The sequence below is a fragment of the Prinia subflava genome, chromosome 3 (genome assembly GCF_021018805.1).
Source record: "Prinia subflava isolate CZ2003 ecotype Zambia chromosome 3, Cam_Psub_1.2, whole genome shotgun sequence".
NCBI lineage: Eukaryota > Metazoa > Chordata > Aves > Passeriformes > Cisticolidae > Prinia > Prinia subflava.
This window is the reverse complement of record NC_086249.1, coordinates 1,928,090-2,216,447: the sequence shown is the minus strand read 5'-3', so window position 1 is coordinate 2,216,447 and position 288,358 is coordinate 1,928,090. Positions and strand designations below refer to the sequence as shown.

The window sequence follows — 288,358 nt, the reverse complement described above, 5'->3', positions numbered from 1 at the left end:
GTACTTGGTATTTTCCAGTCTGTATTAGCCAGGGCACTGAGTAAAGGACAGAGAGGCAGTCAGTTCCATGTCATCACTTGCAAGACAGAGCAGTGCCACTTTGTTGCTTGTTTTTTGATAATGAAGGCATTCAGTCATCAGCTGAGCTGAAATCACTCCTTCTCAATTCTCTTTGCCAGTTTTCCATACTCTGAGGTTTATGATTTGATTTTAAACAAATATTCACAACTATTGTCTTCCAGACAGTGGTGTGCTGTCTCTTACCTCCAGTCTCTCAGCACTTTAGGCTGCCAATGAAGCCTGGAGAGGGCTTAGTGGCTGCTGCAAGCTCCCTTCTAAGCAGGAGCACACAGCTCAGCAGGCTGTTCCACTGAAAGCACCCGTCCTCCTGGAAAAGCAGATGTTGACTTGTACCATGTGGGAGTGGTATAATGTCCCTCATCGTCGTGCTCAATTTAGTACATTTGCATCCCTCTGCTTCTTGCCACTGTGAATGTCTTAGCTGGTATTTAATTGTTTGTGTTATGTAAATTGGATCCAAACCTTATTTACCTAGATCTATTAGAATTTCTGTTCCGTTTCCTCACTTATTCAGAGGTATTGTTCTCCCTCCTTGTTTAGGTCAGTCTGGTTTTGTTTTTCCTTAAAGACTCCATCTTCCCCCAAGACCACATACACGTGAACTTCTTTTCCTCTTGATAAGCTCAGGAGTGCAATTGTGCTCCCTCGCCCTGCAGTCTTGCCACCCAATTGATCAGCATGCCCAATCTCTCTGCTTCCCCCCAGCAGAACCTTGTTCAGCAACAATGCTCCTGTGTGCAAAGCTGCAATCTCTGGAGGACCCTATTGTGACAGGCATTGCATCACCTCTCTGCCTTCATATGCACTAGTATTTTTAAAGGACAAACTAGAAAAGGCCAGTTGTGAGGTCAGGGAAAAGTCAGAAACAAAATGCCTTGTTATTTTGAAATGGGCTTGAATGGTACAGCTACATCTTTTCTTACTTGGCCACATAATGGTAGATTTCACCCTCAGATAAAAACAAACTGAAAGAAATGGAAAACAATCTACAATTTCTCTATCTCAGCAAACATGCTACACTACCCAAAACACACAAAGCTAATGAAATTTATAAGGTGAGGAACTGACTAAGAGGGAGGGCTTATAAGAAGCTAATGAGGATTTCAATAAAATAAATAACTGCCTCTCTACACACCCTCAGCCAAAGTTACTTATAAATATTAAATTTGAACAACCACACTTCTACCCTTCGTTATGTGTGCACTTCTGTGTGTGTATATATATATATATTTATTTTTTTTTTTCTTAGAGAGATAGCCCATGAAGGCTGAAAAGCTGGATAGAGAGCATCTCTGGTTGCCAGCCAGAATCAAATACACAGTCCTAGCTGAGGTCAGACCTATTGGTAAGGGACTGGGCAACACACAGCTGTTCCCACTGGAATAGGCATGAATCCTCTGGAAAATGGCTGTGGATTCTTTTGAGAGACAACCTTTCCCATTCAGGAATCCACTTACAGCAACAAACCCCATCCTGCCAGGGGAACCTGCAAAATAAAAAGCATAGGGAAGCCCTGCTGGGTCAGACTTTCCAGCCCAGTACTCTGGATTAGCAGAGAGAGAAGCAGTTACTTAACTATTTATCATCCTAATACTCCTGCAGGTTCCACAACTCCTGGGCTGAAGCCTTTTTGGTGTACATCCCTGGTTATTCCATTACCTGCATTTTATGGAGGTAAATAAATGTCCATTAATTTGTGTATATCCCTTTTGGCCCCACTGATGCAATCTGCCTTCACAGCCTCCTGATTCAAGAGATTCAGATACTCTCTGTGATGTAAAAAGTACTTCTTTGTGTCTGTTTCAAACCAATTTGTGCTAGTTTTAATGCATATTTCTTGTTCTAGCCTTGCACTAGAAAAAGTCTGTTCTAGGTTAACAAATCAGGAGACCCAGATCTCAGACTGGCCACCCTAGGTGTGGCCCTGGATTTGTGCTACCTCACCTGCCAATCAATGATGGCATGAGCTACCATATTCCCCTTAGCCTCCACTCCATCCTGAGAAATCACAGCCTTACTTGATTTTCTTCATAAGGAAATTTTTTCACCCTCCTAGTTGGTTGTCCTTTCCATTATCTTTTTTATATCCACTGTGTCCTTTTTATATTGTGAACTTCTGAATCACGCAAAGTGACCCACTCAAAAAGTTCATCCAAGTTTTAGATAAGAGCAAAATAGTGTTTTCTGCTTTGCTCTCAGTACATTGATAGTGATACTTCACATTGTGCTTTTTGGCTGGTGTGACATCAAAGCAGTGATTTTAGAGGATTGTCAAGAACAACTCCAAGATCTCTTCCCTGAAGTGCAACTGCTATCTAAATGCTCAGGATAGCAGAAGCACAATTTAGGTTATTTCTCTCTAATTCTTCACTTTTTTTGTCTGCTGGGTTTTGTGGACAACATTTTCTGTAGTTACTCACTATCAGCACAGTACTTGACTAACCAGAAAACATTCTTAATATCATCTGCAGGTTTGGAGATGTCACTGGTCATGCTCGTGTCAGTCAGCTGAGGTCTGACCAGCCACATTTGCCTTTCCTATACTTTTTGGAGATGCACTGGGGGTTGTATTACTCCCATACCTGTGGCATCCTTCCCACATTCTGGTTTAAATATTCTTCTGTGCTTTTAATTAACAGAGACAGCTGTCCAGCAACCATTGAAGGGCCTCCTCCACAGTGTCACAGTGTCACAGATTGAAGCTTACATTGGTTTAGCTTCTCCCTTCACTGGGCAATCAGGTAATTTCCCTTATGACACGTAACAACAAAGTAAGACCTGCCCTACCTGAGGTCTAGATCAGCCTAACTCACTTTCCAGGGACAAATTCCACTTTTCTCCCCACCTTTCTTGGACAAACTGCCATGAAAATTGTCTTACTTGTGGTCCTCTGTTCACTACACTTCTGTGTATGCAATCCTTAATTCTATGGGTTGTTTTCTTTGGGCAAGAATTCCTAGTAAACACCAGCATCTGCTAAGACAAATGTATAAAGGGTTTGAACCAGAAGTGCACTACTGTAATCTGAAACTTCTTGTTCGCCTAGCAATACTTTGTAACTAATCTACCAAGTAGGATAATGTAAGACAAATTATGAGAAAGTGTAGTGCCTGTATTTAGCTGGAGAGCAGGCGTGTGGATAACCATAGTCCTTGAATTTTGACTTCAGTGGTGTAAAGCTTCAGAACAGCTTTTAAGGAAAAAGATAATTAAAGACATAGAGGTCAAATGAAAATGACATAAAATACAGCATGGGCTTAACAAAAGTAGATTGTAGCAGATTAACCTCATACATTTCTTTGACAAGATAACCTACACTCTAGACAAAGGACGTGATTGATCCCATCTGTCTTAACTTGAGCAAAGCCTATGATAACAAACTGGGAATTAATAGTAAAACAGGAAGAGATGGGGATTAGCAGAGAACTTGTAAGGATGAGAAGCTGTCTGAAGTCAGACATAGAGTGTGCTTTTTGAGAGGGAAGGCTTATGGCTAAAAGGAAATTAGGAAACGAGGTTCCTCAAGAATCAGCTTTGACCTCACTATATGTAATTTCATAAAAGTCACTAACAATCAGGGAAGAAGCACTAATAAAAAAAAATAACTCACAAATGGATTTTTTTTTTTCACTGAAGAGAAGAACTGGGCTACAGTACACAAAGAAACTGATAGTATTGAAGACTAGGTTAATAAAATGGAAAGGAATCCTAAAGTGCAAACTGAAAGATAACAATCTTTGTGACTGATAGGAAAAAATACTCCTGTAGGCTGAATGCTCCACCACTGGAAATGGATAAGAAAAAGAAGGATTTATTTCCTGCATGTTGATTTATAGGAGGACTGTAGGACACTAATATGAGGAAGAGCAAACATGAAAAAAGCAAATCCAAGCACACATAAACAAGAGCTGTTTCTGTAGAGGTGGGGAAGGGTATTTGCTATTAGGACAAAAAAAAAATTTGAAATGGAAGAGGTACAAAGAAGATTCATAGTGATAATCATAGGACTGAAGAACCTATTTTTGGTGAAAAGTCAAGAAGAAAGTTGAGACAGATAGATGGAAAGGAACATGATTGTTATGCACTAGATTATTTAGGCTAAAATTAGAGTTCACCCAAGAAAAAATGAGTATAAGCTTTAAATTGGATTTCTTGAGCTTGAAAAATATGGACTCAAGAATTAGATTAGATTTTTGAAGGGAAGAAGAGGGACAAAAAGCCTGTCTTTAATGCACAGTCTTACAGTAAAGGAGATGTAATACAGTGCTTGCACTAGCCAGGGATGGCACTCAATTAATTCTGAGGTCTCCTTCCCATTCCTGTATGTTACCTTTAACAGAAGCAGTAATCCAGCTCTGTCGCTTAAATGGAGCAGTTAGAGGAGGAAATCCTGCAGAGCAGAGGCTTCTCTGGAAGTTTGAGGACTTTTTAGCAAAAAAAATAAATTTAACCTGGCAATCATGGCTTTCTCTTTGCAGAGGTCACCCCTGGCACAAGCCGGGCAAAGGAGGGGCCCTGCAGATGTCTGTGACCTGTTGCTGTCACCCACCTTGGCACAGAAACCCTTGAACCCACAAGGAAGCAAAGAGTCTCCGAGTGCAGCAGTGGGGGTGGACGTGCATTTGACTCTGGTAAGAGGTTTCCTTCTGTTTTACATTCACAGCATCTCTATGCAGCTGACAAAAGCAGGCTTGAAGTGCTGGCTAGGAACGTGTCCCATGGTAGATTCAGCCCGGTGTAATTCGCAGGAAGTGAGAAGCTGTGGCAGCACGGACTCCAGTGGGACTGCTGCAATCCTGCCAGGGACTGGGGTATGTGTGCTCCAGTTTAATCAACACCAGCAAAATGTGCTTCCCACGCTGCCATTTTTTATGTAGACATATCCTCCAAAGCTAATAATCTTTACTATCCAGAGGATTCCACATCTAGAAATATATCGCAGTTTAATTTGTATTTGATGCTGTATGAAAACAAGTGGGGAGGTGAGACATAACCCCTGTGGGGTTCTGTATCCTAATATAGACACATTTCATTACTTTTGTCCAGTTTATTGGGGTCTTGCTCAGCCCACTGATGGTGTGCAGGTACATAAAAGCAATAGGAGCAATATATTAGCCAAATGCTGTTTATAATACAGTGAGAGGAGATTGCCCAGTTGAGGCAGTGCTCAAGTGCTTCCCAGTCAAAGCATCACTGTAACTGTAGATGCAGAAAGAGTGAGGGGTTTTCCCACCTCTTTTTTAATCCTCTCTCAATTCTTTAATGACCCAACCAGTTATATAAACACAGAAAAGTGTTTCAACAAATATACTTTAGGGAGATTTAACAGATTTGGAAAGTATTGTTCCACAGATGTCATTACTGATTTTGATGCAGGCAGCACTAAATCAGCTGTGATTTAAAATTTAACAAAACCCACGTAAAATAGAAGGGCCATAAATGAAAACGGTTAAGCTTCTAGTATCAGCTTTTAATATTAGAACTAATAGAGCACCATTTCTTTTGCAGCATTAAACAATTTTGTGAGGGATGGTTTGTGGTTTGACAAGGGATCAGACTCATACAGGATGACAACATTCAATGACTTTCTGACCTCGTACTGTGAAGTTCCTCATATATAACCAAAAGAATCTATTCTTGCCTAACCCATGCATTTTACTTCAAAATAACTTAGCAGATGCTTTCTGTAGGGAAAAGTCGAAACACAGGAAAGCAAGCTGCAGATAAGAGACATCTGCTACCTGGTTTTTAAACAACGTGTGAGAGCCCAGCTTTCCCCCAGGTAGCCCCATTCTCATCAAGAAGAGTTAGCCCCAATCCACAGAGCATTGCAGCTGCTTTGCACCACATTAGCAGCACAAAGCTTCACACAGGGTTTATCACACAAGAAACAAATGTAGCCTGCAGTTTTCATAGGCAAAAAATGAAGATCACAGTCAGAAATATTTCCTTTGGTTTATGGCACAAGTGTCACAAGAACAACTTAAACTCATCAGCCTGGAACTGGAATCATGGAATTACTTTCACCCCAAAACCAAGCTCTAAGCACTAGCCTACAGTCACTATGGATCAGTACAGTGTAATTTTGGTCTCTCACTCATGTAAGAAGACAGCCTGGCTGCCACTTGGAGGCAAATTATCCACCAGGGCCTTCTTTGTTAATTAATATAAATTTAAAGGCCAACTTGAATGCATGGCTCTTTGCAAATTTTTTTCAGCTGAAGCCTGAGTTTTCCTTTTCTATACCATGGCAAATGGGGAACATATTTTGTTTCCTAATGCTAATATCCAAAAAAACCAAGGTTATAGACTCAGTCGTCAATGGCAACAGCAATATCATTGTTTAGCCTCTAATTAATAGCATGGAGTGAGTACAATTATCAGCAAGTTTATGTTTCTACAAATAGTAATTCTGTTTCGTTTGTGCAGAAATATTACACATCACATAACCCTTATCCAACTGTCCAGAATGGTGCTTACTTGTGAAGGTTGTAGCAGATGACTCCAAACTTTAAAGTTCAAGACCCTTCCTAAAGCTAAATAACAAAGAATTCCACACTCTGAAACTATTTTCAGTTGGATTTCATCAAAGTAGTAGATTTCCAAATGGTAAATTTTTAGGCTTTTTGTCTGTTCCCTATTATATTCCCAGCCTGGCTAGGTAGTCCCACAGGGCTATTTTTATAGAAATGAAAGTTTGAGTTATGTCCTTGCTGTGAACTGTCTCTGGAGTAGCTTTTCTTTCCATTCATGAAAGAAAAACCCCTCCACTCTGCTACTTGCACTAGATAACTCAAGTTGACCAACTGAAATATCCTGCTGACTGCTATGTAGCTCCTTTTGTTCACTGCGTTATATTTTTCCTATAGGTCTTGAGAAGCCTAAGTTCCCATGCAAAAATCCAAGTTATCTGAGCTGATTCAACAGCAAATAACATCCTCACTTTTTTGCACTTGGGAGCAGATAACTACTTGCACTTTAATATTAAGCTTAACTGCATCTACATTTGTCCACCCTTTGCACAGCCTTCCTTTCCTATTTCCCTGACAACAGAAGCAAGGAGTTTTAGGATCACAGAAATGAATGCTCTAGCAAAAAAAAAAAAAAAAACCTGTACTGGTGTGTAAATTAAACTTCACTAAAACTTCTGTATCCCACTTACAGGAAGTTATATTTTTTTTCCTTGCAGGATATTTATGGATAAATGATGCAAAGAGATACTATCCTTGGATATAAGGTACAAGTCAGTTAAAGAAAGGATGAAGATTTTTTTCTTTGGGGAAGCACAACCAGATCACACTATGTCTCTGCTTTCCTTCAGAGGAATAAAAATATCAGGCTGTGACCATCCTGTGAGGGGTGAGACCTTCTGAAGGACATCTGATTGTAGCCAAAGATTTCTCTGCTCAGCCCAGTGAGCAATGGAAAGAGTTTCCCAAAATTTCAGTTTGCCTCTGCACAAACAACCACAGCATAAGACTAAGACTTGAAATCTTGCATCTTGAAAGCAGGAAAGATTTTGGCTTGTGACTCTGTCTTGAAGGCTACTGCATCTCTCTAACAGAAACCTTCCTGTTTCCAGCCTATTCATGGCCCTCTTACATCTGTTTCTTCTTGTACCAGCATTGTCCTCTACCTTAAATCTCTTTTTCTTGGTAGAGCTTACCTCCATAATGCATTTATAGATAGCAATCATATCCCATTCTCAGCCTTCTCTCTCTTCATCGAAATGACACTAAGCATTTATAGAGCATTTTTATGTCTCAAGTTCTGCACAGACATTATGGGTTTCTCCTCACCAAGAAGATGGGCAGATAAGCAATATGAGAGTTTTCATGTTTTCATTTTTTGACTCTTAGTGCATGTTTGTGATGAGATCATTCAGGCAGAAAGCTGAAGCTGTCACACATTACAGCCAGAAGGAGAGTCAGAATTCACAAACACCAAACAGCATTCCAAGAACAGCCTGGATCAAGGTGTATTTCATCTTGGTTTTGCTTTATATAAACTTTCCTCTCCTCCTAAACATCAGTGTTCCATAATAGTCTATAATTTGACCTATTGAAGAAGCAACATTTTAGTACAAGCAATGTTATCAAATTTTCTAGTGACACAGAAAAGACAATAAAATATATAATTTTTTTACAACATTTCAATGTTTTGGCTGCACCAGTCCAAAGGTCACAGCTGTGAATGCTTTGTTCTAAAAACTTTGGAACCATTCACATCTAGAAATTTGTTAATGGAATGATAATGGCCTCATATCTGCAAAAGCAGAGGAATATCTCTGGAGATACTGAAAGAATATATATCAAAATGTAATGAAAAAATGTGATATCTCTGATTGCTTCCAAAAAAGTCTTGCAAGCAGCACAAAGCCTACATGAAAATCTAGCAGGATCTCTAACTAGTTTTCAGATATATAGAGGGTACATGTAAATCTTTAATGCTCAAAGAGCTGAAAAAGAAAGCAAGGAGTCAGATCTTATATACACAAAAGACAAAAGCTGAGCTTTCATTTTCCAAAGTTATCCAATTCATGTAAATACAACCCAGCAAGTTTTCATTCAGTAAGAGTCCAAGCAAAAATCAAAGTGCTAGACTTCAATTCCTCAGTAAAAGATGGCTTCAGATATCTGGGTAACCTAATATCTGATTAAAAAAAAAAGAAGACAAATTAACTCAATGGATAAGTGTGTCTCTTGTTATAAAGTCCTATTTCACATTCAGAATTATTTTCCACAGGCAAGTTTTACTGCCTCCTTGTGACATCTGCAAAGCTGCACAAAAAGTTGGCTATGTCATTGAGAATGCTGATCATCATTACCTGTTCGTACAGTGACAACACTTAATGGGAGAGGAGTGAGAAATGTTCTAATTTGAAAAAGATGCAATATTTCTGATATAAATTATAGCCCAATTCAAAAAGCAAAGAAGTCCTAACAGATACCTGTCTTGCTTGAGATTTGCATCTCTTCCTGAGCCCTGCCAAGACGGAAACTCCAGCATTTAAAGGTGAGCCCAAGGTGACTGCTTAATACCAAAATAATCATTGCTTTTAGATATATTTGGGGTTCAAGAGCAAACACATGACTAAAAAGAGGGTCTCAATCCCTGCCTTATTCCTCAATCCCTCAGCACACCCAAGTCAGATTGTGAAGCCAGACCTAAGCATCCTCAGGATTTGCTTGCACCCAGGCACAACAAAAAGTAACCTGAATACCAAACCAAGGACATTTCTGTTTCCACTGGGGAATGTCAGAGACAGTGCTACAAAACAGGAATTAGCTAAATATGTTGTGGCAGCAGAGTCTTATGCAAACTAAACTGAGAAAGTCCCCCAAACAGGCCAAAACCTGCTTCAGAAAAAGGACCTAGGCCCTCTAGGCTGGTAGCAGAAAAATTCCTCATTGATCAATCATAAAGCCAACAAAAAACAATGCAATATGTTAAATGTAGCAACTTAAATGATAAGGACATTATCAAATAACAAATAGTAGAAAAGGAGTTTATAATTCAAATAAACTTGTGTTAAAGGTGGACAATCCCGGCTCATGATTAGAGTCTTTTTATTTTGAGCAGGTTAGCTTCAAGACCTGCTTATTGAAGTCAATTAAGCCAAAGATCTCAGAGACCTAAATGAGAAGGCATAAAAACCCCTTTTAAGTCAAATGGGTAAATCAAATCTGATATGTGCATTCTAAGTATGGAGAAAGGAAAAACTTCATAGAGCATGTTGGATGGAAATCCACATTAAAAATTATAGTGAAGATGGCTACAAGAAAGAGATGAAGACTGACAAGTAGTTAAAACAACATCTTAACTTTACCCTGAGACAACAGCACTCAACACCCTGCTATAAAAATGAAAGAACGTACTTACTGCAGTCCTGCAACTTTGTTCCCAGTCCAAGACCATTCAATATTATCATTAATGATGGGGTGATGGGGTGCTGCATATGCTCCTGAAATTTGCAATAACTAAACCTGTGAGAACAAAGGAGAACAGGACTGAAATTCAAATTGCACTGACAAATTGGATAAATAACTTGCAAAAGCGAGATTCAGTACAAGTGGGAGGACAAACATGGGGAGCAACTCTCAGGCAGGAATAATCAGTTTGCACAAATACAAGATAGGGAACAACTGGTTAAGTAGCAATTCAGCATAAAAGGGTGTGAGGATTATAGGGGATTACAAAATACGTGCAATTCAGCAATGTGGGGCTAATACAAATGACATAAAGGCATAAAACCACAATACAAAAGCAGGAAAATAGCCTGTGAAATATATGAACTATTAATTACTCACTCAGCATTGTGTAAAGTCTTTTCTTTAGTATTGTGTCTACTTTGAATTCTTTAGACCAGAATTGAAGAGCAAGAGCTGGAATGGGAGAGACTTAAAATATCTGATACACTCAGAAAGAGTGAATGAACAACAACAAAAAGAAAAAGAGGTGGACAGATGACATGATGACACTTGTTGGAGGGTTATATAAAGGATAAAGCAGGAATTGTCATAACACAAGGGGAAAGTGTTCAAAGGAAAAGTAAATGCACAGTAAACCCTTTCTTACCTTGATACATTAATAGTAAAAAGCAAGGACATGATACACTGAAGATGGGATCAATAAAAACATAATCTTCCTATACCCATAAGCTAAAGAAGCACCTTAGCAAAGGTTCACTCACTTCAGCACAGTTTCATTAAAGGTGACAGTACAGAACACTCATCTATGTAGAACAAAGACAGAAAAGTAGGATCACTATAAAACAGGGGATAAAATGAAGTGGAACAAAAAGTCAAAGTATTTATGCAGTTGAAGTATCCAAATGATATCTATCCAAAAATGTCCAGGACAATTACCATATGGAAATATACTGTGATAGAAATAGCAAAAATACTACCTGCACATCAAAAATACCAGTCACAAATTCCAGGGACATGTCCAAATCAATTTGCGAAGAAGCAATAATAAAAGTTACAGAAATAAGGGGACATGGTAAAATAAAACTTACAATAGTTTAATCCGAAATAGGCTGGCCTAATCCAACTTTGTTTTTACAGTGTATTTGGACTTGAGAAGAACATCTGTGACATATAAACCTAGACAATGCGACTTCACAGGAGCAGCTACTTAACAAGGCACTGAAAGGAGGTGAAAATGGGTGTTCTCAAAGACTGACTTCATAGCCAGTCCTATTCAGCAATATTTGTTTTAGTGGACTCAGCAAAAAGAATTCGAAGGCAGTTAAGTAATGTGCTGATAAGACAAAGCTTGTGAGTGTTGCTGAACAATAAAACATAATTAAAAGGAGTTTGGAGAAAAGGGATGAAATACTGCAGGGGAGGACAGCAGTAGTAAGGGATGGATGGGAAATTCAGGTAGAAGACGGGAGGGCATTGGTTTGACGAGAAGGAAGATGTGAGTGAGCTATTTTATCACAAGTGATACTGAGCAAAGGTAACTACACAAGACACTGCACATGGAAATACTGAAATGTCTTGTGGAGCCCTGTGGGCACTCTGGTGATCCACATTCCCCAAAAATGATGAATTTAAGCTGTTTCAACTGGAGCAGGTGCACAGAACAGTTTCCAGAATGATCAGGGAAATGGAAACCTTTGCTAAAAAGAGAAACTGTTTAACAAATGAAGGCTGAGAGGGAATATAATTGTTCTCTATAAACATATCAAAGAGGTAAATGCCAGGGAAGGAGAAGAGCTATTTAAGCTTAAGGCCAGTATTGGCACAAGAACAAAAAGGTAGAAGCTGGACATAAATAAGGTTAGGCTGGGAGCATGATTTCTAACCATCAGAGGAAGGGAATTCTGGAGAAGCATTAAGGAGAGGAAAATTCAGGTATTTTACAGAGGAGCTTTATTGGTTTGGGGAGGCAACATGGCAAGGTGACTGCCTGAGACTGCAGGAGGATTTAATTCAATGAGACAAAGAAATCCTTTCAATCCTGTACCTCATAAAAAATAGAGAGGTCTTGCCTGAGCAGGCTGAACATGCAGGTATAGATCAGCTGTGCTCATCACAGAAGTATCTCTTCTATCATGCACAGTGTGGGGCACAACCATCCTGATGGGTCCTTCAGGACAACATGTAGTAGGACCTTGCCATTCCTATTCCATGGCTACTACCAAAAAATCCTTCAAAATTCTTTCTTGCATTGCGTGGCCTTTATATTAACAAGTACTTCCAGAAGAAGTCACAGTATACCCAGACATACTTTACAGCAGTTGGAATTGATCAAATCTAAAACTCAAACCCATTAGAAAATGATTCTACAGTTTTGTATTACTCTTAGGATGTGAAATTCCCCCCTTTTTGTTTCTCAGACTGATGCCTTAGGTTTTAGCTTTCACATTTTCCAGATTTTGTACTGCCTTAGTGTGTGACTCTGAGCTTCATATTAAGTGTAAGCAAATTCTCTTCACAGTTTTGTTGGACAAAACAATCCTTTTCCAGCCCAAGAACCAAGGACACCTTTGCAGCTTCAGACCCAAAACATATAAACAACAGGGAATTGGGAAGAACAATCTGGGAGGATGGAACTGCATAACCTGAAGCTGTAATTGGACAGTTGACCCCAAAATGTAAATGGACCAAAGCTTATACAAGTGTGAAACCTCATGACCATCATCCATCTTGGTGTAGCCACGGCCGGGTTCTGGTACTGCCCAAGGTTTATTCTTTGAAGGCCTTTTAATAAATACCTACTTTAATCCTTTAACTCTGTCTAGCCTCTGTTCCAGATCAGCCTTTCAAGGCATCAAAAATACTTCATGGAAGTATTTGCTTAAAAGGAAATTAAATATTATGAAAATTTCTGACTAAATATCTATTAAATGCTGTAAGAATTTTCAATTTTTACAAAAAACTTATCAACTGTTTTTATTTAAATAATAATAATTTTGAAAAATTTTGATGAAATATTCCATTAAATTTGCAGTGAAATCCTTCAAATACAATAATAAATTTTCTAAGAGTTAATAGTTTATTAGGTGTCAGATGATTTTTTTTTTTGACAAAAAATATATATTTTTGTGAGAACTTAGAAATACCTGACACACATTTTATACCCAGCAGTTTTCCAAGGAAAGTAACTTTGAGTCCTGTACTACATCACAAATGGGAACATGGTGAAAGAAAAATATTTTGATCAAAGGGAAAACAATGCATTAATAAAGCATGAGACCTTAAGCATCCAGACTCCAAATCCCATCTCTTTTTACCAAATAATTTATTTCTGAAAGTACTCATGCAAATATATGAAAAACAGTAAAATATTTTTTCTATCTAAGAAAATAAGTGCTATTTACAATATACTTTGCAAAACTGTATAGATCTTGAAAGGTCCCATCGCTGTGAACAAGCTTCATTTTCCAAAAACTGACAGGCCTGGTTATGATGATGATAAATGCTGAGAAATTACATTTCACTTTGAGACAGACCTTAAATAAACCCCCCTAGTTCTCAATGAAAATCATGACTGCACAGCAGATCTCTACAGGGGCTAAGGAATTACGAGAATCCTGGTCAAGTCTTGCACTAAGAGGCAAAATTTACTGCAGGTCAGAAGGGTGATGCAAGGTCAATTATCACTTAATTTCTCAAAATACAACCTAAGCAGGACTTAAGTGGGAAGGGATCTTTCCTGTGCCTGCCTGCCATGGGGAGGAGAAATCTCCCTGTGAAGGTTTGTACAATTCACCCCTTGTGCTGCTGTGGGGGCTCGCCAGGCTGGGGTGAGGGTACACGACATCCAGCCAAATCTTGCCTGGATTCAGAAAGGAGTCAGCAGACAGAAAGCAGCTTTCTGCTGAAATTAGCTCAGGTGAGTTTGAGACCTCCTTCTGGGCTACTATAATGTCCCAAAGTATCAGGAAGCCTCGTTTGAATTTGTGGCTTATAATTAACCTTAAATCCACAGCAGTTGAAAGCCCTAATATTTTTTTTAGTGTAGTTTCTTTATTGCCACTCACATGGAAAAAAAACAAAAACAAAAACAAACCCAATCTTGACAGGATAGTGGTAGGACTCTGGATTTAAGGGAGTTTTAATGTTACAGCACTTGTCAACAGCATGTTGTTTCCTTTGAATGCTATCATAAAAAAAAAAGAGAGAAGCAAATTAAGCTATCAAACTATCATCCTCCAATGTGTTAACAGCAAGCACACAAGGAAAGGAAACCTGAAACCTTTTATTTACAGGACTGAGGCAGGAGTCTGGAGCATGTCTCTAATAGGGGGGATCAGGTGCAATCAGTTCCTGTCCCCCTACCAGCCAGAAGGGAGCTGCCTTCATTGCACCCACGGGAGCTCCACTCACACCATGACAGGCCCACCTCTAAAAGCCGTGGAAGGGATAACAAGGGTCTGTGGTTTTCTGTGTTTTCCAACCACCAGGGTAACATTAAAAGCCAACAAGGTGGATGTTACCTGAATGAGCTGCCTTACGACTCTTAGAGAGGTTTTTTCCATTAGCAAACTTCCCTGAGATCCTGGTTTCCCATGTAATCTTGATTAAAAAGCAAGTAATTTCTCCAATGCCTCAAAAAATCTTTTCCAACAGTAATAAATAATGTATATTTGATATACTCAGAATGCAGACAGAGACAGCAAGTTTCATAGCACTGATTTCCAGGTGCAAATGGAACTCTGTTTGGTTTGGATATTTTGCTCCAAGAATTTGTTCTGTGTGCTGTTTGATCTCAAAAACTTTAAACTGAGACCTAGAGAAAATACAAAACTTGTTAAATTCTAGTAAGAAAGGCCAACACTGATCAGCTTCCTTGGGTATTCTTGATCACAGAAAGTGTTCAGAAGCTCCTGTTATGAGAAGCATTTCGGTGTCAGAGAACAGCTTGGGTTTTCACCTGGATGTGCATCCAGACATAGGCATAAGAGAGAAAGTTAAGCAAAGCATTTCAATTTCAGTCAGACTTTTCTTGCTTTGGTGAATTTCAATCATAGAATTAACATCGTTTGTGGTAGCTTTTGTGGATTTCAATAGTCCAAGGGTTTAAGCCACTAGAAGTAGTCATATATACACAAAAACTTTCAAATCAAGGACTCGATAGACAAAAAAAAAATCCAACTTAGTTCAAAATGTTAATATCTCTCCATAATTAACTTTGTTGTCCTTTGTAAAACCCTGCCCCTAATGGAGCCGTAGGAAGGTGTGTACATGCATTGCAGCATAATGGACTTTGAGAAATTAAGTCATTTAACAAACAGAAACTACAGACAAATAGTTTACATTAGGCATTTAGGACTTGGTTTGCTAATTAAAACAGATAATAAATGTGTTCACTAGAAAGGCATCCCATATGATTTCTTGTCTCAACTCAATGGTTTCTATTATTTCAGTGCTCTAAAGCAAAATCATATTTATCATAACTAATTATCCAGATAATTCCTTGAAATGGTTCTTTCATTTAATTATCCTGTAATTCAGGGTCCTCTGTAACTAACAACAAGAAGCAAGCTCAAGAAACAGACAATAACTTGCAATCCATACTATCAAAGCTGCTGATATCCAAGTCTTTGATAAGGAAACATTAATAACTGGCTGCCTCAAGAAAAGGCCCACTGTGCAAGCATTTTAAAGCTGTCATTTCCAGTAGCCTGTGTTTGTTTGAATATTTCTTTATCACTGACTTAACAGGCAGTTGCCTTCTTCTATTTGATGCTGTATTCTCTGCTTGTCCTGACCCACAAATTTTCCATATAGATCAGACAGATTTATGGACCTTACATACTGTGTAAGACATAGAACGTTACACAGAAAACATTTCAGGCTGATTAATGGGTTTGTGCACCACATTAAAAACGTCTTGTTTTTCTCCTGCTTCTTTTACCTTAGTCCCTTTAGGTAAGTTAATCTTGCCCTTCATATCATATTTGTCTCGAGGTGCCTATTTTCTTCATTTATCCTCTTTTCCCTGCTTCACTGCTCGCCTGCCTTTCTCTCAGAGTGCACTGGGAGGTCTGTGCTGCAGGGGTTTATTCTGCTCCCTCTGTGCTGCCGCCAGGGAACGCAGACACAACCTGCTCAAAACCTGGGGAGAAGCCACTCTCAGGACAAGGCTCTGTGTGGAGCAGCACACATAAACCAGCAGGAAACTCACAGGGCTTCTCAGCTGCACCCTGACTCCGGGCAGGTGGGAGAGGGTGGGATGGACATCACAGCAGAGGAGTCTGGAGCAAACAGAGGTGCACACAAACCCCCAAGGCACTGCTAGAGCAGGGCCAGCTGCAGCACAGCCAAAAGAAACTACAGGCTGCTCATGAGGCACATAAAACCTGGCACAGACAAGTCCCAGGTCTCACAGGAACCCATAACAAAGTTGTAAAATTTTACCTGTTACTATTCACCCAGTACTCCAAAACAGCAGTTTGGCCCCTGTCTTTTATTCCTTCCCCAATGTCTGAACTGTAACACAAAGGTAAATCTTTCAGGCACAGGAGATATTCTAGATTTGTACAAGCACAGAGAGGAAAGTTTTACCCTTCCTAATGAAAAGTAACATATCAAGTGTTTTTATCAGCCTAGAACTTTCTAATTGTAACCTGAAGCTCACCTGTTTATTTAAAAGTCTCCTGGGATACTGCTGGCTCAAATATCATTGATCACAAATACACATATGTGCATCCATATTACTCTTTGATATTACTCTTTGCTTGCAAGAGATCAAGACCAACCAGAGTGTAAATTAACTCTGTCAATGCTGTTCCAATATCCTGTATGCTCTGCCATCCTCTTACACTTAAAATCGATGGCACAAAAGGCTGCCACCAGCTGGTATGCCCCAGGGGTTCTGCTGTGAAAATCCAACACTAGTCAATGAAATCCTGTTAGTTCACTGCTTCAGTTTACAGCAAGAGAGCTACTGATGCCAAAAAGAAGTAGCCACGTTGCTTTTTGCTCTACAGTAAAGTGCAATGGCCAGGGTGAGAGCTGATAACCTGATGGAAATAGGAAAACATCGTACAGAACACAAAAGTTACTGACAAATTCCTAAGAGCAGAAGCAGCAATAGAGAGGATGTTTTTGCCCATGTTGCATTAAAGAATGGGTACTTTGATTGCCTTCTGCTTTTCATAGGTTGCGTTAAATTTCCCAGAGTGCTAGGGAAGAGAGTTGTTTGCAAAGCAAGTCTAATGCTTAGATCAGCGATATCACAGTGATTTGTTGGGATTGATGTGTTTTGTACTGGACCTGTCTTCTGGTGAATATTCCCAAGTAGAGAGTGTCATTGTGTCAAGAAGCATTTTGCTGTTAGACTGTGCTCCTGCTCAATGCAAGAGCCTTTGTGGGCCCACCAGCCACATTCCCTTGCTCTTCCTACGAGAACACCCCGTAGCAAAGGGGAATGAAATGTGTGGTGAGACATATCTCAGGGAAAGACAAGTATTTTTTCCATCTACGTACTCCTAGCAAATATGTCAGGACAGGAAAAAAATGGAGGCCCATTATCAAATTAACAGAAGATCTTGATCCACACCATGCCAGGCTGGTGCTAGCTCTAAAAGAGGCAGAAACCACCTGTATCTCAAGCTACCAGGGGCAGCCTGACCTCTATCTTCTCCTGCTTGGCATGAAGGACACTTGAGCCAACACAAGAGCCATGACCACTATCAGCACTGAATTGCTATCCTCTCCTCTTTGGCCACAAAGCAGAAAGAAGCAGATTGCTAACAAGACAGCCCATGTCAAGTGGAGATCCTAAGGAGCCAGGAGCCAAGTGCCAATGTGCTGGGAAAGGTGCCTTCACCTCTCCCCTTCCAGGTAAGACACAGCTGAGATATCTGAAAAGCTGGAGCTCATCTCCTCTCTTCAGGAATAAATGGCCCAAAAAGAGACAGAGGGTTGGCCCAAGTCTGCCTGCATTTGGAAAATAGATCCTTTAACAGGGAGAAGTGAAAATCAGGGGAGAAAACTCAAAAGCCCAGCTGGTGGCCCAAACCTTCATCCCCACCACCATGAGGCACTTGACCACCAGGGCTAAGGAAGACTGCAGAGAGATGGTTGAATTGGTGCCTCAACTTCCCTGCTGGCCATTGGGGAGTCCCAAAGAGCTGAGCCAAGAGGTGCAGCTTCAGCCTCACCTGCAGTGCCTGCTGCTGGCTCCAGGCACTGCCTGTGCTCTCCCAGAGCTGCCCCTTCCACGGACAGGGCTGTGCCTCTCCCAGGGTGGCACCAAACCCCCCCTACACTGGTGCCTCAGAGTCACTTTGACCAGAAAAACCTCCACCTGCCTCGCAGCTCAGGGGTTTCATTCCTGAGCACCAGCACTGCCCCAGTCTGCACAGGGTTAAGCTCTGGTGAATCTGTTGTTTCCCTCTGATCCCACTGTACCATGCACAAAGTTCAGACACTTTTTCTCCCCCAGCTTGGTGAGTTATTGCAGAAGCTCCTCCAACTCCACCAACAGCTCCTCTTCACCAGCTTTCTTTCAGCTCAGTAGCATTAACAGGCAGCTCTCAGTCAGCTGCACTGTGGACCCTTCTAAGTCCTGCTTAGCACAATAAGCACTACTTCAGATATGTGGCCACCACACACAAGCAGGTACATCAGACCTCCACAAATATCCACCAGCACCAAAACATCTATTAGCCAATCCCACTGCAAATGTCAAAAGATGTTGTGTCTTTCTGCAGCTATTAAGTGATGCTACCTTCTGATTTAGAGAATTGTAGCAACAGGACCATAATTCTGCTTAACCCACTCTCCAGTAAGGTTGCAAATTGGAACTCAAGTCAGACTATGAACAGTCCTTGCTTGTTGTCTTTGAATAATTCAATGACAAACCATTTTGCACTGAAGTCAATTCAAACTAAAAGGTATGATTATTTCACGTTTAAATCAAGGTTTTCAAAAATCTTTTGTCTATTCTACTGTATCTGTATTTTCCACTCACCTGGATACCCTTGCAAAAACATGGACTAAAACAATATTTCATGGGACAATACCCTGCTAAATTTCATATTCAGATCTAAAAAATTTAATTCTTGACCTGCAGTGGGTCAATATAACTCCTTGCTCCAAGGAACTCTGTATCTACAGACAAGAAAATTAATCTCTAGTATTTTATAATATAAGTGATTTCTGCTCCTGTACTATTAAAACCCATTTTCTCCTAAAATTGACTACATATTAGTCTCTAACAGTCCTAATCAGCCAATCTCAAAATTTTTTTGACTTTGTGATTCTTCTAAAGCAAATCAGTGAAGTCACCTCTTTGTCAATTCATTAATAAAAATGCAGCCATTAGAAGTGACCATATGTTCCTGCAGTAGCCAGTATTATTAATTCCCAGGAGGGGATGTTTTTCTCTCCCTAAAAAAAAACAACCACCAACTGCAAAGACCTTTTAGCCAAAGCAAGATCTTCCTCACTGTATAGAAACAGCCAAAGTTTCTCTAAGGTTTCTCCAAAAGGAACAAAGGAAAATTGCAGAAAACGAACCATGTACCAAAAGCATCTTTTTGTTATATTTCAGCTGTTTACAGAGCTGACTAGAAGAGCCTCCACCAGTATCCTTGCCCACTTGTGCCACCTCATTCCTTCAGTACAGCGTCAGGATGGAGGTCCAGTGGCCCCTTTGTTGTGCTTAGCAGAGCTTGGCAGTCTGGCAGGGGGTTATTATTACACACAGTGCCTTCAGCAGTGGGGCTGTAGTAGAGCCCACGTGCAGCAACAATTCCAGACAGCTCCGGGGCTCTGGCAGGTGCAGCCTGCTCTCCCCTCCCGGGAGGCAGGAGCTGTGGAGAGCCTACGACCTCAGCCCTCCAAAATCTTCATTAGCTCTCTATTCATCTCAGCAGCCAGCTCAGGATGTAGACACAGTGCTACAAAGCTCTCCAACGTGTGCACGTGAGCTCTCCTTTGTACCAGGGACAGGCATCAGGCTTGAGAGCCTGGAAGTTTCCCGTGGGGGTGGAAAGAACTCGGATTTGAGTTTTCTCTTGGATCACTTCCAGCTGTTGAGGAGGTTCTTCAGGTCCCAAGGCACATTAAGAAGCCTTCCAGACCTTTTTGCCTGGGAGGATGAGCCTCTCAGAGCTGCTGGGTCAACAGCCACTTTGCACACTTCTGTCACATAACCTTTTTTCCATAATCTGCATGCACTGTAAAACACCAGATATAAATACAGGGACCATCCACATGCATAAGGAATAAGATCATTCTCATTTTCACTTGTCTTTTCATAAGGAAGTTTGCTTCATCACAATGAATTCATTTGCTAATGCATTTTCCCTTAGGGCGTGTGTTTTTCCTTGATTGAATTGGTTATCAAAATTTATTATAGTTTAAGATCCACCCCCCAACATATGCAAGGCCCTGATTTATTGTTAAATACTCTGAATTTTGTGCCTTTGTAAAATGAACATACTGCAGTTTTAACTTGGATATGTTGTTAGTTCACTAGCAATGAAGCTGTGGATGTCACACGCAGTTTGCCTAATTTTGGTCATTGCAGAACTTGCTGTTCCTATAAAGCTAACCAGTGCAACAATTGCCCTCTTCAGTGTAAATAAATTTGAGGAACCCTTCCTATTAGGCTGTGAAGACAAAAAATATTTTCTCCTTGGACAGTGAAAAGCAAAGAGGCGGGATTCATCGAGCTGTAGAGGGGACAAAGGAAAAATTTGTTCTCCAAATAAAGGGATTTATTTGTTTTCTTTGTCTTTATGTGTGGCACTTGAGTTAATCATTTATTTTCCCCTGAATTTTATTTCTGACTTTGCGAAATGGTAAATCTAATGTTGAATTGTAAATCTAAAGCTCTTCACTCTGTACCTCAGAGGGCTGAGGGGAAGATGACCCAAATAATGTGTATTCAGAACAGCACTCTCAGTACCAAGCTGTGAATGAATGAGTTCAGGTAATGAGAAGAGGAAAAAATGCTTTAATGCAGTCTGGTGCAGATGCATGCCAGCTTAATCCAGCTGACCTAGCAAGAATGACTTTTTGGAATAGTAAAAACAGGCAGAGGATCCCTTAGCTTTTGCAGAAATAAGGAGAAAAATGGGCATTGAACACTTACCAAATCACAACCCTCGGCAGTTATTTACTATTGCAAGTGAGGGAGGGTGCCTCACAGACAACTGTGTGTAAAGATAAGAAATGGTCGCTTTCCGTAAGAGTGGGGCTGGACTGGGGCCCTCCTGACAAGAGCCCCCAGAGCTGTCCAAACTCAGCGTACACCGCGCACACGAGCACACAGAGCTGCCATCCAGCCACAGGGCTGTCTGCAGGAGGGGCTGCCAGCTGACACACGGGCTGCTTTCCACTCTCAGAGCAGCAAAAGCAAGCAGCAGAGGGACCCAGCATGCCTCCAAAACCTAACAGGAATAGGCAAAGACAATTTCTTTGAACTCTGTGGCCTGCTTTCACATAGTTTCACAACAAACTTTTTCCCCATCTCATTCAATGAGCTTCTTTCAAAACTGAGAAAAAAGGAGGTGTCCTACCACAACTAAGTTAACACCTGTGCAGTCCATGGCTTGCAGTGCAGTGCTGTACAATGGACATGTCTACTGCAAATCAAGTTACAGCAGTATGTGGATGCTGAAAGCCTGGTCAGGGAGAAAGTTGAATAAACTTTCCCAGGCATTGCTCTGGGGACCTGTGAGAAGCTCAGTGAAGGAATGCCAAACAATTTTTAGTCTTTGCACTTGGTGTTTTGCACTTGTTATTCACTTGCAAGATGTTTACAAAAAGGGGTGTTGTTTCTAATTAGCCAGTGTTGGTGAGGGATGTTCATTGAGGACCAATCAGGCCCAGATTTCTTGGAACAGTCTATAAAAGAATGAGATGTCCAATAAACATTGCTCTTGCCCTCCAAGACAATTGGAATTTGTGTTGTTATCCAGCCGTCCCCAATGCAACAGCGACAGGAGTGCCTTTGGAAACAAGCTTAAAGAAACACACTCACTATTCACTCCCCTGGCATTCTGACTTCATGTTCATCTATGATTCCTAAGGCACTAAATTTAATCAGAGAAAACAAACACCAATATTTCCTCATATTGTGTTCAAAATAATTTCATTAATTCTCACATCAGCAGCAACATGTACCTTTATTTTCAAGTTGGTTTTACCTATCTCTCCCTGATTTGAGTGGCAGTAGGAGCTTTGGGCAAATAATTTAGGATTAAGATTTCAAGATCTGTCTCAATTAAGTAAATCCATAGGTATCTCACAGGAGCATTGCCATTTACCTGTAGTGCAGGTAGCCTAGCCACAGACTCTTTCAGAAACTATTTAAGGTCCTCAGATATTTGTCATTCCACTGTAATCCGCCTGTGACCCACCAGGGGTTTCATATCTCAAATACTTCAGCTGTACCTATTTTATCTATGACAAAGGTTCAAGGCCAGTTTACCCAAGGAGCTGTGCTTTTGTTCAATGCCTACTTTGACAGTTCACTTTTCATGAGCATGTGATCTGTACAAGTGAACAGTAAAAAAGAATTGCCTTAGGAGCTGTGAGTTTAGCCAGCTATGAGTATGACAGAGTAAAAATGTTTCCTCTTGTTACTCCTGACCAAAACAATAAAAAAACTTCAGCATCTTCTGATGCATTTCCCTACCTGTCTTAAAAGTTTAAGACAATTAGTTTCAAGTTTTTCTGATGTTCCTTCCAGCTCTTGCTGGACTTTTTTTCCTGGCAACAGTTTGACCCATTGTCCCCAATTTTTCTCCCTGCTTCTCGCTACCTCAATCAGAAGTGTTCTCACATATTGTCCATTACAATCAATCAGACAGGAACTGTGTCCACTGCTTGCCTCTAGCTTTGCTGTTAAATCCATTGAATCGTGGACCTCCAGCTGCTGTGAAATATGACAAGTTATCTTCCAGTGTCTGGAATCCGTAAAATGTAAGAATAATGATACCAACAATAATAATAACAACAAATTAATCCTGATTAATTACTTTTTCTCCAGTTTGAGTTTTCTTTGAGGTGACCTCCTTCAGAAAACTTCACCGTGTCCTAGCTAGCACACTGAATTGCCATTGCTGGAGGCACTGCCCCTCCCAAGGCACTCCCGTAGCTGATTTGTCCACACCACTGAGGCAGGTTCCCAGATGTTTAGACAAGGATTTGTGCACTAAGGATTTGCCTCAAGGAGCCAGAAGCAGCAGCTGTACACAGTAGTCCTGCTAGACTTAATTTGAGCCCCCAATCAAACACATATTACAAAACTGCCTCTGTTGGCAGAGAGGTAAATTGCAAACTTTTTATTCATTTGAAGTGATTTCAGGGCTCCTTGGGAAGATGTCTAATTATTGATATTCTACCTAATGTGGGAAGAGTAAATTTGAGAGTGTCCAGTTGAAGCAGCCTTCAGGAAAATTTGTCCTTCTCTTATCTTTCCTTGTCAGAGATGTCAATTCACATGTTTGTATTGTGATTCTCTTCTTTATTTTCTCTAGACTTTCCATGATTAAGAGAGAATAGCTAATCTCTAAAAAAAAAAAAAATACAATTCTGGATCAAACTATTATAAGAAAAAGCTGGGAAACTGATGCTCATTTGAACAGTAAGCACCCAAACAGCAGAATGCATTTGAGTTAGCTGAGCTGCAGAATTAACAAATTCAGGGTTCCTGCAGACCCATTCTCATAGGAATTCCAGTTGAAACTTTTCCCACATTTGTGATATTTCTAATCTTTATACCTGCTTCTTTCCCTGGTCTGTTCACTCCCTGGAGTCTAATTAGGATGGAGTTCGGTCTGAGACTTTCCATCTACTCATTGTACAAGCAAGTTGCAGGAAGTTAATACCCCCAACTTCTTTGTGAAACCTGATCAATAGATTATTATGGAAGGAAGGCCAAACAGCCACACAAATTCTTATTCACCCAGAGCATGACCATACTACCTTTCCTCCCTTTGAAATGCTAGGGGAAAAAAAAAAAAAAAAAGGGAGCTGCTGTGTTTTGTGTTTGTTTTCAGCATTATGAGTGCCTGTGCTGAACTGAGAGTGCATAGGCTGGCATTCAGGTGCAGCATTTTGAAAAAGCAAGGAAAAACTCAAAGGCTCTCCTATAGTCTGCAAGTAAGAAAGGAGGGTATTGGGTGGAAGAGGATGCATGCCTGTTCAGCTGGGTAAGGGATACAATTAACTTTTAGTCTTTGGCTTTTTAATTGTTTATTAGACAGGTCATCTGAGTATCCTTGCAAAGGAAAAAACCCATCCAAAGTATGTCACGGGCAGACGTGCATGCTGTGCAGCCCTAACTCCTCACAGAGCGCTGACATGATTTCAGGAGCAGAGCAGGGGAGGGAGGAGGGTATATTGATCAGCCAGGGAGGCCAATATCTTGAAATAGATCCTTTTATGTTTTTCATAGCTGCAGATGAGTTGTTTAGATTACAAAAACACAGTAAGAGCAAACAGTGCAAGCATCACCTCTGAATGTGCCTCGGCAATCCAGAAATGGCTGCTGTCTTCCCACACCCAGAAGAGCAGCGGGATGAGTGTGCTCAGGAGCACCAGTGCAGAATTCTCTAGCTGCACACACCTCCTGAACCTGTGCATCTCCTCCAGAGCACACCTGAGAGGCTCATGCTGTGCCAGAATACATTCACAATGTGCAGCTGCTGGGGGAGCTTGTCTCTGCTGCTCCCCTGCCACCTCCTTGCCCTGAGCAGCAACGCACGTGTTCCTCCTCCTGCCTTCCACTCCAGCAGCTATTTTATAAATCCTTCACTATTGGTTTATTTACTAGAAGTCAAGAATACATTTACAACATCCCTCTCTATGAGGCATTCTTTAAGAGAGCTTCCATACTAATTAAGTTAAATGCGATAATGACACCCCCTTGATGGAACTGGAGCTAATGATAATGATGCCATACATTTAGTTGCAAGCACCTACTCAGTTAAATGAATGGGTCTATTGTTTTAACAGCACTAAGTCCCACAGCCTGGGAGACCACAGGAGAGAAAACAAAACATGTTACAATGCAATTGCTTTGCAGGGCAATAAATGGGTCTGAAATGCACTATTTTGGCTTCGATGAACATGTGCCAAATCAATCACCCTGTCCTGGTATACAGAGATATGTACTAGTGGAAATATGGTGATTTCTAAAACTGGAATAATGAAAAATTGATGCCTTTTTAATCAAATGAACACACATTTGCTCTGTCCAGAATATATTTATTTGAACTGCAGTAGGTACTTGGAAAAATTGTTTCTTTCAAGAATGTTTGAAAATCAATAATACTCCCCAACCTTTGCTGATCAGATATCAGACCTTTTTTCAGACTGTAAATGTGCTTTTACGACTGAGAGCAAAACAATCTGAGTGATATTGCAATTCTTCATTGATTTTACACCCCGAGACTTCCCTGCCTTTTTTCTCCAAGCACTCTTCCACCAATACAGTTTTGCTGTAATGTACCCAGATTTGCCTTTCTGAAAACATCTTCACATAAGGTTTAAAATGAGAGGAGGTATTTTTTGTTTGTTGGGTTTTTTTTCCTTGAAATTACAATGTGTCTATAGTAATGTTGATCTGAACAAATGATAGGGTTGCTCTTTATACCTGCAACAGTCAGATGTGTCTCATAACAGCTTTCTTCTTTGCTCTTTCTTCCATGATTAAAGAAATATTAAAAGCATTCATCTTCTCAAAAATCATTTTCTAGAGCATAGAAGCTCACAGTTACACACCCCATTATCCTCAGAAGGCAGCTAGGAACTGTGGTAGCTACCCCACAGCCACACAGCTCCCCTCCTCCTTTTCAGAAAGTGCCTTTCTGTGAGATGAAGACCATGCAAGCTGCTCCTGAGTGACTGCCTTGAGATTAGCTTTCTCAAGACATCACTGCCTGAGGAAACTTTCCCACCCCTTTCTGTGGTGGGTGAAGTCCCAGGCTGACCAGCAGGGCTGTTCCCTCACACATCACCCAGTCCCAGCATCCCAGGTACAGCTGGGGAGGGAGAGCAGCTCACCCAGGGGCTGGGCAGCTCCAGTCTTCCCTGTCCCCTGTGGCTGCACCTGCCACCTCAGAGCAGACCATGCAAAAGAATGATCTCAGCTAACTGCGCGGGATAATAACAATTCCACTATATCCATTGCCACAATTTGGTCTGGAGCACAGATCAGCTACTTGTGTTGGAGCCACAGGCTCTGCCGTATTATTCTTTCTGTCTGCTCCCTACCCCCCTCTGGCTAAAAGCACCTTTTTGAGGGTAGTCTGCTCTTCTGATCACACATTTGATTTTTTAAGACTGACTAAATATCTTGCAAGCAATTCACAGACCAACTCGTTGTTGCTCACATTTATGTGCAATTAATTTCTGGCCCTAAGATAATCTATCACATTTCATTAATTCCTGTAAACTCTCAGGCACATCCTTAGCATGACATCCATAAACACTTCCATTAAAATAACTGCAATTCAGATACATAAATTTAGGGCATATCCATATGTGACTGCAAGATTTTGGCCTGTTTCTGCTGACATTTCATGTCTACTGAACCCCTATGACTTGGCATATTTAGAAAACATCTGCTGTAGTTAACAGAGTCCATACTCCTATTTTCCCCATCTTTTGTTTTTATGTTCACCCTCAAAGACATGACAGCATCAAGTGTAAATGGCAGCAATATGCTGTGTGTATGCAGAGCCTAATAGATTCCATCTCAGACTGATAAATATGGGAAACTGAGCTAATACATTTTTAAACCCGTAAGATCTGCAGATGTCATCTATAGCCTTGTAAATTACAAACTTTTACTGTTTTATTTTTACAGCTGATGATTGTAAAATGTGAAATTTTGCATTATCACCGTGTAATAGCACAAGCTTTAGAAACACAGTGCTACAGAAGGGAGCATATATTAAAAGCCAGAGTATTCAAGGGAGCCTTATAATGCAATTTTAAGCTCTACAGCTGACTGTATAATAAAACTGTAAAGCCAGATATGAAACAATGTTTGCTAATAACAGAAAAGTGAAAACTTTATTAAATTTCTGGGGCTCCGGAAACCAGCAAGGAAAAAACAGATGCAAAGAGGACATTTAATTAAGGATAAAGACTGTTTGAGTCATGCTGGGGCATCTGGTCACCCTACATTAAACTGAATGTGACAGTGAATAATAAAGTATGCAAGAATGACATTAAAATAACTGAAAGGCAGCTTTGTAAGCTGATATGAGTAAGGCAGTCTTGAGTTAAGATCCCTGATCCTCACTTTAAATCACTCCCTGTGGCTGAACCACATTGCAGCCACATTCAGTGACACTATTTTTAAGGTCAGGTCAAGACTGGAGACACAAAGCACCAGAAAAGACCTCCAAATTTTGCAGAAGCCAAATGGGGCTGCACTGCCTTGTAGAGCTGTTTGAGCCCAGCACTCTTCCCTGTAGTTTCTCCTGCTCCTGGCTTTCCAGCACAGCCAAGGTGGCACACGCTGCCCTTGGGGCCCTGGGCTACCCAGTGCCCAGCGTGAGATCCAAAACTCCTGCCTGACCACAGCCCAGGGCATGTGATGGGAGACAGCAGGGAGTGTGACTTTAAAAGTTACTCTTTTCATGGTGCTCCCCAGTGCTCCACTGCAGGGAGTTTGTTCCTACCAGCACCTTCCAGTAACAAGGCCTAAAAGAGGGAGGGAGGGAGGATCACAGGACACGCAAAGAGCAGAAAACATCAACAGACACATTAAACTCCTCTGTCTTTTAGCCAACTTTTTGCATATGAATCCAGTGCTGAATGTTGTTGTAAAGATTCTATGATCCCAGAGGTTAATGCCTACCAAACTCATGCCAGGTCAAAGTCTCAAATATACTACATTCCTTTGAATGCTATGGAAGCAAGAGAGCCACAACTCACATCCCCCAAAGGGCACTCTGAGGTGAGGAGTCCACAGTCACCCAAGCCCTGCAAGCAGCTTCAGCCACAGTTTGTGCCCTGTTGAGCAAATCTGCATGGCCTCAGTTTTTATCTCAAATGGACATCCCTCCATCTGAACACCTCTCCTCACAATATTCTCCTGAGCAGACTTCATGGTGTCCAAAAGGGGTGACCTTGTACTGCTGCTTTAGGATAAAATTCAATTAAAAAGTCTGTCAGCCAAGAGAGGCCCACAGAGAGCCAGGCTTCGTTCATTCCCATGCTCTCAGCCCTGTACAGTGCTAAACCAGAAACGGTTTTATTCTTCCAATTTCTTTGGTGCATATGCTAATTTTTGCTCTCCATTAAAAATTTCACAAGCCAGGGTTAGTCCCCCTCCCTCCAGCTCATCAAAAGAGAACCCTCCTGAAATGTGATGATCTTTTTCCAAATCTACTGAAAAATGTGTTGCAAATTATTTTGAGACACAGGGGAGCCCTACAGCTTTGTGGTTTGTACATGTTAAGGTTACAGCTTCATCTTTTCCAGGGTAAAACTGGGGATGAGAGCCAAAGTCATTCCAGAGATGCCAGTCATGCCAAACACTTCCCCAGCCCTGAGTAGATTATATTTTTGCCTAGAATCAAAAAATACAATTTGTTTCAAAATATCAATATGCCATTGATACCAAAATATAAACAAAAAATATCAAAATACCATTTTGGTCCAGGGAGGGATTACCTCTCTTACTTAACACCACCTTCATGGAAGAATTAGAATCAAAGAAGAAAAACAAAAAAGCAGGAAAAATAAGCAAGTGTTGATCTGTGCAACCCTAAATCTGGTGTTGGCTCACTTTCTCAGTAATACCTGTGGGAATTTGCTTTCTGTTTTCAGAGTGTGTCTTGGCCATACTTTCTCTGTAAAAATGTTCAGTTTCTTGCATTTGGACTTGTCTCCAACATCTGGAGCAGTGTGTGCAAAATTTGGTACCTCGTGACCTTCTAGACAAACATTACCCCACTTGCACACTTGGGCTTTCCACTGCACCTCCTTCCTCTACCTTTCCCCCCATCACTAATCTGTTCTGGAAGACTGGTCCTCCAACTTTTCCTTTTTTCCTTTTTTAAATATGCCATGCAGATGGAAGATGAATAAAAAACCAGCAAAATTTGAGTAAAGAGACAGAGGCAACAGCATGAAGTGTTCTGAAGAGACAGGAGATCAAAAAAAGGTTTCATTCCCACATGCCTTAAAGGTCTATTCATATGTACAATAGGTTTATCATATCTGGAATTACTTTGCACGGGAGCTCAGCGTGTGGGCGCTTTTATCAGGTGCCTTCCAAAGCGTGTGCCTTCAGGAAGGACAGCCTGGGACAGGCAGGAGAGCTGGGCACACAGAGCTGCTGCTGCTGCTGCTGCTGCTGCTGCTGCTGCTGCTGCTGCTGGGAGCAGAAAGTCCTGCCTTGCTGGCAGCCAGTTCTCAGACACTCCAGTGGGAGGTTGTGAAAACAAACGCACCTGAGATGAAATACACACACACATATATATATTTATGATATATGTATCTATGGAATTAGGTATCCCTGGGATCATGGGATGGTCATAACAGGCAGCTGCATCCCAGTGCCCTGAACCCTGTGTTATCATTACCCTGACCAGGGTATTTTCCTTTCCTCATGGGAGCTCTCTCTAATCAGGCGTCCTCCAGCAGGGACAGAGAAGGGGAGATAGAGCTCATGGAAATGCAGCAATTATCCTGTACAGGGAGAGTTTTTTCCTCCCTCTTCTCTGCCAGCAGTAGTACTTCATCTTATGTTGAAAGAGCTCAGTAAAAGTTGTCTCAAAACATCCTTACCAAGGTGCCCACTAAATGAGAAGGCGAAATGGGAAATTAAAAAAAAAAAAAAAATGGCACAGGAACGATTTCAAATATCTGCTCTCTTTCCTTGAAAGCATCTCTTATTTCCTGGCCATCTCATCCTCTTAGGGCCACTTCCTTTGGGAAAAGCCATGCCTCATGAGAAGCTGCATCCCAGGCAGCCATAAACATATGACATTTTCAAGGAAATGTTAGTGGGTTTAGGAAGGTCTGGCTCATGATATTTTAGTATCTCTCTTTGACAATATTGCCCAAAACCACAATGCTGACGTCAATATTTCACAAATATTCATGAGAGAAATAAAAGCAAGAAACAATATATATGTTTTATCTTCAAAAATTGGAAAAGCTGCAGGAATGTTGGAGTTCAAACAAGTATTGCAGACATCAAAATCTATGCTAAGACAAGACTTCCTAAAAACATTGGTAAAAGGAAAGGCCAGCATTAACATCACTTAACATCAACTCTTCCTCCACATAACACCCAAACAGCATTTAAATATCAAGGGAAAAACTACTTTTAACTGAACTGGAAGATGCAAATGGTCTTACATTGGAAGCAGCACCACCACCCCTCTCTTTTCACCCTACATATCTGGACTTTTTCATTTTAGCCTGGAAAGATGGAGTGTTAGATTTGAAGTGGCTGCTTTAATCTCTGCTCTTCTGCAGCCCTGGTCTCTTCTCAGCTACTCTCTGCCAGTTTGACTCCTCTGGCTTTGGTGTGGCTGCATCAGAGCACCTGGGGGGGCTCAGTTTGGTTGTCAGTCCTCCAGAGCCAACTCACACTCCTCAGCTGCATCAGCTCTGCAGGACTGATGGCAATAAAAAGTAGGTAAGAACTTATTTTTGTGACTGAAGTCAGCAGATATGACTCTGCACAGAGGTAGCAGATGTGTTGAGTAAGAGCATTTTTAAATGGTGACTTCTCAAAGTGAGATTTTAGTGTAAGTTATACAGCACACCAGTTTTGTGATCTCTCAGCCCTGAGACTGTCCCTGTGATATTAATTGTATACTTTCCAAAGTGCTACCCTAAACACTTTTCTCTGTGCTAGCAAAAGTAGTAAGAAATGGCCAGTACCTTCCAATAAATATAAATTTCCTCTTACTTCTGAGGTAATCTAATCCATACAGATGCATTTCAAGGTCTGTCAAAGTTATTCAGGCTCATTCCACAGCAGCTCGAACAGCCTCTGCCCTAGAGTTTACCAAGATATACTACAGAAAAAAACCCAAGGGTAGGTGAATTGGTAATATGAGCTATTTCTGGATAAAACTGTGATATTTATTAGGCAAATAAACCAACAAATGAAAAACACAAAGAAGATGCCAAACACAAAAATGACACTCCCGTCACTGTGAGAAACACTGAGAATCGCTCAACCTGAATAAAGCACAAGATTTAATAAACTGTTCTTGCAGACGTGGTTATAAGCAAGTTTGAGCAGCAATAGGTTTTACTGCCGTTTGGGCTTAGAACCAAAAGCACTGATGAAGCTCAATGGCCAACATTATTCAGGGGAGAGCTAAATAAAAGCCATTGTAGCAGAACTCCATGGCATACAAATATCCAAGCACAAATAGCGTGATGCCAGCTCACGCTGGTCCTTTTGTCTGCCTGTACCAACAGTGTGGGTGTCAGCAGATGCTACCCCAAATACACCATTAATTCTGCAACCCAGGAAACCCAACCACACGGCAAGGGGCTTAGAAATTTGAACAAGCTGATCCCAATGTACAAGCAGGCTCCCTGTGGTGTGCAGAGAATGGTGCTTAATCTTTTCCTGTAAGGATTCTATCCTTCAGCTCATAACATCTAACCTCGGGGGTCTGTGAGGCTCAGTAAGGCAATGAAAAGCCTTGCATATAAAATTTGAGCATCGCTGCCCCTAACATACCAGCCTCTCCTGACTTCAATGCTCCCTTTGAAGCTTTTGGGAACAGCTCCCTAACCCTAGCACAGATCTCCCCACCAGCTGCACCAGCAGCCCTGGCTGGGGGGCTGCCCTGGGCCTCTCACCCTCTGCCCCATCCCTCCCCACCAGGGCAGGAGCAGGCTCTGGCTGCCTGGGGAGGGCAGGGGAGCAGCCCTATCTGTCACAGTTCAACACCAGACAGCAACTAAGGCCCACACAACTGCTCACTCAATCCCCCCTTAAATATGGGGGACATATGGGGCATGGGGGACAGAATGAAAAGAGTAAAAGCGAGAAAACTCAGGGGTTAAGATAAAATTTCACAGTGTGGACATCCTGGGAGGTGCCAGGATGAGGGATGCTTCTGCTGGGGACATTCCAGCTCCCCAACATCCTGTAACACAGGGCAATGAGAGCTGGCAAGGAAAAAACTGTTCTGCAGAGGATCAGAACAGTGCCAGAGGTTAGGGACTTGCACAGACAGGTCAGTGAGTGCACATGTGGTCCCAAGGACCTGTCCTCACCACAGCCAGCTCCCAGAGACCACAAACAGGCAGGGACAGAACCCATTGCTCCCCATGCTCTCACCTTTGTCTAACAGAACAGTGCAGAGCACTGCAGAGACTCTTCTTTACGCCTGTGATAAATAATTTGATAAAGAGGCCCTGTCTTTATTCAAGTGGCTTTCAAATGCCATGGCTGGCCTGAGCCAGTCCTAGATATGGAGAAACCACCCCAGCCTATGCAGGGACCTCAAAAAAGAAGAAGAAGGGAAAAAAAAATCTAACAAGAACTAGGATGGAATTTAAAATCCTGGTCATCCTTTATCACCTCAGACTGTAGACCAGGATTACAAGTAAATTTTATTTTCCTGTAATAAAACATTCCTCTTTACAACAAGAACATCAAGCTGACACTTGAAATACACCATTTGACTGGAATTACCCCAAGAGTGAATGCTGCAAAGTGACTGCATCACTGCACACGGCTGACAGTAATTATTAATAGGACTGCTCTTCCTTTGATAGGCATGCATTACAGGTGGCTGAATAATGGAAACATTTGTGAACAGTTTTTTGGTGGCAGAAAGAAAACCTTCTGCCAAAATTTTAATGCTTAAACACAATGCAATTAACCAGCTCCAAAGCCCAGCTCCTGCAAAAGCAGGATGGTTTTCATGCCACCTGCTGAGCTCTGCAGGAGCACACACAGCAGTGGTGTTCAGAGGGTCAAGAGTGGATGAGGCAGAGGTAGGTAGACTCCCAAATCACCCTCCCTAAGCCACACGAGTTAGTGGGGGATTATTTTCACTTGGATTCAATCAGAAGCATCTATTGTATGCAGTATGCAGAGAGGGGTGAATGGAGTCCTGACCTAGCAGGTAGCTCTGCAACCCCATAAGTACCTCATATAATGCTGGAACCCACAGTAGATCTGCTGGTGAAAAGAAGAGGGAGAAGTCACTTTAGCTCTTCCAGCAAATCTGAATCAGGGTTATGTCTGTAATAGCAAAGGGATTCACAGGCTAAATCAGAGAGGATCTCTAAATCCAGGAACTAAATAAAAATGTCAGCATAAAGCAAACAGCAGTGGTCACATTTCCATCCCAAAATCAGAAAATCAGATTTTGGCTTGCCAAGGGAGGTAAAGGAATTACCCTCTTTTACAAAGGGTTTATGAGAAGATCCCAGGAGGGCAGGAGGAAAAATCATGCTTCATTAAAAGAAATGCTAAGAAAATAATACAATGACAATATAACACGACAAACCTAAAATCCATTATCCTTAACCAAACAGGGACATCCACACTTAACCCTTGCTTTGCTTGAAGAGCAGTACCTCACATGCAAGTGTTTCTCCTGTCAGTGCTCACACATTTCATTTAATCTCAGGCATTTGATGCTGCTCCTCATCCCAGGCACATTACAGCTGAGGCCATCCCATGGCACTCATGTCCCCAAAATGGGAACTGCCCTTCCTGGCCTGACCTCACATCCACCTCAATGCCATGGGCTCACCAAAGCTCTTGGCCAGCCTGGGACTGTCTGTGTTTGGGCAGCACGGGATGCAGCTCTGGCTGCACTGTCCTTGTCCCAGTGTCCCTCTGTGGACAGCAGTGCCCTTGCTGCTCCCTGGCAGGGAAAGCACCAGCTGCCTCTGCCTTCCTCCTGACACCTGTCCATGAAAAGCACCTGTCTGGTGTTCCAGCATCTCCAGATGTGGTGATCAGGGCTCCCACACAAATGCTTCCCCTCTGGCAAAGCACAGTCTTTGTGGTATGTCCCTAAAACTCTTCACTGTGCCTTTTCTGCCATAACAGAGCCATGAGTGCCTCCAGCCTGATCCATGGCAGCAAGATACCTGGAACAATTTCACCAAGCCATGCTGTTTTCCCTCTCCACTAATGGTCTCTTTCTGCTTTCTTTTCTCCCTGTTTTTAAGTTACACAATTTTCAGGTAGTTATTCTTTTATGAAACATATGAGATCAAACTAAATAAACTGATTTTAAAATAGTTTAGTCTAGATGACTAAAACACTGAAAAGAATAGTCACTTACTGCATTTATAAAATAAAAAAAAAAAAGTTTGTATTGGAAGGAACCTTAAAATCATCTAGTTCCAACCTCACTGCCATGGGCAGGGACAGCTTCCACTAGACCAGGGTGCTCAAAGCAATTTCTACTGACTGGCCTTTGGAGTATCCTTTAAAGAGATGCATACTTTAAATGTAGGATCAAATGTTTATTTAACCTAATTTTTAGAAAGTAAATGTCACCAGTTTTTTAGTAAAAAAAGGCTCCAAGCATTTCCTCTTAATGTTTTGAAGAGGGGGAAATGAGCAAATGCAGTTGTCTGTCTGTAGGAACAAATAATCAAAGAGCCTGAACTGTAAATTGTCCAAAACCAGAATGCTTCCTTCAGCTGGGCTAGTAATTGATGCCAGCTATTTCAGACAAGCAAATAACAAAGGTTTACCACTTTTCTCTCACATTAAGGTTTTGGCATTTCAGATCAATATTGGCTTTATGATCTTAAAAAGCGCTATCAGACATTGACTGATAGGGCAAGAGTTATGCCAGGGTTTTGCTAGTCCACTTACATGAGAAAGAAGGAGAGATTACAAGCACGGAGTAAGAGGAGCCCCTCCAGTTCAGCTGAGTGGAGCCCACACAGGGACCTGCCACTGAGGACTTCAAAGTCATGTCATCACCTGGGGACATGTCCAGGACTGGGCTCACTTGCCCAGCTTCAGGTGGGACACACAGCTGTGCCCAGCATGTGTGAGCAGTGGGTTTGATGAGGAAAGCATCACAAACAAACAACCCTTTAAGTCTGACTCCAACTTGGTGCCAATTAAGGGAGAGGAGCAGCTGGTGCCACCTTCAGCATCAACGCCTGCCTGAAGGGATGTGGAGGCAGCAACCAGCAGGAAGCCTCTGGGAAGGAGAACAGCGCTGGCAGGGAGAATTGGAGGAGCACAGGGGGAGGTCAGTGCCTAAAACTGAAATCCCTGTGGATCTCCCTGGATGGCACTGCCAGAAAAGTCTTGATCATGGACTGAATGAAGTCAGGGGTCACCAAAAGTGCTGGAATCCCCTGGGGTTCAGGCCAGCCCCTCACAGACCTACAGACAAAGAGGAAAAAACGCTGTTGCATCTCTTTGTTGTAGCTAAAGAGTGATGTAAATGTAGAAATACACAGATAAGGGCACTGCCAAAGCCTGCTGTAGAATCCCTGAATGTTGCCATGCCAAATGCCAAATCTTTCATTACAGCAAAATTTCCAGCTGCGTCACTTGAAAATGAATTGTTTCTAGTTACTAAGGCAAAGCTGTCACATGCCAAAGTAAAAAAAACAAAAAGCCAAATAAAATTTGCTGCCTCTCATTAGATCAAAGGTTGGCAGAAGAAATAAACCACCACACAAAATGACATTTATTCAGAAGAGCAATTGACTACAGAGTCATTTGTCACTTTTAATAATACTAGAGTTGTAAAATGATGATAACCGAAATCAAGTTACCCTAATGGTAATAAAATATTTGTAAACTAAACTTGTTCATTCTGACTATAAAAAAGACATTGAAATAATTCAACTGCAAAGAATAAAATTGAAATGGGTCTGTAATTACATAGATTTTCAGCATCTTCTTTATGAAAATAACTAACTGCTGATGACTCCCACATTTCTGGCACCTTACTCTGCAAAAGAAAAGATTGGAAATATGCACCAGATGTAGAGAAAAGGGGCCTGCAGCAACATTTCAGAAGTGATGCATACATTTCTTCCCATTTCTCCTTCTTATTAGTAACATGCCAAGTGTCATATCTCATTAACCAAGTGAGCCTGTATGCCAGAGAAACTCCACTGAGTCAAGAGAAGGGATAGAGCACTATTAGTGAAGTCACTGGATCTCAAAATCCTCCTCATCGCCATCAAGGGAAACACGGGAGGAATTTTGGTTATTTTGGTAAACAAGCATGCTGTCAAAATGCATATTGTTGTGACCTGACATGGCTTTTTTATCCTAGATGACCTGCCTCCACAGGTTAGATGAATTCAAGGTAAGGATTGCAAGAAATTCAGCACTTTTCTCTAACCCCTCAGGTTTCTTTAAATTCTGTTTTGATCTAATTTCTAATGATTTCCCTGGAACATTTCACACGAAACAAGTTCCAGGGCTGTCAGCTGTAAAACATGCCAGTCCCAAAGGAAAGAGGGCAGGGAACTGCAGAGCACCATAGTACCCTGGGTGTATCCCAGGCTACATTCCAGAATCCCTTGTGCTGCTGTTTAAGATTTTAGTTTATTTCAGATTACAGCCATATGAGTTTCTCAATTACATCTAGATTTTAGGAAAGTCTTTTTTTTTTTTTAATCTTAGAGTAGTGCCAGTGTATCTCACATCACAATTTTGAACGTCTTCCACTCAGGTTGGATCTTAACTGTGCCAAAATCAATGAGACTGGTACTTCACCTCAGACCCACCACATATGATAAATAAGAATGGGTTTTGAAACTGGATGACCTGATTGAACAGGAAATTTTTCAGGTTTTGAAATGGCTTTGGCTGCAGGGACTTGTTTGTCCTGTGTCAGAAACTTGCAGAGAAAACCTGGACCTTAGGGAAAATGGCAAGAAACCAAAAACTGAAGCCAATATATAAAGGCATGCCAAAATTCTTGCCAGCAAGGTTTTTATAGCTGGATTTAAAACCATTCCCCACTGTTTGTTTGGGTTTGTAGTTTGGGGTTTTTTTTAATTAAAAAGGCTGCAATCTGAACTATGCAATTCTCCTGCCATTGAGAAGGGAACACATAATAGCAGCTTCTGAGGACTTGAAAAGTCCATGTCTGCAAGTCCACCATGTTCTTTGAAGAAAAAGCTATAAAACCAAACTATCAGGAACTGTATCAGTTAAAACCACACCAGTAACCTGAATAACTAATGTTAATATTGAAGTAGTCAGCAAAGGTGCTTAGCAGAAAAAAAAAATTGTCCCCAGGTTCCTTTCCTACTCCAGAATGAGATTTCAAAAAGCAAATATTTTATCTCCTGTGTTGTTATTTATGGAATTAAGGGAGTTTCCCTTCAATATTGTTTCTATATGGATGTTTCTGGTAATTATATATATATATATATATATATGTATGCATATAAAGTTTATCACAGACCTAAAGTCACATGCTTTGAACACAAGTGAGCTCGAGTATCCTAGGACAGGTTTCCTGTGTGGCTCCTAACATCCCACACAGGGTGCTCTTGTGCTGCAGTCAGGGACATCATTTCATATAGGCATCATTTCATAGTACATATAGGCAAGCTGGAATCAGCTTTAATCCGGTGAAGCTGCATGGAAATGGCACCAGTAAACCACAGTCTCAGCTGGGGTTGTGCACAGTTGGGCTTTGCTGCCAGCACTGCTGGACCAGGAATCCTGGAGCTGGGTCGTGGCTCTTCCTCTGGTGCTCTGAGTCCAAGGACACCAGGCAGGAAGGGGTCTGCTTGAAGATTAAGAGGTCTGAGTTTTCCACTCAAACCCAAGTGGCACCACAGTCACAAAAATTTTCCTCTCACTGGTGAGCTCTCTGGAGAAAGCCCCTTGAAAGGTCTGTGGGCTGTGCCTGTCCTCAGAGTCACACTGTACCTCCTCCTCCCTCTTGGAAAGGGAGCCTGTGCCAACACAGCCCTCCCTTTCCCCTCTCTCTGGAATGGACCATGCTGCTCCTGCACAGACTGACTCGTGCAAGCCCAGAGGGGCTCATTAGCCTGTGCTTGATTGCCATGCTTATGAGGACCAGATCCAGCCCTGGAAACTGCGTGCCCACTCTCTGAAGGCAAGAGACTACAGAAATCCTCGCCTGATTGGAGCTGCTCCAGGGAAAGCTGAAGGCTCACCCAAGTGCCTATTGGCTAAGTGCTGAACTAGCAGAGGAAATTATTTGGGAGCAAAGTGCAGTGGTATCACCTCTGGCTTCCTTTGGAGCCAGCTCATGCCCAGCCAGGTTTACTGCTTCTGGCCCTCTGCAATGCTTCAGAGGACTTTGGGGAATCTCTGCTGTGCCACAGTATGACACAAACAGAGCCAGCTGGGGCGCAGCTGTGGCCAGCTTAGATGCCTTTCATCCTAAGGGTAGACAGGCCCATTGAAGAAGATTTAGATGCTGTGCTAGCACACAGCCCTCAGAAACACAGCTCTCTGCAGGTGCAAACACCCCACCAACATCTGCCAGCTGTGGGAGGCAGGACAGAGTAACCAAGCATGGCATCTGATCCACTTAAACATTATTTTACCAATTACAACTTACTGGCTGTATTCCTCCTTAAAATAGCATCGTGCAGCATCTAAAAGATATGCAACTGTAGCTGGCTTTGGTTGGTTTGGGGTTATTTTTTTTTTCCTCTGCAACTGAAAATAATCATAGTAATCTCTGGAATGAAAATAGTGATATTTCAGCTCAATCAACTCACGCCCTAATTTACCTCAAAAATTAAATTCCTTTATTGTACTGAAAATTAAAAAAAATAAATTCCCATGCTCTGAAATAAAATCTAAGTGAATTTCCAAGGCATGCACAAATGCACAATCCACCCAACCAGTCATATCCAAATCTAACATACAATCAGTCTCTCAGAAGCACTAATGAGATTTCACACCCTGATTAATTTCCATGTGCAAAACTTGGTATGCATTTCTGTCCTCAAATCTTCTAAGTGTCCCAAGTGTCAGAGAAAATTGGGTCCATAATATGCTAAACATCATTTCCAGTCTTTGAGAAAACAATGCATGAGTCCAAGACCCTGACACTCATCAAATGTACTAGGTGCCAATGCAATTACTCAGCTCTGACCATTCATTGTAGCTTTAGGAACATACTCAGTTTTAGTCCAAATCATGACTCTGACACAAGAAGAAAAAAACAAATGCTGTCACTAGTAGTAGGAGAAGAAAAAATATGTTATTACACAAATCCGACAGATCCTGATTTTGTTGTGGGACTGAGTGAAGCGATGAAGCTCAGATGGATAAACGTGGGCTAGAGCCCAGCACTTCTCAGCCTGCTGGCCCTCAGCATGCACACACTGCTGCCAGGGCCACCCTGGGCTGATGCAGTGATACCCATTCATTTCAGAGGCACTGGCTCTGTCACTACGTTTCCCAGAGCTGGTGTGGGAGGGGCACTGAGTCAGAACATGCCAGAGAAGTGTCTGGCATACACTGAGAAATAAAATATCTGCAGTCCAGAACTAAATTATAGGCTGAGAGATTAATTTTGAAAAAATGCCTTTTTAAAGATGATACATATGTTCTTTTATATACATGTATACATCAGACACAGCCACTGCTACAAACACATCTCAGGCCAGCTCTCAGTATCTTAGGATGAAGGACAACTAAAACAAGTGGTTTGTTTTCCTCTTCTAACAGCCAGAGGACCTTATGTCCCATGTTCATCACTTTGCCTCTTTCCAATCCTTAAAACAGCATGCTTACAAGAGGAGTCTGAATGAAGTGCTTCACATAGTCCTTGTTTCCAGCTACAACTTGAATGATTTTTGCACATGATTGGAATAATTTGCTGTTTATTTAATTTTGCAAGTGTTTTGGAAGACCTGTTGTAACACTGACTGTTTTTCTCTGCTGGGCTGCTGCTTTCACTGCCTCAGGCAGTTTCCCTCTGTACAGTCACAAAAAGGGATGTGGTCATCTGGATTTTATGGCCATTGAATAAGGTTTGTCAGAAGAGAACTGCAGGACTTAGCCTGCAAAATCTCTCTCCATCACTATCAATGCCAGTGGGGCTTGCTCCAAGCAGCTCACACACAGAGCCCAGAGTGCCACAGAAAGAAGTGGAAGCTTTCATTGCTGCCCTAACAGTGGGCTTAACCACCAAAGAGCAGCTCCTCCTGAGCAGTCTGCCAAATATGAACATAGGCTCAGAGATTTTTGCTTTTTCCCTCTCTGTAGGCTGGACTCTGAGACTTATCACATCCCTGCCTGTGCTGCTCAAGGACAGTGTGCTTTAAATTACACTTTTGGTAACCATGGTGAAACTCGTGGTCCCATTTCTTATGAATAAAAACTTTCCCAAATATCTTCTAATGTGACTGCCCATGAGCAAAAACTTATTCTTTGACAACCTTTCCTCCCTGCTCTCAGCTCTGATGAATACAAAAGATGCATCAATCTTTTTCCACATTAGAAAAAACCTCCAATATTGCTCACAGGGTCATGACGTATAAAACTGCACTCAGTGCAAGAAGGTTAGCCCATACAAAGCATTCACATATTTCTGGCCTAAATAGCTGTGGGGTTTTTTTCTCTGAACATGGTCATTCTCAGAAATTTAGATTTTTCTGAACACCTTAGTGTTCATTATAACTCTCAAATTTAGGATTTGCTCTTGACTTGCAATTTCCATGCACAGGTCAAGCAGTCAGCTCTAATAGCTTCACCACCAATTTCTTATAGACACTCAGTGATTCACTTTTAATTCTCCCTCATTCGCCCAATTAGCATTCTGTTAATTAAACACAGAAAGTGCCTTTACTTTCCTCAGAAAAACACATTCCTGCTTAACCCTTGATTTATACATGTACCTCTGCAGGCTGCTTTAATGAGATTAGAGTTTGCACATGGTTTTGTTCTTGGTTTGTAGACATTATTCTGAGGAAATCTTGCAGTATAACATCAGACTCGCTGTCTGGCATTTATACTGGAATTTTGCCTAGCATAGTTTGACTGCTGAGATAATTAATAGTCTTTAGTAACCATGATTCCCTGCCTGTGAACTTCAAAGACAGCAGCAGTTTAATATTCTTTCTTAGACTTTAAATAGCAGACAGTTATTACAGCATTACATGATTTGGAAGTGAGGGACTGCACAGGAACTACTAATTGAGGTTGGCTAGAGGGCTCCACCAAATCTACCTTGAGTCAAGCTGTGTATGGGGAAAGGATTAGATGATTTTCTCTCTCTCTCCATTTCCATCTGAACTCTGTCAAACTCAAATTATTATATTATCCAGCTTATATTTCAACACATTACTGTGTGCCTGTCCCAGAACCACCCAGCACTCAGGGACTTCCAGCTGTGGGCTCTGCCTGCCACCAGGCTTACACAGCTCTGTTCTCACCTCCTGCTCAGCCTGAGGCAGCATCAAGACTCGTGCCTGTGTGTAGGCACAAAAGCTGTGTATTTCATTTCCCTTCAGGTCTTTAAATACCCTCAGCAATATCTCCACGTATTTCCTTTCTGTTCTCCTGCCTCCTCATTTCTATGCCACATCTTTAACCAGCACAAACTGGTTGTTGTGTAATAACATGAGACACAGCAGTTCCAGCACCTCTCTATGGCTTCAGAGGTGGGGGTATGAGTCTTTGCTCTGCTTTTGGACCAAAATTTGCTGCTGCTCCATAGAGGAAGCCCATGGCTTTCTCCTCCTCCGAGGACAGCTGTCAAAGCTGACACCCGTGTTGCCCAGGTTGTGTCACAGCGTGATGGATGAGACCATGAAGTCCCCAGAGGGTCCCGTGGGTCCAGCTCTGTGTGTGCCAGGTTACAACAGCAGGACCAGAGCCTGGAGCCTCCTGAGCTTCTTGGGAAATACTTTGTAGTTCACAATTTCAGTGACCAGTGCTTGCTGCACCACTAGTTATAAAAGCCTGGTGCATCTTGAGACCACCGTGCCACTGCACCAGTGAGATGTTGAAGGGTGTTCCATGGGCAAGCAGACTGGCTATATGTAAATAAATACTGATGAATCCAAAAAGGAATAAAACATTACATGGCTTTCCCCAAAACCAAATACATAATTTTACCCTTTCTGTCAAGACCCCTGATGTGACTTCAGCGTGGCATGAACCCCAGGTCACAAGAAGTAGAAGCCATTCTTATTTTGTAGATCAAATTTCCCATGTTTAGAAACCTCAGAATTAAGTCCCTTATTTTCTCCTGCATTCCACTGCTGCTGCTTGGCTGCAGGCTGTACCATCTCTACATAATCATCGTCTCAAAGACTTCACTTGGTTTTTGGTGAACACCCTGGACAGGAACATAAACACTAACACACTTCATCTGCAGATAGAAAGATTAAAAAGCTTGCTAAAAAAGATTTGCACAGTGTTCCTAGGAGAAAGGTATGGAGTTTAGGTGCCCAGATGACTAGACTACAGCCCAATCCATTGAGTTCATCTTCCTCTTAACTGCAGCTGAGTTAACAGAAGCTCTGTGAGCACAGTTGTGCTTGTGTGGAGACATTCTCCCGTAAGCTTCCCTATGCCCCTGCAAAAACAGGGGGTTCTTCCAGCACAAATCCCAGACAAAAGGCTGCCTGATTTCCAGAAGGTGCATGCATATACATCTGTGATATCTGAACTGAGTTGAGATGACGAGCCCTGCTTGCCCACTATTGGACTTTGAACAAAATCCATTTGATTTTTCACCAAGGGCTCATGAAGCCAAGGTCTTCCAGGAGAGAGATTCCATGGCAGTGATCCCTCCAAGGCTGGGCACAGCCTTACAGTAGGTGGACTGACCCACACTCCAGCCAGCCACTGCTTCAGTCAGAGCCAGGACAGATAAGGCCACGGGAATGCCACTCCATCCCCAGCTCCACTGCTTTGCCTTTGCTAACCTCTGAGCAACACAGCCTGGGCTGCCTTTGCTCTGCATTTCTGAGCATTTCTAGAGTAATGAGAAGCTTGATTTTAGAAAACAACTGAAACAAAGTTCACAACAACAAAACAAACAAACCCAAATAAAAAAGAGCAGGTGGCTAAGGAGATATATGGTTAATTACTAGGCATATGGTTATCTAGCAGTGCAAGCTGTACAAAACTCTCTACATACACAGCTGATGAAACCATTTGATGACCAGAAAAGGCCAAGAAGAATTTTGCAAGAAATTCTCAATGTAGGTAAAGGAGTCTTAACATAAAATCACATCCATATAAATGCATGAGATTCTGATTCCCATTTTATTCAGCAAAGACTACTGCACTTGTACACCTGCCTCACACCTATTCTTCTGAACTTCTTTATTTATACCTCAAACACAAGAATTCATCTGAAACTTACAGTTAGCTAGTCACCAGTTCATAAAGTTTTTCATCCAACTAAAGAATTTGAATAACACTACTACCCAGGTGACCAGGCACAAAAACATGACAGTGTTTGATTTACAACAAATCCAACATCTGCAGATTAAAAAAATATATATATAATATATATATAATATATATATATATATTTTCTGCACAATTACAAATAATGAAGGCACAAATACCACAATTTATGAAGCATTTTGAAGAACAAGATAAAAAAAAAAAAAAAAAGCCTACATTCATTAAAAATAGTCTGGCCACATTTAGATTTGAAAAGTAAACATGCATATTGGAATCCAAGCTGCAGAATTTCCTTTTCTTACATGTTTCATAAGACTCAACACACAAGATTTGCTTACCATTAAGTGTTCCACACAGGCTTCTTCATCTGGAAGTCTGTTGGTACTAATGTTGCCAGTGCACTTGAGGTAATCCAGAAGTTGCTTTTCTCTGAGATGTTTAATAATAAAAATAAATACAACATTATTACTTCATCTATTTACAGTGAAACCCAAAGGAAATATTCAAATTTATCATTTATTGAAGAAAAAAAAATAAAATAGGCCCATTATGTTTTTGTAAATACATTTCCAGCTCCATTTTTTTTTCTGATATATTCATCAAAGACTTATCAAGGGGTTTTGGGATGAGTTATAGGACATCTTGGTTTCATACTTTTAAAAGTCAATTTTCTCTGTGTTTGCAATTGATTTAATGTAGCCTTTAGGATTTTTGATGCAGAATTTTGAATCTCTGGAGAAATCATGGCCACTTAAATAATCTAAATAGCACTAATATGTTTCCTTAGTCTTAGCTGCTTTATTAATGTTTATAACAATTCAAACATAATGTGAAAAATATGTAGAAATACCTTCTCAGTCTTTGTGGCACTAGAAGTTATCTGTAAGTCAGACAACAAGCACTGCTAGACTGACTCCAAGGGCAGACTTGGTCATGGTCAGACATTTCAGTTCAAGAAATGTAACAGTAAGACCCGGGGAGAAAAGGGTTTCCTCCTAAAGTCCAAGTCCAAGTTTGGCTGAGGGCTCAGATCTTTTTGTGTTCAGTTGTTGGGAGCTAACACTGGGGACAGCCTCACTGTCTGCACCCAAGTCCTTTGGAAATCCCTCTGAGTTCCCAAAGGAGTCACATTGTCTGGCACTCGCTGCTGCCAGTGCCTAAGGAGTTAAAAGGGACAGCACTGAGCTGAACCACCTCTCCAGCTCACTGACTGTCCCCTTGGCTTTGAGTGAACAAAGGGGGCATCTCTGAATAGGAGCTGAAGATTTCATTTCAAAAGGTATTAGGGATGTGATACAGAGGCACTATCTGATACCATTTCAGGTGAAAGTACTAAGAAAGTGTGGTAAAATCATTATGGTTTCAGTGCATGTGTCCTTTTTCTCTCTCACAGAAGAATCAAGATACTTCAAGCTCTTTAAGAAAAGAGACAGTAAAAGGTGAATGACAAAAGCTTGAGCAAAGGGTCAGTGGCAGGTCCCTGGGACTGATTACCTCTTTGAAATCCAGGCAGCAGGGGATGGCAGGTGTCAAAGGCTGCAAAATCACTTCTGCTGAGCATCTAATCACCAATGGGTCTGATCAGTGGAGAACATGGGGTGAGGAACCAGGAGAGATCACTAAGAAGGAAATACAATGAATCATGCTGTTTCATACTGAGGGGCGGGGGCGGGAAGCAAAAATGCAGCCTACAGAAACTGCTGGCAAAAGAGACAGACAAAAGAAAGACATAATAAAATACCTATGAGTGGGGTAAAGGTAAAGAGGATAAAGAAAAAAAAATTAAACAAATAAGATCTAAACATTTTTGCCATGTCTGTGGGAGCTCATTGACTTTAAGGATGACTTCTCACAGAAGCTCTTTACCCTGATGCCACAGAGTCACTGGGGTAGGTAAGAGGGGATAGGCTAGGGGGTCACCATCTGACCTCAAGAAAGAAGAAAATGGCACGGAAAATGTCAATTGCAAAATATGGAAATATCTTTTCAAAGAAGTGAGGAGGACAAATGGCAGACACTCCCCAAAATCCAGTCTATATGACCTGCTGGGGCAGGCATGGTTTCCCAGGGAGAGGAGCTCTGCCTCACTGGGAGTCATTCTCCAGAGGTGAAGTATTTCACTGACCAAGAGCACTGCAAAACCCATGCCAGCCCCCTGGCATCTACCCAAGGCACACTGGGAGAATAGAAACTGTACCTGTGCTTCAGCAACCTCAAGCAATTCCCAGCCCCCTTCCTGTCTTAGCTCCACATTTGCACTTGTCCAGAGGACCACATTGCTCTAATCACTGGCAATGTGGAGGCAAGCTTCCCACCCTGCTTACATTGCCACCTGCACAATGTCACCCAGCAAGCATCTGCAGCTAGCAGATGTGGGGGTGCACACCATTTAGTGGCATCATTGGTTCCACCAGGCCCTGTGTGTCCCTGTCTTCCCAGGACAGAGGTGGCAGCTGCTCTGGTATAATGCCATCACAGGGAAAAGACAAGAAGGTGTTGGAGGCTCTCCAGGGACACGGCCACATCCTGCCATGGAGTTCAGGATGACCACTCCCCAGCATGGACAGTGCTCATGAGGAAGAGAGGCTACAGGTCCCTTCCCTGCCCCAGGCCAGGCTACTGGCCCCTCACACGTTGCTCTTCTTCATGAAGAATGGGCAGACAGCAGTCATTTAAAACACGCATTAAAAGAAATGTTTTCCAGTAGACTGGCATAGCTATGATCAGGGGGAATTTAGGAAAGCAACATATGCACATGTACATGAGAACATGCACTCCTGTAGGGACTGAAAATTACACTTCCAGAATTAAAATGGAAAATGCAATTCTGTTTAATGATGATTACAGGTTTAGTTATACTTTCCTAGATAAACCTGGCTAACAGCAAGACATCACTTGTATTGTTAAAAGCTGTATTTATCATGACCTGTGGCAAGTTCAGAAAGAAATTACCATAATACAGGATGGATATTTACCTCTGGATTAGTCTTACCTTACCAAGTTTCAGGGAATGTACTGATCTGTAAAGGTACCTAGTGGCTAACTGGATGTTTATCAACAAAGTATTTAGGCAGTACTGTTGTTTTTTTCCCCTGTACAATTGTTTCACAGTGTTTTCACTACTTGTATGACCACTAAAATGATATATTCAGGATAATGAAGTTTCTAGTGGTTTTGAAATGTTATTTAAATGCTGATTTCAGAAGTACTGTTCATAACCTCTGCTAGGTCTGCCGAGAAAGCACAGTTTCCAAGAGGTTTATATCAGCATAAATCTATGGAGCTTTATTGAAGCACTGCATTCAGAGAAAAATTTTGCTGAAAATTTTGCCACTCATCTGACTACCCACAAACCACTGACCTAGCTGAAAAGTAACCTGCAGCACCGTAAATTGACAGACACGGAAAAGTATCTCAGTTAAATGTGAACCCTGAATCCCTTTAAGGTTCCTTTTTTTCTTATTTTCCACCACTGTTTTTTGAGTTGGGAGGAAATTTTCCTCATGCAGCTTGGTTTTAACCCAGTACTTCTTCAAAAGTACTTCTGCAAATGGAGTTTGCTATTCAGTAACCCTGCTCCTCCATGATAGCAAGAGGGGATGGATGGATCTTTGCTTCTGCTTTTCTAAAAAGCCAAGGTGTATAGCCAGATGTAGTGGATGACATCATGTAAGTCATGTCATCCTTCTTTGCTTTAGATTTCCATCCACTTGGAAAGAAATAGATAAAACACTTGGAAATTCTCTAGCAAAATCCTTGAAAGAGGTGGGACTTATTGTTATATATTTTGCCTTGTTATTATATAATCTTACCAGAGCAAGGATTAGCAAAGCAGGAAACACCCTGCTCTGACACTGCCTTCCTCTGTTGCTCAGCTCACCTCTCCCTGCCTTCATTTATTATATCAGGTGTGGTACTCATTCTCATTAATCTCTTCCTCCTCCAGAATCTTGTGCTAAATCTCATTGTCTGCCATGTAAGAAAGACTCTGAATCTCTGAATAACAGAAGGGTTGAGACTCAAAGAGACCTCTGGAGCTCATCTGGTCCCCTCCTGCCCCACTCAAGTAAAGCCACCTACACCAGTGGCTCAGGACCATGTTCAGATTGGTCCTGCATACCCCAAGGAGGGAGACTCCACCACCTCTCTGGGCAAACTGTGCCATGGGTTGGTCAGCCTCACAGGAGAAATGTATTTTCTGATGTTCAGAGGACTGCATTTCCAATGTGCCCAGCACCTCCTGTCCTGTCACTGGGCACCATGGAGAAGATCCTTTTGCACCCTCCCTTCAGGTATTTGTACACACTGATAAGTTCCCCCTTGAGCCTTCACTTTTCTGAGCTGAACAGTCCCAGCTCTCTCAGCTTTTCCTCATAGAGAAGATGCTCCAGCAGCCTACTCATTTTTGCAGCTCTTGGCTGCACATGTTCCAGTAACTCCATCTCTCTCTTGTGCTGGGGAACCCAGAAATGGATGAACAACTATTAATATCTTAGAAAAAAAAGATATAATGATTACAGAAAGACCCCACTTTCCTTAGAGTTAGATAATTCAGGAGTCTACTGGCTAGTTTACCAAGGTGAAAGTTAAGGGAGAAGCTTGATCACAATTTTTAGGGACCAAGACATAGAACACAATGTAATTTAAGTAATTGTCAGTTCATCAAACAAGAATGTAACAAGGCCAAGTGACCCAATTTGAAAGGGGACTGAAGAGAAATGAAGTGCAGTGCAATTAGTTGTTTAACAATGGCAGCAATTAGCTGCTGGAAAATTTACCAAGTATTCTGGCTGATTCTCTGTATCTGGTGATTAAATCAAGATCAGATTTTTTGTCTCCTTTGAAGTCTTGTCCCAGTTCATATAAAAATTCCTCTGTCCTGTGTGATGCAATAACTCAGACAAAAAACTATCACAACAGTCCCTTCTGGCTCTATCATCTACTCCTTTGTATGAGATGACATTTGCTGTTCTGATGATTAGGCAATTAACATTGTAACATTCCTAAAATTCAGCAGGGCTGAATGCCTTGAGTTAGTCTTTGCTTCAGTCTCAGAACAAAACTCTGAACACAAAACACCACTGCACTTGTCTCTAAAACAAGCCAGAAACAAGCCAGAGAAGAATTTGGTTGTTTAAACGCCAGTTTGGTGCACCCAGCCTATTTCAGGTGTGTGCTAATTCAGCAGAAGCAGCCGTATGCCAGACACAGGCTGGTAAAATCTCCATACTGCTGATGATGATCAAGTGTGGCAGCCAGATTTGTTTATAAAAGACTGAAGCATCTCTAAAGGAAAGCTGTTAAGGGGTTCTTTGTCCTAGGAAAACCAGTCAGAGCAAAAAAGCCTGCATTTACCCTGGAGAGGAGCCCTTTAAAAAACAGTCCTTGAACGTAGCCAGGAGCTGGAACACATTGGCTGGTGTAGGTCAGGTTGCTGCAGCAATTATGTGTTTGGATTCTGGAGCCAGTCTACCAGATGTACCAAGGAAAAGCAACTTCTCAGAAATAGCCTTGATAATAGGTTTCTGAGGGAGACAGCTCCTTGGAAGCTGAGCGCTGTGATGCCATTTACGAAGGTGCACCGCGAAAAGAGGGGAAGGCATTCGAAGAGAAAACATATGTTAATCGTCTGCAATTCAATCACTTTTCTGTATAGCTAGGAAATGAATAATTTTGTGTAATGCTAAGCACAAGACTGTGACTCTTTGTAGATAGTCCTTGAACTGAAACAATAAAGAAAGCAGCATGCTGCTTGTCATTCTATTGCAGCCCTCATGAGAGCCAAAATAAGCTTTGGGAAAGTTCATGTCTAATTTTCAGATTTGCCTGCTCTAAAGACATCAAGGAGCCCGAAGAATTTCCCTACGGATGAGTCATCCCTAGCAATTTCATGTTATTTCTCAGGCCAGACCTGAAATCCAACCCAGATCCAGAGCCATGGCGCTGTGGGAAGGTTTGGATGGCACACAACAGGGCATGGAGTCCTGCTCATCAAGAGCACGTCACCTCCTCAGCAGACAGCCAAGTGAGCAGCTCCAGAGAGAACACAGATTTATTTGACAGGCATGGAGTGTAACGTTCCCATAGCCACGGGCAAGCCCGTGGACAAAGCCCGTGCCTTTCCCACTAGAGGATGATAGAAAGGAGTGGGGGCTGAACGTCTACTCCTGCTTGCACCCCATTTCTGTTCATGCTTGCAGCTGATACAGATATGCTCCACTGCCTGCTCAGGTACCATGGCTGCTGGAGACTCAAAAGCTAGGATATCACGTAAACCCATGAACAGACTTATTTTTTTATTATTTGGTGCGTATCACACACACTGTGGAGGGAGGCACTGGTGCAAACAACCACTGCTAAGGACAGCTCTCCCTCCTTCCAGCCAAGGCTGAAGCTACATCCCTTTTGTGATGGGCAACATTTTAGCTCATTCGCTACAGCTGCATAACTTAAAAAATTATGTAACAGGGTGAGATTTTAATTTAAGCTGTGTGTGTTTATGAGCCAAGCAAATAGCAGTATTATTTATTGTGTCCCCAAACCCCTGGTAAGCAGCACACAAACAGCTGTATATAAGTCCTTTCTCTTCACACACATATCATCAACTCTTCTTCCTCCTGCTCTTGGCATCACTTGTTTTGCCTGATCCATTATATCTGCTGGAAATTTTTGAAAAGAAAAGCTTGAAAAAGACCAGAATTAAACTAAAAATTCACTAGTATACTTTCTTCAGTCAATAGAGGAAAGCCAAGCAATGAGGGAAATTCCCACACACATATCCTAAAACTGTAAATAGAAGAGGCTCCTAGTTTGGCAGCAGTGAGTCTGCATATAAACGCAGGATTTCTGAGACCAGCCCAGTGTGTGTCTACACACATGTATATCAGCTGACAAAATCCAGCTGTGCCTCCCTGCTGTCCCAAAGCAGAGCTGGCCCTTGTTGCATGGCCAGCACACACCACCCCCCAAGCAAGGCGGCAGCGTGGCAGAGGAAAGTCCAGATTGCTCCTGGCAAATGGGAGGAATGCTCAAAAAGGGTGAAGGATAAAGTGGGGCCGAACACACAAAGTGTGAGAGGTTGGCAGAAGCACATCAGCAGGGGAGGAGATGCTGGGTGGCATTTGGGCACAGGGTGGGCTGGGGCACGTGCCACTCACAAGGACAGCATGAGCCCACGATGCCTGGCTGCCACAAGAAAGGTAGAAATTATAGAAGGGTACATAAGTACAGTCACACATTTTTTTGCCTTCTTCAGCTCCTGTCAGACTGCTGTTATGTATTGCTGGAAAGCATTGGTTTGAGGGCAAACAGAGACCAACTGGGCACAACACAGGAGCACCACCAGGGGCCTCAAAAACATCCTCCAACTGCAGGTCACAAGCTGTTTCCCCTGACAAAGAAAACACTTACTAGTAGAGGAAGGAGAAGTAACAGCAGCCTTGAGCTCATGAAAGTGAAAAAGAAAGTAAACAGGTGGTTCTCCATGTCTGCAGGAGATCAAACAAGAGGAAACAGATTTAAATTATGCAAGAAAAATAGCTAAATAAGCAACCAGAAAAATCTGGGGGTATGTGTTTAAGACAAACACCCCTGAGTTCAAGGCCAGGTCGCATGAAATTTTGAGCAACCTGGTCTAGAAAAAGGTGTCCCTGCCCAGGACAGGGGGAGGGAATCAAACAATCTTTAAGGTCTCTTTCCCAAACCATTCTATGCTTCTATGGAGAACATCTCATCCTGAGGTTATCTATAGTGTATCTCAGTAATTGCAACAGTCAGAAAGCACAGAAAATGTAAAACACAAATACATAGACATAGCAAATACAAATGGGTTAATGATAGTTATGAAAAGCCTCAGCTGATGTCTGGAAAAGACAATTGGCCTGAAATCTCACTTGCAGCATTGTTTTTGTGAGGATCAGAGGTTAAATTAACAAGATTCGAAGGGCATTCAGATGAACTGAGTTAATTTTCAGGGGGATTTGAAAGCAAAACTCTTTTCACATAAATACTCAAATCCTTTCCCCCCCTGATTTTTCTTTGCCCCTCGAATAGGTTTTGCCTGTGAATGCTAATTGTGCAGAGACAGCACCTAAAATAACCTGAGGTGCACTCCTGATAGATACAGATAACTGAGGGTACCCAGTACATTTGCAGAAAGCCTGTGACACACTGGGGAATTGTCATGTCAAACCAAGACCTTCTCTCCATTTCTGTGTGGAGTCTTGGCTAACATCCAGTTCAGACAGAGTAGCTGAAAGTCATTTCTCTCTGATGCTCTTTAAAAGCCTAAATGCAATGGAATACTAGTGTGAGTCCATTTCCCAGTGAGCAAAAGTGTCAAAAAGCCACCATCAGAGCTGGATCTAATTGGCACTCCCAGTAGGGAAGCAAGGAAAGAAATGGTGAGACACAATGCCCTGCCTCCTGTGGTACTTGTTACAAAACTTTCTGCAGCAGTTGTTCCAACTTTTGGGACACTGAGTTTCATTTTTTTCCCACCCACAGGAAACCCCCCAAGCTCTATTATGGTTGACCAGACATCTCACTGGCATGTTCTGCCTCTTTATCCCTCCTGGCTTTTGCTGCCAGTGAGCAGTTGTCGCTGTATGAAACGTCACACCCTGGATCCATATTCTTGACTGATTAAATGTAATGTAAAATGCTTGACCCTGTGCCAGGCCCATGGCCATTCTGGCCTCAAAACTGCCATGGCTGCATTTAAATATATTTATCCTTTTTGCTATCAACAGAATATGGCTCAATTGAGCACAGAGTTATAGGATCAAACTTCATCAGTTCTGCAGCTGAAGTCTTACCTCCCCACAACTTGCCCTGTTACAGTGAAGCAATCTCAGAATCAAACCCTAAGCTCTGGAAGATTGTCTGGATAACCTGACAATAAAATCAGATTATTTGAGCTAACCAGGCTTACTGAAGAGCTTTGTGTGAATTTCTGTCACGCGTAACACTGAAGACTTCACTGTGCAAAGTAGGCACAGGTAAGTATTTCTGTGGGTAGCCCTGCAGTCAAGCTGCCAGCCCAGCAAACCTGGTTTAGGGTAAGTGCCACAGCAGGGCACTGCTTTCCTGTGGGAAAACAGGCAAGCCCCACTGATTGCAAGGAGGTAAGCATCTCACTTTTCTCCCTTTCCTTGCAGCCTTCACTTTGCCTGGAAATTTAATTACCTGGAAATTTAATTACCACTTTGCCTGGAAATTTAAATTACCCCACTCCAGGCACTTCAGAGGGCAAATCTGTTTAAAAAAGATACCAGACTGATGAGAGAGGACGATTAGGTACCACCAGCAGCTAGAAAAGCATTACCTTATTTCCAGTGGTTATCTGCAGCTCTCCGAGAACAAGTAGTGCATATCTCCCTTCAAGAAATAGCTCATTTTACAGCATCTATTGTTAGGTAGTTTCTGGAGCCTTCCTTGTAGTAGTAACACAAAAATCACAACAGACTCCTTTTCCTCACTAGTTCTTCTCTTAAGGCATTCATCTGCTCTGCACAGTTGAGTTTATTTCCTCATTCCCCTTTTCTCTTCACACTCTTTCTCTGTCCTCTTTGCTTGTTTCCATTTCCTCACCTCCTTTACATTTTTCTTCTCCTTTTAACCTTTTGTTCTATAATTTGTGCTAGTCTGCAGGGAAACTAAGTCAAAGCAGCAAATTTTATGTTTCAGCCTGGCCACAAGAAGATTGGTCACTCTCATCTCCTCTGAAAACGAGTTTGGAAATGTTGGTTTTGCTTCCCTGTGTATGAAAAGAAGTCTAAAAGGGAAATGTAGGAAGAACTGGCAAAGAGCACATAATGGAGCAACAGGATGCTTCTGGGCTCTGGCACCAACTTTCCCACCATCCAGAGTTTGGAGAGGACAAGACACATGGCACAGACAGAATTTAGGCTCAGCAGTACTGTTTGACCAAACAAAACCTCCAGGCCTTCTGCACTGTCAGATTTAGTTCTTTAAACATTATTTCAATGCAAAAAAGAGACTTGTCCAAAAATGTCTTGGGAGTTTTGTCCGGAAAGAAGCCTAAGTGGCCATTTTAGACAACACTTGTTAAAGGAAACGTCAAACCTCCCATACCAGAGGAAAAAGAGCAGCATGTTTCTTTACTGGCAAGTACCAGTCCAAAGCAGGAAGGTGCCTGGACAGGGAAAAGATTAGACAAATAGTTCCTGGACAACCCATTAACAGAAATGCATCCTCAAATCCTGCTCAGTTTCAAGTAAACACATTTCTAGAAAGAACTATTGGTACATATAATTAACAAACTTTAAAAAAAAAAAAAAAAAAAAAAAAAGAGTCAAATTCAGGCTTTCTGTGAATTCAGTTCTATAACTAACCTATATAATAGCATTAGTGCTCTGCACCATACACTAAGTTCTACACAAAAGGGAGGAAATAATATAGGCTGCTATCAGATTCCTTTGATTCCTCCTTGGTTTCTGTAGTATACTATTAATTAATACATATTTAATGTCCTTTTTTGTAATGTAAAGAGATTTTAATTTTGCTTTTCTAGTTCGTCATTACTGCAGACAGGATAGTTTTGTACGAAAGCAATGGCTGGTGATGTGTAATACAGCAGCTGGTTTCAAAAATTTGATTTCCCTGTTTACATCCCTGGGTTTAAAGTCCCATAGCAACTGAAAAAAAATATTAAAAAATCCCCAACTAAATTACCATATTGAAAACTTCCATATAATCCCATTTATGCAGAAGGGTTTTTCTTACAGCATTTTGCAAAGTTCCTTCCCAGCTGCTAATATTTTAATAAAATACCTTTATTATTATGGAGTGCACTGGGAATTAGACCTGCAACTTCTCTAACTGCAGCTTAGCTGGGAGAAAGAAATACACCACTAAACCTTTGCAGCTCAGGTCTTTTTACTATTTCTTTCCCTTTCAAAATGTTTTGACTAATTTCAAGCCTTGCACCTGCTTCGATCACCCATTTTACTGATTGTATTTTCTTTACCCCTGCTAGAGAGGAGGCTGGAGCTTTACATGTCTCATTGACAACTCTTCCATCAAGAATGCTTTCAGAGACAAGCACTTTCCTTGGCAGCAAAGAAGGAAACCATGATGTGTTACACACAGAAGCCTGCCTCAAAAATAAAGAAATAAAAGAACTCACCTCATATTTTATCCAGCATCTTCTGAGTCTCATCAGAGGAAATTAAAAACAAAATTGGCTTCTTGAGAGGATAGATCAGACAACTTAAAGAACAGCTGCAATTTGTGTTTCTGAGAAATGAAAATTGAAACGCAGACTAAAGTGGATATTGGGTGATTTATTAACCTACTTTCTCCATTCTTTCTGAGTGTCAGTACATTCAGCAGATTATCAATAGCACCGTTTTTAATGTATGATTTTCAAAATGAAATTAAACAGACAACTCCCTGTCTCTCTTCCTCCTCACCTCACGCAGAGCACAAGGATGTTCAAAGGCCCTTGCAGCTCCTGTTTGCCCAGCAGGAGGCACGGAGCCTGCAAGCACACCCTGCAAATCTCACAGCCTGACAGAGTGCAGTGGGTATTAGTGCTGCTTGTGCCAAACGCTTGAGAGCCCTCAGGAGCTTGCCCAAGCACACGAGGCCTGTTCATGAGCAAAAAATATCAAATGTTACTCCTTGACATTTTGTTGGTTTTGTGTATAGAAACTATATCAAGATCCACAAAGCCATTCAGCTCTTAATCATAGCAGATATGAATCACCATCTCAGTTAACATTCTGTACATAAATTGGTGGCAATGTGGATTTATGCCACCAGGACATCATTCACCAGTATCACCCTTCATATTTGATCAGAACTGTGGGATTTGAGAAGAATAGACTTACAATTTGAGCTGCAACCTTAACAAAAAATGTCGGGGGTTGAGGTTCACAATCTGTCTGTGTGCTTAAGTAAGAGTTTCACGTTCACCCTGCTCAGATTAATTGCTTCTTTAACCTGCAAATGCTGACACACATGCACAGCTGTGCACACTAATAGGGGGACAGCAGCTGAGTCTCCATCAAGTTTCATTATATCCTGCATGCTTAATTGTTCTCATCACTGGAAACCATCATTTTATTTAATAGTTTAAATGCAACAGAAATTCCATAACCTCATTTAAGTATTAAAGACATTGATAAGCAAACCAAAATGATTTTAAGAGGAACAAATTTTACATAGATGAATGGACTTGGTTGCCTGGTGCAGGTAAAAGATTTTTCTACTCTCCCTCTGTGTCTGTAGCCAAAGCAGGGTCAGAGAGTGTGATAAAATTTTTTTGATTCATTCAGCTTAGCCTGGTGACACTAGCACACTGGGTCAAGTGCACTGTAGCTGCCCATAATTGCAGATATTAATGAAGCTTTGAAAGGGATTCAAAAATGACTTTAAATGTCCACACTGGCTAGAAACCCATTTTGTCCTCATATAAGCATGCTACATCATCCAAAAAATAATTCAGCTACTAGGGTTAAAATACACAGATAACACTCAAGCTCTTTTACGGCTTTTACCCATGCCAGGCTTCTCTCTCCTTGGCTCATTATCTCGTTCGTCCCCTCTCATTTGACAGGGAGCCCACTGAATATCAGAGCAGTGCATCGCATGCTGATGCTGCCAGACTTCCTACCACAAAACCCAGTTTGCAGAGGTACACCATCCCCCACTGAAGCTTAGAAAGCAAGACATTAGGTCCCAGCCTTGGTGTCAGATTTGGGTACCTTCCCCCTGATAGTAACCCTCCTGAGGGGGTGGATTTTGTCTGTCAGAGACCTGTGGAGTGTCAAAACACAGGTGCCATCATCTTCCCCCAGGCACCCCTCCACTCTGCCTCTGCTGGTGTCTTTGCCCTGATACTGCCTTCAGTGATCCTGTGGTCCCATCCTTCTGCCTAAGCCCCCTTTCAAGATGCTCCCTTTACAGATAAAACAGGTAAAACCAACACAAACAGACCATGCTGGTAGCAGGTGCTGAGGAGCGTGGGCTAAACTCCAGCTTCCCAGAGACAGCCTGCTGGATTTCAGCATCCCTTTGACCTGAGTGCCTGTCTCTGCAAGCAGTCAACCTCATCACTGGAGCACCAGCCCAGCTCACCCAAGGAGGGTGAATGGAGGGACAGCTTTGAATTTGGCTTCTTCTTCCACTCTGGTTCTGCTGGCCACTGGCTGCACACAGATTTACATAAGAATCTAAACACACACCTGCTAAAATCCTTCTTTGAGACAAGAGAACTTCTAGCAAAGCTCAGAAATTTCAGTTTTCAGCATGAAAACTCATCTTTTCCCAGGGAAACCAGGCAAGTCACACAGCAACTGCTCTGCAGAAAGTCCCTGAGGCATCCCAGTGCCCCATGTAAGCCCTCGATTGCCTCTTCCCAGTGCCAGCCTTTCTTTCTCTGCATGAAGAGTCAAGAATGGAGCTGTTCTATTTCTCCCTGCTGTTAGTCAAACTTTGGAGCATCCAACCGACACTAGTCTATCAGCCTTACAGTTATTTAAAGACAGCCTGTCAGTTTATTATTAATAGCAGCAATTACATTATTGCAGCTAGAAGAGACAAGTGGGATTGGGAACGTACTGCAGCCGGGGTTGGAGAACTGCTCAGGCCTGCTTTGTGCTGGGAGAAGCTTTCAAGTGTGATTATATGAGCAAACCCTTCTCGCTGAGAGCCATGATACATCTTCCCACAGCATGTGGCAAAGACAGGGGCTCGTTCTGCCAGCCCATCTATGAGCTGAGGGGCCACAGAGACAAACTTCAGCTAATGTACCCTCTTCTCAGCAATATCTGCTGCCTCAGGTTTAGCGAGGCACTCCTCTGCCCACATCACTCCTGGTCATTTCTGAGCTTGAGGCAGAGCATGCTGACATCCACGTCTGGCACATCATTCAGGCAATTCCACTCCCTCATTTCCAGAGGGGAAAAACACCAAAAAAAAAAACCACCTCCCAAAGAGAATGTTGATATCCAGCAGAAAGCCATGCTTTATTTTTGCCCATGTAGCTGCATCTAAACTAGGGGTCTGCATCAGCATTATTAAAATAGCTCAACCAATATTATTTTATGGTCAGCAACTCCAAATGTAGGTCTTAGCCACAGGGAGAGAATCATCTTCCTAAGTAGGCACTGACTTCGTGCTTTAAAGGCTTTCTGGAAGAAGGGAAACCGAGGCAGAAAGCAATTGAAAGACTCCCCCAAGGTCATGCAATACATTTATGCAAAACATGACCCTACCTGCTTTTTAGTCCATGGCACAGATGCCATGGAGGTAGCAATTTAATAAGCTACAAGCCCCATCTGTTCATTATTGTCCCAACTGGAGATTGCCATCCCCAAAGCTGAGCCACATTAATTGATTATATGAAGGCTCCTGCTTTGACCCAATGCAAAGGCAGTCAATTTAATTTAAATCCTTGTTGGAGAAGATTTCAATTTGCTGGCTGACTATGCTGATGCAGACAAGGAGCACTCACGGAAGTTTCATAACCCACTCCTGCTACATCTGACAGAGCACATCTGTCTGCCTTCTGCCTCCCTGGCAATTTTTAAATCAAAACAAATAAAATGTGAAATGAGCTAAAGGGAGACTCACTGTGGCACTACCCAGAGCTTTGGGCTGAACAGAAATTCAGCTAACAGAATTTCCCAAAATTAATAGCATTTCTTCAGTTAGAAGTTTTCCTTGTTCTGAAGTTTCTCTGGTTTGCTTTCCAGAATCACATATTTTGCCTTTCTCTCCATACTTAAATCTGGTAAAGAAAAAGGAACACAGTTCATATTTTTGTTCCAACTACCAGCGTTATGTAGAAGTAGTAGGGTCACAGAAGCTACAGAGATGGAAAAAAAGCCTTTAAAAAACCCTCCCTAAATGCTCCATCCACCCATCTTGACATTTTAAGTCATCAAAACTTCACTAGTGATATGAGAGGCTGCTAAATTTTCCTCTCTTACCCTTTTCTTTCATTTTTATTAGCAGTTGCATTTTGATTACATTATGCCTGACAAGGATCAGCTGCCTCCACAAGTAACTGCATTATCATCAGAGGCAGCCACAAGTAAAAGCATGGTGTAGGTAAAGGGGTCGTAACATTTACTGCTTTTTTTTATAAACTGCATGAGAAACCAATTCACATGCACCCTTCTAGTGTTAAAATAATAGATTTGCAAGCCCTCCCTGTGAGCTTGGCTCCCAGGGAAAACCCAAATCCATCCAACAACATACCTCCAAAACCACCCTTTCCCTTTTATGTCCATGGAAACAAGACCATTTTTTGAACATATGAAAGTGCATTAAAGAAAGAGTGCTTTTTTGTTAAAAGATAGCAATTTTTAGGTCTTTGTCCTAGAAGTTACACCTCTGCTTTGTTTGTATAGAGGGTATTTTTCTCTACATCTTGGGAAAAATGAGAAAAAATACACAAATAGCAGCTCACAAACAAAAAGGCATGGACAGTTCTGATACCTCGCTCCACTGCAGTGTCATTACCAACAAGTGCAACAGTAAATAAAGTAAGCTGATGTTCACAGGCAGCTGAACAAGGTGGTTTGAAGATATCCAAATTACTGCAAACAGCCCATTTCTCTTTCTCTTTCACCTTCTACCCCATCACTTGACCATAATGGCACTTTTGCTGTTCATCACTCTCTCTCCCCATCAATTTTCATTGCTCTCCACAGCTTCTTTATCACTTTTGTTGTCAAACCTACAACTACCTTTATCTCAAATGTTTGCCATAAATTTCTGCAATAGACACCTAACCCTTGAAGAATATAAATAAATTGGCTAGTTTTAAGAGGCTCTAGGTGATAATGTATTTTTTTCATATCCACAGATACAGCTAATACCTTCACATCTCTCTTGGAAAACTGACTCAGCACTAATGCCCCTATTCTGACTGGTTGTCTGTCCCCCTGCACTATTTTAAGAAGTAGTTCTGGTGCAGTAAACAAGGACCAAACCACCACATGACTCAAAACAGTCACCAGCAAAGAAAAATGTTCAGCCATTCCCTTTCTAAACCCTGCAGGATGTTTAACTACAAAATGCCATTAAAAAAAAATAACTCTAAGCTTTGCTAAGAGCCACTGAGTGCTCATGAACGAAACTATTACAATTTCCAAAAATTAAAAATTATAGAGTTTTATCTTTCAGGAAAAGTAATTCTGGACCCATTGCCTCCTTTTTCTTGCAATTTTGTGGTAGTTTTTGTGCTGGGAGAGGTTGTTTTTGGTTTGGGGGTTTCTTCTTTGGAGGGGGGTGGGGATCTTTTTCCACTTCTACAGTGATGCGAAAGCATTGACTTTATTAGGTGCTGAGGTTTACTACAAACAATAGAGAAAAATCCATATCTTTGTGCAGATAAGTCTATTCCTCAAGCCAAAATGAGTGACTGGGAGCAGGCACCAACACAGAGTGCCCCATGTACTCTTCCAGCACAGTGTCACAGCAGACACAAACTGGCGTCTCATTCCCAGCTCTGCTTCTTCTACCCAGACTGAAAAATACAACATAGGTTCACACCATGTGTAAAATACTGATGATGAGTAAGTCTGGCTTTATGAGAAACTATCAAATTCATGTGTATCTGACATACCTAGGAAATTTCAATTCTCTCACTAGTTGAGATCCCTTATGTTTTGAGGAAAAACCTCAAAATTTTGTCAATGATTCCACAGCCATAGCCCTGCCATTCTCATCAACAGCGAGACACAATGTTATTCCCAGTAGCCTGGACCACACAATTAAAAGCTGAAGGTGCAGGCTCAGTTAACAATAAAGAGACAAATAAATCTCTAGCTGCTGACAAATCTGGAGAAACATGACCCAAGTATCACCAAAATTCTCAGGGGCCAAAGAAGGGGTTTAAAAAAATGTTTCAATCAACAATTTTTTTTTTGAAGGACACAGTGAAGGAACAGAAGAATACAGTGGGATGCTTAACTCATTTTCTGTCACTGAAGTATTCCTAAGACATAGAAAGACAAACTCCTAAAAATGTACCCGCTGAAAGGCAGGGTACCATCAGACGTGTTCATGAAGGCCTCTTTTCCTTTTGCTCCTTGTTTACCCTGACCAAAATAAAAAGGTAAGGCAATCCCTGGCTACTAGAGAGACTTCCCATCAGGGCAGGAGCCCCTGTGGGGGCAGGAGTCCCTGTGAGAGCAACAGCCCTGTCTCCCACAGCTTTCACAGTCCCTGTCCTCCAGCAAGAGCACCTGGCCCATGCAGTTACATCCAGAGCTGCAAAGTCACACTGGTGGGGGGGAAGCTGCTTCCCCAAAGGTGGGCAGCAAAGCCCAGCTCATCTACAGAGAGGCAGCTGCATGGGCTCACATCATCCAAGGGCTTTGTGTTCAAAAGTGTGGGGGGAACTCAGCCACAGAAACCGTCAGATAATTACAGAGGCTGTAATTATCTGACCTCTGCCAGGGGCAAAGAGGACATGGAGAGGAGCTGAGAGGCTTGAGATGGCAGCTGAGTCCCTTTCTTTCAGCGAGACACAGGGGCTGGTGCTCCTCTGTTGCCATTGTCACCCTGAGGCCACCTCACAGGCAGATGATGGAGGCATCCTTGCAGTCAACCAGGCAGCAGCAGGTTCAGGTCACAGCCACAGCATGCACATGCATTTGCACACATTTTTGCAAGTAACCTGGTACTGCTGCAGACCAGCTGCTAAACCAGCTCATTGCACTGGTTCAGCACCCACCGTGCTTCCAGTCCCCTCCAAACAGACAAGCACTCGGGGAGGTTTTGTGTGAAGTGGCCACTGCCATCTCAGATTATCATGACCTGCAGGTACAAACCAAGGCACTGTTAAGGCTATGCTGATGTACACTGTGTAGGGTACTCTCTTCTTCCCCTTTTAACTTGGCAGCATCATTTCCTTCATTGCAGCAACTTAGGCACATCTATGATATGGGGTTTGGAATTTAATAACAGGCAATCCAAGTAAACCAAAAAACAAGAGTGGAAGAGGGGATGGAAATATTCAGGCACTTGTAGGCTGTGATGCACAGGTGAAAAGTATATTTATTACTGGGAAATAGTTTTATATTTCCAATTTACATTCACATTTGACAGTTGAAGATGGAAATGCAGTTCAGCCTCATAGAGGTCTCTCCCATCCTTCCTTCTTGCTTCCCAGCTGAGCTGCCAAAGACAAGCAGTTCTGTGTTATTTACCTTGAGAGCTGAGTGCTGCAGAGCCAAGCTCCCCCATCCTCCATGCTACTGGAGTTCCCAGAGACTTCCACGTAAGTTCCACAAACCTGGCAGGAGTGATGGCCTGTGTAGGCAGCAAGCTGATTGGTGGCACACAACCAACTTTTCAGGACCTGGGACAACCAAGGTCACCTTCCAGCACACCCTTGATGTTGCTGAGGCAAACTCAGCCTGCTGTTACATTCCAGGCACCCCACAGTTTTCCAGTTCCCAGTTCCACAGATTAGCAGCGACCACGCTGTTTACAAGGCAGCCTCCTCTTTCTGCTCCCTTACCAGGCACCTGCCACTGCCACCACCCGATCCAAAGGCTGCCTGGTGCTGGCTGCATCTGTAATGCAGTCACTGGTGATGAATCGAGATGCCACAGGCACTAGATTGCAGCATTGCTAAATGGCTCTGGATGATAAAGGGAGAGGAAAACCTGTATTTAGCACAAATGTCTTCATAATCAGCAGGGCCAGGAAAGGAAATAGGATTAGGCAAGAAAATAGAATTAGTGTTATTTCAATACTAACTGGAAGAAATGTGATGCTTTAAACACTGAGCACATGTGTTTTTTTCCTGGAAAAGGATATTCTCACCAACATGCTGGAGGCAGGGTGGGCAAAGCAAGAAAAGGAGCTGAAAGGTGAAAACACAGGCAGAAAGAGCATTGTTTTCTGCATGAAGGCTTTCACTTTGAGGAGAAACAAGAAAAACAGAAAGTATGTCACAGACCAAGGTGATTGAATTTTGTTTATTCCAGAGAGGGATGAAACTCAAGGCTGAACAGACCCGGTCAGCACTGTGGCCTCATGGAAAGGACATCCATGTGGGGAGATGGACCACAACTTCATTTCTGGCCATATACCCTTTCCCCTTCCACCTCTTACCTTCATCCTGGAGTGCAGGATGTCCATGAGATAGAGGTGACAACCTCACATTGTCAGACATGTGCCCAATCTCAGCAGCTGCTGTCACTCAGGCACTGCCAAGAGGCATTCCTGCTGGCATTTTTTAAAGCCGCACCTGACTGGCATCCATCATTCACAGCTCTCTGATTCCTCCCTCACATCTTCCTTCAGCTCTCACAGAGCTGCCACTTCTGTCTGCAGGATCTTTGCTTTTAAGGCAGCTTGGAGTGGACTGCCTCCTCTTGGCTCTCTGGAAATACAAAATGATGACATGTTTGTTGCTTTTGTGAACAGGAGCCATTCAAAAGAGACAGTGCCCCTGACAGCTCCCAGAGAAACGATGCCCCAGTGACAGGCTTCTTTTGAAAGCCTAGGCTCCTCCTGATGCCCATCTGTGATCCTTAACATTATTAGGAGATGTTTACGGCCATTTCAGAGATGGCAGGCTCCAGGTTTTCAATCTGCAAAAGAAACACAACTTGGCATTGGGCACTATCCTCTCTCTCTTCAAGCTGTGTGATTTGACTCAAAAAAAATAAACTTGATAGAGGAAAACCTTCCATGACTGTAGAAGTGCTTTTGAACAGCAGCTTCATGATATCTTTACCTTCAGGGCTATCATAGCACTAGCTAGAAGCAGTAACTTTCAAAACATCACCTAGCATTAGGCTTCTGGCTAAATATCTTGACGTAGCTCTGCTGATATTTATATTTACGCATTTCTCTATGTAGCCAGTGGCATGCAGGATTTGGGGGTTCTATCTTCTTTTTCCTATTCTGCTATGGATTCCCTGTGCCTACCTACTTAAGAAGGTGAGTTTATTTGCATGTAGCTCATTTACTTTTATTTTAGAGGTGAAGACAATACTTTTCTGCCCCTAGAACATCAGTGCAGAAGCTGTGAAATTGCTGGTTAAAAAAGGCTGTAAAGGTAATAAACTACCACTGCTGGATTTGCACACTCTCTAAGAATCCTTGTCTACAGCTTCCCAGCCTAATTTTGCCTTTTGGAAATCAATTGTATAATTGATTTCTTAAGGTTCCAACTTGAAACAACAAAGAGAGCTGGTTATCAGAAAGAAGTGATGCTCATTCCTCCCTCTGCCGAAACCAAAGGTGTTGCACTAAATCAGTCACAAATTCTTAGCATTACCAAAGGGTAGTAGCCGGCTCCCACAGCTTCAGGTTACTTGGAAAGCTTGAATCTTTTCTAGTCAACCGAGTGATGACTAGATCAACCACATCCCCAGCCTCTGATGTTTCCAGCCCCGGGAGTCTCACAGTGAGGGACAACTGAGGTGAACTGCACAGGGAGGCAAGGAGCAGCTGGGCAGGAATACCGTCCTTCCCTTGTTCATCCAGTGCTCATCACGGCCTGTCAGCACTAACTCCGCTCTGCAAGGGTGGAAAAATACACCCCGATGTGACCTGGAGGAGCTGCTCCGCTGAGTCCCGCAGGAGCACACACAGCCTTCTCTCCTGCCAGCCCCGCTCCCTTCCCCGCGGTATTCAGGTCAAAGACACAGCGAAGAGCCAGACTTGGAGACTGCCAAAGCAAAGGGCCAGGCTCCTTCGGAGTCCGCCAAACCTTTCAGCAGGGGACGCCGAGGCTCAGCGCCCTCGGTGTTGGCGCTGCCTCGGCTGCGCCGCCACCCACGGCAGCTCGGCTGGGCAGGGCCCGCACGGGGACTCTGGGGTGGTGGGAAAGGGAAAGGGAAAGGGAAAGGGAAAGGGAAAGGGAAAGGGAAAGGGAAAGGGAAAGGGAAAGGGAAAGGGAAAGGGAAAGGGAAAGGGAAAGGGAAAGGGAGAGCAGGGGGGACCGGGGGAAGAGCGAGCAGGGAGACGCTGCAGCGGGCAGGGAGAGGCAGAGCCGCTCCTACGCCGGGGCTGCACTGGCACCCAGCGGCGGCGGCGGGGCCAGCCCGGGCTGGGCTCCCACTGCAGGGCAGCCCCCTCGGAAAACACGGCAGACGCGAATTTATTTCACCTCTTAAGAGGAAAAAAAAAAACAACCTGAAACACCACCACCCCCTGCACGTCGTCGTCTTCTCCACCCCTTCTTTCAAGAAAAAACCCAACAAGCCAATCACCTAATTCCAAAGCGTATTCCATCTATCTCTCAAACGTGCTTGTGCAAGTCACGAAATGGGAAGTTTGTGGAGGAAGAATGCATGCATTTCAATCTTTGTGTTAGACCAGACTTACTTACAACAGGTTATTTTCACTAGGGCTGAAAGTTAAGCCTCGCTGGTGAAAACTTGACATCTGTACATGTACCCACTGAAAGAAATGTTTTCAGGTTCACGTACCTGTTTTTCAAAAGGCTAAGAATAAATCTGTCTTTTTGCAAGATAAGAAACATTTCGCATTTCATTTCAAAGAGACAAAGTTAAATAGTTCTGCACAACAAGGGCAATGTTTCAATCAGAGCCTCAGTAATAGATGCTCTATGCTGAACAGCCTTATGTAGCAATGACAATATAATCAATTGATGGATGAGTTAAAATCTTTTAGGACTCAGTCAAAACCCACTTCTATATAGCAGCGTATGCATGTCCATTTTCCAGATAGGCTGCATCCATCAGAAATACCAAGGGAAGGGAGAGGGAAGGGCTTCTATAATCATGAAAGATGGTTTGAATGTATCAAGCTTTTCTTTGCTTTTCAATTCTGCCTAATTTTCCCCACCCACTCCAGTATAGCCTTACAGAAGTATTTTGTGATATGAAAAAATTACATGTGAGGAAATACGGCTATGGGAATTAAATTATAACCATAGCCCAGATGCACCTGGAGCTGGCTGTTTGATGAAGCCAGAAGTGATCATGTAATTTCCTCACCTTGCTGATATGATTTTTTCCAATTTATCTCAAAATTCTCCTTTGTCTCACTCAAAACCCACCAGGAAAGGAAATGAGAGGGCTATACTAATAAAGAGACAATTTATTCTGGCTAAAACCAGAAGTTATTAATTCTATCAGTACCCTGATATGTTTGGCAGCTTATAAATTTGGGAGATAGACAATAGAAGTTTTGAACCTCACGTTTTCCACACCAAACAATTAAACACCTGAGTTTTCCCCACCAATTCCTAATGCTGCAGTTGGTTCCATAATTGCCTCCTCCTTATGAGCTGAGGCTCTGCACATCTTGTCATTTGTATGGTTTTGTGCTATGGATATAAGGATTCATAAGGATTTAGGATTTATATCTCATTTGAAATATTAATAACTTACCACTTCATGTCTTCTACCAGTGTGAAAGTTAAGCAAAGCACCATGCACTACAGTGCCTTGTGAACCCCCATCACCAGAGAAAAGTCTGGAGAATACCAGTGGTTTTACCACTTGACCTCAAAATCTTTGTATCTAGATTTGGTGAATAGAAAACTGAGGTGAATCTCAGAGTTTAGGAGGCTACACTAAGCACAGATTCCACCCTTACAATCTGAGAGAAGGACCTCTGAGGAGGAAAGATGTATCTGGAAGCAGCAGGAAACCAAGTCCTGTGAAAGCAACACCTCCCACACTCTCTCCCCTCTAATGTTGGGCAGGAGCAAGGAACACTCCCTCTTGTGCTTCTGTCAACTTCATCCAGCTTGAAATTTAGCTGCAGCAGGCCCACAAAAACTCTAGCTGAGACAGTAATACAAGAAGAGAGACAATTTCTCAAGCAGGCTGAAATTTCAGCCACCAGCATTCTCCCACACATCTGAACCCTCTTCTCCTGTTTATTTTTTTTCATTCCTCTCTCAAGTGCTGTAACAAGTCAGCTCATTGTTTTTAGTGCTTCAATTACTCCCTCAGAGCTCTTGGACTACTGAGCCTTCCCAACAAAATCAGGATAATGAATAATGTTCATCGTTTGCTTCAGTGTAACTGTTTCCCCTGCCCATGCTTGCAGCATGACTAGAGAGGCACAAGCACTGACAGCTGAACAAATCCCACACCATCACGGAAGACAGGCTCAGCAGTGTATCCTGGCAGCCTTCTTGAGCACTGCAGCCTGTTTTTCCATGTTCGGGGGACTTTATCCCTAAAACTAGCCATGGACGAATCAGCATCATTGGAGAAGCAGGACTACAAAGGACCCCTGAGGCACAAAGATGCCCAGCACAGCAAAAAAAAGGGATTCTCCTCTCCTTGTCCTCCCTAAAAGCACTGTTCCTCACACCACCCACATCTATAGCCACTTCCAGATTCATCAACCAAGGCACAAAAGGGGGAAGAGTCAAACCTTTTCAACCTGGCCTGTCCTAACAACATTAGCAGCCAAAATCCACAAACAGCTGGTTTCTGTTTGTCTAGGCTTGAGCAAGACTGTTTCATATTAAAAATCAAGAAACATACAGATATGTGTAACATTAAATATAATATAGCATATTGCTGTTACCCATTCTTACAAAAGCCTGTTTCTTTGGCAGAAGTCTGTCATTACTGAGTCCCCTAGGTCAGCTTGACTCCAGCACCACCAATCACATTTACCTGCAGCCTGGGAGGCATCAGTCACTTTGCCATCAATACCCTCACAACAGGGCCTTGCAATGGTTGAAATTGTTGCTCAATTAATTGCTGGCTAGTTCCTGCCAAATTGCCTGCAATAGCTCTTCCTTTGGCGTTGAAGGAAAGAATAAGGCCCTTTAAAATGCTCTGAGGTCACATTAGCCTCACACACACTCCATTACCCATGACCTTGTCTCTCTGGCAGAAGTTAGAAGCTTCTGTCCTCATCTCCCAGGAACTGGGGGTACCAGGATTGAAACTAAAAGGGGTTTTCATTGGGAGATGTGAGGTGACCCGAAGGAGCACAGGATCAGAGTTGCTAGAAATGCTGTCCGCAAGCTCCCAGCAGGGCCTTGGCTTGAGACACCCACACAGACACACAGGGAAAAGACTCTTCATCAAGGGACTGGAGCCAAGGGAGAAAAAGGCAGTTTGCTTTGCATGCTGCCGTGGTCTCATGGAGACTGCTCCACTGGCAGAGGTTAGGAGGTTCAGCAGGTGAAGACACAGTGTATTTTCCATGTGAAACTCATGGGAGAGCCTTCCTTCCTTCCTTCCTTCCTTCCTTCCTTCCTTCCTTCCTTCCTTCCTTCCTTCCTTCCTTCCTTCCTTCCTTCCTTCCTTCCTTCCTTCCTTCCTTCCTTCCTTCCTTCCTTCCTTCCTTCCTTCCTTCCTTCCTTCCTTCCTTCCTTCCTTCCTTCCTTCCTTCCTTCCTTCCTTCCTTCCTTCCTTCCTTCCTTCCTTCCTTCCTTCCTTCCTTCCTTCCCTTCCCTTCCCTTCCCGCACCTTCCCGCACCTTCCCTTCCCGCACCTTCCCTTCCCTTCCCGCACCTTCCCTTCCCTTCCCTTCCCTTCCCTTCCCTTCCCTTCCCTTCCCTTCCCTTCCCTTCCCTTCCCTTCCCTTCCCTTCCCTTCCCTTCCCTTCCCTTCCCTTCCTTCCCTTCCCTTCCCTTCCCTTCCCTTCCCTTCCCTTCCCTTCCCTTCCCTTCCCTTCCCTTCCCTTCCCTTCCCTTCCCTTCCCTTCCCTTCCCTTCCCTTCCCTTCCCGCACCTTCCCGCACCTTCCCGCACCTTCCCGCACCTTCCCTTCCCTTCCCGCACCTTCCCTTCCCTTCCCTTCCCTTCCCTTCCCTTCCCTTCCCTTCCCTTCCCTTCCCTTCCCTTCCCTTCCCTTCCCGCACCTTCCCTTCCCGCACCTTCCCTTCCCTTCCCTTCCCTTCCCTTCCCTTCCCTTCCCTTCCCTTCCCTTCCCTTCCCTTCCCGCACCTTCCCTTCCCGCACCTTCCCTTCCCTTCCCTTCCTCCCTTCCTTCCCTTCCCTTCCCTTCCCTTCCCTTCCTTCCCTTCCCTTCCCTTCCCTTCCCGCACCTTCCCTTCCCTTCCCTTCCCGCACCTTCCCTTCCCTTCCCTTCCCTTCCCTTCCCTTCCCTTCCCTTCCCTTCCCTTCCCTTCCCTTCCCTTCCCTTCCCTTCCCTTCCCACACCTTCCCACACCTTCCCACACCTTCCCACACCTTCCCACACCTTCCCACACCTTCCCACACCTTCCCACACCTTCCCACACCTTCCCACACCTTCCCACACCTTCCCACACCTACTTTCCTTCCTTCCTTCCTTCCTTCCTTCCTTCCTTCCTTCCTTCCTTCCTTCCTTCCTTCCTTCCTTCCTTCCTTCCTTCCTTCCTTCCTTCCTTCCTTCCTTCCTTCCTTCCTTCCTTCCTTCCTTCCTTCCTTCCTTCCTTCCTTCCTTCCTTCCTTCCTTCCTTCCTTCCTTCCTTCCTTCCTTCCTTCCTTCCTTCCTTCCTTCCTTCCTTCCTTCCTTCCTCCTTCCTTCCTTCCTTCCTTCCTTCCTTCCTTCCTTCCTTCCTTCCTTCCTTCCTCACATTCCCTTCCCTTCCCTTCCCTTCCCTTCCCTTCCCTTCCCTTCCCTTCCCTTCCCTTCCCTTCCCTTCCCTTCCCTTCCCTTCCCTTCCCTTCCCTTCCCTTCCCTTCCCTTCCCTTCCCGCACCTTCCCGCACCTTCCCTTCCCTTCCCTTCCCTTCCCTTCCCTTCCCTTCCCTTCCCGCACCTTCCCTTCCCTTCCCTTCCCTTCCCTTCCCTTCCCTTCCCTTCCCTTCCCTTCCCTTCCCTTCCCTTCCCTTCCCTTCCCTTCCCTTCCCTTCCCTTCCCTTCCCTCCTTCCCTTCCCTTCCCTTCCACACCTTCCCTTCCCTTCCTTCCCTTCCCTTCCCTTCCCTTCCCTTCCCTTCCCTTCCCTTCCCTTCCCTTCCCTTCCCTTCCCTTCCCTTCCCTTCCCTTCCCTTCCCTTCCCTTCCCTTCCCTTCCCTTCCCTTCCCTTCCCGCACCTTCCCTTCCCTTCCCTTCCCTTCCCTTCCCTTCCCTTCCCTTCCCTTCCCTTCCCTTCCCTTCCCTTCCCTTCCTTCCCTTCCCTTCCCTTCCCTTCCCTTCCCTTCCCTTCCCTTCCCTTCCCTTCCCTTCCTTCCCTTCCCTTCCCTTCCCTTCCCTTCCCTTCCCTTCCCTTCCCTTCCCTTCCCTTCCCTTCCCTTCCCTTCCCTTCCCTTCCCGCACCTTCCCTTCCCTTCCCGCACCTTCCCTTCCCTTCCCGCACCTTCCCTTCCCTTCCCGCACCTTCCCTTCCCGCACCTTCCCTTCCCTTCCCGCACCTTCCCTTCCCGCACCTTCCCTTCCCTTCCCACACCTTCCCTTCCCTTCCCTTCCCACACCTTCCTTCCCACACCTTCCCTTCCCACACCTTCCCTTCCCACACCTTCCCTTCCCACACCTTCCTTCCTTCCCTTCCCTTCCCTTCCCTTCCCTTCCCTTCCCTTCCCTTCCCTTCCCTTCCCTTCCCTTCCCTTCCCTTCCCTTCCCTTCCCTTCCCTTCCCTTCCCTTCCCTTCCTTCCCTTCCCTTCCCTTCCCTTCCCTTCCCTTCCCTTCCCTTCCCTTCCCTTCCCGCACCTTCCCGCACCTTCCCGCACCTTCCCGCACCTTCCCGCACCTTCCCTTCCCTTCCCTTCCCGCACCTTCCCTTCCCGCACCTTCCCTTCCCGCACCTTCCCTTCCCGCACCTTCCCTTCCCTTCCCGCACCTTCCCTTCCCGCACCTTCCCTTCCCTTCCCGCACCTTCCCTTCCCTTCCCTTCCCGCACCTTCCCTTCCCGCACCTTCCCTTCCCGCACCTTCCCTTCCCGCACCTTCCCTTCCCGCACCTTCCCTTCCCTTCCCTTCCCTTCCCGCACCTTCCCTTCCCTTCCCTTCCCTTCCCTTCCCTTCCCTTCCCTTCCCTTCCCTTCCCTTCCCTTCCCTTCCCGCACCTTCCCTTCCCGCACCTTCCCTTCCCGCACCTTCCCTTCCCTTCCCTTCCCTTCCCGCACCTTCCCTTCCCTTCCCTTCCCTTCCCTTCCCTTCCTTCCCTTCCCTTCCCTTCCCTTCCCTTCCTTCCCTTCCTTCCCTTCCCTTCCCTTCCCTTCCCTTCCCTTCCCTTCCCTTCCCTTCCCTTCCCTTCCCTTCCCTTCCCTTCCCTTCCCTTCCCTTCCCTTCCCTTCCCTTCCCTTCCCTTCCCTTCCCTTCCCTTCCCTTCCCTTCCCTTCCCGCACCTTCCCTTCCCGCACCTTCCCGCACCTTCCCGCACCTTCCCGCACCTTCCTTCCCTTCCCTTCCCTTCCCTTCCCTTCCCTTCCCTTCCTTCCCTTCCCTTCCCTTCCCTTCCCTTCCCTTCCCTTCCCTTCCCGCACCTTCCCTTCCCGCACCTTCCCTTCCCGCACCTTCCCTTCCCTTCCCTTCCTTCCCTTCCCTTCCCTTCCCTTCCCTTCCCTTCCCTTCCTTCCCTTCCCTTCCCTTCCCTCCTTCCCTTCCCTTCCCTTCCCTTCCCTCCCTTCCCGCACCTTCCCGCACCTTCCCGCACCTTCCCTTCCCGCACCTTCCCTTCCCGCACCTTCCCGCACCTTCCCGCACCTTCCCGCACCTTCCCGCACCTTCCCGCACCTTCCCGCACCTTCCCTTCCCTTCCCGCACCTTCCCTTCCCGCACCTTCCCTTCCCTTCCCGCACCTTCCCTTCCCTTCCCGCCATCCTTCCCTTCCCCTTCCCTTTCCCTTCCCTTCCCTTCCCTTCCCTTCCTTCCCTTCCCTTCCCTTCCCTTCCCTTCCCTTCCCTTCCCTTCCCTTCCCTTCCCTTCCCTTCCCTTCCCTTCCCTTCCCTTCCCTTCCCTTCCCTTCCCTTCCCTTCCCTTCCCTTCCCTTCCCTTCCCTTCCCTTCCCTTCCCTTCCCTTCCCTTCCCTTCCCTTCCCTTCCCTTCCCTTCCCTTCCCTTCCCTTCCCTTCCCTTCCCTTCCCTTCCCTTCCCTTCCCTTCCCTTCCCTTCCTTTCCTTTCCTTCTTTTCCTTCCCTTCCTTCCTTTCCTTCCTTCCTCCCTCCCTCCCTCCCTCCCTCTTCAAGAGCTAGGCATTCCAGCAGTGTCAAAAAACCACCTACCCAGTTTCTTGCAGATCCAACAGCAGAAGACAGTGACTGCCCTTTCCACATTGGGAACATGAGATGTTCACTCTCCTTGCCAAGAGAATGAAAAAGAGAAACACAACACCACATACTCTGGAAACCCAAAAGTCTGTCTCTGTCCTATCCAAGCACAAAAAATGGGATCTCAGTTTATTCTGTAGTTTTCCCACAAATCCACAGTTGAAACCAAACCTCTGAAGTTAAGCTAGAAGCTCATTAAGTGTGCAAATATGAGGAGCTGTTGTTGAAAATTATCACAAAACTACTGGCTGTCATCTTGGGTTATGGAAGATTTTGAGTGGGAAGCTGCTCTGTTGCACCTTCCTCCAAAAGCTTTTCACGATTAACTTGCCTTACCAGAAAATGAAGAACTGAATACTGCAAAACATTCTGTGAAGACATGAACTTTGCAAAATTTTCATTAAAAATGTTTAAAAGCAATGACATTTTTCATAAAACATTTCAGTCTTGAGTCTGGAATAGCTTTCAGCTTTGAAATGCAATTTCAAAAATGAGAAAAACTGCACTGGAAAGAAATCTTTTGATATTTTTACAATCCCATGTGAAAGATGAGACACTTTTCATATTGCCAATTTGCTGAAAATATTTTCAAGAGGTCATTCCAAACAGATCTCTTTTTTTTTTTCAAAATACTGACACTTTAAACAACTTTCATAGGCTTTTGGGTTTTTCCATCTATCACAGTAAGGACTATATATTTTGTGATTTGTGGGGTTTTTTGGATGCAGCTTGTCACAGATTCCAGTCATCCAGATACTCATGATTTTTAATTAATTGCTTTACCATTCCTGGCTGTATATAAATGTCAGAAATATAAATGAAATATCAACTAAAACACTACATTCTACTTGTTTTCTAGGGGAAAAAAAAAGAAAATAATATTGGACTTTGGTAGGCTTGAGAACCTGCAAAGAATATGTTTTCGTTTCTTCTAAAAGGTTTTCCACTTTTCATCATTTTATAGGAGTATCTGAATATTGTGGTTGCCACACCCTTCCAGAAAGCTATTTTTATCTCTTTTCAGATACAAAATTATCTCTACTGTTTCAGTTTCGAATATTGGAGCTTCTCTTTTGCCATTCCACATATAGCATTTTCGACAGGTAATATCTATAGAGAAAAAAAAAAGGGAGAGACTGAAAAATGGCATAAGGGTGGTATAGAATAAATTTCATTCTGTATTAAAACATGAAGTGCAAAGAGGTTCTAATTCCTTTATTGTAAGTAACTGAACAAAATTCTCTCTTTTTTTCCCCATAAGTGCTGCTTTATTTAGTGTGTTATTTCAGTGCTATTTCTAGCATGGCCCACTGACACCAACACTGGGATCACCAGACTGATCTGTCTAAATATAGCACCTGGGAGCTGACAGTGACAGGTACCAGATGCCTATTATTAAACTGCAAGAAGATGGCAAACGATGAAACAGTGAATCCTAATGGAAAGCTGAGCAGGCTCCTGCTGCCGTGGGGTTTGAACGGAGCCAGATTGCCTTGGGGTGGCAAGGGCAGTCCTCCTGAATCCCCAGGATCTTCAAATTCCAAACAGAAAGGAGAGGTCAGGACAGCAGGGCCCTGGACCCCTGGTGCTGTGTGCACCAGCCTCCTGAGAGCCTGTGTCAAGAGCTCTAAGAGTGGCAAGAAATCGACTTTACTACCCTGAAACTGTGGCTCTCCTGGCTATTTACGACAACTTAGAAAGCCAGCACAGCCTTCAATTATTTCCCTGCTCCTTCAGGAACTTAAAGAGGTAAGACAGAAGGTGTGAAACACATAAAGACAAAACATTACTGGAATGTGCATGATCTGCTGGGAGCAAAGCATCATTATATGGCCCCATTCACAGTAGCATTATCTGTCTGTCTCTCCCAGCTCACCCACTGACTTGAAGCTATTTCAGTTTTAATGAATGTTTAAATTCAAATATCCTCTCAGAACTATTCAAGACTCTGCATACAAATATATGCTTATGCCTTTTGTGCAAGGTGGCATCCTTTTCAGCCTCACTGAAAAGAAGCCTACCCAGAACCTCAGCAAGTATCAGCAGAGCCAGCATTTTAAAGATTTGTTTGATGCACACTAGCATCACAGGTAGTTTTGGTGCCTCAGTTAAGCAGAGCTCTGCAGGAGATGAAGCTTTCAGGCAGACAATCCTTCCCTCACCAGGGGTGGACCGAGGCATCCAGCAAGCTCTGTATACCAACTGAAAATTCAGGTGTTTCTGGTTTCAGTGCCCCTATTTGCTTTCCTCCTAGAAGAGGAAATAATAGCTCCCAGTTATCTTTTCTTTTTTTTTTTAATTGATTACTTTACCCTCTTTTGCAGCCAGCCTTAATATTAAATAGTCTCAAAATTTAAATAGTCTCAAAGACAGAAAGATAGAAGTTTTTAGGCACCTTTGACTATTTCCCCATCTTTTGAAAAGCTGGGGCATGCTGCAGTCACAGAGCAGGGGTATAACTCAGGCTGCTCAAAGACAAGGAGAAAGAACATAGAAATTACATTGATGGGTTCACTGTCTCATTGTTCATTAAGATAATGAGAACAAGCTATCAGAAGGATTTCTGAAAGAAGCATACTTGAAGGAAAGAGACGAAGCGAGTGGGCCTGGAAGCAAGAGATTTGGAACCTGGAGAAAGAGGCAGTGCAGGAGATGGTGCTCAGAGGGCTTCAGAGGCAGGGAGGGAGAACATCCACCTTTCCTGCAAGGCAAACATCCAAAGAAGAATTTTCTCACTTATTTCTTATGAATAGAGTCTGAGGAGACCTGTCCCCTGTGTCAGCACCGCACACCACGGCTCTGAGCACTCCCAGTCCCCCCGTCCGTGTGTGGGCAGGAGGAGATGGAAATGAGAGGGGCAGCACCGGGAGAGAACAAGGCTCCCTCAGGGAACAGCCAGCGGGTACGAGGTGGGAAGGCAGCCAAAAGGGAAGAAAGATCCACGCTGGGGAAGCGCCTCTGTCCTCACCAAGCCTCTGCTGGCGGTGCCCAGCCCTGACCCCGTTACAGCCGCACTGCTGGACAGGACTGCAGCGGAGATGAGCGAGGGCGGCGCTGCGGGGAGCAGGGAGCAGGGGCTGAGGGGAGCAGGGAGCAGGGGCTGAGGGGAGCAGGGAGCAGGGGCTGAGGGGAGCAGGCCGCCCGCAGTGCCCGGGGAGCGGCAGCGCGGCCCGGGCCCGGCACGGACCCTGCTGCGGCCGCCCGCACCCGCAGCCCGCCGAGCACCACAAGCCCCGTCCTGCCCGGGCTGTTCCCACCGCTCCCAAATGCCGTCTCTCCCAAAAGCGTTCCCCAGCAGCGGCAGCGTCCTGTCTGCCCGCCCGTGCTTCCCCAGCCGCCACTCCCGGGCGGGAAGCGGGGATTTAATGGAATGCCACAGCCGGTGGCAGCGCTCGGCTCTCGCCTCGCCATCTCAGGCTCCCCGCAGGCAGAGCTCTGCTCCGGCAAGGTTTGCTGGCAAGGCTGTACGAGCTCCTCCTGACCCTCCGAGAGAGACCCCCGCCGGAGAGCAGATATGACGGGCTGCTCACAGCGGGACGGAGGAGGAAGCAGCTCCCTCCTCCTCCTCGGAGCAGCGGCTCCCCGGAGCGCAGCACAGCCCCGATCCGAGCCCCTCGGCTGAGTGGGTGCGGCGGAGGTGCTTCATTACTGGGATGGGAGCTGGGAGCCGGAGCAAACAGAGCACACACACCGTGCAGAGACTGCCACAGCAGCGCAGCGGCTGGCCCCGCGCACTCCGCGCAGAGACGAGTGAGGAACCAGCTGCTGATGCGTCCCCACTACCAGCTCTACCAACTCTTGGTGTATCTGTCTAGGTTTGAGCTAAAATCCCTCTCCAGATCTTCTGGAGATCCAGGCTCAAGCTTCATGCCTGAGACATGGAGCTGAGTCTCACACTCATCTCCTCTTCTAACCAGACTACATCATGCAATGAAGGGTTTGGTGCTTTGGCTACAATCCAGAAATATTGCTCCTCGAAAATATTCAGACCTGCAGTACATCATAAGACATGAAAGCATCCTCAAATTCTCCCGGAAATGAAATATTTAAAGGAAGCTCTGGAATATTCAAGTGAAGTTTCCAGTAAAGGAAACTAGAAGTAAAAGCATTGTAGGTGAGAGAATGAAGGGACCTGGGGAGACCAAAAGGAGCAAATAAATAAAAAGTATGTCAACAGCATAGTGTGACTGTTGCTGAGAACAGGAGTAATTAAAAGGAGGAGCATAGAAGTGCTAAGCCAAAGTAAAACCCAAAACAAGTCAAACTAACACGTAGAAGAAAAGGGCACTGACCAACAAATACATGTTTTTACACCATAGCAAAGGAAAGGAACAAGGAAATTAGCAAAGAGTATAGTTTTAAGGTGAGGCAAGGGAAAATACGGGAAAGGGAAGAGAGGCAATGTGAGTGAAAATCCATGAGGCAACAGGCAGTAAGGAAACAACGCAAAAGGAGGTCAGGTTTCTGCTAAAGCTAAAAGCAGGACCTTAACTGAAAGGGAGGAACCTATTTCACTGCAAAGAGGTGTATAAGCAATGAAGAGCTCTCCTTTGGGACTTGCTATTTCCCTCGGGAGTGCTGGTGAGACGGGCGAGTCCAGACGGGAGATGCTCTTTCCCGAAGGCAAGGAGCAGGATGTCGTGGCTGGCAGGAGTGATACCAGGTGACACTGCAGGGCACTCCTGCTCTCTGCTCTTGCCCCAGCCACACACGAGCCTGACCGTGTTGCTGAACTAGAAGCTAATAAAACAAAGGGCAAAACCGTTTTGTTCCTGACCTGAAAGTCCTGCTTTCCAATTCTGACCTCAGTTTTCACTGCTGACCTATATTTCTCTAGTAAAACCAGATTAATACTGGTACCTACCTGACAGACATTTCAGTCGTAATCTTACCTTACATTGAGGGTCATTACATTCACTTAGTGGCAAGCCTGAAACACTTCCATGGTTCTTTTTCTACATCTCCAAGGGAAAAGAACAGAAATTTGTTTAAGCATTTGCTGACAAAATCACTTGTTGTCAACAATGCTATGGTTTTTCAAGGATCTCCATTGTGTAACTCACCAATTATAGCAACATTGCTCTGTTAGTCCTCAGCACTGCTTGGCCACTTTGACCAGCTGCAAGTAGAATCCAGAATGGTGTGAAAAGTTTCTTTAACAAAAAACCCTGGGGAGGAGATAATCTCCTGCTTTTCATCTGCTTTAGATACTCTTATAGACCAAGTGAAGACATGGCACCACCACCCATGCCTGCCATCCTCACCATACCGGGGAGAACAATTTTGGTTCCTCTTCTTTCAGCAAAGGTGACCCTCACATAAAGGTCAGTTGAAAAACCTCAGCTCTAAGGGAAAAGCACAATTTCTTTCCCCAACAAGTCAAAGCAAAAAATCCTTTAGAAAAAAAGAAATCATTTCAGAAATAAGCATGTTCCACACCACAAAATAAAGGATTAAAGGAAGGGAAGGGCCACCTGCAAATGAGAGGTGCTAGCAAGCGGGAGAAGCCAAAGGACAGTTTGAATGATACGAAGAAATAATTAAAAGGGAAGAGAAGCACACGTGATGGAAAACGTATGAGAGCAGAGGTTGTCAGATGCAAAGAATACCCACATCTATAGCCATGATTAATTGTGAGAATAACAGGTTATTTGCCCATCCAGAATGCAGAAGAAGTGAAGTGTTGTGTAGAAATGTCATTAATCTCCCTTGATGGGTACATTATTTGCACGGAATTCTACCTGACATTTCAAGTTGCTTTCAATATATTTTATTGTATATTTTTTTCATATTTTCAGTGCTCTATTGCCAAAGATTCTGAATCATCAAAATTAATCAGCTGCCTGGAACAGAGCCAGATACAACAAATAAGGAGCCAGGCACTTTTGATATTCTCCCAGTCCTAGATGGATGTATAATTCACATTTATTGGTGTGGGAAGATCTGGGGCTGCTCAGACAAGGAAAAAAATAAGAAAAAAAAAAAATAACACCCATGGGCATTGTTAGAAGAAACTGGTAGATGCTCTTGATGAACAAATGGCTACTGCTTCTGCTCTGAAGCATTTGTTTGGCTCATTGTTTGGAAAGCAGCAGAAAGGAGAGCCCAGGACACACCTCTCTCCTGGAGGGTAAATCACCAGGATCAGATGCAGAGGTGTTACTCCAGTGTAATTGAGGGAGGTCTCTGAGGATGACTAAAAATATACAGGCTCCATACAAGAAACCTACCCTGAAGGCCTGTCTGCAAAATCAAAGCTACTCCTTCAGTGGAGGAAGAATAAGAAATACTTTTCCTTAATTATCCTTGAATGGTAGCCTGATGTAAAGCTTCCATGTAATAAAAATAAATGAGACTCCCTACCCCTGCTGCCTGCCATAGAGTTCCAGTTTGTCACAAGTGGGAAGCAGGTACAGGAAATTCCCTGTTACCTGGCACTGCCTGTGCTAATTCCACACCAACTGCAATAAGCATAAGAATGGAAGCTAATACTGAAGGGAATGAGAGTAGACACGAAACAGAGACACATCCATTCCCGCAAGCCATCAGACATCCAGAAAAGAAGTTTTGGTGGAAGAAGTAACTTTTTCAGAAAGCCGTAGTACTTTCCTCCTTCTTCCCATTTCCCTTTCTCCCAACAAGGGAATGGTTCTTGAGGAGTTTGTAGTGACAGCAACTGAGGTAGACTAGAATTTGAGCGAGGCCCTCCTCCCCATGCAGACTCCAGTGGGGCTCCTTGTCTGCATACCTCTGCATCGAACCAAAATTAAAAATTCTGTTAAGAGAGGAAATCCCCTGCCAGCTAATATCCCTAAGCTCAGAGAAATGCTGCAACAACAAACACTGTGACAGGAATTTCATGCTGAGCCCCAGCACCAGGAGGACACTATCATTTTTCCGTGCTATTTTGAAGTGATGCAAAGATGTCAGCATTGAGGGGACTTAAAGAACCCATTACTGCAAAGCTCTTTGACAAATAAATAAAACATGAAAGAAGTTCCCTTTGCAGGGAGAGCAGTGGAGAAGAAGGATAAGGAGAGGGCTAGGAGCAGGAACATCATATTTGCTATGGATTTTGAATGTTTAAAAACTTGCCTCTGAAAGCAGCTTAGTAATTAGCAGTAGCTTACGTTGACAAGGGTATTTTTGCACAGCTCCATTGCACTGGCTAATTGACAGACCTTCTTTGCCAGTGAGGAAATCAGGAATGGGCTTTCTTTCTGACATACCTCAGTGCCCTGGCCAACCATTAAGGAGCCATTTCCATTCCCACACACAAATCTTCAATATACATATACTTATACAGGAAGTATATTTACAAACACTACAAATATTTGGCATCTTGGCTTTTATAGAGACTTCTGTTTTCTCAGAGTACTTAGCATAAATGTACCAGCTAGGAAGCAGAAATTAAGAAAACTGTTAGCTCTAAAAATAATTGAAACTGTGGCACAATAAAGTTACTCTGAGATACACTTGCTTCACATATGAACCTAGACTGTTATCTACACTACCTGTTGCAGGGTTGGACAAATTAAAATATTATGAGATCTTGCTATTTGTGCTATATTTACCATGATGGGCCCATTTAAATAAGGCAGTTCTAAAAGCAGTTGCTCTTGAAACCAAAATTGAAAAGCAGGAATCCTGCATTTGTTAGCAGTGAGCAGAAGTGTGCTGGTGCATACCACATCCTTCATCTTGAAAACTTTTCTCCCTGACTTCTGAGAAAGAACAGACAGTGGGCTTCAGCTTTTTGTTTCTAAAGGGGAGCCAGCAGGAGTCAATACAATTATTTTTGGCTTCTATACACAAGCTATGCTGCCAGATAAGCACATAGTAATCTGTGTTCCTTAGAAAAAAAATCTTTAAAAAACCATTCTGAAGAATTTCTATAAGAATGCATGATCTTTATCAGTAACTAATACAAGCTGAATGCCTAAAATGCAGGATGAAGTCTTGGGTTTACCATTTCTCCCACAGAGAATAACAGTTTCAGCATTATGATTGAGAACACAAGCCAAAACATTGTGTGTTTGGGTAGCAGCATCCATTAAGGCTACTAATCATCTCTGCTTCAGCTTCATCAGGGCTGGATTGAGATCTTTGTGTTGACTTCAATGGACCTGGGATCAGTCCTTCTGCTGATGCAATTCAGAAAAGCACTTAAGCAACTGCACTTAATTTCAAGCCTGAGGCTAAACACCACTAGGCTGCTCTGATCAGGAAGTCAGCCAAAGAAAAAGTAATATCATTCATGGAATTAGTGAGTCAAAAGAGCATAATTTTCTTTGGGATGGCTGCTTCAAAAATCCCTCCCCTGCTCCAGGTCTGTTCCTTCCTCCCCTTTGCTGTCCCATTGAGTGAAGCAGCTGCTTCCATCCTTCCTTTGCTCACATCTGGCTGTGGCTCTTCATGAGTGGCAGGAGTTAATATTTTTTCCATAAACAAACAACAGTATTCTGTCTTTATAATATTGCTAAACCTGCACTTCAGCATGTTAATCAATAGAACCTCTACAAAAGCTTGTGAAGGCAAACTTCTACACCGAAGGCAAACTTCTAGCCCTAGAGAAGAAAACACCGGTGCATTAATACTTCTGCTCCTATTGACTTGTCCAGCACTTTTCCTGAATAAAATGCATTTTTTTATTCTCTTACCTCCTGCACTGGGGCCCATAATGAAGCAGGGAGGCTGTTCCTTGCACCAGAGAGATATGACCTCTCAAAAGAGATGGATGTGCCTGCCCCCCAGTGCACATTTTGTGCAATGTTGCCCACATTTTCAACACATTCTTGCTCTCAGATCATCAGCAGGACTCCTGATGTCACCCCACTGTGCAGTTTGCATGGCTGAAGTGGCTGAGAAACTGCCTCAAAAGACAGCCAAGGTGAAACTCCAGGAGGGACAGCCACTTTGGCATTTTCCATGATGACATCCAAGCTCTTGCTGTTGTGCATATAGGATGAGTTGTAAGGTGAGAGGAGAGAGAGGAACACCTAAAAAGGCAAGGTTAGACTTTTCCTCTATTCTTTGCCTTCAGTATATATGTATGTATTGCCAGCCATCATTTTAGCACACCTTTTGGGCAGCCAGGCCCATGACCAGAGAGGCTGCAGGGGAAGCATCATATCAGACATTCACACACAGGGCAATTTCCACAGAGGATTCAGTTGTCTGAGAGGAAAGTGGCCTTCTCTGAAGTACATTTTTCTATCAATAAATTGTGGCAAAAACCCCTCCATTACACACTGGTTTTAAAATAACTGTAAGTTTTCCTTAGAAAAAAAGCCACCCATTGAAAAAGACTGTGGTAGCCTTTGAAGCTTAGGCTTCAGTAACCCATCGCAATAAATGTTAATTGGTGACTTCGACATTTTCAGCCTTTGTGCAAGTTTCCAGTTGTCTGAGAATGAGCACCAGCAAAAGCCTTCCTTTTGCACTGACTACAGTGAACTAAAAACACTGTCAGCTTGATTTTGCCTTTTGTGTTGATTCCTCAGCAATCTGATCTGATTCTGAAGCTGGCCCTGCTTGAAGCTAGGGATTGGCCCAGGGCAACCTGAATTATTCTGCATTTGTATGATGCAGTTGGAGAGGAATCTCTGGGGTCACAGACAGCCTGACTGAGCCAGGGTTGCTCCCTCTCAAGATGACGCAAGGAAAGAGAACCAACCTAACTTCAGACAGCTTGGAAATTAAAGCCACACAATGGGACAGTAGAAAATCTACCACTTCCAAAATCCCATCACAGTGCCAGAATATCTTATTCTCCACATTTTGCTGTGTGGGAAGTAGTGCATATCATGACTCTCTCCTGAAGGTCAATGGGAAATGAGGACATCTGTGTCTCCCATTCAAGCTTAGTTGGACGACTCTCACTCCAGTATACACACATGCTTAAATGCTTTTCTGAGTTAAACTCCAGGCATTGTTCTATCCTATCTGCAGCTATGAGCCATCCTCCCACAAGCATTCATTCTTTGCTACATCACATGGAAAGGTACAAAAGCATGGAAAAAAAAGTTATTTCTATTAAACTCTGTAGTGCTTTTCTGTAAAGCTAATAAATTCAGTTTATTGAACAGTATGACTGCTTGAGCATTTTTAGTATGCTATAATGCATAAGAGATACTGTATTATCCAATATATTTCAATCTTTGAAAGTTTTTTAAAGACTGAAATGCTTGCAATTTAATTTTAGGAATGTATTAGCACATATACTATAGCAAAAATGTATTCATTTTCAGCCAGCATTATAATAATTTCTGTTATCGTAAAGGAATCTATTCTATTGGCATTAAAAACATACATGAAGAAGATGGACTGCATTCACCACAATTATCATTACTCTTTAGCATTTAGGAAGCCTGAGCCAATTACACTTTGATGACAGTTAACAAGGGAAGGAATTTTATTATTAACATCCTAAACATTAAAAGAAAAAAAATCCAGTGTGACATTATTTTCACAGAAACACCAGATTTAGCACTCTAAAGTAGGATTTTAAATTATTTAAAACATTATATTTCTTTAATGAATTAACAATGCATGCCTGAGTAGGCTTTTCAGTACTCAATGCAGGATTAAAACAGGAAGGTCAGGTTACTCCAAGAGCTCATGTATGACAAGGTTGCTCACTTAGTGTTGGAACTGACCTTTAAGGGCTCTGATGTAATATTTGAATGGCTACCAGGGTACAGTTGTCAACCGATTGCAAAGAAAAAGCTGATAGTTTAGGAGAGAAAACTATTAGGCAGCCAAAGTTTGAAATTAATAAAGATTTTTATCTTTAGGGTTTTGTAGAGGAGGGTGAATTAGGTTGTATGCTATGACTAACAGTGCTTGGACTAGCTGTCATAAACTCAGAATTCACAACAAAAAACCTGACAGCTTGCTCAAAAAGTCATAATAATATGGAATAACAGATATGTGGGTCTGTTGTGTCAGTGACACAACAGATTGGCCTTCTGTTTTACGTAGGCTGCACACAGTTTGAAGCATGACTGTATCTTCAAAATAGAGCACTTCAACCATGTTTAGCTATATTGCAGTAAAGTTTGATTGCAGGACTAAAGAAATGCGTATTAAAACCACCAGCAGTGAAATGAACAGTGATATTCATGCAGCACATCAGCACACAGAACAGCATCCTCCAGCGCAGAGGAAAGTCCCTGGAAGGTGGGATTTGACACACCAAATTGATGTTATCAAAACTTGAAAAGCCATGCCACAGGCTTAAACCAGCCGGGCTCCTAGCAGTGCTGAGCAAACTGGTGGGTATCCAACCACAAGACAGAAGAAGAAAGGGTAATTGGGCACTTTGGATCCTGCCTCAGAAGCAAGCCTCTTTGTTATTCCATCCACCCCAGCTGGCAGAGCTGCTGCCAGCTGTGGAAGACTCAGCTTTGCAACCATGGCACCAGTGGCATTTCAGGAACATTTTGTCTGAGGGCTCAGGGAGGCACACAGAGCAGCTTTGTGCCTCTAGGCATGAAGTAATCTCTTGAGTAAAAGTGTAGTTTCTGTGTGAACTGATCGGCTGAGAATTCTACTGAAAAATAAGGCAGAAAGTACTTTTATATTAGAAGGTCTCCTTTAAGAGGACTTCCACTGTTGTAAAATACAGTGCATTTGTATCTGGGCTGGGTGAGTGTCACCAGCACATTCCCTGCCTCACAAGCTTTTCCCTCTCCCAAGCCTCATCATTTCTGCAGTGCAGCTTCCCTTTACTATGGAATATATATGGCAATGCCTGTTTGAAAGGGGTGTCTTTGTCCTAGGGATGACTAGCTCTACCCACCCACTGTAATCATGAAAAACATACTCCTGCCTAGCTTGAGTTGGAGAAGATGACTTGGCAGCACAGTCACCCCTGGAAGAGTTAAAATATTTCACTGGCATCAAATAGACCCTCTTCTGAAAATTGTCCTTTATCAGGCTCCACTATGTATTCTAAATCACACCTATCCAAACATGGGATGGAGTGTTACCTTAGGCCATCTGAAGTATTTTAACTTCAACTGTTCATGGGTAGTCTTTATTCCCTCTCTCCTGCTAAAACCTCCTGCTGGGGAATGAAGGTCATTCCAGATGCACATGGATGGAAATTACACGGAACATTAGCATGAGTTCAGCTTAAGGAAAGTCTTCATAAAAAGTCCCCTGAGGGCTCAGGTAATCCCCATCACATTTATTAGGATTTTCTTGCATACTGGCATTAGAGAGAAGCAGTCCAGAGCAGCGGAAATGTTGCCTTTCCACTTGGTTTCACTTTCCGTGTATTTTGATTTTATTTTTTGTATGCATGGATATTATAGACAACATGAATAATGTCAGGGCAGAGGTGATTCATTTTTATGACACTTTTTTCTGGATGGCATGTGAGATATGAGCAATACTGTGTCAGTTTCTTTGGCTCACATTTGCATCCAATCGTCAATGAGTAAAATGAAATCTCACAGCTGCCAACATTCAATTTCTGAGGCTCTCAGGATTTTCATTACACATCCACAACAAAGTAACTTGCAGATGACTTTAAAGTTACAACATTATATCTATTTTTAAGGACAAAAGCTAGAACTAGGATTACTTCCAATAAGTTATTGAAACTGCACACTATGTGCCATTATACAATTATATTGAATGCACTTAACAAAAAGTTTATGTTTCTGCCAAAAAAGCCAAGTAAACACATTCATTTCCTGTGTATCAGTCTAAATTGATTGCAGTTAGCATGGCAGTCTTTCCACTGAAAGCATCTCAGGATGGACTGACAAGTTATACTGGCAGATATATGTTAGAGGCCTTCTCATACTTGTGCTCCAAAGCATAGTAGATCAGCTGTCAGGAAAAAGTTTCCTGCTTCTATGTGATTTATGAGTTCTCATTCAACAGATCTCAGGTAGCCACTTCAGCTGATAGCTGATCTTAAGGTAAAGAAAACTTTCAAAATGCTGATGGATCTAGCCTTTCAGGCTTCAGCTATTCTGTCCTCTCTTTCTCAACCCACTATATGTATTCCAAAGTCACTCAAAGAGCTTACTTATAGAAGGCTGTGAATATGGCACCTCATCCAGACCTTAGAGAAGTGAAAAAGATTTGTAATTACCTGACTGTAGTTGGCCCCAGAACCACAGAGGTGACATAGACTGTATGTCTGTATTAGTAGTTTACTGAGGAGCAGATCTATAGAAAGTCAGTACTAACTCTTCATACCTCTTTGGGGTGAAGGGTTTTGTGCAAACCATTCACAGTCTGTTCCCGTGCACTGAAGTGCTGCAGGAGCGACACTTCTGGGTTTTATTCACGTGAGAGGTGCCTGCTTTGTGCAACCCAAAACCAGTCCAGTCAGCAGGTCAGGGTGTGGTGAGTGAGGGTGGAGAGCTTCACTTCAGAAACAAGCTTCTCATCAAGCCTAGAATTCTTGAGGAGACAAATCCACACTTAGCAGTTTGTCTCTTGGTGTTTTGTTAAATATGGAAGAAGCAGCTGCAGTCTCACTGCCTTGAACGTGAATGTGTTTAGTCATGACACCATGAAGCCCCTATGGGGTTACCATCACTTGGCTTATTAAATTGTAGACCTTTTCAGATTAAAGATTATGAATGATATTTGGATAAAGTGAGTCAAAAGTCTACCTAACAGACTTTTACCTGTGCAGCAGCCAAGATCAGGAACTCCTGAATCATCCTTTAAATTACTCTAACCAGAAGTGCATATCAGTGATATATCTCAGTTAGACCTTTACGTTTAAACAGCAGCTACTCAGTTCCAGCCTCTTCCCATAGCCTCTTCCACAGCAGAAAACTAAAAAATCAGCTAATGAAGCATGGCTTTGTTGCCAGAAGGAGAAGGAGCAAACCTTCTTATGTGTGAGAAAACCTGCAGTCTTCAGGACACTTTTTGGACACTATGCCACAAAAACTGTGAGATTCTGAGCCATGTGGGAGACTACTTGCCACAGATATTGCCATCAGGACAGACTTTAATCACAAAAAAATAAAGCTGGTACTATTCTTTCCTGGAAAGATAATGTTAATCTCCTGTGTAACATGCTTTCTGTTATCAGAGCTCAAGGTAAAACAGCACATGGCAGTCTGCCATGCCACCAATTACATACATATTTATAAAACAAATGAAGGGGTTTGTCTACCTCCATTTAAAAAGAAAATAAAGGTGAGTCTACCCTCTTCTCCTCAAAGTTTATCATATCACATGAAAAATTCTCCCCGTCAGCAACATACCCTCCATGGCTTTTAAAGGTTTTATAAGCATGGTTTCCAGGCAGTTTTGTTAGAGCCTCACTGACTACATCCAACGCTTGTAAAACACTGTGTCTGTACAACTGATCTCTGAACTCTAAGTTTACTCCCATAGAATCTGCCAACATACCTAATGAGCACTTATCTTTATTGTATTAATTGATACCAATTTGATTCATGCTATCCCACTCAGCTATGGATCCTCACCTGAGAGGAGAAAAGCCTCCAATATCTGCAGCTTCCTAAAGTACAACTATGCCATAAGTCATTGCAGAAATGTTCACAGTTTGCTTCTGTGAAAAGGCACAGGGCAAGCCACTGTCACTGGGACGCTTAAACATACCCCTGAGTAGGGGAGAAGGGATACCCAAAAAATTAACCTCTTTGTCTTTGTACTGCAAGGGTGTTCCCAGGAACTTGGAAAAGCTACTCCCTCCCATCTTTTAGCTACCTCTTCCCAAGGGAAAATGCGGTGACAGACTGCAGGTGAGCACCTGCACCCTTCCAATCTCCACTGCAGGGCTTTGGCCTATTTCATACCTGCTGGATTTGAAGGTGCTTGCTCAGGTGTGGACTTGCACCCTGGCCCTTCTGAAGCGTTCTGGTTTGTTGTGCAGATGTTTTACACTCTGGGCACAGCACAGTGGCTGCACTGCACAGTGAGTTGCTTTTCTTGTCCTAAGGTGTCATTGAAATGACTGCAAAGCTCTCCCTGCAGCCACTCACAAGGATATGCTTACAACTCCTGCAGTTTCTTCGTGTGCCTGATGACCATGGGCAGCCTAAAAGGTCCTCCTGTGTCATCAAAACAAAGAGATGTGGGCACCAAAAAAGGGTAGAGTTCACATGTTTTGAGATGCAGTTCCATTACTGCAGCACTATCATTTCTGTGTCCATGTAGGTTTTGGATCCATTTAATTTCACCTTGCTCATTCAGAGAGCCTGTGCTCTGTGCAAAGCCCTCCTGAAGGGTCTCTGATTCATCCTGTCAGGACAGCAGTCCATGAAAGCTAGTTATGTTTTTTTTATTTCACAGAATAAGTGTAATGCAGTTTTGTTTTACTGTAAAGACACTGACACAGCCTAAAATTCTGTACCTTAAAAAGCCTGAGTACTTTCAGGTACAAGACTGTCCCCTACCAATAATTTTGGTTTTACAATCACCTTCTACTTTGTTCTCTTTTTGTTTTGCAATAAATTAGATTCCCCACTGCTGAACTAAAAGTCTGGACAAAACATTAAGTGAAACTGCCTTTACATAAATTGTTGTCAAACAAAGGACAAACAATGCTTTCCACTACTCCAAGGTGTGACAAGACACAAAAAGAGGCAAATAAATTTGCAGTTTTGAGCATGATGCTGCACACTAACCCTATCTCTTCCATCCCTGAAGGCATCTGGAATACCAGGGGCTGCTTATGGGGTCCTGGGTTCCATTTCACCTTTATCTGCCAGGTGCATCTATGCCATCAGTTCAGGGTGCTGTCTGCATTTCCTGCACTATATGATCCAGGACAAGTGCATTCACAGAGACCTTGCCCACTCAAGCTAACTGAGGAAAACCCTGCAAGGTCTGAGGTTCAGTGTTGTTACATTAAACTCTGGCTCTCTATCTGGTCTCAAGGAAAGCATGCACAAGATGAAAGTAAAAAGGTTTGTTGGGGATTTTTTTGTCTCTTCTGTGTTTTAACCATTCTCACAACCTTGCCCTTTGCCTCTCTGAATGGAAATGAGAACTCATCAAATAATAATTGTCATAAATGTGAGCTGGTGGCATTATGAACTATTGAAAAATGTTAGGAAATATTTGGATTTTGTCACTGTGAGCATTGCATAGTGTCAAAGGTGACAACTGATTTGGAGGGGTCTCGCTTAGGGTGCTAATTGGCATTTATTGAGCAATATTTGTGACTTCAGTCTATAGAGTGATCTCTGACTCATGTTTCAGGCAACTTCACTGTGTCAGTTTAAATATGTAAATTCATTCTCAATTTTAACAGATATGAGATGTCCTTGCATTACACAGTTATTCTTTTCACCACTTTTGACAAAGTCTTTGGAAGCAATTATCTTCTTATCAAAGACTTTTTACAAGTTCATGGAATTTGGGGCATTCCTTAGCACAAATACAGGCTGGGTAGAAAATGGATTGAGAGCAGCCCTGAGGACAACTTTGGATGCTGGTGAACAAGAAGTTTACCATGAGCTGGCCATGTGCCTTTGCAGCCCAGAAAGCCAAACGTATCCCGGGCTGCATCTAAAGCAGTGTGGCCAGCAGGGCAAGGGAGGGGATTGTCTCCCTCTGCTCTGCTCTGGTGAGACCTCACCTGGAGCACTGCATCCATTTCTGGAGCCCCCAAGAGAAGAATGACATGGACCTGTTGGGTTGAGTCCAAAGGAGGCTATGAAGATGATCAGGGGGCTGGAGCACCTCTCTTATAAAGACAGACTGAGAGAGTTTGGGTTATTCAGCCTGGAGAAGAGAAGGCTCCAGGGAGCCCTTAGAGCCCTGGGCAGTACCTGAAGGGAACCTACAAGAGAGCTGGAGAGGGCCATTTTACAAAGGCGTGTGGTGATAGGAAAAGAGGGAATGGCATCAAGCTGACAAGGAGTAGGTTTAGATTAGATATTAGGAAGAAATTCTTTTCCGTGGGGGTGGTGAAATAATGGAACAGGTTGCCCAGAGAAGCTGTGGATTCCCCATCCCTGGAAGTGTTCAAGAGTAGGTAGGATGAGTAGTAGGGGCTTTGAGCAACATGATCTGGTGGGATGTGTCCCTGCACCTGGCAGGGGGATTGGAACAAGATGATCTTTAAGGTCCCTTCCAAAACAGACCATTCTATGATACTCCAATTCAAGATTTATCCAGGAAGAATAGTAAAAGAAATGGTTTGTAAAGAAAAGTTAATTTAACTTTAACTTCCTGAAGGCTTCAGCTTTTTCAATCTAGGATTTTGGAAAGGATAGAGATTTTAAAAAGGCTTGAAACACTGTGGGAAAAAAAGAAACAACTATCAAAGCTGTAAAGACTCTACATACTTTGGTAATAAATCTTGGCTGTCAACATGCTTGTCTTTGTTAATTCATGTGCATCAAAGTATTCTAACAGAACTCAAATTATATACTTAATCCAAATTTTAGTAGTTTTTAGACCAAGACAGGACACAGTCACATACCTGATTTTATGGATCTGTGCAGTATGCAGTTTTGTCACTAATTCATTGACTTTTTATTCATGTGGGACCCAAGGTGGCCTGCAATGAAGGTTGAATTCTGTCAGCATTCTCCAGCCTCAGAACAAATACCCTTCTTTTTCCACTTCAGACAGGTGCTGTCCTTTCTTTAATTAAAGAAAATGAAAAAAGAAGTTATATGTTACCAGCATTAATTTTCTCTCCACAATATCACACTGTCACAGGCAAGACGTGTGGCACAAAGAGTTCTGGCACATGGAGCACATGTGCAGGAGGCACGTGGTAAACAACCTGTAGAATCACACAGGCCTTAAAAATATCCAAATGGATAAGAGAAAAGCAGAAATGCACAGCAAAGCAGGATAACTGTGCCAGCTAGTTTCTGGTGTAGGTATGATGAGTTTCATTAAATGAATGTACATAAAAGCTAGCAGGAAAACATGTGTTTGTTGTTAAGAGCCTGCCAACCACGCTGTGCTTATAAAACAGAAGTGTGACGGCCTTTGCTCATTTATTTTATTGTGTTGTGATGAGCTTGGTCAATCCCCACACTGGCAAAGGTGGATTGCTAGAAATATGAAGTACAGATACTACAAATGAATAGGGAAATACAGTTGTCAAAACTTCCCAGAGAGGATGTCCCTTAAATGTATTAAAATGTTTTTCTAGGAGAGAGGCATCATAAAGGGAATAGAGAAGAAAGCAAAGTGATGAGAGAAACAGGCCTGTGTGGAAATATCCTAGCTAAGAAAAAAAGCACATGGAGCCCAGGAAAAACACAAGATTCAATCAGAGCTACACTCCAGTACCTCTTAAGGAAAGAACAAGCAGATTCTGAAGTCTAATTAATGATGCCAGAGAAAAGCTTTGCTTTTACTTCTCACAAAGAAGAGTGACTGTAAAGAGGATGTTGCTTGACAGGGAGACACAATACTGATAAATATTACTGTAAAGGACACAAATTGGGTCAACATTTTCTTCTCTAGACTTGCTTATTGCAGGGATTTAAGAATCAACACAATGGAGTGCAAAGCAGTTACTGGAAGGGATGGCTAGAAGGAAAGGTGCCACTGTACCCAGCAAAGTACACCAGGCCAAGGGTGCCAGTGGCATCAGGGGGAAACTTCAGGTCCAAATGAGAGAGAAAGTTCTATTTCTTGTCCTTTATATTCCAATCTGTTTGCTTCACAGATTGCTTAGTTATGGCTGTGTCAGACAGCCACAGATCCTACGATTCCTTCTGCAGTTATGCAATCCCTTACTGAAGTTTGGGGGTTCCAGACTGCATTGTGTGCTCTGTACTTCTTCAAGCGTGAAAAGAAATTTCCCTGTAAGGAGATATTGATCTGAAAAACTTAAAGCTGTAACAACCAGCATTAGTTACTTTTTTCCCTTTAATCTGATTCTTCATTCCAATGTCTTAGACTGCAGATGGCAGTTCCGTAAAATGGCTGACCCCAAATTTTGTATATGAATTTTTGAACTTTCTCAAATGCTTCTACCCACTTTTAATACACTAATAGTAAATTTACCATGAGAAGTCTTTCAGAGTTCTTAGAAAAATTAAGCTATGTGACCCTGAGCAGCAATTTTCTCAAAAAGATAAGCAGAGACCAAAAAAAAGAAAAGAGGCAACAAAATCAATGAATTGTAGTATTTGAGGAATAAAAATTGAAAACTCACAGTCCTGAATTGTAAAAATGGCTGGGAGAGCTGGAGAAGAAAAGATGGTGGTGTACAGCAGCTTTGCTTCTAGTCTTCTTGCCTAAAAAAGGGACAATCTAAAGCTATTCTTGAAGTTTGTTGCCTGCTTTGCCTGGAAGCTTCCACATGTATAGGAAAGCAGAAAGCTGGACTCATCATTCATATGCTTTGTACTAGTAATCCCTAAAAATTTTCATGGTCATGACATCCACTAAACCTGTTTTGTAATGCCTGTGATTTTGGGCAGTAGCCATAAAAACCTACTTCCAAGAGCACATGGAAATGCCAAATAGTTCTTATCATTCTGCAGTTGCATCCATTAACAGTTTAACTTTGTGAAAGTATTATGATGGTTTATAAGATTCAACAACACTGACACCTACTGAACAAAAGATGCTGAAGTCCTGGCATTTCAACATGTGCTTACATATAGGAGAACATTGCTTGGCTACAGTTCAAACTTTGTTTAAGTATTTATGCTCTTGTTCCACTTTGGTTTATCATTTAAAGTTCTGACACATCCTCAGAAAAGGTTGCTCTTTGGGTGGGTTTTTTTTTTTGCTGGCTAAGATACTAGTCTGTTTGAACTTTTTATTTTGAAGTATCAGAAACAAACATAAAAGACACTGACAACTCTACAGCCTTCAGCAGCAGGTTAGATCACGCAGTGCCTCATGCCTACAGCTTCACTGTCTGTGATGGTAATAAGTAGTGATGACCTGTGTCTGTGGCTTGAGGTTTGTGGACTTTCATGCCTTTGGAACATTTCTTTGTGAAATAAGAGTCCATTTAGGCTCTGCCTTTGATTGTGCTCCAATAACAATAAACGGTGGCCTCTCCCATCCCTATCTGCTGGGTTGCCTAGGAACACATTGCTGGAGCACAATTTGAGAGATCAAGTCTGTTGCCTGCTTTTGCAGGCAGACATATCATAATCACACTCATAAATACACCAAGATCCATCTAACTAACCAGCAGATGTCTTGCCTTTACTGTTTCTTGGGGAAGGCTTGCTCCATGATCCCACATTCCCACTCATCATGCGAGCACATCACATCTTTGATCACACTGGTGGTCTTCCCTCACTTGTGCCCCAGCCTGAATTACCCTTTTAAACATGAGAACATGAGCCACCAATATTTCAGGTGACCTAGGTGATATAACATTAGGATACAGCGGCATCAGGATTTATTTTTCTACTACAGCTGTCCCCCTTTTCTGTTCTGGCAGATTGTGGGACGGTATTAGACTTTCCCATCATACTGTGGATCACAGGCATCTTCCATGCATTTTAAATTTTGTCACCTCTAGCTGATGAGTGCCAGTTTCAAGACAAAAATCTCATTTAATCCCAAGAGCTCAATGTTTTACACACTACACTACTAAATTTCATCCCCTCTCTTTGTTCCCCCAGATCATCAGGGCGATTCAGCTTTTTCATATCCAAATTTTGTTGGCTTTAATGACATACTCCAAACTTTTTTAATCAAGGGCCTAGTGAAAATACTAAAATGTGTCTGCTTCAAGACACATTACTCATTAAAAAGGAAGTGTTGAAGCTAGAGAAAGTTTAATCCTCACCACGATTGCTTTACTTCCCATTAGCCTTTACATGCCCTATGGTTCTTGGAGTAATCACACCTCTCCAAATACAGGCGGGTTTGTTTCCCCAACATATGGACAGTAACAAACATTTTTTGATGTCCAAGAGATTGGCTCTGCTGCATTTTTTTCAACTTATCTTCTAGACTACAGAAATGCCAGAATAATCAATTGGTGCAGCCCAGGCTGACTTTCAACCATGCCCCTTTTCCCATTGAATTTTGATCCATAATTGGTCTTAAAGATTTTTCAGACTCAGTCAGAAAAGTCTTGCCTATATTTAAGGTCACATGACAGGGTGGATGGTTGTTCAAATTCCTTTTCATACTTTATTCTAAAGAGAGGTGTTACACTCTGTAGAGCTATAACCTTGCTCTTGCACTTTTTTTTCAGTGTCACACCAAAAATGTTGAGACTGGAATTGTTGTCTTTTGGCCATATACCCTAATATTTCTCTTCTTTAAAAACATAGCAGTGTATTTGGGGAAGAAAGGAGAAGGACACTTCTGATATTTTTTTAAGTTCGTGTCATCCCAGTATTTTATGAGGGAAATATGAGCTATGTGTTTCTCTCACATTTTTTTATATTTTTTAAGTGGTTGAAGAATACTTCCTGATTTTTTATCCTGAGCAAGCTCCTTTTGAGCTCATCAATTCTCAAGACAGTCCTATATTTCTGATTGAGCTACAAGTTTTTCCATTGCTTATAAACTTTTCCAATATATGTCCTCTGAAGCATTTATTTGTTCCATGAAATCTGGAATGCTTTCCAAAAATTGTTTACCTTGTGCTCAGGAAACAATTTTCATCTCATATGTTTTTTGTCTCTTTGCTTTGAAATTCCCAGTCTCTTACGTGCTCATTTAATAATGACTTTGCATTTCAAGAGAAAACATTAGATAGTTTTAGCCATCAGTTTGGTCAAATTTTCAGTGATTTTAAACCACAGCAATTTGGGCTAAAGCTGTTTTCTACATGCAGCTTCATCTGTAGGCTATTCCACATCTGAGCCCTACTCCTAATTTTTTTTTTTTTTACCATCAGGGAGTCAAGCACCCATCATCACTGACTCCTAGAATAATTTAGGTTGGAAAAAGCCTCTATGATCAAGTCCAACTGTTAACCTCCCACTGCCAAGTCTACCATGAAATCGTGTCCCTAAGTGCTGTATCCACATATCTTTTAAATACCTCCTGGCATGGGGCCTCAACCACCTTCCTGGGCAGCCTGTTTCAATGCTTCTTCTCTAGTAAGCTGTCTCTAAGGATAGCTCCCTTTTTTTTGTATCTTAGCTCTAATTATTAACATGACACCAAAATTGCTTTTTTAATTTCTGTCTAAGACCTGACAGAAAACTGTTTATCTCCAAAAAGACTGACTAGAAAAAGGTAGAAAAGGTAGAGAAAAGGTAAGAAAATAATGTCTTAGATGTAGAATTAAATTGAGTTGATATGTAACTGTTTCTTTGATCAAGTTTCTGCCCAAACAGAAAAGACCCCTTCATTCCAATGTCTAGAATATTTGATTCAAATGGCATCGTTTTATATTGGTTAAAACTCTGCTCTGTAAGGAACAGACTTCGCTTCTCATACCAAAACAGGCTACTATGCCTTTTCTAAAACCTCACAAAGAGAGGAATGATTTTGCAGTGTATCAAAACATGTTTGGCTGGAGTTATCAAGCAAAACTTTCTAAAATCTTTTTGTGCTTCATTCATTCACTGCACACCAATGAATCTGGCAATTTAAGGAGGTCCAGAGGTGCTCATGCACCTTCTAAATTTATTCTTTCAGGGCATTTAGCCTGTCCTGTGTAGTCTCTATACCTGCATGATGTTGCTGTGACACATACACTAACTATATTCATACTGAGAAAAACCTGCTTATTCCGAATACTATAATTATACATCTTGCAATGACAAATCTGAGGAGAAAAACATCCTCCAGTGTTAACCAGGATTTTAAAATATGAAGATGCTGCTGAGGGCACAAAAGGAGTGCACTAGTCCAATCTTCAGTCAACCTTTGCAGCAAGAAAGGTCTTTCTACAAACTTAGCCTACAGATAAGGACAAGAAGATGCAAAACACTGTACAGAGATTACGAAAGGACTAGCAACCTTGCTCCTCATTTAACTGAGTGCAACAGACTCTTTCTGCTCTTGTGTTCTTTGTACATTCTTAAGATTATTACTACTGACCTTAACAAGAAGAGTTTTTATGAGGCTTTCATTGAGTTTTTCAATTCAAGAAAAAAACTGCTTTTCTAGCCTGCAAGATAAGTTAATTAAAGAAACAAAAATCAAGTCTACAATAAGCAACTATAAAATTATGAACTTGGTGTCTCATCTTGGAATTTTGAACAGTTGCATAACTGTATGTAAGCCTTGCATTTCATTTTCATTTGGAGTTTTTATGTAATTTTTCACTGACATTTTAACTTCATGTCTCAGGACATGTGCTTTTAAGTATGAAGACTGCACTTTTACATTTAGGAAACTAAGTAAAGGAAACAGAGCACTGAATGTTATGTAAGGAGAGCTCCCTGTATCTTCCCATTTCATAAAAGAAAAATATATATCACCATTATAAATAGGCCTGTGAGTAACAAATGAGCAGAGTACAAAATGGCTGCTTCTGACTCCTGATGTGTGTTGATACCCAAAACAAAGCTATAATAGCCCCACAGCCAAACAATCACCAGGCTGGTTTTAAGATTTGATTTAAAGTGTTAAACAGGGGACTAAAACAAACTTTGAAGGAAAACTAATGACTTCCTTAACTCACCACTAACTTGAGAGACATATATAATATAATACATTGTCTAATATATTATAAAATTGAAAAGTGCAAACAAAAACAAATTATAGATGTATGGCTCCAGACACTGAAAGGATGCAGATTTACAATAAATCAAAATATACCAAGGTCAAGCAATCTCTGTTGTGGTTTTGGCATCTTTCATGCAATGCTTTGCAGACAGAAATATTTTACATACTTCAGGTAAATAATCCAGACATCTAAAAATATTACTAAATTGGTAGGTGATAAACACAAACATGTATTGCATTATAGAGGACAGACTCAGATAGACATGGTCAATTAAAAAAAGAGAAATACCAATTTGTCTCAGAAATATGACAGAATCACATAATGGTTTGGGTTGGCAGGGCCGTAAAGATCATCTAATTCCAACTCCCCCTGCCATGGGACGGGGGGAACACTTCCTACTAGACCAGATAGCTCAGAGCCCCATCCAACCTGGTCTTGATCATTTCCAGGATGGGGCATCCACAGCTTCTTCTGGCATCATCACTCTCACAGTAAAGAATTTCTTCCTAACATTTAACATAAACCTCTTTCAGTCTGAAGTCTCCTTGTCCTATCACTCCATGCCCTTGTAAAAAGTCCCTCTGCAGCTCTCCTATAGCCCCTGTATGTACTGGGGTGACTGCTCTAAGATCTTCCCAGAGCCTTCTTTTCTCCAGTCTGAAATAGGAGAGGTGCTCCATCTCTCTGGCCATCTTCATGGCTCTCCTCTGGAGTCACTCCCACAGGCCAGAGCTGGATTAGGTGTTCCAGGTGGGAGTACAGAGATGTTAAACACTGCCAGTCCCAACACTGACCCCTTAAGAAAACCACTCATCACTGCTCTCCATGTGGACATCAGGCAACAACTCTTTGGGTGTGACTATCCAGGCAATTCCTCCCTCAGCGAGTGGTCAATCCATAAAATCCATGTCTCCCCAGCTGTACTGATTTGAAAGCAAAACCAGTGAGACTCCAAGTCAGAAATACAATTTAATAGAGAGAGAAGAAACAAACAACAAAAAAGGGTAAAAATAAAATAAAATAAATGCAATAGGACAAAGGACCACTGACAGAGTCAGAATGAAAACCTGACACCCTGTTGATCAGGGTGTTGGAAGCAGTCTGAAATAAGTCCTTCTGGAGTGACTTCACTGGAGTAGAGAAGAGCCTCAAGAAAGTGTCCAGTTGTCCTCTGGGAATCCAGTGGAAACAGGCTATCTTGGTGTTTGGGATTGCTGTTTTATTCCATGGAAAGGCTTTGGCTCCTCCCACTGGGTGGAGCATCTCCCAATGGGATGAGGTGATGTTATCAGTCATGTGAGAGGCCTTCAATGGCCCATTCACAGGTGATGTCCCTCGGAGTAGGATGGGTGCAGGAAGAGATAAGGAGGCACTGCCTTATATGGTGTCATCAGGTGTCCATTAACAGAGGGCATCAGCCCTCTTTCCACCCCTAGAGTTACAAGAGATAAAGAATAATATCCACCAACCAGTTTCAACAGATGAAAATAGAATACACATTTTTGGTTACATTTTTCAACCCAAGACATCAGTTGATAGACAAGGATGTTATGTGGGACAGCATGAAATGTGTAAGTCCAGGCAGATGATGTCTGGTGCTCTTCCATTATGCACCATGAAAGTCTACATCATGGCACCTAGCAGAGAGAGGAGGGATGGACAGAATAATCTAAGGGGTTCCTCTCAATCTTGTCACCTACGATTTCATGGCCCAATTCTTCCTTTATTGTATAAGGATTGCATATAAACACCAGAAAATGCAGAAGTCTGGAAAGAATTTGAACACTCAGGTATTGGAGCATAAACAACCTCTTAACTAGCACACAAAGGAACTCTTCTCACCAGCAAGTCGATTTGTAAGCACCCAAATCTTGCCTCTCATGGGGAAACATCTGGTACCAAAAGGAGGGTAATTTCTTTTTCTTCTAGTTAAAGCTCACACACCTGAGGAAAAAGCAAACACTGAACACAGATGGCACTTCACGTTTTACTCTTGGAAAAGCGTGAAATTGTGACAATTATAGTGTTACGCCCACATACCTGTGCTACTTTCTTTGGCCAAAAAATGACCAGGATAATCCAGCAGCAGAAATCCAAACTGAAGATGATAGTCTTTTGTTCTGACAGTGGTTGGTGACCTTTACCACTGACAAAGGACTGCCTTCTTCAGGTTGGCCACAGAGCTCTATGGAACAATGAATGTGGTGAAAATATTCCTGTTTAAGTCTTTTAAAGCTCATCTGCCTTTTTGTTTTTTTGAACCTCTGGCCTTGATAGCTTCTCCTTCTGCTCAGGTACCAACTGTATCCACTTGCTACAACACTGCAGAAATAATAGTATTTGGTAGTTTTGACCTGATAAACACGTATTTGTCGAGGAGAAAGAGATTTGGGGGTTTAAATTGAAAAGAAAAAAAAATCCGTTTGCAGGTGAATTCTTGATCTTGTTTCATCTATGATTAAAAAAAATCTCAAAAATTTTAGAACTTTTTCAAGTGCTTCTTCCATTCCTTTTCTACATGACCTGAATATGACCCAAACTTGCAAAACAATGTTTATCATTCCAAGACTACAGTTTTAATATAGGCTTCAATTCAATTCACTAATTTCTTTTTAAAATATTCATTTTTATCTGTAACTACCCAACTCCCACAAAGTGTTTTTGCCAGTCTTATCCTAGTGTGATAGAAAAATACGGTTCATCAGTATTCAGTGACTCTTCCCATTGAGCTGTGAATCCTTATTTCCTTGCCATGTGTGGTTCTTCACAAAAAAACCCATCTAAAATCATCTTTAAAATACATATATTCCATCTTAAAAGTTGTGATTTTACATAAAACCTGGTAATTCTTTCTGAAGTATGTTTCTATTTTATTATTTTTTATTTTACTTTAAAAATTAATTTAGGGCACAAGTAGAAACTAGACTAGATTCCATGAAAATCATTCAAAACTCCCTCTGACTTCAACTGACCCCAGATTTGATCCATGTGTGAAAGTCCTTTGGAAGCAGCTCTCTGTCTGACAGAGGTGAACTGCTGAAATCATCGTGTTTCAGTGAGACAGCTATAAACTATCTACCCAAAATACGCTCATCCCATTTCATCTGATGTTTATCAAATTCCCCTACTCCACAATTTCCTTCTCTCCTGAAAAATTTTCCCTTCCCTGCCCACATGAGAAAAAAAGTCTCCTTCTCATCAAGAATGCTATAGTTAACCCTTGATATTTCTTCTTTAATTTCTTCTGCCATGTTCCATCTAATCAAATTTGTGGCAGAAAAGTTAGTTCTTATTACACTAGGTTATAGAGTTGATCTCAAAAGTCACTTCAGGGTAATTAGAAAAAAAAAAAAAGAAAAAAAAACAGAGAAAAACAAAGAAACCAATGGTAACCAAAGGGACAAACATAAAAGAGACAAGATGCATACCAAATATTCTGCCCATCTGAAAAACTGCTTCTGTTCACATTTGAATGCAGAACTGAGAGTGAGATAGCTGCCATGCAAGTGTGCACAAATACATTTTACAAGTCCCAAACATCTACAGTGCAAGCTTTTCCCAATAGCTTTTTGTAGAATATATGCAGCACTTGCTTATACAAAACAGCAATATTTTGGAAGTAAATGTGAAATCAATGTCCCTTTATAATGGGTGAATTTGTAAATGAGGTTATCAGAACTGTCTATTAAAATGTGATCTGTAATAAAAAGATACTGCATAATCTCCTGACAGGAAGACAGAAATGCTGTATGAAGGCTGTCATTTGGCAGTTTGCTGACACTGCTGTCTTTTTCCCAAATTGTTCTCTACATCATGCAAACATTTCCAGAAATAAGTCCAATATTATTCTCAGTTCCTCTAGTTTTTCTTGGATTTCTTTTATGGTTACAGATATTACCATACAAAACGTAAAACTACCAATCATACTAACTTAAACACATCACGTAAAATTTAGCTGGCAGAAGGAGTAATATAAATGGAGAAGAGATGAGGCAAGGGAAAATAAACTACTAGGAGGAAGAGGGATCCCTGAGAGAAAGATTCACAGCACTATCCCACCAGCTGTCCCTGTATCCTCACAGACAATGCCAATGATCGAGGCTACATACAGAATCAAATTAAAATTATTTACACGGGTCTAATACATACTTCTGGTAATTTTCTGTGGAGGCAATCAGGTGACTAATTCTTAATAGCTGTATCATGTGGTTTTAGATGGAATAATGTGAGATGACAGCAGTTGGTAGCTACAGCAGTCACTGGATTTTTGTGTAGGTTCTGTCTACTCATGGCACTCCTAATCCTGCTAAATGGGGCCACGGCACCACAGCAAAAAGGGTTCTGGAAGATTCAGCAGAGTGGCAATATTGGGTCCCAAATTATCCTGTCACTGTATGCTTGAGTTTCTCTCTCTCATGTATCAGTTTCCTGTATCTCCTCAAGATGTACAAAGGCCACAACTCATCAGCTTCCATAAGGCTTCTAGGACTTTCTGTGCCAGTTTTCCTACAGCAGAGGTGGTTGAGCATCAGATATTTGCAGCTTAACCAAGCTGAAAATTCTGCCTGTGAGAGAGGACATTTCCAGCTGCCTCCAACCATGGCAAATGTACTGGAGGAGACAAGTTATCAGAATACAAAATGCCCCATAAATGCAGGGAAGATGGTAATTTTCTCTCTATTACCACACTGAGGACCTTAAAAATAATCATTTAGCAATCAAGCCACCTGCCCCCACGATAGCAGGCATATAATGCAACATAATGCTGCATAGTATAAGGCTCCTAAATTTCCTTAATGACTTTTTTTTGTTTGTTTCTTTCTTAATCCCCAAGAACTTGAAACATATTAAATTTAAAAAAAGTAAGAAAAATAGAACAGAAACTGGTAATGTACTCAGGGTGGAAAGAAGGCTGGGTAATATATTCATTCTAATTGTATTAACCTTCCCCCATAATGAGAGGGGGGAAAGCCTACCATCTGTTTAAGTCATTAGTCAGTTCCATAATTAAAGGATTAAGATTAGCTCTAACAATTTCATTACTTTTCCTAGGAAACTGAATATCTGACTCTTAAAAACTAGTCTAATGCCATTAAAAAGTCTATTGATTAGTTTTGTCTTTCCTATACTTTGGGAGGTTGCCATCAACCCAAATTCAGTCCAATTGATTTATGCCAGGAACATTTCCTAAAGCTGAGTACCACACCCAATACACAAGGAAAATATTTTTGTCAATCTGATACAAATAAAAATATTTCATCAGCATAAAGTAATAGTTTAAGCACACACATTTCTGATGTCATACACTGCAGTTTATGATTAGCCCTAATTTGTATTTCCAACCATTCAAGAACAGTGATAAACAAAAGGAGTGAAAGGGGATGCCCTGCTCTTTTGCATAGCTTTTAAGAATTAAGCAATTAGCCTCCTTTAAGTCAAAGTGATTGTGGACTATAATAAAGAAACAAAATCAAGGTGAGAAATGATCACTCAAGCCAAATTTACTCAAAGGGCCAAATCAACCTAATCTTGTCAGATGCCTTTTCCTCATCAGGGCAGCACTGCAGCAGGGATTTATCTGAGGATCTACAGACACTCATTAATTCCATCAGTAATCTTGTACTATCAATGCCTGATCATTATTTATTAAATTCATCTAATTAGGATGGTAGATAGCATCTATTAGTTTATTTGATCTTGTACCCAACATTTCAATGAGATATTTATGTTGGCAGAACCTAAATCATTGTTGTAGCTCTTTGCCTGGCTCAACCATGACTGAGTAAGGGCCTCAGGAGAACTGTCTCCTTCATTTTGTGCAATTGCTTACAAGGTCTAAGGGAGAACATTTATATAAAAAACAGTCTAGGTTCTGGTATCTTTTTTAACAGTGCTTTTATTCAAATCTCTCATCATATTTCTTAGTAGAACAGGTATGGAATCCTGAGGTTACCACCTGCTACCCATCACCAAGGCCCCGCATCATCTACAATTTGTGTCATGAACACATCCCTAAACAATCCATGGGGCAGGAAATGTAACAATGCTGATATTTGCCAGTATAATGCCAGTAACAGCAAGCAATCCATGGCAGTAAAGCTTAAAACCATCAGTAAGTAGTTCTGGAAGAATCTCACAATACTCAGTACTCAAGTGACCCCAAAGATAAAGTGGCAGGTGAAGCTCAGGGTTCTTAAAAACAAAGTAACTTGAGATAAAATAATCTACCTTATCTATATGTAGATAATGATTGGTTTTGCATTAGCTATAACCAAAAATTCAGCCATTGTAGATATCTTTCAGAAAATGCCAACAGAGTGGTCTGAGGCCACACAAGGACAACCATATATCAGCACTGTCTGTAAAAGGCCTTGAGAGGAAAAGTATTTTGGCATTTCCCTAATCCACCACATCTTCTTCCCACATGCAGCATGGTGCCACAATCAGACCATGTTCAACAAAAGAGAAACTAAAATAGAGTAGAGAGAAAGATGATGGAGAAAAACATGAAACTTGTTCAGCTGAAAAGGAGCACACACAGATTAAACTTTGGCCTGGAAAAGACACGTTGGTTTGAGGGAATATGACAGAGGGCAAGAAAAAACTGATACTGACTGTTGTCCAAAACAGGGTATAAGGAACAATCATTCTCCACAATACACAAGTTTTCTGAAGATTGGCAAGCCACCAGTTTTAAACAAAGGAACTGTTTAGTTTTGGGGGACAATGTGTTAATGTATGATAGAACTCAAAGCAGTAGGATACTGGGGTGGTTAAATAAATTTACAGAGACTAGCCAAGCTCACAGAGGCTAAGTGACTACTAAGTAACTATTTGGATGATATTTCTAATGCAGGCTCTGGCTTAAACAGTGCTTAAATCACTGTCAGAAGCTGAGACAAAACAATAAGGAAAATAATCATTCATATTTTTTGAGGGTGTAAATGGCTAACTTTGCTTAGTCTTGATTATCGGGATTTGGGTGTTTGGATCTCCACTTTTATCTAAAACCATAATAATATTTTTCTCCCTCTCCTGATCACACAAAATTCATGGTTTAGCCTTGATACTTGAAGCAGGCATCACATCTTAAACAGATTTTTAGACTAGATTCTTCATCAGTTATCATGGGAATCTAAATACTCTTTTTACACTCAGACACCAACACCTAAGTATCACATATGAACTGAATTCAAACCCTAATGGAGCATTTATCCCACTGAATGTGTTTACATTCAAACATAAGGCAGGCATCATGAATACCATTTACAGTCAATGGAGAAAGAAATGGAACTTGTAGAGGCCCCTCATTTTAAACTTTATGCATCAACAAATTCAGTCAAGCCCACCGTGTCCTAAAGCCCCCAGTCCCCCACCCACCAGGATGGAGGGAACAGTGTGAGGGCTCAGACAAAGATATCCACTGTGAGGTTTAAACACTGTGCCAAGTGAATGTTACCTCCAGTCATATTTGAACAATTCAGAACAGGCAAAAAAATCCCAACTCCTTCCCCAGAATAAGGTATATATTGTACCTGTAAAGTGACATATATATACACCATATGAATGCATGAGTGTGCACACAGCATTCCAGCTCCCGCAGGTTGGGATTATTTTTCCTACTTCACCAGGAAATGGAAACAAAACTCAATGTAATTCTAACATTAGTTTGCTATAAATTCCTAGTCTTTAAGCTAATGGCGAAATAATGTTTCTCTCATTAGTTTAATGATCATATCGTGCTTAATACAAGCATTCCCCCCTCTTTTTTCCCTCTTTCATTAGCTCGGTCTAATAGTTGTAGACAATTTTCTTTCACTATGAAGCTGTCAATCTTTCTCTTGTGTGTAACATGTCAGTTGGTTATAGCACAGAATTAATGCAGTGCATTTGTCAGACTAAGACCTCTTTTCATTTACTCACTCGAAAGTTATTTTGAGCTATGTATAACGATGCATGTTAATGTTAAAAAGAAAACATTTAGATCATTTACAGATTTTCTTTTTTGACTTTGATATGTGCTTCGTTGTCAGTGTTTGGCTTAGAATAAACTAGCTGACACTTGGAAAAGAGGAAAGGAAGCTGAAACTGATGCAGAGGAAAGTCCCTCAGCTCATACTGAGCTGGCTGTTCCCCTGAGGCACAAAAAAAAAAGACTTTTACTCATGGCAGTATGCAGCAATATAAAGCAGCAGCAATATAAAGCAGCAGCAAAGTTTCCTTTTCTCATCACCATGCAAACTCTTCTTAGGAATATGAAAAATGAAAATAAAATAGTTCTTTTTATATGCTAGATTTTAGAAGAAATCATCAGCAATTTCATTGAAGGGATAAGGAAAAAGAAGTGCTAACAAAGGATGTGTCCAAGAGCTGCCATGTGAGACCCATTGGATGCTGAAGACCTCAGATATATGTGGCTTGACTGGAAATGTGGAGACACTTTATTCTAGGCACATTCTATTCTGCCTTTCTGTTGGGATCTCCTACATTCAATGGTGTCACATCATCTTAGTTGACACCTACGTGCTGTGAAAGGACAGCCCCGCATTTCTAGTGACACTCTGAGTTTGCATTTCAGGCCCTCAGCTGTCTCTTACACCTTTCTGTCTCTTGTTTGTGTTTATTCCAGCTTTTCCAGAGCTCATACCGCTTTAAAAGAGCAAAAATTTATCTTTATCCCCAGTCCTGCCTCTGGTTGGATGCAACAAAGCCGCTGTTCTTTTCTTCAGTTCTTCACAATTAAAGACTTTATCAAATGAAAACCAGCAGCTGGTGGAAAAAAACCCCATTGCTTTGCCTTAGCAAAATTTAAGAGGTTATTATGCTTACCCTCTTTGTTCTTCTTAGGGGCTGGCATTCCCACCCAAATCTGTTTGTTTCTTCCCTGTTTCCATAAAAGTTTACTTTAAGACTATCACATTTTAACTTCCCCTTTGGGTTTGTTTTTTTTCTCCATTTAATATATAACAAAGAAATGTTTCTAAGTGTCCATACTTCAAGCAACTAATTCAGAGATACTGTATCAAACACAGTGTTCAGTCAACCTGTCAGTAATTTTATTACATTTTGACTTTATAAAAATGAGGTGCTTATGAATCACTGCTTCAAAACTGGTTTTTTAGAGCTAAAACACAGTATTAGACAAAATGAGAAACAAAAAACTTTGTCATTTTGGACTGTGACTCCACAGTTGTCTACCCTTTGAAACAAGAGGCACTCTTCATCCCTAAAATATATGCTAAGGGCCAAAAGAATACTTTTGAAGGCTGTAGAACATGGAAAGAGAGATATTAAATGGAGTTAGTATTTCAAACGAAAGCTGCTTTGTCACTTGCATTGGGAAAAGGAGCAGGGCAGGAGACTGCTGTGACCTGAGTCTGGCTCACTGATCCTAACATCAAAGCATGCTGAGAAGGTTCCACAGGGATGGGAAGAACAGGCCATTTAGCTGGTGCTACCATTAATCTCTTAGGTATCTCTGATGCTCCAGGGGAAGAGACTTGGGGAATATTCTAGTTACTCATCCACCAAGACACCTTGTGCACTCAAGAAAGGGGCAAATGACCCGGGTGCCTTGTTCACTGCTTGTGAGCCTACTGTTACCTCCTGCCATTCCCTGGGGCATAGGCAGGCTCTTAGCTTCCCTCTTGGGGACAGCAGTGGCATTTTCTAAGGCTGGGACCAGTGCTTTTGTTACAAGGTCAGATTCTTCTTGCCCTAAAAGCACACAAACAAACCACTTGCCAGCCCCAAACATCTCTGAATGAAGAGAGATCAGGAACAAGTTACCAACAGCTACCAATAACTCCATCATGAGAAATGCACTGGACCCAAATAGCCATACCCACCTTTCCCCTTGCAAATACTGGGTGAGGGTTTTCCCATTTCCCCAGACAACAGACACATTTTCACACTGCTCTGTCTTTGTGGAGCTGAGGATCAATCAGGCCATTCTCTCACAAGCTGTTCCAACCAAACTGATCCTGAAATTTTCATGGGGCATTCAAGGATAAAGAAGGGGGAACTAAAAAAACAAAACAAAACAAAACAAAAAAAAAAAAAAAAAAAAAAAAAAAAAGTTACTGGTTGGCAGAGCAAGAAAGCCCTTTCAAGACATGTTTCCATCACTCCTCCCTGACATAGAGCTCTGGTGGCTACAGCAGGGTCTCACAGTCTCTGTGATCAATTAACCTTGCCCTTGCCCTTCCCTCCAGATCTCAGCCATTCCTACCAGCCCCCTCTATGGTAAGAACATGAGCATTTTGGATGGAAGTGATCCAATTCCTGATTTTTTTGGTTTTGACTTGATCCAACAGTGTCACTCACATGAAGACAGGTTTCCAGCAGGGTCTGGAGGAGCTATTCCCATTCCTTATCTTTAAACCTTTACATCTCACTCCTCTCTCTCCTCCCTTTTCCCAGGCTTTGAGAGAAGCACAGGATTTCCTCTGAAATCCACAAAGCTGTCATTATCTCGTGATGTTGCAGAGGACAGCAGACCTTGGCTCTGGTTTTGCCCTGCTACATGTGCAAGTTTCTCCACCCACGGCAGGGCGGACAGAGAGACACCAGGCAAATCCTGACCCCTTCTGCCTCCACCCCAAACCAGGGAGCCCCAAAACTAGGATCCAGCACCCACAGAAGATCTCCCTGAGACAAACCATTACTACACAGTACCCCAGAGGAAGCTTGATTTTATCCCATCCCATTTACCCCACATTGAATACCTGTGAATTTATTTCCTGTGTGCAGCCTGTGACTGGAAGACAAGCATCTGATGAAATCTCAGATTGTTTCAGGTACACAGCTGCAAATGAAACACAGCAGCTCCTGGATGGCTCCCCACACCATAATCAAGACCAGACAAAACTGAGCATGCAGTGCAATCCACACTGAGCTCCAGGCACTGGTATTCAGAGGTGAAGAATACCAATTCAAGGGATGCAGAGTTTTCAATAGCACATTTTTTTTTCACCTTCTTGCATGCATCCCTATATTTTTTAGCCTGCCTTTTACACTGCAATTCACCCATGTGCCTATCTTCCCAAAACATATTACATTTGGCTCTTCTCAAATGACTACATATAAATGTATTTACTTTAGCAAGCTGACACTTCAGGTCACTTCAGCAAGGTGTCAACTTCATTGTCTATCATGGCTCACTGTTTCTTTCCAAAGAAGACAATTCTCAGTGCCTTGAGAAAGGTCACAGAGCTGGGCAGCATTGTGCTGCACCCTCTCGGTTTTCCTTTCAAACTGAGATGGACAATAAAGGCATGCCTGCTGCTGGTGTGAGGAGCTAGTAGAAGATCAGTGAAGGAGGTCAGTGTATCTCAACAGCTTTCATACTCACAGTGTCAGCTCCCAGAGCAGCTGAACTCTGTCAGAGTAACAAGCACTGACTCAAGAGGCAGGTTGGATGCTTGTATTTTTATAAGGCTTCTCTCAAGTAAGTAGATGCTGAAGCCATTTAGCATCGTTGCTCCTAGATTCTACTGATTTGTTCCACTACAAATTAGTGTTACTCAGGTATTGTTGAGAAGAAAGCTGAGGATAAATCAAAGAAACTGCTTTTCATCACAGTGCCAGAGCAATACAGCCTGCAGCACAGCAGACATGAAAGTGCACAATATACCTAGTGAGATATTAAAAGGAGAACCTGTAGGTGTCTAGTATTCACTTTTCCTTTTATGTATGTATAACTCTCCTGGAAGCTTGAAGAAGGACAATTGTTTCCTCAAAGAGACACACAGACAGAGTCTCAAAACATTACAGAAAATTTGTGACCCTTTTGGACAGACCTGCTCTCCAGGAGCAGAAAGCACCAAGTGCACCAATCCTGTGGGGTTTGCTTTAGAGCAGAACTGTGGTCACAAAAGGTCACCATGCCACAGCACATTACCTGAGCTGCCAGCCACTGCCAGGAGTGATAAGACAGATCAGGATGGTGTGGTGGCACTTCACTATCAATGAAGGGTTAGAGTGGGCAATTCAACTGGAAATGGATAAAGGGGAAGTTCCAAGAGAACACAGAAGAGAAACAGTGTTTATAATATGTTTTCTCCTAAGCACAAAAGTGATTGCTCACTCCTAAATATGTTTTTTTCTCAGCATTTCCAATAAGGCTTAGGAATGATGGAGTTCCCTGATATTGCTAAAATCAATGTTTAAGAAACTTCTGATTATCTTTTCAGAGGCAGTCTTTTTTAGTCTATCCCCTCTCTAGTTGAAGTGGTGTTACCAAGCTGTGACCAGCATGCGATTTTCACCTCCTGCTTATGCCAGGCAACCACATTAAACTGACTGTGCTCTTAGCCATTGCCATTAAGTTGCTGTGCTTTGCACACATGTGCTGCTAGAGAGAGAGTGAACTCATGGTGCAGCCCTGCTCAGGAGATGGACTGAGAGGCAGGGATTGCATACGTGGCAGCTAAAGAAAAATGGGCTTTTCAGCCCCGTCCATACTTCAAAGAAAAGCAGGAGATTTCTAAGCCTGCAGTTCTGTTTGCCATTTGATGGAAAAAGGGCTTGGATATATTCAGGACAATTTAAGATTGTTATCAAGTACCAAAATGCTAAAATGTCTGAAGATATTGTTTGCAAGAAATCCTTCATACTTGATTTAAAAGTAGTGTTGCATCATCTGAATAAAGGCATGTATTTCCTACCTGAAATCTATGCCATGCCTAGCATATTCCAGCAGGAGGTTTTGTGTATGGTGCAGCTTGATTTGGGAAGCAGAAGTCAGACTGGAAAGCCACAAAATGAGAAGAGGAGAAAAGAAATTTCAACAAATTTTCTGTATGGTGAAGCCTAGAAAGCAAAGAAGGAGGTCTACACAAGATTTTCAAGTAACACTAGAAAATAATTCATTGCCTTCATGCAGCAGATTGCAGTACTTTAGAAATGGCTTCATCTCTGCTGAGAACATGCTGGAAGAATGCTTGACAAGAGCAGGTTTGAAAGCTCTTTAAAACTCTGGCCCTTAGGAACTCAAAATGGATGTTCTCTGCTTGTGGAACACACTTACCAATCATTCTGTGCTCTGCAATGTTTTTTCAGCCACTTCACTCTTAAAGTAATCTAATGATCTTAGCCGCAGGAAGTTTTGTTAATGCAAGTGCTGGAGGTCAGTGTGCGTGACAAGCAGAGGAAGAGTCAACATGAGGCTGGCAGATTGCTTGGCACATGCACCAGAGACATGTGAAGCCTGAGCTGAAGCAGCAGGGAGGGAGAAAAGCTGCTAGAGGAGGCTCTGGAAAAAAATCAGAACAGTTATTCCTTCCTTCTTGTACATACCAAGGGACACAGTTTTGCAAGTTGCTTTTCTCCAATCCACCAGGATGGCTGCTTTGGGGAAAAACATATTTAACAAGTGTGCTCAAAATCACATCTTTTTAGTCCTTTTTAGCTGGCAGTTCTCTATTCCCTCCCCACTGCCAATTCTCAGACAGGTTTTAAACAGCTGTTTTTAAACTTCTGACACTTCAGGCTTCTCTGCAAAATGTGATGAAGCTTCTGTCTGTATTTCTTGCTCATAGTCTGATCTGCCAGTCTAGTCAAAATTATGGACATTTCTTGTCCTCATGGCGATCATTTATGTTCACTGGATAATATCCAAAAGTCTCTGCAGAAAAGAGGCACCAGATACACAAAAAAGCACAACTAAAGACCACTATTCGTACGCCATCTAGATCCCTTTGTCCAGCTATTTCATAGCATTTCTTTAACCATCTGCTCTCTTTGAACTTTTCCACTCTGCCAGATTATTTAAATTACATTTTTTATAAGATCTAAATTATTTGGCATTGATTGAATTCCACAAGCTGATGACTACAGCAAGGAGAACCCTTTGCAGTTCATAACTTACCTCATTTTGTTTCTGTTCATAAATTATCCACAAAGGACTGATTTTTACTAATCTCCTCGTTATTCAAGGCCCTTCAGCAAAAAATTACTGCAAACATATTTCAATGTATGGATTCTGTCGGTGGGCTGGTCACTTCTAGCTCTTTGACCAACTATTATCTATGGCCTGTGAGCCATCAATTGAACAACATGACACTCCCATGCCTTGGCTGGATGTTTGTGCCAAGCTGTCAAGACTTTCTGAGAAACACCATTCAGCTTTATCTGACCCTTCTCACTGAACAAGCTTCAGGTCTGGGTTATCATGATGAAGCACTTAGAGAAACCAGAGTAACAGAAGGAGAGGTGGTTCTTGTTACCCAATCCATGACTTGAGCCTTACCCAATTTTCTGCCTTACCAGTGTTCATGGACCACAGGTGTTTCCAACAGCTTCTCAGATCATTTATTCTGTAACTTACAAGTCAAAACCAAAATTATGTGTAGAGGAAGACCTGACTAAACAAAGGTTTATTGTTTTTTACCCTATTGCTCTCCCTCTCTCCCTCTTTGTAGTCTACTTCCCCTTCTTTGGATGTAGCTTGGATACTCCTACAGGAATGATGCAGATATATCTTCAGTTTATTCAAAAATGAGAAAAAGACAGCAGCAGAGTTTTGTTCATTTACAACAGAGCAGGCAATGAACCTACCAAAACAAAATGAAGCCACCAGGGACAGTTTCCCAAACTGTTCCAGCAGGTGCCCTCTGCAACATCCCTGTCTAGCCCATCTTCAGACTGCCTGGTCACTGCTCTTTCAGACTTGGGCAGCCCTCAGTGAAGCCTCCCCAGCCCTCACAGTCCTGAGTGCCTCTGGGACAAACAGGGCTTCACACCAAAACTAAAACATCTGCCTCTTCATAAAGCCATGATTTCTAAAAGATTTTGAGAAGCAACTGTTATGCCGCCAGTTTCTGGGGACGGTTTATTTCTTATTTTTTCAAATCAGAAAAGTGGAAGAGACAGCCAAAGAGCTTTTATATCTTTTTACAGAGCACTGATAAAAGCCACCAAAATCATAATACCACCCGTTTCCTGTTTAAAATCCTCTTGCTTGGCTTTAGAAAAGAGAAAACAACTCTTTAGTGTCATTTTCATCAGCACTGCCACCATCTGCACAAGTCTTAACTCATACAGCAGGGATTTGCAGAGGAATTTCAACCAGAGTGGCACCAACAGTGTGTTTTCAGAGCAGACAGAACCTAAGAATAAGGAATTAAACAAAGGAGCTGAATTGGTTGACCCATGTTGCCAATCCATCCTTTTCTTACACAGAAAAGTCTGATGGGAGAAAAAAACCAACCAACCAACCAACCAACAACAACAACAAGAAAACCCACAAATTACAAAAAACTTTCCCCAACACCATCAGATCTGTTCAATGTGAAAGAATGAGACAGAGAAAGCATATGTATTCATCCGGTGCAGTGCTGAGCTCTAACTCTTTTTCCAGACTCAATCGATATTTTTTCTCTTTAAATCCCCCTGTCCACTGTACAGGAGTCAGCTATGTTTGTTTACCAGAAGATAACCATCTTAATTAGACTACTGTATTGAAGCCCTGCTCTCTTCAAGCACAGAAATAGTTTTGTTCCCTCTGGCATTGTTTTCCTTGGAGGTGTCTCTTGCTAAACGAAATGTTTTCCTGTCTAATGAAACAGATTAATGTAAATGCCAACCTGTAATCTTTGTGCTCATGTCACTCCCACCCAAGTGAAACTAGACAGGACCCAGTTAATTAGTACAAGCCATTAAACCCAAATAAAAAACACTGTTACCAGCCAGCTTATTTATTTCTAAGAATCTCATTTCCACAGCACCATAAACAATTGATGGAATCAAGTAAAAGGACAGCAAATATTTTATGTTTTGAGCATGAGGCCTCTGCGCACTGCAGGCAAATTCTTGCAGAAGCCATACCAACTTGAGGAGCAAGTCCTGAGTTACCAAGTGAGCTTTTCCAAGACCAGCACGTGTGTTATGCAGGAACCCTCACAGCACAGAGCCCTGTGCCATGTGCTGCTACCAGAGGTCTAAATCCCTGTGGTACTGGGGTCATTCCAGCCTCCAAGGCCAATTCCCAGCACCAACAGTGCCCACACGGAATTCAGTAATGATTCTGTAAGAGAAGGCAAAACCTGACCCCCCCTTGTCACAATCTGCTGAAGAGCTGTTACTTCTCCTACACTGGCTCCTGTTTTCTGACCCTCAGCATGCAATCCATGCCAATCTTGTAACAAGTATCCAAACACAGGGCATGTGAGGGGCACAGCAGCACCATCCTTTGCTTAAAGTTCACACCTTACATAAACCCCTAGTAAGGCCAGAAAGTACTCTTTAACCTTCGAGAAACTTGCTTTCCTGGAACAAATTTTCCATGGTCACAGGGACAGCACAATCCTGTACTTCTGGACTATGAGCAAAAGAAATTCTCCAAAAAGAAATCTAGCTCTTTCCTCACTCTCTTTTAGGATAAAGCTACCAAAAGTGCAGGGCCACATTCCTCTTCCAATGTCTTCTATTTGCGGGTTAAATCTAGAAGGAAGGATCTTCTTCATGAAGCCCAACTGTGATGATCAGTCAGTTGTATACCCTTTCAGGAATAAGGAGCAACAAGCAGTACTACCAGGGGAAGAACCATACCAAGACACCCACCAAAAGAAAAATATTTTTCACTGAGAGAAATTATAGGGCTATGCCCAAGTCATGCCTTTTAAATCTGGGCATTTCTGTGTGAAACAAGGAGTCATAAAAGCTAGCAGAATATTTCTGTTCTGAGGATGCTTTGATGGCTGCCATTTTTTTCCTCAGTATTGTGCTCTTGCAGCCTGAGAAACTGTAGGCTTTCAGTGCAAGTTAAGAAGATTGGCAGAAATTCTTACTCTGCCACTGGCTTTTTGTGAAAATTGACTCCAGCAAACCGCTAGCTTTTTCACAGTCACAACCTAAAAATAAAGTGAAGTAGATTAAGGAAGACAACATATCTAGTTCTGCAGAGGCACAGACAAAGATCCAGGTTAAACAGCCATTGTGGTGCAAACTCTCCATCACTGCTCACCTCAGCAAGGGTAGGAAATATTAAGAACTGGATAATACTTCCCCACACAATTTCAACATCAACAGGGGGTGATGTCAGAAAAGCATTCATTATAGAGCAGGCACTTCCCTTAGTGTCTGTACATTGCTTCTAACCCAGGGCTTCCACTGGACCCTTCCACAAACCTCTTGTACCACATTGGAGACAGGAACCCAGCCTCCCACACAGCCAAGAGTTCTCCTCCCCACCTTGTGCTGATGACATTCTAAATGTAGGCATTTTTCAGGTGCATCACCAGTAGATGCTGGAAAAAGGAGCAAGAAGGACAATTCAGTGAATTAAAATGTCAAACTCTGATATTCTCATTACAGCACCTGATCATTTAAGGGTTTATTTGGACCTGATCCAGCAGCCCTATTGTTATATTGTATTTATAAAGACTACTGTGTACTAAATAGCAGGAAGATGAATAAACACATCTTTGTTTAAAAAAAGGAAATTCTCATTTTCTCAGCAGCCTTGAAGTTCTACAATTAATGTTCTCTAATTCAAACACAGCATTTTCTCGTCTGTCCTTTACTGTAAAAAATTATGATAATAGAAATAGTTGGATATTCTTCAGCTGCTTCCCACTCCAATTTGCTTTTTAATTAGTACTGATTCCAGGAAATTATGCGGATATATTTTTCAATACTGTATGCTTTTCTGTGATGTGACATTATACAATGACATGATCAACAAATGCCCCGTTCTGGCCCTGGAATACTGCACCCACATCCGTCATGCTTGCTTCCCACCCGTGGTCCAATGAATGCAATTAGAAAATGAGTAAGCCTATTTCTATCCTAGTCATGTCTGTGGGCACAGATGAGATATGGAACCTAATGGTGAAGTTTAAATGAGATCCTATATGACTCCAAGTAACTTGGTCAATAGTTGAATAAAGTCAGCTGTGTTCTCAGACATCACCCATCTAAAGAAGTTCAGTTCCACTCACATGTTTGCCTTGTTATCCTCCTACCCTTTCTCGCCTGCTAAAGAACTCCCTAGCAGTTCTTCAAGTCTTGAGATTGTGCCCAAGGTTTAATATGGTGAAAGTCAAGGGAATTTTACAAATTTGAACTGGGGTCTGTTTTAATCCCAGAGCATTTTCAATCTACTTTTAAAAAAAAAAGTCATTTCTCTCTAGTTTTTTTTTTCCCTCTTCCCTTCACAGATACTGAAATGACTCTACAGTGGTCTAGAAGGAAGTGTCCAGATCTTAAGAAGCCCTGGAGGTAAGATATGACTCACAGCCATCCAGCTGTCTCTGGACTCCACAAGCAGGGAGGGCGCTTCCCTCTGACCCATCCCTGTGAGGGTCCAAGGGCTTGCTAATTCTCTTATCTCCACACTGACTTGTGTTACACAGCCCAGTAACTCAGGACATGACAGTGCATAACATGCAGACCTTTAGACTTCCCGTGGCTGTTTAGTTAGGCATAATAATTCCTTTTGAATGACAATGCACATGGAGATCGTGAGGATTTATTGAGTATAACCTACTGTAGTCTATCCATCAAAGTGACACTCAGTCACTTACAAAGTTCCTGCTCTTGCTGTACTTAATGAACACAAATTTCTGCAGTATTATTTTTGCCTAACAGAAAAGTCTCTTGTGGGATTCTTAGGGAGAAGAGCTTCCCTAAGGAGTGAAGAGATCTGCCTAAGCCCTTGGCAATCACAGCACATGCTGATATTTGATTGATGCTGGTCATTTATCATCTCCCACTTGCTCTTTCCACAGCACACTACACATTTTAGAATTAACATTTCTATGGCTATTTTGCCGTGCAGTCTCATTACACATTTCAGAGTAACAGGGGAACACAATCCGCTGTCCTTTTGACTGCCAGCTTCTCTTGAGTGGGCAATCCAAAGAGTAATTCCTGTTTTGCCTGAAATGTGAATGACAGTAATGATTTAATCCTTTCTTCTAGGGCATGAAACCAGTGTCTTGTCATTTTCACCCATGTCTTTATCAACAGTCCTATAAATAAACAATAAGTAATACTCCCCCTGGAGTCAGAGACAAAAAGTAAGAAATTGCTTGTCTTCCCTTAATCTTTTTCTGCATTCCTTGAAGATGTGTCTCATCTTCCCTTTATTATTTTTCAGGTTCTCCCAGCACATACTTGTCTCCAGTTTTCTTCTGAGTAAATGAGTCTGTGACCACCTGTTCTCCCTCTGAGCTGTCATAAAGCAGAGGTCAACCCTTCTGCACTCCCTCACTCTCATGCTTGGCCACCTCTTCTTTTCATTACTAGCAAAACAACTGCCAGGCCAAGTCAAAAATCCTCCTACCTACAAGTCCTGAAAGACAACCAAATAGCCATGCCGCTTTTTCTCAGGCTTATTCTCAACATGCAGATGTTGAGACATGTGCCAGCTTCAAAAAGTCCCTGTTCAAATTCCAGATCTCTAGCAATTCCCCTAGCAGAGCCATGCTGTCCATGCTCCAGCAAGGGACAGTGACCCTGGGAAAACATGGACAGTGACATAGTCCAGAGACATTTTGAGGAGAAGTTCTCATTTCATCTGAAGCACATACATCCCCAAACACCTGGAGAGGGGTGGTCACCTACCACACTGCTGATTAGTCCCAGAGGTTGGTGAGCTCCTTTATCCTCCTCAATGTCTTCCAAGCTCAAGACAAACCCAAATTCTCCCACCACAGCCAAAATACTATTCTCCTGAGGAAGGAAAATAAGCCTCTTAGGTTTAAAAACTTCTCCTCTTTCCAAATTTTTAACAAATCACAACAGTTGTCTTGCCTGTTTAATAAGACAAAGGTTTGAGTGGCACAGATCACCTGAGAAAGCAGATCTATGGCCCTGCCCACACTTGCTGAAGATGTCTCAGCATCTTCTCTCTGTTCAGTGCAGAGCACAGGCTCTGACAAAGTTGTTCTAGTGAAGAGACTCATTACTGCTCATGTTTCTCTGGCATGTGTGAAAAGCAGCACAGCAGCAACAGGCATGTTTCTTCCAGACTGCCCTGTAGCCTCTAATCTAAACCAGGCAAGTGTGTCTCAACCTCTCTCCTGTGTCCCCAAGTGTCTCTGCCTACTCTGGTGAAACAAGAGCCCACGCTGCCACTGTTGTTGCCATTTTTTGAATGCCATCTCTCTCCTAAGGCATTCACTTTTAAAATAAAGATTCTTGTATTTGATTAATTTAGCTGAAGTTTTTTTGCCTAGCTTCTATACAATTGAACTGGTGTTTCCCAGTTGAAATCCACAAAAAAATAGTTCATCCAAGCAGCTTCCAAATCTTCTCCATAGTCAAAAAACAGGGGAGGTAACACTGCTGTCGGCAGAGAAAGGTGTGGTCACTCAAGTCACATAAAAGATGCCAGCTAGAATAAGAATGTGAGTGGCCTGGAAATACTTGTATGTAGGTCAGAGAGTCTTTAAATATGCATTGAAACCATATTAATGTCACTGACCTGTCTGATCACTAATGCAGCTGCTGCCTTCAACCATCTCCGAATTTTTTCTTCTGAGAGCATGTACCTGCTGCCCCCTGGATCCTTCCTTTATCTGTAGGTGGGTTGAGGGAAATTATTACTATCAGATGTTCAGTTATATTTACTGATTTTAATAAAAAAGGAAAGCTGATAAAGGACACTTCATTTCCAGTTAATGGCCTGCAAAGGTTTATCATCGGAGACATTTGGCACCAGAGCTGAGGGGAAGTTTGTATTGCTGCTGTTCAGCTGTGCTTTGCCTCAGGTTAACTCATATTTTGTGTTCTGGAGCAGCTAATATCTGTTTTTTCCACAAGCATGAAATAGTTGTTTTCCTTGGGGAAAAAAAAATAATAAAGACAAAAAACCAACAAAAAGCCCCATATGTACAGAAGCAGCAAGGATTACTTGTAACTGCCATAATTTAAGGGCAAAAAGAATCCTCTTATCTCACCTGCAGAGTGGATTTAAAAAATGAGAGCAGGAAGAGAAATGACTTGCTGAAAGGAAGTTTTGGAGGGCATTATTAGGGTCCAAAACCAGATTTATGTAGCCTCCATGCTGTACTCTGGTATCTTTCATGCACTTTGGCTTAGACAGATATTGAAAAGGAGCTGGAGCAGATACAAGTTCATCACTGACACACATTCTGTCATGATGTCTCTGTCACATGTTTACTCACTACCAGCTAAAATAGTAACTTCTCTCCTGATTAGGATCCTAAATGTACAGCAAAAAAGACTAGAAAGTTATTTATATGAATACTTGCAGCAGGGAGGAGGTGCACATGTGCCTGTTGACAAGCACACCATACCCTGTGCTGGCAGAAAGCATGCTGCAAAGGAGAGGCCTGCCTCTGCCTTCCCAGCATCATCTTTTGCTTCTGTGCCAAAGGAGAGCAAACGCCCTAGGTCAGGAATGGTGGTGCTTTATGTAGGACTGCTCACCTCAGTGTCCCCAGGTACTGTTGTCTCTGTGCTTAGCTCCTTCTCAAGGGCACCAACCAGCCTGCTCCAATGCAGACAGGTCAGTTCCACGACACTGCTGGTGGTGCAGGCGTAGGAGAAGAGCTGTGCTGGGTGCACACGTCCTGTGAAGATAAAGAAGATATCTCACAAGAGCAAAGTCACATCATAGCCACTATGCAAAAAAATTCTATTGGTGCAATAAACTTGTGCTTACACACAAACACCCCTGTGTATGGCCTGTGGCACAACAGAATAATTTTACCTCCAAGTATCACCAGAAGAGTTAAGCAAAACCCCTAATCCTTCCTCAGGAAGATGCCAGGCTAACATCTCAGCATTCAGTTAAGGAAAGTGGCAATCCTGCTCATCTAACTGTGCAATTAAGATAATGTCACTTTATATTTCCACTTCTTTAAATACTTTGAGATCCTCAGATGAAAGTTCTGTCCTGCTGCAAAGCATTTATACCCTCATCAATGGAGCAGATGGCATGTGATAGACTAGTTTGTGTGTGAGCTCTGTTGTCAATGCTGTTGTAATTAGTTAAGAATCATCCCTTCTGCTCTTTGACAATGCTTGGTAGGGACTGGCATTTCCACAGGAGCAACTGTACCTTGGTGGCACAAACTTAGACTGCTTCCATCGCTGTTGTAGCTGTGTAACTGCATTTTGAAGAGTATTTTGCCTGTATGGCTGAAACACAACATAACAAAGGTGTGCATCAACTAATGAAGACTAAAGGAGACGAGGAGAGGCAGCCTTGTCCACTGCTCTGCACAGAGCAGGGTGAAGTACTCCTAAGCATTCCCCAATCAGTTTGTCTAACCTGTTTTAAAGACTGTCAGTGATAGAAGGCCGTGTCTTCGTAAAGAAGCATTAGTTTGTACTACATATGAGGTTATCTAACATCCAATCTCAAATCCCCTTGGAGAAATACATGCCCATTATTTCTAGTCTTCTTTCATCAGTAATTTTTTCCATCCAAGGCCCTTACTCTTTGTATATTTGCAGATTGTTGTATGTGGTACACTGTATTCTTTTTCGTCGCGTTGAGAAATATGCAAAGAGTGTACCTCTCTGCTTCATCCATCTTTCCACTGCAAGCCCATGGCTGAATAAAAGGAACACTGGGAAAGAAAAAGAAATTTTAAAAAGGCACAGGAACTATCTTTCAAAGTAATTGCTGTTCAGCAGACCAAGGCTGGAATACAAGCATAAATGTGTTCTAATTATATCAGCCCCTGAGTTTTGTTTTGGGTTTATTCACATGAATGGGAGTTACAGGGATCCTGCCTTTGCCAACGGGAATAAAGCACCTTGAAACAGGTGTGGATATATCTAGCTAAATAAAAGTAAATACATTACTGATGCTGTTAGTAATCCACAAATAAATGCAAAAAAAGAGAATTCAAAACACATTTGAGTAACTGATGTAAACATCATCACATGCAAGGCCAAGGAAGAGGGTCAGCTGCACTTCCCTCATGGCATAATGCATCCATGCAAAACACTCAAGATTTCTTTTGCATCTAAGAACACCCATACCTTGTAATTAACTTCTAAATTATGGAGATTTTTATATACTTGAATTGTTCTCAGACTCTCTTACAGGAATGTTACTTGTATTTGTAATTCACATTCTCCAGTTGCAATAATTACTTTTCTCCTAGAGGAAGCAGTGACTAAGACAAAGGAGAAGTGGCAGGGCTTTGCCCTGCTCTGTGCTTTACTGGATTCCCACAAAGGAAATTAATTGCTGGGCTGAATCACACCATAAGTCTGTTATGCTCCTACCTTGTCTCTGACAGGTACCAACAGCAGGTTCTTCAAATCCTTGTAGACAATCACACAGTAATGTTCCCACAGAGGATGTTTCTTCAAAAACCAAGGTGCTTAAGACTAGTTAATGTCTTGGAGAAGAAGTGCTCAAATCTTTAATATTTTACTTCATCTCAGCTACTGCAGCTATAGGCATTCACTTGAGTGGAATTCTCTGCAGTCCAATTCAAAACCTTAGTAGTAGTGTCCAAAAAAGCCAGCTTTATAAGTTAAAAAAAAAGGCAGCAAGAAAGAAAAAATCATATAAATTCACAGTACTGTCCTCCATTTTACCAAGTTATCTTAATCTCTGGAATAATAATAAGTGGTAGAAAGAAAGGCCCAAATCACACCTTTAAATATTTCTTTGCTTTATATAGTTTTATTTTCCATTACAGTTCATTTGATCAAGTCCTAAAATTTCTACTATTTCCTTAAGATATTTTACATCTTAAATGCAAACCTCTGTAAAGAGCTAGCCTTAGTATCTTATGGGTAATTTCTTTGAACTATTTAACTGAGAATAAAGGCCTCAGGAAACCCTTCAATCTATCTTCTAGCCAATTACAAACCAAGTTAACCAAAACCATTCTTTGTTTATTTGTTCCACACACTATTTGTTCCTAAAAACTTTAGGAAGCAGAATGTGAGAAGGTCTGTGGATAGACAATTGTAGTGCTGAACTGCTGGAAAGCCTGTCTCAACGTTTAGCCTAAATTTCCCTCGCTGCAATTTGAGCCCATCCAGATTTTCCCTATTTGTGTGCCATTACATACCTGCAGTGCAAACAACTCCTCCTGAACCAGATTGCCTTAGACATCCTTGTCCTGAGTATTTTGGTTATTGGGTGGTTTCGAATTACCATTACAAGTGGAGTGAGCAGTACAGAGAGAGAATTTCAGTGTCCACAAGCACAATGTTGGCAGTGATGCCATGGCTACAGAATTAAATATGCTCAATGATCTGACCTACATCCAAGTGCGACTTTGTGCGCCAGATCCTTCTTCCAAGATGATCTCCCGAGATCTACAACCACTGGACACTGTGAGTGTCGCGGTGCCAAGTTCGAAGCCCCTTGGCTTCACCCCGAGCCAGCCCAGGCACCGGAGCAAGCGTAGTCCGAGCCGCCCCTCAGTGGAGTAGAAGGGGTCAGCCCTGTGGGTTCTTAGCCCTGGGAGAGGCCTGAACAGCAGCAGAATATCCTGAGCGACAATGCCGAGAGCAGGAAAGGAGGACCCAGTCAGCCAGACAGTGGAACCACAACTTTAATTCCAACGAACACTGTCAGGACCAGACCGGACTGGACCCCGAACAAAGGAATTCCGGAGCTTATAAACCCTCGGGGAAGGGGAGGGGAAATGGGAGTTCCCTCTTGTGGCCTCCAATCATAACTTATCACTAGGGGAACAAGGGGAGGGGTCACGAGCCTTGGACTAATCAGGGAATAGGGGAGGGGGAAGACCGAGGCGGGAAAGTAGATTGACATATGACTGAGGGAGACTAAAAATAGAAGCCTGTAAGTGGGATGTATCAACTCATGCATATCAATTAGGGGGGAAGGGGGTACAAAGAACAAAAAACCCGTACAATAAACGCAATACTAAAACTCATAGAACACTTCACCTATCTCTTTCACTCATGCTTAAATCCAGTCCACACAGTAAACCACTCATCTTTCTTTCTGCTCTCTCTGTCTCTAAAGTCTTCTCCTTAATGTCCTTCTTTCTGCTCCCTCACTCACTCTCCTGAGTCTCTTCTAATATCTTCTCTCTCGTCTGTCCTTCTTCTCCCTTGCACTTTCCCTCAAAACACTTGCCTTGTCCTGCTCAAAATCTTTCTCCAGCCAATCTATCCAAAGTTCAAAACCCAAAGCGGGGGAAAATCCAACCACCCGCACCACCACATGTTAGGGCCAAACCCAGGCTCTTCAGTGCCATTCAGTGGAAAGCCAGAGTCATTGACCAGAGCAATGAAACAAATACAAGAGTATCATGCTTGCTTGAATTGTTCTCAACAGATATAGATATAGCTATATAGATACAGATATACAGATACAGATATCTATATAGTGCATCTAACGGGGGAAAAATTACCACAAGGCAAAAATAATTCTTTCAAGATGGTGTCAAAAAGGCTTATTCTATTTTAAGTTTTTTATCTCTTGAACTCCTCCTTATTTTTCTAAATAAATATACCAAAAGGCCAAAAAACAAATTTCTCGGGACTAAAAGCATCTTCTTTCAAAAAACAACACGTCCCTTAGGGAATATCAAAAGAAAGTACTTTGATTTTCTCAAAGTTTTCTTCAGAAATAAAAACATATGACAGAATGGTCACAAATATGAAGATCCTTTGTCACCTAACATCTTCAGATGCAGCACTTGGCAGGGAACATGTCATAGGAAAGAAGTCTGAGAAGCTTTCACACTGTCGCTCAAGCTACCTGCTCACAATAAGCAGGTGACAGTTCTCTTTACAAGACCTAGATCACCATTCAGCAAGAGGAACAAATCACAAAGGCTCAGTCACTTACCAGCCACAGCCACTGTTTTACTGGAGTGTTTTGGTTATCCACGTTGGCATCCCTTGGCCTAGGTGGCATTCCCATGTTGATCTTTGAGCCCAGTGTGGTTACCTGGCCTTACATGAGTTCTTCATGCTTTTGAGCTCTTTTTATCTCCCATATGGAGTAAATATTCCCCTAAGAGCTTTAACCATCACCCAAAGCAAAGCAAGGATTGATGGCTGCCCAAATGCAGCAGTGTTTTGAAATGTGCTGTATTGTTATTTATGTATGTACATGCCATAGAACAGTTTGTGTTGGAAGAGACCTTGAAGCTCATCTAGGGACCCCTTCCCTTCCTTGCTCAATGTCCCATCCAGCCTGGCCTGGAACACTTCCAGGGATAAGACATCCACAACTGCTCTGTGCAAGCTCTTTCAGTGCCTCACCACACTTGCAGCAGAGAATTTTTTCTGATATCTGATCTAAACCTACTCTCCTACAGATTAATTTATGTGTTATTGGCAATTTTATGGGAGAGATGAGAACAGATCAGAACAGGGAAAAAAATGAGATTAAGCTGTCCTCCTGGGAAACTCTGAAAGTCTTCGGAAGAAAGATGTTACAGTAGACCATAATATTGTTAATTTTTCAACATATTCCCAATAGAAGTGAGACACTGTCAAACACCTGATAAGGCCTTGACAATTACAAACCTTCTTAAATATTCATGTGAATTGAGTGGGTCATTTTATTTTTTTGCTTAGAAATATTTTACCTGCTATTACTTTGAGAGTACTCAAACATGGAAACAGGAGCAGGATGCACTATTAAATGGCTAAAGTGCCAGAGAGAGCAATATGAAGAATAAATTGGAATCCAAATCTCATACACAAATTATTATTAGCACTAATTTCCGCATATTACAAAGCAGCTTCTTTGCATGTATGACATTGCCTTTTGCACCCAAACATGACTTTAATTAAGACCTAACTTATTCATGACTATAATTCAGATCTAACTGCTACTCTAGTCAAATGAGTATAATTAGTCCCAGAGGGTAGATCTAAGAGAACTAGAGTTTCCTTTTTACTCTACATTTAGGCGAGCACAATAGATGTTGGAAGATCCATCTGGAAACCTGAAAATGTAAAGCATTTTACAAAGCTAGTAAGGAAACTCCAAACAAAAATGTTGTTAAAAAGGACTTTCATAAAGGCTCATTTAGTTTAATTTATTCTTCAGACTACACAATAGCAGTGAAACAATCGAGGTGATTAACCAAAGTAAAGCTGATAAACTTTTCATAATGGTTTCCTTGTTTCTTAGGAAATAGAACCACAAAAATTTGTTTAGCCCCTCCACACATCATTTTAAAAGGGATTAATGAGGTGGATATTCACTTTTATTCTTTTATTGCAGAGAATACAAACCAAAAAACCTCCTGCATAAGTTGTCACTGGCATAGCCAAGTCAGAAGTCCTAACAAAACTTTAAAATCAAGCATTCAATTATCCCAGTGTCCCCACTCCCAGCATAGTCCATCCAGAAGACAAAACAATGAACACAATACAGTCCATATGATTTGTTCTTTCTCCTAGAATGTCCTTCAACCCCTACAGCTGCTTTGCTTTTCACCCAACTGCTCCTCCCCACACACACTTCCCAGCACCCTTGTCCACAAGGCAGTAACTTCACCTTTCCCTGCCAAAGCAGTCCTCATCCAGTTCCTCTGTCCTGAAGGAAAGCTGACAGAAACTGGTTTTGCAGCAAGGACTGCCTCATTTCCCAGCCGTTCCAAGGTCACATCAGCTTCTAAAACAAGGAATTACTGCTCAGGCCCAGCTTAAATTTGTATGTGTTCTGCCATGACACTCTGCTTGGGGACCCAGTGGTTCAGAGGACTGTACTTACATTGTTGTACCCTAAATCTGTCCTCTGGTGTGAGGACTGGTGGTGTCTGAACTGCAAGGAGAAGTGTGAGCTTCCACACACTGAACGCGGGGGGCTGGTGCTCCTCTGACTTTCACAGTTGGCTTTTAATCTCTCTGTAGCTGGGACCAGGCTAATCTATCTTGTGGAGACAAGGCACACGAGATCTCCAAGCTGTGTTTGAGAAAAACCAGACTCGAGAGACTTTCTGGTGGAAAACACCATCACATGACAACCTCTGGTTCAGCCAGAGGACTAAGGGCTGAGACTGAATATTTTGCTGTTCTCACCAGAGACATAGCAGCAGTTCAGATGCTACCACGTGCAGTCAGACAACTTTGGTCTTCAGAGTGAGGTAGTTTTGGCCATCACTCTTAGGTAATAGCAACTATTTTTCTTCTTACATTCAGTACAGATTAAACTTCATATTTCCCAAGAATAAATCCCTAAACTCAGTTCCCAAAGCTCAGTGACAGACAAGCACTGCTTTTTAAAAACAAGCACGTGTTCTTAATATTCATTTAAGGTAAATAGGGCTCAGTAGATGCCTAGCTTCAACTGTATGGTAATTGCATCCTTAAAGCAAGACTTCTCTGAGTATCTGTAAGTGGAACTTGTTTTAAAATGATTCTCAGGGTGAAGAAAAAGGAAAAAAAATACAGTCAGTTTCACAAGGGAAGAAGAAAGTTAAACTCACAGTGTTAGGATGGCAGCTAATGCATGAGGCTTGTAAAGCCACTGTACACTGGCGTGGTGCTTTTATGACAAAAGCTAGAGAGGTTCTTTCAAAACTGTACTTCAGAATAAATATACACAAGAAATAAAATTAAAAAGAAGTCTTGGCAGCCAATATTTTTGGAGTAAACTCACATAACCAGGTGATAAAAATCTCCTTTGTGAGAGCAGTGATTCTGCTCTCAACATGTGTTCTCTCTTCCAGCTGTGTGTTTGCATAATTTTCACTAATTTTCCCCCTTGTGTGCAAAAAGACAAACTCTAACAAGTAACCGCCTATTGAATTGTTTGCCATTTCTCACAAGGTCTGTCTTAAGAATGACATAAGAATGTTCATTCAGTCATGAACACAAGACAGTAACTTTTATCTCAATCCCAATCTCAATCCAGATCAATCCTTCAGAATTTAAAAGGGAGATGGAAGGTTTGTTTAATTTCCAGAGGCATTTCTGAATTTTTACATTCAACACAACTCCACCAAGAGAAGACAATGTCACTTCAGGAGGAGTAAATGGATTATCCTTGCTAAATTGGTTTTGACTCAACCAGGTCTTAAGGTGATGTACTGCTTCAAATTACACAAGTGTTTTTATCTAAGAAATGTACTGAACAAAGCATGTATGAAGTTCTTCACAACAATGGACACTACACAGTGCTGAGGGAAAGCTAAATCTGAGCCAGGACTAAGAGGCTGAGAGACCAGAAGTGCAATTTACATTGCCTTGCAGCAGGTTCAAGGCGAAGCTGTACTCCATGCACCCTTTACCGGGTGTTGTATGATGACATTTGTGTGCATAGCTGTAGTAGTCTTCTGCTGGATAAACAAGCTTGAATAGCTTGTGCTGCATAATGAAAGACAATGGAGAGTCAGCTCAGAGAGGAAATAAAAACCTATTAGATTGTCTATTTCATTCCCTTACCACTATAAGACTTCACTGTATAATAATTTCTTACCATTTATTCTATTCTAGCTTAAAGTGCCTGGGGTTAAGAAGCTTCCCCTGAGATATTACTCACAGCTTGATAGATCTCAGTATGTGGAAGTATTTCCTAATACACAACACTCATGTTTCCCTTTGAAATTTCATCCCGTTACTCCAGGGCACCCATCCTAAACCAATATTTCTTTTCCCTCCATTTTTTTGTCACCCTCAAGTTTCAGCAATGCGCTCCTTTTGCTCCCAATTAATAATCCTGCAATACACAAAATATTTAATCTCTTCTAGGAGCACAGATCAACTCCTCAGCTCCTGTGTTACTTGTGCCTTCCCCTCACAATGTTTCATTCCTTCAGCTGAGGACAGGGCAAGGGGGGCTCTGCGAGGCTTTGGCTTCATGTCCCTCAGCCCTGAGTCACAACCACAGCCTTGGCTGGGCTCAGGGTGCTTCACCTGGCAAATGTACCCTGCTCCTTTGCATAATGTGTAGTGCAAGGGTAGAAATCCATGTGTAAATCCTTGATTGCAGTTGCCTGTTTAAAATGGACACATCGGCCACGTAGCTATTCGGGCAGTCAAAGAACAGCACAATTAGGAATGAAATCCACTTTTTCTTTCCATGCGTTTTGCTCAAAGGCTGGCAGGTGGCAGTGCATCCTTAGGAATTATCCATGGAAACATGGCCACTGCAATTGTCATTTATCGGGTTTTTTTGGATGGCAGGGTGGTCTCTTTTTCTTTTCTCCTTCCTCTTTCATTTCACATTTCTTCTTTTTCATATTTATTTTACTTCCTATCTCAAATAATTATTCTCCCCATTCCTGCATGGAAAATCATTCAATACAATGTGTTTCACATCCTCTCTGTGCATGTTCAGGTATGATGACATATATGTTTTATTCCTAGAGGTCTTCTATTCTCATGGACATTCACAAACTTAACCTGCAAGGTCAGTAAGAGGGACACTGAAATGAATCAAGCTGTTTTGGGCAAAAGATGAAAGGAAAAGAAAATCTGAAATAACAGTCTGCCTGATGTAAAGGATATCAGCCAGCTAGCTCAGTCTGCCATGGAAATATGCATTGCTGGTCTTTGATAAAAGAGCAAAAACTTATCTGATTTCTTCAGGAAGCCCAGATGAGACTGAAAACACTGCAGAAGTGGAGAAATAACAACACTGATAGCATTTGTGTGTTGTCTCACCTCAGGCAGAGAGGTCCTTTGTGTCCCAGGTAACTGCAAACATCTTAGGGAGAACAGCAGGACATCCCAGCAGCGTCTCCTGCACCAGAGACCACTCCCAGGCTCTGTTCCCAGGCCCAGTGCTGGGTGGTGGGAGCAGGAAGAGCTCCTCAGACTGTCACCTGAAAGGCACTGTATGGACAGGGCTGTAGAGCAGGGGCACTCCTGCTGCCCTCCCTCCAGCCCAAGGGGGCTGTGTGGGAAAGCAGAGCACTGAGCAGAGGCTCAGATGTTTCAGATGCTGCCCCCAGCTTAGGTGACTGCACTGAGTTCCAAGAAGCTCCTTATTCAGATTTAAATCAACTTGCTCTTCATCTTCCCCATCCTGGCTTTAGTGCACAAAGCACCTGCTCCAGCACTGGGCTGGCCCCTTGAAAGATAAGAGCAGAAGGATGTGGGGCAGCAGTTTTGGGACAGCACAGCATGAGGGTGGCTGCTGGCGATGGAGGAAGCCAGTAGCATCATGCCCAAACAGGAAGATGCTGGAAGCAAACGAGGTACAAACAAGAAAAAAGGTATATGACCACATGGCAAGAGCAGAGACATGTCCAGAAGGTGAGGTGAGACCAGAAAGATGTCCCAGGACATCTTTCCCAGGTGTCCCTGGGAAAGGAGATGTCCCTCCTCCTCTGAGTGCCAGACCCATGGGCAGACACATTAGCACTGCTTGAAATAGCAGCATAGTGGGGAGGAAGAAGGCAGGACACTCATGACTGCTGTCCTGCAGGCAGTCTCTTCCCATCTCATCTGCACAGCCTTTTGCTGAGAGAGAGATTCACAGGGCTGACTCTTGCCTCCAACACCACAGAAGCAAACACCTTGTTTTTCAGGAATGCTACCACCACTGGCCTAGCCCCATCACCTGCCTTTCCAGACAGAGCTGTTTCCTCCCAGTACTCAGGGAAGGAGTGGAAACTGGCTGGCTTCAGGAGCAGAGACCATCCCCACCAACCCCCTCATCACAGCCACAATCCTCCCAAAGCTGCTGAGGTCCCACCAGCATTGCAGACCTCTTTTCCCTTGGCTCCCACCAAACTCCAAGGCAAGCAAACTGTTGTCACACTGTGTCAGTTCGTGACCAAGCCCTCCCAGTCCTCAGGGAGCCCCATGGCTCCTCATCCTGCCCCACAGCACTCACAGCTCTCCTCTCATTGCCAGCTGAACTGCTTCTAGCCCACCACTGCCAAGCTGAGCTCTGCTCAGCCTGCCAAAACGCCTTCAGCCTCCTCCAACCACAAAAATTACTCTGGCCATTTATTTTTATTGTTTTTAGGTTTATTAGCTAATTGCTGTTGCCTCTTGGTTATGGCTGTGGAAGACCTTTACCCTTCAACTACTCAATCTTTGCACTGTGATGCAGACTCACATTTCAGTGTTTTAAGTCATGGGCCATTATCTTATTCCCTGGTTCCTCATTGTGGTACTGATCCAAAATCAAGGGAGGCTTTCCTCTGGCTTCAGCACTTTCTGGATCAGGCTGCCAGCCCCAGCACAGCAGCATCTGGCACACTGATGGCTGGCTTGAGAGAGCTGTTATCCAAAGAGAGCTCAGAAGAAAATGGCCAATAATATTTGGAGACAAGGGCAGAGTGTTACTGAACAGACTGGCAGTGGGCATTTAAAAAGCACCACGAAGTGGAAAGCAACAGCTCCCTGAAGTGGTTCAGAAATCCCTTGCAAGGAGATACATGGCTAAAAATATGCCCAGCTTGGCTGAATAAGCACACAGGCGATAGACCAGGTAAGAACGGAAGGAGAAATGCAGTGAAATTTCAGACCAAACACCAAGAAAAAAGTCCCCAGACAGACTTCTGCTTAGCTTCTGGAATACCCTCCAACAGAAAATAATGTCAAGATATCAGCTGGTATATTTAAATGCAGATTTGGCAAAACACCAATAAACACTCTATTGAGAACAATCTTACAGTGACAAAGCTATGGATGCTTTTGCAGAGGCATTTTTCAGCATTAGGCTATGTGATTTTTAGGATACTAACTGGAAAAATGACAATCCCTCCCTCCTTTGAGATAAAAACCAAAGGAGCCATGCCAAATTACTGTACCATATATGCAAATGCCTGAATGCAAATTATGTTGTTATCCTTGTGTATACTCCCAAGGAGCCATAGCAACTTTTAAGCCCTTTCTTCTTCACGTACAGTGGATGTAGCCATCCGTGACAAATTTGTGTTTTCTTTTCTGAGAAGCAATATACTGTATTCCTCGGTGGCAGAGAAGTGAATAGAGCTGCCATGTACAAAATTTAAATGTTTACACCCAGAGGGCAATTAAGTCAGTTTTATATGATAATGTTATAAATGAAATGCTAATAAGTACTGTAAATGGCCGTGTAATCACATCCCATCATTTGCCAATTATTAACGGGGGGGGGAGGAAGAGCTGAAAGCCATCAGTAGAGCTGAAGATGACGTCCTACTTTAAATGAGAAAACGCAGGTACTGTGTGATGAGCAGCCCTGACAGAGGCAATTTTATAACAGAAATTCAAATTTCTAGGCAATGTCTGATTTCGCCTTGTATTATCACTTCAGTGGTAGTAATAAATTGCTCTGACACAGGCATTTTGTTACAAGTATTGCCAGGGGATTTATAGAGATGGAAATCTGAATTTCAAAGGAACTGGAGTGCACACCTACTTCAGGAGCTGCAGAGTGCCCAGGGGTGGCTTTTCCTGGGCTCTAAGGCTGTAGTACAACATTGTGCTCTGGAAACTGTTTAGATGCTTTGTTGTGCAGTGGTGTCCCAGTGAGAAGTCCTTAAATAGAACTTATTTGCTCTACTCCTCTGCCAAAACGGTTTCTGGACAATCCCCCTTTCTACCACCTTGAGGGGCAATTTTGGCCAGCTCTCAACAGAGTAAGTAGGAATTCACTTTCAGTAAGGGCTCAGAGTCTGAAGCCTGAGGGGATGCCCATAATTTTTTTCTGAATGTCATAGATTAAAGCAACTCAGGCTGTGAACTACTTGGCAGATAAAATCTTCTAAAGAAACTGGACCCTGGTTCCAGAAGACTCATCTCATGGAAGAGGGTTTGAAACACGTATCAAACTACTGGGAACTACTGTTGACCTCATTACACACGTGACTAAACAGAAAAAGCCCAAAAAGATCAAGTCTTCTCCCAAAGACCCATGAGGGACCCAGGATCACTTCTGCTCACACCAGTCAGATGCCACAAAAGCTGCTCATCAGTTTGATGACTGAAGGTCAGAATTTCATCTGTTCTGGAGCATTTTCCTGGACAGTCTCCCTGGGAGACAGCAGGGAGGGAAATTGCTGGGTAACTGAAGTGAGGAAAGTATAATCAAGATTCACCAAACTAACAATTAAAGGAATATACTTCACCATAGCTATCACAGCATGAGGTCTTAGGTAGAACAAAAGGCTCGTAGCCTCAGACTTAGGGTTCTCATATGTGAAGGCACCATTTCCCAGAGTCAGTGCAGCTAGTGCAAAGCAACCAGCAGAATGCACAGGAAAAAGCATTCACACTGACACAGGCTTCTTTGGTTCCACAATAGCACCACACACCCATTTTACACCAGAAATGCAGATTCAGGTGCTTAAGTGCCAAGCTTTTTTGCTAAAGCGGCAAAATTATTGCCTTTTCATCATAAGGGAACTGTATCAGGAGCTTTAAGGCTGTAATGCCTTCTTCAAGCCACAAAAAGCCACATCAGATATCAGAAGGCATAACATTTAAACATAATTCTTCTGACATTCATGCTCTCAGCCTTGGAGGCCTTAGAGATCACATTTTCTAAATCCTCTCTACCACTAAAAGAGATCAGGAACTTTCTAAACAAAGCCTGAGAATCTCACCTAACCAGAAAATGAAACTTCTTTTACAGAAAAAGGAATCAATGGACATACAACACAGAGCTGGCAAGACTGTCCACAGGTAAAGACCAGGAATGAACAGGGAGAGTCATGTTCAGAGCTGCACCAGAGGACAGCGACTGAAATAGGAATTACAACACTGTCTAAAGAGCTATACCAATGGTATAGACTTACACTACTTCACAATGTAAAAGACCCTCAGACACTCGAGAGTTTTGTGTCTGAGAATCTAGGACAGGATGACAAAACTCACAATACCACCACGTTATATTTCTCAGCCTGAGCTTAACTGTGGTACTTCTGAGTGGGCTTTGCAGGTCAGACCCTGCATTTTCTGCATCCTCTTCCTTAATGGGTATTGATCACAAGCACTGGCCAGAAGACTGCAATAAACTTGCATAATAAACAAATATAACTACTGCATAGGAGAAAATTACTTGACATTGATGGCAATTAGTGGGAAATTTCCATCCTTATATTTGGGTTTAATCAAGACCGTGAAACATTTTTTTATTCCTATTGTGACAGATGAAGCATGACAGACAAAGCAAGTCATGAGCTTCACCTCTGACTCAGTATAAGAGACAAGATTTCTACAATTTGCTCTGCAGAGCACGTTGTTATATTTTATACAACTCAGCAGCTTTGGAGAGTAAGGCAACAAAGTTCTAAAAAATCACAGAAACTACAAAGCACAACAGAAGACTTAGTCTGCCTGATGCCATCTAGTAGGACATTGATACACACAAAGCCTCCCCTATTTTTTAGCAGTGATGTAACCAATTCTGCAGTGTTTGTTGTCTGGATGAGCAAGAAAAGAGTGAGCAGATCCCTGGCAACATCACCCAAAGTCTGAAGTTGGTTTTGAGTATCACCAGCTCTGTGAGTGGGGTAAAGGAAGGGGAAAGGTTTAAAGTTGGCATTTGCTTTGTGCCTGCACGTGTGCAGGGTGCCTGGGCACTGTGCTGGCTCTGCTCAGAGTCTTCATCACACTGACAGGCTGTGGTTTGAGCACGCTTTTGGTCCTTGGGGTTTGCCTTCGAATGCATGAAGAAAAATACTTCTCTTTGCTGAATTCCATACATTTCCTTCCGTACCAGTAATGTAAATTAACTCAAATCTATGAGTACCACTGGAAGGACCACAAGGACTATGTTGGGGTTTTGTTTTTCCTTCCAATTCTACTCAGCCTACTCCTCTCACCACAGAGAGTAAAATTAAAAAAAAATAAAAATAGGAAGCTCAGACAAGCATTTAAAAGAGCAGCACCACATTCATTATCCTTCAATTCATGACCAAGCCAGACACCAGGACCCATCCATACACTCAACACTCTCTCCACTGGCACACTTTGCTTACCTTTATGGCCTGACCTCTGGCCATACTTGTAGTGAGGAGCACCATCCTCCACACACAGCCAAGGCTCCTTTAGCTGAGTGCTCCTGGCTGCAGACGAGCAGCGTTCTTGGAAGTGTGATAAACGCCAATCACTCGTTTTTTGAAATTTATGAATATTTAATAAAGAATAAAAATTGGTTACAAAAATATTAATACAATAATAAAAGTTTAAAAAAAGTTTTCAGAGACAGGACAAATTAGGAGACAACAAGAGCAAAGAAGGTAGCCCGGGCTTTTGTCCCCCCTCCCTCCCAGACAAAGGCTAGGAAGGAGAAGGGCCCCGAACAAAGAGAAGTCTTCTTTTTTTAAGCCTTCAGTTTATGACTATTCATATCTTACGTAAAACAAGTAATTTTCAGCTGTTTCTTGTCACAAAAGCTTTCTGTTAATTAAAAGAACGCATGAGAGCATATGTCCTTGAGAAAGTTAGGTTCTGTGGATACGAGGCCATAAATTCTTCTTCAATAGAAGGTTTAGAGGCCTCTGTAAGGTTTAGGGGCCTCTGTGAATGTTATCTCTGTGCTGAGGAATTTTTCTTCTTGAGCAAAAAAAAATATAACACACATACACAGCTTCTATTGTACTAAACTCATTGTTAATTACAAAACTACATTCACTACATTATTCTAATGTTAATATAGTATAACTTTTCTATCTATCAGATTACATATAATAAATATCTGCGTAGAGCCACATATACAATATGCCTTTTTCACAGAAGGCACCATCTCAGTGTTTTCCCTCAGGGCAGCTACCAGAAAAGAGCAAGACTGCTGAGGAGAGGAACACCAGGTCACACAAACACACCACGGCACAGCCTGGAGAAGTGCCCTGACAGCCAGAGCTGATGGATTCCACTGGATCACTGCCTGCAGTGGGCACAGCAGGGAAAGGCACAGGACAAGGAACTGCAGTGTGTTTGATCTATTGTGTTTAAAGCACTACGAAGGTGAAAACCATGAACTAGAAATGGGAAATAGCAGTGCCAAAGCTTCCCCTGCAGTGTTTGCACACTTCACATTCAGGAGCAGCTTTTAAATCCTTTCTCCCACTGGAAAAAGAACTCCACACAGAGGAATTGAAAGAAATCTCTAGCATTTCTTGAACAGCGTTGAAGACCCATGTTAGACTAGGTGATCATGAAGATCTCTTCCAACCTTGGTGATTCTGTGATTACTCTGCCAACATGTGAATTTGTTTGCTACTTGAAACTTTCTGACTTCCTGCATGAAACACTAGTTAAGTTAGGGGAGGAAGCAAATCCCAAGGAGTTTACAGGAACTGTGGATATTAGGGGAGAAAAAGAAACAACAAACCACATGAGGCAGGGAAGCCAAAAATCCAGCAGGGATATCAAACAATTGATTTGCTTAAGCAACAGTAGACAAATGGGAGTAAATTTTAAACAGGTGAAAGAGATGAAGAACATGGGTTTGTAGAGTTAGGAAGCGTGGCTTAGCTCATGCAGATGGGAAAACTAAAAAATTATATAAGATTTATGTACGAGGCATTCATGTCTAAACACGATTCACAAATTAAACATGATTTGCAAGATGAGAGAGCTCCCCTTTCAGCAGTTTTCCTATCTTTCACAGCCTCCCACTGGTGGGCATCAAACCCAGCTCAGGGCCCAAAGGCAAGCAAGCAGTCCTGGGCTACTGCCCTGTCAGGAAGGATCCTGAATGCTGAATTCAGTGAAATGGCCTAAGCCAACAGGGAAGGGATGAGACAAGGATCTGGCTCCACATCCATGGGAGAATTTTCTGGAACATTAGCAGCAAGCAAAAGAAATAAAAGCCACAACATTTATTTTTAGTCACAAAAGGATATAAGTATGTCTCAGTATGCCCAAGGAACAGAACAGTTGCATAGATAAATGCAATTCCTACATACAGCCATTTCTTTCTAAAATGCACATTTTTCATGGAACAATGCGGAATAGCAAGATATGCATAATATGCATAAAATGCATAACAGATTCACATTTTCAGTGGTTGAAAAGCCATTCAAACCTACCTTAATTTCTCCTGAAAACATTTCTAGAATAACTAAAAAGTATTCCATGCAATCAGAATACATCTACATCCTTGTAATGCAATCTGCTCTGGGTGTAAGTGTCAGGAGGAGTTATAAGGTGAGCAATTATAACTGAGCTCCACATAGCCAGTGGCATAAGTACAAAAAATATGCAAGACTACAGGGGTTTAGAGTGAAGGGAGAAATATATTGTTTTTATTAAACTGCATTAGGATCTCATTTGTCTAATTCCCAGTTTAATGATACAGCCTCTTGGCAGAAAAATAGCTTTGCCATTAGTTAACTTGATTGTGTTGAGGGGGGACTTTTTTTTGTAAACAGAAAACCCTTAACATCAAATTGATTTTTCTTTCTATTCAAATGAACAAGCACAAACAGAAAGATCTTTTTTTGAGGATGTATTTTTATTGGGGAGAGACATTTTTGTCCATTCTCTTTTGGGGAAAGATTTTGTGGAATGGATCATCACTAATCTAAGTTACTTCTAATTGTAGCAGCCTATTTTCACAAAATTATTCCTGAGTGAAATGTAATTTCAATGGAAATGCCTCATTTATTCCTATTGATTTGAAAAACAGCCAGACAATCATTGTCCTGAACCTTCTGCAAATTTGTTACTTTACATAGCAGTAAGTTATTGATGTAAACAGCCTCAATATTAACCAACTAAAAAGTTAACTCTAGGAATATCTATTAAGCATTATTTGACCCAAAAAAGACAATACTAAGTTGGGAGAGTCATGGTATTATATACTTGCCTCTTCCTTTTCTAATTTCTGCATGAGCTATTTAAGACATTATTTCTCTATTTTGTCACGTTTAAGAGGAGCAAGTGCTAGAACCCAGTTTTCATCTAAAAATCAAGAAACTGATTTGAAACTTTCAATAAAGGTTTATAGATTCATCTTTACCCTGGATTTGAAGAAGCAGGGGAGGCATAATTACTACAAGAGAAATAAAGGAAGAGAATTAGGGAGTGGGGAGAAAGGTGTGAGGATGGGAGGGTAATTCAGAGAGCAGGGCAAGCAGCTGAAGAGCTTTTCCAAATCAGAGGCAGAAGATGGAGGTGAGCAAGCAGTGTGAGCAAAACCAGCATGCCAAGCTACAGACACACACTGCCACCACCCCTACACCCTGTTCCAAGGAGGAGTTAACTCGCTGTGATGTTACAGCATTTCTCACATTTTGAAATATCAGTCAGGCCTCACTTTCTGCACCATTTAACTCATTACAAACTCAGTTTTGCAAACTCACTCATTGGAAAATCTTTATATTTTCACATGTTTAGTTAGATACAAAGGGGCAGAGATGAGATTAGAATTCCCACCAAGCAAATGTTTTTGCAAGATACAGCTGTTCAGAAGCACTACCCATTGTGGAGCTTCTTATCAAGCTGTTACAAGAAGTAGGTCACTGCAGCTTCAGCTATTCAAATGTCACTCCTTCCTTCCAAGAATCAGTCACTGCTAGGTCTTGGCTAATAAAAGGCAAATCTCCAGCAAAAGGGGGAAAAAAAAATCAGAGAGAATAATTTTCCTACAACAGCAATGGCAACTCATTAAATGGTACCAACTTTGGAGTATCTGCTTGTCAGAAATTGTAAGAAGTCAAAGGAGTGTAACTGGCAAGATGTCTGTCTTTAAATTACACATCTGAGTTTCTCACACATCATTTAATGTTGAGGGAGTTTTGTTGGCTTGAGCAACCTATCCCTAAGATGTTTTTTCCTTTTCGTTGTACAACCCCCTCTATGTTTATTCCTAGGCATAGATTGCTATCGTGCTGAGGCTTTTTGTTCTCCTTTACTTCATCCCCCACCATCTCACAAATAAAACAATACTCCTGTCTTCTCTAGTGTGGAGAGGGAGGTTGCTCCCTATTAACAGGCCTCTGCACTCAGTTCACCTCCTCTTAATTCTCACATAGGACATCAAGAATATGAGAAAAGTTGAAACACAATAGTGTTGTGTGTGTGTCATCCACTGCCTTCCTAGCCAGGGCAGACTAACATCAGAAACCAAACCAAACCAAACCAAACCAGAGACTATTACCTAAAGTCCCTGAGGTTCTCTGCTTATGTTCTGAGGAGCTCAGGGTTTAGCAGCTACTGACTGATGAGTCCTGAGAATTTCTTTGCTACAACCATACCTGATACAAGTTATTCAACTTTCTGTGAGTTGATGCTCTGTGTCAGGGCAGTAACACTTTTCATCATCAGCTGAAACTCCATCACTCTTCTGCCTTAAGTTTCTGCTTGCTCTGGAGGTGCTCTACAACACACTACAAACTTGCAATTTAAAGAGAGCAAAGGCAATCTAGCTGGCCCTGAAATCAATAAATATGAGCGGGGATAAGAAGGAATGCTCTTCTTTCCTTTTCATGTTATCATTGCTTGGCAATGAACTATCTCCCTGTTTCCTCTAAAGCTGAGGGATCTTGGTGCTTTGTAAATAATTTGAGAAATCAGTCCAGTGGTAAGCAAGACTGCTTAAATCTGATCTCTAAACAGTTAACTGAATTTTTTAATGGATACAGGAGTGCTGCCTTTTTAAAACATGAGAACTTTCTTTAACACTTTTGATACCCTCACACTTTGTCAGCTCCAAGAAAACAAATCAGAGAAAAGCAGAGGCAAAAGGTATTTACAGGAATTCAATCTGAAACAGAATGGCCGAAAAGCTCCTGATCTATTAGGCTTCCAGTGGTTTTGGTTTTAACCTACAGCACAGCAGCAGCCTTGAAACAACGCTAAGCCAGTGGTGGTGCTGCATCCCGCTCACGCTCAGGTAGGAAGTCTTACCTGAAAATCTGTGGCCAGCCCTGAGTTCCAGAAGAGGGATGCTAGGAAGATCCACCTGCTTCACTGTGGAACAAGCACAGGACTTTGCCTTCGCCAACAGAGATATTAAGAAGTCTGAAATTACAGCCCTGAGATCCATCCATGCAGATGAGAGTGTAGAGCACTGCTTGGACCTCACTGTCCTGGAACATCCTCAGTACCACACAGCCTTCTCTGTGGTGCATCCTACTGCCATTTACCACCCCTACCTGCCTGCAGGCAGAGGGGAGCCAAGCCCTGAGGATTCTGACTAGGACGCCACTAAAGCAAAAGTTGTTTTTCTTTTTTCTTGTCACTTACTGGTATTTGACAATTATTCTCAGCCACTCCATCGCCAACAGGGGCTTTCCTGCCTTTCCCCTGAGCCAGGGGATCCCCACCTTGAAAGCAGCTTACTCCAGGGCTAATTTTGGAAGGACAGGCCTTAACATGAAGACTACCTTGCTACAGACACATAAGAATCTTTATTCAAAACAGTGCTGTACTCTTCAAAACTGCTTCTTAAGTTCATCTCTTTTTGTGCAAAACCAGCACACATTTCTACAGAAAATAAAAGTTTTTAGTATAAGAAAACAAACATCCATTTACATTTTCAGCTGGCTTTTTAATTGCTCAGTCAATACTCCTGAAAAACCCAGCTTATTCCTTCTTACTTCCAAGGAGTTTATTACACATGCAAAGGGCATCTGTATGGCTTTTGTCCATGGAAAAAACAAATAATGGCACTAGATAATAAGAAAAAACCATCTTCTCATATTGCAGTACAACAACAACAAACTTGAGCATTATAAAAGCAAAACATGATATTACTCCTCAGCACAAAGTCATTTTCTCAGAACTCATCTGGGTGATGTGAAATGGCCTTGTACAGTACAGTAATGATTGACAGACTTGATATAAAATGTCAAGACAGATAATATGAGCTGCAAGGCTCTGATTTCTGCCACCATTCGTGGGATGAACCAGTAGCAAGAGGGAAGAGGTACTGAGCTGTCAGAAGCCACAGGACAGAAGCTTCCTATCTTTCAGAAGAGGGCAAAAGATAAGGTCAAGAATTTTAGTTCATTATAGACAGATATATAAATTCACAGTAAATACCATATATTTGTATTTTCAAATGTTGATCTTTATAAGCACTATGTGCCTTCTCTCTGCTGGTAAATACAGAGTATGACAACTGCAAAAGAAGTATTTTTCCCAACTCTACTCCAAGAAACCCTCTGATATAGCTGGTGCTATCAGCAGTGTTTCTCTGGGCACTTTCTGATCTTACATGGACCTCACAGACACCACAGCATTAAGTGTGCTAACCTGAATGATTCCCATTTGCTCCTCAGTAGATTTACTAACATTACCATAAACTGAGAGCAGCTGCTCATCAGTCCCATGTGCTGCCTTGACTGACTTGGAAATGTGCTAGTTCAGAAACAAAACCTGATCATAGCTCTGCATCTATCACACTGTTTTCTAACTTACCAGTGTGACTCCTTAATCCCTGGACAGTAAAATAACTTTCAGAGCACTGCTGTCTGGAGCTCTACTCCATCTACCTGATGTGTTCATACAGGGAAGGTGCTGCAATATGTCCCTAAAACAACTCTGGTCTGGATTCAAGCAACTCATTCAGGTTTGACACATTTTCAGTTTTCACCTGCAAAACTTCTTTCATACTTGCTTCTTCATCTTAATTCTGCTTCCTTCCTCTTTTCCATCATGATCCAGTGTTAAGTTAGTGCATTGGGATATGTTGTGACAAAGATGCTCTGCAACATACGTAGGTGTTGTTCCAGCATAGCAGGAGATGGGTGCTCTGCACTCCAAAAAGCAGGTGGGTGTCCTCCCAGTGCTCCAGGAGGAAGTTAAACCCTAAGCTGGGCATGGGTTTGTGTTTTACTTATCTTTTGGTACTTATCTTCTGGTAGCTGCCCCACATCAGCTGCCTTACCCAGCCCTCAGAGCAGATGAGGGCTGCCCAAGCACCATAACATAGTTCACAAATCACAGCTTTGCACCTCAGTTTTTCTCCCAGTCACTTGCTCAAGACAGATGCTACATTATCAACAAGAAATCCTTCCACTGAGGACTGTACAGGCTTGTCTTGACAGAATGGCACCCAGAACATTACCAGATGCCAGATCCTACTGTTGAGGAAATGAACAAGTCCCAGCTAACTTTACATTCCCATCCTTCTTGTTTGGATATCAACCAAACCTGCACCATATCACCACCTCCAAACACATTCTTGCCACCTCAAAGTCACAGCTGCCAACTGGATTTAGTTTTATTCACCACCACTCTCTGGGCCTTGATATCCAGCCAGTTTTGTACCAATAAAGAGCATTCCCATACAAGCCATGAACTGTCAGCTCCTCTAGCAGAGTTCTGTGGGAGACAGTGTCCAAGGCCTTACTGAAGTGTGGACAGACAACACCCACAGCCTTTCCCTCATCAGCAGGTCACTTTGTCAGAGAAGGAGATGGGGCTGGTCAAACAGGACACGTGATGCCGAGAGATCTGCTGTATCCCACAGGAATGTCTATCAGTTTCCTCAGTTTTACAGGGGCATAATTCTTCAGATGAACGAATGAATAAAATGGTAACAAATAATTTGTTTTATAAGCTCTCCTCACAACTTTCACAGTTCATGTGTTCTTTGTACATCATTATCCCACATTTATATTTCACTGGAGGAAACCCTGATCAGCCAAGTCACCCAGTTACAATTAAAAGCAGGTAAAGCTTTCTCTATAGCCTAGGAAGACAGTGGAGACATTTCATCCAAGATGGAAGGATACACAGGGGGTTTTTTTCAAATAAAAGCCTACCCAAAGATTACTTTGCTAACCCTGACTTTCATTGCTATACCTCAGCAAATATTTAATCATGGGTATCTTGCATAAATCAACAGAGAAAAACAATTCAGATTGTTGTTTATTATTTTCCTCTTTAGATACCTTTTCTACAGTCCCTTGTATATTTAAAAAGAACAGAGGAACAGAAGTACTATAACTATAAAAGACACCAGTGTGTTACAGCAGAAGTCAGAGGGTGGAGAACTATTGTAACAGTGCTGAGGAAGGTATTGAAAGATGACTATTAGGGAAGGAAAGTCTTCAAGAGATCTTAGCTAGGAAACCAACATTTCAAAGGAAAGGAAACCATGTACAGAAGGAAAAAAATAGGAAAAGGAAGCATGCAGCTTACACCACAAAATTTACATCTCTCTATAAAATACACCCATGTCACAGAATCACAGACTGGGTAAGGTTGAATGAGCCCACAGTGCATCATCTGGTCCAACCTTCCTTTCTCATTTTTGTTGCCCTTCACTGGACCCGTTACAGGAGCTCCCTGTCTCCCTTGTCCTGAGGAGACCAGAACTGGACACAGCACTCCAGATGTGCCTCACTAGGGCTGAATAGAGGGGCAGGATCTCCCCCCTCGACCTGCTGCACTTCTTAGGGAACCCATTTCAGTGTTTCTATCAGCAATTCAAATGGGAACTGTTTGTAAGGCAACTCTGTGAGAGGCCAGACTGTTTTCATCAGATTGAATCAGATACAGACACCATCAGCTATTCTATTGTATATTCACAGCCTGGTAATCATTACAGAGGTATTCCTCACAGAGGGAGGCTGTTTCCAGACAGCAAAACAGCAGCAAAATTCAGCTTCTCTACCTGCAGGCAGCCAACGACAAGTGATCTCCACACCTACCCTAAAAGGGATTATTGGTGCTTCCAACACACCTGGAAGCAGAATTAACCCAGTCAATCATAGAAACAGAAACAAGAAGCAGGATACAGAGGTCTCTCTCCAGCCTTCTTCCATGGCAAAACATATAAAACAGTGAGAATGGCAAATAGCCTCTGTATCATCAGAGCAAAACTGTATGCATTGTAAGGACAAAGAGTTGAGGAAGAAATTAAGAGGGATGCTCTCTGAGAACACAAGTGTCTTGCTGTTTTATTTTATTAGCTCTAGAAAGCCCTCATACTGTATGCAAATCCATGTAAATCAGAATGCATCAATGACATTTTTTGCACCACTCCCGTCCAAAATGGATTAAACCAAAAGTGCTACTGAAGCACATAGATTTCAGTTAATTTTTTAATTATGAGGCATATTTTCCTCATGTTTTACTTCCTCTTAATACTATTCGGTCTTCTTTCCAGTATGACAACAGCAGTAGACATACTAAACATATTGAGCATAAAAATTTATTTCCTTAAGGCTTACCCAGAGGAAAAGTAAGTTTGCCACCAAAGCAAGAACTCATTTTCTAGACAGTTAGACACTGTATGCTTTCATTACTGTAAGCAGCAGTCTTCTGTGCCCTAACCCAAGTAAATGGAAATTGAAAAGGCAACAGTCACCTAAGAAGAGTTCAGCTTAAACCACCTGGAGGAGGGACACTGACACTCGGAGCCATAAACACAATGAGGGTAATGCTTACCTGGCTCCCACATGGTCACAGCTTAGGGCTAAGCTGGGCTGGGTGGGCAGAAGCAGAATTGCATTGAAGGCAGGCTGGGGCCAGACAGGACAGAAGGCAGGCACCCACCCTGTCAGGGAGCAGCAGGAACTATGGGAGAGCACAGGGGTTACCCCAAGAACCCTAAAGCAGCAGGCGGGCTCAGAATAACACACAGTGGTGGAAAACTGTACCAGGAATGATGCCAAGGATTAAGACTGGCTCTAGTACACTGGATATGGGGAGAAGGTTAAGAATTGAGGTACAGAGCATGACTTCAATTTGAACTATCATTCCAGCCATGTCCAGCAAGAGACTGACCCAGAAGCACTGTCCAACTGGGCAAACCAGAATCAACTGGTTTCATCATGCAGCCATTGTCTTTTAAACCACTTCCCTGCCTTATTCACTGGAAGCTTAACTTCTTTAATAAAGGAGATAGGGCTCTGCTCAGCAGCAAACTCCTTTTCAAACATTGCTTGAAACTGCTTGAAACCACCCTGGTTCACTGCCCTCCCTGTGGCTAGCAAGCAAAACAGGGTTCCATGGAAAAAAAGTGCCTTTCAAGAACACACACCATGCCCGAGCATAACTCCCTAGTGCTTTACTTTGCACCATTAGCCTTCTGTCAGAATTGGATTTCTGACGTAAGTTCCTGATTAAAAATAAACAATATAACAACCTCTGCTGTGGAGCATCATCACTGTCCCTATCACACAAGATGACCAGAACACGAGCCTTGAACTGACAGAACAATCTCTTTCAGCTGGGCCAATGGAGGAATGATTTAGTTCAGCAGGTAGAAGTCACTGTCTACCGGGATACCAGCCACAAATGGAGTATTGTGGAAGTCTTCTTGAGATTGTCCTCTTAAATACCTTTGACAATGATCTGGAGAAGGCAACAGAGCAGACTCTAGTAAAATTTTCAGATGTCACAAATTGGGATAACCCTCAATACTCTTTAGGGCAGGGCTGCCATTCAGAGGCACCTCACCACACTGGAGGAATGGGCTGAGAGAGGTGTCATGAAACTCAACAAGTACAGCTGCCAAGAGCTGTACCTGTATGGAGCAGCCCCTGCAGTGGTACAGGCTGGCTGGCTGGGAGCAGCCCTGCTGAAAAGCAGTGGAGGACCATGGAGGATGGATGGATGGAAGGCTGCACAGGAGCCAGCAGTGGGTCCTGGCAGCAGGGCAGGTCAGCAGTGTCCTGGGCTGCATGAACAGGAGCCAGGAGATTGAGGGAAGGCATTTCCCCCCACTACTCAGCACTTTTTGCACAAACTAGATATCCTGTGTCATTTTCTGATCTCCTCATTAGAAGGAAAACACCAATAAACTGGAAGAAGTCTGGTGGAGGGTCAACAAGATAGTCAGGGGCTAGAACACCTGCTGAGGGAATGAAGAATCTAATAGGCTTGAAGAATTTGAAGATTTGAGAAATGCTAAGAAAAGACAAAGCAACATCATAAGCCATTGGCAATTTCCACTTTAAGGATTAAAATTTGGGTAGCAACTGAAACAGGACCATACTCAAAGCATGTCTTAAGTTTCACATTAGGAGTCAAAGCCCAAGTCCCACACACAGTTTGGGTCTGACAGACCAGAAACACTTTTATTAAGTGAAATTAATTTAATAGCGGCTCCCAGGAAGAGGTTCCTATCTGAGCACTGTAATTGTGCAGTGTTCTGCAAGCAATGATAAAAAAGCTGACAGAATTGAAAGCACCCATGTGCCACTGAAGCAAAGCACATACTGCTGCTGTAGAAGTAATCTGTACAAGAAAAAAGTGGGTGAGCTCTTAAATTTTCAATCTTAACACCTATTGTCTTGATGTAAACTTGGTATCAAAGCAGATTTGTCCAGGATGACACAGGCCTTCCTAGTTTATACCACAGAGCCTACATTATGCACTAAGTACCCTGGAGTGTACTAGGCCAACCATAGATGTTTGGTTGCCCCATGGACACCATAAACATTAAAAATTCCTGCCACATAACACATGGAATAAAGCTGCTTCTTTTCCTTGTGGCCTGACATCTCAACATCTGTTCAGCAGGGCTGATGCCCTTGCAGCTGAGGCCACATCCTGACACTCTCCATCTCCCTGCCTTCATTTGTGGAAACACAATAATCCAGAAAGGGGCTTCCTCAGTGATTTCCCACTAACTCACACACCTCTGTCTCTGTATTTAATCAGTGTTCCCAGCAGGGCGAGTCTGTGTGAGCTCACGCGCAGCAGAACAAGCTGCTCAGCAGTCTCAGGAGCAGCAGTACAAACAAGCAGCACCAGCACTGCCACCGTGGCTGTGCTCCCACTTTGCCAAGTCACAGCACACGTACAGGGCTCTTCCAGGGTCGGACCTGCAGCCTGGGAGCACCAGGACACAGTGAGGAAGCTGATGGGCACACCTGTCCTGGCCACCCATCTCACGGTTGTGACCACACGGACTGCAGTGACAGTGACACAGCCCCAAGGCACCCTCCTTCACATGGCAGGGACTCAGCTGTGCAGCCCCTCACATCCAGAGGCAGGCTTTGACTCTGAAGTGAGATAGCACACAACCTATCCAGGCTCCTGACATGTCACTGTCACAGAATTGCCACGAGCCTCTGCAGAATACACCTGCTGTGTGTGCATGATCCTCTGAGCCATCCAGCACAGATCCTACCCTGAATTTTTGCCCTAACAGTCATTTGTAATTAACATTTGAATTAACAGGATTGTTATTTTAATCTGTTAGAATGCAGAAAGGGGGAAAAAAATCAAATGAGGAATATCAGCTGTATAAAGTAGTTTGTGATTGTTTTGACTGGTTCAGTTCACTAATTCCTCTTCATAAATTAAAAAAAAAATCAGTTTAAAAAACACACTAAAATAAGGCCTGTCCCTCAAAACAGTTGTTGAGCAGAGAGATATTACTACCTGATAAAAGTAATAAAATTGTCTGAATAGAACTTGGTTCAAGCTCAGCTTGAGTCAAGAGACAAGGGATTACAGCACTGAGGAGAAAACAATCACAAGAGCAGATTCTTCTTTACGCACTCTGAAGAGTGTCTGTAATGGATATCATTCAGCCTCTCTGTCTTGATGAGGAGTATAGCAGACTGCTGGCAGGAACACTGAGCCTCCCCTGATTCAATCTTCAGTCCACAAAAGGAGGTTGAAACATGCTGAAGCAAAGCTATTTTTTAATTTTTTTTTGTTTTATTTATGCAAAACAAGCAAGTTTTATAAACACACTTCAGAGACCTTGAGTCTATACACAAGCAGTTCAGGATGTAAAAGGAGCATTTGATGCCTATTCAAGTGAGGATAGTGAATGTCTCTAACCACCATCATCTTACAGGTTCAAAAGAGTGAAGGTTTCCCCTTTGAGCAGGGAGTTGCAGCAAACATTTCAGCTATGGCTGGATGCTATTTTTTGGTTACAAAGACAGGAGTGATCCTGCTTTAGCACAAAGTACTTTTCACGCTACACCCTGAAGTCCAAAAGCAGAGGTTACAAATGCAGTAGCAGCATTTGAAATCTGGCATGTTCTTCGGTTTACCAAAAGTGACTAGTTTATCTTCTTCACAAAATAAGTCACTCAAGCAGCTTTTCCACCATATATTTTCTATTTCTCTAATCTCAAGGGTGTGTTTCCTAATTGTACAAACATACTCTTCTAAATACCAGGAAAGAGTCTTTCTAAAACTAATAACAGAAAAATGAATAAAATATTTTAAAAGACACATTATGGCAAAGAGTCATGACAGTACTGAAAGCACAGGTCCAGTCTGTGCAGAGCTATTCTCTGATGTCTCTTCCATATCCATCCTACCTCTTTCTTCCTGAAAGGCACAGTGGAAGGTCCAAGTGGTATGGGAATTTGAAATAAAATGTGGCAGTAACCTGAGGAAGGACCAATTTGCAACACTTGGAAGACTGCCTAGTTTACCACAATACTTCTACCTTTGTGTCCTCCAGATGAAGAGATGAGTAATTTAATAAGGGCAAGTCCACTTCTTCTGGCACATTTGTGGAGCCTAAGAGATATCAAGACTGAGAAATACTGTCTGCTGAATAAAGCAGGAAATGTGATTTACTTCCAGGTTCCTTGGCCAAGGCCTGTTTCTCAAACATCAACTGGATTTATCCCAGCACTGGTGTACACAGCTCCAATTGGATATGCCATTTATATCTTCCAAAGGTGAAACCTGGAAGTGTTTTCACCCTTTTATGGGCTTATTAAATTCTACTGGATTTAGAACTGACCTTAAAATTTCAGTTTCTTTTCGGTCTGCTTCACAATCTGGGTCACAGACTTGAGAGTATTTCAGTACACTGTGCTTACCTGCAGAAACCTGACCTCTGTGCAAAAAAAAAATTAAAATACATATAACAGGCACCCCTAAAAGAAGTGCTTGTTTTATCAGAGCCACTATTCTTTTAGCAATTCTGTTTCACTTAACACCTGCAAGACACCCATTTTGTATCAGGCCATAGCTCCTTCATACAATGTACAAAGTGTCCTCTTAGTTTCAGTGCTTCATTTAAGACTTCATCTCTCAAGTGCCCACTACATATAATTTATGTTTTCAATGCATTCCCCGTTCCCTCTCACCTGACATCCTGCCCTTCAAAAAGTAGGGTGTAACCTTCATGTACATCCACTCAGCTTCTGCCTAGCCTGTTACTTTAAACTTGTGAGGTCACAAATTATGCCTCCCACGTGTTCCTTAATACCTGTATTAAGGATATTTTAAAAAAAAAAAAACAGGATGGGGATGTTTTTTTCAAATTCAGTCTGTCTTCACCTTCCTAGAAATATTTTGCCAGCCTGGCTCAAGTTTTCAGCTCCCCTACAATTCATGAATCATTCCCATGTCAGAACTGTAAATGGATAAGCCTTGGTTTAAGGCATCATTTTCCACCTGTGGCTCTCCATGTTTCCTTACCAAGGAGGACCACACATTTATCTCTTTTAAAGAATGATAGAGACAAATGCATTCACAATCCATAGCAAGCTCAGTAATGACTCCTACAGATGGGTGTTGGAACTCTGTCACTCATTTAGCTAGAGGGAGATCACCCTTTGGTACCTAGAAATTTCCACATGAAGAAAAGTTACACAAATATCTTACCTGATTCTTCACAAAAACAATCCACTCCAGAAATTTTGACAAGTAGAAGAATAACATTCTGCATACACATTACTGAATGGCAACACTGTTTTTGTAATAAGTTACCCAGGCCTCAAAAAATGTGGTCAACAAGACTGTTAATTACTATAAAATACATTTCCTTATAGAAAAGCAACTGTCTTGCAGAGACACAGAAAAATCAAACAGGACAAGTATGATATTATATCAGCAACTTTTTTTTTTTTTACTTCCAAAACCATTCACTTTCTTTTTCTGTGATTTTAGCCAAGCTGTATGGGATTTGTGTTAGAAAAAGGGTCTCTCCCTCTCTCTCTCTCAGCAGACATTAGCCTGACATTTTTTAAAGGCTGGTAAGTTAAAATGGGCATATTCACATTAGTAAGTATTTTAAAAAGTACTGAAGATAGCAATTAACTGCTGAAACAACTTTCTAATGATGATAATGGCTATCTCCATCACTGGAAACTTCCAGCTAAAGCTGCTCCTTACTAAGTGGTAATTACATTAATGGGATTTTTGTGGTTGTCTTTATTAGTAAATTAAAACAGATTATCTGAGTTTATTTATCCCCAGGCTGCAATATAAATCGCTAGAGTTTACCACATTCCTTTAAAGGTCAGTAAATTTATAATTATATTAATTTATCCTGTATATTGAAAGCTCTTACCAAAATGACTTTAAAAAGCAGGTCTAGTTTTCCTCTTTGCAGAATGAGATCCCTGGAAGAATTTACAAAACTAACAAATGGACAGGGGGAGAAAAACAGTTCAGACAAAGCACCCACTCTGAAATGTTTAAAATAATTTTATTAAACAATCGTGTTTTACATGTCATCAGACCTAACCCCTGAAGTGCAAAAATGTTTCTGAGGTATTAAGACTGGAGGAAAACAGGCACAGTATTGGTTGTTAGGGATACCGCCCTACAGCACAGTGGAATTTGCAAACAACAGGCCTTTATACAGCATTTGCAGGATCAGAGAAAACTGAGAACAAGACTGTATTTGTCTTTAGCCTTGAGAACCAAAAAGCCCTGATCATTAGCCAGCTCTGTCACGTCAGCGAGGACACAGACATGGTTAACACAGGATGATGATAAATATCAATGAGGTGTTTCTAGGCCAATATGTACAGTACATGAAAAATGAAATTTAACTGCTGTATGTGTGACCAAAATCCCAACTGTCTATCCGGTCCAGCTTAATATATTGTGTCTATGGTGGCCTCTCTAGTGCCAGTATTTTTGTCTACTCTACACAGCTAAGCCACTGCCTTTGCTCCTGTTTGAGGGCACCTGTCACTCACACTCAGCTCAGGTAAGTCTGATGTTCATCAGATTAACTAGAGACAACAGTACAGTACTGCTTGTAGCCTGCCATCATTCTAGTTGCCCTCTTCTCCTCATCCTTGCAGTGAAAAAAAAATCTAACTCATGCAGAAAATCTGCTAAAGAAATAAGCACTGATTGATGACTCTTTGTGTGGAAATGAAAGCTTTATCTGAGAACTGAAAAACTCACAGGGCAAAACTCGCCCTTAACAATTAGTGTATTAGTGAGAGTTTTACTCAGTTGCCAAATTGTGCTCCAAAAATAATTTTCTGTGAGGAAAGTTTGGGCAATACTTGATATACATCTCCATGAGGCAATGGAAGAAAGATTTAAGAAAATACCTTCAAATTACAAATAAGTAAAAGTCACTTGTTCCAAGCCTCTTTTAGGTTATTTTTAGCCAAGACAGCTGAAAACAAATTCCCCCTGAGACACACTTGTTTTTGTGAAAAATTTAATGACAAAAGAGAAGTTATCCTTATCCTTCCTAGGTGTTTACCAACTTACGAATTTTTCTGAATATGTCAGCCTTTGTATTAAAGTGGCATACTTGGAAAGGTTCTCATCTGCAGCCTCATCAACTTTTAGACCTTACTGAGCAGATGAAGACATGAGCTCTACTGTCAGCACATTCATGGGCAAATGTCATGCAGTCTGATTGCAAACACAACTGAGATTCTCAACATTCTCTAGGCTTGTTACCAATATCGTCTGCTTGCCTACACAACATCATCTAGAAAATCTACAAATACAGGATAGCTGGAACAGAAGCTGGATACCACTGGAGTGTTGCCTTAAGATTACTTTTTAATGGAATCATATTTCACAGATGAGAAAGGCAACCCCAAACAAAAAGTGCAAACAGATCATCACTTTCAGTTGAAAACTGGGTTCCGGATGCCACTCAGGACTGAACTGTTGGGCCAGTTTCTGTGCAGAAGGGTTAGAGAACACACGAAAAAGAAAATGCTTGAAATTCCTAGGACAACAATGCCTGAAATCAGTGCACTGGTGACTGTGTTCATCTGGAAAGGAGGTCCATTTGGGTGAGCTGCAAGGAGAAGAATAATTCTCAGGTAAAATCTGGTTTTGTCTCTCATTAGTGCCAAATACTTCTGCATTCCCCTTCAAACACTCAATATACTGTATAATTGCAATGAAAGAGCTAGAACTAACTGTACCTCAGAATCAGCACCTGTCTGCTTGGATAAAGCTTATCTACATTTTGAAAACAGTTATTAATTCTTTCCATATCAGTCATGCTAAGGGATAAAGAAATGTGCTTTCTAAAGCATTATCCCTAATCTGCTAGTGACCAACCTTGACCTGTGTTACTCAAGACAAGGCCATCACTATCCAAGGACTTATTCAAGGAGGACTATCAAGGTACATGTATAAGGATTTGTGGCCTAATCAGGTTAATGAAAGGATTTCTTCCCCACTATCACTATCTACATTTCAACTCAAAATTTATATAAATCAGCAGACATGTCTGGCACCGGATATCAGACATTCTGAAAGCTTGTTGTACACCCTCAGAAAGGATTTCTTAATATGTTTATCAATTCTCAGGTAGAAAAGGTGACATATTTAATACTTATTGAGTTCAGCAAGCTGTTCGTGGACCAGTTCTGAGACAATGGGCCACATACATCCATAGCTGGTACTGTGCTTTCCAACAGGAGAGAGAAAAAAAATGCATTTGAGTATGCTTTGAATGGCAATGAACATTTGCCATTACCTGTGGTGGAGAGTGAGGTGAAATGACAACAGTCTCCATGTAAGACTGCTCCTCCCAGAAGCAGCCACCTGCCCTCAACACCATTAATCCCACCCTCCTCACCCAAGCTGAAAGGAACTCAGCACTGCTGATCTGGTTACTCTCCCCTTCCCAACACTGTGCTGCTTTCTGACCACTGCAGCAGTAACCCCACCTCACTCCACCTCTGTGCTCTCCACAGGACAGCAACAGGCAAAGGAAAGGCTGCTGCTCTGGGATGGGGAGGCTGCTGCTTTTGTTGGATGGGAAGGAAAGGTAGCAGCCATTAACACAGCAAGCAGCAAATAAAGAATTTTCTTTTTATTATTTTAATTATATCCACAGGTAGGAGCACACCAGGTAGCAATTAATTACAGGGAGAATTCTCCATGACAGACAAGAACATTAGCTGCTTTTATATGTTATAAATTGAATGAGGAAAGGAACAAGTTGTGTTGAATTTCAGAGGACAGGATGGATTCCTTGTTCCACTCAGTCCTGTTATGAAGAAATACAAAGTGGAATGGCCCAATGTACCACTTGGTTATCCTTTCTTAGCTATCAGCCACTCCTTGTTACCAGCAAAGAACAGTAAGAGATAGACTGAAACAAGTGTTCCAAGTGCCCAAAGGAAAAGCACCCTAAAACTTAAAGAGCTGATCTTCCCTGCAGCCTGTTTCCTTCACTGCCCCAGCAGGGCACAGGTTCAATCCAAGTTTCTCTTTGTGTGGCTAAATGCTAGGAGAACAGGAGCTGAAGCTCTGACCTTCTGGCTTTGAGATGTGATCAAAGCTAGACTGAACCATAATAAAAATTTTCCTGCTCTACTCCTGTGTGGCATGGGCACATTTTACTGCTTAACTCTAGTTTTGCATCTGGTGGCTATAATGTGCCCTTCACCCTCATATGCTGCAGCATCAGATCTTCATTTCAATTGCATCACAGGAATTAAAAATTTCAATGTAGATGGTGCTGGGTGCACAAATTAAACAGGGAATTCCATACTCACCAATTCCTTTCTTTTCAGCACATGTTGGTATTGACTCATTTAAGCAACAACAACAACAACAACAACAACAAAAATCCCAGTGAATAGCTATTAATCAAAATGGTTCATCCTCAGTTCTCCTTCCCCCATAAACCCTCTCTTATGTTTCTTAGAATTCTGGTTAACTTACCAAGCTGTGAATTGTTGGTTGGTGTCTCATCTATATTAAAAAAAAAAAAAAAAAGGCACATGTTATATTTTTAAAATACCTCTGCCTACCTCCTCCCCTCTTACAACACAAAAGCCAATAGTTGTATATTTATTTTAAAAACACAGCAGCTCTACTTGCCACATTGGCCAGCAGCTTTTAACATCTCATTTAAAATATGGACAATAACATTAATTGCATGTCATTGCTCCATTTTTAATATCAGGAGATCTTAAAATATTAATTGATATTTTTAATGTCTTGTGGAAAAACAAACTAACACCAGCTTAAATCAGGAATCTCTTAATGGAAAGGGTAGCCAGTGCTTTTGTCTCCCTCAGAAACAACACAAGCATAAGTACAATGTTATACATAAGCCCCTTCACTCAATCATGTTAAAAAATAGCTCTATAGGAAAAACTTGAGTTTTACAAGAAGAAACATGTCAGCGACCATAAATTAGTACAAAAAAAAGCTCTTTTTGCCATGTTCATTTTCCTCTTGGCAGTTACATAGTGGCTCTATATTCAGGGTAACATTTGTATTTTGTCTTCAGTTTTTACTTACTTACCAGTGTCCGTTTCAGAATTACATTTCTTGCCACTGTTTTGGGGATTTTTTGTGCAATCTGTAAGCACAGTTCACGTACACATTTGTTTTGAGCAGCTGTCTCCCAAGCTTAAGTGAGACATCCATCAAAAGCTACATAATTTTAACTTCACAAGTAGGTGCCTGCTTTGTCTCCATACAGAGACTACAGCATTTTCTTCTGTGTACATCTCCTGTAATGACTTATTTTAGATTAATAAAAAAGAATACCGTGTACTCTGAAAAGAGCCAAAAGTCAGAAATATGAGTTCAGAAAAGGCCAGGAGCAGGACCAGCCCTCCTGCAGCAGCACTGTTCAGCTCCTGCCTGGGACAGCTGCAGCTCCACCCTAAAGGAGGGAGCTGAGGGGCTTCTGTGCAGTCCTGGGGGTGGCACATGGACCGTGGTGAGCCAGGTGCAGCAGGTTTGATGGGCTCTGGGCAATGGATCTGTGCTGAAGCTAGACCAGAGGTGGCCTTGAAAACAGTGTAAGCCTGCAGCATCACACCAGTGCAAGCCAGAGCTACACCTTAGTAATCGTCATCCAAAATTTACCTACATTTTTAAAAAATTGTTCAAAATTATCCAAAATTATTCATTATCCAGATAGTTTTGGTCAAGTTCTTGCATGATCTTCCCATTTTTAGTTTGTTAACTGTAATATTCATAAACCTCCTGGTTCTTAAGGGCATATTTTCATAATGAGAATTATGAGCAGGACTAATTCCCTCTTTCTGATCCAGAAGAAAAAGAGAAATGCAAGTCAGATTGAGGGACTAGCCCAATGTCCCTCATGAAATTTGTGGCTGAGTTTGGAATTGAATCTCATTTTTTTCAAGTACTTCCCATTAAACCATCCTTCTTTCAGCATGAGTGGAATGCTCCAAAAAGCACACTATGAAGATGGAGAAATCAAAAAAGCTTTACTCACCCACTCTCAGAATACACCTAAAAAATTATTTTCCTTTTTTTCACCCTTATTCATGATCTCGTTTAAACAACCACAACACTTGTCATGAAATTATAAAGTTGTTTATCCTTTCTTTGAGGCCATTAAACATCCATCAGATCTTTTGGCTCGAAGCTATGCAGTATTTAAAGGTGATGGATAGGTATCCTTTTTTTTTTTTTTTATTGTAAAAGCAGCATTTGAATCATGAGCTACATTACCTACCAGGGGCTGCTCGTAGAAGAAGCTGTATCTAGTTTCCATTCATTGCCTGAGGCAGCATTACTCCAGCATGCTTGTTTGGCTGAGCAAATCACTCATTCATTTCCCATATGTACTCATGCATGCAACTTTGAAGTTAGTTCTTCTCACTTTTTCTTGGCTAATCAGACGGCAGCAACTCAAATGGGACCATGTATAACGCAAGAAATCCCTCATTTTCATTGCAGAAATGCTGCTCATAACAGAGCCTATTTGTTCTAGAAATGGTCTCTTGTTAGGTGGTTCCCCATTCTGGAGGGTCAACTGCTCTCTTTGTATACAGGTACAACTACTTGGCATTTAAAGAGGGATTTTATTTTCAAGTTTTAAATTAGTTTTCCTAGACCAGGTTCAGTCCTCCTCCAAGCATCCAAAACATAAGAATGCTGAAATCAGTTGCTCAACTGCAATTGCTTATAAATATCTGTAATCTGTAAAAGTTAAACAGCAGTCACATAATTTTTTTTCAGAGACCACAGGTTACATTTAGAGCTGCCTTTTGGTTTTTTTTCCTAAAACAATTTGCAGTAAAAATGAAAATCATGGAATTTCACCCTCAATTTAAAGCAGTAGATTTTGGCCCACTGTTTAAAATTTACAATGGTTTTGTCCCATTTCTTTCTTATAGCTGAATCTAAGAATAGTGTGCATTAATTTTAAGCCACATGTAGATAAAAACCCAGAGGGAAGCTGGAAGGAATGGTGAATAGAAAGTGACAGTGAATATTCATTATCCATCCAAATTAAATTGCAACACTGAACAGAGCATCTTAAATTCTATTATCTCCAGTGAAATCTGACAAAAAAAAGAAAGTCAACTCACAGAGTCAGGACTCTTAAAATGACCTTATATGTATAACAGTATCTCACAGTGATTTTATTGGAGGATGAAGCATGTGAGAGCCAAACAAAAATACTAGCTCAAAATTTCTACCAAAGAAAGTAATAAAAAATGTAATAAAATATATTCCGCGGGAGTAAAAAAGTACTCAGCAAACTCACAGAGAATTCACCCTTTAAGTGACTGCAAATTTAGGTTAACCTGCAAAGCATTTCCCCAGGTTTCTGAAATTCCTGCAGTCCAAAGGGAAAGATTGTTTATTCCTACCACTCCTGGTGATGATGGGGCCAGCAGAGATGACAGCATTGCCAGATGTGCTCTGAGGGCGCCAGGTTGTTCTTCCACCAGTGTCTCTTCTTTCTCTGTTACTGCAGACCTGAGTGGTCAATCAAAACAATCACAGATTCAGAGTGGAGCAGAATTGTGGCCTTTTTGTGCTTCCTAATATAATGTGAATTATTTGGTAAGCAATACTACAACTTTGATTTTATTTCCAAGTGTGTATTAATTTACTTTGCAATAAAAACACCTGCAATACTGCCTAGAACTGCATCTTGTAAATTCCTCGCTTCCCATTTTATTTGGCCTCATTTTGTTTACAAAACTACATTGCTGTTGTGTACAAGATGCATCTTATAGTATATTAAATTTTCAGTAGTTAATTTCCCAAAGCTGTGTTTACAGACAGTTTTCCCCAACAAATCCATTTTGCTTGACAATCCCTATTCTAGCAAGCTTTGCAAGTGAGAGTTTACACATGTTCCATGGAGTTTTAAAAAGCAATGACACAATAAAGCAGTCCCCAGCACTCTCATCTGGAATCTGCCTTTAACATTTGTAACCTATCATCTGCCTTAACCTATGGTACTCAAGCATGTTTCAAACAAGAATATTTCCCATATTTCAAACAAGAAGTTTCAGCTTCTTGTGAAAGGACTTCAAAAACCTCTGAACACTGAACACTGAAGCTGAATGCAAAACAAATTACATACATCTGCAACATAAAGATATAAAATTACATATAAAGTTTCAGGACTACACTGAATTGACTGCACTTCAAAATTCTAAATGGAAAGTCATTTAGTGGGAAACAATGCTGTGCTCTGAAGTCATGACAGAATTTTGTGTTCATATGTTTATTTAAATGTTTCCAATTCCAAAATATATTTGTTGTTCCTGATACTCCTAAAATTAGTTGATTTTAAATACCCATAACCTCATGAACTTCAACACAAGAGTACTTTTCAGATGATAAGGGAGATGATAAACTCTAAGGAGTATGGCATTTTTTTCCATGATGAGGAACTTTCCCAAATTTTCTTTGTCAGTGTAACAGCACATTCTATAGACTGAACTTTTCCATAAATTATATTCTAAGGTATTTCTCTTCATCCACTGTGATGATGGATATCTTACTACTATACTAAGAGTACCAACCCAAAAGCCATCTCAGAGCTGTTACTTTTAAAAATTAAGGACCACAAGGCAAAGAGGTCATTTCTCCTACATTCAATAACCTGTATTTTGCAGGTCTAGTATTATTTTATCTCCAGATGACAGTATTCATTTCCATATTCTTCATCAGTTGTTTCACTTTCCTTCAGACACAAAAAACATTCTGACTTCAGTCTCTACGAGTCGCTTTCATTCTGTGCCACCCAAACTTCCCTAACACTTGTGTGCAGAACTCCAGTGTGCCTATTTTATATGCAGACGTTTACAACTCACTGGCACGAGAAAGGGACAGTCATCTGCTCTGCACAGCTTCGTCACACAGTGAAGGAAGACCGTGGACATCTTCTGGTTCTTGTGCTTCACAAAGCGGAACACCTCGAAGGAAAACCGGCCCATTTGACTCTTGCCGTTCTCAATTATGGTTGTCTGCGGATCCTTGTCACAGCTAGTTTGTGTAGAGAAGAGTGAAACTGGGATGAGCAGCTCTTTGAGTATTCTGAAGCTCTTAGCTGAGAATAAGATGGCTTAAGCAGCAAGTTCAACAATCTAGTTCCTTGGGAAAGGACACAGTGCAAATATCTGCAGACACGGTCTGCCTGTTAGGCTGCAGCTTGCTGTGCTGAAACACATTCCTACAAAAACTCTGCTTTGTTTTGCAGCACCACAGCTATAACCACGGTACCATTTAATTCCAGTGCTCAAAGAAACTTGAGACCTGAGGCAAAAAGCAATCAGGTATGCTAACCAGTATAGACAGGTAACTCCAAATGAAGACAGTACCTCTCCAATAGGTGTCACAGATAAAATTTAATCTGAGATAGTGCCAAGATATTTCTCAAAGTTCCAATTCAAATAAATGTTATTACTGGGAGCAGAAGTAGGAGCATTTATTTATATTTAATCATTTGCTTAACTACTTGCCTGGACTGAAGTCTCTGATGTTTTACATCACTGTCATTCACCACGTTCACCCTTGGTGAAATAAAGGCCAGTTTAGCCATTCACTTTAAGCATTCATATTATCTCTACAAGAACTACTTTGGATAGATGCCTCTCTACCTTCATAATACTTGTGACTTGGCACCTGCTTCTATGTTTGTGTTCACACACAAAGAAGTTCTGACATGTTATCTATGAGCCTAACCCTTGGACCTGCCTCTAATAATGCTTAAGCTTTCCAGGCAGTTTAAGAAACCACTACTGAAGAGATTTTTTTTTTTTTAAGAAGGACCAACAAAACACTGGGTTTGCACAGGACCTACCTGAGGAAAAGATCATATCGAAGATCATCACTGGGGTTGCCAGATGGTGTGGTGTAACAATAGTCCATCAAAACATTCCACCTGCACAGGGAGTAAAGGCATAGCTGAGGGGAAGTGGCAGAGCATGCCTCAGGAGGTGTGAGTGAGGCGAGATGAAAGGACAGTACAAAAAAGCATACAAGCAGGTAATGCAGGCTGTTACAGCAAAACTGAGTTATTGTATTGAACAGGTCACACACAAGTCATCCTGTTTCTTCAGCTACTTAGAAGATTAAACAGCATGACATAGCAGCAGAATTTTATAAATCAAATCATTTGTTTTCATGTAAGTCAATCATCACACCAACACACATTGCACATCTCAGAAATCATGGCCACATAGGACTAGAAATCAGAACCTGCCCACTTTTAAAAGCCCTGGATTTTCTCACTTGGCCCAACAGAGGCCTTTTACTAAATAAAAACAATGTAGGATTTAAGATTTTATTTTATTTTGCATTTAAGAATATAATTCAGGAAAACTTTCATAACTAGAACTGCAGCAAAATATGCATTCACTGCCAAGGACCTGACACCCTCCAGCTGAGAGCAGGGTTTATTGAACACCAACCATTATTTTGAAACACAAAAAGCTATGAGGAAAGACAGATGCTTTTAAATCAGATAAGTAACAAGAGCTGAAAAGGAAGCAAGACAAGAAATAACACCCTTTATGGTACCTGCCATCAAGGTTGGTTGCTCTTACAGCTGCATATATTTTGGTTTTCAAAGGTAAACCTGTACTTGGAATAAGGAGCTGCTGGCTGTAGGTTGAATCCTGTAAAACAAAGATTGCCTCAATTGTAACAGAAATTTCACTCTCACAACCCATCTGCATCCAGACTGAGCTCTCAGCAATTTTTTCTGTGTAGAACCATCGTTTACTTTGTCCTCTGTAAGGGAAGAAGCCAAAAGCAGTGCCAGAGAAATTACCTACAAGTTTGTCTAAAAGACTGGCCTTGCCCCATGCAACAATTTGGGAGAGTTTAATAAGATGGTTGAGTCAGTGATTAAAGAAAACATATCATTCATTGACACTTCAGTAATTCTCCCAGAGCTTACAGGCAAACACAAGAGCTAATCTGGTTTTCTAACAGAGGAGCTTTACTGGGTAGTCACTCTGCACTCTTTCCCAGGAAGAGTTGTTAAGGTTATTTGAATTAGTGGAGATAGCAATGCTATATATTTTAAGCTATAGTCTGGGAGAACAAAGACATTCTGTTATGCAAAGTGTAAGGAAGCTTCTATGGAAGCTGGCTTGTTGAAAACTACAAGTAACAAACCTTTTCATTTAAATTCTACTATTTCAAAAGAGCTGTTTCAAGAAGGCTGTATTCCACATAAAATTTGGGAATTCCCCATATACTACTACTAAAATATAGCTGTTTTATTAGGGCTTTTTGTTCAGAATCTAAACCATTAACATCACTTGAGCAACAAAGCCATGAAACAGATCTGTGTGACAGACATTAATTGAGAATATCAAAATGCATTATCTGGAAATGTCACCTTTGGCAAACACATTGCAAATGCAGATAGCACAGTGACTCAGCATGTTGAGATCTCTTGTGAAAGGTCAAAACACTCAATACACGAGACCTGGTAAACAGGATTTCAGCCAGGTTCATTGTGGCAAGCGAAACCATTGCAAACAGCAGCTGACAGCAACATGGTTTACACCAGAAACCAAGTGATTTTTTTCCAATGGTGACAATGCCAAAATTAACAGCATGCCCAATAACTAATCTGAGCAGTATCAGAGGCCTTCAGGTAGGTCTGCCTCCTCTCAATTTAATTATACATTTCTATAGCACTTGGCTCTGCCACATTTTGCAACTCATTAAAAAGTGCAAGACCCTCACTATCACACTCCATTGTTGCTCTTTTATTTTTAAGAGTAGTTTTTATTTATTTAGACAGACATTTGTAAAAAGGCATAAAAGCACACAGCCACTTAGGCTCTGTGAAAGCCCATTAAACATTTTGCTATTAAAATATGAGTCCATCATAACAACTCTTCTTATCTTTCCTAACAATGACAGGTACTAGCATCACAAAGTAAACCTAAACAACACTTTGTGATGGAAGATTGAGGCAAGCAAAGATGAAGAGTTAAGGTTAAGAAATAACACTACAGCTAAATTTGGAGAAGACAGCCACTTGCAGTCAAGAAACACATCTGTACACATCCCCTCACTAATAGCAAGGGAGGACATGAGCCTTGAGCCCCCTCCCAAAACCAGGACTGTTAACAGGGATCAAGTGAGCCCTTGTCAAGACAGCAGGGGAAAACACAGGCAGTGCACAAGCTGCCCATGCATTTATCCAGCACTGGGAAGCAAAGCACAAGGGCATATCCACCACTGGAATCTACCAGCCTTGGCAGTATTATTTATGACAGTGTTACTCACTAGGGAAAATAATGTGGCTGCCATCAGGATGAAAAGACACCACTGTTCACAGTGCAGGCTTACAGGAGTGGGCAGGATGAAAGCACATTTTGGCATGGGGTAACCGAGGAAAAAATGTGCTCAATATGAGCATCAATAGCATTTATCCCTGACTATTTGCTGAATTGGGCCCTGAAAGGCAGTCAGCGTGCCGTGGTCAATGCTTGGCTTGACTGAGAAATTTGCCTACCCTCATTCAGCCCCATCTTTTTGATCACAGGTTTATTTAAAAATGAGAGAACTATAATCATCATTTGAACAGATTATAGGCTGTTATTTGCAGCTCTACTCTTTCAAACAAACATGATTTTTAGAGCATGCCATTGAAAAATGTCCTGTTGCAATATTTATAGCTCATTATGTTCAAAGCATAAAGCATTGACTTTTAAATCAGTTGCATGAATTATAACTCAGCAACACGGTGGCATGAATAATAATGCAAAAAAAATCGGATTCATAATTTACAGAAATGATACTTGATAGATTGAAAAATTGATATTTAAATAAGGTATTTAAAATGTATGAGTAAAAATTTTAATCAACGCAAAAATATAATTTCAGGGATTAATGTTAAGTAAAGGTCCTTGCATTTTTCATGTTTTAGTGTCACCAACCCATTTTATGTGGTAAAAGCTTTTACAATAATGCATATTCAAATTATCTAAAACATAAGGAAGAAGCACTGGATGAAAACTGTTCTAGTTATTAACCCTCAAAATCTTTAAAGTCCACAGTGTAAGGCAACATATGCATCAGGCTATAGATTTGAAACTGATACACCCTTCACAACATTCACAGATGATGGAAACACTCAGATGAGGCTTGAGCATAGAAATACCCCAGGCAAAGTGCTACGGTTCATTGTTATGGGAATAAGTCTGGAATAATTTTACAGAACACTACAGAGTACTCTCTGTTTCAGCACAAAGCACCTATACACACACACAGAAACATAATAAATGCAAACAAAATATGCACTCTGGAGTATGATTGTTATGGCTACAGTTGATTAGTCACATGGCACTAACAACTGGAAGCCAGAGCTGTAAATTGAGGAACTGTATAAATACAGGACAAAAAGGCTGTGTCTGTCCTCAAAGACCAGCATATAAATACAGACAGCAGGTACATGCAAACAAAAAGGAAAAAGGAATTCAGAGATGACAGATGCCTGGAAGAAAGACTTGGCTCCTGGGAGGAGTGGGAAGGAAACAGCAAATTATGAAGAGGAAACCATACTTTGGTCTGCTAAAACAGTTTGTATCCACAGAGCACGGAGATTAATTTAGTCCAGGTGATACTGTTTTATACTCACATTGTAAAGCAACAAATTCAAAGTGCTGATAAATGTACCATTGTTCTCTCTTACAGAAATAGCAGCTGATGACCTACAACAAAACCAGAAACCAAAAACCGTCATGAAGAAAGATTCCTTATTTTTGTTTTTGCATACTTCAGTGGGCTTTATCATTAAAAAACTCAATGAGTCATATCACAGGGAGTTAATTTATGCATTTGGGTTATAAACTTCAGAAACAGGAATTTATGGTGGAAATACTGACAATCTTAACTATGCAGAAAATAATGGATGCTACAGGAAACATGAATCAGAAAAATAATTAGCAGAGAGGCAAAGTGACAAAAAGGAACTCACTTTACATGATGTACAGGTTTACTCTGGAAATACTTTCTCTTGCATTCTATACTTACAAGCTTGTAAACTATTTCATAAAGATTTTTTTTTACTGCTATAATTTTTCAGCAGAACATCTGAATTTTAAGTGAAATTTTACATTATCTAAGGATCTCTTCATAACAGCAGTTCTTCATAAACTGTGTTATCTCATATAACGACACTACAGAATTCTTTCTCCTTGCAACACTTCTTCTTTTGGTGCTTTTTCCTTTCCCTATACTCTTAAACAGCCAAAAAATTACTACATGGACAATGCTGTTACGGCATGCACATACACATGCTTACACAAACATGGGGATGAAAGAGATAGAAATGAAAAAGCACACTTACGAAGCAAGCTGGGTATTGTTAACCAAGTACTCCAGTGGGTAGCTACAGCTAAATTTGTACAGAAGCCCAGGCAAGTAGCTGATAATCGTTGGTGGGTCTGGTGTGTCAATATAGCCTGAAATATTACCTATCTGTACCACTGAGATATTTCCATAAGCATTCACACCTCGAGCTGAGGATACCTATTGAGGAAGACAGAAAATTACTATTAGCTGAAGTTAACTGTAGAACAAAAATCTTAAGGACACTGATGGTCATTTACCCTGAAATAGCTCCACTAAAACCTTCTAAAATCAATTTAGTTTAATAACATCTTCCCTGTGTTCTGTTTGTCACCTCCCTGGAATCACATGTATAAAATTCACAAGCTGCATCCCTGTTCTTAGAACAGACTTGAGCAACATTTGAAAAGAATTATGAATCTTGGAAACATATTTTTTTTAGGTACTTTCTACATTCCTAATGAATTCATGCAACTTATTGGGAAAAACTAAAGCAATTTTCCTATTACAGTAAAAGGTATTGCCTTACAATGAGTTTCATATCCAATAAAAAGGCCAATAGACAAGCAATTTCACTCACAGAAACAATATTCTCTCACTGATGGTTTAGACACATCAAAAATAAGAAGACCCACGACAAGAAGTTGAACTTTGAGTGTGTGGCTTTGCTTATATTATACATTTCTAAATCTTAATTTAAAGAACTATAAACTGTCAGCAATTACAGAGCTGCAAATAATGCTGACTTAATGCCAGTGCAACCTAAATTGCGTCCATGGGCACGTGTTAGTCTGTACTGCTCAGCTCACAGAGTGTGCAGAGCCTGCAAAGTCACTCAGCCCTCAGGAAAACTGTGGGACACTTCTCTCCTGGTGTCAGCCCAGCCCCACTCCATCTGTAGCTTCTGATCTGAATAAAGGGGTGGTTTAAGAACAGCTGAGAAGCAGCACAAATTCCTTTCTCTGCAGGCACACACACTACAGGGCAAATTAACATGGCACTGGACTTCTACTGCAGTATTTCTTTTGTATAACTGTATTAGCAAAACAGGTGTTCTCAGTAGCTTTAAAACACATGGTTTCTTAAAAAAAATCCATTTCATTATGGAAGCATCATCCTGAGATGCACATGAGTTGTGACATTTTGCAGTAAATAGCACAGGACACACAGCAAAAATTTTGACTTCTTTGCCAACCAAAAACACACCTAAAAGACAGAAGCAGTGCATTTTGCCCACAGTGTACTTAGTAATTTTCTAAATGGCACAAAAATGTTGAAAATAGAATTTTCCAGGATCTGAGTTTTGCCTAAACAGTGCAGGCTAAAGTAGTAGCCAACTACAGCTTTGTTAACTTCCTCACCACCCTACTCCCACAAAGTAAAAACTGAGTTGGCTGTATTACAGAAAGACCTGGGTTTTACACAAATTCTGCCTGAACTGTTGTCTTTCCCTCACTTTTGTTGAGAATTAGCTTGAAGGTCTTTGCTGTGAAACATTGCCAAGAAATGCAGGGGATTGTAAAACTCCAGTGTAGGGAACATGATAAGAAATGATCCCTGTTACTTTTTTGTCTTCATTTGGGGCACAGCATGAACAAACACAGAGGATGGGGTGAATATTTTTTGCTTTATTTTTAGCAGCTGCTACTTTGTCTTTGTATTCAGTGCAGCCTGGTGGGGGACTTCATGGGGAGCTCCAATTATTTGGATTTATCAGACTGGGAGGGGGTATTTTTGTTTTGTTTTTTAAACATCAAGCTCTTATGAACATGATCAAATAGCAAGTTCAGGGAGTCTACAAGATGACCAGCTACACAGGAACAGGAAGAAGTTGCTTCATGGAAAATTCTTCTACTACAAATCATGGAGGTGCTCAGCTGGAAAACACAGTCTTTAATTGGCTGAACTGGTTTTTTCGGTTGAAATTTTAAAAGAAAACTCAGCCTAAGGCAAAGAGGTCATAGATTGTATCAAACATTTCAGCAAAATTATTAGCAACAAACAGGGGGTTTGTTATAAAAACTGACAGGGATTCTGGAGAGAATAAAAGCCTTGAAAATAATACATTTTTAAACTTGTTTTTTAAAGTTATTCAGAGGTACTTTGATATTATCACTCTATGTGATACACATGAACTGTGAAACCCTCCACTTCTGCAAAATCTAAATCATGGTCCGCAAGGGGTTTAGGAACACCTTGGAAAAATCTTATTCTCCCATTGAAAATATACTTAAATTAAAATTGCACTTTCTAATTAGAGGACAGATGTGTGTCCCACCGTATTTTCTTACTAGTAATCAAGATTATAAGTTACCAGCACTCTCTGGTTTTCTTTGATGTACACAATATATTTCTAACTGGGTAAGACAAAGCAAATGTTATCTATGAAAGATACAACTCTGTCAAGAGCATTCACTTCATCCTGTGTACACATAGTCATGCTATAATTTTGCTTTGACTCGGTCTTACCACTAAGGTGTTTCCACAAGATTCCAAAGTACTCAGATTGATGATGAAAATGACCACTGCTGGAAAGGTGTTGTTATTGATGAAGCCCCTGCAGTGGGCATCCCCATGTTTCCCATTCAGAGCCAGATCTGTCTCAGAATAGCCAGAAAAAAGAACTGTGCAAAAATTTATCTTCATAGTAATTGTCTGTACTCCACAGAAAACATTGATATCTCGCTCAGCTGCAAGAAAAATACAGGGAAAGACATTGTGAGAAGACCTGAAGTAATCATCATACAACTATTGTAGCAGTTAGTCTAGAGGTGTGACTTCCAATCAAATAAATTTTTAGATTTCATTGCAGCAAAATATTAGAACATAAAGGTATGAACTGTATTAGTCTGAAGAACAGATTTGACTCCATCATTTCACTAAAGAAAAACCAAGAATTAATATAATAACATAGTGCATCCAAGCAAGAAGTACATTAATCCCCCAGCAAATCTTTTAGTAGCACGTTCATAAAATGAAATACTGCAACAGGGTAGAAAACAGCAAATAGTTAAATATTTGGAGTCTGATTAAGCAGCCCCTCTGGAACAGAAATTTCCAGCAATTTGGAGTAATTGAGAAGGCCAAGCTCTGCCTCCCAGCCCACTCTGGCATGGAAACTGGCTACATTTTTTCTGAGTTGTCTGGAGTCCACCTCATATGAGATCACAGTCTCAGGCTGTGCAGGCTTTGAAGTACAATCAACAGCAGATCGGAATAATTTATTATGATCTCTCTAAAGTTGGTTTTTCCTGGGTTTTCGGTTTGGGGTGTTTTTGTGGTTTTTTTTTTGAAGAACCATCAACTTGAGCTTTAATGAAAAATCAGTTGGCTCTTGAAAGACAATGATCAATACCACAAAGCATCTTGCAATCTTTCATTCTGTGCATTATGACAACATAAAAGACCTACAAAGCAGCAGCTGTTAAAACTGATCAATTTTTGAACAGCAAAAAAAAAGCCATCTTTGGACAATCTGACCTTTTACTCAAAAGTTCTGAAGATTTTTATGTACTGAATGGAAAAGCATCAGGTTCACATACAGCCACAAGCAACAGATTGTTTTACTTTAAAGCTGTAACATTGCTCTTCTTTAAGGTCTTCTTTGCCTGTAGATGGTTGGGGGGCTGATCTGGTGTTTCCCCCTGGTGTTTTACAAAAATACATACTGCATTGTGTTAAACACAGACATTACTCCTTTATAGAACTAATTTATTACATCTGCCTAAAGATTAAGGGCTATTAAAAATTGTAGAACAATTTCGGTCAATACTGTACCATTAAGCCTGCTATAATGAATTGTTTCACTGTGTAGTCACAGCAGAGAGGAAATGAAATTTCCATTACCATGAACTAGTTCTTCCCCCATGGTACAGGAGCACAAGCAGTTTAATTTAGACAGCTTTAATGGTGGCTTGCAAGCCAAAACAAGTGCAGAAAATAACAGGCCAAACTGAGTCCTGAGCTAATGGCGTGATAAATGTTACTCACTGGGAGTAAATTTGGGCAAAAAGGTACTGGAGGCAAGGCAGGAGTTGAAGTGATTTGGCATGAAATTCTCCTGGTTTTTACACAATCATAACCCCACTAATGTAACACACAAAGATCAGGAAGCAGCATGCCTTGGTTTTCACTGCAGGAGGACTATTACGATCCATTTAATGAGTGTGCTAAGGTAGAGGGGCCGGTACAAAAAGGGGAATGGCAAAGGGTGCATTTATGCTTCCTTGGACTGATGCACAAACAGTCAGACTGTAGTAAATTGCAGGATGTAACAAAGTAGCTCAGTTAATTTTATAACTCACTTCAAGCCTTTTCAAAAAGCAGAATAATAACTTTACCAATTAAGTTACCATTACCAGTGGCAAAATTATCATTTGACACTATGGGAAATGAGACCATACTGTACAAAACCAACTTCTGTGTGATACAGGAGGATAAACAACCTTTCCAGACTTAACATTTTCTGGCCACTGCTTCATGAGGAAGTATTGCTGCCAAATTAGTCCATTCTGGAAACAAAACTTTTTTTTGTGCAGAAATTTATCTGAAGCCAGTCCCAAACAGATCTAATGCCCCCCTAGATGTTAAACGCCTAGCTCATTTCTTGACAATTTCTGAAGGTAAATATTTTTCCTATATAAGTTAAAGGAAACAAACAAAAAGTATTTGCATTCCTGCATTAAAAGCTTCTGGTGTTCTGAGTCAGAGAAGCGATGGTTTGAAGGTGACAGCACCCAACTGATGGAGCCTTAACTAAAATGGCCTCTGTGCCTCAGAGTTTCCACAGGGGCAAACCACTTGGTTCCTTTCTGACTCAAATCACCCAAGCTATCTACAGCCAGCAGTGCTCATGGGTGTCTCTCAAGCAAGAGGGTAAAGCTCCAGAGGTACACAGATCCAAAAGGAACAGAGACCACCTTGAATTATGGGCAGAGCCGTGGGAGCAGATGCTGGGAGCTCCACTGCCCGCTTCTGCTCTGCTACCCCTCCACACCCTGACAGCTCACCCCAGGGCAGGCAGCAAAAAACCTCTCAGAGTACAAGGGTTTTCCACAGAGCACCACTGATAAAAGTCATTCCATCAGAAGAGGAATGAAAAGACCTGTGTAGTTCAAAACCAGTTTCTCCTTATGAACCTCCTCTTTGATCAAATCACTGCTTTGATATGGAATTAAAATGCAGAGTGTATGTGAAAAAGCTGCAACATTTCCTCAGTCCCGACCAAGTTCTCAACATGTACTTAAGACAAGAATCTCCTGAATCAAGACTGCATGTCCCAGCTGGAGACAGACTGCCATGGCTCTATGCCCCAGAAGCCTTCTAAAAGCTATGCTTTACTGCAATGCAGAACTAAAGTTTTTCCCCTATGTAAGCTCTCTGAATGAAGGCAAGATCTAACCTAATTATGTATTCTCCAGAACACACCTAGCTTTTCGTATGAAAAAAATCACTGCATTTTCATTCTACTAAATATGGGACTATTTTTCTTTCATTCCTGATGACTATTGCATACCTGCACTCAAAAATAAACCTGCAAACTGCAGGAACAAAAGTTCTGTCTGTCATCCTATTTATGCTGCACCATTCCTGTGCAAGAAGTCACCTCAGCGATGAATGATAAAAGCACAAACAAATGAAAAATGGATGAGCTCCGTGGTTCCTCTAGGAAGGCTTCATTTGTCCTATTTGTTGAAGACAACTTCTGTTTCTTATCAACATTTAAAGAAAAAGAGGAGACAATTTCAGCACCCAGTGGCTTCTCTGGTGACTGCACGCCATGCTTGGGATTCCAGCTGACAGCGATATGGACTCCTTGTGCAGAACAAACAAGGAACAGGAAAAAAAATGCCCATAACCAGGTTCTGAGAGTAGTGTCTTAGCCTAGAAAATACTGGGTTTAAAATGTTCTCTTTCTGACCTCTCTCTCACCTCTCCCCTTACATTTGAACCTCAAGGGCCCTGAGGCAACATCCCCAAAACCACAGCCTGAGCTGAGTGCTGGGGAAGCCAGCACTGGAAGAGTGAGCCCCTTCTCCCTGCAGAGGATCTCTCACCCACCTTCAGCAGCCTCTCAGCCCCACTAGCCCCAGCCCATTACACAGCAGACCCTCCAGCATATTGAAAATAACACCTGTCAAATTTGTAGGAAAATGGTTTCCTGGCTTTTACTTCCATCTCAGATGCACAACTAACAACCAAGTTTTTTTTTCCCTAGCTCTCAAAATCATCAATAAGATGGTTGATTAAATCCTGGCCTTTGAATCTTTGCTGCCTTAGATGATAAACAGGAAAAAGCAGGACTCTGCTCTCAGCTCCCATGGCCAATGAGGGGTGATTAGAATTTACTTTAAAAAAATCTGTTTATTTGTAATCTAAACAGATTTTCTCCCAAGTCAATGAGATTTGGCAGACATGGAATCTGATATGACTCATTTTTATGAGGCAGAACTGCAAGAGGCCCCTAAATACCCTCAACAAGAGATGAATTCAATTCACAGGTATCACATTGCAAATAAACATTGGCACAGAGCAGGTGCAAAAAATGACCAGAGAAAAATTTGAAAACACAGAAAGAGGAACATAAACATCCCTCTATCCATTGCCAACCTCTCAAAAAGGCTGAAACAGGGACCAAAAAAGCCACAATTACATAAGAAATACAAAAGTTAGTTCTGAAGCATGTGGGCAAAATTCACTCATCCTTCAGAGGCAAGACTGTAAAAAAGTCTGATGCTGAGAAGGGGACAATATATATATATACACACATTTATATAAATATGTATTATATATATAATATATGTTATATACATTATATAAATTATATATTATATTTTATATATATTATATTATATATATTATATATTATATATATTATATGTATAATAGAAGGAGAATACATATAAACACACAAGTAGCTTGTGAAATACCCAGCTAAACTGATTTTCTCAGGAATGAAGACAATATAGTTGATCTTCTTTGCATGTCTTATTTCTCTGCTCTTCATGTTCATATCGATTAGGGGGAAAAGAATCAAACCCACTGTCGGTCTTTATGTCAACAAAGCACCTAGCAGTGTGATAGTAACACAGGAATCAATGAACAGGCTTTCTGCCTTCTGCTGACTTAAATTTAATAAAAGACCTGACCCTTCCTGAAAAAAAATCAAAACTTTTATTATTCAGAAAGCAACAGGAAAGGAATTACAGTGTAATACTAGACTGAGTGTTCATTACTGAACTATTCCATTCAATCACTATCTCAGAAAAACAAGATGTGAGGGAGACAGTATCCACAGCCTTCTTTTTATTATTATAATTCAGTCCAAGATACAACTGAAGCAGGAAGGATAAGCAATGTAATAGAAACTAAAAGGATCCTTTGCCTGAGTAAACCCTGATATCATGCCACTAAGATTGGCATTTCATTTCTATTTCTCCCTGTATTAACAGATCTGAACATCTAATGTCCCCGAAAATGACTTCATTCCCATTTTCTTAGAGGAAAGAAAATACATCATCCATAGATATAATACCATTGCTTCACCTGTCCCTAACCAAGGACTTAATGTTGAAGTGAGGCACCAAAATTTTGCCATCAAGTCAATTTTGCTTAAAATAGATACATTCCTATATTTTACTAAAAAGATATAATTATATTCTCTTACCCAGGAAAGGGAAACTATGAAACCCAAACACGAAAGAAAACCCAGTTAGAAGTGCGAGTATGTTAAATTTATAGAGAACACTTACAACAATATGAGCTCTGGTGAATGTCTTGGACAGTTTAGAGCTCTGGCAAAAGCAGGTCAAGCCCCACTGGTGTGAGGGGAATTGTTTGCCTTGCTATCAGGCTGAATTTGACCCATTGTGCAATTAAGAAAGCAAAGTGCAGCATTAGGCAAGTTCATTGTCACAAAAACAGTTAACAGTCGCTTAATGTGTAGTCCTATCCCCAGGCTTTAGACAGATTTAGATCTCTGTATTTAAAAATAAGCACTGCTTTGAACCAAGACAATAAAGAAGCCATTAGAAAAAAAGTCTATTAAATACTTACCAGGAAACCTGCTATGGAGGTTAGCATCACAGTTGTACCCATTGAACTGAGCAATCACTGGAAGCACTTTAATCGTCAGCAGGAGCAGGAACCATACCTGTTCCATTGCAAAACCTAGAAAACATTAAGTGGTTATTACACACATCTGTTCACTGCATTAAGGATGCTGACTGCAAACATTCTATGGCTCGGGAGGCGATGGTCTCCAGCAAAGGAAAGGGGGATAGAGCTCACAGTCTGGTGGGAAAGAGGTCACAGACAGCGGGGCCCATCATTCCTCCACTCCTGAGCAATGCATAAATTCTATTAACTTCTACAACTTCTAATCATAACTTGTGGCAAAATGAAAGGTACTCAAGGATAGTAGAAAAGGCAAAAAAAAGAAAACCCTAAAATATATTGATGGATTAGAATTGCTTGGATATTTGAATTCCAACCTTTTTTTTTTTTTTTTTTTTTTTTTGACATTTCAGTGTAAAAATTCCTTGAGAAAGATGTCTTGGCTAAAATAAAGCTATTGTTCCAAGTCATGGAAAACCATAGACATAAATGGTTAGCTCAGCAATTCTCAAGATCCTAGAATAAAAATTGGTTCATATCTATTTGCCAAACATTTGTACTTTGCAGCACAAATGCAATTAAATTGAGCTTACACAAAGCGCTGGTACAGGTACTTGCATCTACTTGAATTGTATCTGGCAATCAGAACACATGGATTTCTTGTGTTCTCAGTAACGATTCCTTTTGCAAGAAAAGCTCCAAGGTGTAATACCTGTGGCATTCACCACAAGAAAAGAAAACCAACTTCTTATGCATGTCTGTCAAAAGCATCCCAAAATATTGAGATTTTTGTCAGTGAATCCAAGTGCACTGATTTTTTGTTTGGCTTGTTTGGTTGGGTTTTTTATATATGTAAAATTTTATCATTCTAGAGGACATAGCTGCTGATGTAAACCCCAAATGTGGCAATGCTCTGCACTTGCCTGGACAGGAGCTCAGCAATTCTAAGATTTGGGAAATTGCTTCCTCTATGACTACAGGTGTCAGAGGTGACTACAGACCTCCTTTCTCCATGTGGATGAGGAACATGTGCAAACTCTAGAGATGCAGAACACCTAAATGCAGACATACCTGGCATGGCAAGGGACTGTCCTGCATTGCTGAGAGCTGACCACAGCACATGGAGAGAACACTCGAGACAAACCCTCACTCCTTACTGGATCCTTCAAGGCTACAACAGCAGCCTCTGATCTACTTCTCCTCAATAGCATGAAGGCTTTCCCTATTTTTAAACCATGCTCACTTAATAGTCTACGTGGAAAGAAAGACCCTTAGAGGACACTCCTACATGCTTTGTCAATGAACAGATCAACTCCAAGAAAACACTGACCCAAATTCTTCTAAAAAGGCAAGGTAAGTCCAAGTGTACAGCCAATGATTCCTTTGTAACTGTGCTTGGAAGTACATGGAATACAACAGAACTGGAAAAGCCAGCTTCCAGCTAAGCATTTGGGAAGTCAGGTGTAACTTCTCTTATTATCACATCCAGAAACAGCTCTCCCACCAACTTCTTCACAACTTTCTCCATGTGTGAGTTCCAGTAACAATGCAACCTCCTTTTTGTTTCATGTGGATACTAAATTCTAAACTAAAGCACTCTTTGACCCTTCATGCATTTTCCTTTAAATTCCTGTGGAGGCTGACAGCACTTGCAGCTAATGTTGATGAAGAATTGTGAAAACATAAAAAAGAAAATAAAAATTCCAACTGGGTTGCTATGAAACCTCTGTATTTTCATGACCTCTTCACCCTGTCCATCACTCTCAAAAGGAGAAGAACGACAGTGTTTTGCTTGTTTGTTTACTGTGAAAATTCATATGTTATTTTGAAGGAAACCTCTTTTCCTTCAGAAAATTGGCATTTCTCTGGTGTCCTGGAGCCTTACCTCTGCTTGTACAGCAGTTACATCGATAAAGTGGGTATTACTGTTCTCTTGTATATGGGCTGGCTTCTGATGTGCATTACAATGGGCTATATCAAGGGCAATTTACCAAGATCTAAATCTGAGTTTAATTTTCTAACATCCACAGTGGTTTTCTGCAGGCAAAAAAAAAAAAAATACTGTTTGAAAAGAGTTTAATGAAAGATGCCACTGATAAAGCTGTAACTATTATTTTAGATGAAAAGCAGAACTTCACAATAAATTCTAAAATTTTAATTATTAAACATAACTTATACTGCTGCATTTTGGAGGATGGATAGATGTTTGCTAAGGAACACATCTGAATTAAGACATTAAGTATTTATAGCATTATTTCTCTAGCTGTGTTCAGAACAATTCAGATTTTAACACAACCAGTACTGTCCTACTTTCTTTTTGGGTATGACTCATCTGCATATGGATCAACATGCAGATCCACATCACCAGTTGAGCTGACTCCTGGTGCTTTTGGTTAAATAAGCTAGGAACATGCATTATTTTTTATTTCTCAAGAGAACTGCAGAGCCAGAAAGCACCCTGAGAGGCCAACATCACCCATCTGCCACCCAGATACAACTAAGGCAGCCATTCCTGCTTCTCCAGCCTGGTCTTCAAGGCCTGTAGCAAGCTATTTGTCAGCAGAATTTTCTGAACTTCAGCCTCTCAAATGTATAAAGCCTCCTAACCAAAAGGCTTTTATCATACTGATATGGCTGACCATTTAATATAATTATAGAAGCCAAAAAGTTTTATCAAAATACTAACAGGAACATGATATTATTACTGGCATATGAATGTGAAACTAAAAATCCATGTAGAAAACCGTAAAATAGCATGCGTCAGGAATGGGAAGATTTTAAATCCAGGAGTTAAATTCATGAGGAAAATATCTGCCTTTTTTCCTTTGTTTAGTATGCAATTATTAGTATGCCTTTTTTGAGGAAAGCAGCTCTTGGTGGCTTTGGGAAAAAAAAAAAACAAAAAATGGCTTCTTTCATCTACAACAAATATATCTGACTGTTAAGAAGATTTCCAGGATTAAAAAGATGCCAACACATACTGCAAGATCAATCTGACCCTTTCTGTTCATTAAACTCTTAAAGAACAAACCTGTATCATGTTTCACTGATGTGCCAAGACTCAGGCCCTACTGTTCTGTGCTGTGCAGCACAGAAGAGTACAGAGAGGTCAGAGCTGCAACACGCAGTCCTCATTTTAATTGTTATCACTTTACAAAGCCCTCATCCTTGCATTTGATTCCCCGTGTCAGAAAACCTGCACAGAATTCCCAAGTAAAGATGTTTATGATTTAAACATGACAAGCTTTTGCGGTCAATTTAGGAATTTAATTCCACTGAGAAGCTCTAGTTTGATTTTAATTCCCTCTTCTTTCCTCTGTCATGACCTGCTGTTCATTTCTCTTCCATCCTCTCTAAAAATATCTTCAAAATTTTTCCATTGTTAACAGCATTCAATGATTCAGCCCTACATTTTTATTGAAATGCATTTGTGAGCTAGTTGCAACCTCTGAGTACATTATTATTTCAACTATTCTTCCTGTATTTTATAAAAACTTCCTATAATCCACTCCATAGTCTCTATTTTTAATTCACAGGGTGTTTGGCAGTTCAGCAGAATATGGTGATCTTTATGCCTTCTGACTGGATATGTCTTTCAAAAAGAACAGTTATTAGTAATAACAAAAGTTTCTGAAAGAAAATTATAGATGTGATGAGCACATAATAAGCTGGTGGCATTTTTAAGTGTTTTCATATATACCTAGTAACTGCCTAAATGTTGTCTAGCAATGTACATTAGGTATGTACAAGTAATGTAATAAGAACATTACTTCTGCTCATAAAAATACTTTGAAATTATCACTACATAGTTCAACAAGACCATGTCAGTCACCACATGACAAAATAGCTCCTTGTCCTTCTGGCTTGCATTTATCTTTCCACCACACTTGCTTCTGCATGTGCACACAAGGTGTGAAGAATTGTGAAGTGCATTTGAATGTTCCACCGTCAGGTGCTCCAGAGCCACTTTGCTTCTAAACACACACGAGATCATTTGCCATCACTTAAAAGTAACCCAGTGAACAAAAACAGACGAATACCTCTCTACATCAAGTTCTTCAGTGGAACTTTCTCTTTTAACTTGTACATCCTATTGAAATAAATTATCCAGATCGTTTTCACTATCGCCTACATTTTATATCCTTGGGTCTTATGATGCAGATAAAATAGGACTTGGATCTTTACAGCAAGTGTTTTAAAGATAAGCCTATCAAAAGGTGATAATTGCCTTTTCTTAAAAGGCTTCTTATAGAAAAAAGGGCAAATGAGATTCAAAGAAGCGTGAGACCCATTTCAACTACAAAATTTCTCTATGTTTGTGGATAATCTTTGGTTTTGAGACTTTGAAACACTTACATCTGTTTTTAGAGTGTTCTGTGATTTCAAACCACATAGTGTCATCACATTTCTGAAACCTAGCAAAACCTGCAGAATGGAAAAAATAAATATATACAGACACGCACACACATGACATGCAAACACAGAGGCACACACATGCACCTTGAAGTTCAACAGTTTCCTATGAAACTCAGCTTATGAACAGCCTGTGGGTTGCCAAAATTACAGTATTTCAGGGCCCACAGCAAATGCAATAATTTGACATATATGAGGAAATAATAAAACTAAGAACATCAGAAATCAGTGTACCTCAGAATGTACAAAACCAGCTGATTTTTCACACATGGAAAATGTAAAAATATTTTTGTTTTAAATAAGTAAACTAATCTCTCTTGTAGCTATTCAGAACACAGCAGCAGTGGACTGAATGAGAAAGACCATGATTTAAAAACACACATTGGTCAGGCAGAGACTTGCCTTCAGTATCAATTATGTGGCCCCAGAATGACCTGTATGTATTTTCTAGCCATATTTTCCCCCTCAGTTCTCGAGATTTATAAACAAAAATCCTGAATCAGCCCCAAAATACATTAGATTTGTAATTAAATATTGGGTCAAAGCTTGGAACACCTCCTTAATCAAAAATCTACCAGAATCAAACAGGAGCTTTCTCTGACCAATTCTAAATCACAGCTAAAGTCTCATATTCCAAGATGTTTTGTGAATCAAGTAGGTGTCCATACTGTCCAAGGAAAATAAGACTGGAGAAGAAATTTTTGCAGTTTTTAAAAAACAAAGCTTTTGCTTTGGTTCAAAAGTTTTAAAAATTCTAACACAAGTTAAAAGAATTTTGACTTATTTTCAAGTCTTTTTACAATATCTCTCACAGAACAAAAAAGTGAAAGGTTCTAAGAAGGAGATGTTAAGTTTCCACAAAAGGAAGCCACATCAAAATCATTAGACTTTAATCTGAAAGACCTCAGATTTTCACCAGCACACTACAATGGGCAACTCATATTCACGATTATAAAGTATTTATATGGAAGCAATACGTGGTGTGCTTATGAATTGAAAGGAGATAATCATTCTAAACCCTGCTGAACACCAAAAGGCTGAAAACCTACAGCTGCTTCCAGAATTCACAGCTCAGTATTTTTTGTCAATCTTATTACTGTAGTGAGAAATAAATACGTATGTTGAGTAAATAATAGAAGCCTTACAGCCATGCAGAGCTCTTGAATCTATAAAACCAGGTGTGTTTAGAGAGAGGCACTAGCACAGGTCCATCTGGAGCTTCATCTCAGAACCTCAGATAGGCAAAAAATCCAGCTGAGATGGTTTTTCTGCCTGCCTAATGACTAGGGAAATTTAACTGGTATACTTAATTGGTGTACCGCCAATAAGTCATTTAAAAACAAACAAACAAAAAATCCCTACCTTTTAATACTTCAAAACATTCCTAATAAACTTTTAAACATTGTGCCTTAGTATATGTGCATGTCTTTATTTTTACAACCAATCCTTGGATGCACTGAGGTGTTTTTTAATCTAGTCTGAAAAGAAATTAAGTTAACTGCATATTTATAATGTAAGAAGAGAACAAGTGATCAAGTGAATACTATGACTTTATGAAATATTTCCAGATTTATACAAAGCAGCATAATATCTTCTTCCAAGGAGACAGACTACTGTGAAAATGTAATTATAAAAGTATAAATAAATCTAAAATACTCTTTGTTGAACAAGCCAGAGATCTGCACTTACTAGGTCTATTTAAATTTATTCACTTGCAGGTGTTGAAGTCATGGAGTAGACTGTTTACCTGCTACTCTGTGCTAAATAGCAGACTTATTCTAGTGTTTCCTACATCTACTAGTGGAATGATATTCTTCAAATGTGATATCTTCCCCCTACACTGGTCCATATTCTTTTCACTGTAGTTCTGCTTAGTGATGGAACAGTTGAATTTTAGTTTAAATATTGCCAGAATACTTGCTTTGCAGTCCCACAGAAGCAGTCTCAACAGTATATTTCTCTCTTTCAGACATTTATTTTAACATGCTAAGAAAATGCTAGCATCTTTCAAATCAAGCCAATAATATCATACAATAAAATTACATAATTATGTATCTGAGGGATAAGCTAAAAAATGTAAGTCTCTGTTTGCAATTATGTTTTCAAATCCATGGTTCACAGATACCTCAAAGAAGTGTGAAAACACAAATCAGCTTTAAGTTCCACATATAGAAATGCTCAAAATGACATCTTCTGAGCCTCACAGAAAAGATTAATTTCTGTTCTATTCTTCCAACCTGCATGAACTAACCAGTGTTTCCCACAGGACATTTGTGCAGACACAAAGCACAGAAGGTTGCCAGTGAAAGCAGATTTGTGAGGAAAACTGGTCTTAAGGAAGCAATTTATAGTCAAGGCCTTGGACCCGAATTAAACAATTTTGAACAGATTATCCTCTCACTTTCACACCCTTTATATTGTCCTAAAACTTTAACATCAACAAGATAGCTGAGAAAGAAAGGAAATTCAGTATAATATTTGGAGACCATCGCAGTGAATAGTCCGAAAAGATAATTTTGAATGTTCTTAACAAATCAAGACCTCCTTTTAATCATTAAAATCCACCTAATTTGGCTTGTTGTGCTCTGCTTTTCTTTAATTTTGTGGTTTATAGTTAAACTCCTTAGTGCAACTTCAGTGGATTCAACTGAAATGCCAAGAACATAAACCAGCTGAAAATGCTGATAGATTCCCTATTGAGGTCACTGCATCTCTGACTCACATCATAAAACTGAAATAAAAATCATGTTGCATTTTTTTAACTTACTTCAGCTACAAAATGCTATAAACAAGCTGATTACAAAACAAGAGCCATCAGATAAACACCAGCTGTGCCACATTCACTTCCAGACTGGCAAGCACACATAGAAGTATCTGTAATGAACACAACTACAGTGTTTAAGATACTGTCTAATTAATCCAATAGTGAGAAAAAAATAGGAAGATTTAGCTCTATTGCAGCTGGTGTGCATCACGTTTCTCTTTGACTTTCAGTGGAGGCACTGCAATTTGCTTTAGTCACTGAGACTAAAGCAAGTCCAGGATCATCTTGAACTGAAACACAAAAGCAAAAGCTGTGTCACGTCCCTTGCACAGGTAGTGTACAAAGACTGTCCCTAAAACCTGGATCTAAGAGACTCCTCCTAAGCTTAAATACTTTCTCCACACGTGCACATTCAGTCTACAGATTTCCTTCGCAGACCACTGACCATTATGGGGGTTCCATCAGCTAGCAAATTTACAGAGACTGTCAAATCATCTGATATAGGCCCCGAAGTGTCACCACATTCTACTGGCCTTCAGTCGCCTCTAGCCATGGTCTGGATTCAAACACACTGAGCTGGTGATGAGATGCTCTTAATCCTATTGCCTGACCCCAGAGTCCTGCAATGGCATGGGCAGATGAAGATCTAAATGAGTACCATTCTACTTAATTACTCTTTTTATGCTTTTGAAGAGAGCGAAATAAATATAAATCTTCAGTAAAATAATGCTTGATGTCACTAGCAAGTAGATTATACTGCAGCCATCTGTTTGCAGCTTGAAGAGTTACCAGTAAAATAAGACTTCCCCTACAAAAAGCACCAAGAGTTTATGCTACCGTGATTACTTCCATTTCCTCACTTTTAGAAACAACAATTAAGCAGTAAGGATGTAGAATAATGCTGCAGTAGAGTATAATCTTATCTAATCCTTGGAAGTTAAACAAATTTGTAGTAAATAATGCTGCTAATATCTTGGTCAAAGAATGCATGTAGTATCACAGATTTCATAAACTGTGAAATCAAAGAGATTCTGTTCCTAGATTTATATTTAAAAATAAAAACTATATTGTAAAATAGAAAAGATTCAGTTATGGCTATTTCTTTTATCATGTTTCAAGTCCATGTTGTAGCCATTTGGGACTTAAGATCTGAAGGAATTTTTGAACCAACTTGTAAAACAAATCCAAGGGGTACTGCTTAAGATCTACCTGAAAGAAAACAAAACAACAAGAAATGGTAAAACCATTATTTGATCAAGAATATGCAAGCAGGGCCAGCGTTTCTGTCTTCTGCAGCTCTTAAGGTTTTCCTCTCTGGGACACAGGGCAATTATAGTAACTATGTCAATTTGGACAGTATCAGTTGATCAGCTGTACCGAAGACTTGATTTCAAATCCCCGCGATCTTCATTGAAGAGTATATCACTGTTATTCTAACTTTAAAAATAAACAAAGGTGGTGCAATTACCACATCCAGTCAGCTTTGTGACCTGAAACAATGCCACTTCCAATCAACCAACTCCTGTCATTCAATTGCAGTGGAGCCAGATAAGAAGTCCTTCTTACCAATATTTTCCTCCATCAACGCAATGATTGTGGGAACAGGCTGACTGATACCACAAGTTGGATAACATCGTCTCCTTCAAGAATTGATTGTTTCCCTCCTGAAAGCAACGCGAGTGGGTTTGACATACATTGATAGACTCCACAGTGCACAGGGCTTATAACTTTCCTCCCCTAGCATTAATAGCTCAACTCTGGCCTGGGTGCCCTTAGGCAAAAGCTAAGTTGCAAAAGTCACTCACAGTTGGATGCTAATGCCTTCATGTTTGCACCAGCCATTCCCTGCATACCTCTTCCCCACCAAATTACCACTGAGATTTCCTGGTGAGGTTAAAGTTTTCTGACAGGTGATAAAGTAAGAATTTTCTTTTAAAAGTAATGAATATTGTGATATTAACCAGTATTTTAGTAAGTTCTAGTTGGCTGACGTGGCGGGCACTTACCGAAATCCCCTGTAGTTGTTGAGTCAGCTGTACTCCATCTATCCCGTGCTCCTGCATGTGATCAACTGTTCAACCCCTCTGCCCTGCAGAACTTTTTCACAAAATACTCTGAGCCTGTGGATCGAGAAAAAGAGACACTCATTATGAAAATTCTTTTTAAAATAGGTCTGGATTTCAGATGGGAAAATTTGACAGGTCTCAGAATACTTTACAAGCCTGTTCATCATCAGAATGAAACCTGAGTAGGTTCTTTATGGTGGCTTTTTTCAATCCTTTGCCTGTTTTTTTCTTGAAGGCTTTTGATCTGCTTCTCTCCACTTGTATGAAGAAATCCAGAGGACCATGTGGGGCAAACAATCAACCTGGAGAAATCCTTCTGTCATCAGCTTGTTGAGGGAAAACCTTGTCTGCTTAAAAAGAGGGGTGGGAGGAAGGAGAGAGCTGGAAGCACTGAGATAGGATCAGTAACTAAACTGCAAGGTTATCAATGTACCATTGTTTGTTGTGAGAAGTGTCTATTTTTCTTTTTTTTCAGCTCTGGGCTAAACTCATAGTACTAAACAACACAAAAGCAAAAAGAGCGACATTTCCCGCTGTGATGAAAATGTGATATAGGGGTGTCATCGTGAATACAGGTGTCAACAGAATGATAATTACCAACAGGACATCAATGCACACAAAGCCAAGTGCACACAAAGGCAAAGATCAAGCTGCTAGAAACTAAGCCTGCTTCATAATATCTACTCCTCTGTTTCTGGGATTTGGAGGGGGATGTTTAACTCCTGTTTCTGGCATAAGACTTTCTTCCTCCGTCTGCATCTTCAGTTTATATTATAACCATCTATGCCTGCAAGATTTTGTTACACCTTTGGCCAGGGAAAACAGTAGTTTGTAGTTTTGGCATCACAGAGACAACTTTGAGGTACCTGGATTTGTTGGGATGTGGGGCACTTTTTAGAAGAGAAAAGCCCTGCCTCTGCCATGCCTTCTCTTTGGCCAGCTCCTCTTGAACATCAAAGTGCTGCAGAAAAACTCAGTACATTGATGGCAACCCAGGCAGGCCCCACAGAGCAGCCATGGCAGAACCAGCACTGACATGATGCACTGACTGGCCTCCTCCTCCTCATCCTCCAGTGTCAGGGCAGTGGCAGAGGAAAGCAGATTTTCCTCTCAACACTGAAGTGTCGCACAAATGCAAACTAAAATTTCTCTATGTAATATCAGTTTCACAAGCAAGTGCATTTAAAGAACAGTCTAACCTTGAGTAGGTTTGCAAAATAAGAATCTCTATTTATGTTGGTTTATTATTTAAGACATGCCCAATACCAAAAGCCATCCCTTGCCTTTTGGTCTTCAGATGAGATTATTGAAAACACCAAATCATTATAAATCACAATTTCTGTTTCTACTGACAGCAATCACATCTTCTGCAACATCTGGCTTTCTTTCCTCTGCAGGGGTATGTATACAATGAAATCCTGACAGGTGTCATCCCACCTTTCCCTTGCTGGAGACTGGTATTTTAACAAAAAAAAGGAGACAAAGCACAAGACTGCAGGACAGTCTTATTACTTGAGACATACTCAAGGAGCTGGTCACCTGCAGCTATCCACAGAGGAGCTGTGTCTGTGCTCTTCTGGAAGCCACAGCTCTCCCCAAAAACTGTAGGAGCAGCTTGGCTGAGGTGAGCACACTTCTCTCTGCCCACGTGTGTGAGCAGAGGTGGGTTAAAAGCCAACAAATTTCTTTTTCAAGTTCTCTATTGAGAATTCAGTATTTCCCCTGCTATATAATGTGTTATTTCTCTATTCTTTATATTTAAAATAAAAAAAACCCTGAATTCTTTGACAGGTAAACAAAACAAAAAGAAACCTATTTCACCACTAACCTTTGAGAGAATATGCCCCCGAATATTTGATTCTCTAAGAGTGTATTCATAAGGAAAACTATTTTCATCCTGTATAATATTCAATGGTTTTGAAAGTTTTCAGTATGATTTCAAACAGTTATTCTGGCCAGAACAAATATAAAACCCCAGTTCTATGAATAGATCATAATAAGCTTTCCAAATGTATCTCATTATGAGTAAGAGACATCTTGCTCCTTTTCAAATTAAAAATCTGTCTCCATTCCACAAATCCCTCTGTCCATCTCATTCATTTTTTATGTATTATTTGAAATCAGACAAGCTGATTCTTCTAAACCATAATTTTCAAGGTTATTTGGTCACAGTTTGATTACTAATTTCATCAATTAGCTTCTAAGGAACTTTCTCTTTTCATATAGAAAGGTATAACATATAAGCAAAACCTTTTATTTCCCCTCTTCTCCAGAACTTAGAAAGCCCACACACCATGCTACCTATTTCTAAATACCTGTGAGGAGACAGAGAAATGGCAAGAGAATAGAAAACCTCAATATAGGAGTACAAATTTCATATAAAACGTTATGTACAAAGATTTTTAATCAGTCCACATGCAAGCCAAATTTTACTGTTGTTTTGCCCACAATGTAACTACATATTTTGCCCGATTTGGAATTATCTTAATAAAAATGAGATGGATAATATAATCCCCTATTATTAACCAGAAAAAAAAAAATCCTGGGTTTTATCACTATTATCCTCTTATAGGTAGCTCTGGAATTATCTTGAACTTGCTTCTACCAAACACAGAGCACGTAAGAACTGCACTGTTAATATAAAATTCTAAAAATCTAACCTCAGCTAGATTGCTAGCTTGAAGCACAGAGGCTATTTTAAAACAAAATATTCTTCAATGTCATATGCCATGTGAAATTCCCATTCTCAGTTTAAAAGTGAAATGTTTTCTCTGTGAAGAGGGATTCTGTTTTTTTCGGAAATGAGCTCTGAAGGTGCACAGTGATTGCTGCAGCGTCCATGAAATGAGTTCTGCAGCCTAAATGATCTAATGGAACAATTCAGCTAAAGCACATCTCCATTGTTTAGGAACAGAGGAAGTTTTAGACACAATTAAATAATTAATTTTTCTATTCATGTGTTTTTTGTAGAATATGTGTCAACGTCAAATGTTTAAAATATGTCTGGGAAAAAAAAAGGATAGTTAAAAGAACAACTTCAGCTGTCAAAACACAAGCAAGCAAATCTTTCTGACAAAATAACCTGTCAAAATTTGGCATACTTTTGAGACATATATCTGTGTATATAGGCTTATATTTAAGAGTATTCCCCCATAGATTCCCTCCCTAGACATCATCACATCATCCACATTCGGTTCTTCTAACAGTAAAATTTTGGAAGCCTCCAAAACAGCCGCCCACCCTTTGTCCAGTTGCTTTGTGTTTCTCACAGCTATATTCATCTATATTTAACCCCACACACACATTTGCTTTTCTAGGCATTTCTCAGTATAAAGTCCACATTGAGCCCCTTGATATAAGCAATTGACATTACTCCCCAAGCTTCTTTTCTAAAAGATCAGATTTAATTCGAACCCCAGCTAAACTGGATTAACAACTTATATAATTCTTACTGTACCTAATCAATGTGTGCTGTAACTACAAGGAAAAAATGTGTAAAAAAATCAATACTGCATGAGAGATTCCTCCCTAGTTATAATCAAATATACTCACACAAATACATGGCTTAAAAATTGTCATGGCTGTTTACATTACTGGCATCTAGAGAAAGTGCACACCAGTTTTAACTGAATCATATTCAACCTCAAAACCATCTAGTTCACTTTCTATCTTGCCAAAGCAACTGTAATTTAAATCCTTCTAATGCAAACTGTTAGCAGAACAGGGAGCACAAGTGATAAAAAATGATCATGGAATTATACTTGCACTGAAACATCACAGAACCCAAATCCAGTTTAGGCAAAGTTTTACCAATGGCAAAAATGTGACCTGAACAGATTGTAAATAACCCTGGCATCATTTGGGTCCAGACCACAGAACTGGGATAGGAAAATCCCTGTTAGTTTTACAGCACACAACAATATACATCAAAAGACCAACATGTTTCATTGTTAGCAGAGGTAAATGTGAATTAGAAATGGCTGTGGTTACAAATTGGGAATTGGAATAAAAAATACACACAAGACTCCTTCAGCTTCTCTGGATTTATACAAACCTGCCTGCTCGGTGGTAACAAATACATACTCCCTATGCTTTAGACCAGCATTAAAACCAGCTCATTTCTTGATTGGAAAATTCCTTTTTATTTCACAACTCTACTTTCTAGTTTTAGATTTTTAAGCCCCTACTTGCAGAATCTACATCTACACCGTATATGACCTTGGCTCACCTGTGGCTGCTTTGAAAATGAGTTTTCATGTTGACAATGACAGACTTGACAGCTCAGTGTGCAAATAAATCTGGAATTCAACTTTCTCTTGCATAATACAGAAAATTTTTATTTTGTCCCAAATTAAAAAAAAAAATCACCATGGTTGTCATTCACTATCTTATCTCCAGTCATAGAGAGTTACACTTTTGACACACAAGACACAAGTTTGTTTCTAAGGCTACAATTTCCAAATATGCACACTCTTTTAGACAAATCCTAAACACTACACGCTTGTATGTAACAACTGAGGCACCCTCCTTTATGAACACATTTCCACCTCCCAGTCAAACCCACAGTCTTTATTGCTGTCCTAGATTATACTTAATTTTCAGTAGTTAAAGCATTTTTTTTTCTTCTGCAGAGGCCCTCTCATCCCTCAGATGAGAAAGAAAGGGCATTTTTGACCTGAAAGGAACATTCACCTGGTCCTCTTGCTTTACAGCATAGCTTTTTTCCTTGTCTCCCTCTGCCATTAGTTTCTTCAACTAAATGCAGATGTCACCAGCCTTTCTTTAGAAAAGAGAGATAAGTGTCCCATTAAGTACTTAGAGGAGTGGACAGATTCTTCCATTCAGCTGGTTCCCTACACACTTGCTGGTGCTGAACAGCAAATCTTCTATTTCTGAGAAAGGTCTATCACAGAGAGGTCATTTTCCTCTAAGTGGTTTCCTTATTTCATCTGTTCTCAAGTTTAGTGTTAAGTTGCTGAAAGATCACCTCATTCATATGATTGCGAGCCTGTTCGCCTCCAGAGTGTAGGGTGAACGAGGCAATAATTATTTGTTGGAAAAATACAGGTAGTTTAGCTTGCATTGCAAAGAAATATGCCTGAAGTTGTCATTATTCCAGGGACGAATCCTGAGACCTTTATTTCCTTTTCAGAGAGTCAAGCCCTACTCACAATGGTGAAAAATTACATGCGGATAGCTCGGCTTCTTCTCCAGCTCAGTGAGAGCCCAGAGTGAGCTGGGGCAAAGGGGCTGCCTGAGCAAGCACTGCTGCAGACCGTGTGTGCACCCACAGCCTGGGGCTTCTCCAAGAAGGAAAGCCATCACCAAGTAAGGTAGGATGAGAGTTTAATGTACTTTAATACACCAGTGAAGATCCCCAAGCCAAATGGCTCCCCACGACTCCTTGGGCATAGGTGGGTTTTTCAGCTTTAGAGCCTGGTTTACATTACACTGGAAGTTTCTTTTGGGAGTCTCTTATTTTTGGAGGCAGGGGAGATTTAGGATACTTATTAAAAAAAAAAAAAAAAAAAAAAAAAAGTCAGAGCAGGTTTAGTGGAATAAGTGCAGAGCTTCCCATGTTCAATCAATTCATGGGCAGATTTCTAAGACCTTTTTCCATAAGATTTTTCCCAGCCAAATATAGTCACTGTTGTAGTTACTAGGACAATTTTCTATAATTTAATGCAAGATTAAAATTTCAAAAATTAAGATCATTAAATGTCAGGAAACTCTAATAAAGGAGTAAAAAAGAGTGACAGAGATCAGAAAGATTATTCCACAGAAGAGCCCTGACCCATTCCTCCTAGGTTGCACCTGCTGTCAGAATACAAAGGCAGCAAACTGTCTCTAGGAAGAAAAAAGCTTACTACACAACCCCTATAAACTGCATTTAAGATGCATGTTCATTATTTTGCAGAAGGAATGTTCAGCAGGATCAATATGCCATCAAGATAAAAGAAGAGTATAAATTGTCCTGAGAGCTGGCCAGAATTTTCTTTACTGTCAGCCAGGGAATTAAAAACAGGGCAGGAGGCATATTAAAACTGTGCTTTTATAGGCCTAATCAGTAGGCTGGAAAATGAGTTTCACAAGGAGATAATGAGCTACCAAATCATAATTTGCCAAGGGTGCATCGATTTTCACTCGTCTTCAGATCATTTATGAGCACCCAGCACAAGAACACCTTTCTGCCCCAGGATCCCACCAGGCAGGGGCATGTGCCAGAACAGCTCTCCTTGTGCTTAGTGGTTGCATCAGCTAAAAAGGACATGACTTTGGATCCACTCAAGATGGATATTTCATGGCCATTATCAAAGCTGAGAATGAAACCATTTTTGGGCCCTGTTGAATAAATATTTGCTTCCCCTCTTGGGTATCTTCACAGGTATGGCCAAGAGCGAATCGCAGTAAGTTGATGATAAGTGATGATAAGTGATAAGTGCTGCCAGCACTGTGGTTTTACCAAGCCTGTGTTCTCATTCCACCCCATCCCCAGAACTATTAGGGCATTCACCCAGTACACAGAAGGACAGACTGAATGTCCCTCCTCTAGCTCCACCTTGGGGACCACTCCTTTAGGTCAAAGGATGGAGCTTACACCTGGGTTAGTGGCAACACGTTTTGTCCAGCTCATACTGAAGTGGTTATACAAAGACTCTAATGTGAATTACAGCAAATGAGAGATCCAGCAGTCCAGCACACATTCCAGATCAGTGCCTAAAGCACTGTCCTGAGAAACAAAGTTGAAATAAAGCTCTCAGATCTGAGAGGCATTAAGCCTAGGTCTTTTACATCTTAGTCAAGCAGCCAGATCCCTCAATTAACAGAGAGGAGCTACTGCAGAGGCAGCTTTCTATCATGGCCACCAAACATTTTTACAAATAACATCACAAGAGGGATAATAGAAGTTAAAAACGTGGTCTCTTCATTCAAGCTGACATTTGATTTCTTCTTTCAAGGCAACACACAAAATCCATATACATATCTATATTCTTGCTACCATGAGTCAGGCTTGTTTTCTTCTCACACCCATACATCAATCCACAAATGCCTTATGCTAAAAGGACTTACTGGATTTTTTCAGGAGAAAGGCTGGAATCAGAGGGAACAGTCTTGTCATCTGACTCCTCTACACATTATGTTCCTTTAATTCCTCTATAATTTGTATTTAGAGTTAAGACTTATGTGTACAAAATTCACTGTTAGCTCCTCTCACTTGTTTCACCCTCTAGTGCTTTCATTTTATTTGATTGCAACCTGCTCTTGTCAGCAATTTAGACTGACTGGGTATTAATTGTCTATTACATCACCTCCTTACTGTGTAGCAGGCACAATTTTCTCTTGTAAAGAGTTATCTTCATCCCAGGACCTAGTTGGATTCCAAGGGAGCTATTTGTTTGAAAGAGCAAAATTCAATAAAAAAATATTGTTTATCTTCAGGAGCCATATATCTTCTGCTAGAGAGTAGAGTAATTTAAAAAATGGTATCATTTGGGGAAAGTGATTAGGTTGCTGAGTTGTTTTTTTCTGTTTAAACTTGGTGTTATACTCCAAAGTTCACTAGTGCTTCAAAATTGTTTTTGCTCTAGCAAAAGGCACAGAATTATAAGGGGGAGGAGTGCTCCAACCTTTGGACATATCCTTTGTTTTTTCCATTCTGTCACATCTCTGAACCAGTTAGACATTCGCTAAATTGTTCATTTCAGTGGAGAATGAGGATTATCTCTCTTACCTTAGTAGTCAGTCAAATAAGATCAGATATTTCTGGGGTGGGGCAGGGGGGGTGGTGGGAGGGAAGGAACCTGTTTGATGTTTGAACATGTATTTTTAACAGCACAGTTTATCTCCCAAGGCAAGAAACAACGTACCCCACATTCTTCATTGAGGGAACTTGAAACTGATGCTTCCTTCCCTTGTTGACTAGCTGAACATGCCCATCACCAGACCTTAGCAGCTTTGTCTGAGTTGGTAAAACTAATCCCCACTCTGAGCTGCCCTTCTCTGAATTTCTTTACTGTGCAGGTGACCAAGCACTGAACAGGTTGCCCAGAGAGGTTATGGAGTCTCCCTCACTGGAGATATTCCAGACCTGTCACAACCCTGTGCCATGTGCTCTGGGATGGCCCTGCTTGAGCAGGGAGGTTGGACCAAATGATCCACTGGGGCCCCTTCCAACCTACCCCGTCTGTGATTCTGTCCCTTCTTTGCTGTTACATTAGAAGGGTCTGCAAGGCAACTTCGCAGGACTGAAGATTAAAACATACTGGTGGTTCAGCATTACACACCTTAATTTTCATCTTCCTCCATGCAAAACCAGTGCAAAGAGCCACAAAGTTTAAGCTCCAAATTTCATACTCATTTTCTAGAGAAAACATAGAAGAAATTAATGTTTGCAAATCTTCATTAGTCTGTACATTGCGGAAAGATAGGCTTAATATCAGAATTGCCTGTTAAACACCATAACAACAGTATATGTTAGTTCACTAAACAAAAGCATTGCAAAAAATCTAAACAACAACAACAACAACAAAAAGTGATTAAGTATATGTTAAAATAATCCATAAAATCAGAAAGTGAGGGAAATATATCGTCTCATGAATTACAGCTCCACTTGATCTATTTCTTTTCTTACTATTAAGTCCACTGCATTATTTATTCATTCAAGTGCTTTAATCAAGATAACCACTCAGAATTTGATTTAAAAGTACTGTTACTGCTAAATGCAGCAGTAACAGATCACAGCAATTTGCAGCCCACGGTTACGCATGGCAGCGCAAAAATCTTGCTGTACTGAGGACACACTGCATGGCTGCAGCCAAGAAAGACATTCGGGAGTGTAAAAGGAGATTTTTATCTTTCTCTGATAAAGAAATACTGTGGTGAGAGACAGCCCTCCCCCTTTTGCTCAGCCCTAGGACCCACACTAACCACAGCAAACACAGTTTCAAGGTTTATCCTGCAAGATGAGACAGTGTTTAACTTCAGCACATTTCAAACATACAGCTCTACCCATGGGAGCCAGGCTACAGCAGCAGGGGACCCCAAGCATTTTTAAAAATCTATCCAGGAATCAGGTAAATACCCAGCATATTTACATGGGCAAAACACACCCTATTGTGCCTATACAACTTTCACAAGGTTGTTGGGGTTTTGAGTGCTGAGCAGCGGTGGCTGAAATGGTGCACGGATAGCCACAGACTCCCCTGTTTGTTACCAGCTACACAAGGACAACAATTCTTACCAAAATATGGCTTTTTAGGCAACACAATGTTCAACAGATGTTTTATTTCTCTTTATATGTATTCTCACACTGGAGAGTCTCCTGTAGTCTATTGTTTGTAAAGTTACTTATTCTTCTCTCTACACTTTTCTCTGAGCAGTGAAAACAAAACCAGATTAAAGGGACGGAAACATTAGCGTGTTGGTCATTGGAAATATCTCAAGTAAAATGTTAAAGCAATCATTAAAACAACATCAGAGTTTGGGTTTGGGGGTTTTTTTTAGCTTGATACATCTGAAAGATTTTTTTCAGAAACTGAATTCCACAGAACATTTGGAACTTCATTTCCATTTCAAATCGGGGTGCTGGAGAAATAAAGAGATCGTTTTTCTAAAATAAGTCCCTAAAATAAGGGAAGTTCTCCTGTGAAATGGAGAAATCCATTTCTCAGCCAGCTGGCTCCATAAGATCTCTTTCTGAAATCAAGCCACTAAGAGATACAAAAACTTTTAAGTAACATAAAAAGGAATACATTGAACACTTCAGCTAAATTGGAACACAGACGGTTTTAAAATTAGAACAGAGAAAAGAACATATGAATAACAATGGGTCACAAACCAGAGAAGAAGGAGGAATTTTAGCAGTACTATTCCTGAATAAAATACAAATCACAGCTACAAGAGCATCCTTGCAGCAATGAAGAGCTGCAGACCTGTGATTAACTGAAATACTGGACAAAACTAGAAAGCTCATATCAGGTTGCAGAGCTGCAGAAAATAAAGATCGAGTTTTAAAAATCTGCCCAACACATACACACAAACTCTACTTATGTAATAAATCTTTTTGTACATAAAAAAATTATTTTTCCCTCAACAGGATCCATGTACAACCTCAGAGACAATCACATAAGAAACAGAGAGTAACGTTTTTGATGTCAAAATAGATGTAAGATCATGGCAACATTATCAATAGTAAAAAAGGAATGCAAGAAAAGTAGATGGAAACTCTTACTAAAATAATCTACAACTGTAACCATTAATGATTATAACAATCTTTGAACAGATGCATCAGGATGTGATCTTGTATCTGTTTTAAAGAAGTATATTCACAGACCACAACTATAGATGTAGCTTATAGCTTAAGCTAGCACATGGGAAGGGAGATCATAAACAAAGCCTACTCTTTTTACACTTTTTCTATACAGTCCACATCATTTTCAGCTTTACTTCCAAACAAAAGTAACTGCTATTGCTTTTTATTATTCTATGCAAGAAGCTGCTCTCTTAAGATGAAAGCATGCTACTTGCAAGACAAATACATTTGGGAAAACAATTGTGCTTTAGAGAGTTTACTGTCTAGTTTAATGCCAAACACTATACGTGGGAATAAAAATAATATATGGAAAGAACATACAACATAAGGCACCAGTTAAAAAAAGCCCACACTTAAATTCATTTTTCTTAGATAAATAACATTTTCAATTCTCTGTCAGCTTTGTATTTGTACTTTCTTTCAGCTAAAGCTCTGGTTAAAGAACTTTAACTAGATAAAGCACTCTATAAAATCCATTGATTATTATATACCGTTTCTACTGTAATAATCCTACATTTGTGTCAGAGACTGCATAAACACCAAGATGATAGCATCTGTCCCCAAAGCTTCACAATTATATTTGCAGTACACGAGAACACGTGCCTTACAGCCAGGACAGCCGTGAGAGCCCAGGCAGCAGCAGGAGGAGTGGTGGTCCTCGGGCCCTGAGCTTGGAGCAGCAGGGGAAACAGGCCAGATAAATCCCACCCCCAGCCATAAAGCCAGGCCCTGCTCCCAGCCTTTCCATGCTCTTTCCCGTCACATTGAAGCATCTTTTCTGGGAATGGAAGAGAAATGGTTTAGACCGTGAGCAGTCCAGCCAAGACGTGCTCAGGCCTTAACATAACAGAGAATTAATAGGAAGGGGAGCAGGTATATTTAGGGATACTTGCTAGGATTTCTTACCTGGAACGAGAGGAAGCAAAATAATGAAGACAATCTTTTCAGTTTTAAGCAGGACACATCACTGATTACAGAGAGAAGGCAACATTATCAGTACTGATTGAGGAAGGAGGTGTAACATTTAAAGCCACAAAGGATCTTGCAAAGAGCACAGACACAGATCAGTGCAGAAGGAGGCAGCAACAAGTGACCAAAAAACAGGTAACACCAACACAGCCAGCTAAAACTGCACTTTCACATCCTAGATGGGTACAAGCAGAGCATGAATACACTCAGCAAGCCACCAGACAGTGAGGCAGAGCCCCCACCTCTGGAACAAGACACAGAGTGCAATGACAAGAGCAGCCTCATCTGCTTGCACAACGAGGAAACACCCAGAGGTTGCACAGAAGGGAGCTGCAGTACTTAGACACTGCCTAGAGATAATCACATTAACACAGATCAATACACTGGGTGTGCATATCAATGTTTGAAAGTAATTACTTCAAGAATTCACTTATTTCTACTTATACTCACATTGGTTCTATGCACATAGTAAACTGTACATTTCATTACTTTATTTCAGAAATCTACATTAATAGTACAGACAAGGGCTCTCAGCTTGTAAATAACTCAAGCGCCCATATTGGGCTAAATTAAGGTTCCATAATGCCATTACTAAAAAAAATACTATGAACTATGAGCAAGAGAAGAACAAAAATCACTATCAGCATAAATACTTGGGCCGGATTTATAATCCATGACTTTGCAAGGACAGATGACCTTGTGGGCAGGTTCTTTTACAGTAGAGATGCTTGTTCTAGGGATATAAAATGTCATGCAATTAATGATGTGGACAGAGTTAGATTTTAATAAGTTTCATCTGAGTTCATTTATTGACTTAGGTTAGCATGGTAAATTTATGAAGAAGTATGGGAGCTAAAATACACCTATAGGAGTAACAATGAGGTCACACAATTTTCCCATGCCCTCAAGAAAAAGGTTATCAGCCAACATTACACTTCAGGCCACTTAAGTTTTCTGTCTAAATATTTATATTAGGAAAACTATGGGCAGACACTTAGCTGAGACTTCAGTCTGTTTTTATGCATGTGTAGCCTTAATATCCTACTAAATATTTGATGAAGTAGATTTAGTGGCTCTACTAAATTAGGGTGCCTTATATTTACATGATTATTTCATTACCTGTACTTTTAAGTTATTTATCTGGGAGAAAAACTACTTCAGTTTAAATCCAGACTAAGGACTTTTAAACCCTAAGTAGGAACACAGTAAGCTGAAAGTACCCATATGTCTTGTGCAGATCAGGACAGAAAGATAAGTGTTTGGAAGCAAGAATAGAGGCAAAAAAAAAAAAGGTATGTAATCTACAAGCAGCACTGTTACAGACAAGTTAGCAACACAATCCAGCACTCTGAAAAGAGGGAAGCAGGAAGGTAATGGGGAATAAACAGTTAAACAAGATTGTGACTACCTTCCTCAAAATTCACCTTTCCCAAGACTTTCCATATTTAACACATTAGCTTTGGTCACTGCCACAAGTATCTCCCTTCTTGCACACAAGAACAAAAAGCAAAGGAATCTACAAACTCTAAAGAACATGCTAATGGGAATTGAGTTGTTTGCAGAACTTGAGTGGTTTGTATGCTTCCCTGATACACAAAAGCTTGTACAACTGACCTCCATCCATTTGGCTTCCCATTTTACTGCAACACATTAATGTAGCCATTCTTCTCCACTCAGGAGACGAATGCAGGAGACTTCATTAAAGTGTGAGATATTGTAATAATGTGGGTAACATGAATAAAATTTTTACAATTCCTCCCTAATTTTAAAATTGTCATAGAAAAAAGAAAAATAAAAAGCAGTTTCCACCACCTGAAACATTTTTCAAGATCATCATTTCTCCACGCTTTCATACAGCTGAACAACTCCAAACCATTCCAGCCTTGTTCCAGCACCTCTGGAACAGTCCTGCAGCATGATGACCCCAAGACAAACCACTGTTTCCACTGCCTCTACAGCCAAGCTTTTGCTTGGTGGCTTCACCTTCTCCCCTCCCATCACAAAGGAAAGCATTGCTTCATGATTTTTTACATGTAGAACAGTTGCAAATACCTTTCTGGCTGGCCTGCCTGGTACCCACATTCACTACATTTCACTAACATATCATTAAAAATCTTTCATACCACCAGCACATTTCAGGTTCATAAAGAAGCATTCAGTAGCTGAAAACCTAGTTTTTTCAAGTGCTGCATGTCTGTCAAAAGAAATGGCATATGTACCACATTTTAGACCCCACTGTGCAGAAAACCACAGTTATTATTCTACTAAAGGTCTCGGGCACATCACATTGTTTCATTATGCTCTGCAAGCAGATATCAAACAGATATTTTCTGTCACAAGCTACTAGAGATACTAGTATTATTTCCCCTGTAGAGCCAAGACCTTAGATAAACAAACAGGCAGATCAAACACTGTGGTTTCCAGGGCCTGATTCCTCAAGGAAGCAGGGATAAGAACAGAGTGTCTTCAGGCACCCGAGTCACCGAGTGTCGGGCAGCAGCAAAGGGCCAGCTGCTCGCCAGGGCAAGGCAAGCCAGCAGCCCTGGTGGCCCTCAGCACCAGGTCCCAGGGTCTGGGGACAAGAGGCACACCTGGGTCACGGGAATCACCAGTGGCCCTGGACAAAACCAAAAAGGAGCCAGATCAAGGCCCCTCTGGGAGCCACAGGCAGGACCACACAGAGCTCTCTCCCAGACTCTGCTGCCAGCCAGGCAGTGATGCCACTGTGCTCACACAGCCAAACAGAAGTGGGGCTGGGCTGTCAGAGGTAGGACAGGGTGATTTTCCACCCATCAACCACAGGTCTGGACCTTCCTTTTCAGTGACACCCAAGGAAATAAGGCTGGCTTCCTGCACCCTTTCACTGCTGCTGCTGCCCATGCCTCCCTGAAAGGCAGCAGGGCTGTCATGGTCATAATGCACAACTGGCTGCTCATGCATGGGAGATGCAGGAGCCATCACCCCATGGACTGAGCAATGCACAGCTGCTGGCCTGCTCCCAAATTTAACATGCTTACTTTTCTCATCAAGCAAATATGCAAAGATGCACCTCTGAGACTGTGAATAATGTTCGGTTTTATCAATCATCCAAAAGTACATTTTAGGAATTAGCTACTCATAATTTATTTTGATTTCTTAAGCCAGGTTATTAAATAATCAGAAATATTCTTACTTATTTTATATATACTAGAAGGATATCAACACATCAATCTCATGGACTCCTTGTTATGCTGATTAATTACCCTAGTTACCAGCCTCCAGATGAAAACTCTACTCCATCATCCACTTATTTTCACCTCCAAAGTACCTATGCCAGGGCCCTGGAAATGCACTCACAGGAAACAGTTAAACAGTGACATTGTATCATGCCTGTCAAGAATTCTTGCTGAGAGGTCTCTTTGCTGGAGTTGTCACTAATCACCTCCAGGAAAAACAAACACCAATGAAGCAAAGGTGGAGTAGAGGGAAAACACCACCAGCAAAAATATTTCATATGGAAACTGGTATTGTTGCAAACCCTGCAAAACACCAAAGTATAGAACCATCAAGGTAGTGACAGACAGAAAAACGACCAGCATCATACTTTATAAATGCCAAAACCAAAGTTCTGAGTTCTCTGTATCATGCTCCACAGCATGAATTCAGTTAGTGGTATCTCCATCCCAGTCAGAAACATTTCTATGTGTCTTCTCTAGGCTGCAACTCAGTCTCAGAACAGCATAAATCTGACATCTAACTTCAAATCTGTATTGAGGACCAGAGGAATCCCTGTAATGTTCTAGTCTGAGCTTTTGCACAACAGAGGGCCTCCCCTGTCACAGTGGACACGGGAAGAACCACACAAGGACACGCTGGTGAGCGAAGCAGGAAAAGAGAGCGAGTTTATTTACAGAACCCAGTTTTATACATTTGCCATGGTGCCCGTGGATTGGAGGATGGAATTCCACCTCTCAATCCACGTTGGTCGAGCTAACTGTCAATCACATTTCTCCTCCTACCTAGAAATATGTAAACAATAAAAGACAGTTAGCAAAACATGGCCAGTGTTTATAGCAGAAAGTGTGATAAGGTGAAACTTCTGACTCCAATATGAAGAACATAGCAGAAGGCTTAAAAAGGTCTTCAAAACCAGGGTGACATCTCCCCTGCTCTTTCTGTTTGAGGTTGCAACTCCTGCTTGAACAGTTGTTGGGTTCTTTAATTTTGTTTTGCAATCTTAGTGCTGGCAAAAGAAAATTAAATAGTAATCAGAGTTTGGATCAATGGCCAAAAGTGGTTTTGATCTATGCATTCCCTTTAGCATTCAGGAATTTATTCACTTTATATAAATGGCACAAACACAGAAACAAATGTCCTTACTTTCACACAATCTTTCACAATCAGCTTTGAGAATAACAGTCTCCTTAAATTGCTATCCCAAACAGTACAATATTCATCAAATACTCCAATGATCAATACCAAATTTGTAATTAGATGAACACTAACAAACACACAATGCTTAGTCATACATTATTAGAGGGGTAAGGCACACAACACTTAGTCATACCTCATTAGTGGTTAATTATGTCCCTGGTTTAAGTTCCAAATCAGCAGAGAAGCTGAGTGGGGCCAAAGATACAAATGGCAGAACAGTATATTTGATCAGGGAAGAGGAAATCTCTCTATTTTGAAGGAACAGAACATGACACTGGTCCTCCAAAAAAAAATAAAATCAGTTGGCATCAATTAAAATGGAGACAGGAGCATGCAATATAAAGGAGAGGGGTTTTTTATTTCAGGCAAAAGTTGTCTAACAAAGCTCAGACTTTAGTAATAAGTACGACTTCTGTATGGAACAGCTTTCCTTTGTGGAAGGGGGAGGCTTAAGCAGGAATGTCTCCCTACAGTTTTTGCTTCTGCCCCTAGAATCTGAGAATTCTGCCTAACTAGGAGAAATTAATGTATAGCCTTATTTAAATTTACTCTGTAAAGCATAGCATCACATTTTCAACAGCTGACAAAGTGATCATAAATCTGATTGGTATTTACAGCAATGGAACATTGTCTGCTGGATCTAGCAGCACTCACTTATTCCAAATCTTTTTCAGGCACCTGCTATTAAGTGCTTCAGCTCCATGGAGGAGATAAGAGACAAGAGTTCAGACACACACACACAAAAAAGGAAATAATTACTAAAGGAAAGCAAAATTCATGTTCTTAGAGATCAAAAAGACAAGATGGAAAAACCTGATTTAAAAATTTGTATTTCATTATAAAATACCTATTTGAAGCTCAGATAACTTAAATATATTATGAACAAATATCCTGAATTTTGATACACTTTATCTAGAAGTAGAATTGGGAAAATTAACTGGAAAAATTTTATTGCATTTGTTTTTGTTTAAATGCCAATAACTTCTAGGAACAACTGTACTCTCAAGCAAGCAAAATACACGAAAAGGATAAGCATTCAAAATGCAACAAAAGGCCCTGCCAAGCCTCAAAATTAATTGTTTAAACCCAAAAGCACTTTTCAAAATATGCCTAATTTACAACACTATACTATTTTTCCATGTCTGAAACTGTATTTGAAAGACTTCCATACTATAGAAATACAGCAATGTGTACTAGCAGCCTCATAAGAGAAGGCAGATACTTAATTCAATTTTCTTAAAATAGGATCTTCCAAACACCATTGGAGTTATGCACACAATACCACATGTGTGATGAACAGCAAAACTCCAGACAGAATTCTCACAGGTGCATTAACTAGAAAGGTACTTTAAAGGTTATTTAAAATTGAAATTTCTTGAAAAAAAAAAATCACATTTTCAAGCAGGTATTTTGAAAGCCAAGTTCTTTATATTCAGGATCCTTTCACAATGCAAACTATTGAAAAAACCTTAACTGTGATCAGTAAAGAGCATGTATTTCTTTACATACAAATATATGGTTGAAAATAGTCACATAAATTGATTAGCTGTATCTAAGTATACAATGTAAACACATATCAAGTACAAGCTTATATGGATAAAGTTATACTTATTTCTTTTGCATGGCAGCCACTGCACACACATCCTTGTCATTTCCTAAGGACATTTGCTTTCTGTTATCTCAAAGAATAAGAAAGCATAGAATATCCAGAGAAACACCTGCCCACCAGTATCAGCTGACACAGGACTTTAAATACCAGGAAAAATCCATTCAAGTAATGAAATAAGCACAGAAACATACCCCAGCTATTAAACTACTGCTGAGTAGAAGGGTGAGGTTCAGTAGCCTGATATTCCTTTAAACCCCACATCACTGGACTGGAGATTCACTCATCTCTTACTCTCCACACTTATTTCACAGCCTTAACACTCTTTTAATGTAGATGTTTGTTGGTGCTGTGAAAACAAGCATGTGTGCATTCAGCTGCACCGAGTAGAAGATTCATACCCCAGGTGAGAGACAACTTGAAATTCCATTTCCACATCATAATTACAGCGCACATAAATAGAACAAAACACGAAGCAACTCTCCACCCCGCACAAGACATGGCAATCCTATATCATCAAAATGTATTCAAGGAAACAGAGCAGTAAATGGACTGAAGTACATTTCCATTTGTCAATATGTTTACAATGCATTCTCAGCAGGAGGGCCCATCATGCTCTTCTAGCAGCCCTTTTATTTTGATTGCTATTATTATTGCCATTATTACAATATGTTTTTCCCAGCCTGGACAAGCAGCACAAGCACTGATTGATGAGACAGACCTGCCCAAACAGAGAAATGATAGCTGTGCCACATGCCAGCAAGAAATGACACAGACATTTTGTAACCTGAAGTGTCTATAGCCATAACTATTTGCCTCAAGGTGTGAAGACTGTACTACAGTATTGTCACCTCTACAGGTCTTTTCCCTCATTTTTCCTTAGGAGTAAAATAAAAAAATCCACAATGCTGTTCCCCTGCAAGCTAGGCAGAGAAGAGTGGCTTTGTCACACCTCACCTAAGTGCCCAGAGTTTCATTATTTATAAGCTGTGTTTCCCCTCCAACAGTCAGAGCAAAGGACAGCTTCCTTCCCCTCCTTTTTCCTGCTCCTAAACACAGAAGACAAAGCCAGCATTTGCAAGGTCTTCCCCAAGGCTTTTCAAGATGCTTGCAAAGAGAGGACAAAGAAAGGAGGAAGGAAATATTACCTCCTCTCTAAGTAGGTTTTCACAGCTCTCCCACTCACCCTGCTGGTCTCATGCAATTCAGTGCAAGCTGAGTGCAAGTCAAAGCAGATGATTGCTTCTGTGGGAAGATCCTAGCCCCCGAGATCCAGAACTGGGAAGGTAACTACTGAGTTCAGACTGGCACTCAGAACCTGAATTATCAGGGCTGAGACCCACAGACAGCTTGTCTTTTTCCCATTAGCTAATGGGAAGCGGGCCAGACACGTATCTTCAATCCACAGAGGGACCAGGCAAAAGCCCTGTCAAGAAATTGGCAAGATGGGCCCTCTGCAAGCTCTCACATGGAAAACAAAAAGCAAATGAGTGAGAAACACTATCTCTAATGCAGCAGGGACCCTGCAAGGCAAACCCCCAATCATGTTTTCTCTCCACTACCGATTTTCAAGCCATATTCATGCTTCATACTTGGCTTGGACATGATGGTCAAGTTTTTGGCCTGAAGCACATTCCTCAAATCCATTGATTTCATCAAACATTTGGAAAGTAAATATCTGCTTTCATGCCTATCAACAGAGACTTATACAAGCAACATTTCAAATCAAGACTAGACAAATTCAAGTTATAAAATGTTTGCTATATACTTATTCCCTATTAAAAGTATTGTTCCATAAAACCTAGTGACAAAGTGAAACAAGTATCCCTTAAAATGTAATAATCAACCATTCAGAATTTGAAAAAATCCAGCAAATCATTTGTCCCATTGATTCCCTGAACCAGGGGTGATGATTGTAAGCTATTTTTTATTCATTTATTTCAACATCTCCCATGTTTAACCTCCATATGTTCAGACAGTCCCAATCTGCACACACAACAAAAATTTATTATTCACTGATTACATTCCACCTGCAGACAACACCAGTCTCCCCTAACAAGCTAAATACTGGTGCCCATCATTTGGCTTCTTTTGGCTACAAAGCAGTGCTTTAGATTTTCAAAATGCTTCATTTGGTTTGATTGTGGGGTGGAGTTTGGGGGGGGGGGGGGGGTGTTTGTTTGTTTGTTGTTTTCAGGTGGGGTTTTTTGGTGGGTTTGGTTGGTTTTTTGTTTATTTGTTTGTGGTTTTTGGGGGGATTTTTGGGGGTTTTTTGGTTGGTTGGTTGGTTTTTTGGTTTTTTGGTTGTTTTTGTTGTTTGTTTTTGGTTTTGTTTTGGGGGTTTTTTTTGTGTTGGTGGTGGTGGTCTTTTTGAGTGAAGAACTGAAAATGTGCAAGATTCCACTTTCAAAATCTGAGTATTAATCATGTATGTGGAAGGTGTTATGTTGCAAACTATGAAGATGGAAGAAGATGAGAGAGGAATGAATGCTGGCCATGGGGTCTTCATTTCTTTCTTTGTGTTAGAATCTAGGCTTCACATGTTATACACGGCTCTAATTCCTATGAAAGCAAATAAAATGTGAAGAAGAGGAGAATTCCCTCCACAAATGAGAACTACTCAAGCCAACATATGATACTAAAGGAGTGTGGGAAGTTTACACTGACTTCCTTGAAGTGGTTTCTGATTAATTGCTTACAAAGCCCCCAATAAGAGCCAAGACATGAAATGGGTGAGCATGTTAGGGCATAAGTGGTCTACTGGGAATCAGAATGAGCCCCAGATATTTCCATTTTAGCCATGTCATTGTATAGCAAGAAAGTCAAAACTAGGATCTTCAAGTAGCTAATATTCAGCTTAAATTTCCCTGAAACTCCAGTTTTAATAACTCCAGTAAAGTTTAAAGTAATTTAGAAACAGCATCATTTTGATTCAGAAGTCATCTGAGAAAAGACAGCATTAACTGAGCAGCAAGACATTTAGTTACTTCAATATTCCTAATCTTTTTAACTTCTTCTTTTAAATATTACAGAGGACATCAACACTTCCTTGCTTACAAACATCATTCTATTTGGAAAGCAAAAACAAAAGAATAAGAATAGTTTTAAAGATAATTCTGATTTGAATTCTCACACAGAACAATTCTTACAGTAGTCTTGGACTAATACAGTGCAATATTTGGACAGGAATCTGTCATTTTCCTGTGACCAGTGAGGGCAACTGCTGGTGTGTCAAACACATGTAACCTGTGCAACCACGGCACAGTGCTGCAGTCCAGCTTCCTCCACAGCTGCAAGGGACATAAAGACAACAGGATTTTGGTACTGAGGAACTGGCAAGACAGGTAAGTGCAGGGCTTTTCTCCTCAGCTCCCCCCACTCCTATGACTTTCTGCCACTACTTTACAAATGCACAACATGCACCCACACTCCAGTCCTTTCCATTGTCCATGCTTATTTAGGCACCTCTGCATCAGCTGGAATCCACAGGAGCACTGCTGAGGTATCCATCTTTGTCGTGTTGTCAAAAATAACACTGGACAACACAACACAACTGCACCCTGCTGTTAGATTGACAATTGGTGTTGCAAGTACTCTTGTTCCTGTGCTTGTGATCCCCTGGTGGCATTTATGGAGCTGACAGTGCTGGAGAAAACGCAAAGGTACAGAACAGCATATTCACTAGGAGACCTGGATAAGATCAATAATATTTGCATCTCCTTTGCGGTGCATGAGCTGCTACCTATGGCAGTCCATCCACTTGGCACCAAAAAAAGGTAACTAAAATAAATAACTGTACCTAGAAACTCTGCATTATTGATTAGGAGTATTCATCTAAACAATTGTTTCTTTGGGATTGTCAAAACTGATGACCTAATGTAAAGTGCTCACTTCAGTATGTATTGATAAAAGCATAAACCAATAATGCTAGTTATATTTCTGTTTTCTCCACAGTGCTATTTAATGACCCATGGTAATCCTTAAAAAGGTTATTTTAATTACTCAGATCTTATTTCCTTAAGAAAAAATTTCCTTTGTTGGCAGCTTTTCTAGCTTGGAAATGTGGAAAAGGAAGATAAGCAGGGAAAAAATACAGAAACAGACCCAGTCCATTTGTGGAAGTCCATGGGAAAAACCTGTGTCAGTAGGTTTATGTACTTGAGATTAAGTATACCATTACATTGCCAATATGGGGAGCACTTTTGCATGCAGAACATTCCAGGCAGTCAGGACAGTTCTTAAACAACAACTTTAAGTAAACAATGATCAGAACTAGAAAAGGGCATCTAAATCCTGTACCTCTATGGGACATGGAAAAGTTCTTTGGGCAACTTTTGCCAGCGCTTCACGACCATCAGATAAAAGAACTTCTTCCTAATATCTAGTCTAAATTTCTCCTCTTTCAGTTTAAAACCATTTCCCCTTGTCCTCTTCCTATTTGCACATGCGAAAAGTTGTTCTCCCTCTTTTTTAAAAAGTCCCCTCTAGGTACTGGAAGGCCACAATAATATCTCCTTGGATCCACCTCTTCTCCAGATTGAGCAATCCTAACTCTGTCTCTCTTCATAGGAGAGGTGCTCCACACCTCTGATCATCCAGCCCTCCTCTGGACTCACTCCAGCCTTTCTTGTGCTGAGGACCCCAGAGCTGGATGCAGTTCTCCAGTTGAGGTTCTCACCCTGACAAGGTAGAAGGGGAGCATCACCTTCCTACACCTGCTGCCTTTGATACTGCCCAGGATATGGTTCACTTTCTAGGCTTCAAGCACACAGTGTTGGCTCATGTCCAGCATTTTACCCATGGAAACACCCTAGTCCTTCTCCACAGGGCTGCTCTCAATTCCCCTACCAGTCTGTGCTCATGTCTGAGACTGTCCCAACCCAGATGCAGCACCTGGCCCTTGGTCCTGTTGAACCTCATGAGGCTCTTATGGGCCCACTCCTCAGGTCTGTCTGGAAGGCACCCCTACCACCCCTGAAGCACCAGGAGCCAATAAGGGGCATGGAAAATAAAACTGAATGGGTATGCCAAGTATAATAAGCAGTCTGTTTAACTTATTTGGTTAAAAACCCCACATGCCAGTAGTTCTGATCTCAAAAGAAACCAAATAGCAAGACACATCCCGATCACCACATTTATCCCAAACAAATACTCTTTGTTGCCTCAGCCAGTGGCTAATTGCCAATTTGTTTCATGAACAAAACCTGACATAGAGAATAGAACCCAGCTATTAAGTATAGAGGGCTACAAAAGAATACAGGTAGCTTTAAGCTTAAGGCAGAACTTCTCTGCCAGCAAGCACCAATGTGCAAAGCAAAATCCCACCTTCTCTATCTCCTGTTTTGAATCTAACTTTTTTGCAGTAGGTTATCTCCCTCAAGGGCAAAAGTATTCCAAACATTTAAGGGCTCTTACAAAAGGCCAGCACTGATCTCTGTGCTTGAATAATATCCCAAATGGACCCTCATTGGTAACACGATAACAAAATCAGTGTTTCAGTCGAAAGAGAAGAGTCTTTCTGCTCCTCTGTTCTTCTCTTTTTGTGCATTGATATAAAGATCAGAGTCACCAGCATGAATAAGATTTAGAATTCTGATGAAAACAATAAGAGATACTAAACACTTTCTGGCCCTCCTAAATTTTTATTCAACCTCTCCCTTTGTTAAAGCTGTAATCACACTCCCATCGGTATTCAAGGGATTTATGCAAACAAGGTCTCTTCTGTCAAAAATCATAGCAATTTAATGCAGTCACAGCCTGTTGGGTTGTGTAGATTACTGGCACCAAAGACACAACTTAGTATTCTGATGTGTGTCAGCTCTCTATAATACAGCTCAGATGGTCTTAGCAGACTCCTCTCAGCCATTCTAGCACAAGATACTGCATCTATATGCAATAGAACCAGAGGAAAGTAACAGAAGGTGACTTGAAGACACAGTCATAAGGAAATTTAACAATTAAGCTAAAACTTAGCCTGTTGCTTAATTGCAAAGACAATATTTGTTGAGTATCCTAATTTTGCTCTCCATGCTTAGGGATGCTTTCATCCATTGCTTAAGGATGGACCTAAATGAATAAAAGCTTACTTCCTTTATCTCTGTGTGAGTGTTGTTTGTACGTATTACACATCCACCTTATACACCCAATAGCCAAAGGAGGAAAAAGGAGTCCTAGACACAGGACTTAACTCGTTAAATCCAGCTGGAAAAAAAATCAACACTTAAATCTCAAGTGGCTTTCTGCCTGACGTTCTCACACGTAATACCAGCTCCTCCATCACTCAGGGCCTTATCCTGCTCCTCTGAGCAAGCTGTGCACTTGGTTTCAGTGGGCACAGTTTAATCCCTTGAAGTGACATGGACACAGTTTAGCCATGACCTACCCCCATCATATTATTAACTATAGACAAATCTGGCCTGTTACCTGCTCTTGCACAGGGGATCGTGCCTGTGCTCACTGTCACCTTTTCAAAAACAAAGAAAGGATTTCTCTTCCTGACTTCACACTTTTTGCTGAAATCAGTTTGATGTTTGAAGAGAAAAGGAGGGTAAAGAGAGTGGATTAAAAGCTGTGATGAAATGCAGGTAATAGAGTGGAGCACCGGCAGTGCTCTGTCACATCCACCCACTTTCTCCCCAGGCAACCAAAGGCCATTACATCATCAGGGCAATCTCTAATTGGCTGCATTCTGGATACAGTTTCTGACCAAAAAATACAGAGGTTAGATTAAAAAGATATGCCACTCCCAAAGTATGTTTTAATTTAGGCAGCGTATTACCAAACACCTCTACAGACAGGTGATAACTTCAGCAAAGCCCTGAGTAAAAGAACAATTGAGTTAAGATCTGAGTGAATACTGCATACAAAATTTTAGTACATATATATATATATATATATTTAAGTCTCAAAGGAAGAAGACTTCCTTTTACCACATGGACCTCACTTTCCAATGTGTTTATGCCACTGAGTCACACTAGCAGATACAGTTGAAAAAAAGAATTTAAGGTGCTTATTTGCAAAAAGCAAATGTTATACTTAAACAGATCTTGGTGCCAAGATGACTGTGCTAATCATGAATTTTCCAAAGGAGAAAAACAAGATTCACTTTGCAGGATAAATCACTGATTGTGTGTTATTTACTCAACTGTAGTACATTAATAGCTGCTTGCGAATAAGGACATTGAGGTATATATAGCACAGAGCCTTAGTAGAGAGCTCATTCTGCCAAGTGAATTGGGGCCAAATACTTGATAAATATGATTCAAATCTAAAGGGACCAGAAGTAAATCAGGTAATATTCCTTACTTCATTCTAGGCCTTATCTCCTCTCCCCAAACATGCATAATCCAAACACAGCGTTCTGCAAAAATGAGCCTCATTACGTATAAAAAGAGCCACATTAGAGAAATCCACAGAAGCGGATGAAAAAAGGTGATGCTCATCCTTTTTTCTTGTTGACTTACAGCTCCTTAGAGCAAAACTCTCATCTGAGTTTTGTATTCACAGGCTCCATATTACTGGTCCCCTCACTGGCTGCTCAATGCACTGATGTGATCTAAATAAATCAACTGGTAAAACACACAACATAACAGCTGGTGTCTGTCAAGAGATGTTATTGGGCTTAACACTATAGGAACACCTTCTTCAAAGAAAAATAAAAAGTTTAGGTGGTTTTCCCTATTAAGTGCCTTGTCTAGAATTATAAAACATGAATCAAATCCTGCAAACTTGCTTTCTCCTCACAAGAGTTGAGAGAAGGTGGGAGCTCTGCCTTGCAAGTGCCCTCATCACACTGTATTTATACTGCCTCCATAGGACCCTGAAACCTCAATATTCATCTACTTGGCCTCGGTTTAGCTGCAGAAGTTCCAGCTGCTTTTTTAACATTCAGCCTAATTAGGGAGACAAAAGAAGTTTCCTTAGATGTGTAAGTTAGCTTCAGTGGTGAATAAGATGTTAAAGAGTAGGTGATGGACTCTCTAAAACAGCTTCTCTGATCTCCCAGTACTCCTTTCAAGATCTTAGCTGGTCTGCCCCACTATTAACCTCCCTCTACATTGAGAATTAGCTATTTATTCTCAGCCTTTCTTCCTTCTCTCAAAGGGCCCCCTCTTCTCACACTTTACCCAAGAATTCTCAGCCATCCTCTATGAATTCATATAACAAAAGCCTTTTGAAAGTCAAAATAAATTATATCCACAGGTTGGGATACAGATAAGCCCCTGTTTTGACCATTTACAGCACACTGAAAAACTTGGTCCTGAGGTAATGCTGTGTTTACTGCAGTCTTATGACTTGACAGTGGTGTTAGGAGCAAATCCAAATGACCTCTCCAGCCTCAAATCTTTCTCTCTAGCAAAGAGCAAGTTCTTTGTCCTTGTGGTGTCCCAGGAAAGCAGTATTATATAGCTTCAATCTTTAGCACAGAGCATTCCAGCAATTTATCTTTTAATTGAGAAATAGTTCCTCCTGTCCCGGGATCTCTGTCAAAGAGGTACAAGAAGAAAAAAAAAAAAATCAAAAAAACATGATTGGAAAACTATTTAGCTTTATACCTCCTTAAAATATGTGTAAATGTAGGAATAAGAAAAACAAAACAAAACAAAAAAACACACAAAACAAAAAGCTCTTACCAAAAAAAATTTAAAAATTGAAACCAGCAAATTGTGACCAAACCCAACAAAGTAACCACGTGCAAAGCAATCTTTGTTAAAATTGGCAATCTCCACAAAGAAAACAGCAAACTACCTGAAGTGGAACCCCTTCCACACCCATAGGGTGTTCAGTAAACCCAGCCTGAACTTTATTGACTGCAAAACAAATGTAACAGTTAACTAATTCAGTGCCTAAGGACAAAATCTCATTCCCAGTTCACACACATCACAAAATGTCACAACATTTGGCTGCCTCCTATCAAGCAAGAGCAAAATACCATGACTTCTCTCAGGGCAGGATTAAAGGACAGTGTCAGTACTTCATTACAAAGCTGGCAAATGTCTTCTTGTTTTGCTCAAAGTCACCCTGCCAAAGCAGCATGGTGGTAAGAGACTGAATGGAAAAAATGGGCACAAGAGAAGGAAGGAACATATTCCATCTACCTATCAGTGTCTGAGAAAGAATTATTTCATAATTGTGACTTTCTAACAGAAAGATACATTGTATTTATTATACCAAAGTACTTTGTCAGCTTTCTACTCATTAGAAACCGTTTCACTGATCATTAAAATGAAGCCAAGGGACAATGCAAGGATACCTGAAAAAACCTTAATTAAAAAAAAAAAAGAAGAAGAAGAAGAAAATTAGTGAAACCACAGAACCTATTTTGGTGTGAGTCTAAGCAGTACATCACGCCTGAAAATGGAAACTGTATCAAACATTACGTTCCTTAGCTCTATCTCAGAGACTTTTTTCAGTTTGGACTAGGCGAGGATGATGGATTTGAGTCACCAGGACTTCTCCCTACAGCACATAAATCTTCTCCAGAGGTTCCACCCAAGCACTGCAGGGGCATGGTCTGTCAGATTTGATGAGACAGGAGGCTGCAGAATGAGAGCTTCTCGACCAGATCTGAGGGCCATCAGACTTCCTACGGCGTGACACAGGGAAGCAGTGCCGTGGATCACTGCATTCAGGCTGGGCAATCAAATAAAACTGTCATTCAAGACTCACTACACTCCTGTGCATAGCTATCCATTATCTGCAACAAAACCTGAACTTACTAAATTACTTCGTATTTTCAGTATTATGCTGTTGTTTATGACAGAGGAATATGAAGGAATGCAGAAAGAGTCATTTTCTACTAATACTGAACAAGGAACATTATTAGATTAAGGACAGAACATTACCCTTGCAGCTTTTCTCTCAGCTTTGTGCCATTGCAGAACATGCAGCTATATACTTCTCCCTGATGTCTCCTGCCACAGATTTAAAGAACCAAGGCAAATCACTCCCATCACTCTTCTAACACTGCAGAAGAGGCAGACAAGGAAATATGTTAATTTTGGTAACATACCAGAAAAGTACATTGGTGTCATATTCCTTCCATCTGCAGAAAACAAAGGGCTAGTTGGTTCCCACCATACACCTATAAGATGACACAGGCAGAAATTATAAAAGGGGGTTTACAAAAAAGAAAGAAAGATGAAAAATGATACACATATAATAGCTGTACCTGGGTAATGGACAAGAGGGAAATCATGTTTCAGAGAAGGCCCCAGAAATCCCTTTTCAGTGTTTCAGAGACAATGCATAAGTTGGGGAGTGGGGTACACACAAGAGCCTGGAGTGTCTGCTATTATTCCTGCAGTTCCAGTCTTGCATGAGCAGAAGGCCCAGGGCAGGAGCTCAGTTACCAGCCTTTGCCCACAGGTTGCTACTCTGGTTGTTCATCAGCCTGTCACAACTATTTAGGGCTTGCTAGAGCCAAGTGCAGAGGCACCCAGAGAAGGGACAGCAGTGCACAGGCATTGCAGAAGGAGCTTTGCAGGGGATCTCATCTCCTTTACCTCACACAGTCACACCAGGAGAGCAACAAGTCATGACACACCAATTCTCTGGTCCCCTCAACTTAACCCTCTGAGGAAAGTGGGGGAAAAGTAGAAGAGGGGCAGAGAAGCCCAACCAGATCCCCTTTCCCAAGTGGGAACCAGCAAGGTCATCTCAAACCCTGACAAACTCTATTCTACTCCTCTGGGAACTCTGTCCATATGTTTATGATGAGGAAACAGCCCTGCATGCAGCTGCCAGGTATTTTCATTTAGCAATGCCCACATGTGAGACTGTACAAACAATCTTTTTACTGAGTTTCCATGTGTTTACAGGGTCATTATTCAGAAGCTTCCTGATCAGAAATTGGAAGGTACATCATTTGCCAACAGTATTTGGAGTGCTCAGTATCTCTGAAGACCAGATATGAGGTATAATCAAAACTTCATAGAAATAAGGATTACTTTCCTATCTTAACTAAGCTTTTTTTGACTTCTAGCCACTTTGTTTGATTGAACAATGGGAGAGTCGTGCAGCTGATGCCTGAGAACTTAAGGCATCACAATGAAAACCTTCTCTGACCTCCAAGTCCTAACAAAGACTTCTTATTCCAAGATCTTGGATCAGGAGAACAGAGGCATACCCAGGCAAATGTTGCCTCAGGACAAGCACAAATTTACACTGCTTTTCTCACTGTGAAGGGTACAGGAGGAAGCCACAAAAACAAACTAGCAAAGGCAAAAGTCTGATCAGCCTCTGATGTGGATAACCTAAAAAGAAATAAAGACTAGGATAACATTTTAGCCTGCAGGCAGAACAGGAGGCTTAAATGGCTAAAGGATCCAGAATTAGATTTAAAACACTATAAACACAGCCTGCAATGTGCACAACACATCTTGCCCACTTTGGTACTGACTGCTGCCACCAAAGTTCAACAAAGCTGAATATAGACAACAGGGCTCTTACAAGACTTAAAATACCCTTAGCCTGCCCTCAGTCCCTTAAGGAAACTCAGAAGTAAGGGAAGTCCATCCTTCCAAGAGATCTTAACGGAATAAAACTATTTCTGCCTTTCACACAGGAAAAGTATAGAGATCTTACATTGTTTCAAAAGTTAAAACAAGGGACCAAAGACAGGCAGAGAGGTATCTACAGCTGCTGAATTTGTATCATAAAGCACACAAGTAGGTGAAAACTGTAAGAACAGAGTTTCTGGCAAATGGAAGTAATGAGAAACTCTTACCAACTTATAACTGTAACTTGCAAGAAAAGAGATGGGGCATTCAAAAGCAATAGACAGAAAAGCTGAGAGAGTTGCTGTATGTGCTGTCATTATGCTGCAGACCCTAATAAAATATGGGCAACGTGTACTCTACTGTCCTCTGGACTCTTCTGATTGCACCATATGTTGGAAGTGCACACCTGCTCTGTACATAAAATGGATAGAATGTACTTAAAAAGTAAATGTGAGGAAGCCACAGGGTAAAAGCTGATTAACATTGAGCTCAGCACATGAATTTGTTGGCCTTGTGTCTGACTCACACAATCATGCTGGTGCAACGTGCTTTAGCTCCATTACTGTGAGCCTGGAAATTGAATATCCATTCAGAGCCAACAGTAACATCTCCAGCAAGTAGCTCCTGGGACAAATGAGCATTTTGCTCTGAAATACTGGGCTTTTAGATAAAGTATTTACTCCCTTTTATCAGGTTATACATATCTCTGTCTCATTTGTATTAAAGAAAAAAAGAAACTTGGATTGTGCAAGAATCTTTCAAACAAAACGGTGTTATTGTTCCACAGCAAAAAGTGGATACCTGAATCTGTGAAGGGCTGCTAATCAATTTTTGACAAATCAGTATTCTCATGACAGATTAAGAGTGCTTTCATTTCACAGTTTATAGCACTCACAATATGCACACATAGCAATGAGCACTTGGGGTACAGTTGTCTGCCTAGAAAGATTTTAATGTAAGGCTTTAAATATTTTCCATCAAATTCTTTCAAATATTTTTTATTTAAATATTTTCTTGTCAGCAATATATCTACTCCCTAATGTTGGAATTCTCTAAAAGTAGGTGTTTCAGCAGATCCCTATTATGCTCAAGTTTTCCTTGCCTAAAATACAATTAATTCTACCTCAAGATAGAGGAATTCACCAATTTCTGTAGAAATTGTAACAGAAGTTATCATTATTACTATTAGAAATGTCAGACCATAAAAACACTAACATGATAGTAGACAATGTGTCAGGTTTTTTGGGTTTTTTCCCTCATTTTGGGATATAATCCCATGACTACAGAATGTCAGGAAACTACTTCAAAGAGCTACATGAAAACAAGAAATCTCTCTCTTTAAAACAAACAAAAAAAAACCCACACAAAAAGAAAAGTGCCACCACAACACCATAACCCTCAATATTTTCAGAAGTAACATTCCTTCTCTTCCTCTTTCCAACAAAACTGTTTGAAACCCAAGGTTTAATAAAGTTAGTCACAATTATGCAGCTCATGTTTTTCAGGTCTATCCATTCAGGACAGAAAATGTTCAATTGTTTCAGGTTTTTTTATCTAGCTACAGTTGTTTCTAACATACATCTAGATAAATAGCAGCACCCTCTTTCTTTGCGCTTCTCAATATTGGATGCAACATTTCTTTTTAGGAAAATCTCTGGGTTGGGACAGCACTGAAGAGATAAAACAGTCTGGCTTTCTGAGCTCTACCCAACTTCTGATGAGAAGGCTGGATTGAAAATAATCGCCCATGCAAGGAAACCACCTTGAAGTCGGGAGATGAACGTTCAGAGAAGGAAGTTAACTTGTAGACAATCAAGGAAAACTACCTCTCAGCAGTCTGGCTCACATTTCGTGGAATTTGCAAGGTATTGCACAAAAATATTGCTTCAACATTTAAAGAGACAACAAAACAAGTTTTTACAGACAGAAGTTTTCTCTTGAAGAAAAACGGGTAGCTGGAGACTTGATGGGATAAAAAGGACAGCAGGAACTGCCAAAGCTTACAATAGCTAGAACTAAAGCAACACCATATTAAACCTGTTTTATTGGTCTAATTCCATTCTGTACCATGACAAACCTGAAATAACACCAAATAAGAGCCACACTTGAAGCTAATTTCCCTTTTCAAAATATGCTTTTCTAGTACATTATACCTACAGAAAGTCTATTTGAATATTACCTCAATATTTTTTGTTGTACGTATATCTCAATATACAGCACATGTAAAGCTACATCACTTAAGTTATATTGCTATTCAAGAGTAATTTCCTATTTAAGAATTGAATTAAATTTTTTAATGCAAAAAGACCATGTATTTGTAGACTGATGGGTAGATAAGTAAATGCTATTACGTGCAAAAAGAGGAGTCTTATGTATTTCTAAAAACATGTGGATTTTGAAACTTGCAGATTATCCTAAGAGAGAAAAGCATCAGTCCAGTTACTTTTTATGAGTAAATGGTCCAGTGTTTCGAAATCTATTTTTACATGGTTGAGTCATTCACAGACCAAATCCATTCTCTACAAATATCTTTGCTGTTTGTAAATTACTCACTGAATAATTTATATGAAGGAAATGCACCCTAAGGGTTTGCCTGTGAGTTTGTTCAGTTCTACTGTTCCCTGCCTGTTATCCAGTGTGTTTGAGCAGGTTCCCAAGTCACACAACTTTATTTCTACTCCCCAAATGAACAAGTGAAGCTTCAAGCTGCTCTACCCATACAAGAGGAATAACAAATCACGAATCAGGAACAGCCAATTTTGTTTTCTAGTGAAAAGCCATCTTCACCTAGCTGTCTAGGAGCTGACAATATTCTCTCAGAAAGCACATCAAGAAGAGTGACTCATGAACCACAGCAGCAGGGCTGGCAGGGTGCTTCATAAGTAGGCAAATCCCATTTCAGGCACAGGCAGCAGGGAAAATGCTGCAGAGAAGGCTTTCAAAATGGCTTTGCTTTTGTTTCTGAAGCCCCTTCAGACCACTGACCCCCCTAGAACAATGGCAAGACTTCACATTTTGCAGACAGTCATAAGCAGTTATTTGGCATCACTGTGACTGCATGGTTCTTTTGTGCTGCATTACTGCTGTACTGTACAAATCGTGAACTGCAAGAGCCCAAAATAAGTTCTCCAAAAGCTCACCACTGTTTTCCAGTGGCATGGCATTCAAAGCTTTGAAGTAGTCATCAAGTAAGCTAGTTTCTAAGATTTCTACCCGAGCTGAGATAGAGGTGGACCAGAAAAGAACTGAACAGAGGCCACAAGAGGGACAAGCAGGAAGCAAGATGACACAAAAAAACCATGCACTGTTCCAAACCATGGCTCAATTAAAAGTCAGGCAATTGTTTAGGAAAACTGACCAGAAGACCTGGTCTGCACAGACCATTTTATCAGCCAGCTTTAAGGTAGATCCTGCCTTGCTGTAAAAACTGTGGCTCTCAAGCCTGAGAAGCAGCAAACAATTATTCTGCAGTGAGCAATGACAGCAACTCCAACAGTCTGCTGCATTAAGAGGACAATATTTAGCCCTTGTCAGGGTTATGCCCATCAGGTAGAAAAAAATACTTGGGCAGTGTCATCTACTTGTCACCCTGTCTCAGAGCCTTCCTTTGCTTTTGATCCAAATTCAGAAACAATTACATGTAAAATATTATTAGTTATCAACTTTTACGACCTGAATGTTAAATATAGGGTCCATTGAAATAGCTACATTACATTTTTGGATTATCCTTCCTTTTTTCCTTTGTGTATGCATAGAAAATAAATTTTTACACTGGAATCATTTAATACCACCAATACTGACTTCCTTTTCAGTCTACAGAGATTAACAGTCCCTTGAGGATTGTATTGACCCTGACTTTGCTCTCACCACTTTTTACCTATCCGGTCAATGAATCCTGATGCTGATTACAACAAAGTCAATACCTGCTTATTACAGTTAGAATAAGAATCACTGAGAAAGCTTATGAACACTAGTTTAGTGTCTGCCAAAACTACTCTAGTTAAGGAGTCTGTCAAGGTTTCATTATGTCTCCTTCTAGTAAAGCTTGTCTCAAGTAACAATGAAAAAATGCCACTTGAAGACTCAATAATCCTGTCTGTTCTTATAAAACGAGACCTGACAAGCATATTTCAACATATAAGACATATGCAAGTATTCATTAGTATACAAATTCAAACAGATAAGCTCAGACTTTATATCAGATAATTATTATTTGGAGGTTGTGTGTAGTTGTTGTGGGGTTTTCAATAGTTACTGCAATAGGATATAATTCAAGTCTTCTTTGTATTTAATGTCAAGTCGTGGTCCCCAGGGTAGGTAGCACATTTAGTTCTCTCTTCTCATTTAATTTTATTTTTATGACAGATTTAAAATGCACTCCAGAGCTCAGTTGTTGTTCACAGCTTTCTAAATAGAGAGATCAGATAACTATCCAAGCAACATCTTTACAATCCTAATACCAGAATCCACAAAAATTCAGACATACATCCAAATCCTGAGGTAGGAGGGAAAAAAAATGATAAGAGTTTATTTTGGAAGGAAGAATTGTAGCTCAGTAAACCTTGAAAAGAAAGGTGTGATGACAATGCAGCTTTGACCAAATTTGTGGCAAACATGCAGACATTCTCAGTTATGCAAACCTGGAGTGTCCAACCTTCCTGCTCCTGCTAGCAAGATCTGTCCTTACTGTGCAGTTAAATTTACTAACAAATTTATACTTGTTCAAGATTTATTCTGTTAAGGTATCATAAGAGTCTCAAAGCCACAGACAACAGCTAAACCTACATTAGACATCCTACTTCCATGCATTCACTGAATGCAAATTCAGACAAACACTATCAAAATTCTGAAGACCTTCCCCCTTTGCTCATCCCTTGGGCATGTTCATCTGCCCTGCATTCAGCAACTCTTTTCTCTTCCCACTCAGCCAAACGACTGAGAAATCCTTGGCTTCACAGCTGAGCTTTTGTGAGCATTAAGATATTGTATAACACTGAAGCTTAAAGCAAAGGTCACCAGCACATCTTTCAGAGAAACATTTCAAATATTTTCTGATTGCCCACTTCCTAACCACCTTAAAAATCTGAGAATCTACAGGGAAGGTGATGTCTATGCTCAGTCTTAATGTCCTCGGATAGGCAAGGACATTAAGTGTGGTTGGGCTGCATTTCTCCCAAGGTCCAACACCATTCCAGAAGTTGCAGTGTTTCTGCAAGGCCTGGTGCTTGCCTCTTGTTTAATCACCTGCCCACTCTTCAGTGATTCAGTGATTCTCTTCTTTCTACCTAGAGGAAGAAAAGAATGTTCCTAAACTGTTTGTTATAGTTAAACATGAAAATTCAAAATAGATTTTTCTAGTCAATTAACCATATTCTTGAGGGGAAACATAAGGTAGTATGATTATTAAAGAGCACTCTCAGTAATAGTCACATCTTTATTGTGTCAACCCTTTGCCAAAAAAAAAATAAGATTTATAGTAAAAGGCACTTACATTTCTTCTTTGCAGAACCAAGCCATCTGCCTCCAATATACCATCAGCCCCTGCTAGATGAATTCACACATATTTTAAAGCCCCAGAGTAACCATTAGAATGGAAATTGGACACTACTTGTCATTTGCAAAGCTTTCTTAACTGGAGAGGCTTCCCATTTGTTCAATTAAATGTTTGCATGTGCAATACACTCTACGAAATTTATCCCAAAACAGTGAGGACTGAAATAATATTGGAGGCAGATGGCACAGCTGTTCCATTTAGAGCAATCCTCAGCAATATATGAGGTGATGGACAGGACAGGGAAGTGGGAGTGAAAACTTGGTACTGTGAAGGATATTATCCATGGGTTTTAGCAATAAACAAACCATTACAGTGCCAATCCTCCCTCCCCTATCGTATGTAGCTGCGTGACTCACTTGAGTTTACCCAATTAGAAAATACTCATTTAATTCAAGGAGTCAACCACTGAAGCCATGTAAGGCTTTCCCTGAGGAGACTCCATCCCTCTGCCTTGAAAGCTGAGGGAGTCTGAAAATGTGCCTCTCACACTGACACAAGGAGGCAGATATTCGTGTGGGCTGACAGGGCTGCCTGCATGGAGAAGCACCACAGATACCAGCAGGAATAGGGAGTAGGTTTAAGCTGCTGTTCTTTGCATGCCTCTCACAGAGCAGAAATCATTGCACCATGCTCCAGATGCTGCAAATCCCAAGATGCACATCCAGGGCTCATAATTAAAACTGGCAAACATTTTCACTGAGGAGAGGGAGGAAAAAACCCAGAGCTATCCCAGCTACTCTACATCTATTTTGAGATTTCTGGGATGCTGATCTGTTTTACCACCTCAGTATTAGAAAGTTTTGAGGGAAAGGGCATGCCGAAACACTCTTTCACAGATAGAAGACCTGAAAGAACCTGATGGGAGCATATCTCTTTCTGTACAGCACCTAGACTGGGGTAAGAGGTTCAGTAAACTGAATGAGCAAAGTAACCAAACATTTCTTCAAAAAGATTTTTCAACCCTCATAAAAGTAGGATAATATGTAGAAACATATTTAAACTGAAATAGGTTGGCAGGAAAGGTTTCCATCTCGGAAAGCACTGCTTTACTGGAAAACAAAGAATGAGTATCATATTGTCCATTGCAAGCCAGGATAAATCCCACAGAAGATTTTACTTAGGCGGAGAACAAAAACCACTTGGGTTAAGAAGACAGATCCCAATCCTTATATTCATGGGTAGGAAATTACAGTAGTTCTGTAGGACCCCAGTCACCTTTTCTGCAGATTTAATAAAACATCAACAGTCAAAAAAAGTTACAAGACCAAACCCAGCTAAGAAAGAAACATAGAAACCAAAGGACAGTCTCATCACCTTCTCTTCTCCCCACAGCCTACTCTTCCTGCTTTCCTCTTCAATGCTACAGCCTATTAGAGACTTTTCACAGCTGGAGTGCTGCTGAAAACAGAGAAAAATCTGTTTTGTATGGACTGTCAGTGAGATGAAGAAAGTTCTCCATAGGTGCCATGTGACAATAAATTGCCCAGGAGAGAACACTGAAAAGCCAAAAAGTACATCCCAGTTCACCAGAACACCCATGTTTGAATAGGTTCAGCTGGAGACTCTTATGCCTAATGCCTTAAGAAAAATTGGAGGGGAAAAAATACTGCCAAGTGCACAAGTAAGGGAGGTGAGAGGGCACTCAGGAAATGAATGGCACTCTGCCTAGCAAAGGATTTCTTTGTGACAGTGAAGGGGCACCAGGTTGTACATTGAGTAGTGTATTACTCAGAAAAATATTTCTTGACCTTGCTGCTTCAGTATAAAGGCTTCCCTCCCAACCACCTCTTTCCCAGTGGTAATATTATGAAAGATGTGCCTCAAGGGACAAGTTTCTAATAATGTCCTAATCTTGCTCTCCAAGCACTTACAACAACTGCAGGAGCAATTTTAAAATAAAAGAAGTAAATTCATAAGACTCAACCTCTTCTTTATTTGCAGGAAACTTTGGCTGTGCTGAAATTATTGCAAACTGTACCATCACAGAGAAATATATTTAGTTTCTAACTCTCATTTTCTCTCACTGCTGTACACAGCACAATACATGAAAATTCCAGACAAGTGATGAAAAGTGAGTTTCCTAATTTACTGGTTTGTACCCTGGCTTCATTTCAGCTACATCTTAAAAGGCCAATATCCACATATGATTCCAGTAACCCTAATGACATAAAAGAGCTATTCATAATTAGTTATTTTCCACCTACACTGTTTTTTGGTTGGCTCATTGGTTGGGGTTTTTTTTAAGTGACAACTAAAGCAAACGTTCAGCTCTTCAAACAAAACAGAAATGAGCTTTTTACCATAAAAATTGTAGATATCAGAAACAAAGAAAGATAGCAGTTACATTTTTTCATTCCTGTAGGGGTTCATGAACCCTCTGTTGAAATCTTATGTGCCCCCTACTCCCTTCAAGCTCCTGGATGAAGCCTCAGTATCTCAGAGGATGGATGTCCTATTTCTAAAAATAACCAAGGAAACCTTAGCAAACAGACAAATTCCAGGCTGAGTATGTATGCCTGAGGTTTTCAGAGGAACAAGACCATGCTTTTACAACAAACCCCTTTCTGCACTTTGGGGATATCTAATATAAACAGAAACGAAAATTGAAAGATGGCTGTTCAATTCACTGATCTCTTGTTACCAGAAGAGTCACTTGTGGCGTGTGAACTCTGTAATTATACAGAATTCAAAGAATATCAAGTTGGTCTAGAGTCAAGGTCCCAAAGCCATGTGTCTAAGCTAACCCTAAAGGCTGAAGCCTGTGTTAATCACTCCAGGGAAGGAAGGCATTCCTTACTTCTACCCAGAGAATACAACCAAGTTGCTCGTCATCAAACCTCTCCCTCTATTTAACCTTCTGGGAAATTGTGTGACCTGGCTTTACTTTTATCCTCACTGCCTCTGCTAAAAGGCTACTTCCAGGTTATGTTATTGTTGCTCTAGCAGCAGAGAGCAGCACATCAGGATCAATTTCAGCAATGATTAGAAGTTGTGTTACCCAAAGCACAAGACACAGTTTTTCCAGGCTCTGGTGTCCTCTCCAAACCCCCCAGATTAAACAACAGGAGAGTCTCCTACACCAGACTTCTCTTCTGCATGGTACTAAATAACTCCCCTTGAAATACTTACAAGTTGTATAGTTTTTGATGTAACAAAAAAAAAATCATAAGAAGGATTAGGTCTGTTAAAAATTTTAATACCTATAGGTTGGCAGTAGCATTATAATGGTGCATTAAACAGGTACAGATTTACATGAATGGTGCTCCACCAGCAGTGAGAAATAAAGCTCCTTATTGCTCAAATCAGAAGTGTGCAAACTTACATTTTCCAGCATTTACCCTTAACTATATCACAAAAAGGTCTCAAGCTGGGGACCACTGCAATCTGCCAGAGGTTGAAACAACTTCCAAATCCTGCACTTCTCATAAATGATTATCTCATTCCTTGAACAATGAAGCTGCATGAATTTTGCATGTTACCTCAAGCACTTTACTTTATTCCAAGAATAACAGTTCCATTTCAAAGCACATTAAGCTGAATCCCCATTTTATCACCCATACAAAATGGCTGCCAAAAGATAAGATAGGCAATGAGCACAAGAAACAGACATTAATACTTAAAGCACCATCCATAAGGAAATCCCAAATTCATTTCAAAGAACACATCCCCCTATTTAAAAATAGATATATATGTATATTTCCTAAACGAAATTGAACTTCTTGCATGTATTTTAGGTGTCTGTGCAGCATTCCATACCCTGGAAAGACACTCAGTATATATTTAAACCTTTTAGTCTGCAACTTTTTGTTAAGTGAGAGAATTCATCACTGTCGATGTGATAAGGCCCTACTTAGAAATGGGTAGCTCAGTTCACCAAACTATCACAAACTTGTTCTAACCAGCAGAATCAAAAACTTTTTTTGAACAGCACAAAAATGCAAGAGCAAAACTGACGGTGCCTGACCCGTGATGGTTTGCATCTGACCCCCATTTTTCACCTCTTCTCTCACTAATCCTGATTTTAATTATCTACAAATTTGTACTTACTCAAGGCTAGCACCTAATTTATCTATGGAAATTCAAATCATCCCATGTTAAAATAAAGTTTCTAAAATAGACAGGTTTGTCAGCCCTTAATGAGATTGTTATTATTCATATTAAGTATATCTGAAAGTGAATTAATAGCAAAATGCTTTTTTCATTTGCAGGGAACAAGAGGGATGACACAGTTTCAAGATAGCTTTGCAGTGTGGGACCAGCCTGCAGCCAAACCAAAAGGTCTTTCAACCATGCAGAATCCTGCTCTCCGAGACTTGGAGTACATATTTTCCTAAGACAAAACCACCTAACAAAGCAAAACAAAATAAATCTTGAGGATATGCTCCCAACCCCTGAGAAGGTGACAGGACTTGAAGGGGCTCATACAAAATTGCATCTTCTCATAATATTGAGCAATAAGAGTTAACCGTGTCACATTGCATTTGAGATTGTCACATGCTGAGCTACTCAAGTGCTCAGTATTACAGATTCAGAGCAGAGGTGGCCACTAAACAGGGCAAGTTTGCTCTGTCAACGACTAAGTACTCCAATTCACCTAAGGGATGCTTCAAATTTTGTTCTAAAGAGGATGAAAAAAGTCTAAAACACGAAGGTGAGAAAAAGTGCTCGAGTACCTAAAGCCACAGCTATGCAATACTCAGAGGCCTGGACACTAATTGGAAAACTGGGATTAGCATTCATAATGAATTTTGGGTCTTCAAGAAAAAGGAAAAAAAAGGGGGGGGCTGGGAAGGATGACTGGGAGATCATGCTCCTGTTCTCCAAGGCTTGGAAAGTGAACAATTACTGATAGAAATCAGCAAACCTTCTCTTACTGATTGACAACAAGTTTTAAAAATTATGAAAGATGGAGAGAGCGCTCAAATAAAAAATCATAGAGGCAGCCCAAATAACAGGGGGATCATGAGTTTCTGGTGTTACTCTTGACAAGTGCTTACTCTGTTCTTGAAGAACTCCAGTTGCTGACATGCTCTCTGGGTCCCTCTTCCCATCCTTTCCATCTTGATCACCACAGATTTCCCCTAACACTTTTCCTAAACCAAAGGCAGCAATTCAGGTCCATCAGGTCTCATTGTACCCACCACAGGGACTGGGAACAGATCATTGCCCTCCTCCACAACACTGCAGAGAAATACCATTTTCTGAGCCAAACACCATCACTTTGCTCCAACTTGTCACAGGCTGTGTTTGCCAGATGGCTGAGCTCTCTGATGGTGCTCTCTGCTGGGGTCTCCCCAGGAGAGCACATCTTTCCTGAGCACTCCATACAGAACAGATCACAGAACTCCATCAGAGCCAGGACAGCAGTGTGAAGCAGTACTGTCTGCTCAGCACATCTGATTGACTGTAATCCTGTCTACTATTCACTTTAGTAACATATTTGCCTCTTTTCTTAGTGTCATAACACTACTGCTGCATATGCTACTTGTGATAAATTGCCATTCCCTACCTCTTCTTTTGTAGGAGTGACCAGATTTACTCCCCTCCCTGAGTCATACCCACTGAATTACTCCCCCATCCTGCTTCTGGGCAATTCATTGTTCCTGCTTAAGCATAGTATCTCATACTTGTTCTGCTGAGTTACATTTTTCTCCTTTCCTTCTATTCTATTTCTCTCTATTACACACAATTTTCCTGGTTTCTCAAGCTATTTGTAATTTCCAAGCTACCTGCAGTTCTTTTGAGCCCAGGAAATTTAACATCCAGCACCAGTACACTCAAAGACCATCTTCTGCAACTTCTCAGCAGTATAGGCTCCAGAACACACTTTCCAGGTTCACTTAGTTCTCCCATTTTAGTGACAAACCACTGAAAATAGTGTGAATTTCATTTCCATTTATCTCTGCACCTGTTGTATTGATGTCTTCAACTAAAACACACTTCTCTGGCTCAGAGAGTTCACTCTGTCTTTACCGAGATGGCCCACACGATCTCAAGGTCCTTCTCCACCTTTTGTAACCTCCACTCCTACAATGGTCTGTACAAACATGCTGTACAGGGAGAGGTAGAACAAGGAGGTCTTCTGGAAACAGTGAATACTCAGGAAAGTCCCATTGCCTTAAAATCTTTATTGACAGTAACTCCAATGCTCCTTGCCTCAGTGTCAATCCCTGCCAGCAATCTGTACTTTGCTAGAAATTGCCAGTATTGTTTTTTCCAGTCAACAGTGCCTGAATTTACAGACACACCTCACAAACAAAATCCCACCAATCCTTGCATCTTGTATGCCAGGCTACAGGGACAGATATCATCGTTATATGCTGTGGCACACTGACATCTCTGCAAGGTGCCATATCAGCTTGTTGTGTCAAGCCAAGCTAACATGGAAAACAGATTCTGGATGAGAAGTAGCTCAAGTCGAGGTATTGCAGCACATGAGCAACACAGCTCTCACCACTAGAATGAGAATTCACCCACAATAATGAATAATCACAACAGACTGGACAGAGCCCAGTTTCCATGAGCTTCAACATGAAAACTAGCTAAGCTTCTGAGAGCGTTCACGGGATGTATTTCAAGGCCAGGGTCTAAAACAAGGGGAACAGAAATGAGAATATTATTTCAGAAATATTTCCAAAAACAATCTTGCAAAGGTCACTCATTTAATACTCCATTCAATACATGGCAAGTCAGGCACTCCCTCCTCCTCCCCAGGTGATGGCCACTTTTAACAGAGGCAAAAAGTTGAGCTCAAAGAACTAAAATCTTAGGATTTTTTTGTGACAAAGCAATGGTTTCAATGTGATTTCACTTGCATAGCCTAGGGTGGTCCAGTGCTTGGAACAGTTACTGAATGCAAAACACAGCCAAGCATCTCTGGATGTATGGATCCTTGTGACTAGACCAGCTTACAAGAGAAGAGCCTATCTGCCAGCTAATGTGCAGCAGGACCTGCCTTCTGTCCTTTCTGCTGATCTGCTACCCTCAGCACAACATTTTGGAATCCTTTATCTGAACTAAAATTCAAATCCAGGTATTTCTTGTGCCAAGAAGTGCTGTCACCACTGCAGATGTCGTTCTCTCAAAATCATAAGTATTTTAAGCAAAACAGATCAAGATCAACCATAAAAAACTGCAGGTGACATTTGGTGACATCCTTTAAGCAACAGGTGCTATTCTGAGACAGTTCTTTTTTCCACTCTCCATCCAAGCCAAACCTACATGCTCAAACTCTACATTTCTCATACCACAGGTGAATTTTTGTATTGGGACCCACTCCATTTGCTCCTACACACTGGTACTGTGACAGCCTCAAGTACCAAACCAATTTGGACCAGGAAACCAGTAACACAATGGCACTACTGAGACTCACCATATTTCATTTGGCTAGAAGTACTTGACTTTTTTGACTTGACAGTGCTGCAAAATATCAGGAGCCAGATGAAGCTTTTTGTTATTTGAAACAAATATATGGGGGAGGAATATACCCTCCCAGCTGCCTGCCTGGTGCTCTAGAGGTCAACAGGGCAGGTGGTAAACACAAAACAAAGCCTGCTGACTCTTATGCTAAAAGCAAACTCCATTTTGAGCTCATTTCCAAGACAGCAAGTAGTACATCCACATCTTAGAGTTATTTGGCTACAACAGGTTCACTGAGCTGTGTATTACTGCTCAATATGCCTAATAAACCCCATTATATAGAACACTGCCCTTTTATTCAATTATTATGGTGATTGTGAGAAACCACTACCAGAAACATGACTGCAGACAAGATGAGTATATTGGCATGATCTCTGAAAAGAGTGCAAGTGCACTGTTTGCAGTTGCACATTTTCCAGAGGTTATGTACTACCGCCTGCATGTGTATAAAAATACATAATAAAAATGCTGCTGAAGAAGAGGTGTGTTGCATGGGCAATAGCCTTTTCTCATAGCAGTCTTATTTTGATTGATATCAGAGCACTAGATCCATTGCTGGGAGGGCTTTTAATAACAGTAAAACATACCAACAAATAAAATCAGCCGTTATTATATACAGTAAATGGCCTCTTCAGCCTGCTACAATGATTGCATTCACCCACAATGATAAATAATCATAACAGACACCCAGAGCTAGATCCTGGCACATAAGCTAACCATGCAAAACAGGCTCATAACTAGCTTCAGCAGCTGGCTGAAGATTTTCCCAGAATAAACTTCACCCTGGAAGTGATGGTATTTCAGAGCTGAAGCCTGCCTCCCACCTTGTAGCACACACAGGAGAGCAGCGATGAAGACAAGGTATATTGAGAGTCCTACAGCTTTTGCAATTCACCCTTTACCTGCAGCAGCAACAGCCCCTGCTACTCAACAGTCAAAGAATCACTCATTATGTTACTTCACCTCTTTTTGTGTCTGCGGGCTTCTGATCTCATGTATCAAGTGAGAAATTGTTAAAATACTAAGTTAGAGCTACTCTGGAAGTAGGTAGCTGTATTGGTACCTTTTTCTCTTTGCTAAAGACATCCCTGAGCTCAGTCTGGGGACAAGAGCATTCATCATAACCACAGTTAAGAACCCCATGATGGGAAACAACATATTAGTTTGAGTTCCTTTGTCAGTATTTACTCAGGACACACTGAGAGGATATCAGCATATAATACGTTATTAGTATGCACTTTGTGTTTAAGGATTTTTGTATCCTTACAGTTCACTTTCTGCCAAAGTGTTATTTTTTGTCAGCAAAGCACTGAACTCCAACACCTTCGCACACGGTCTGAATATGTGAATTCACTGCCCTCACTCTTCAGCCTCACAGAAGGATTCAGTGGAGAACGCCTGAAGTTTTCCGTCTGAGGCAGGGCTGGGGATGCTGCTGCGCCGAGAGGACAGGGCTCTGCCTTTGGTGCTCTTCTGCTGCCATCTGCAGGGCCTGGCTCGGCTGCAGCTCTGATCTCCCTCCTTCCCCCGGCACTCAGCAGAGCCAGCCCAGGGTACAGACTAGCCCGGACTGGAGGCATCTGCCAAACACTGACAGTCACACCATCTCTTTCTGATCTGCCACCACAAAAGAGATGCTTCGGACCACACACACAAGGTATGATGTTTCTAAAGAGACCAGCACACAACAACAACAAATCTCTCTTTGAAAGCATTCAGTTTTGCATGCACTGGGTCCTCTGTGGGTCCCTTATCACACAGCTACTGTGAAGGCAAGATGTGGGGCAAAAAAAATTGCCAGCCTGGATGCACAGAACCAATCTGCAGGACTCTCTGCCTCTGAAAATTAAAGAGGACTATGTTACCTAGGAAAAGCTGAACTATTTTATTTACATTAAAAATGCTTTCAGCTCCACAACCTACAATAAAGTTTGGAATAAGATGATAACTAAATTTCATGCTTCACTGCACAGGCAGATCACCCTTGCAGACAAGGCAGCATCGCTCACGCATAGCTCTCCACACTTCATACACTTGTACTACATTTTAAGGTGTTAATTTTATTTCTTTGCCTTTCCCTGAAGCATCCACTCATATAGAAATTAGAATACCAGATGAGAACAAACAAGATCTGAGCTAGCAGAGAAAAGGCAAATGTAACAAAAATTTCTTCAGTAAAGGACTTCAAAGGTACTATAGCTTCTTGCTGTAAAATAAGTTGTATATCAAGTTTAGGCCTGTGAGGAACAGGTAGGCTAGAAAACACTGCTCAAACAAAGGTCTGCTTTCCTGTCTTGTATCCTATTTCCCTATCCTTTCTCTTGCACAGATCCTTTTCCCAGCCCCAGACTGATCAGTGTTATCCTGTACCTGCAGGATAAAGCTGACTCCATCCTGCCTCTCCTGAGCATGCATTTGTTCACAGAAGGTGGTGAGAGCACAGCCCATTCACCAGGAAAAGCAGCTCCATCAGGAAGGCTAGACAGGGAGGCAGTTTTTCCAGTTTGACAGTTAAGTGACACTTTTTAGTCAGCCATTTGAATACTTTTTATACTCCAAATGTTGTTGCTTTTTCCACATACGAGGAAAACACGATTCTTTATAGTCAACCTCCTAAGCTCTGTAGGAATCAGTTAAGGAAGATTTTTGTGGCTAAAATACAGTTTAGCAATTTCACACAAGCCAGCTTTTGCCACCCATATCTTTTCAGGGTTATCTGAGACATCACCATTCCCCAGTCTCATTACAAAGAAAAATAGCAGTCTGCAGATGTTAACATTGAGATGGTTTCTACTGTACTTTTCAGGCACACCCTGAAAAGGGTTTTTTTTTTCCTTTCTCTTGGCACAGCTTTAAAAAGCAGAGATGAGGGAGATTCTGTCTAAAGAGAAAGCAACTATTGAAGCTTTTACTGTCCTCTCAAAAAGGAAGAAAAAACAAAAAAGGCAAAAGGCATACTTTTTCAGAGCATCCTCACATCACCGTTCTCCAAGGGTCACTAACCTCACCAGTGAGAGCATCCATGTGCCCAATAGACAAGTACAAAAAAGTAATTAAAAAAAAAATTAAACTTTTTATATGAAGAAAAAAGTCAACTGACACAGTTGGAAAGCCTTGATAGACAGATACTCAAGAGCCAGTTTTTAGAAACACTGTTATGGGTTCTGTTTTACACCCTTCTGAAAACTCCCATGTACCCTCATGATGCTTGAAGGCATGTGTTGTTCAGCACAAATTACACGACAGAGACCACTGCAAGCAGGTTAAGTTGCAGCAGGTAGAAGGGGAATTAAGCTCTTTTTTAGTTCCCAGATTCTGTCTCTTGCAGGGTGGGGAGGGCTCTCCCTAGCTGCCGAGGTACTGAAATGACACAGGGCTCCGGCTGGAGAAAGGAGAAGCGTGATTTGCAGCATGTCTGATTCCCAGTTACCTCAGACTTTTCTGGGCCAGCTGCAGGCATGACTCAGCTTCTCACAAAGTGGCTGCCTAGCTGCAGCATATTAATATAGAATCAGTGCCAGTTTCAGCTTTCCTCAGTAGGCCAGGCTGTTATTTGTGCTGTTCAGTGCCACAAACAGTTGAGTCACTGCTGAAGCAGGGCCAGATACCTCAGAGGGAAATAACATCTGAGTCAGGGCATGATGGATGTCCAGGGAAGGCTCACATTTCACCAGTACAATTTTGCAGTTTACTCATGTTTGTGAGTCAGCACCACAGATCAGAAGTACAGAATTGTGAAAGTTTCTTACTGCAAAGAATGTTTTGTACTTAACAAGCACTAGTAATAACTTTCTTCAATGTCAAAACATCTAAGCACCTCAAAGATGTGGGCAAGCACTGGTGTGAACACATCTCTTGCAGGATGCTACGAAAGGTGGGAAACGTATCCCCCAAGCACAAAGACCTCAGAAACTAAAAGCAAAACAGAAATGCCACTTGATTTGCCTTATCTGCTAGATGCTTATACTGCTAGGGATTAAAATGAAAGATAGCAGATAAACAAATAAGCTGACTGGTGGCATGGCTGTTGCTTATCATTTCAATTTGTCCTTCAGGGAATGGATCCTGTTGGGCTAGGGCTTGCTTTCAATGCTATCACACTCAGAGTGAGCAGCTTTGCTCCTGTAGCTCTCTAGGGGAGGACAGTAGAACATGCTATAGACCAAGAGAGATGGGCTGGAGATTTTGAAAGTACATCCTCTGACACCCAAACCAGATGTCTGTTGCTAAGAAACTACTGCACAGGTTATAGGAAAGCATCTCTGGTACACAGAGGGTCAAAGACCCTACAACAGAGCTTGCCAAATTAGAGAAGTAAACATTAATAAATTACAACTACTGTGGTCTAATATTTACTTTGTCCTTGTCTAACCGTTCTAATCTCTTACAGCTTTCAGATTACTGAAATCTTTAACAAAAGTACCAGTGTTCTGGCAGTGAGATCCAGTTGTGGCACCAGTTTAAAAAGTTTGCATGTGCCTGAAAGCGGCAGCTCCTTCAGTGCAGTGCGACGCCCACAGCATCTGATGTTACAGACCACTAGAGGCCACACTCAGCTCACTCGGTACCTTTGTACCAGCAGAGACTCGACCCTTCCCATTAAAAGCGGGGATAAATGACTGGCAGAAAACACCAAGCAGAGGCAGCTCTGGACATTGCAAGGTAACACCGATATGCGCCTGGGTCAGGCGGCTGAGATCCGAGCAAGAGGAAAGCCTTTGCCTGTCCTCACTGCTCTCCCCCTGCCCCAGGTCCTGCCTACCCTGCCATCCTGAGGGCGCTGCCCTTCCCCTAGCCCAGCAAAGCCCACAGGAATGCTGCCATCCCCCACAGCAGCCCACTGCCCATGGCAGGGATTCCGGGACAACACTCACCCACGGAATTCAGGTAAGACACCCTTCCTTTAGAGAGGGGCCCTGCTGGAATAAAGCAGCAGGGAAATGGGTCTAAATATCAAAATATCAAATGGTACTTGAAGAGGAGCAAGATTATTGCTCAACATCTTTCCTTGCTTTTTGGGGTGTATCATAGAATAGTTTGAGTTAAAAAGGGCTTTTAAAGACTATCTAATCTAACTCACCTGAAGTATGAAGCAGGGACTTTTTCAACTAGATCAGGATGCTCAGAGCCCTGTCCAGCCTGAACTTTGATGTTTCCTGGAATGGGGCATCTACCACCTCTCTGGGCAACCTGTTCCAGTGGTTTATCACCCTCACTTTAAAAACTTCCTCCTTACGTCTATTCTAAATCAACCCTCCTTTGTTTAAAACTGTTGCCCTTGTCCTGTGCTGAAGCCCAGCACATGCTCTGAGGTCACCTCACTGCAGTCTTTCAGTACCTGAGGGGACCCACAAGATACCTGGAGAGGAACTTCTTACAAGTGGCTTTAAACTGAAACACAGTAGGTTTAGAGTAGGTATGAGGAAGAAATTCGTTACAGTGAGGGTGGTGAGGCACTGGAACAGGTTACTCAGAGAAGTTGTAGACCTCCCATCTCTAGGAATGTTCAGTGGCAGGTTGGAAGGGGGTTTGAAAACCTGGTTCAGTGGAAAGTGTCCCTGCCCATGGCAGGGGGCTTGGAATGAGAGAACCTTCAAGGTCCCTTCTAACCCAGGCCATGCTGTGTTACTCTGGTAACAAGAGGGGTGCCAGCACTGTAATAAAACCCACCCCACACAACTTGCTATAAAGTTAGAAAAGAGGCAAGAGTCTTTTGTCAGGCACAGAGAAACTAATTAAATTTGACTTAGCCTTTGCCCCCACCACACTAGACATAGCCAGGGGCTTCACCAGCCAGTGACAAGGTGGAGAGCTCAGGGCCAAAGCAGCAGTGTCAGGGCAGAGCTGTGATGGCAGAAGGGAGAGCACATCTGCTAACCCAAGAGGACAGTGGGCACATGTGGAAAGACCCTGAGGGCCCAAGCACTCACCAGTTATGGAAGTAGCTTTTGGTAGCGTGGAGATTCACAGCTTGAACGAGGTCAATGTGATTTGGACAGGGTATTACAGGAAAGCACCATCACAGGTTTGTCCTGTCCTTGTATTTCTCTCCAATCATCCACTATCCCTCACTACTGCAAGGCCACAAGCTGGAACTTTTGACAAAGTCTAGGTGTCCTCCTTCAGCTTTTCTGGAAAAGGACCCAGAGCAAAACCACAAAGTGAACAAGGCCATTCTGGTGCCTAGCTCCAGGGAGTCCTTTAAATCTCCTGCACCCTTTTCACAGCCACAGAAGGCTAAAATACAGCCTGGATTTAGATAAGAGAATGCAAAAAAAGTCAACTACATGACAGGTGCTGAGAGAAAAACCATTGTTAAAACCTGGTTTCTTTGTGTGACAGATAATGCTCATAAGAAAGAGCAAGTGCTGAAGTTAATGGGAGACAATGAATGGAAATGGCACTTAACATCAACTATTTCAGCATGCAACAAGGGAAGACTGTTTAATTAAGAAGGTGCTTATTATTCTAAGTTAAAATTTATTACTGGACAAGACATAAATGGACTTATGTTGCCAACACACTCTTACATCCTATAGTTGCGTTTTGATCTTTCTAACAAGCTTCTGAACATACATTGTAAAGTTAATTAAACACCAAGTACACAGTTTTTCATTCTGTTTTTTTTCTGTAACATTTCAATTAAAGACTGTCTTGGGCATTTTAAAATCACTATTTGAAGAATTTTGTGTTTTGGTCTGATTATTAATATAATTTGTTTTCATGGAGCATCTTCCAGCATTCAGTCTTTATGCTCATTTGAAAAAAACCTCAAAAGTATTGCATAATACTAGGTTAAAATATTGTTAAATGTTTTTATTACCAGGGTAAGATACACTATATTGAAATTACTGTTATACATTAGGGGTATTTTTCTCATTAAAAATACTGGAAAGGTTGAATTGATTATAAATTACAGACAGCTCAAGCACAATGAGGAAAAACATTAGAGACACAAAATATCCAGATTTCTTTCAGAGATGTTAAAAGAGTTCCATGTCTCACATGTTAATTACGCACTCTACCTCTTAGGTTTAAAAATCCCATTATAGCCTTGGTATCTCTTATGATAAATATTTGGGGAAAGAGAACAGCAGCAGCAAACAATTTCAGTTTCACAAACCACAATGCAGCAGAACAATTGTGTGGGGAACAAGCAATACTGCCTACAAAGCTCACAGTGACTTGCTCAAAAGAGCACGTGCCATGGCAAGGACACAAAAGAAGAGTTTAAAAATATAGACTATATTGTAAGGTGGGAATGAGAAACACAGCTAGGGAAGGGAAAAGAGAAAGGATTTGTTAAGCAGACAAAATCCTGTGTGCCTCCACTAGAAAACCAGGGTGGGGTTTTTCATACTAAATTCTCCCTCCAATTACTTTCCACTGCCAGGATCCATGAGACACCTGCTAGCCTTTGTGGTATTACCTGTTTTCACTTATTCTCAAGCCTCGCCACCGAGGCATAGTTCCCACACTCTTTTTCTCAGGTTGGTACATATTTTGCATTTTACAGAGCAGTCCTGCAAGCTTTTCCATCAGCCTCCAGTCCCACAGACCAAATCCACCTGGTGAGGCCAGGCAAGGCCTCACCTGTAGCAAGGCAACCAGAAGGGCTACTGAGCCCTTCTCCTGCTTGCTCTTCTGCTCCAGAGCAGTGCAGCAAATGGGCAGGCATTGTGTTTCTGCCAGACTCTACCTTCTATATGAGATCTAAAAGCTAGAGCCTGCCTAAATGGCAGCTTAAGGCCACCCAGTTCCCTCGATGCTCCTTTCTTTCCCACTCTGCTGAGCTGAGGGAGAATCTCACTCTACATTGTCTCCTTCTGAGCAGGCAGCATTCTGCCAGCATAGTGCCAGCCTGAGCCTCCTTCCTGCTGATCCTCACAGGTATTGAAGCAGGGCTCTTGAAGTCTCTACAGGCCTGTCCTCGAACTGGGTAGCAGCAGGTAGAACCCAGCAAGGTAGGGGTATTCAGCCGGAATTTAGTAGCCACAAAATTATCCTTAAAGACTGCTTGGATCTTGGATTTCTGCCACTTTATCCACTCTTCCCCAAAAGTAAAACCCACCATTTCTACAGCAATGAGATTTCTTTGGGCTTGGGGATTTTTTGGTGGGTTTTTTTGGGTTTTTTTTTTTTTTTTTTTTGCAAGAGCAACTTCACTCTCCTACCATTGCCAGGGTGCTGACCTCTTTAGAAGTTTAAGGCAAGAGTAGTTTAGTTCATGGCAGAATCTGACCTCATTTCCAGTTCAGTCAAATTTTCCATGGGGCACTTGAGCTGATTACTCAGTCCGTACTCTATTTCTTGTGGTGTTTCTCATTCACAAATTAGGGCTGAAACCTCCCTATTGAGTTCTGTCACCAGAGATACTTGGAGACACACCCCCTAAGGCTTTAAATCTTTAAGAAATTAGGTAGCAAACCATGATCTGAATTAGCTAAGAAGGTCTCTTCCTTCTTCCCCTTGAAAAGAAAAAGAAACTAAAACATTTAGCATGTTTTCTTCTTCTCCTAAAAATAGATTTAGATTTGAAATCAGCAACAATAAACATTTTAATACTGTCCATTTCTGACGCATCCTTTTACATTGCACGTGATATGCCAGTCCTTCCTGCAAGGCATACCCATAACAATATTCTGGAGAACATAAAGTATGCCTTGCTAGAATGTTTGATGGTATCTTCAGCTGTTACTTGCTCTGCCCTCACTGAGAAACCAGAGTGAAACGGGGAAGTGACAGTTTAGAAAAACCCTCAACCAGCTCATTATTTTTCTTTCACAACCAAAGTTTCATTCTGGGGCAGAAAGAGGTGTAAGCCTGTTTGCCTTGTAAAGATGCACTTCACTTCCACATGCCAGGGGTTGTTCTCTATGGCTCTGGTAAAGCTACACAGACATGAGGAATACTGTGGCCCTAAATGATTAAGGTCATTGTTAATGACACATCCCGCCTTTCACCCATAGAGCTATGCAAAAGCCTCTAAAACATTAAGGAATGACTTTGTAATTCTTCTAACCAGGAGAACTGAGAAGGCAGAGCTACAATTAGAGAAAGCACAATCTAACAGAAAGCTCACCTTTTCCCTAGCTCCACATTTAAGCAGAAGAACCTGTTCTCCCCAGCCACACTTACTTTCTAATCTTTCTTTTTCAGCCATTTATACCCTTTCAAAACACTTAGAAAAATTTCTTTAATAGCTTCCAGTAAGTCATACTCCCAACAGTAAAGCTCTACATACTGCGAGTTCAATTTGTATCCAGCCCTACAACTTTTAACAATGCAGTCTCATGCTTAAAATGACACTGAGAGCACATAAAACAGCACACACAGTACCTGTACTGTCTTTTTATCACAGCTTCTAAGAACAAGAGCTGAAAAAGCAGTCTTTATGAACAAATGGTCTAGCAAACCTCGCACAGAACAGGTATATGCATATATTATTCTTTATATTTAACCATGTAGAGCCAAAGAAACAAAAGCGTCTTCCCTTTTGGATAGAAGCTGCAGAAAAGCATCTACCATGGAAATGCAGAGCCTGCATTCATGGACCTGCAGCAGTAACTAGTTTGATTTTCCTGAGTCTACTCTAGACAAAGAAAGCCTTCCCAGGAAACTGCACTCACATTCCAAGAGATAAAAGAGAAGGAATTTGTGATCTGCTTTGAATTGTCACCTAGATGCAAAAACATTTAACTATCTGTTTTATACTATGCAAGGCAGATGCCCAAGTAACTGTCTTATCATGAATTACAGAATTTTGTATCCCACTCCCTGCTGATGTTTTGTCAGAATCCAAGCTAGATATTTTAACAAAGAGCAACAAATGTGAACACGATTAAACATTACATCTCAGTCAGGTCAGATTGAAGATTTCCTGTCACCTAAACGCATAGAAAAAGTTCATAAAATCCATTAAGACAGTGTCATAATCATAGTCAATATTTATTTAAACAAATGCCTACATTTATAGAGCACGCACTGCATGCTTTGGAGCGAGGTATGTGTTTCCTAGAAACTGACTTTCCACTTGCTGCTATCAGGCATCCAGACACATAACACTTATTTGTGACTGAAACTTGTCTGGTTTTACAAGGTTAAACAGCTCTATCATTCATTTTACATTTTATACCTCCATTTCTTTTTTACCTGTATGAGGTTTTTTAAAAAAAAACTTCATTAAAAGGAATGTGTCTGCCTATATATCTAAACAAGTGTTTACAAATACAGAAATACTTATAAACATGCACCACTACCCTGTATATTTGTACTTGTGTGCAATTATACATTCGCTTTGTCTTACAATAAATTTAATATTGCTGCATCATCCCTTACACCATCTGAAATACGACTGGGAGAAATACTTTTCCAACTGTTTAAGTTTTCTATTTTTCAAGTTTTCTATTTTATCTGGATGAACAGAGCTTCAAAGAGGAACTCCTCCAAAGAGATTCTGTTCCTGCCAGGTTATTTGATGCACGTTAATAAGCTGCTAGTATCATTGATTAAAGCTACTCTACCCCAACATTATTTCCTTGAGCTTCAGGAGCATTTCTCTTTTGAACCTGATCAATGTAAGAGGATTCTACTTCAAATAGTATTAGATGCTTTTCTTCTCATGTTTCAATTCTTCAAAAATACCAGTAGTATTGCTGTAAAAATACTCCCATATAGTCTGATTTATTAAACTAATCAGCTCAACTCAGAATCACATTACATTAATGCACAGTTTTCCTCTCCCAGCAGTTACAGAAGACTTCTCTAAGATCCTTAAACAGGATGTTTCTCCTTTACAGCACATGAAAAGCATCACTGCAGCTCTCTTTCCTCCTTTTTCTCACTTTTTTCTTGTTGGGGGTATGTCCTGGCCCTTGCATCATCTCTCCTGCTCCTGGTCTTTCAAAAATGAACTTCACCTCTCCTCTTGCACCCCACAGTCTTCCTGTTCGGGAAAAGTTGCTGTTTCAGTTTCTTTCCCTCCCTGCAAGCCTACTGTCCTCTAACATTTCTCCCTGTCCTTACAAACGTCCCTACAGTGGGAAAACACTTCCACCACAGCCTGCCACGCACATGGCAATTTCTCCCTCTCGTTTAGATTCAAAAGCCAAACACAGCTAAAAACTGTTCTGTTAGAAGAGCCTGACTGATCACTTTAAAAACATGATCAGTGGTCAGAAAATAGAAGAGCCCAAATGACCAATTTAAGACTCTTCGTGTCTTCTGGAAAATGGAGATATTGCCACAGGACATCCAGGCAAGGCAAGCAGCTGACTTTAGCAGTCACAGAATATTCTGAGGTGGAAGGATCATCGAGTCCAGCTCTTAGCCCTTCACAGGACATCCCCAAGAGTCACACCAGGAGCATTGAATTGTGTGTGTTCATGAGCTTTTTTTTATTAATCCCAATCAGAAAGATGCTGGGAAAACAATGATTTTCCAGAAATATTTTAGTACAAGGCAAGTTAAATAAAGTGGCCACATGATGCCAGCATTGTCTGGGAAACATCAGAAAATTCCATTCCTAATCAAAGTATGTGGATTCATTTCTTTTTCGTTTTAACCATATTTTTAAATTTTCTTTAGTGTGTACACATCCACCCTTTCACTTCTCATTTTGCTGCAACCCTTTCATCAAGCCTGCCTGGATCATCCCATGAAGAGCACAAAGCCCCCCACTTTGTATTCTTCCAGTACTACAGAGTTTCAGCAAACCTATGGTTAGCCACCTCATGACTCCCACCCCCTTCACAGCTTGTTTCTCCTTTCTGCTTTGCATACCAAGCATCAGCTCCAACTCTCTGCTCTTATGTACAAGGAAACCCCACAGAATGATGCGTTGTCACCTCACTACTTGGGTTTGCTTTAGCAGAAGTCTGATTGAACACTCAGGTCGTTACAAATTTTGATCTGGATTGCAGGAAAGAAGAGCATAAGGATGGGGTGTTTTCATCCAAAACAGAGTCCTCCTGCCCACCACTGTTTCTCAGTTCAAAACTGTCTTGCAAGAACATCCAGAGTATATTCTTGCTCCCTTCCACGAGTGTGGACACACGAGACCTTGCTTTCAGCTTTGGGATGTACACACACTATTCATCATTTTCCCTTAAATGTTGAAAACCTTCTGACAGAGCATAGAACTAGAATCATAGAATCATTTAGGTTGGAAAAGACCTTTAAACATCACCAAGTCCAACCATTAGTCCGTCACTGCCAAGTCCACCACTAAACCATATCCCTGAGTGCCACATCTACACATCTTTTAAATACCTCCAGGAATGATAACTCAACCACTTCCGTGGGCAGCCTGTTTTCCAGTGGTTGACAACCCTCTTCATCAAGAAATGTTTCCTAATATCCAATCTAAACATCCCCTGGTACAAATTTAGGCCATTCTCTGTCATCCTGTCATTTGTGACTTGGGAGAAGAGGCAAACCTCCACCTTGCTACAGCTTCCTCTCAGGTTGCTGTAATGAGAGATAGGGTCTGCAGTAGCCCACTGGCGGAGCCACTCGAAGCCCTCTGCTTCTAGAAAAGCTAAATTTTTCAGTAATTTGGTCCCCTTGCTCTCAGACCATAACCAAAAGAATTATGAAGACACTGTTAAACAGAGGTGCTTTTTTAAACAAAAATTAAAGACATTAGGCACTTCTGTTTTTTCCAGTGTTATCCAGCAGATATACACTTTCCCCCAAAGCTTTGTATTTCTCTGTGTATATGTCCACGCTTTTATAAAAATGATTTCTAGGTGGAAGAGTTCTATCTTACATTTTTAATGCATTTGAGATACATTGATTGGCAGGCCAACTGCACACACCTTGACCTACCCAAATAAAGTCCCTCTAGGGTCTGAAGCTGTAACTTGAACTCCAGGCAGAACCACAGTTGTCTCCCCTCTCTTACCCCTCAACAGGGCCTTGCTTTGCTTGCCTTCACTTCTCACAGTGATTCACTGAAACACAGCAGAAGTACACCCACACCTGCTCTTCTCAGGGAAAAAAACTAGCAAATCAGAACAGCAGCATGTCAAATCTCACATCTTTTAGAGGAGAAATACACAACACCCAAGGTCAGACATATCAGGTACAGACATTTGGCACAAGGATAAATACTTCCCTTTGAAAATCCTCAGCAGAGATTAACTGGAGTCTTTATTCAGCTAGACCTGCCATACAACCCTGGTATTCATCACTCCTCATACCAAGTAAAATATTTCCAATGGCTCACAGCCATGCTGATCTCAAGACTCATATCCTGGCACAACAGAAGTTGATCCCTGTTACCTCAGACTCTGAGGAATTGTGTCAATGCAGATTTCAAAAGCATGTTCAAATTCCCTTTACAGCTACAGGAGGATGAGTACACACCTAAAAAAGCTATATTTACCTGTTTCATTTCCTCATTATAACCCCCAGTGCCTTAACAAAAGAGGTGCCTTCAAGGAGGAAGGTGCTAAAGAGAGCTGGCCAGCAGCAGCCTCCAGCACTCCCAGCCCACCATGCAAGGGCAAAAGGTTTTGGTGGAGAAGCCAGAGCTTTAACCCCCCTGGATCTCATTTGGTGCTGCCACCAGCAATGACCAGTACACATCTACATTTTCTATACCTTTGAAAATGCAACCACCACGTTATTTTCTGTTTCTTCAATTAAAACCCTCTATTCTTCCTACACAGTGGGATGAGCCCATATTAGAAGATGATCAATATGAATTCAGATGGAGCTCTTTATGCAGAGTCTACTCCACAAGCTGCACACACAGTGAGGTGGAGGAGCTGGGTTAAATGACATGAGGCAGGAGAGGGCCAAGCCTGGGCACTGCTTGTGGTCAGGACCCTCCCCTAGATATCCCAGCAGTACTGGTGAGGTGTAAGAGCACAGCTGCTCCCATCTCTTTCAGCCAGACTGGTGAGAACAGGAGTGGTGTCCATGTTCTGACCATCACCCCACAGGTACCAGCTTGCACCTGAGACTGAACCACAACCCATGGAGGCTCTGGGTGCCACAGTGCCAGACTACCCATTGATTTCAACTTTACACAGTGTTTTGGAAAGCCTCATCATTTCCCTGCAGCCCCACCATTTCTCAAAAAAATAAAGCTAGCCTGCCTACTTTCCACAGTTCTGCAACAGGCAGGTGTACTTTCCAACAGATGAACAACATCTGCCCTGGACGCAGACCCCACCTCTCCTGGAGAGCCACAGTACACAATTATGCACAACCATTTGGCAATAAAGCCAAAGGACCTTCGTATTATTGGCCACTGCTCATCATTCCTTCGTATCAGAGTAAGCCCAACAGCTCTTGCACAAACCTTTTTCTTTTTTTTAAAGTTAAAAACACAAGTGAACTTTCAACACATTTCACATGCTGAATGTCTTCTGCCCCAGAGGTATATGCTGCGAAACTGAGGCACTTCCAGGATGATGGGAAGATGTCCAGTTTGGTCATGATACAAGAATCCATCACAACTTTATTCACTTCATGATAAATAAGGCATCTCTGCTATTTGATTTGCCCAGACATCCTGGGTTCAACATTTAGAGCATTTGAAACAATTTCACCTTTTAAGAAAACTTCTTAAATATTGTGAAAGGGAGGAGCATGGCTTGAGCATGGCTTGAGCATGGCTGCTCAAGCAGGCTGGATGATCCTGCTCCACATCAGAAATCTGAAAAAGTGACATAATTGAAGTGTCTGGAGAGTATTACAATCACTTGGGGTTCATTGTCTAGCACTCAGTACCACATAAAGGAAGCTGCTTGTTAAGTAGGGAAAGAAAATCGTTTTGCATCAAAAGGTGCATGAGTATAAATATCATAATACACAAGTGTCAGCTTCTACCTTTTATTCAGACAATGAAGAGAGCAAAGAGTCTATCTTAATGTGAAAAGTCACATGCTTCCATCAGAAAGACAGCTGTTCTGAAAATCATGAAACAAAAAATTTGTAACACGGACATACTTTGCATGAATTGAATTCAGTTACACCTACAAGATGCATATTTGATTATTCTAAAAATTCCAGAAATGTAAACTAAGTAGTGCAAGAAACTTCAGGTGATTTCTTGTTCCCACTTACTAACATCAATTGTTGAAGCAGATAGAGCCCTGCATCCCTGTTTTTCATTTAATTTATCCATCCGTTCCTTTTAGGAAGGAATTTCAAGTAGAATTTCAAGTCTTCACTGAATGCTATATAAAACTTATAAGCTGACCAAATGCTGATCAGTACTAAGGGGTTCATTCTTACTTCGAGAAGAGACAGGGGAAAATAACAAGAATTTCATTTCACAACTGAAATATTTTTCTTATCTGTAAAGCTAAATCATTTAAAATATTCATATCTTGGCTACAATATGACTTTCAACAGCACTGAAATGGAGAATACTCAGAAGGCAGTTGAAGTGTTTCTCTAACAATTATTCTGGGCTAGATAGCAACATATTGTTATATGCTTAAGGGTATGACAAGTGTCTGTCATCTACTACACACAAGCATGTATTTGATGTGTATCTTCTCATGCAGCTCTGTGTCAGCTGGCTATTTGTTCACACTGTGTTGACGCTGGAAGAGAGTTAAGTGTCCCTTATCATATTATGGTATTGCTTCAGTTTCCTGGCAAAGATGCCTAATAAAATATCTGCCAAGGCAGCTTTGCAGAGTCTCTGGAAACTACTTTGCTTCCTTAAGTGACTTGGCAAACCTTTGCTAGCAAAGCCAGAGAAAGTGGATATATCTGTTTGGATTTGTACCTGAGTTCATGACAGCATTCTTTTATCTTACAGCATGCCAGGAGCTGGGACACTTGTTTGTGCATCACTAAGCACAGCGAGGTCCCAAATCTACAGTGCAAAGCAGCAGCAACATCTAAGAGCAGAGCTTTCCTCTTTATCTGTCCCAGCGCTCACCTGAAGGCTCTGCATCTCCTGAACCACTTGAACAGCCCATGGCCAGCCTGCATCAGAGCCAGGAGCTGAGGCTCCTCTCACTGCCAACCCAGCTCTGAGAGTTGGGGACACATAGTGAGGGAGTGGGAAACATTGTATTGTTCATAGATGTCATTTGCTGCTTAAAACCTTGACTCATGGGGAGTTCCCCATGAAGGTAGAGAAGACCATAAAACCACATGATCACATAACATTGTAAAAACCGTGACCAAGTGCATGACAGAAATTCTTGGGTGACTTTCAGGAAGTTACTGTGAGCATCCCCTCCAGAGGGGAGCAGTAACATGCACACCTGTCTTGCTCTGCCTTCCTCCACACTGCCCATTTACATGGCCACTCCTGGAGAGAGGACAGGGTCCAGACAAACTGGTGCACCCCTTCAGGTGTGCTCACCATGGCACTGCTGGAGATACTTGCCCAGAACAGTCTCCAACCCTGACCTTCAAGTGAGCTCCCTGTGACCAGCATGCACACAACACACCGACAAGGCAGGTTTAAACAGCACACCTACATGAGGCTCCACGTTTAAAAGGGCTCCATCTCTCCCAGCTGGAGATGGCCTGTATCCAGGCCACAAGCCACCAGCACAGTTTCTCCCCCCACCATGTGCTAGGTAACACAACACACACACCATTCACCTGCTCTGCCTAGAGCTACCTGGACTGACAAGATCATCTGCCACTGAGAAGGGTGTGTTTTCACTCCAGAGCTAAAATCAGATAATGTTCTCATCATGGTTGAGCAAGCACACAGATTTGTGTATTTAGGTCCCTCAGTATGTTCATCCAGCATTGAAGTATTTTGATTGTCATGCATTAACACAAGGAATGTGTTTCTTAGGCATGAATGTGTTGACACCGTTCAAGAGAATTAAGAGGCAGTATTGATTATTCCTGCCAGAATCAAGTCTTGTGACTGGCAGTAAATCCAATCAGATTCACATTGTGACTTGGATACCCTGAAGCATGACACAGTTCTTTCAAGCTCAGATAAAATTTGTTTCTATAATTTATATCTCTACCATTTTTGTTACCGTGCTTGCTGGTATGGCCATGTAGCCAGTGTTGCTGGTGCAGGAGTCCCCAAAAAGAGCAAGATACCCTGGGGTCATATCACAGCACCACACAGGCACACACTTGCTCATACACCCTCCTACCCACCAGCCATGCAACAGGCAAACTGGCCAGTCTCAGACTGAGGCAGCCAGAGGGAGGATATAAGAAGGTGATATAAAAAGGATGACACTATAACCATTTCATGTGGGTGCAAAACATTTCTTGTTTCTAGAAACAGCCCTCTCTCTACTTGGTTTGGAGCAGCCATAGGAGATCCCTGAGCCAAGAGAGCCCCAGGCACGCACGTGGCTCACGCCTGGCTGGGATCTGAAAGCCATGCAGAGTGTAGAACCAGTCCCCCAGCAGTGCCTTGCTGAAACAGCAGAGCTTCCAGGGCCAGCACCAATGCCTGCAAAGCCAGCCAAGGCATCTCTGCACACACAGGGCCCCATCACACCTGTAACTAGGCAGGCCTTGTCCTGCACTAGAGGCATGACACAGAAATTCATGAACTATGACCTCTTTCCAAAGCATATGGTCACGGATAAGCCTACAATATTTAATTAGGAATGTCTCCAGACCATCACTGATGAACTTTTTATTAAGGAGGTAATTGGGGCCTGTTGGAACAGCAAACTCCCCTGAGGCCAACCAGCTGTACAGCACCAGTGGATATAAAACCAAGCACGACCTGCCAATGCAGCCTTGCAGCCTAGAAAGTCAGCCACGTCCTGGGCTTCATCAAAAGTGTGGCCAAGAGGTTAAAGCGGGTGGCTCTGCCCATCTATTCCAGTCTCACGAGACCCTCCCCTGCAGCACTGCATCCAGCTCTGGGTATAAAACAGGCCCCGAGGAGGGTCACAGAGATGATGCAAGGGCTGGAACATCTCCCATGTGAGAGAGTTGGGTTTATTTAGCTTTTAAGAAAAGAATATTCCAGAGAGACCTTATAGCAACATTCTGGTACCCAAAACCCAAAGGGAGCTTAAAGAGAAGACTGGAAAGGACTCTTTATCAGGTAGTGGTGATAGGATGGAGAGTAACAATTAAAATTGAAAGATGGTGTTTCAGATTAGATGTTAGAAATTCTTTACTGTGAGGGTGCTGACAACTGATCTGCCCTGAGAAATTATGGATGCCTCAAACTGGTTGCTCAGAGAAATTATGGATACCCCAAGCCTGGAAGGGTTCATGGCCAGGCTGGATGAGGCTTTGAGCAACCTGGTCTAGCGGAAGGTGTCTCTGCTTACAGCAGAGGGGGTTGGAACAAGATGATGTTTAAGGCTCCTTTCAACGCAAACCATTCTATGATTCTATGGCATTTTCTCCTTGTGGAGAGCAAAGGAGGAAGCAGAAGTGTGACTTGGTCAGGAAAAAAAAAAAAACCACAACAAAACTGATCTTGGTCATTTCTTGGTCAAAGACAGATTTTTTTTTTTAAGTCAGAGTGAAACCAAAGTGTGCTGTGTGCATCAGCCATATCAGCCATATGTGTAGTGAGCCAAACAACAAATTCTTTCAAAGACCTTCCAGTCCTACTCCTTTTGCATCCATAAATATACTTGCTGTAAACCAACATATACACTAGTTTCTATGCAAGAGATTAGTAGATCATTAAATACTTTTGATTTTATTAAGTAATGAAACAAGGAGTTTTGCACTGAATACCGTATTGCCCAGTAGGGTAGTCACACTTCGTTTGGTGTAGGTGCTCTAATTGACCTTTTTCTTAGTTCAGGAATGCATTATCACAAATAACAGCCTAGAAATTTGTTCTGCCAGTGAGTGGAGCTCCTTCTACAAATTACATTGAAAGCAAATTTCAGCTGGCGTTTAGAGTATAACTCGTTCCTATCGTCACAAGTATTTACCACACATTGTCTGAGAAATATCAGAATCTTCATTACAGAAGATGTTTAGGCATTTTTTTAATTGATTAAATGAGAGTTCTAAAAATAGCCATCTATTCTTGCTGGTTTTGAGTATGAGTTGGTTGACATCAGCCTGCAAAAATTAAGATTTTTGATATTCTCCACAAGTGCTGCACAGCAACTGTGTTTGGTGTCTGTAGAAGGCTGGATTCTGGCAAGCTTGCACACCCTTTCACATCACGGAGGAATGGACAACATCCCTATCCATGCAGTCCACAAGGGCAAAACAAATGTTTCAAATCATGGTGTCATGTCAGAGACATTCCTCACAAGGTGAAGTATTGCCTCAAGTAAGGCAGTTAAGCAACACGAGGCTCCTTTGTGTCAACACAAAAGGCCCAGACAAGCCTTCTGCTCCCCAGTGACACAGCAGTGACACCTCTGCCCCCCTGTTCCTTCCAGCCCCACTTCAGTTCTGTGCAAAGGCCCATGCCCCAACAAAACTTGGGCCAAGAGCACTCCACAAACAAGTCACCTGCTCTTCACACCACCCTGATGGCCAAAATGCTGAAAGCACAAACTTCTTAAAACCAAGAAATAACATGAAAAGGTGCACAGATGTGCTCAGCACTAAAGCTTGTGAAAGAATCCCAGTCAGGGAAATAATTTGCAACTCTATCACAGATACAGACCACTACAAATCACAACCAATATGATAATTAAAAGAAAAAGTCTATGAACAGACTTAGTTTTCTCCAAAATATTTCCCTAATGAAATTTTGACATTCAGAATGTCTAATGTCTAAACTTCAGTATGTCCATCAAGCCTTTCCTTTGAAGAGTCACCTTCAGAGCCCTAGGCTTTGAGCTTCTTCCCTGACATAGTGACAAGGAGGAAGCATGGATAAATTCGTGAACTCAAAGTGGGCAGAAAAAAATGCAGAAATGAGATATCAGGGTTTGCTTCATCAGTCAGTTAAAGAGCTAGACTATTTTTAATGAAGAAAATTTAGGATAGCATCCCCTTTGAAGCAATTACTGAAAATAAGATAAATGTTCAATCCTGTGAACACCGGAAAGTGGTGTACCCAGCCTGTTCAGATGGCTTTAAAGCTCAAACCAATACAGAGGATTTGCTTGGGCATTTCAAAATTCCTGCAACTCCACCCCTGTAGACAATCTCCAACAGACCTGGAATAAACAAAAGAGGTGGGAAAAAAAGTAAGAGGGAACCGTACCCTTTACTGAGCAGATGTGAGCAGAGTGAGGCACTGCTCACCAGGGATTACCAGCATCCTGCCCCTGGAGTCAGGAACTCCTGGGAGCAGCTCCTGTGCATCCCCCTCTGAGCTCAACCTGTGCCCTCCCTCCTGCACTGTGATCACACCAACCTCCCTAGCCTCTCACATGTGCTTCACCAGACTCCTGTAGCTCCCAGCCACCCATTACCAAGATAATTAAATATTATTACATTTAATTAATAAGTTCCCTCATGTGCACAGGGTTTCTCCTGCAGCCCTGTGCAGGTCAACAGATTATTGGTCTGGGCTGATTAGACTTTCAAAACTCGCCGCCTGATGGGCTGTTCCTGGCAGGGCAGGAATAGGCAGCAGTTACGAGAATCCATGTCAGCAGAGCCATTACTTAACCTGGCACTGCTCACACCCTTGGCTGCCTGCCTCTGAGGCCCCTCCCTTGCCTGTCCTCCAACACCACGAAAAGGAAAAGAAAACAAAGAAAAATCCAAGAGGCAGCGGGCAAGAAGGCTTTGTGTCCCTGAAGGTTCACTCATTGCCCAGGTACACAGACTGGGAAAGGCTCTTTAGGGTAACTGACAGCTGGGGAAATATGAAGGGTCAGAGCATAAGAGAAAAGCTTGAATTAGAGGAACTATTCCTCACTAAAGAATGGGAACGTGGAGTTTGGTGTGTTTTGTGCTTTTTTGGATTTTTTTCTGCTCTTTCCCTCTGCTCAGTGACCAAGCCAAAGCCAGCACAGAGATGTTGAAGTCATGATTCAGAAATACTGGGTTTGAAGTTTTGGCTCTCACAGAGATTTCCTGCATAACCTTGGGCAAGTCATTTGTCTGTAGGGCACTTCAGCTTCTAATCCATAAGGCAAAGTCAATGCCTCACAGGCAAGTTAGAAGGCTATTAGTGACTGCAAATAGCCATGATGATGGGAGGCAGAGAGGCAATCAGGCAGATATGGAGATCCACCTCCTGCAGGATCCTGATCCCTTGGGGATTCTGAGATCAAACCTCCTACAAGTAAAATGGCCACTGTCTAATTAACACTGATTTCCAGGCATGTCTCAGACTCTCACACTGAAATTGCATTCATTATTGAAATATGACTAAATCAGAACCAGAGTCCATCTGGGTTTCCCCTACACAAAAGAAGTTCTCTGGCTTCCAGGGAGAGAAAAAGCCTCGCTGAGCTCTTTGGTCTTCACATTCCTGACTCCATAATCACTTTTCATACTTGCCTCTCTCCCTCGCCATTTCCCCTCCTGCTAGAAGGGATACAAACATTCATGATGCCCTGGTTATAAAGGGTGGTTAAATATTAAATTCTGCACACTAATGGGGAAGCAGGTGCTCTTTAAACCTCTAAAAAGTCATTTTGAGGTTTAATATTCTGTTCAAATTGCACAGCCCTGTTTTAATTAAAGCACAGACAAATGTCCACCATCACAAGGCTCTTGGGAGTCTCCCATGAGGGCCCCCACCTTGCCCAGCAATTCCTTGGGCCTCCAGAGCGTGTCCTAGTCAGTCCTGCATAGCCATGTCCCCAAAGCCCTCTTGCACACCTGGAGCACAGTATCAGAGGGAGACACACCAAGTGGCCCCAGTGAGGACGCAGCTGATTTCTGCCCCTCAGCCCCCAGCACTGCAGCTGTGCCCTGCTCCAGGCATGGGGAGCACACCCTGGCAGAGCCAACTCCTCTCCAGCACCCAGGGGGAGTCCTCTATTTTATTAAAACAACTGAGAAGTCATTCTTTCAACAAACTGTTTTGTTGAGTAAATTCTGACCTGTTCCAGTCACGAAGAGGCTCTGCTAATTTGTAGCTGCTGTGTTCTAAGCTTTTTTTGTCAGTTCATACTGTATGATTACTCACTGGGCATGTTTATGATGTTTTACCGAAAGAGCTATAATACATGAAGTCATAAATTAGGAAAAATCCAGTAAGTAGTTGTTAATTAATAACTTAAATCCATTGCAAGCCTTTGACCTTTGCCCCCCTTGAGCTGGAACCCTGAAAATAATCATATTTGCTTTCTCTACTTTTGTTCGTTTTAGAAAGCATCCCAACTTTTTATTGTGCTACTTATTTTTAAAAACTAAAAACAAAGTGAGTGAGTAGACTCCAGCCCTACAATCTAAAACATACTATGTTCTGTGCTGACAAAACATCCCATGCTGTAAGTTACTGAATCATGACTGATTTAACATCATTACTTCAATTATGGTGTTGACTGAAGCAAGAAAACATTATTCCAGGTTGTAGAAGACAGGTATGCAAGTTAGAAGTAATGGCTGAAAACATTCCCAAGTGCAAAATGTCTTTCAGATTTTGAAATCCCAGCCTTCACTTGACTTTAAATCACCGATCAGCCAATTGTAAGGCAGAAGGAAAACCCCCAGTAGCAATTCATGTTCCCACTCTGAAAGCTTAGTAACTGATCAGGCTAACATTGAAATAATTATGGAAGATCTCACCAGAAACATGAGCGCAGCATATGAATGGCACTTGCTTTTACAAGAGAGCCTCGTATGTTGTTTGCATTTCTGTGCTAGAAGACCACACTAGGAACCACAATATAGTTGCCTTTCAAACCTTCATATCCTCCTGGACATTTTAAATTCTTAGGCCAAGCTTTTGGGAGCAACTAATGATTTTGGTTCTCTTCTAAATGTATCTTAGCAGGACACAAGTTGTAGGAGCTGATTACCAGCTCTCTGAGAAAGGAGTCCTCTCCAGCTGGAGTAATAGGAAGACCTAAAATTCCATGGCTAATTTTGGAAGATACACCACCGGCACAGCATTGTCCTGTTTGGAAGCCCAGAAAATTGCGCATCTCATTAGCTTCTTTTCTTCAAGAAGTCAAAATAAAAGTGAAATTTTAAACAGAAACCCAGAGGCTTCGGCTTGGCGCATTCCTGTGGGGTTTGTCAGCAGGAGGGGCGGGGTGCGAGAGCTGGAAGCGGCGCTGGGGAGGTGTTGCAAGAAGCAGCAGCAGCAGATCTCCATCTCCAGATCACAGACAGATAAAAGGAGCCAAGCGTGGGTCAGCAAAGAACGGAAGCCATTAGGAGCAGCACACCGCGAGCAAGTGCAGGGTAACCCTTCAAAGACATGGGAACACCTAACACCTAACCTTCAAAGACAACTGGAACAAGATGCTAAACACAAGGGTGACTTCTCCAGAAAAAGACAACACAGGCTAAGGGGAAACAAAACCCACCAGAACAAAACAACCCCAAACCAACAGTTCTGCCACTTGCTCTTCTGTTTACATCTTGGTTTGGATTTCAGGCTGAGATCATATTCCTAGGATAATGAAAGCTTTAGGCAAGCAAACAGCAGCAGGAGAGATTACACTGAAGAAGGGAGGAAGAGCACTTGGGAAAGGGGAAGGAATAGCCACCTTTGTAAGCACAAGCACTGAAAAAATGTTTACTTAAGCTATGTATGGCAAGTCCCGCATGCCAGGGCTACACGCATTTGATAAGAGATGGGGTAAAGGAAAGCCAAATCAATTCCACTCTGCTCACACCTAGAGGGACAGAACTTCCTTGTAACTGCAGCCAAGCAGCACACAAAAAGTTATTTCACACCTGTGTTTGGCATCTAGACCTGAAAGATTTATTTGCAGATCTGTGGATCCAACAAATCTGCAAAATCAAAGTGGTTTTGAGCATCAGTCCCATTCATGCTACTGTCCATAATTAACAGGCTGACTAGCTCAGCTCATTAGCCAGAGTCACAGCTATATAAATGCTTAGCTCCCACCAAGTGCTAACTCAGACATACTAAGAGTACCCCTCTTTTGTAAGAAAACCAAGGCCCAGGTTCGAACACTTGTTAAACTGGGCTGGTTTTGCCAGAAGGAAATAAAACCATAATTGCTCAGGGAGGGCCATTATGTCTGTCCATAGCTACTACCAGCTCAGTGGGTACAGGCAAACAATAGAGGTACCTTGAATTAATTATCAAATATTCCTTTAGAAGTCACATTGACATAAATTATTTACTTCTTCATGGGTGGATTAGAAAAAACAAGGGCATTAAAGACGCTTCAGCTCAGTCAAATGATTCACAAAAAGCAGGAAAAAATAAATAAAGCCTTACTTAAATTTTGCACAGCATCAACACAAGAAAAAGTACTTGCTGCCTGGAGAACACATACAAAAATGAGGAACAATCATACTTTTTGGGTTCATTTTTTGTCACCACCTGCACTCTTAGTCAATAAGAGAATCAACATACAAGCACTCTCCTGGCCCCAGCCATAGTGGGGCGGGTCCCATCAAATCTTTCTGTCTCTGTTCCACCTCTCTAGACCAGAAAATAAAAATGTGATAATGCATTTCCAGACCTTTTATAACCCAAAGGAGGCACCTCAGAGCCCACTTAACTCTTCTTCACAGGTGATTCTCCCTTCTGCAGCACATGGATGTAACTATGTCTCTTCCAATTTCCTCAGCCCTACTGCTGCCTCTCCCTCCCAATGAAGCCCAGATGGAACCCCTTGACATAATTTAACCCAGTTCCTTTAAAGAAGTAAGAAGCTGGTGACTTACCAGCAAAGGGAAATTACACTGGAATAATGGGAAAGAGAACCTGGAAATACTCAGCTCTGCAGAAAAATCTCATGGCATTAAAGATGGGGCCATTTTGTCTGAGCTGGAGGTGGGTCAGCCTCCACAAGCTGTATCTTGTGTTACTGGAGTCAACAGTTCCAAGTACCTTGCCTCCAGTGGGCTTGAAATCCACTGAATCCAGCTTCAATATGACCAAAAATTAGCCTGTTTCTTGACACATGCTATTATAATTCAAACAGCACAAGTTTCCCAGTCCATGATTAATGCCTCTGCCTTCCCCCATCTCTCAGACTTTGAACTAAAGGACAGAGTAATTAGCATTGTTTGGGAAGGAGAAATCTGCTAGCAGTGATGTGTACCCACAAACACAAGTGCTCACGCACATTAAATGCACTGATGGGCCTTAGCACCACAATAATAAATACTGAGGCAGTCAGCTATGACAAAGCAGGTTTTCATGTTGTCCTTAAAAAACAAACAGAACTTCCAGGTACTTACTGTGTGTCATATCAGATGCAGAAAACAAAGTTACTCGTGACTAAAGTTCATGTCCACTAACTGGAAAGAAGTAATAGTCGGCCACACCTGAAATTTAGGCTGGAGCATAAGACACATAAAAAATAACCCACGGGTTCTGGTGCACCTCTGGCAAGTATCAAAGGTCTTATGATTGTTACTGTTTTTCTTAGCAGTGCCAAGTATCATGCAATTAAGACAATCTGGACTCTCATTAAAACAAAATTAAGTTCCCAGAGCTCAGAAGTGCTTCAAAGCTGGTATCTTTTAAGAATCAAAACCAAAGGCAAGTGAAACCTGAGTTAGTAAAAACACGTATGTTCAGATCAGTTTTAAAGCTCAACTGCTAATTTGTGTGTGTGTGTGTTGGTGTTAGAAATACTGGGTTATGGAAGCATTGTGGGATACACACCACTGATAAAGCTCAGAGCTAAACACAGGCATGAATGAGAAAGTGGATACAGAATCACAGACGATTTTGGCTTGGAAGACACCTTGTCACCTCATCCAAATCCCCTGCAATAAGCAGGGTACTGTCTATGACAGGTTGCTTAGAGCCCTTGAATGTTTCCAGGGGCATCCACCACTTCTCGGGACAAGCTGTTCCAGTGCCTCACCACCCTCTTTGTAAAATAACTCTGCCAAACACTGAGGCTGAAATCATCACAGAATTTGTTTTCCTAGACATAAGAATTGGCCAGTTGCAAGAAAACTGCCCCAAGCAGCATCATACTGAGAGTCCAGATGTGCTCCCATACTACTGGAACATACTACTACTCCCATTCTACTTGGACATCCTATGCATGGATAAAGGAATACTGGAAAAAGCAACCAGCCTACCACATGATTGCTTAGGAGCTGTGAGTCAGCCAGCATGAAAACTGGTGTTAATCAGTATACATGTACAAGCATCAGCCCTAGCACAGGACAGCTAACTCCACTCTGATCTTAGGTTTGGTGCTACATAATGCTCATGCTTGCCCCATACTAAAAAGCTCCAATATGAGTTGGAACGAGCCGTTGTGCACAAGCATTTTCCAGTAGTCCTTGTCACAGGCAGTCCATTCACTTTTCTAAAACCTCAGCCACGCAGTCTGCAGGAGCAGGACATCTGCCCACGCTGTCTCTTTGCTCTCAGCAGTGTGACTCAGTGGTGGTGGGGAAGCCAAGGGCTCCTTGGCCACTGCCAGACAGCCGCGTCATGCCCCATGTGCTGGCTGGTCCCCATGCCCTCATCAGCTCCTCACCACCAGGCTCCTGGCACATCTCCCCTCACACAGCCTGGCCTGAAACCCTTAAATTCGGGGAAGTTCTGGGAACAGACAAGGAGACAGCCAGAGGTGGCTGGCAAAAAGCCAAGGACACTGGTTCTTCTTCCAGTATGGATTTCTTCAGTTCAGGTCATACACTGATGCAGGCATTAAAAGCACAGAACTAGAAACTCCCTCTTGGGTCATCTTGTCCACTCTCCTGGAAGTCAGCTCAGAGAAGGACAGCATGGCCCATCTAGCAGCTGTTGTATTTATTATTTATTATTTATTTACATTACTTATTATTTTTTTAAGTATTCAATGAGGATCAGTCAATCAAGATGTAATGCCAGATTGGCACTCTTAGTACCTTCTCTAGTCATTTGTCCAGTCTTCTGTGAAGATCCTGACAAAATGCACCTCTTCCCCCAGGACTTTGGTCTCCAAGCTGTCTTCAATTAACACTTTCCTAAACTAAAATTTTATTATTTGGAGTACTGAGGGTTACCTGTCTTTGTATGTAACCTTCTAGGCACCTAAACACATTTCTTTTTCTTGTCAATGCACAGAGCTTTGCCATCAGCAGCTTTTCATTATTGGAACCTGTGGAAATGCAGTAACTCAGGTTAGAAAAATACACTATGAAGCTCCTAAACCCATTATGTTTAGAATAGAAACCTATCTCGCCAGAAAAAAAAAAAAAAAAAAAAAAAAAAAAGGAGAGATACAGAACACAAACAATCATATTTCTGCCTGGGAGATCTCAGCTGTGAGAGGGCATCAGCAATAATTCTGGTCAGCCTGGACATCTCCGTCTGAGGAACTCTGGGCAGGCAGGGTGCACTCCTCTGGGATTTTGGGACACCCTGAGGCTCTAGCAGAGCAGCTGCAACTCCTCCTCTTGCTGCACTGTCAGAGATCAGGAAACTGAACAGCAGATGCACAAACTTAGCCTGTTTTAGGGAGTCAGCAGCAATATGCCCTGTTCTTGCTCCAGAAGGCTGCAGATGAGAAGGGGTTTAGGGTGGCAGTTTGGATCTGCCACCTAACTCACTCAGAGAAAAGACAGATATCACTCCTTGGGGTGAATGCAGCAAAGACTCACCATGAGAGTTACACATTCTACCTGCCCTGTTACCATCTTATCACAAAACAACTCTTGCAGTGACACAGGGGAGGGCTGGAGGGAGAGACGGGGCATGCAGGAGCCACAGCACCTGCAGGCAGCACAAAACAGAGGCAGAAGAGCACCCTGCACAGCTGTCAGGATCAGAGCAGGGTTTGGTGTGCAGCTTCCCCTCTCTTCAGAGGCAGCACAGAGAGCTCAGCCCCGCTGGGAGCAGTCAGTGCCAGCAGAACTTCACACAGCTGGGTGGCAGCATGAGAACCCAACCCCAGGGGACAGCTCCCTTCCTGGTGCCCCTGGCTGGCAGGGACACCAGCAGCAATGCCAGCAGCAACGCACCCATCTCCTGCCTGGAGGGGTCTGCAGGGCAGCTTAGCAGAAGCAGGGTTAATTCATCCCTCCCAGCCATGAGTGGTGACTGCAGAGAAAAGCCACATGCCATCACTAGGCCCACGCCCTGTTTATTTTGGGTGGCAGTGGCCAAGGTTCAGAGTTTGTGTTGTTTGTGTTCATTTCATTTGCCCGTAATTCTGAGAAGTCCCAGCATAGAGACAAGTCGTGCCAAAATGGGAGGATGTTTTCCAAGCCTCTAGCTGAGTCTCCTGTGGAATAATGACTTCTTTGGTGAGGCAACAGCACTGAGCATCCTCCTTGGCCAGGCACAGATGGGAAGTGACATCCAGCACCCACACCTCCTGCCAATGGGCCCAGCTACCCCCAGCCCCTGGCCTGACACAGGGAAGCAGCTCTTTGTGCAACTGAGGACCAGCAGTACCTGCAGTCCACAGCCCTGCTCTGGGCACTGCCAGTGCCTTCTCCATCCACAGGGATGAACAGCTTTGCACTGGCTGGATTTGGGGTGGGACTCCTCAGGGGTGTCCAAGACCGTGCCCAGCCAGAGCTTGTCCACTCAGGGAGAGCACCAGCTGTGTTTTATGCAGCACGAGCTGGAAGAGAACTTCAGCAGTGAACAGTGGCCTTAATTACCCAGCCTGACAAATCCCACACTGCCAACTCCTAGGCTAAGAGAGGTGTGGGGCAATTATTGGGCCTCAGTAATAAAAGGCACAATGCCCAGGGAGAGGGACTGTGCTCATAAGATAGAGTTTATGAAAAGATTTTATCATTTTGCCTTGTGAGAACCTGGGTTCTAAATATTGATGTTTTTCAAGCGCCTCTCCAAAACTAAATGAGACCGTGTTAATTGTCTCATGTACAGTCACAGGGATGAAAACTCTGCTTCTGTACACACCCAAATTTTGGGAAAGCTTGGGATTTTATGACTCAGTCACATTTTCCAGCCCCCACCCTCTCACTCTGTAATGAATAAACACCACTTGCAGTTGCTTTACACATACATGCTTTAAACATACAGCATTTCCTTTGCACATCAGGGATTAAAATCCACAGGCTGAGAAATACACTGTTAACAGCATCATTCACCCTTGCTGTACTGACCACAACTTCACATTATTTTGGTAAATTTGAAGAAACAATATTTTAAGCCAAACACTCTATAGATTCACAGCAGCTAGGAAATAGTTTCTGACATTTTAATAAGTGCTAAATCAAAGAAGGAGTTACAGAGACGAGCACAACAACAGTTATTTTACAAACATCTGTGTCACATTATCATCATATTGAGGTCTGGATCGTTTTGTAAAGATCAGCCAGTCATCCAGACAGATCTTGAGCCTCTGTTTATTTCATGGTAGAGCCATTTCAACTGTGGTTTTCACTGTGGGTGGAGCAGTATGCTGACAATCTACCACCACCTTCAAAATTAAAGGCATACCTAGACTTTGTGAAAGCAAAAGTAAAAGTCTGAGTAAATTGTCTTGCACATTTGATACCGGTGCTGTCATCTAAGGCCAAATGACATTTGGGTTAAGGTTTAGTGGTCTCTATTGCCCCCATTTTCTGTTTCCTGGTCTCCCTCCTCAAATGCAGATAGTGTGGACTATCCTGAGTTTGTCCTGAATTTGCCTAATTGTATGGTCATGCCACAGACCACCTTCTCACATTTATTGTGTGTGCCAGTGCTAATCAATACATAGACTGAGACTTGTTTCTATGATCCATGATGTGAAAATTTTGCACATTCTTCCATTTTCCTTATCCCGATCTTATTGACTCATGATCTTATTCTCATCTTATTCTTACTGCATAATGAGTCAGAAACACAAACTAAAATTAATCAATGTGAAAAATACTTACAGCTTGTGAGCTGTTTATACTTTCTTTTTAGTGGTGCCGACACATTTCACATTGTGACCTGATTATCTTAATTGCCCAGTGTTGCTCCTGTTTCCTGATGAAATGCCACGCGCATGAATGAGAGGTGTTCATAAACATGAAGATCTACCAGGGTACAGGACACTCATCCATGAACAGACTAGGAGATATCAACGGGAAGGCAGATGATCCTGCAGTATATGAGGATGTCACTGCTATTTTCTATGTGCCAGCAGAACTGTTTGCCTGAAGGTGGCCAGTTTATTTTTTAGAGACTGCAGCTGTGCTGTACTGTACACAAATTCTGCCCACAGAGGCTCTAGTTGAGAGACAAAAAGAGATATTGCACACCCACAGCCATTCAAACGTCTTTGCAAAGGGGACAAATTGTACAAAATCCTGAAGTGACTGGGAGAAGGAGATGTGCAAGACATCCTACATCCCTGTCACACCCAAGCATGGGTTTAGGAACAAGGGAAATGTGAATGGTGACCTAATTGCCTTTCCAATCCCTTATGCACCTACCACAGGACAGATGAGAAAAGTTTAAGGAAAACCATTGAGGGGCACTGGGATGAGAACACCACTGTGCTTGCCTACCAAGCAAGCAGGTCCAAGGCTGATGGGGTTTGTAAGATTCTGGCACAGAATCTTACCAACAGGGCTGTGCTTGCAAGAGGAGGGGCACCCCAGCCTCCACCCCACACCCTCCACAAAATGCAGCAGGGACCCAGCAGGTGTTAGCTCCCCTCTGTACCTCCAGTCCCCAAAGATGGTCCTAATTCCAGACAACAGGGCTGTGCAGCTGCCCTGCTTCCTCACCCTGTCCTGCCCCAAACCACCTCCTTGCTTCTGCCACTATTCCCTGCAGGTGGTGGGAGATGGGAGCAGTCATCTTCCTGTGGCTCAGACTGGTTCACTTCCCTCCGTGAAGGGAGGGGGCACAGCACTTCCTTCCTTCCCTCTGCCCCTGGAACTAGGTCATACCACACTGGCAGCTAAAGCAGAAAAGCAAAAAAATATGTGGAACCAAAGGCACACTCTGGGACTCAGCAATACTGTCTAGATTCTGACTGAGACCTTCTGTTTACTTATTTTGTCAGGTACTTTAGTTGTCTTTGATTTCCTTAGTGTATCACTCTAACCTGTCTGTGACACTCTAGCTTGCATTCTTCAGTGTCACAGGCCTGATCCTATCCTAGTTAAGTTTTGTTGTTTATACCTGAGTGCAATAACAATTTTTTTGTTATTTGTTGAACCATAAACGCTATCCACTGAACCATGACAAAGAGGAAACTACAGCTTTTCAAAAGGAAGTATCACAGAAACCAACAAACCAACCAAAGTGATCCTGTCCACTGTAAGAGCCCCCCTAACCCCTGAACTGGAACAGGAGGTCCCATTTAGGAGACTGTAGGGGAACTGGACCCTGTTCAGTCCCCAGCATCTATCCCAGACTGGGAGTCTGTGGGCAGCCTGCTTGTTCTAAGTCCAAACACATGTTGGTGTTCCAGAGCTGGAGTTCAGGCAATGACTTGGGAGATGACCCAGCTTTGCAGAGGCACCAAAAGCTGTAGGGCACACAGGTCTCTGAGGGCACGAGTGAGTACCTGCCCACAGCTCTTTCACCTCATCACAGTGTCAGGCTGAGGAAGAAGAAAAGTGATACCATCATCTGGAAATACCCACTGCCCCCACAGTGAAAGCCCCAGTTTGTGCATTTCAGTCACCAGCAGGTGTTGAAGTAAGCATCTGCTGCTCCCTTAGGAACTCGTACCCCTGCAAGCTGGAAGGCCAGGGGGAAGTCCCTGAAGTTATACATGGCTCTTAGACAGCAGGGTTTCCAAGCTGCACCAGGACTGCTCCTTGCCAGCTCGTGGCCATGGCTTGCCCTCTCAGGGGAGCTGGTGGTGATGTCAGCCCCAAATCCCATGGGTTTGGAGGGCGAGGCTCACACAAAGCAGCGTGGGAGAGGTTCCATGCCAGGAGACAGGACACATGTGGCTTTGGGAAGGCTGGGTCCAATCCTCCCCAAAGGCACAGTAACTGGGAGCATGGTGCCTCCAGGGGTCTGTGACACATTGCCAGGGGGTTTTCCTTAACAAAGCACATTGTCTCATCTCACCACCTCTCACACTGCTGGCAGGTTTAACACTGAACGCGCCTGTGACAAAGCACAGCTCTCCCTTTTCCCTCTGAAACACACCTAAGGAGTGTAAAAGTGACTTGTCAGCCAGATATAGTCAGAGCCTACCAGAACATTCAAGCTTTCATCCAAGCTTTTCCTCTCTCTTTCCTCAGCATATGCCATGCAGGGTTTGCTGCAGGCCAGTTGTCAGGGCTGATAGAAAAGAAGGAGATGCACTGATCCAGCTGCAGCTGAGCTGGGAGCAGAGCATGTCTCCTCCACCCTGCCTCCAATCCATGGAGTCAGCTGAATTTCTGGTAAACTTGGATTTGGGTTTCAAAGCAGATCTTTCTGACTGAACTAGATTGCCATTTACCTGGCACGTAAAGGCTGGGAATTGGGATTGTTGGGATGGCTGGGAAAGTTGGAGCTGTTCAGCCTGAAGAAGAGAGGACTCCAGAGTGACCTTAATGCAGCCTTTCAGTGCCTAAGGGGGCCTAGAAGAGAAGTGGAAAGGGACTTTTACAGGGACATGTAATGGTAGGACAAGGGGGAATGGCTTCAAACCGAAAGAGGGTAGAATCAGATTAGATATCAGGAAGAAATTCTTTTCTGTGTAGGTGGTGAGGCACTAGAACTGGTTGCCCAGAGGGGTTGTGGATACCCCATTCCTGGAAGTGGACAAAGCCAGGCTGAATGGGGCAAGAAGTCACAGCAAAAAAAGGATAACTTTTATACTCACTGTCTGTCTGTGTTTGCCACAAAAGTAGAAAATCCCTGGCAAGTCCACAAAAACAGTTATAAATAGAAACTTGCTTCACCTGTTAACAGTGGGAAGCAAAAAAGAAGGCTGAATGTTTTACAGGAGATGGAATTAGCTAAAATCGAGAGCCAGCAGGTCACAGCCTGAGCAGATCAGCCCTGCCAGATTAGTACCGAGGTCCCCTCTGAGGGCAGCAGAGCTGGGTGCTCTCTCATTTGCCCTTCTCTGGTCACTGGCCCCAGGTCACTGTGGGCACAGGGCTTACAGGGGAGGGCAGGCTGCTGCCCCATCTCCTGGAGCAGCCCTTGGCCCCGCCTCAGGAGCAGCCCACACATGGACCAAATCTGAACCCACCCTCACCACTTGGGGTGACTGGCAGCCCAAAAATACCCCAGGTGGGAGCAGACCTTTGGCCTTTATACTCTCTTGAACCAGCAGGACAGGAGCTAATGGGTCATGAAGTGACAGTGACAATGCTTTGCTAAACATAATTTCACTGAGCTTTCCAGCCTCACAATGTATCGCGGTCCCCACATGCAGCTCTGCTGGTTAAACCACAGAAGGCTTCACCAAGCTAGTTTTTGATGCCTTCTCTTTTTCTGCTCCTTGCTTCAAGTGCTCAAGAAGTATCAGTTCACACACACCCAGATTGTTACACAACAGCTGTGTTGTTTCAAAGCAATCAAAACAGTGAAATCCATTTGATGCGATTATAGGTGGACATTGGGAGATTAGATGATCTTGTGATGAGCAGCAGAAATAGGTCTGTGTCAAAATGAAATCTCCAGAGTGTTATTATAACCTTCTCTGCAATGTTTGCTTTGCGATTTAACTTCCAGATCAGACTGTAAAACTCCAGCAAAGGCATAAAGCAACTTAAACTTGATAACTGCATTTTATTGTCAGAGTGACAGTGGTGGAACACAGGCCAAGCCAACTACGAGAAAGGCCAGACAGACTGAGATAACAAGAAGAAAAATTTCTTAGAAAAGATCCCTCTGGAGGAAAGGGACAAGTTTTCTCACCCTAATTCAAGGAAGAGAGAGGGGGTTTTTGAAGGCAAGCTGACACAAGAAGCTCACCCCAGGCAGAAGAACATCCACATGGGCCTAGAAGAGCATCAGGCAAAGTCGTGCTTCAGAAGAGCAGCAATATCCAACTTCAGCAAGCATTCAGGATTTGTTTCTTCAGGCTGCATAACTCTACAAACACTCTGTTCTAAGCCTGATTTCCCTTCTTTCTGGCAAAGAGCTGAAATATCCTAGGCAACAGGCCTGAGAAAGGTGTGACGCTGCCACTGCTGCCCAGGGTGCCTGAAAGTGAAGCTCCTACAGGAGACCACATCTTCCTGACAGGTGAAAACCACACAGTTTGAGAACTGTTGGGGTGTGCTCCAGGTGGGAGCTCAGCCACACTCACCCAAAGAGTGGCTTCTTGGAGACATGCATGGTTTTCCACCTTATTCCCACACAAAAATCAGGTGAAGAAATGGATCTGTTCTAACTTCAATTTGTAGGGGCTGAATGTAATTCTTCTGCTAACAACAGTCGTAACCAGTGGTGACTGTGGCTATAAATCAAGGCTTTTGTTTTAATGTACCTGTTGAACTGGGGTGGAAACTTTGCTTTTCTCCCCTTCCACCTACCCTTCACCAGGCTTCACCATGACCCAGTTCAAATGCATGCAGACACTGTGGATGGAGCTGTCAGCTAGCAAAGCCAAGAGAGTAATTACTCTGGGGAAATGACTGGCACCTCAACAGCTCCAGGATGGGGTTCATTCACAGATGTAGATAGATTATAAAGGCAGGTTACTCCTTCCTACCTCAGCAGGCTCTATTGCACAGAACGGAGCAAACATACTAAGATAAGGAGGTGCTTTGTGGCAGATGACACCTCTACATCTGGACAGAAGCACAATCACCCACAATTGACCATATGGGCCCATACAGTGTCACTCAGGAGTTTATTCTACATTTACTGCCTAGTCTCCAAAGAGAAGTGAGGAAAATTCCAGTCTGTGCCTCTGGTTCACAAATTTACATCTAACCTGACGTTGACTGAGGCCACTTCCTGCCAGCTTCCTCACAATACAGTTTAATGCTATTCCAGAAAGGAAAGGAGACTAACACAAAAAGGCAATGAAATATCCTCTGGAGGCTTCCAGATTGCTTTAATTCATAATTTTGTCTCAGTATTGTAATTGAGATATAAATAATCTCCTTATTTCCACTTCAGTTACTTTCAGCCTCATCAATATGAAAGAGCCTTGTATCTCTCAGGTACCTCAGAAAGTTATTGCACCAGAAAGTAAAGATGATTTTTAAAATAGTTTCCACGTCAGTTCAAATGATAATGCAGTCATGCAGGTGTTGTATAACTGATATTATATTCAGAATAGTTTACTTCTTGAAAGTGAAGTATAAACATTTCAAGCATGCTTACTTACAAGAAATATGCTTACAAAGCATGATTACTTCCTATGAGAAAAAAAAAAAAAAAAAAAAAAACTCTCCTCTTTACATGGGCAAACAATACATTTCCTCTTCCCATACCACAGCAAAGGCTTACCCATGCACATCACGTACACACACATAAACGTTCACATGTGTGAGATCCACCACAATCTAAAAAGGAAAGTGCCACAAAAGGACCCTGTAGTAATTGGGCAGCACATCTCGATGTAAATGAGCGCATCTCAGAAAAGCTGCAGGCCTTGTAGTCTTGTTTTGCTGTGCTAACCACATGCAGACACACACACAACAAGCTACTTTCATGTTAGCTCAGTTCTTCTTCCACAAAGCTTGGTGGTAAAGCTCTCCCTGACATCCATCAAAGAGAGGGACTGATGAGGTGAGAGCTGATGAAAGTTTTGAATAGCCAAGGAAACCAATGATTCCAAGAACTTAATTCCTCCCATCCTAAACAAATGCTTGTTTCCCTGGGAACTCATCAGAGCAGCTGTTCTGAGAAAAAACTCCTTTTTTATCCTTGCCATACCCTGTCCTCAGGACAAAAGGATTCCTCTGGCATGTAACTACTCATCTTAATTCCCAGTGTGGGTAACAAGAAGAGATATGCATTTTTGCAGCAGTCTTTGTCTCAACCCAAAGTAAATATGTAATATAGGTCAGATGAGTTAGGGATTAAACCTGAGGATACAAATGGGGTGCACCATCCAGAGCACTGAATAGTTTCTTACTTCATCATCCATCCTGCCACTATCTATCCATCTGTCATGGGGAGGAGAAAGGGCTTCCTCCGTGGCTCCTACATTCCTGTCTAACCCAATGGGTTAGTAATAAGGGAAATGTGCCCTAATCACCTTTCCAATCCCTTTGGACATGCTATTTCAGGGTGATCTGGGACACATCTCGTTAATTATTAAGAATTTTCTTCCTCTGCTGCACAATCACTTCAATAATCTGGTACATTCCATTTTAAAAAGGATCTAGGTCCTTGCCTCCATTACACTGCTTGAGAGACTGATCCAGAACTTTCAGTTTTGAATGGTTTTATTAATTTCAAGCCTGAACTCCCTCATGAACAATTTCTAGCCAGTTGGGCTGGAGCCAGTAGTGTCATTCAACTCAAATGCTCTTTTCCCTTTGTGATTTTTTCCCTCTCTCCCTGTTCCCAAAAATGTATTTATAAGGAGACATCATTATTGTCTCCAGTTTCAGAAGCCAGCCTCTTTTCATGGTTCTTGCAAAGGAAGATATGACATTCTCCTCACTGTAACCAGTTAATTAATTAATCCTTCTGGACCATAGGTAACCGAAGCTATAAAAATAATTCATTGAAGAATGCCAGTATAAATGTACCAATACTTCCCTGTCTCTATTCAGAACAAAGCCTTCACCTGGCAGTCAAGTTTGTCATTGTCTCTGAGTTGGAAAAAAAAGACAGTGGTTGTTACAGCATCCTCTCACTGATAACAAACCCAAGCCTCTTTCTTCAGCTTGTCCCTTCACAACTGCAGCTGTTGTGAAAGGAGAGCAGGGCCCAGAGCAGTGTCACTGGTGAGCACTAATTGCAGGGCAGGGACAAAAAGGGATTCAAGGCTGGCAAGATTGGGCACTGGAGGCAATGCCCACATGAGCTGCTGGGAGTGGTGCTGCCAGCTCCTCAGCTCCAGAGGCACAGCTCCCTCTGCCAGCCCCACTCTCCTTCCACTCCTCATGCCCCAGCCTGGTTTTCCCTTTCAAAAGAGACGTGGCCATAGCTGAATCAATCCTCTTCTCTCAGCTCCCCAGGTAGATGCCAAGGAAGTGCCAGGGGCAGCAGCAAGTGCTCCAGCCATTATATCACCAGACAGGACCTCATGCTGCATTCTCTCACCGTTTCCCATGTGTTTCCCCAGGAAAAAGGACAAAGTTGGCACATACAGGGATAAATTAAATAACTGCACATTTATTATAGACCTGCACTTCCCCTGGTTTCCTCTTTCTCTACAAGCCAGTGGGAGTCAGCCCACAGCACCTTGTTTATTCTACACATTGGGAAGCCTTTCTTCCTCCCTGCTGAGAGGAGAAAGGAAAGCACAGGGCATGGCTCAGCTTTCCAGCACGCCTGCTCCTCCTGCCGTGATGGAGACACTGCAGTGCCCAGACCAGCACATCCCCTGCCCTCATCCCCAAGCAGAAATGCTCCAGGCTACCCAAGAGGAGTGTGTGGTTATAAGGTCCAAAAACACTTGCCCTCTTGGGACTTATATTTAGCCTGAGAACAAACAGTACTTTTGGCTTATGGCCTGGATTCTCGTCAGAAGGAAGGAAAAAGTTGGTCTGAGGAGCTTTTTCAGCTTCTTTCCCTAAAACCATCTGATTTTACTCCTCTTCATGGAAAACATTTGTGATTTTACACTGAGGATTTTGTTCATCGGTTCTCCCCAATACAAAAAAAACCCACAGAGTTTTTTCTAAAAGGGGACAGAAGTGTGAAAACTGAAAATATTTCATTCCAGCTGTACTTGCTGGAGTTTTGCAAGTTTTGCAATGTCATTCATTTTACTAAGTAATACCCAAATATTTTTTCCTTGCTGTGCTGCAGCCAATATCCTCTTGAGCTTTCATAAGCGCAAAATAAAATAGATGTGAATTATTCAAATCTAAAAAATCCAAATCAACCACTATACAAACTTAATGGTGCATACTGGCAATCCTGTATAAAAGTATCTATGACTTTTGTCATTATCCTCTGTTCAAAGGTAAGAAGGAGGGGGGAAAAACCACAAGAAGATTATTCATAGAGCTGGGGGGGTATCCCACAGGAGGTGAGCCCACAACCTCGACATCAGGGGTGTAAATTAACGGGGTTATTGTTCCACTGGGGAAAGACTCTTTGTCTGATCCTTGGCTAGATTAGTCCTACTCTGTGTACATGAAAGGAATCAAACCTGATAGGTGATGCTAGTGATCCCAGCTCCCCCAACCTTTTCTAGTTTGTAAGAAAAACAAATCTATTTAGAGCAAACTACTATCCTTCTTCGTGTTCTGTTTCACCAGTCTTAATTCCATTAATTAAGGCAGGGACTGCTGGACAAGGTGGCTTTTGATATATATCCCAATGACCAGGACAACCACCTTCCATGGGGAAAAGGCAAGAAAGGTTTGCAGTCAGATGGTGCTGTGAAATAATTTGTAACTCTTGATACATAAAATTTACACATTTCATGCCCACTGCAGCTGGACCAGAACTGGTGACAGCACTCTGAGCCCTGGTGACGCTTTGGTAGCTGGAACATGGTGGTAGGCAGGATATCAAGTGGCATCCATGTCAATAAAAACCTGTTAACCTAACATTGCATGCAGCCTTGGTCATTCAGCAAAAGCTTTGAATTAAAGCATGTGAGTTGTCTCCCTCAGCAACATTCTCAAAAGGATGAGTGAAGCTGGGGTACAAGAAAAGGTATTTTTAAATCAAAAACTTAAACTTTCTGTCTTCTAACAAAATAAATGAGAATAGCCCTATGGATATTTTTCAGAAATAAGGAAATGAAGAGGCAAAGTTTCATTTCCTCACTGAAAGTGTTTTACTGAACTATTTCCTTGCATCCAGCAGCTAAATTCATGTGGTGCTGCAGAGCCTGTGCTGTAGGTAACTGTTGCTTGGCTGATATGGTTAAACTGCAGCTGATGTGGTGGTAAAGGCCCCATGGCATGAGCCCCAGGCACCCATGCTGAGTGACCAAGCCACATGAAATACACCTCCTGGGTCTTTTGCTAAATTAACGTGACAGAATCCCAAACCACTGGCATCCTTGAGAAAATCCTTTAAAAGTTCTGATGGGGTTCAGCTCACAGTTCAGTTGTATAAAGCAATGCACTAGACACTTTTGAAATTAATTATGGAAAAGACTGAAAGGGACTATTTTGTAAATATTTTGCTGTTTGTAGTTCATTTGTGGGGCAAATCCTGATTTCCAAGAATGTGTCAGTCATTCCGTTTATTCTGCCACAGGGATGTCGAAACAGCTTGAGCCCTACAGTGCTTGAAAACACTTTTGTTCAACTGTTTACAGATCATTAAAATTGTTTTGTAATGCCAGCATTATTCCTGCCTCTCTGACTGAGACATTCTGAAAGGAAAAGTATGAATAATGATCAATAAACAGCAGCACAATGACTATGGAAATAAAAGCTTGAAACCACATACAGATTCAGGCATTTGTCTGAATGAAGGACAGCTTGCTGAGCACACAGGCAAGCAAAACCCAAGCTGTCTGGAGCAACCACCTCTCCCTTTAAGCTTGGCCTCTTCTGCATCCCTGCCTCCTCCTGGCAGTGCATGGGGACACCATTGCTGACTCCCTGGTGACCTTTCAGTGCCACCTTTTCAGTCCAACGGCAGATACTTTGCTATCCAAACACTTTCAGGCCAAACATCACCTCATGTGATGTGTCAAACAAGCGTACTGAGGGCTAGGCAGCAAGGAAACCTCAAAGGCTTGCCCACCTAACAGCTTCTGGGCACATTGTGAAGTGGTGGAGCAAGGTTTGGGTTTGCCCAAGGCTCTGCTGTGTGGGCAGGGCACTTGGGTTCCCATTGCTGCTGACCAAACACCAGGATGAGAGGGATGCCAGGGGGCTTTTGAGGAGAAAAGTGCCCAGCTGTAGGAACATTGTGTGGTGCCCCATTGCTTCAGGGAGAAGAGAAGGCATGGGGCTAGGGGTGGACATGTAGTACTTACTGAGACTCAGCACAGCAAAAGCTGGTAAGTGTCTAACACGTACTGAACAGCTGCTCTTCAGGCCAATCAGACACAGAGCCAGACCACAGAATATGAGGCCAAGGTGAGCACTCCTGTCAAGAGACAGCCCTGCAGAGAGGAAAATTTGGTAAACATTTTGGAGGCAGTTCAGTGGCTGCCACACACAATACAACACTACATTGAACTTCCTGCAAAAAAAGAAAAAAACCCTAATTACTGGTTAAGACCTCCTAGGACAGGTTTAGAGTAGCAGATGGTGCCATTTCCCAGAAATTTTTATAGACTTGGGTGACTTTGGGTGACTTTGGCAGAACAGTAGTAGCTGTGTTCCCACTATGGAGTTGCAATGGGCTATAAAGAAGAGCAGGAAAATATTTGTTCTGCAGGACATTTTTGGTACTAGGGGTGAGTGGCTACAGCCCAGTGATGGCTGAGCTTCTGCCTCCACCTCTGGGAGGAGAGGCATCTAACAAGGAAGGCCAGAATTATAACCAAGACAGTGGAAGGAACTGAACATGCTCCAGAGCATGTCAAATCTATGGGCTATCCTCCTACCTTGTGGGGAACCAACAAGTTTTCAGATCACTTTTCTCTGAAGAATATTAATTCTGAACCTATCATTGCTACCACCCTGACACTTGGGGGTACATAAGGGCCATAATTATGAAGCAGATATGGTTGAGTGTCACAGCCTACCTCAGACTAAAACCATCCCACATCATGCCTGGAAGCTGCAGCACAAAGGTCTGTCCAATGCAAGAACCACACGATTCCTCTCCTCCACATCGACTCTCTAGAAAAATAATGGCTGGAAACTTGAGCCAAAGGTGTTTGGACAAGTCAGGCAAAAGAAATTGCATCCAGTGTTGAGCCTTGAAAAGAACTAAAAACACAGAAGCAAACTTTTCTGATAAATTAATATCTATGGTAAATCCACATCATTTCTATGCTTTCCACATCTGTGCTAAGATTTTCATTGCAATAAAAGACCGTGTCCTCTGTTAACACATCTCTCAGCTTCTTCTATATAAAGCTGAGGGAGCTCCATTCCACTGCAGTCAGACAGTTAATGAAAACAGAAGTAATTAAGAGCATGAGGGAGAAACAAGATCCAGTAGGTGTCTCAAGTAAGCAGTTTTTGTCAACTCAGTGTGAGGTTGAATTATGTCCTCCATTTTGACTGACAAATGCTTTCCACTCTCTGAAATTTTTATTTTCCATTTTCAGAGGCTATAGATTTCCATCTCCTACCCTAGCAACTGCTTTGGTTGTTTATGATTTTTCCAGCTCCTTCTAATTTGCTCCGAACATGCAGATAGGCCCGCTATAACAAACCGTCACAGGATGTGCAAAATCTTGACAAGAAATAAACATATACAGCCTCTTCTTGCACCCACAAATGACAAAATCACAATGAAATGTTATACAGAAAGCAATCTGCCATGCGTGGGCGAGATCTGCTTTCTAATCTAAACATCTCTTAAGCTTTCTGAGTCCTGGTTAGTAGAATATCAGTTGGCCTCTTCTAGGGATAAAATGTCACTAAGAGACACAGCATTGTTTTGAGATGACTGAAACCTTCAAAGGATGAGGTCTTGCCTCTCAAAACAAAGCTACAGTGAACCAAGAGTATAAAGTGCATGCTCTGTTTTTAAAGACGTGTGCATGGGCTTTGCTTTTCAGCACTTACTCGTCATCATTTCTGTATTCCCAAAAACAAACACTGGAGCCATATTCATCAGCTCATCACATGCACTCCCTGCAACACCCCTGGGCATCCATCTCCTCTGGCCACTCTCCTGGGAGTTGCCCACTTCACTTGTCAGCAGAACCCACCCTGACCTGTCACTCTGACGGCCAGCAGAGTCCTCATTATACAAATTGTCTGTCATTACCAAGCAGATACAAAGTCCAGACAAATATTGATAAAAGGCTACATAAAAAAAGCAAAACACTCCAGATGGACCAAGACCACAAGGTTCTCCACCTTTTTGTCACCATTTGTGCCAATGCAAAATGATGAGTTGGTGTTTCACATGCACAACACTTTCAATGACTTTTTCAGGCTTTTTTTTTTTTTTTAATCAGCACCCCCGTGATTCAGATGTAAGGGAAGTTGGAAAACATTACAAGTGGCTTTGATTTAAGAAGTTTTAAACCCGTAAGGCTCCACCACCTGAAGGAAAGTGTGAGACTCACCCAAAACTGCAATGCACCGTGTTTTCCAATAGTACAGCCCATAAAACGTTCAAGCTGAAATGCCTGTAGGAAATTCAGGTTAAAGGAAAAGAAAAAAATCAAATTATCTGTTCTGCTGACCTATTGGAATTGAACCCAACAGACAAGCTGATTCTCAATAGCACTCCTGTGCTAGAAATGGCCTCGGCATCCTCCAAGGTGTTGCCAGCCTGGGCAAAAGCAATGACTGAGGTGTTACAAATGACAATCAGACATGCCTAAAATCCTCCAAGTTTCTGCTTCTTGCCATGTTTTGGTCATGCTAAGCTGTTTTAGGGTTCAATGCTTCACCAAGTTTCCAGAAAGCAATGCAATTTTGGTGAACAGGCTGATATTTATAAAAGGAGGAGCAGTCAAGGTTAATGGCCCTCTTCTCTAGAGGAAGCTTTGAAAAATATAAAAAGGCCATGTACATATAATAAATTCTCCATCTGCTCTCTCATAAACAAATAATTCTTGATGCAAAGCATTTTCAGGATAGGAGATGAACATAGAAATAGGAGTAAAAGTCTGGTGAATATTCTTAAGGAAGCTCTCTCTCTCTCTCTTATATCTGCCAGAGAGCAAAACAAATGCAGCCCTTATTTTTTCTCTCCGTCCATGAGGAGTCTGTAAGCCTCTTAGAAAGAAAGTCAAGCCACAATCATTGCTCAGGTTTGTTCAAAGAAAATTTAAGAATTACTGGAAAGACACTGAGCAGTAGTTTTGTCCCTACACCATGAAAAATTAGGTGCTCTTGTAACACTTGTCTATTACAAAAATATATATCCACTTTGCTAGGTCACTATGTAAACTGTGGTGTTGAAGCCCCAGAGAAAGGGGTAGAATATTAATTAGCTGCTTAGCCTGGGAAACAAGGCTCATAGAGTGATGTGGAGAGATTGAAAAAAAACCAAAAAACCCCAAATTCTAAATAAGTAACTTAACTGGGAATGCCTGGGTTCACTTTCCTCTGTCACCCTGGGAAAGTCACTTATTCCTTGTGTCTATTACCAGCTGTAAGACCTCTGAAGCAGTAAGTCCCAGCAATGACCTAATTGGAGAAACTGTGGTTGTGGAAGCCAGGTAGCTCTCAGAAACAAAGCCTCTAGTGCAGGAGAAGTTGGTGGGAAAGGATTGAAAGAAAACTCAAAAATAAGCTGGTTACCAAGCATTAGCAAGCCCATAGTAAATTCCTAGAAGAGATAAGGTGACTGTGTTTTTTACCATCAGATAACTTATGAGGACAACTTGCTCCACTCCACCCATGACTAACCTTACCACCTCCTTCCCTTCACAGTACACATGGTATTTGCAGTGAGTAACATATGTAAACTGCAGATAGCACATAATGGGCTGCTGTGATCTGCATGTTCTTTAAATCAATTACATTAATCTTTTAATTAACATAAAAAGTCTTAACTGATGGTTTTGAAAGCTTCATTTCAAAAGGCTTCATTTTCCTAGGTGTGGATTGCTCACTTCTCCCATAGACAGAGACATACAAAATCAGAGCCAGCCTTTGAAATGGCAGACCTTCACTCCCACACACACATTTTCTTTAAAAAAGTGAAAACCAGGGGCTGAGCACAGTCTCATTCACAGCCCCAGTTCCACAGTGGTTTTTCCATGTTCTTTAGTCAGTAAAGTCTCACTGAGAATGTGGTGTCAAAAGGTCATACACCACCATTTGCCTGTATATGGAAGTGGTACAGGCTATGGGGTTTCCCTGTCAGAGCTGGAGAATAGCTTTGCCAATGCAGGTTTCGGGGAGTTTTTTATTAAAAAAAAAAATGTGGCCCACTACTACTGGTTGTTTCATTTAATGCAACCCACCATACCATATTCTTGGGCTTGAAGCCTGAGGGACAAAACCAGAACAGGGTTCCTGTCCAGGACCAAGCCCAGAAGTGAGAACAGCTCCCCAGGCTTGGCTTGCACTTCCCACAGCTCTGCCTCTGCTCCCACCTGTCCTGCAGGGAGCATTTGTCCCTGTCCTTTCTGGCAGGGAAAGCAATCTGCACTACCGAGGGAATGAGAAGGAGAGGTTCATCACAGTATCACAATTTTTTTTTTCAAGTGCTAAAAATCCTTCTGAAAGCCCACTGTGTTTTGGCATGAGTGGAGAAGGAGTGTTGTGCACTGCAGCACGCAGGGCAGGGTTTCCTGTCCCATATCAGATTTGACAGAAGGACAGAGAACTTCAGGGTGCCAAGAGCTTCCAGCTCCTCTCATCTATGGGAGCTTTCTTGGAGAGCTCAGAGTCCCCAGACCCTGAAGGGTGTACCAGGTTGGTAAGCTGAATTAAGAGGGTAGAGCAAAGTTTCTGTGGTTCAGAGTTGCTGAGAAAAAGGGAAAGAATTCCATGACACCATTTGTAATTTCTACAATCCTTTTGATAATAAGACCTTGCAGGTTTGACTCACAGGACTAGTAACACAGGACATGTGATTTGGATCACAGATCCTGATCCTGTTTTTTATGTCCAACAAGACAGCTTGGCACTACAGATCACCAAAGCCCTGTGCAAGCTCCATTTTCTCCTCAACCTGCATCTCACACAGCTCCCTAGGGCCATGCTCAGGCTAGGGAGCATCATGAGCTTGTCCTGTCAGAAAGACCTGAACAGCTTTGGAAACCCTGTGTGCTGGAGAGGGAAGACAATGTTTGAGGTTCTGCTCTATGCACAGAGCAGCCAGGCTTGGGTCAGCGTGGGCCAAACTGGCCACTACCATGAGAGCCAAGTCCCTGATTACTTGCTAAAGCTTGACTGGAGCACACACTGCTCCCTCTCCCATCAGCAGCCCTGCCTATAGCTGAGTCAAGGAACACCTCTTTCTCCTTCTCTCTCCTCCATGATCAGAGCTTGGCTGACTCAGGTAGAGGACACCCTGCAATTTTCCTGGAAGTGACAGAGTGAGTGACCCACTGTGACAAGAAGCCTGCATCACTCCTGTGGCAGCACACCCTGGCAGGGGAAAACATTGATTTTCCCATTGCTCAGGTCACACTGAGGTAGAGAAGGTTCCCTATTTTCTGACTGCCAGTTGGAAGAGGACAAACAACCTGTGATTTATCAGGATCCTTATTTTATATACCTAATGCACATAAACTGGAAACTCAGCCTTGCTGCAGTTCCTAGCTGTGGAACAGTAGTTGCCACTTCTGCAATTAAGAGAAAAACAGAGCAGTTTATTAAGCACAGTTGTGGGAACGTAGTTTCAGTTTTCAGTGGGTTCATCAGAATATTTTTTCCATTTTAGTTCGTGTAAGTTCACGCCCTTTGGGTTTCACATAAAGCCGTAGGGTCTGAGAAGCTGAAAAAAATCTCAAAATCAAAATGTCAAGTTGAAACAAAACCATAAAAGGTATTTGGATTTGCATGAAAACGGGCCCAGATTTGCTCCAGGAGTTCCTGAAGCCTGGTAAAGCTTTTGAAGAGCCTAATCTGAGTTTTGTGGTTTCAGTGCAGACAGAAAGCAGTGCAAGAGAGCAGATGGGCTCCTTTCAGGAAGCCAAGGCAGAGGAGAATGATTAAGAAGCTGTGAGAACAAGAACCATGGAGTGGGGGTGGGGGGTTGGGGGGAATCTAAAAAAATCTCCAAAACCAGATTTTCAACTGCTGAATGCTGCATATTAGGACCTAAGAGAACACGAGTCACGTCAAGGCACTACAAGAGAGCAGACAGATCCTGTTTCTGAGGATCAGGCTCTGAGTGGGAATACAGAGGTTTGGAGATAAGTCCAGCTGTAATAGTGCCATAGGTCCTTCTGCCCATATATTGAACAGCCCTCTCCCCTCTCAAGTAATCCCCTTCCCACAGTACTCCAGCCACACATGAGGTAGGAAAACAAATAGAAAATAATCTACAAGGTTTATGCTCTCTGGTTAACATCTATAAACCTGTCCCAACATCAAATATTTTAAATTCAAGCTTTGATCTATTTTTTAAATGAGTTATTTCAATTTCATATGCTGTAAATTTATTCTTATTGCATTCTTTTACCGACATAAAAATAAACATTTCATAGTGACAAGTCAATTTAGCTGCTCACCTTAAAAGATGCAGAAGAAATTTAATTGAGAAATTAACTTTTCTTTCCACTAGGAGTTTATACATCTCATTTTATTACACTCTTTACATTTACATCTTTTAGATTGACAGGACGCAGAGAAGGCACTCATTGATTGCTTAGTGTCCTGGCTGAGCAAATGGCTGTCTTAAAAACTGAAATCTCTCACCATGACTGACATAACAAAGGTATCCAATGTTATGAACAATACAAGCAAAAGCTGCAACTCTTACAAGTATCTTTCTTTGAGAGCTTTTTTCCTTTTAACTGCACAAAAATTGAGCATCTAATCCATAAATTAAACTTTCAGTCTCCTCTTCCTGCCTTTTCTGGGAAAAAAAGAAAAAAAAAAAAGAAAAAGAAAAAAAAAAGAAAGGAAAAAAAAAGTTTTCTTCTTTTAACAGCAGAAAATATAAATTTGGCTGAAACATCGAGGTTTGTTCCCTTCCATCAAAAGGATTCTTACTTTCATATCTCCTCAAGGGTTCATTTTGCCAAAGAAAATGAAATGGTTTTGCCCAGCTTCAGCATTTGTTTGAATTCTCATGAGCTTGGAGTGCCACTCACATTTTGTGTTGTCCTCCCAGGAGCACACACTCAGGAGATGTGACACTCCCTGCTGACACTGTCATGCAGCAGCACTGCACTGCAGCCAGCAGCATTTCCAGCATCTGCACATTTAATAACAACCATTTGAACAGGCTAAATCATTACTTTGGTGTCACCTTGCTTTGGCATTTCGCCCTCTCACAGGCTTACTTTCATGCAGGCTACCAAACTTATTCAACCTGTGAAGTCATTTACTCTCCTTACCCTTTCAGCACCTTCTTTTGTGATAGAACCGAATTCCCACTGGTTTGTCCTGTCCTCATAGCACACGCTCTCCCCAGCCATGTCTTTTGTTTGAGAGCCCATTGTAACTGCTGTCTCCTACTGCAATTGTATTTTGGATGCCATCTTTCAGACAGGATGTCCTCTGCACTGTCAAGAGCTGTTTACATCCTCTTAGACCTCTGACATTCAAAGGATGCTTAGTCAGACCATTTCCATTGAAATCAGTTGGGTTCAAGTGCTTAGGAAAGCTTCCAGGCTGGGCCAAACAGTCTTTGTGCCTCATCTAGTAGATCTGAAGACAAACACTACAATCCCACACTGCAGAGATAATGACTAGGTTTGTTAGGAAAATCGTAGTGGGGCAGCTTTACCATCTGACAACTCAGCCTCAATTTCAACACTACCCTGGGTCGGGGTAAAAATGGTTGAAAGGCAAAAGTTTCCATGCCCCAGTCACAGCCAACCAAATTACTGAGGAATCTTCTTTCCAAATGATGATATTTCAATAAATTTTCTGTAAATTTCATGGAAATGGACTATAGTAAAATACACCTTAAGATGTAAACCAAAACCCAAACCATAGTAATTTACTTCATCTAAACAAAACTAAAGAATTTAACTTTTTGACTTGGCCAGAAAGGTTACAGGGGGTAGTCTGAAGTCCTGTTGTTCAAACAGTTTGGACTTTTGTGCAGCAGTTTCAGAAGACACTCCAAATGATAACAATCCAAATTCTCACAATTTCCAGAAGTAGGATTTGAAGTGTCCAGCCTGGCCCTGGGCCAGAGCGTGCAGGAGGCGGGCTCAGGCAGCTCTCTGTCCTTCATGTCTGGCATCCCAAATAGCTCATGGCCCCATAGGATTACTGACCATTTTATGGTCACTCCTCCCCCTGCAAAGAAGCAGCTGATTCAAAGGAACAGCTGCTGTGGCAGCCAGATAAACAGGGTTTATTTCATAGAATCACAGAATCACTAGGTTGGAAGACACCTTCAAGATCATCGAGTCCAACCTATGCCCTGACACCTCAGCTAAACCATGAGTGCCACATCCAGTCTTTTTTAAACACATCCAGGGATGGTGACTCCACCACCTCCCCTGGCAGACCATTCCAGTACTTAATCACTCCTTCTGTAGAAAACTTTTTCCTAATATCCAGCCTATATTTCCCCTGGTGCAGCTTAACACTGTTTTCTCTTGTTCTGTCAGTGCTGCCTGGAGAAAGAGACCAACCCCACCTGACTACAGGCACCTTTCAGGGAGTTGTAGAGTGATGAGGTCACCTCTGAGTCTCCTTTTCTCCAGGCTGAACACCCCCAGCTCCCTCAGCCATTCCTCACAGGGTTTGTGCTCCCAGCCCCTCACCAGCCTCGCTGCCTCCTCTGGACGCGCTCAAGCCTCTCAATGTCCTTCCTGAACTGAGGGGACAGAGCTGGACACAGCACTCAATGTCCTTCCTGAACTGAGGGACACAGCTGGACACAGCACTCAGTGTCCTTCCTAAACTGAGACACCCAGAGCTGGACACTGCACTCAATGTCCTTCCTGAACTGAGGGACACAGCTGGACACAGCACTCAATGTCCTTCCTGAACTGAGGGACACAGCTGGACACAGCACTCAATGTCCTTCCTAAACTGAGAGGTCAGGACTGGACACAGCACTCAATGTCCTTCCTAAACTGAGAGGTCAGGACTGGACACAGCACTCAATGTCCTTCCTAAACTGAGAGGTCAGGACTGGACACAACACTCAATGTCCTTCCTGAACTGAGGGGACACAGCTGGACACCGCACTCAATGTCCTTCCTAAACTGAGGGGCCAGAGCTGGACACAGCACTCAATGTCCTTCCTGAACTGAGACACCCAGAGCTGGACACTGCACTCAATGTCCTTCCTAAACTGAGAGGTCAGGACTGGACACCGCACTCAATGTCCTTCCTGAACTGAGGGACACAGCTGGACACAGCACTCAATGTCCTTCCTGAACTGAGGGACACAGCTGGACACAGCACTCAATGTCCTTCCTAAACTGAGAGGTCAGGACTGGACACCGCACTCAATGTCCTTCCTGAACTGAGGGGTCCAGAGCTGGACACAGCACTCAATGTCCTTCCTAAACTGAGGGGACACAACTGGACACAACACTCGAGGTGTGGCCTCACCAGTGCCCAGTCCAGGGGAAGAATGACCTCCCTGCTCCTGCTGGCCACACTGTTCCTGATCCAGGCCAGGATGCCTTGGCCTTCTTGGTCACCAGGTCACTCTGCTGGCTCCTGTTCAGCTGCTGTCACCAGCACCCCCAGGTCCCTTTCTGCCTGGGCACTGTCCAGCCACACCATCTATTTAAGTATCTTTCGCCTGGATTTCAGCCTTTTCCTCTGAGAAAAGAAATAACAACTTGCCCAAAAAAGTCAAGCTCATGTCCCTGTGTCCGTGGGTGCTAGAGGAACCACAGCAGATGTTTCTCTCCCTGAGAATATGTATGGGCTATGTTAGGGTTACTTCTGCATCAGGGAGTAGAAGGGTGACCATGAGGATGGTCTCAATCATAACTCAATTTCAGCTTCAGAAACTGGATGACCATTAAACTTGTTACTATAGGGTAGTGAGCAGATGGTTTGGGCAACATTCCTGCTGGTTTCACAGATTTTCTAGGAGCCATTGCCTTAAAAGCACCATCCAGATCCCAGCTTCACTGTAAATTGCCTTAACAGCACTGAGGGAAAGAACAGGTGGTGGTGGTGATGGTAAAATCTTTAAATCATATTTTAAAGAGAAAAAAAAAATAAAAGAGGAAAAAGCAGACAAGGAGTCCTTGCATTATCCATCCATAAACAACATTTAAAAGTCACATCCAAAAAAGGAGGAAATGTGAAATAAAAATATGATACAGGTAAGGGTAAGGTAAAACACAACAGAACAAAGGTGTGATCCAAAGAGTAGCTGGTTCTACATATAGCTGCACATATGAAGTCTTGCTCACTAGCTGGTTGTAGGCATGGGGAAGGCTGTGAGCAGCAGCACTTGCAGTATTTGAAGTACTTGCTCTGAAATTTACCACTGAATCTTGTCTATGGCAAAACCAAGAAACAAATAAACAAAAAGTAAAGTAGAAAAAGAGTGAAAATGCTACACCACAATGTTATGTAAAAAGAGAAGCACAGCTGGAATCATTTTGAGATGATGTGGCATTTTTCCTGTCACAGCTTTGTCTCTGTGGTTTTTCTTAATACCCATGCAGTGTGAAAAGTGTGCAGCTGTACTTCCCTTCTTAAAAATAAACATACAGTCCTAAGCAGAAATTGCTTGGTACACAAGGGAGCCAGTTCTGCCTGATGTCACCCCGTTGTACAGGCAGGAACTTCCCCAGAGGTGCCACACTTTGGTCCCTGTGAGAGCCACACATCGAAGATGACACGCTGGGACTGTGTGATCTCACCCAGAACTGGGCCAACACACCCAGGGATTCAGCACAAGGCCAGGGAGGCTAGGCTCCAGCCTGAGCACAAGACATAAGCCATGGCACCCAAGGAAATGCAGCTCCTGCAGCAGGGTACCAAAATTTCTCAGGAGCTCAGCAGTCCAGCAGACACCTAAACACAGGGCTGGTTTTTCCCATAGCTCAGCACCATGCTCTTTGGAAAACCTGACTCACAATGCTACAAGCAACATCAGCAGCTCAGACCCTGTTATTTATCTGTAGGACAACAATGTCTAGAGGCCCCAGGCGTGGCATAGCTCTGCTCCGTCCAGGCACTGCGCAATCCTTCTGGCTGCCAGCTCCAGGAGAGCTGACCTGACACTGGCAACGCCAGCAGCTTCCCAGGAAACTCTTGAGCACACATGGCTGCCCGCCAGCCTTGTGCCATCCCATTTCTCTTTTCTGATCCATCCCATCACTGCAGAGAATATTTAGATTTGAAACCACAGTGCCAGGCTCCAGCAGCTGTGTTGCTGTTGGTGAGGCATCCCAAGCTCGTGTCCCTGGCTTAACTCCAGCCCAGGCAGACTTAGGTTTGCATCACAGGCGAGACAGACAAGGGCAACCAACATCTCCTATGGGTCATGTATGTGCTCCCAGTCCTTCATCAGCCCTTGGGGGAGAAGCTGCCACTGTCTCCCTGAGCTCATGTTTCCAGCCCACCAGGAGTTTCCCCCCAGCTTGGATTTAGGATGGCAGCATAGGCTTTCATCCCTCTTGCTCTCCAAGACTTCCTGAAAAGATCCACCTGTGACTTCTCCTACACACGAACACTTAATGGGGTCATGCCACTGGGGATGCAGCCAGAATTCATCTGGCATGTGTTTCACAATGAAAGGAACACAGAGCAAAATACGGAGGCAGCTTAATCTTTTGGCCAATGCAGGGAGAGGGAGCTGACTGGCAGCCTCCCCCAGGAGGGGACAGACATGGCTTAGTGAGCTGCAGCAGTGATTCCACAGCTCAAGAAGCCCCAAGCAGAAGGAAATGCTCTCTGCAAAGGAAGAAGGGGACTTCCTCAAGCACAGAAGAGAGGGAAGGATGGTGGGTCTGGACCAGTGTTGCACATCAAGATCTAGATTTACTTCTTTTTTTTTTCCCCAACCTTCCCTGTGACCTTAGACAATCTGCCCTAATCTTTGCAGAGGTTTTGAGTGTTTTGTGCATGCACAGAAGGGGCCAGGGCTCAGCAGCCTGGCAGACAGGCTGCATGCCCACCTGGTTCCCACTGGTCACACCTGGAGCAGCATGGCAACACAAGGGCGTGGAAAGGATCAGAGCAAAGCCACGGGCAGAGGCACCTTGTGTCTGGAACACTTCCAAAACAAAAAACATCTGATGCTGCCTTCATGAGAAGACTGAAGTCAAGCTCTGAAAACAAATAGGAGCTCTCTTTCAGAAATCAAACTGTCCTTCCCTGTTCCCCAAAATTAAATATACAAGAGAGGAGATTGGCACCAGTGCTACCAGACATTATAAGTCTTTCCAACCCATCTGGCCCAGAGCAAAATAGACCAGAAGAGGAAAAGCCCTTGCTGAGCCATAACTAATGGCATAGCAAGTGCCTCTGATCCAGGCTCAGTCTTGCAGCCCTTTCACCAAAACTATGAGATAGCTCCTTAGCCTACGTGAGGCAGCAGGAGCACATGGGTTTCTGTGGCAAGGAGGAACAGTTCCCACAGGATAAACGTACCTTCATGCTTTTTGGTAGGCATACTCATAGTAACCTTTTAGCCAGAAACATGTGCTGGCTAACAAGACACCTGAAAACTGCAATTTAACTTTTGGCAGAAAACGGGCAATAAGATAGGTCCTTGTTTCAAACCTACACCTCTAAGACAGGTCTTGGACATTTATTACCAAATGTGAAACTCTTGCCTCAAGCTAAAAAGTAGAACTAGGGAAGTAATTTGAAGAATTATTCATTATATAAATACTGAAGTTTCAGAACACACAGTTGACAACAGACACATCTCCAAGGGCTACAGCTCATGGGTAGAGATCCCAAATCAATATTAGCTGTGCACTGCCAGCCACCACTGGCTCGTTCACGTTTGCGTTGTGCCCTTCCCAATCTCAAGGGAGCAGGACTGTAAGAATAAGCCTTGTGTTATCCATGTTATCAGATGGAGATTTTTGGCTTCTGTGTTTGAGGGCAGTGAGATTGCCCACCCAGCTTCATCTCACTGTGGCACATGGACATTTGAAATTTGCTTTTTCCCCACAAACAGGAACAGTTCTCTTCTGATTCACGCTGAAAGTGACAGGGGATTTTCACAGTTATCACAACACAAGACGTCATCTTCCTCTGCTGGCAAGAGGGATTGAAAATGACTGACCTGATTTCATAAAAATATCAGCCTGTGTGTGGTATGTGGTCTGTTACTCTTCCACACTCCTGTGGTTTCTGAGCACACAGCAGCAGCCTGCCTGGTACAGACTGTGAAGTAAATTAGAGGTTGGAAAACTGAAAAGGTGGAAGAGGAACAAAACAGAAATGCCTGGACAGATCTGTATCCAGTGTAGGCCAGCTAACATTTGAATCAGAAAAAAAGTAGTAACTGAATAGGAAAACATTCATTTCCTCTCCTTCTAAAATTGCAGTAATGTGAGGCACAGGAAGTACACATGCTCTCATGTTTTGATTTTCAAATAAATGTCAGATGAAATAACATCAAGAAGAGATGGAATAAGGCTGGGAAAGTCCTTTGTTTATCTTTTTTTTTTCTTTACTTTCCTTTGCATAAAGGCAAAGTTTCGGCTTATTTCTACATTTGCAGATTCATGGAAATAATTTCAGAGGTACCTGAAATTCAGAACACTTCGCTACAAACTATTCAGCAACTGGGCTGGAAAATATTTTTATGACTTAAAACCACAGGTTACTTCAAAATTGAAGTATATTATCTCCTTAGAAACATTTCAACAAGACAAAAAAATTACAGGGCCCAGTGCACAGGAATGAATTTCTCCAGTAAAAGCATAAAAATAAATTTTTTTTAAGTTCTTTTTCCTTACATAATCCACACCTGGCTCTCAGCTCACTTTCATACCCCTGGACCTCATGGCTCCTCTCCAAAGCCCTTCACTGCTTTAAAGTGTATTGAATTTAACAGGCTTGGTGCATTGCTTTTACACCGTTCCCTTATTTTTCTTCAGTTTCTGATTCAGCCTCGGGTGGCTTCCGTTTCTTTTCACTCCAATTTAATGAATTCCTGAGGATCATTTCAACTCTAGACATTCAAAAGCAGCTTGCATGGACCCACTGACCGCTCTCCGCTCCACTGATGGGAAGAGGGAAGGAGCAGAGTCCTCTGGCTGGGAAGAAGCCAGCCTTGCGGATGGCAGGCAGTGAATCAGAGGTGAACTCATCCCCAGCAGTTCACACCGAGCAGCAGCTGCTGGAAAGTTTCTGTTTCACAGCCTGGCTTCTCACGAACGCTCTGATCCCATGGGCTCTTAGGGCCAACACTGAAAAATCTCATTTTGGCACCACGAGGCACAATACAAACACCCCCTGGAGAGCTGAGGTTGTGACACACATCACCAGAAGCCAGAGATAATCTGATTTACTCCATTCTGATCAACCTCAGCCAGCCAGCCAGCGTGCACCAAGCGCTCACACCAACAACCATCAGAAAGGATAAGTACAAAAATGTGACCCTGATGATAATGTTCCAGAAGCCAGCCTTGCATGCAGAGATCTGGCACTGCTCAGGAGGTACCAGCATCCTGAGGCAAATATTCAGCAGCCTCTTGCTCCCTATGTGGTCTGCATCCCAGTGCATCAGGTTAGGGATCAACCTGGGAAAAACAGATTCAAGGACTCATACCCTAAACCAGTTTATATCTGGAAAACTAAAACCAAACTCTGGCCAGGTTCACTTTTGAAGATCAGAATAGGAAATGGGATGGGGCCCATGTCCCATGGTCCTACAGGCTTGTTCCTGGAGAGTTCTTCTCTCTTCCAGGCTGGGATGCCATCTGTACTGACTGAAGCCAGCCCACACACCGACCGATTTTTCTATCAAAGGATCCCTCTTCAATATGTTTGCTCCCTAGTCAGCACTGAAGCACTATCAGCTTCTTGACATCCATCAGATGGCAGAGGTATTATTGCCTTTAAAACTGTGAGCCCAACCTCTGTGCAAGGTCAAAGCCACGGCAGTTCTACCTGGCCCAGCAGGAGCAAGGACTGAGCAAAGCAAAGAGCCTTGCAGCAGCAGCTCTGACAATCAGAGCAAGTCATCTCTGGGGAAACCCTGATTCATAAATCAGCTACTCTTGAATCACAGTGCAGACACTTCTTGCTTTTAGGAAGCAGCCAAAATGTGCCTTTGCCTCACGTATTTCAAGGGAGCTTTTTCTGAGTAATTCTTGCCCAAATTAGTTTGCAGCAAGATGGCTCACCAGGGCCTCCTACGTCATGTAGTAGTGTGCAGTGATGTCCTTTGTCAAAGAGCACCTTCTGTTTTTAGAGAGAAAGAGAAACCAAGAAGATCACTCTCATTTTTCTGAGATACATTTTTTGTAAGTGATTTCAGCAGGTTAGAAGCTAACTTCAGAAAGGCAGGTTGGGTGATTCAACCAAGCCAAGCATCTTGGTAGTTACTGATTTTCCCTTTGCTCTTGTCACTTCTTCTTTTGGAGGAATTTATTAATTTTAAAAGTGATGGATAATGCCTTTTTAGAAGGTTAAAATCAGACTGATTGGTGGTTTTCTTCCCCTTTTGTGCAAGTTAGACAGCCTCCAGTGGGTACTGGATTTGAACAAGTCTGCTGGAGTTGGGGAAAAAGAAGCATCTTCCAGTACCATGAACATCCTGATATGAGAGGTAGAACCTGCCTGCACACAAACAACTTCTCCAGCTCATCAGAAACACAAGAGAAAAAGTGACCTGAAAAAGCAGGGTAAGGGCAATATTGAAAAAATCCCTTGAACCAGTCTGCTTTGGGCTTTAATGCACAGCACCCATAGCAAGGCAGCTGGTGTATGGGGGTCTGAGCTCTGTGCCTCACATGCAGGAGCTCAGCTGAGCCCTTCAATGCCTGGCAGTGCTCACATTGGCACCTCACACTCAGCCTAATTCTCCTGCACCTGCCTGTGTGTCATGCCAGTCTCCTGGCCTCAAGCAGAGGCTCTCTGGCAGCCAAGCACTGCAAATGGGACTGACTCAACAGATCTGTGGGGATTGCTCTGCACACGCACAGAAGAAGATGGTGAGGCTCATTCCATTGGCAAATCCTGTCTCTCGCTGTCCTCAGCTCAGTGCCTCACTCCTCTCCATGGCAGCACCAAGGAAGTGGCCCTTGTGAGTCAGCAGGAAGCACCTCCAGCACTGGCACAGCAGCATGAGCTGTGGGGGAGGATTTGTCACCTCAAGGGTGGAAGCTCCTGCTTGCTGTCTACAATGCACCTTGCCAATACTTTTTCTAAGAAGGCGTTTAAAAAAACCCTTCCTGTGAGAGGAAGGAGGAAGAGAAAAGCCTCAGGGTGAGCTGGTGGGTTGAAGCAGGACACAGAGTGATCCCTGGTCCACCAGCAGCTCGCATGCCAAGCGAAGAACCAGAGGGTGAAGGGGGGCAGTACTCCCTGCCCCCACACCATGCAGGTTTCTAGGGCTCCTGGAGCAACTCCAGTCCTCCATGCTCCTCACTTGACTGCTACTAAAGCAAATCTGAGAAAAAAGGTGAATTGGAGCTGCCTGCAATGCAGCTCCTGGGCTTGGGTTGATCTTTCACTTCATGTTGCCGAGGTCTGGCTCCTCTCCCTTGCACACCTCCCTAGTGCCACTGTCCTCACCCCACCAGGAGCTACTACAGCTGTTGCTCCAAATTTCTCTTCCCTCTCCAGTTATATAACTGCCAAAAGCTCTTGATAAGAGTGTGAAAACTGCTATTGTCTGCCAAACTACTCAGATGTATCTGCTGCAATGATTAAATATTTTGCAAGACTTGATCCCTTTTCTGCGTAAATCTGGTTCAGATGAGAGCATTTTTCACCACCTCTGGGAAGTCAGCAGAACATTTACGGAAACAGTTCCTCAAGTCAGGGTGTAGTCCTCTGGCCTTACTTTGACCAACAGCTCCTGCAAACCACATTATGCATGTCCAGAGGGAGATGAGGTGTCCTTCAACAATCCCACAAACACCATCCCTGTCAGAAACAGTGGAGGGATGAGATTGGTAACCCACTGGGCTTTTTCTTCTTTCCATCCTCTGCTCCTGCCAGAACCCACTCCTCCCTCTCCATCATGCTGCTGGTACTTCAGCACAGCCTCATGATTCACAGACACACTAGAGCCACCAAAAGAGCTGTCAAGGGGAAGCAATCCCTGAGCACTTCTTCAAGGCAGGTCTGTATCCCGAGCAGCATGCTGCATTTCAGCCTTTCCACCTGCCACATTCGCAGATGTGTTTGCAGATTTGTGTGTTTTAGGAGGAAAGTTCATCCCCAAGTCAGAAATTCATTAGGCCGGTATAGAGCTATAGAGCTAGAGTTCGAATGATACCAGTTTGCCATGGCCAGCTTATTTTCTCCCTCAGACGCAGCCAGGCATGCAAAGTTTTGATTTGAATTCAATTAGCAAGAGATATATTTTCCTGTAGTGATAAAGGATGACCTTTCATCAAAATGTGCTTCAGAAGTTTGTGTCCCAGGCATGTTCTCTGAAAGGGAAACTCTTTGATATGTGACTTCTGAGTAGAGGACAACAGACTCTAACCATGACATCTTGTGCTATCTGGAAAGGGCTCTGGGAATCTCCCACCTAAAGGTTAGTTTCAGACACGCAAGGAGACCACTGGTTCCTGATTAGCTACTTGCAGAGGGAAATTCCAATGTTCTCCCCTTCTCTGCTCCTGCTAAAACTTGAAAGCCTCACCAAGAGCACCAGTCAGGAGGAAAAGTTCAAGATGAAGCTGTGGTATCTCCCAATCACTTTAGGGTCAGAGAGGCTCAAAGACGAACCCCAGAAATTATATATTCAATAATGAGAAACCACAGACTTTCTGCTCTCCAGCAACAGAATTGCTGCTTTCATCACAAAAAAGGTAAGCAACTCTGAGTTGTGAAATGTCTTATTTGACGCTGAAACAAGGAAAATACATAAGGATCACAGACAAGAATTTAAATGGCTTTGGTTAGCACTCCCCATAGACTTTTTTACACAGCTCATGGGAATCCAAACATAGACACCAATGATGCTTCCCATCAGATGCAAAGTCATTCTGCAAAGTTAAAATATCTGAAAGCTCAGGGTCCTCTTAAACTACAATAACTACTTGAAGATTTGCTGCCCTTTTCTTCATCCACCATTTAGAAATATCACCAGGCACCTTCCCATGGCTGCAGGTAGAAGCAGCTCCTCGTGTTTCCAGCCCAAAAATTCTCAGGGTACACTCCAGTGCTGTGCATCACAGTCCACTCTAAGTCTGGAGTTAGGACAAGACTTCCAAGTCTTGCTGTGTCAGCTCAGCAGCTTAGCACCACGACATGCCCATAACCTGCTTTCTCCTTAGCACACTGCAGCCACAATGGGTTCACCCCAACAGTTTAAACAGGTAAACAGGGCTGCTTTCATCTCTAGTGGGTTGCAGATAACAAGTGGTTTTGCTGGCAGATCGAGTCAGGCCTTCGTGTTGTCTTCCTGCCCGGTAGCTTGCCCTGCACCTCGTGCTGAGGGCGAGCCCTCAAACCACCAGGGCCAGCTGCTTGCTCCAGGCAGGAAGATTGTGCCTGGGAAACGCTCCCAGGGATCCCACCACGACACACCGGAGAGGGCTGCTGCTCTTGCAGCTTCCTCCCTCTGGCACAGCAGCCAGTGGGCAGGCAATGGTAATTTCTTCCTCTAGCACAGCTGGTTCAAAGTGAACTTGCCCTAAATTATAACTGAGTAAGCAATATTTCTTATTAAGATATTTTAAGGAAAAAAAAAGAAGTCTTCTCTGAAGAAGCAATCAATTTATAATCCAGCTGTTTCCTATACAATATAGCTTAAAGCTGAAATTATTAATTTTGAACTTCCAGGTTCTTTTGTGCAAGATGGAGATGGAAAGGTCACTTTTAACGCAATATTAGCTTTGAGCTATGAATTGAATATATTATCTAAGCAGATAGTTATCTAAGCATTGATAAATATCTAAGAGAATGAGGCTTTTGTCAAGCAGAATTTCTCTTTTTCCACTGATACAACAGAAATTGCTTTTTGAAGTACTGTCTAAAATTGTCCAAACTGAACATACACCTCAGGCCACAATCTTGAGGCACACAGAATAGATGATCCGTTGTTCCAGGCTCATCCAGTGGTTTGCAGATGCTCCCCATGCTCCTGACACCCACAAGCTCATCAGTGACTTCACTGTCAAGTGTGGCATGCAGAATTCCACAGTCTCTGCCGTCTGATGAACCATGGACCAGACACCACCAGACTCTGTCAGGGAGACCATTTCAGAGATGTCAGTGGAGGTGATCCTGAGGCAAAGACAGCACCCAGTGCCAGTTACCCAGGAATTGTGTTACCCTCTTCACAACACTGACTGCAGGTAAAAAGGCCTTAATCTGGAAAACCAGACATCAGCCAAACAGAAATGTGACTGTGGTTAAAAAACAGGTGTGTTTGTGAAGGGTTGGGGAGGACCATCACACATTAATCTTGGGGTAATTCTAATTTTAAGGTGTCTAACCTAGGTGCTGATCCCAGCCCCAGGGTGCCAGCAGAGCATCCAGAAGGTGACTCAGATTCCCAGAGCCCTCCACAGGGTTCTGCCCCTGGGTGTCTACCTGCCTGCACCCCTGGCACAGGGGGCACCTCGGAGGGCTGTGATTCTGCAGAGAAGCTCCCACCCTCAAGAAGAGCATCAAGTTAAATTGAGGCTGAAGGAGACAACAGGAAAATGCACAGCACACAGACCCAAAGAAGTTACCATGTAAGTAGGCTGGTGACTGCAGAACTAAAAGGCACATTGCTTACAGCCACCTTGTAGAGGAGGCTCTGAAAACAGAACCTGGGGTTGCTGAAACCCTGGCTTGTGCTCAGCCCCCTCCCTGGCTGTTGCTGGAATGTGTCCTGCCCTGAATTTCCACCCACCCTTTCTTTGCTGGCTGGGGACCTCTCCAGGGACATGGCACCAGCCCATATGTTCAGGTGATTGTCCAAGTGCTGAGATCCTGTTTTCCCAGCAGGAAGCAGCGATACTTGACTCAAAAGCAGCTCTTTTCCAGTCTTTCCCCCTCTGCCAAAGCACAAATGCTCTCTTCATGTCAGAGTCTGGAACAGACACTTTAATGGGAGCAGTGTCAGAGCACTACCAGCTACCTGGCTCAACACCTCTTTCAGACACATGAGGTTCTACAGATGGAAAAGTGGCCAAGCCAGCATATGCCTCCTTCTAGCTTTACAGGAGCCACCTTTTAGGAGGTGAGACTGAGATACACCTTCATCTAACCACCAGTCACAATTCCTCTCTGGGATTCACATGTACCTATCCCAGTTTTAGAAACAGATATCAGATGCTGGACTGCAGCCAGAAAATCATGCTGAAGAGCCTTCTTTTCAAGAATAAACATTATTCTCTCTAGGCTGGATTTAAACCACTCAGTTACAAGAGAGAGATTCATTATCAATGCCCAAAGTACCTACTGGCATGTACAAGTTTGTTTTTCACCTCTGCTGTGTACACATGCACACGGTCACAGCTCCTTTCTCCCACTCCCAGCAGCGCCTGCAAGCACAGCTCATGGCCAGCAGTCACACGAGGCAGCTGATCTGTGACTGTCACCCTCAAGTGTGGCACACAAAAGTGCCACCCCACAGTCTCTGCCCTTCCATGAGCCACAAACCAAATACTGCCAGACTCTGCCCAGGAGATAGACCATTTTGGAGATATCAGTGGAGTTGATTAACTGGTCACCTCGTGAGGCAGACACAGCACCCAGTGTGTCACCTTCCCATGGGAAACTCTGCATGGATCCACAGTGTGAAAGAGGAGAAGAAAGATGCTTGATCTGTCTGACTTAGAGATTTATCACTGTAAGGCAAGAAAGGCTTTTCTGCCATTGCAAAGCTGGTCAATGCATGGAAAGCCATCCTTCCACAGGAAAAACCTCAGCAGAAGTGTAATGCAGGGCTCAGCATTTGGTACCACTATGGTGAGCCCTGGAGCTCCCGAGCCCAGAGGCAAACTGTTATCCTGACTCTCCTGGGCCATTCACACACTAGGTGAACGTGAAGAGTACAGAAATGCCTCAGATCTGCCAGCCCCTTCCCAAAGTGACAGATAAAAAAATGTGGAGGAACAGTGCATTGATTTGCAACAAGTCTTTTCATTATCCAACAGGCTGCTTAAATAGTGAGAGTTTCCCTGGAGCACATGCTGGGTCTCCAGGTGTCCGTGAAATAAAAGCCATTGGTGTTTCCTATGTCTTTTGGAGCATAGCATGTTCTTGCTGCTATTATAAAGCAACAAGGGCTGGCAGGAGTCAGTGGAGGCCTGCCATTTCACATCAGCTGGGAGGAGAACACCTGAGTTACTACAGTGCTGTTTTTCTCACATGACTACGCTATAGGATAAAACTTCTAATTAACTGTATAGTAAATGTGATGGGAAGACTCTTTTGCTAATTATTTCTATGCCTTCAGGCAACAGAATAAAATCAATATGTAGCAAGAAAATGATAGGTAAATAACCTTGGCAACTTGTGCTGCAGGTAAACTCCCAGTGTGGCAGGAGATGGGAATGCCTTCACAAATCAGGGTGCTGGTTGAAACCAGGCTTCAGGTGCGTGGCACCCACCGAAGCTGCCTCTGCCTCCTTCAGCACAGCCTCACAGCTCCCTGCAAGGGGGTCCTACAGCCCCCTCCTTCTTTGAGGAACCTGCTCAAAGCAGAGTAGGCTTCCTTCACTTTCTTGTATTGAAAAGTCTATACCGCATTTACTTGCTTTAATGCTTCTGGAACAGCCAAAAGGAGGGGAAATGAGCTTAGGAGCCACGCAACTGGCACAGCATTTCTTGTTTTCCTCACAGGCAAAAAAAGTTTTTGGATTCAAAAACATTTACATGTTTGTGTAAAATCAGGGCTTAAAACGATGTAATTCTATGACCTCTCATCATTATTCTCCCACACGTGAGGAAAGATGAGATTTTAAGGTTTCAACCCAAGGGATTTGTCACCTTGGACCCTCTGTTTCACTGCACCCACTTTCATCATGCCTGAGGGGATGTGTGTTTCCAAGAGCCACCGAAAGTTTACCCAGAGTTGGGCACCCAGCCTAGGAGCTGCGCCATCCGAAAGCCGTGCTACGCTTGCTCTGTTTGTCCCACAGCGCAGTTTCACCGATCTGGGAGCGAGATAAGGCCTGACAAAACAAAACCACAACCACTTGTGAGCTGTGAGTGCCTCCCCATGCGCTCCCCACTAACTCAGCCCTGAGCCGGGCACGGCAGCGCTGGGTGCCGGCGAGCGGCGTTCCCGCTCAAGCCCCGTCCTGCCGATTCCCATGCCCGGCCGGCAGGCCCGGCTCCCGGGCAGGGATGGAGCCCGGGAAGCGCAGGGCACGCCTGGCAGGCCCGCTCCCATGACTAAGGCTGCCTTCCTGCGATAACAGGCTCGGCCACCTACACAACCAGCCCTGCGAGGAATCGCTGCGCGGGTTCCCAGGAGCGGCAGAGCGATGGGAGAGCCAGATAAGAGCTCGCTGTCGCTCTCGTAAGGGGTTTCCAGGTCTGGGCTGCCTTCTGGATCTCACACGCTGCTCCTGCAGCTCGGTCCTCTGTCTGTCATTTCGGTCAGGTCCGCTGCTCCGCTACCAAGGCACCACAGCAGAACGCCGCTCCCCAAAGCGCCCTGTGAGCACGAACTGCGGCAGAGCAGACAGGGCAGCACAGCGAAACCCCCTCCCGTTAAACCCCACAAACACATCCAAAAAGACACATGGATTTTTCAGACCCAGTGCTTAGCAGCCTCTACATGGTAAATGCATCCATCTTTCCCCTCCCTCCACAATGTCCCAGACTGAATTACTTTGAAAGGCGTATCTTGTGGGTCCATACTCTCGTTACACATCAGCAAAAGCCTTTGCAGCTTGCAAATCTTCAACAACAGCATTTTCTTGGCGTTCAAATACAAGATCTCAGGCTTCTTCACAAGAATGAGTTTACATTAAAGCAAGCTGTCAGCAAAATTGCACTAACTGGCACAAAACAGGCACATCTAGCAGTTGTTTTTTTTCTGTTGGCACTAGTTGTTGCTTCCATTTCCTCCCCATTGTGCTCTTGGCAAAGTAAACTACTCATTTGTCCCAAGTCCTGAGCACCTTAAGATCATTTCCACAGTCCATGATTGTCTAGCTGGGAATAGCCATGTAAAAATGATTGCTTCCTATACCAGGGGGTCACACCTCTGCCAAAGTTGGACAGCCCTCCCTCAACTAATAGTGGGAAAGGGAAAAGCAGGGGAGCCCTACAGAGAACAAGGACAGGATAAGGGAGAGAGAGGCATTCTATCGTCACTGGCACAAAGGGAGTCCGTCCTCCAAAACACATCATGCATTTGGAAAAACCCACAGGGGTTTGGGGCCAGTGGGATCCCAGCATGGATAGGCAGGGAGATAACCTAAGCAAGGAGATAGATACAAGGCTGCAGGCAGGGTACACCCAGAGGGACCAGCCCCATAAAACAGACTGATAGAAGAAGATTTTAAGTTAGTTTTTCTAATGCCTGCCATCACTGGGCGATGATTTGCCAGCATCCACTGAGCCTAGGCTCTGCAGGAAGCAGGGAGATAGCCACAGAGATCATGAGGAGCTTTCTTTCTCAGGGCCCTGTAAACTAGAGCAACATCTTTTTTTTTTTTTAGAGGAGCCTCCTTGCCCTGATATCTTTAATTAGGAGGGTTGTGTGTTGTTTTTCTTTTACTGTGTGGTAGCTTTTATCTAAGAGGTATATGTAAAAAGAGTGCCTGAGGAAATTCATATTCATGGGAACAAACTTAGCAAAGCCACTTTAACCCGGCTGCTTTTTTAAGAAGCACCTGAGGGCAAACCCTTGAAGATATTTATGCTCTATGGTGAGTTAGAGGCTTCTGAAAACTCCCACTAATCCCACTTCCCTTTATTCCCCTGGGTACAAGCAGTGGGAAGCGCCAGTGTCCCTCTGCTCTCAGTCTAGAACATTCATAAGGAGCTACTTTAAAGCCAGAGGATGGGCTCCACCCTGTAAATTGCTGAGGGCCCCAGCCCCTCACAGCAAGCCATGAGTGCTCCACAGCTCGAGGGGAATGTGATTGTGAAGCTCATGCAAATCTAAATATCTGCATACAGTTTTAATGACGAGCATCACACAGGCCAGGTACACGTCACAAGGTTGGGGGCTTTTTTGGCCACAGAAGTTGTCAGTCTGCGGTTAGGATGTCTGCAGGATGCAGCCAGTGCTGGCAAAATGTAGCACAGCTGGTACCACAGTCACACAGCCACAGGATGGGTCATGTTGGAAGGAATCACTGGAGGTGATCTGGTCCAACCTCCCTGCTCAATGTGAGTCCCCCAGATATATTGCTGAGGATTTTATCCAGACAGCTTTTGAATATCTCCGGTGAGGGAGACTGCGCAACCTCTCTGGGCAGCCTGTTCCAGTGCTCAGGCACCCACACAGTGAAGTTCTTCCTCATATTCAGGTGGAATATGTTCCAGTTGCTGTCCATTGCCTCTTGTCCTAGCAAAACTCCAAGAGAAATGAAGATTTTAAGTTAGAGCTGGAGATTAGAGAAGTACAGGGCATTTTTGCTATGCTTTGTCATCCCTTTTGTATAATATTAATCTGCAACACCATTTTTAGATTAGACTTTAGTTTCTGTTAAAAAAACTGTACAAGCTACCTTAAAAGTTTGATCCAGCTCCTCATTAAGTCCATGTGAAAATGGTTTTCTGAAAGGATCACTCCCTTCCCAAGCAGCTCAGGTCCATGCTTTTGTGGAGGAGACCTATCTACATCATAAGGAGAGGTAGATGTAATCCTAATGAATAACACAGTCCTGTTGCCACTTTCACCAGCTTTAAGCATTCAGAAATTAGGTACGAGCCCCTGTCCTCTCCACAGCACAGCCCTTTCCCATACCAGCTTAAAAAAAATCCCCACAAGGCTAGCTTGTAAATTCAGGTCTTCAAGAAAAAAAATTTAAAATAACTAAATCAAAAAAACCCAAACATCTGGGCGGTTTACCTCCAGGTGCCTGAGTGTGGGGAGTTTTCCAGCCACAACCCCAAATGCTTTCACCACAGCCCTGAGGGCCAGCAGTGCTGCCACTCAAGAAGCAGAGCAGGGCAGGCAGCTGGTCAGCAGCAGTTCCTTGGCAGCTCCAACCCTGGCTGCAGGGTGCCAGGGAGCAAAGATGAGCAAAACCAGCCCAGTGCAGCTGCTGTGAACTGTGACCCCATTTACAGAAGCTGGCATGGCTGTGTGGGATGCACCAACACGTTTTTTCCATCTGTGGAGAGGAAAGCCTTTGGGGAAAGGGAGGGAGAGGGGGGTCCACTGGGTGTTTTTTCTAAGTGGAAGTTGGTGGAGTTAAAAATTGCCAAGAACAGGCCAAAAATAGGAAGGGTTAGGTAATGTGAATTCAGGGTGCATCACCCAGCAGCTCTAGCACCACCCTCTGTATGGCACTGCCAGTGAGTGGAGAGGGAGACGTGGTGTGAGGGCCCCACCAGCACTGCTGCCATTGAGTTTTACTGCCTGCTCTGCACCCAGACAGCACAGACCTCAGGAGGAATAGTCCCAAAAGTCCTCCAAAAAAGCATACAGGCCCTTGCTGCCAAGGAGGATCATGTGTCTGCCCCCATGCCTGTGCCTGGGGCAGCACTAGGCTCAGAGTTCACTGCCATCCTGATCCACACATGCCCTGCCAGGATGCTCTGCACTGGCACCTGGCCACAATACTGGGAGCAGGGGGCAGCAGCAGTGGCATGCAGGCTGCTCCCTTGAGCTGAGTGTACTGCAGGAGGGGAAGGTTTGACCTCATCCTCTTGGTCCCACTGCCCCTGCTGTGGGGCAGGGCAGGTCCCTGAGCCAAGCAAACCTGTGGTCTGGTCCCTTACACATGTGCCTTGCATTCACATCTCTGATATGAAACAAGCTCTGACTTTTACATCCCTGCTGAAAATTACAGACAGGAACAGGAGTGGTTCCTTCCAGACAACTCCCTTTAGTTGTTTTCTGGTGTTTCCTTTTTCCTTCACCATGGCACTTTTCCTACTCCTTCTCTGGTTGTGGCACAGTAAGACTGGAGTGAGAGGGAGGATGCAGGAGTGGGTTCTGCTGCTGACAGGGACATTTCAGCCCCTCTCTAGCTGCCAAGTCATTTGGACAGGGGCGTGTGCCATGCACTGGCATTCACTCAGTGCACGGCTGCTCTTGCCACTTCTGCAGCACCAACAAAAGCAGACAAGTGCCCATGCACAGCCTGCCGGTGAGAAGGGACTAGAGGGGCATGAATGTGATAAAACAAAATCACTGAGCACTCACACTGTTTTCTGTGTCCTCATTTACACTGCAAACATGGACAGCCAAGTCTTTGACTTTGGTCAGTCTAGGAAACAAAAGGAGTCAGGGCCAGAGGCCAAGGGCCAGGTCTTGCTCCCCTGCAGCCAGCCTTTCTCCCCCAGCCAGGAGATTGGGACCCATCTGCACTGCCCTGGGACAGCCCCCAAGGATGCACCACCCCTGCTGCCCCAGGGCCAGGGCTGTTCTCCAGGAGGACTCAGGAGCTTCAGTCTTACTCTGGACTCCATATGTAATAGGAGGATGTTCCTGTCCCAAAGAGCTGCTCATCTGACCCCAGAGCACAAACTGGCAGCTCAGAGTAGCACAAATAAAATCACAGCTGCATATTTTTATTTTCTACCCCCAGCCTGGTCAGTCAGGAATGAGTATTGCTGGGCTAAATCTAAAACAGGCACTGGAGCCCTGCTTGAGTGGTACTTCTAGTCCCAAACTAAGAGGCACTGGCCTAAATCACATACCCAGGCATATTACACTGTAAAACACCTCCAGCACAATGTTATATGTCAAATGTCAGTCTACTGTGAGTTTTCATATCAAAGGGCAAATGCTGATTGAAAAGAAGCAGAGAAGTACAGCAGAGAAGTACAGCAGAGAAGTAAATAAAAGGAAAGGTCTTAAGAGGCTTACAGCCACCCTGGTATAAAAGAATCATCTTTCAAGCTGATAAAAATATTGTTACATGCTCTGATAAGAATAATCTCTCAGGCTCTGATAAGACTACAATGAGAACAAGCCTTTTACAACACAGTATTAGTGAGCCACAGCCCCATCCTGCCCAGAAATACCCTTTCTAGGTGCCGCTTCCTTTTGTTCTCCAGTGGGGTAAGCACTGAAAAGAGCTACTGTAGCTTTCCTCCCTGTCTAGCAGGGACACAGCCAGGAAAGGACTCCCTGGACTCCACCCTATTGAATATGGAGCAATTCATCCAAAGCAACTAAAGCATGCAAATAACTGCACTGACTTCAAATGAAATTATTCCTATGTGTAAGTGCTCTGCTGAATCAGGGCCAGGCTGCTTAGCACTCTGGAGTATCAAGTCTTAAAAGTTTTGGAAGGCTTTAAGTGAGAGGGAATGGTTTGGGAAATAAGGGGGAGGAAAGTGGGTGGGAAGGAGCTCTCCCACTGAAAAACAGGTCAATTATATCTGAAGTCTGTGATGAGTACGAATACAGGGAAGGATGCTGGAAGGTCTGAATCTATTTGGACATTTGTGTTAACCATGACTTAGCACCCCAAATCCACACTGACCAAAAACTGGACTGGCTATATGGTTAGGAATTTGAAATATATCCTGTAGTAGCCTATACACTCAACTTCTTTCTTTCCTTATTTCCACCACAATACAAGAACATATTCAGACCACGTGCTGTTCTTGAAGGGATGGGATGACTCCCACAGCATGAAAAATGTCTGAAATTCTTCATGTCCCAAGCTGAAGAAGGTAGGTACTTCTCATTGAGTGAAACTTGAAGTCCATGAAGCTCCATGGAGCCAGCTAAGCAGAAGCACTTACTCAGGCACAGTAGTGCAGGGGGACAGCTCACCTGAGGCCAGGCATGGAGCTGTTTTGCTGGGTTAGTCACACTGACAACAGCAGATAAAGGGATGGTTCCCCCAGAGCCACTGGTTTGGCAGGAGGGAGCAGCACAAAAACCCTGGGGAAATGACCTACTGAGCTGAGTGCCACATGGGCATTTGGCTGCAGATATCCAAAGCAGCCTGTGGACAAAATTAAGGAAAATGAAGTGAAAATGGAAGGCCATAACTTCGGTTTCCTGCTGAAAGACCTTTGCCATATTACACTCATGAAAGGTCTCATCCCAAGAACATGGACATATCAATCAGTTCATTCCCAAACCTCTCCCAGAATCACTGGCTTCCTTCTGCCCTAACAGTTGTGTGCACTTCCCAGGTCTGATCCCAGTTTATTCCAAAAACAACAGATGAAAGGCAGCAAGCATTAAAGTAAATAAGAGTTTTGCTCTCAACCACATTTGGAGCAGAATTTGACCCACAATTAAGAGGACACTCTTTACTGGGCATCCAGCAGGTTTCTGATGCTGTTCCAGTAGCTCCAGGAGGCACACCTGCTCTTGGATCTGCATGGCAATTTCTGTGGTTTGGCCACCGAGGAGGGTTTTATATTATTTTGAAATGTTACCATTAAAAACAAGGAGCTATTTTTCTCTTTTCTCTTCACTTTTTTTTTTTTTTTTTTACAAAAAGCTTGGACAGGACTGATTAACCATATAGGTGACGAAGCCACACAGAAAATATTCTCAGGGTTGTATGTACACAGAAAATATCTCCCACAGTTGTTCTGGATACTTCACCCAGCCTCAGCCTCTCATGCAAGAGCCCTTCCCTCAGCTGCCTGCCTGCTGCCTCTCAGAACTGACCCCACAGGCTGCAGCAGAAAACCACTGGTGCATCTGGTGTGATTCCAGGGGCCCTCCATAGCCTCTGCTCTGTGTTTCTGACTCACTTCTCTCTCAGTTATCATGGGAATCGAATGGCAGGTGGTGCTAAGCTGATAGACTCTGACAGCTTTTTAATCCAGCCATTACTACCCCGTCTTAGACAAGGAGACGAGGCACAGCCATGTCACAGAACCAGGCTGGGTCGACTGCTTTCCACCACTAACACCCGTGATACACCTGATGCTTTGACCATTGCACAAATGACATGAGATGGCATCTGCTATAAATGACCAAATCGGAAGTGGACACATTTATGAGAATGTGTGTAGTGGTACTGAGCTGCTGTTGAAGCAGATTCCCACAAGTGTGGCCAGCAGTCCAGGGCACAGCTCCAGCTCAGTGAGGGCAGCTCACAAGTCCTGGTGAAACCATCTTGTATGATGTGCCAGCCATGGGAGAGTCAGGCCAGGAACCTGGACAGAAAGGAGAGTCTTTAGGCCATTGGCTATGATTTTAAACAGTTTTGGATAATAGCAAAAGCATGAGAAATTATGCTTAGACAGGCATCCAAAACAGTTTCTACATACAATGGAGGGGGGGGACAAAAAAAGGTCCACATGTTTAAATCAGAATAAAAGGCAAGGAGTATTTCACACCAAAAGAAATTAAACCTCCCTTTCAATATAACCTTCCTACGAGAGAAACTCAGCACCTGGGGAATTTACAGGCCTGCCTTCCACCAGGATGTGGAGAGCAGTAATCGCCGAGCAGGTCATTCCTGCCCGGCAGCAGGGCTGAAATCGGAGCCGGCCATTTGCGTCATGGCCACACAATCAGTGAGTGCTGCAGGTAAGCTCCGGAAGGCTCTGCGGCCGGACACGGGCTGGCAGAGCCCTGGTGTCAGCACCGGGCCCTGCAGTGAACTCTGCACCGGCACTAAGGGCAGCTGGGCTGGTGGAGACTGTGAAAAAGGCTTGTTGTGTGTGTGGCTCTATGCAGATATTTACTATATACAATAATGCTAGGTAGAAAAGTTATGCTGTATTGACATTTGAATAATATAGTAAATGTACTTTTTAGCATTAAGT

General features: G+C 42.1%; 1 protein-coding gene and 1 long non-coding RNA gene across 13 annotated transcripts; one reads left to right on the top strand and one right to left on the bottom strand.

The window, feature by feature from the left end:
• Positions 1-146,246: 146,246 nt before the first annotated feature.
• Positions 146,247-281,466, bottom strand: ZPLD1 (zona pellucida like domain containing 1). 12 transcript variants are annotated; one of them, XM_063393781.1, is made up of 14 exons: positions 280,911-281,466; positions 280,542-280,647; positions 176,916-177,029; positions 176,476-176,573; positions 167,673-167,786; positions 162,087-162,307; positions 159,616-159,797; positions 158,905-158,977; positions 155,820-155,917; positions 155,101-155,181; positions 154,112-154,283; positions 152,651-152,759; positions 149,727-149,756; positions 146,247-147,840 (listed from the first exon to the last, which is right to left on the bottom strand). In XM_063393781.1, the coding sequence occupies exons 4-14, from the start codon at positions 176,489-176,491 to the stop codon at positions 147,665-147,667; spliced, it is 1,272 nt and encodes a 423-aa protein (XP_063249851.1). In that variant the 5' UTR covers positions 176,492-176,573; positions 176,916-177,029; positions 280,542-280,647; positions 280,911-281,466; the 3' UTR covers positions 146,247-147,664. The 12 variants fall into 12 exon arrangements, with proteins under 12 accessions (XP_063249851.1, XP_063249857.1, XP_063249853.1 ...); XM_063393787.1 differs by lacking the exon at positions 176,476-176,573 and having other exon boundaries at positions 280,911-281,465; XM_063393783.1 differs by lacking the exons at positions 280,542-280,647; positions 280,911-281,466 and adding an exon at positions 243,950-244,118.
• Positions 223,322-225,421, top strand: LOC134548557 (uncharacterized). The gene is made up of 3 exons (XR_010079802.1): positions 223,322-223,411; positions 223,501-223,636; positions 225,092-225,421. It is a non-coding gene; the product is annotated as an uncharacterized LOC134548557 (long non-coding RNA).
• Positions 281,467-288,358: the final 6,892 nt, after the last annotated feature.

Coding starts and splice junctions, on each gene's coding strand:
- ZPLD1 (XM_063393781.1), bottom strand. Junction 158,978..159,615: donor AACAATACCCAGCTTGCTTC/GTAAGTGTGCTT, acceptor GTTTTGTTGTAG/GTCATCAGCTGCTATTTCTG. Junction 149,757..152,650: donor CCCCATCATCACCAGGAGTG/GTAGGAATAAAC, acceptor TTTTTAATATAG/ATGAGACACCAACCAACAAT.